We start from the raw sequence: 241,091 nt of genomic DNA, 5'->3' as shown, positions 1-241,091 counted from the left end.
AAATATGTTAATGAACAATTTTAGAGGTTATGGGCTATAATGGAGGAACAGAGAAAAATGCTGTGGGGGCACTAAAGTGTAGTGTAGACTAAGTGTTCCTACAGCTGGGTTAGATCCGGAAGGTTTTTCCCAGAGAGATGACATCAGAGTTGAGTATTGAAGGGTGATGAGCAGTGAACCAGGCAAGTGAAAGACCTGAATATTTTGGGGGTGAGAGCAGGTGCTGTGGTCTGGGAGGATAATGGGAAGTGATGTCACAAAGGTAGCTTGGAAAGGTGCAGCCAAGGAGCATGTGTGCCCCAGGCAGCTACTTTGCAAAGAGCTTTAAAAGCATTATCTCTTGGAACTAGACCGTGGTGATGGTTGCACACCATTGTAAAGGTAATGAATGTCACTGAGGGCACACTTAGAAATGGGTAAAATGGCACATTTTATGTTACATATATTTTGCCACAATAAAAGAAATTATTTGCAACAACAAAACAGAATCTTGGTCAATTCTTACAGCAATAAAATAGATACTATTTATTTTAGAAATTAAACAAACAAACAAACAAAAGAGATACTATTTCAATTTCTGGATGAAAAAACTGAGGCTCAGAGAAATGAAACATCCTGCTGAGAAGATAATAAAGCAGAGTGGCAGAGAGGCCTGTATGGATTTGAAGCATGGTTCCATCCGACTTTGCCTGGGTGACCTTGGAGAAACCATTTAACATATCCATGCCTCATGTTCCGCATCTATAAATGAAAAAAAGAAACAATAACAGTACTTATGTTTTAGGGCTTGCTTTAGTTTCCTAGGCTGCTCAAGCAAAGACAACAAAATGGGTCGGCTTTAACAATGAGAATTTATTAGGTTACAGTTTTGAGGCCAAAAGAAAGTTCAAATTAAGGTGTCATCAGGGTGATGGTTTCTCCCTGAAGACTGTGGCTTCTGGGGCTGACTGCCAGCGATCCTTGGTCCTTAGTTTTCCACATGGCAAAGCACCTGGCGCCTCTGGGTCTGCTGATGTTCAGCTTCTGGCTGCTCCCTCTGTAATTTTCTCTCTCTGTTTCTGGATTTCATTCTCTTATAAAAGACTCCAGTAATAGGATTAATATCCATCTTCTTGTTGCTGATGTTCTCACAAACACTGGGGACTGACAATTCAACATGCTGAGCCCTCTGTCTTGGGGCTTGCCCCTTTGAAGCTTGTTGCTGCAAGGAGAGGCTAAACCTGCTTATAATTGTGCCTAAGAGTCTCCCCCCGAGTGCCTCTTTGGTGCTCAGATGTGGCCCTCTCTCTCTAACTAAGCCACCTTGGCAGATGATCTCACTGCCCTCCCCTCTACATGGGACCTGACTCCCAGGGGTGGAAATCTCCCTGTCAACGCAGGATATGACTCCCGAGGATGAATCTGGACCCGACATCATGGGATAGAGAACATCTTGACCAAAAGGGGGAGGTGAAATGAAATGAAATAAAGCTTCAGTGGCTGAGAGATTTCAAATGGGGTCGAGAGGTCACTCTGGTGGACATTCTTACACACTATATAGATAACCCTTTTTAGGTTTTAATGTATTGGAATAGCTAGAAGTAAATACCTGAAACTACCAAACTCCAACCCAGCAGCCTTGACTCTTGAATTGTACATGTTGATTGTACAACAGTGTAGCTTACAAGGGATGACAGTGTGATTGTGAAAACCTTGTGGATCTCACTCCCTTTATCTAGTGTATGGATGGATGAGTAGAAAAATGGGGACAAAAACTAAATGAAAAACAGGGTGGAATGGGGGAGATGATTTGGGTGTTCTTTTTTACTTTTATTTTTTATTCTTATTCTGATTCTTTCTGATGTAAGGAAAATATTCAAAAATAGATTGGAGTGATGAATGTATGACTATAAGATGGTACTGTGAACAGTTGACTGTACACCATGGAAGACTGTATGGTATGTGAATATATCTCAGTAAAACTGAATTTTAAAAAAAAAAGATCCATCCTAAATGAGGTGGGCCACACATCAACTGAAGTAGCCTCATCAAAAAGTTCACTTTAAGAACATGCTTTTCTGGGGTACATACAGCTTCAAACCACCACAGAGCTGCTGGGAAGATTAATCCAGATGATGCTTTGTATTTATTTACTTTTTAAAAGTGTTTTAGAAAGATTTTTAGATTGAAATAATTATAAACTTGCAAGAAGTCATAAAAGTGGTGCAGAGAACCCTCTTGTACCCTTCACCCAGCCTCCTCCATTGGTGATATCTTACATAACTACACTACATATGGAAAATGCTTTATAAAGTTCTTAGAATAGGGCCTGACACATGGTGAGCACTCATTAAATATTAGCAATAATTGTAATGATATTTTACGATTGTTATGATCACAGCTCGGGGCTACAGTTTACGAAGGTTACACAAGCTACACTGGTTGGGCCATCTACTGAAATGATAACTTTTTATCCAAGTGACTTACTTATAAGGGTGTGTATTCCCACCAAATTGTGAGTTTCTTGGGCTGGGACCTTGATTATAGGTCTTTGTAATTAAGAGCATATGTTAATTGTTCACTTCCAACTTAACTGAAGGAATGGCAGGCTCATTATTTTCTTTGGTCCTTCCAGTTCCAATCTCTGCCCTTCTTGACCGGTCCTAGGTTCAGGGGGACTGACCTCTAACGGGCTGCACCATCAAGGCCCCTTTACCTTTTGGGGTAGCCAATGGGAGGCTTCAACAGGAGATGGTGTAGTGTTAGCATTTTAAATGTAACCTTAAAGCTGTAAGCAAGCTGCATATTTGAGTTTTATTCTCAGGGAGAAGCAGTATGTAAAGTATGCACCCAGACTTGGAGGCACCATGCCCCAGGTATCTTAGAGAAGGTGGAATCCTAAAGGATGTAGTAGATAACTGAGATAAGATATTAAGGAAGTTCTCCAGACCCCTGTCACTTGTTACCCAAGATAATTATCTTTCTTTGTCTCTAACGTATATAAAAGCCACAAGGAAAATCACTATGGGGAGGTGGATTTGGGAAGTTTCCCCTGCCCACTTGCAGGCATAAATAAATCTTCTTTTCCTCCACAGCCCGTTTGGACGAAACCAGATTTTGGTGGGGGTGGGGGGTGGGGCGTGGGGTGGGACACGGACTCATCGTCAATGGCTCCCCCATTCCCTCCCTACTGAGCCAGGATTTGAGCAGTGGCTCCAGTCCTCTACCTAAGATCACAGCTCCATTCAGCAGGCGCACCATCCTCCCCTGCCCCTTCCAAGATCCTAGAGGGATGGAGATGTGGAGGTGCGGTTAACTCTGGGATGCTTTGCTATGCCTGTTAGGTTCCCTTAACCCTTCCCCCACCTCTACAGAGTCGTTTGATTAAATTCTCTCCAATGAACCCTTTGAGAGCACCATCTAATCCCTGTTGGGACACTTACTGACAATAATGGTCATGCATAGAAGCTTTAACACATTCTATCTGCCCACGAGACAGGCTGTGGAATTCCCCAAAGCCTCTACTAGGGTTAGAGGGGAGCCCCCGCCCCCAACACGGTATGTCATTTGGGGTGGAGGTGGGAACTGGCTCAGTTTATGCCCCAAGGCCCCACCTTTGAGCATAGCATTCCCAAGTCACGACTTCTCCCAGACACATGCCTTGCATAGCCGTCTTACTCACCCTGTCACAGGCGAAGCTCAGGTGCGGACCTGAGAAAAGCACTGAAAAAAAAAATTAGAACTCAGTGAACCTAAGTGTACAGTTTAATTTACACAAATATTCCATAGTTTGGAGGTAAAGCAGGTAGAAAAGCAACCAGGATGTGACTCATTAACCAAGAAGGGCTTCTGGGATTTCTCTTTTCTTCGCCACTGTTAAAAATGTGTTGGATGCCTAATCCATTGCCTAGTACATGGTGGGAGGAAGCAATGGGTGGATGTGTGGATGGTTGGCTAGATGGAAGGATGGAGCGATGGATGTCTCTCCACAGTCAGCATTTTAAATTCTCTAGAAATTCAGGGAGTCTATGTGACTAGACTGCAATGGCAAGTTTTCTGGACCCCTCTGGCCTCTCCCTCTCACTGCCTCTCAACACTGGGACCAACAGCTTATCCTTGCAGTCAGCGCCCCCTCCCACCCAAATATACATACACACACACACACAGGCACACACACACGTATATATGTATATATATATACATATATTTTAACCAAGTCCTCTTCTTCGTTCTGTTCCTTATTTACTTGAGCCTGCTACCATCTCATGAGGTAGGTGGGCCTTTTAAATCTCACTTCAGGCCACAATGTGATAGCTCCATACCCACCCCTGGAATTTTGTCCCTGTTTGGTTTTGGTTTTCCTGGTTGTTGTGTCACTTACCTTCCTGAGCCCGGTGCTGGTGCTTCCTGATCCTGGGGCCTCCACAGAACTGGCCTCCCAGCCCCTGGAGTAGGGTTGAAGGAGGCTGAGCAGACAGACACACATAGCAGGCACGCTAGAATAGCTACCGAATGGGTGGGTGAATGAATGCAGAATGGAGGCCTCTGGGTCTGGCACAGGCAGGTTCTGAGAGGCAGCCTGACTCACTGTCTGGGAATGGCTCAGATGCTTTCCACACTCCAGGGTTCACTCAGACACCATAAGGTTCATAGGTGAGAAAGCCATTGAGTCTCTCTTTGACTCACTCATTCAACCCATAGTCATTGAAAGTTAGGTGCAGATGCCTTACAGACCTTTTCTCATTTAATCTTTGCAGCTCTGGGAATAGGAACTTTTCTTTTCTTCATTTTACAAATGAAGAAGCTGAGACCCAAAAAAGAAAAGAAGAAAATTGCCCAAGGTCACGCAGTTGGAGGCAGTGGCGATAAGACTGCCTCCCAATTTTGTCTTGCTTCAAAGTCAGTGTTCTTTTTCCTAGAACCCCTTGAAGAGGGTTTAATCTAGTAGGGGAAGCAAACAGGTGAATAAATCAGGTACCAGATGCTGTATCATATGTACTTCCAGGGTTTTTGTGAGCAGCAAGCGAAGTAACATATACCTCTTAGGTTGGGATCCCTGGAAGCAGAGCCTGAGCCAAGTATTTGGGAGCAAGTGATTTATTGAGCAAACTGAGCAGAGGAAAAAGATAACAGAGATGTGATTTCTAGCATCAGCTTTGGAACATGACCGGCACTACAGAATTGTGCAACCTTGAAGCTAAGGGGCCAACCTTTTATCAGTCAATCATTGGCTGTGGGCTGCACCCAGGGGGAGGAACATAAGCTTCCAGGTGCTCTCAGGGGAGGTGGCTCCGGGTAGCCATAAACAATTCTCCAGAGGATTTTAGGAGCCTGCACTAATAGCAACTGGAGCATGGGCCTAGCAGCCTAGTAAAGAGGTTCTTTACCAAGTATACTGCAAAAGATAAAGCCTGATGCATGGTAAATGCAGGATCAGTATTATTTTTCTTTATCCTTCCTTCTCTTTTCTATTCCTTCCTTCCTTCCATTTATTAGCTACAAGTCTGTAGTCAAGTTGTTTAAAATCTCTAAGCATTCATTTTCTCATCTGCAAAATGGGGATAATATCACCTGCTTCACATGGTGTTGTGAGGAGCAAATCATAAAATGTTTGTATGCAGGTTGTTGTGGGGATCAAATAACAAAATGATTCTTACTAGTAGTAGTAGTTTCTGTCACTGAGCAGGTATTCAAACAACGGTAGCTATTATTTTCATTGTATCTCCAGTGCCTAAAGCAAAGCCTGACTTACAGTAGTGCCCAATTAATAGCATTGGACACAAAAGAGACAATTGGTACCAAAAGTCAGTCTTTTATCTTACTAATCTTTGGTTCCTTGTATGCTTATCAGCACTTAGAAAAGAATGTTTACAGATAATGGGACAGATAACAAGATTTAGGTCACCTAATAAGATTTGGAAAGTGGTCATCTCAGGGGAATGGGAACATTTTATCTGGATCCTGGGGAACAGAAAACTTCAGTGGTGGTGATAGTTTTCAAACAATTTACCTATTTGGAGGTCAAGATTGTGGAAGTGTTAGGCTTCCAGGACCTCTAGAGGGCAGAAGCAGGCACTGATGAACAAAAGATGTGGGGAAGCACACGTAGGGCAATATAAGTAAAAGCTTCACCACTAAAACCTAAGCTCTTTCTTTTCTAATTCACCATCGTGTGTGTCCTGCCATTCCCTGCCATACCTTCTAGTCCAATGACAGGCAAGTGGCTGGTCCAGAAGACAGCTGTCAACCTGAATAAAGGAAAGCTAACGATTAGCACTGCCCTGAAATGCAACTGCCTCCTGTGGATGGCAGTAAGTTGGGGGCATTTAGGGAGTGTCAAGTGTCGATGCACGGGAGCCCTTGCCTGTGTGCGCGACTGGACTAGATAACCAGTAACTGGGGACTCAGGAGACCTGAGTAACACCCCAAGCAGTGCCACGTTCTAAATGGTATCTGGACATTTAACTAATATTTAGTATCTATGGTCTCAGGTTCCCCATACCTCAAATGAGACACCAGTATTCCGTAACAGCTGTGTTGAGAAGGTAAAATGATGTAAAGCATGATGATCATTTTTTAAAAATTTAATACAGATATTTATTTATTTTTTTTAATCAACTCACTCCAGGGGAATGAGAGGCAGGCAGGTACAGAGGGAATCATTTTAAACAATATTGTAGATTGAATCATCTTGCTTGACTTTTAAAATTTTTTATCCCATTTTCAGATTTGACTAAATGTTGCCAAAAAGTGAGTTTATATTATAATTCTTTTTTCTCCCTTTCTGGCATGTAACAAATAATTTTTCCATTTAATGATCTAATAACAGTTTGTTAGACGTTTCTTTCGTTAACGTCTTCCAGTGTATAACATTCATTTTTTAAGAGTTCCCACTAGAGGTCAATAAAGCAAGTAAAGAAATAGCATTACTTCTCTTCCCACCCCAGGATGAAAATTAGAGAAGAACCCCAAGTTGCCTCAATAAAATCTGAACGAAACTTTATGGCTGAAGTTAAGACTTTGAATAAGGCCAGCAGTAACAAGTGTTGATTAATTTCTGTTACTGCCAGCCCTCTAGACCCAGGGCTATGTGTTGGTGGATGTTCATCTCTCCAGCAGTTTCCACCAGGCCCCTCCTTTTCCATACAATGGATATCAACGGAATCATCTGCTCAAATAATGTTTAAATGACAAGGGGCCTCCCTCAAGCAGCATGTGAGGGGGGATATGTGTGAGAAATAAGCGCTATACCTAAAAAGGAATAAACGCTCATCCAACTGTGGAGAAGGAAAGAATTTATTCACGATCTTGCAACAATGGGTGTGCAACCAAAATGTGGTAGTTTGCGTGACGAACAATAGAACACAGCACTATTTATTCCCTAAGCCTAACATGCAAGTCCCTCCCCTGTTTCTCCATTGGCTGGATACTCCAGAGGTTGCAGCCTATTTGACAGGCCTAACTAACCTGCGAAAATTTGAAACAAGCAACCCATGGGAAGAAGAAACATTTGAAACAAGTCTCCACCCCTGACTGTGACTGTTATGCCCATATAAGGCACTGACACCACTCCTATGCTTATGTGGCCTCTTTCCTTTGCTCCTTAACTGCAGAGCCAGTTGGTAACAAATTATGAGGCTATTTTAGGAGCCTCCACTCCTGAGTCTCCACCTTGCAAGGACAGTGGGGGGATAAACAGGAGGACAGGCTGCCAACTACAGCTTGGCTTCTTGACCCTCTGCCATCCGCCCGAGCTGCCCCACCCTGTGTGAAAGCTAAACTTAATCTTATTCTCACATATGGGAATCTGGAATCCAGTAATGGCGTACTGTGCAGTATTTATCAAAAGCCTAGTTTAGAGCAATGATATCTTTGAATGATTTTGAAGATTGCAGTGTATTAATTACTCAAAGTTTACTATTGTGTGTTCTATATTGAATAAGTTGAATAGTATTCCCTCTATATCTCTATATTCTGTATGAAAAGAATATTGAAAAATATTCCCTCTAAATGTGCCAAGAATAAAGGGCTCTGAAGTCAGGTTAATGTAGGAAATGCTACATGCTATGTGCTTCTCTTGGAATTCTTTTTTTTTTTTCAGTTTGCCTTAACTGTATTTTTCCCATATATCGCCCTATTATTAACACCTTGTAATAGTGACATACATTTGTCTAGCTCATGTAAGAGCTTTCTTATATTTTATAATTAACCAGTAATTGTCCACAACAGGTTTTGCTATGTTATACAGTCCCATGTTTTATCCTCTAGCTTTCCTTCCAGTGACATACATGACCCTAGACTTCTACTTTCAACTATTCTCACACTCAGCACTATTAATTACACTTACAGTACTGTGTTACTCTATTTCCAAACATTTACAATCTTATTAAAAATTCTGTGCACCTTAAGCATCATCTGCCAATTCTCCACCCTCTTTCTATCTCCAGCTAACCTATAATCTAGATTTTAACTCCCAGAGTTTGCTAATTATAATTATGCTCATACTAGTGAGACCACATTTTGATCATTTTTATGATGATTATGATGATTCATAAACCCAAACAAAACTAAGGCAGAAAATGCCAAGGGATTGGCTGGCTGTTTCCAAGGTATCATCCAGCCTAGGTCAGTGCCAGCTTAAATCTAGAAGTACACGGTTGCCCAAAAGCCATTTAGGTAACCAGGAAAAGGGCAGCATTGTACAAAGGGCAGGCTGGGTGCTTTTATTCAACAAACATTCACTAAGCACTTACCGTTTGCTCAGCAAGGGGATGCAAAGATGAACATCCGCAGTGTCACATCCAGAGCTCATACCCATGAAGGGATTCTAGGCATAGAAACATCATCAGGGACATTACACGGGGGCTGGCGGGTGGTGGTGGTGGGGGGGCGGAAGTGGGGGGTTGGTTGGAAAGGGGGTCTGTAATGATTCACAGGGGAGGAGCCATCCAACCGAGCTGGGATTAGAGGTTGAATAGGAGTTTACCAGGCAGAAGAGTTGAAAGAACATGGTGCTAGGTGAAAGGGGAGGGTTGGGGTGAAGGAACAGCAGATAGAGCGACTGGAGACAGAGGCCAGGGGCTGAGATCCCTGAACCTGGCCCCAGGACAGTTGAGAGAGCTAAGAAAACACAGCATCCCCAGCCACTCTGCAGGCAGATTTAATTAGAATTCCTAGGATGAAGGCTGGGCATCTGCTCTAAAATAAATGAACAAACACATAAACAAAACAAAACAAAATCACAAAAGCAAACAAAAACCTCTCCTGAGGCAATTCTGACTAGTGACCTGGTATGTGGGAGTTGCTGAATCAGCATCCAGTGTCAAATGCAGCCCTCTCCCTTTAAACTGAAGGGGCAGCAGAGGTATTTGTACAGGCAAGTGGCAGGGCCAGAGCTGTGAGATCTTGGAGTGAGACAGATCCCAGAGGGAGGATGGCAAGTAATGAGTCTGTAGTGTTGGTACAGGGGAGACTGTAAGGACCAGAACTCAGTCAGTGGCTATGGGGAGTGAGTATAGAAATGGATTGAACAATGTTGAGCAACTGTAATTAATAGGATTTTGTAACTTATTAAATGTGAAGGTGAGTCTTCCTTGAGTCTTCCAGATTGTCAGGTATGAAAAAGTGGCTTGGAGGATCAAATCAGGGATTCATGAGAAAAAACATTTTTTTTTTTTTTAGGGAGAGCAATGTTTTGGGCTCCTGACATGACAACTTAAAATTCTTGTGGGACATCCAGGTGGGTTATTTAGAGGGTAATTGGGAAAGAGTGTGGAGCCAGGAGGGCACTGTGTGAGATTTGTGATCATCAGTATACAGGACACCTCAGTGGTTTGTTGTGGGTCTCTAGATGATTCAGGTTACACATTGTAACAGGGATATTAGCTTTTTGCCTAAATATGAACATCCTCTTGCCTCTTGCCTAAATAGGAACATCCTTATAAAGCTGCGATTCCCTGGCAAGGGAAAAGGAAAGAAAAAGGAAAGGGATGTCAAGCCCTGAACCAGGAGCTTTAAGGACCCCAGATATTGAAAGAGGAGGAAATTAAAACTGTTAATTTCTTTTAAAGCATGTTTCTTTTCAACTCACAATCTTAGAATTGTAGTGCTGAAAGGAACCTTCTGAACATCCAGTCTAACAAGCTTTTCAGACCCATGTGGAAAGAGACATGGAACCGGTGTGGCAACTTGCCCTGAGAAAGGGGGCATAGACTATAAAGGTTAAGAGCAGAGGATCCAGAGTCAAACTGTCTGGATTTAAAAATTCACCTTTATCACTTTCCACCAAAACTCGTGGTCCCTGTTCCACAGTACAAAATTTTCTCTGGGAAGTGGCTGTCTGGCCAAAGACAACATATCACACCCCCACCACTTGCACTTAGGGGTGGTCAGGGGTCTAGTTTTTGCCCATGGAATGTGAGTGGAAGTGATGTGTGTGTGACTTCCAAGCCAAAATGTTTAAGAATTAAGGAGCCTTTTTGCTGTCAAGGTTCTAGAGGTAAACACCACAGGTTTTGGGGTTGAAACAGTCTTTGGGCTCAAATGCTCATCATCACTTATCTGTGTGACTTTGGGCAAACTACTTAGCCTTAACTTCCTTACTTGTAAGACAGAAAGAATGGACAAATAGAAAGAGTCACAGGGAGAACTGAGTGAGGAAGTGTATGAAAAGTGTTAGAAGACAATGGATAAATATATTTTAACTTCAGGTTTTCCCCTCTTTTCCAGGTCTTCGGTTATATCTGTAGAAACCCAACTTGGGGTGGGCCAAGGGTTTCCTTTCCCCATTCCATCCAACAGAGGGGGGGATTAAAGGCCACTGAGCACCCACCTGGTCCTGCACTGCGCCAAGGACTTGTCACCAACTATTTTTTAATTTTCTAACAGGATCCTGAGTTAGGCAGGAGGCAGCCTAGCACGGTGAGTAGCGTGGTCTCATAGAGCCTGAATGCCCGGCCTCTCGTCTTGCCCAGTTCCTCTCCTATTTCTCTGCTTTTTGGGTGTGGGCCTCGGTTTCCTCAGTTAGGATGATGACAGCGTAATTTGCTGGGTTGTTTTGAAAGTTACATGGTTTTTACATAGATACACACGGGGGGGGGGGGGGAGAGACGGAAAGAGAGCGAGCTTGTTGGAACTGTGCCTAGAACACGGTAAGCACTCTAAAAAATGTTCAACAACAACAACGACGATTGCACAGATGTGGAACTGAGGTTAAGGGCGGTGAAGTAACTTGGCCAAGGGCACCCAGTTCCGAAGGGGAGAATCTGCGATTCAAACTCGGGACGCAAATCCTCTCTCCCTTTCCACTAAGGAGAAGTTGTACACCCCGGGAAGTCTGGGTGGAAATCCTCGCCGCTGGGCGTTCCGCTGCACCGGCCCGGCCTGGCCCACGGAGCTGCGACTCGGAACGGCCCCTCGCATCCCTCGCTCCGCCCCGCGGGCCTTTTGGGAGACTCGCCGGGGTCCGGCGGGGGGCGGGCCGGGAGGAGCCACGGCGCATGTGCACAGCTGGCCGCCCCCCTCCCCCCACGCTCCCCCGGCCCACAGCTGGGAAATCCGCCGCAACCCGAGCCAGCTCAGCTGGGGGAGCCGGGCCGGGTGGACGCGCCGGGCGCTCTCGCTTCTGCGCCTCGAGCACCGCCTCGGCCCCTCCGCCCGCCCTTCAGTCCACCCGTGCGTCCGCGCCGGTGGACCATGGCCCCGCGCAGAGGGGCTCCCGGGGGCTGCTGCCTGGCGCTCCTGCTGTGCTGCAGCTGGGGGTTGCTGACGGGGGTCTCCCCGAAGCCGGGCGGCGGGGGCGGCGGCGGGTGCCCCAGCCGCTGCCTGTGTTTCCGCACCACGGTGCGGTGCATGCATCTGATGCTGGAGACCGTGCCCGCCGTGGCGCCGCAGACCTCCATCCTGTAAGTGGTGCTCGGCCGGGGGCTCGGGAGGGTCGGGACCCCTCGCTGCAGCCTTTTGTCTGCCCCGGGTGGCTGCAGCGGCGCGGGGTACGGAGCCGGAACTTAGCCGCGGCTCTTCGCGCTGGCCTGGGGCTGGAGCCGCCTTTGTTAGCAACTCCAGATTCCACCGCTTAATTTGGAAGTTGTTGGGAGAAGCCAGGGAAATCCCCACTGGCCTCCCGCTCGGCTCCTCGCGCTCCTCCCCTGCTCGGCTCGCGTCCCCCCACCTCTTTTTCGCTCTCTCTCTCCTCTTTTCCTCTTCCTTCCTCACCCCCACATCTGGGCCCCTCCTCTTCTCCCGCATCCTCCCCTCCCGTTTTCTCAGCTCTCCCCATCTCTCCGGGAGCGCAGTTTGTGCCCCTGCTCCGCTGCGCTAGTGAAATCTCTGTGGACCCCTTATTTATTTGTGACCACAGCTTGCAGACCCCCCCCCCCCCACACACACACGCACACCGGTTTCACCACGGCCTCTGCGACTCGTTTGGCCATTCCTTTCCCTGGGGGAGTGTTCTGCGGGATGCATGGGTTTGCCGTCTGCAGCTTGCTTTCTTTTCATTCTCCCCGGAGCTGGTCTGCCAAGTTTCCCAGAAAGGGACCCTGTTGCGGTTTGTTAAGTTCTGTAGAGCAGAACCCAGTCTCGAGAGGAATCAGAAGTACTTAGCGTAGGTTTCAGGATGCCTCCATGCAGAATTTACTCTACCCTTTTCAAGTGTTTCCTTTTATTTTATAACCAGGATTCGCCGTGTTCAGCTAATGGACTAAATTTTATCAATAGTGCACATTCACCTTAACGAAATGTGTTACAAAATGCACATTCCCCAGATCTCTCCCAGAGCATGAAAAACTTAAACCGATCTCCGCGTCGACTTAGGGCTTCTCAAAAGCGAGGTATTTCCCTCGTTTTGCGCTGCGTGTTCACATCCGTACCGAAATGCCACCAGAGTTCGCTGCAGGACTTGAGGTTTTCTGATGAGACTTTGATTAGATATTTTCAAATCTTTAAAGGCAGGCATTCGTTTAGGTGCCCTAGAGCTAACCTTTTGGATGCCAAGAATAGTTTTCACTTTTCTTGGCTAAGCCAGAGAACTTTTGGCACCCGTGAAGAGCCCTGAAAAAGTTTAAAAATTTTTAGTGAACTATTCAGGAAGTGGGTGATTGGAGTTTCTCACATTTAAAACAAAGTACATCTACAGAACATCTTAGTGGTCATCGGATTTTTTTTAGGCACCTTCCTGCGGGATTCTTTTGGGGGTGGGGTGGTTGAAATATTGTCAGCTTTGAACCGTCAGCATATGTCCAATATGTCAGCTGGCAGCATACCATGAAGCAGTGGATTTTTATTATGGGACAGGCTGGATATGGATACGTTTAATTCTTTAGTGAGTCAGTGGGGAAAACTTGGACAATGAGGCCATTATTTACCACTGGCCAAAGTCTAAAATTGTTATATGCTGTGTCCCCAAATCTTAACTGCTTTTTTTTTTAAAAACAATATTTTAAAATATGAGTGTTTGCAGGACAAATATGGGGTCCTCTGCTCCACTATGCATGGGATGGTACTCCACTAAAACTTAACAGAGTATTTGTAAAAGTCTCTGTGCGTGTGAAGGTGAAGTGACATCATGGTCAGTAGTTGGAAGATTTCCAGAAAGCATTTATTTGCATAAACTTACACCTTACATTTTCATGAATTTTTTGAAAGCACTTTGTTTGATCTCATCATTTCTCACCAAATACTTTGTAGAACTAAGGATGTTATCAATGAAATCAAACCATACCCATTTTACAAATGTGGAAACAGGCCCAGAGAGAATAAGTACAACCTCCTATTACTGTTATTGATAGATAATGGAAAGAGTATAGAGCTAGGAGCCAGAAGTGAATCTTGGTTTGACACCTTGTAGCTGAGTCACCTGTTCTCTGGGAGAACATGTCATGTTTAGCTGTGTGGACTGACAGGGCACAAGTCTAAGACAGTAGTGATGGGGTGGTATAATTTGGGAAATAAGAAGAGACAGTTCCCTATCAAAAACCCTGTGTGCACACTGGGACAAAGTCAGTTGTTTTCTAGTTCTTATAAATACACAAGAAAGGAAGACCTGGTTTTGGAGGAGCTTCATGTTGATGTGCTAGGGATCCAATCTGGTCGTTTCTCAGATAGAGTCGCTTGGTGGAACATGGTCACGTTACAAGTTCTACACACGCAGAAACATTTCATTTTCGTTTTCAGTTTTTTTTTTTTCCCAGGTCTCTGCTCAGATGTCACTGGAAAATATCAGACCATTTTTTTTTCCCATGATGTTTCAGGAATGTGCTCAAGCAGGGCCTAATAGTGGATTGTTTTGATTTGTGGTTTGGGACAGAAAATAATGATACCAGACCACCTTGTGATTTGGGTTTGGTTTGACCCTGAAGTTCACCTCCAACTGGAAAAGTAAAATGTGGTGTTCTAGAATAAACAGCAGCCAATCTGTGATATTAGCATCCTGTCTGTTTTTGTTGGTATGCTGCTCTCTAACCATTTAAGAGAACTTCATAACAATAGCAAGATGCAATACTTCAGTTCCGCTCAGAGGTTTCTGTAGAAATCTTTGTTTAACTTTTGAATGCTGTACCCTATTCAGGACTACAATAGAAGTTTGTCATGATGATAATTAAAAAACTAATACTAAAAAATTTAAGTATGACATTTTTACCCTGCCCCCTTCCTATCATCCTCTCAACCCCAGCCTTTTTTTGGAAGCAATATATTAAAAAAAAATTCCTTGCTAAATCTCATTCCTTATGGTGTTCTGGCAATGGGCACATGGGATCTCTGCTCTAAATTTTCACCCCTCTTTTCCTGACTCCCTTTCTTTCCTCCATAGTCTCCGCTGTTGAGGTCACGGGAATCAACACTTCAAAACTAACATCCATCTGAAAGTCCAGGCCACTCCAGAGCCCTGGGAGGCATGCCAGTCTGTAGCCGCTGGGACAGGGAACCCCGACGCTAGAGGAGAACTGAGGAGATGAGCCTTGGGCTGGGACCAGGAGGGGCAGAGCTGCGGAGTGACCACCATTGGGGACCATCAAGCGTGCAGCTGGCTGGGCTGGAGGGGAGCCCTGCCCTCTCCACTGGGAGCCGGGGTCTCTCTGAAGGACATTTTTAATTAATTTGTCCATGTTTTCTGATTTCATTCTGTGCATTTGAGCCAGTTCTGTATTCTGTGACTACACAGTTTAAAAAACCTGGCTCCTGCCCTCATGGGTTACAGGGTCTAGTCAGGAGAAACCTCCAGTGGTGTGATGAGAATGACTGTACAGGTGAGTACGGGGCTTTGTGGGAATGAAGGAGGTGGAGACAGAGCTCTCTGGGAAGGTGGAACCTTTGTTCGTCTGGGCAGTATGACTGTCGATCTTTTAGTCCATTTCTGTGTGGTTAGAAGGTCCCAGTGTTGCTGCTAACTTCCTACATAGATACACCTTTTTCCAAGCCTCGCACAGGCCCCTGGGGGAATCATGACATGTAGGTTGAGAAATGAGTCTTCAGGCCATTTAGGGGTTTTCATTTGTCCTGTCAGGACTTGACAACTCTGTTATAGCTAGTCTCGCCTCATCCCCACTCCTCCATTGTGGCTTCCCCAAACTTGCTTGACTCTAAGGAGAATTTAATTTTTCCACTAACTGCCATTGTAAAATTGCTTACCTTTTCAAGAAATGAGCTCTCCTAACAAGAGGACAGAGTACAAATGTGTTCCCCATGGGTTAGGGGAATGGGCTGGTGTGGTGGGCTGTGCAGTGGATTCTGTCTTTTTAGTTCTGGTGCCGTCTCCACTTCATTTTCCTGGGGCACGAGAACTTCCCTCATTCCCGTCCCTGCCGTCTGAGACACTCTCTGCCCTTGGGAACTGCTCACCTCTCCTCCTTTGTGAAGATTTCAATAATCGGTAGTTGTGAGAGGCTGTATCACATCTCATCTGTCCTCAGCAGGACATTGGTGCATGCAGTGGATAGTGGTCTTAAGTTTGAAGCTTTGGCATATGTAAAACAAATTATTTCTTTATTTTTAAATTCACTGTTATGATGAAGTTGAGGTCTTTGTGATCCAACACATTTGAAAAGTATAATAGGTTTAAAAAAAATTTAGGTATTGACAGTTTATCTTTCCAAAATGGCAGGCAGGACTAAATATTTTCTCATGCTGTTGAATACTAAATATTTTCTTCAGAGCTACTGCTTTGAAGGGCTCACATATGAATGCCTGGGGGCAGTTAAAGAATTCACCTTTAGTAAATGTTCACAGTGCTGTGTTCAGAAGAGAAGAAAATCTTCAGTGTTCAAAAATAAGCTCAGAGGTAGTCCATCAGTTGTGTGCTAGGACATTTGCATTACTGAGGAAACTAGCTTGTCATTTAAGGAGTATGTTAACTGCTTAGTTATAGCCACACTTGAAAATTTGAAAGTTTAACATTTGAAAGTTGTGTGCTTTTCAGAAGAACCTACCTCCTTCCTGTATGTTTTTAATATGTCAAGAAATAGCCCTTACATTAGCTATTTTAGTCAGGTTTATTTTGGTTTTAAAAAGGAATATATCAGTTTGTGTGACTCTGAAGTCCACAAGGCAGCTGTGACTTCAAACTGGTCTTGACCCAGGGTCCAAATGCTGCGATCACAACATGGTTTTCTACCCCTGATGGCATGACTTGGCTTCCTCCTCTATTGGTTTGACTCGGTTATCCTGCTTGGTGATGACTGGTAGCTGTGGGCTTATCTTCCAACAGTACTAAATCCAACAGAAAGAGAAGGAATCAGTGTTTCTTGAGTACACAAGCAAAATTTGGACCTGATTGTCTATGTCACATGTCCATTCTTGAGCCAGATCACTGGGTGAATGGGAGGCCTTGGCCACCAGGCCTGGGGCACCTGCCTCCACGTGGAGCCATGGCTGGAAACTGCTTTTCCTGAACCCATGGGCACACAGTGGGAGAGGACTCATTCTCTAGAGGTAAAAACAGTTCGTTCGTATTAGAAGAACGCTAAACAATAGCTGTAGAGTACGTTGATTAAAGGCTTAAAATTAAAAATGTAAACAAACAAAGACAAAAATTTCCACAGGCTCCAGATTTAATCTCTTCATTGATTTGGAAGACCATTAAGTTGGAAGAACAACATGCATTATGCTTAATACCTATTTACTAATTATGAGGGTTGTTTTTTTTTCTTCTCTTTGATTGGAGAAGCCAGGCTTTTCTTTTGCGGTTGACAACAAAGAAGAAACTGAAACAGAGATGCAAGTAGGTGCATGTAAGCTGGGTCAGCAGCAGAGCTGCATTTACAGACTTAGGGTTGGGAATTTGTAAACCTGAGTTCCAGTCTTCTGTCTCCTACTTACTGTGATCTAGGAGGGGTCTCTGGCCATTTCTGGTATTCAGTGTCCACCCTTGTTGGGTTTCTTATACCTTATAATCTCCAGATTTACTAATTATTTTAATCACGTCCTTTTTGGGTATAGAAGAAAATGAAATTTATTTAAAAGTACATGTTTTTGGTAAATTCAATTTAAGAGCATTTCCACTGAACAGGCATGGTTGTTTTGCCTGTTGGTAATATTTCTAATTAGATCATTAGCTCCTGGAGATGAAGGATTAGATTGTTGAGTTGTTAACCTCTGCTCGCAGCATACTACCTATACATAGCATGAATATGTTCATTGGTGGGTAAGTGCCTTTTTGGTGTTTAAAATAATATCATCAATAACTTCAAAATCTTTTAAAATTGGTAACTTCAATGAATTATATATTCTTTGTCCTGAAGTTTGTTTTGAAAAATGGAACCTTACCCCCCCCCCGCCCCCAGTGACTTAGTTTCTCTGCAGATGCCATGAGTCCATGAGCAAAATAGGTAAAGCTTAGAAATATCTGTCTTAGCTTCTTGGCTGCTAATACAAATACCATGCAATGGGTTGGCCTAAGCAATGGGAATTTATGAGCGCATGGTTTCGAGGCTAGGAGAAATCCAAAATCAAGGTGTTACCAAGTGATGCTTTCTTTCTGTGTTCTGGAGCAGGCCACCACCTGTCCTTGGTCGTGGCTTTATGTCACATGCCAGTGAACGTGGCGTATCTTTTCTGTTCTCTTCCAGGTTTCATTGATTTCTGGGTTCTTCCCATGGCTTTCTTTCTCTCTGAATTTCATTCTTTTTATAAAGGACTTCGGCAATCCAGATAAAAGCCCAAAATGATTCAGTTGAGTCACATTTTAAATGATGTAACATCTTCAAGAGATCCAATTTACAGTGGGTCCCCACCCACCAGAATGAGGACTAAGTCCAAGAACATGTCCAAACAGGGAAAACAATTCAGTCCACTACAGGATCTCAACCTAGTGATTGTTCATGTGATGTAAATTGAGAGTGGCAAGAAAATTAAATGAAAATGCTTTAAGTTTTTAATGAGTTAAGTCTCTTGGTTGCCATTTTCAGGCTTTAGAAATAAGGTCTCAGTGATCTATAGGTATTACTCTTTGCATTATCATTGTTAATTAGTTTCTTTATTCTGGAAATTGTTCGCTCTCGCCTACTTCCCAGCCCTGTAAGGCCTAGAGAAATACTGATCCCCAGGAACTTAATGCAGTGATCTTGGGTCAAGAATAATCAGACCTTCCTCTATGTTTCTCCAGAGCATTCTCTTCTTCATCTGTAAGATTTACTTCAGGGCTTTTTTTTTTTCTTTCTTTCTTTTTCTTAAATGGGGGTTGTTCCAGATCTGATAGCCCACTAGATAATTGGCTTGTTGACGATAAGGATCATGCCCTATTTGCTCCATCCTCAGTCCATCTGAGGAGCTCAGGGAATGAGGGGTCTGTGTTTATAGTTAGGGCAAGCTGTCCAATTAATCATTGGTTAAACATCCACTCTGTCTGGAACATTCTTTTGTAGACCGAACATTGAAGAGCTCAGAAGGCTTACAGGGAGCTTGCAGGGTCATCTAGCCTTTTGTTCCATATTTAGGTCTGAAGCCAAAGACTAACCAATGACTGCCCTTATTTGTCCTTTGCCCTGATGAATTTTCACTTAAAACAAAACAAAACAAAACAGCTTTATTGAGACATAATTGTCATTTTTTTCCAAACGAAAGGTCTTATATATTTATCACTGAGCCAGTGTATTTATACAGAAGCATAAGAACAAAGAAAAACTAGGCTTATCCCCAATAAAATGAGTCCAACTGTTCAGAAAGGGAGACTTTTTAAACTTGAAGGTGCTAGTGAACTTGGTACAGAATCAACATGTGTGCCATCACATGCCATTCCTTACAGACCCAGCTTGGTTCTTCTCCAGTATCTCCTCTTGGAGTTTGTACTGGTTTGTATATATTATGACCCCCAGAAAAGCCATGTTCTTTGATGCAGTCTTGTGGGGGCAGACGTAATAGTGTTGATTAGATTGTAATTCTTTGATTGAGTGTTTCCATGGAGGTGTGACCCACCCAACTGTAGGTAATAACTCTGACTGGATAATTTCTGCCACAGTGTGGCCCTGCCCATTCAGCGTGGACCTTGATTAGTTTACTAGAGCACTCAGACAGAAGGAGTGAGCTTGCTACAGCCAACAGGGACACTTTGAAGAACGCGCAGAAGCTGAGAGAATAGCTGCAGCTGAGAAACACATTTTGAAGATGGCGTTGAAAGCTGACACTGACATTTTGGAGAATGCCATTTTGAAACACCACCTGGGAGCAAGCAGAAACCAGCCACGTGCCTTCCGAGCTAACAGAGGTTTTCCTCCAGTGGAGGTACCCGATTGTTGATGTGTTCCCTTGGACACTTTATGGCCTTAAGACCATAAATGTGTAACCAAATAAACCCCCTTTATAAAAACCAATCCATTTCTGGTATTTTGTATAATGGGCAGCATTAGCGAACTGGAACAGAGTTGTACCTGATTTTATTGTCATCTTCATTTGAATACTTTGAGGAATGGGATGACTGTTTCTTTGCCAGGAATCACTTGATTCTAAAAGTGTTATGAGAAGACACGGCAAAACTGGCAGTCACACGCACCCACAGCAATGGCGAACAGAGAGAGAAAATGTACACTTTGATAAGTTTTGACGTTTATCTGTTTCTGTGAAACTGTCACCACAATACAAGTGATACACACATCCCTCACCCCCAGAAGTTTTCTTGTTCCCCTTTGTAATTCCTCCCTCCCACCATACTGCTCCCATTTAGGATTTTTGCTTCTATGCTCATGAGTGATACTGGTCTTTAGCCTTCCTCTTAAAATGTCTTTGTCTGCTGTTGGTATAGCAAGGTGAATCTCACCTCATGGAATGAGTGGGAAGCATTTTCTGCTTTTCAATTTTTTGGAAGAGTATGTTCTAGTTTGCTGATGCTGCTGGAACGCAAAACACCAGAGATAGATTGGCTTTCATAAAACAGGGTTTATTTGGTTACACAGTTACAGTCTTAAGGCCATAAAGTGTCCAAGGGAACACATCAGCAATTGGGTACCTTCACTGGAGGATGGCCAATGGTGTCTGGCAAACCTCTGTTAGCTGGGAAGGCACATGGCTGGTGTCTGCTCCAAGTTCTGGTTTGAAAATGGCTCTCTCCCAGGACATTCCCCTCTAGGCCGCAGCTCCTCTTCAAAATGTCACTCTCAGTTGCTCCTGGGGTGTTTGCCCTCTCTTCGCTTCTCCGGAGTAAGAGTCTGCTTTCAACAGCCATTTTCAAACTGTCTCTCATCTGCAGCTACTCTCTCAGCTTTCTGTGCATTCTTCAGAATGTCCGTCTTGGCTATAGCAAGCTTGCTCCTTCTGTCTGAGCTTATATAGTGCTCCAGTAATTTAATTCAGACTCACCCTGAATGGGTGGGGCAACACTTCCATGGAAATTATCCAACCAAAGGTCTTGTCCACAGTTGATTGAATCACATCTCCATGGAAAACACCCAAAGGATTCCAAAATCTAATCAACACTAATATGTCTGCCCACACAAGATTGCATCAAAGATAATGGCGTTTTGGGGGACATAATACATTCAAACAGGCACAGAGTATATATAGAAGTGGTTTTATTTCTTCATTGAATCTTAGAAGTGGTTTTATTTCTTCATTGAATCTTTGTTAGAATTTACCACAAAGCCATCTGGGCTGCGAGCTGCCATTGTGGGAAGAGTTTCGTTTGTTTTTTAATAAATGCAGTTTTGCTGAGGTATATTCATACACCATATATCCATCCAAAAATACAATCAGTGACTCACAGTATCAGCATATATATAGTTGTGTCTTCACCACAATCAATTTTAGAACATTTTCATTACTCCAAAAAAAGAACCAATAAAAACAATAAAAGTAATTGAAAAAATGAAAAAATACTGAAAACATCCCATGCCCCTAATTCCCCCCTATTATTTATATATATTTTTTGTGGGTATTTTATTACTCATCTGCCCTTATTCTGGATCCAGGGAGTGTCAGTCACAAGGTTTTCACAATCACATGGTCACATGATGAAAGCTATATAGTTACATTATCATCATCAAGAATCAAGGCTACTGTATTACAGTTCAACAATTTCAGGTATTTCCTTCTAGCAATTCTAATACACCAGAAACTTAAACGAATATCCACGTAATGCATAAGAATAAGCTCCGGAATGACTGCTCAACTCTATTTGAAATCTCTTAGCACTAAAACTTTATTTTGTTAAGTTTTCCCCCTTTTGGTTAAGAAGACAGTCTCAATCCCACAATGCCAGGGCCAGGCTCATTTGTGGGAAGATTTTTGACTACAGTTTTAACTTTTGCAGGGTAGCTATTTTTTCTCGAGTGAGCTTTGGTAGACTGCTTTCAAGGAACGTGTCCATTTCATATAAGGTGTCAAATTTGTTGTGGTGAAGTTGTTCATAATATTTATTGTCCTTCAAATACCTGAAGACTTTGTAGTGATTCACGTTTCTCATTTCTGATATTAGATATTTATGCTTCCCTCTCTTTTTCTGATTAGTCTGGCTAGAGGTTTATCAATTTTATTAATCTTTGCAAACAATCAGCTTTTGATTTGCTGATTTTCTCCTTAGTTTTCCTGTTTTATATTTCATTGTTTTTGCTCTGATATCTTTGTTATTTCTTTTCTTCTACTTACTTTTAATTTAATTTGTTATTTTCTAGTTTATTAAGGTGGAAGGTGAGGTCATTTGATTTGAAAGCTTTCTTCTTTTCTAATGTAGGTGTTTAGTTCTATAAATTTCCTTTTAAGTCAGGCTTAGTGGCATTTAACAAATTTTGATGCACCTGTTTTCATTTTCATTCTTTTCAAAATACTTCCTAATTTTTCTTTTCTTTTTTTTTTATTCCCTATTCCGTATCCCTCTCCCTGTCTCCTGGTAACCTACATTCTAGATTCTGACTCTATAACTTTGTTTATTTTATTTATTTCATATCAGGGAGTATCAAACAATATTTGTCTGTTTGTGCCTAGCTTATTTCACTCAACAGGATGGCTTCAGGTTTCATCCATGTTGCCTGTATCAGAATTTCATCTGTTTTTATGGCTGAATAATATTCCTTGTGGTATTTCATCGTATATACCATATTTTGTTTATCCATTTGTCAGTTGGTAGACACTTGGGTTGCTTCCATCCTATGGCAGTTGTAAATAATACTGCAATGAACATCTGTGTTAAAATATTTGATTAAGTACCTATTTTCATTTCTTTTGGATATATGTCTAATAGTGGGATTGCCAGACCATATGGTTTATACATAACATTCTGAGGAATTGCCAAGCCATCTTCCACACTGCTGCACCATTTTACATTGCCACCAGCAATGAATGAGTGTTCATATTTCTCCATATCCTCTCCAACACTTGCAATTTATCTTTTGATTTCTTCACTGACCCATGAGTTAGTTAGAAATGTGTTCTTTCATTTCTAAATATTTGGGGATTTTCCCAAGATCTTTCTGTTACTGATTTCTAATTAAATTCCATTGTGGTCAAAGAATATATTTTGTATGACTTGATCCTTTTAAATTTATTGAGATTTATTTTATGACACAGAATATGGTCTATATTGGAAAATGTGCCAGGCACACTTAAAAAGAATATGTATTCTGTTGTATGGAGTAGTCTATAAATTTCAGTTGGGTCAAGTTGGTTGACAGTATTGTTCAAATCTTTTATATCTTTACTGATTTTCTGTCATTTTGTTTGTGAGAGAAAGGTATTAAAATCTTTGACTACAATTGTGGATTTGTCTACTTTTCCTTGTTGTTCTGTCCCTTTTTCCTCATGTATTTAGGTGCACAAACGTTTAGGATTGTTATATCTTCTTGATGAATTGATCCCTTTATCATTATGAAAAGTCTTTCCTTAATCTTCCAGTAATCTGTTAATTAAAAATGTGTTAGAATTTTCTCTGAATTTGAATATTAGTATTAACATTGTCACTCCAGTTTTCTTTTGATTACTGTTAGCATTGTATATTTTTCCATCCTTTTTAAAAAATGTTTTTTCCATCCTTTGTTTTTAACCCATTTGTGTCTTTATATTCGAAGTGCATTTCTTCTAGGTACTATATGGTTTCGTCTTGCTATTTTAGCCAATCTGACAACCTATGCCTTTTTATTGGCATATTTAGACCATTTAAATTTAATGTGATAATTGACATGATTAAGTTTAAATCTATTCTTTTGTTATTTGTTTTCTGTTTTTCTTATCTGTTGTTTGTTCCTTTTCCTACTTTTCTGCCTTCCTTTTTTTTTTTTAAATTCAGTTTTACTGAGATATATTCACATACCATACAATCATCCATGGTGTACAATCAGCTGTTCACAGCACCATCATATAGCTGTGCATTCATCACCCTAATCTATGTTTGAACATTTTCCTTACACCAGAAAGAATCAGAATAAGAATAAAAAATAAAAATAAAAAAGGACACCCAAATCACTCTCCCCCACCCCACCCTATTTTTCATTTAGGTTTTGTCTCCATTTTTCTACTTATCAATTCATACACTGGATAAAGGGAGTGCGATCCACAAGGTCTTCACAATTGTACTGTCACCCCTTTCTGCCTTCCTTTTGAGTAAATGCATTTTTTTTGGCAATAAGCATTTTTTCCTCTTTTTTTTTTTTAATTAGAGAAGTTGTAGGTTTGGAGAAAAATCCTGCATAAAAGAGAGTTTCCATATACCACCCTTTTATTAACACCTTGCGTTAGTGTGGTACATTTGTTACAGTTGTTGAAGGAACATTTTTATAATATTGTAAAAATATGGAATGCTTCAGGAATTTGCATGTCATCCTTGCACAGGGGCCATACTATTCTTCTTTATATCATTCCAATTTTAGTATATTTTGAAAATAGAAAAACAAAATACACAAAAAATAATAATCTCATTATTATTTTTAAATGATTCGATGCATTTTTAAATGATTCAATTTTATCTTCTTTGTTGGCTATTAGTTGTAACACTATTTTTGTTATTATTGTGATTGCTTTATGATTTATAGTATATGTCTTTATCATTACACCCTACCTTCAAATTATGCCACTTCACTTTTAATATAGAAAACTTACAATAGGATATTTCCATTTCTTTCACCCTACCTTTGTGATAGTGTTGTCATATATTTTAGTTTTACATATATTATAAATCTCACACTACATTTTTTATTATTTTGTTTAAATATTAAATCATATTCTTAGAGATTTTAATAAGAGAAAAAAATTTCCATTCTTTCTGGTACTCATCATTCCTTTGAGTAGATTCATATTTCCATTCTTTTGCTTGACAGATTTTTCTTTTACACTCCAGGTAGTACAGATCTGCTGGTGATGAATTCTTTTAGCTTCTGTATGTCTAAAACATTCTTTATTTCTGAATGATATTTTTGCTGTGAATAAAATTCCAGGTTGACAGTTTTTTTTCTTGCACTACTTTAAGAAGTTGCACTGTCTGCTGGTTTGAATGTATTATGTCCCCCAAAATGCCATGTTCTTTGATGTAATCTGTGGGGGCAGTTGTATAGTGTTGATTAGATTTTGGAACCTATTGATTAAGTGTTTCCATGGAGATGTGACTCAGTCAACTGTGGGCAAGACTTTGATTGGATAATTTCGATGGAGGTGTTACCCCGCCCATTCAGGGTGGGTCTGAATTAAATCATTGGAGCCATATAAATGAACTGACAGAGGGAACTCAGAGCAACTGAGAGTGACATCTTCAAGAGGAACTGCAACTAAGAGAGGACAAAGCACCCCAAGAGCAACATTTTGGAGAACCCCATTTTGAAATGCAACCTAAGAGCCAGTGGACAATAGCCACATGCCTTCCGAGCTAACAGAGGTTTTCCAGATGCAAATGGCCATCTTTCAGTGAAGGTACTCTATTGATGACTTACCTTGGACACTTTACGGCTTAAGACTGTAACTTTGTAATCAAGTAAACTCTCTTTATAAAAGCCAATCCATTTCTGGTGTTTTGCGAAACAGTAACATTAGCAAACTGGTACAGATTTTGGTACCAGAGAAGTGGGGTGCCGCTGAGTTTGCAAATACCAAACATGTTGGAATGGGTTTTTAAATGGATAAATTGTGGAAGAATTGTGAGGAGCTTGATAGAAAAGGCCCAGACTGCTTTGAAGAGACTGTTGGTAGAAATAAGGACTCTAAAGATACTTCTGATAAGACTTTGAGCAGAAATGATGAATGTAGTGTTGCGAACTGGAAGAAAGGCAATCCTTGTTTTAAAGTGGCAGAGAATTTGGCAAAATTGAGTCCTGGTGTCAGACGGAAGGAAGAATTTGAGAGCAACAAGCTGGGATACTTGGCTGATGAGATTTTGAAACTAAAAATTGTGGATATAGCATGGCTTCTCCTTGCAGCTTTCCTTGCAGCTTATAGTAAAATGCAAGCAGAGAGAGATAAACTTAGAACTGAACTCTTGGGTTCAAAGAAACCAGGAACTGATGGTTTGGAAAATTCTGGGCTTCCAGGGGGTGGAACCCCAGAAGCTACAGCCCCACATGAGGATTTAACCAAACATGGAACCCAACCGCCATTTCAGTACAAGCCAAGATTGGAGATGGAGTTATCCAGAAAGATTTGTGGAAAGTCATATTATCTGATGGCTTTGACCCCTGTGTGCTTCATGTGAAGTCAACAGAATTTTTGTGAGATCTTTATAGACAGAGCCACTGCCGGTCTGAACTGGAGGAGACAGACAAGGAAGAAATTGAAGGAAAAATTTCTTCAAAGACAGAGCCATGGAGGTTGAGGTCTGGAATCAAGAGGTCTCTGGCTGGGAGAGTGGAGTGGCCCACCAGCATGGGAAGGGTGAGTTTGCCCTGGAGTTTGAGGGTGGGCCGTCTGCCTTGATGTTTAGGAAGAGTGCTGGCACCCCAGGCCTCAGAGAGGGTGGAGCACATTCCCCAGGGATTGGGGAGAGCCTGGCCACCACCCCATTCTTCTGGAGGGGTTGAGCATGTGTCCCAGAGATGGAAGGGAATCTGGGTTCTGCCCTGATGTTTGAGGATGATGGGGCCGAGAAGGTGGTCTCCCCAGTGGTTGGATATGTTGGAGCACTCACCCCAATGTTTGGAGAGAAAAAGACTGCCACAAAAGCCCTTAGGAAGGGTTAGACTTCTGTTCTCTCAAGCCCCAAGGATGCAATATCATTCTGTAAATGACTCTCAGACTTTGAAATCTAATGGAGTTTGCCCTGAGGGTTTTAGGAACTATTTTGGTCCTATTAACCCTGTTTTCCTTTCAGTTTCTCCTTATGGCAGTGGGAATGTTTATCCTATGACTGTCTCTCCTTTGTATATTGGAAGCAGATAACTTGTTCTGAGTTTCACAGGTCCACAGCAGAGGGGAATTTTGCCTTAGGACACACCACACCTGTAACTCATTTTGATGGGATCTTGTACTCACCCATTGTTACTGAAATGATTTAAGCTTTTGTGATATTGTGATGGGATGAATGCATTTTGTATATGGAAAGATCAGGTCATTTTTGGGTCCAGGGGGTGGAATGTGCTGGTTTGAATGTATTATGTCCCCCAAAATGCCATGTTCTTTGATGCAATCTTGTGGAGCCAGTTGTGTAAGTGCTGATTAGATTTTGGAACCTATTGATTGAGTGTTTCTATGGAGATGTGACTCAGTCAACTGTGGGCAAGACCATTCAGGGTGGGTCTGAATTAAATCATTGGAGCCACATAAATGAGCTGACAGAGGGAACTCAGAGCAACTGAGAGTGACGTTTTCAAGGGGAGCTGCAGGTAAGAGAAGACAGAGTGCTCCAAGAGCAACATTTTGGAGAACACCGTTTTGAAACGCAACCTAAGAGCAAGTGAACAGCAGCCACGTGCCTTCTGAGCTAACAGGTTTTCCAGATGCAAATGGCCATCCTTCAGTGAAGGTACTCTATTGATGACTTATCTTGGACACTTTATGGCCTTAAGACTGTAACTTTGTAACCAAATAAACCCCTTTATAAAAGCCAATCCATTTCTGGTGTTTTGCAAAACAGCAGCATTAGCAAACTGGAACACATTGTCCTCTCACTCACATAGTTTCTCATGAGAAGTCTGCTGCCGTACTTATTTTGGTCTCTCTATGTAGAGTGTCTGTTGTTTCTTAGTGCTTTTAAGATTTTCTCCTTATCACTGCTTTTAGCAATCTGATGATGATATGGCATGGTGTGGTATACTTCATATTTCTTGTGTTTGTGGTTTTTAAAGCTTGGATCTGTGGGTCTATAGTTTTCATCCCATTTGGAAAATTTGAGGACATTAGTTCTTCAAATATTTTTTTGTCCCCATGTCTATCTCCTTTCCTTTTACACATTTGTTAGGTTGCTTGAATATATCCTACAGCTTGCCGATCTCTGTTCAATTATATGTTTATTACTGATGTATTTATTATTCTGTTGTGCTTTATTTTTAATAGTTTCTATTGCTATGTCTTCAGAGTCTCTGGACTTCTTCAATGTCTAATCTGCTGTTGATTCTACCAAGTGCATTTTTAATTTTGGATACTGTAGTTTTAATCACTAGAAAATTGTGGTCTTCCATTTCTCTACTTAACATTTTGAACCATGGTGTACAGTTTTCGTAACTCTTAATGCTCATCTCTGCTAATTCTAACATCTGTGTCAGTGCTGGGTTGATTTTTATTGATTGATTTACTCTCCTCATTCTGAGTTGCTTTTTCTGCTTATTTTCATGTCTGGTAATTTTTTATTGGATCCCAAAAGTTGCGAATTTTGCCTTGTGGTACACTGGACACTTTTGTACCCTTCTGATTATTCTTGAGCTTTGTTCTGCAATGCAGTTAAATTATCAGGGAAGTTTGATCTTTTGAGGTCTTGCTTCTTAAGGTTTGGTAGGCAGGACTGGAGTACTGCACAGGCTGCAGCTAAATATTTTCTAGTCCTGAGGCAACCCCGTCTCTGTGCTCTACCCGGTGCCCGGTGAATGTTGAGGTTTTCCAGGCTGGCTGGTGGGAACAGGCAGTCTTGCTGGCTCTGTGCGAGTGCTGGCAAAGTTACCTCTGATCCTTCCGGACAGTTCTTTCCTAGCCTTGGGTAGTTTTCCCACCCACATGTGCTGATCAGGGCTCAGCTGAATACTTGAAGGGCTTGCTCTGCGGATTCGTGGAATTGCTTTTTTTTTTTCCTTCCCCAGAGTGTTCAATGGTTTTTATCTCTGGGTCTCTGTCCTGTGATTTCTAACCAACTTGGTCTCCCCAGACCCTCAGCAGCATCCTTATGGAAGGAGCCTGCTGGATTCTGCCTGGGTTTTCCCTGGAAACACTCTCTGACAGTAAGCTGGGAATGTCGTAGGGCTCACCTCATTTATTTTCTGTCTCTCGGGGATCACTGTCTGCCATTGACTGATGTAGAGTTTCTTGAAAACACTTGTTTCATATATTTTGTCAATTTTTTGGTTATTTCTGGCATTGAGGGCAAGTCAGTCCCTGTTATTCCATCTTGGTCAAAGTCCTCAATCTTTTTTCTTAACTGTAGTTTAACCTTTCAAAATTCCTCTGCAGCAAAGTGTGTTAAAAATAAATAACAATTAGAATAAAATAATGACTGAGTTAACATTCCCAAGTCCAGATTAAAAAAAGAAAAATCAAGACTATTCAACCATGGTGTTTTCCTTTTGCCTTTGGAATGCTGTTGTTGTGTTTGTCAGGGTGATTTAACATTAGCTGGCTACTATAATAAACAATCACATAATCTCATTGGGTTAAAACAGTGTGAGTCTCTTTCTCACTCACGCAAATTCAGTGCAGATGGTTCTTGGTTGTGAAGCTGGGCTTGGAGCTTCTGCTCTAAGCCACGTGTTGGCCAACTATGGCCAACTATGGCCGAGGGCTCGCTGCCTGTTTTCGTAAGTAGATCTTTACTGGAACACAGCCACACCCATCTGTTTATGTTTTGTCTATGATCGCCTTCTAGCTACAAATGCAGAGTACTTGTAACAAGTGAACATTTATTATCTGGCCCTTTAAGAAAATATTTCTCAGTTACATCTCTAAGCAATGACTCAGGGGTCCAGGCTGTTTGCGTGCTTAGTCCTTGGCCCCAAAAGCTGCCATGGAAGGAGAAAGAGGAGAATGGACACAGAGAAGTCACACATGCTCTTAACTGCCTTGGCCAGGAAGTGATATCATCATTTCTGCTCATATTACATTGGTGAGAACGCGACACATGCCCCAACCTAAATGCAAGGGTTCTGGGAAATGTAGTTTTAGCTTTGTGCCCAGGAAGAAGAAGTGAACTTTGAGCATCAGTCTCTGCTGTAGATACACTGAGCTTTAATTGTGCACCATTACTATACTCTCTCTTGGGCTCCTTCTCGCTAATTCGTCTTCACCTCCCATACTGCCATTGATCTGCATCAGATATTTGCATTTCTGCCTCTTCATCTTCTTTTTCTGAGCTCTCTTCCACTGGGTGCTACTGTTTAAATGTATGGACAAGCTCTGAGCTTTTGTTGCTTTCTCTAACAGAGAAGTCTGTTAAATGTCTAAGAGGTTGCAGTTCCCATTGTTACTGTGCTTTGTGATTTAGGGTGGTGATTTTACCCTCCACCCAATTCAATCCCTAATGTAGGGCTCTAACCAACACCTATTAGATAAATATAGTTTAAAAATATCTCTGTTTTTCAAAGAAGAATTTTATTGTTTATTATTTTAGAATTAAAGGCAACTTCTGTTTATCTTTGATATGTAGTTGCCAAGTGTGATTATCTGGGGGAAGGGTAAAGTAGTCTCCGTAGTTGTGACCCATAGATCATAGCCAGTTGCTTAACTAGACTTTTTCCAAGTGAACAGACATATTTGGGTTTTATACAGTGTCTCTCCTGGGTAATTATAGAAATAATTGCTGATGCGGTGAAGGGCTAGAAGGAGAAAAACCAGGAAGAGTCTTCTATCTTCAGGTTGGGTTATTCGCTTGTAGGAATCAGGAGTCAACGGTATTACTGAACGGTTTGTAGTTAGGATGTAAATCACCCATTTTCTAATGCTTTTATGCCTCGGATGTGAAGCACGCCTGCTAATGTGCCTTTTCTTCCTGTTTACTTCCTATAATTCTAAAATTGTGTATAAATTTGTAGGATCTTTGGAAATTTGCCCCATTGTCTTTTCTCTTAGGACACCTCAACTATTAATCGCTGTTTACTTCTTGTAGGATATGGAGCTTAAATGAACTCCACTGGTTAAGTGAATAGATATGTAAAAATTAGCCATTCTTTCTGGAAAGGCTGAGAAGCTTTTTCCTTATAAGCTGTATGCTAAGGAGCTTATGAAACCTGCTCTCTTACCCACTTAATTGCACCATCCTGTTTATTTTTCCTTTACAAAATACTTAAATAGTATTTTTACGCAAGTTGTACATGGTCATGGTACGGCATTTTGAAAACAGAAAAACAAGACACGTTAAAAAAAAGAATCTCTAACAATCCTGTTGTTAGGGAAAACTAACATTTTTATTGCCTTTTTAAAACTTAGAGCAGTTGAAGGTTACAGAAAAACCAGGCAGAAAGTACCAAGTTCCCTTAATACCTCCCTCACACACACACAGTTTTCCCTATTATTAGCATTTTGCATTAGTGTGGTTCCTTTGTTATAATTGATGACTCAGTGTTATTAAAATTATATTATTAACTATAGTCTGTAGTGTATTTTAGGGTTCACTCTTTGTGTTGTACAGTTCTATGGTGTTTTTTTTTTTAAATAATTCTGGTAACATGTATTTACCATTTTAATTGCCTTAAACAAAATAACTCAAAATTCTATCATTAGAGAAAACCGTTAACAATTTTGACTCTTTCCTTAGATACACACTTACACAGAAAATATTTATATGCATGCATATGTACATATATGTATTTGCCTATCAGTATCTATGCACATATGTATTTCCAAAAACTAGGCTACAGTGTACATACAGAGTATGTACTCTGGAATGTACTTTTTTTTAAATTGAGATATATTCGCATATCATACAGTCATCTGTGGTGTACAATCAATCCGTGGTGTACAATCAGCTGTTCACCATACCAGCATATAGTTGTGTACCATCGTATAGTTGTGCATTCATCACCCCAATCTATTTGGTGAAAATTTTCCTTATACCAGAAAAAGTAAAAGTAAGAATAAAAAATAAAAGTAAAAAAGAACACCCAAATCATCCCCCCCCCCATTTTTCATTTAGTTTTTGTCCCCATTTTTCTACTCATCTATCCATAAACTGGATAAGGGGAGTGTGATCCTCAAGGTTTTCACAATCACACTGTCACCCCTTGTAAGCTACATTGTTATACAGTCGTCTTCAAGAGTCAAGGCTACTGGGTTGGAGTTTGATAGTTTCAGGTATTTACTTCTAGCTATTCCAATACATTAAAACCTAAAAAAGGGTTATCTGTATGGTACATAAGAATGCCCACCAGAGTGATCTCTCAACTCCATTTGGAATCTCTCAGCCACTGAAACTTTATTTTATTTCATTTCGCATCCCCCTTTTGGTCAAGAAGATGTTTTCAATCCCAAGATGTCAGGTCAGATTCATCCCCGGGAGTCAAATCCTGCGTTGCCAGGGAGATTTCCACCCCTGGGAGTCAGGTCCCATGTAGAGGGGAGGGCAGTGAGTTCACCTGCTGAGTTGGCTTAGCTAGAGAGAGAGGGCCACATCTGAGCAACAAAGAGGTACTCAGGGGGAGACTCTCAGGCACAATTATAAGCAGGTTTAGTCTCTCCTTTTCATAAGGATAAGCCCCAAGATAGAGGGCTCGGCTTACCAAACCGTCAGTCCTCAGTGTTTGTGAAAACATCAGCAACAATCCAGGTGAGGAAGCCCAGTACCTATGCATTTTCCCCCAGCTCCTCAGGGGGGCCCTGCATAAGTATTTTTATTCTCTGCCCAAATCACTTTGTGATTGGAATGTACTTCTTAAAATTGAGCAACGTATTGTGACTCTTTGTCTGTCCCAGTGATGAGACGTCTACAGCATCATTGTTAATGGCCACATAGTACTTATTTGTTTGGGATTACAAAATTTATTTAGCCAAATCTTTATTGTGGATCATGTCTTTGTTTCCACTTTTCTGCCACTGCAAACAGTATTTCGAGAATACCATTTCTGCGTATTTTTTGTATTTGTCTTGGTTATTTTAAAGACACATTTCTGTAATCTTTTACAAAATTTCATCCACACTGAGGACACTGGCATATCATGCAGGCTTTTCTTTTCCAGTTTCCTTCCTTGGCAAGGTCTGTATTTTCCTGTGGATAGGTGTCCTCATTTAGTCGAGCAGTGATCACTTACGTAACTCTAGTCCTAATATAATATGTGTCAGCCTAAGGTAGGTGTGTAACTGAGGTAAGGGCAGGGTGCTTTGGGGAACACAGGAGAGTAGACACTTTCTTTAACACCTGAAGTTAGGAAATAAGATCTGCCTAGATTTACTTGCTCAATAACTGCATTTTGATTATTATAACTTGTTTTCTCTCCAAGTGCTTTGATTTTCAGTATGTCCTTAGTATTAAACCAGTTGTAGTATTTGTTTCCATCACTAAACTCATATGACAACTTTATGCTTTCCCTGGATCCTGACAATTCCCATTTTGGAGCCTGCCTGCTCCATGTCTGGTCCTGCTGAATGGTTAGCTTTGCCTGCTGTCTTCAGATCCTCTACTGAGTAGGAGCCCAAAACATCATTTAGCTCAACTCCCTGCTTCTGGTAGGTTACGGGATATTCCAGATGAAGACACTGGAACTGAAGGGTTAGGTGACTTTTGCTTTGTAGAGCTCTTGGTTTCCAGCAAGCGGACAACTGTCCAGCTTACTAATGCAAAACCTTCTTTGGAATCTGTGCTGCAAGGTTTACATTAGTTGATAAGAACCAGGGAATAAGACTGTTCTGTGCAGAATTACGTACGCTGAATTCTTAGCAGTCTCTATCTAATCTTCCTCTTGGGAGAAAGTATCTTGCTTTTGAGATTATATTAACTTCAAAATCATTAGCTATTCTTTTTAAAAAGTTGTAAGGAAGGTACTCTGTGGAGGCACTGCCTAGTGGGTGCTGGGGAATAAAGGAATAAAGTTGACTTCCTTGATTTTGACATGTCATGGTCTAGTGGACAGGGGTGGTGGACCCCACTAAAAATTACATTGTTGTATGGTGCACACAATACTTGAGATGCCTGTAAAGACCCAGATATACTGAGGGATATGCTCTCAAAGATGATTCTGTCTAATCGAAGCCTAATAAAAAACACTTCTGAGTGGCAGAGCCTGTAGCAGGCACAGGGTGCGTTCAGCTTTTTGTTGGAATCTGGCTCGGTTGCTTTCCAGTTGTACAACCCTGGGTAAATTATTTAATCTCTTGAAGCTTCAATTTCTCCATCTATAGGGGTACTCTGAAGAACAATAAAGAGTATGTATGTAAGTCCCCTAACAATGCCTGACACAGTAGATACTTTTAAAATGAGAGCTGTTGTTTTAACATCACAATCTTATTTGCATTGAATATTGGAAACTTAAATGTAAGTGCTGAAAGCGAAGTGAAAGCAGTGCCAAAGGAGTTGAGAAGAGAGAGAACTTGCAGTTACTTCACTCCAGAAAGACTGGAGCAGGAGTATTTGGGATAGTTTGTGAAGGGCAGGTGGCATTTCTCCTGGTAGTCCAAATGGCTTGTTTCATTATTTTATGGGCTGACTTTAATCAAGGCAGATAGTTGTGATACAAACTGAAAATTATCTCCAAGCTTAGTTTTTCAACTTATTTTAGATAGTCACTGTTCTTTGACAGATCAAAGCTGGCATTGACAATGATGGGAAGATTTTGTCTTGGCACTCAGATTAATGTTGTCTCTTTCCATGGGGAAAAATAAAAGGCTGCTTCAGCTCCCAGGCAGGACAATTCTTTTACCCAGAAATGTAGGGAAGAAACATGACTTTGTAGGCAAAATGTAGGAGAGTGTGTTGCACCAATGGAGAACAAAGGCTGCAGTTTTATCTGATTTTTCTTGGCCATTTATGCTTCTCTTTCTCGTCTGAGCTGGCTTCCTTTGAGGAAGGAGAATGTCGATTAAGCCTGTTGCTTCCTGGCTCGAAGCAAATATTTCTAAAAATCTATTTTCAGCTGAGCAGCACTTTTAACTTTTAAAAGTGGCAATTAAAATGGATACAGTTAGTCATCAGTGTTACTTATTCAGACATGTGGGATGTTTGTATTGGCATGGCAACAGGTAGCTAAATATTAATCTTGAGCTTTTGTTTTCTGGTGTGTGCCTTTTTCATAGTGTATTTTTCTTAGGTCAATGACTATGTCGCTCCATCCATCCATCCATCCATCTACCCACCCTTCCATACATCCATCATCCATCCACCGACCCACCCACCCTTCCTTTCGTCTGTCCATCCATCCATCCATCCATCCATCCATCCATCCATCCACCCACTCTTCCATCCACCCACCCACCCTCCTACCCTTCCTTCCATCCATCCATCCATCCATCTACCCACCCTTCCATACATCCATCATCCATCCACCGACCCACCCACCCTTCCTTTCGTCTGTCCATCCATCCATCCATCCATCCATCCATCCATCCACCCACTCTTCTGTCCACCCACCCACCCTCCTACCCTTCCTTCCATCCATTCATCCACCCATCCATCCATCCACCATTAGAGCATACTTGTTAAGTGTCAGGCATTGGTGTTATGGATACACAGACCCTGTGCTGTGGGCACTCGCAGGCCAAAGGGTAGTCAGGCTGTTATATACACCCCATAATGTAGTCCGCATCAAGAGAGAGGCGTGACTCTATCCTGCCACAGCCCTGCCCCTGCTCCTTCACATCCTCACTCAGGTTTGAAGCCCAACTAGAGGGTTATAGAAAAGGACCTCACCAGGACCATTTATAGGCCCAGTCCTCTTTTCTCTTAATCTCATAATGCACTGACTTTATTTATTTATTTATTTTTAAAATGCAATTTTATTGAGTTATATTCAAATGCCATATATTCCATCCAAAGTATACAATCAGTGGCTCACACTATCATCAGAGAGTTGTGCATCCATCACCACAATCAATTTTAAAACATTTTCATTACTCAAAGAAGAAAAGAAATAAAAAGAAAAAAGAAAACCCAAACATCCCACATGCCTTATATCTCCCTGTTATTGACATTTAGCTTTGGTATAGTGCCTTTGTTATAATGAATGCAGGAATACTACAATGTTACTGTTAACTATAGACCTTAGTTTCCATTAATTGTCTTTTTCCCATATACCACCCTATTATTAACACCTTTTAATAGTGTCATATGTTTGTACTGTTTCATGTGATCACTCTCTTATATTTATACAATCAACCGCCATCATGCACTGACTTTAAAATCCATTTTCCTCATTATTTCCTTCGTCTTGGAGCAGGCTTCTTTGCCCTGAGGTAGACAGAGTTCTTGGTTTTAGCAGTCTGTCTCAACTGGTTCTGGAGAGAATGAAGCCCAATAGAAAATGATTTGAGTGATTATTTTTTTCATTGCTTCTAAGGATCCTACCTAGCTGGTATCTAGATGCTGGTGATATACCAACTCCATTCAATGGATGCCACTTTAGGCCTTAATTTTCTCGTGTGGAAAGTTGCTAGGCTGCAAGGACTCTGAAAACTCAGTACATGAGGACCGCTCCAGAACCCCCAAGCTAAGGAGTTAAGAGTAAGGCAAGGTAGGCTAGTAACGCTGAGTAGCCTTAGTTAAAATTAAGAGGTCCAAGCAGAAAACTTACAAGAGTGACTATTTTGTCTAAGATTGATTTATTTTATTCTCCTTCAGGGTTCTATTTTGTGTCCCCTCCCTATGTAGCCTTTTCTGACAATTCACCTCAAATCCATCTATTATAAACTCCTTTTATATTTGTCTGTCCTTACAGCTCTTTTGTCTGCTGATATTATCTGATTGCTGAAACTAACTCATTTAGTGCTTTAAAGAAAATGTTTTCTCATTTATTAATTGTCATGTGCATTTCTTGCTACAAATTTCCTATATTCTCTGTAGGAAATCCACATATAGGCTCTTAATGCCTCTCAGGAAGAGAAGTAACTATTTGGTATAAATATTTGTTGATTCTATTTTACAATCCATTTCTGTATTAGAGGCAAATTAAAACACAATTAACCTATTTGGAGCTTTTTAAAAAGCAACAAGCAAAAATAAATCTGTTTTAGAAGAGCCTGAAATCAGTTACTTCTTGGGCTTGGGTTTGTGCTGAGGGTGTGTGATTTTCTGCTTGCTCGTTGGTTAAGTCTTGGATGCATGCCCAGTGGGATAACATGACTTATCCATTTATTTGGCTGAACTCAAAGAGTATGTTCTGTTTCTCTGCAGGAACAACCTCAATTAACCCTTCAATAGTTTACATTTTGATATTTATTGTAAATATTAAGTATTGAGTAGGCAGAATCTCAGCATTCCTGCCTCATTCACACACTCTTCTAAAGGAAGCTGCCCAATCCATTGCCCTCACTGCCTGGGGTCCGTCATGTATGTCCCATGACCCTGTTTTTCCCAGATCCCAGCTGATGGGATCTGGGATGGGCGGCCCATCCAAGGACAGCCGATCCATGTGCTGGCCGGTTACTCATCGTCAGGCTTAGCACGGACAGATGCTCTCTCCTGGGAACTTGAACTAGAAGACATTAAGGCAATGAACAGCTGGCAGTGGGAGCTGAAACAGGGAAAGCTGTGATTGTGGAGAGAAGCCAGATACGTCACGACAGCCACACGAAAGCCACTGTGAGGAGGCCCAGAAGCCCCTAGGACTCAGAGGAGGTTGGCCCATGGAGAGGGCGGCCAGTGTGCAGGAGTGCAGCTAGAGATACCCAGAGAAAGGACATTTGGCCCGTAGGAGAAATTCAGAGAGGAGCCGGGTTCTACAGCGACTCCAGTCCTGTTCAGGCCTTCAGGATGTAGAATGAGTTTTTGTTCCTTGAACCCAAAATAGTTTAGAAAAACACTTGATTTTTTTCTTTTAAAACTAAAATTTAAAAAAGAGGAAAGAACAAAGCTCTCTTTTACTTATTATTGCATAAGCAAGACCATTCATTCAAGAAGATTTTTAAGATATATTAAGTAAAAAGAAAATAATCGTGATCTTGCAATTGGGGTATATAAACTTTGTCTTTTTTTCCTGTGCATCTGTTTATTTATTTTGGTATTATTTATTTACTCATTTATCATGATGGGATAATATATTTATATCTATACCTATATCTTTATCTATACCTATACCTCTGCCTTACATATATCTCTGTATTTATGTCTATGTCTAAATGTATATCTATAGCTATATAATCTATATCTATTCTTGCACCTATATCTTTTTTTACATTTGTTTTTATCTGGTTTGTTTCTCTGTATTTGTGTTTTTCTGTATGGTGAGAATAAGATGGTGATTGAAAAGAGCTTTTTAGCATCATCAGCCAGTCCCCCTTTCCCTTCCTCATCCCCAAAATTGATCATTTTCCAAGAACATGGTCATCATTATAATTTACTGAGCAACTACTGTGTACAAGCATTATTTCAATAAGTTCTCACAACAACAATCCATTAGCTATGACTATTAGTTCCATTTTACAGATGAGGAAACAAACCCATGTTAGAGGGACTCAGCAAATGGCCCCAGTCCACACTGTCAGCAAATGGCAGGGCCAGGATTCTATCCAATCAGTCAGACTCGACCCAAACCCTTTACCTGTTCTAGTTTGCTAATGCTGCTGGAATGCAAAACACCAGAGATGGACTGGCTTTTATAAAAGGGGGTTTATTTGGTTGCACAGTTACAGTTTTAAGGCCATAAAGTGTCCAGGGTAACACATCAGCAATCGGGTACCTTAACTGGAAGATAGCCAGTGGTGTTTGGAAAACCTCTGTTAGCTGGGAAGGCATGTGGCTGGCGTCTGCTCCAAAGCTCTGGATTCAAAATGGCTTTCTCCCAGGATGTTCTTCTCTAGGCTGCAGTTTCTCAAAAATCTCACTCTTAGTTGCACTTGGGATATTTGTCCTCTCTCAACTTCTCCGGAGCAAGAGTCTGCTTTCAATGGCCGTCTTCAAAATATCCCTCATCTGCAGCTCCTGTGCTTTCTTCAAGTGTCCCTCTTGGCTGTAGCTCCTCTTCAAAATGTCACTCACAAATCCCTCCCATTTGTGTGCTTCCTTTTACTTTTTACATCTTTACATGCATCATTTCATTTGATCCCCTCTGGCAAAGATTTTATTAACCCTAGAAATGAACAGGGTCTGTGAGGTTTAAATTTGCTGAAGGAATCAAGTGGGGGCTGTTGTCTTTGAAATAGGTGTTATTGAGCCTGAGTGGTGGGGAGAGAACTGTGACCCGGTGAACATGGTGTGAGCCCAAATGGAGCTGCAGGCTCAGGGATCTCTCCCAGTTGGGGACTCTCTGGGAAGGGTCCTGTGTTGACAGTCTGCGCAGGGCACGGCTGCATCGTTTCAGGGCCTGCTGCTTGCACTGTCCTTGGCTGTTCTGCCCGTGGTGGATCAGCATCTCCCTCCTGGAAAACCCCACCCTCAGCAGTTGCTTTCTCTGCTTGACCTCCTCCTCTGTGGAGCATTGTGATAAGTTTGGGGGCTGAAAAGGGGTGAAGATGAACTCATTGCCTTCCCCAGGTTTAGTTTGGGAGCAGATTATATACAGAAAAGAGTCAGTGCAGGTTGGATGAGTGGCACTGCTACTGGCAGAATAAGTCAGAGGATGGATGTCCTTCCACTGATCCAAATCTCCAAAAATTTGGTCTTTTCCTTGCTTGTAATTCCTCTGTATTTAGGGCCTAGACTGTTTTATCAAGTGTTTGCTTCTATATTGACCTGTATATTATAAATGTTCCCTGAATATGCCTCTGACAGTCCATCCAGATGGCAGATTCATCAAAGGATGAGGCTTTGTCAGCTGGTGTCTGTTGGTTGTAAAAGTTCCTCCTTTGGGTCAGAGTCGTAGTGAGTTGCTGTGGAACAGTAAATTGTGGCATGTCCTTGGTTTTATGTTGGTGTGAAATATGCTGATGTTTCAAGAGAAAGAAGAAAGCTGAGAAAGGGGAGAAAGGTTTGGAAACCTACCAGCCTAATCTGCCGGTGTGCAGGGCTGTTTGAGGTCTTAGTGGCAAGTGACAGAACTCACTCTACTTAGGACAGACAGAAAGGGTAGATCATGTTAACGAGTTTGGGGAAGTTCACAGAATCCTAGTAGGAAAAGAAAATCAGACCTGGGGTCTACACAGCCTGGAACCACATTTATTACATTCCTGGGCATGGGATATTCCTGCTAGCACTTTCTAGTAGCACTTCTGCTTCTAAATGCAGGATTTCTTTTTACCATTGTCCCCCCTTCTTCCTCTTCATTGCACAACATTTCAAATGCATGCCTTGATGGGTGTGTATAAATCGCATGCTTATGCCCTTGTTGAAAATGAAGCTGGGAAAGGGAGTATCTGGCTTCTGTCTTGGGGACCCTCTGGGTCTCCACAAAGTATGGCATTTGCCCATTATATGGGAGTTTCTTGTTTTGTCATAAACTCTACCTTGCAGTGTTAAAAACCAACTTGAATTTCTTCACTTGGTAGTGGGATTTTGTATATAATTGGACAGAGCAACAAGGCATGCAGCCAGTTTAAATACTGTATGTGTTGACCTACTTCTGTAATCCCATTCCTTAGAAAAATGTGACTTTTATTAAATTGTTTGGTAACATTGTATTGATGCATTAAAGCATTGCTAAATTAGTAAGATTGTTTACAGCCTTCCTGATTGAAGTCATTATATAATGGGGCCTATTGTCACACGGTGGAGAACCATAAAGACTCAGAGTGTGGATTTCTAGTCTCTTTCTGGCATTTCTATTGACTGGCACTATGATTCTGGACAAGCAACTTGGCTTTTTCTGGTCTTTGGTTCCCTGTACAGCCTTTGAAAGATGAGTCTCAATTTCTTTATCCTTCACATGAGAGAGCTGGATGAGGTGATCTCTGACATCCCTTCCAAGTCTTCTATCCCTTGGTTGTAATTTCCATTCATATATACACTTGTCCAGATTCCTAATCAACTGTTCATTGTCCAGTGCTATGTAAATAATTACCTCATCTCTCTAAATGACATTATGCAAGAGATCAGTGCAAAAAGCTGGACAGAAAAAGACGTCTGGGGATAATTTTGCTCCTCTTAGCAGTGTTTCCCTGGTTCAATTCAATGTACCGTTTCAACAAGGGACTCTGAGCCACTATGCCACTGCAGGTAAGGGAACCTTATTAACATCTTCACTGAGGAAGGGGTATTTCATGGGAGAGAATTTTCCAGCTAACCAGGGCTTACACATTTTGGCACAGTTTTGCCATTGTATATTATGCATTCTGTAATCCTCTTTTATATTCTGATGTTATTTAATTCTCTTGATAAGTTAATATCCTCATCGTACATATAAATTGTTACTCTGCCTGTGAGCATTCTCACCACCTGTTGTGTTATGTGGCATTTTTCTTTTTTCTCTATCAACTGGCTCCAGGCATCCGTGCTTTTGAGTTCTGTTGGCTCTTTTTACTTTATCTGTCATTTTTTCCTCAATGTTAAGCTAACATGGATCCTGGTTATTTGTCATCAGTGTGAATTGTTTATTTTTGCCGTCTCCTAAAATTCTGCTTTTACCTTTGTTTGCGTTGGGACACCACATGAGCTATTTTGTTAGAAGTACATGTAAAACTAAGACAGACTTGACCGAGGGAGTAAGTTTAGTTGCTCTTCTGGCCCCAGCTTCAGCTATTCAGGACACTTTTTCAATCCAAGCTTTTCTACTCTGTTCCACATAACTGAATTTGATGGACATATAATCTCTGAATAAGGACATATACAGATATATAATCTCCAGATCCTTAAAACTTTTTTACTGCTCTATTTAGGCATAGGTGATAAACTGTACATTGAAAAGTGAACAATTTGATCAGTGTTGACATGTATACACTTGCAAAATAACCATTATAAACAAGAGAATACATATTTTACCAACTCCTCCAAAACTTCTTCACATCCCATTTGTAATCCTTCCCCCTTCACTGTGCCCCTTACCCCAGTACCTGGAGAGTCACTGGTTGGTTTTCTGTTCCAATAGATTATTTTAAATTAAGAAAAATTTTATATAGTATCTTATATTTATGCTCTTTTGTTTGGCTCTTTCACTCAGCTCAATTATTTTGAGATTCATCCATGTCATTTGTGTCAATAGTTTTTTTCTTTTTATCGCTAAGTAGTATTCTGTCATATAGTTAGACCAAAATTTTTGTTTATCCTTCAACCTGCTGATGTACTTGGGGTTATTTTCAGATTTTGGCTGGACTCAAAGATTCATATGTAAGTCTTTGTATAGAAATATGCTTTATTTTTTCTCTTGCATAGCTATCTAGGAATGGAATGCCTGAGTTGTATGGTAGGTATAAGCTTAACAGTTTAAGAAAATGCTAAACTGTTTCCTGAAGGGTTGTAACATTTATATTGTCGCTATGGGTATATAAAAGTTACAGTTGCTCCATACTTTTGCCAAAAAATGATTTGGTCAGTCTTTTGGATGTGAAGTGGCATCTCATTGTGATTTTAATTCAAATATCCCTAATACAGAATCTTTTCTTGTGTCTGTTTGTCATCTGAATGTCTTATTTAGTGAAGTGTCTTTTGCTCATATATTTAATTAGATTGTCTTCTTACACTTGAGGTGTAAGATTTCTTTATATAATCTATATACATGTAGTTTGTCAGATATATGCTTTGCAAAAATTTTTTCCAATCTGTGCTTCCCTTTTTATTTTCTTAGTGTCTTTTGATGAACAAAGATTTTAAATTTTGACATAGTTCAATTTACTGTTCTTTTTCTTTTAAAATTGGTGCTTTTTTTGTCCTGTTTTTAAAAGTTCCCTTAATTTCTCTCAGTGATGTTTTATGGTTTTCATTGTACAGGCCTTGCCCACCCTATTTCAAAATTTTCCCTAAAGATTTCATGTTTTTGATACTATTGTAAATAGTATTGTTTCTGTAATTTTAATTTCTGATTTCTGTTTGCTAGTACAAAAACATACAATTGATTTTTGTATATTGACCTTATATCCTAAACCAAGATAAACTCACTTGTTTATCGTGTCTCAATAAAACTTTATTTGCAAAAATTCTAATTTGCTATCCCTTGACACGTGATCATGGCACCCGTGAATAATGATGGTTTTACTTCTTTCTTATCTGTATGCCTTTTGTTTCTGTTTCTTGCCTTATTGCACTGACTGGGCTCTCCAGTACAATGTTGAATAGAAGTGATGGGGAGGACATCCTGGCCTTGTCCCTGTTGTTAGGGGATAGTCTATAAGCGTGATGCTAGCTGTAGGTCTTTTGTAGTTGCTGTTGAGCAAGTTGGGGATGTTCCCTTCTATTCCTAGTTTTGTAAGAGTTTCCGTCATGAATGGAAATTGAGTTTTCTCAAAAGCATTCTCAACATTTACTGGGATGATGATTTTCTTTTTTTTTGTTGATTAGTATGGTGAATTACATGGATTTTGAATGTAAAAACCACCGTTGTATTCCTGATGTAAACTCTACTTGTTCATGATTTATTATCCTTTTTATATATGGTTGGGTTTGATTTGCTGAATTTTTTTAAGGAGTTTTTGCATCTGTGATTTAAACACTGGTTTTCCTTCAGCATCCACCTTTCTGAGCCAGGCTGGCTGCTGGGTTTGGGGGAGATGGCCTTCCACAGTGCCCTACTCTGTAACAGTTCTCAATTTGTGGGGTTGTATTAGTTAGGGTTCTCTAGGGAAACAGAATCAATGAGCAATACCTATGAATATAAGATTTATAAAAGTGCCTCATGCTACTGTGGGTATGCACGAGTGCAAATTCCTTAGGGCAGGCAACAAACGAGCAACTCCAATGAAGATGTTTTATGAACTCCTCAGGAAATGAACTGGCAACTTTGACGAACTCCTCAGGAAACACTTCTCTGGGCAGCCAAAGAAGTGAAGGTCCTCTATCTGTCTCGCTTAAAAGTCTTCAACTGATTGATTGGATTAAATCCAGCTGACTGCATTCTCGCATTGTGGAAGACACCCCCTTTGTTGACATCATCAGTCACAGCTGCAGCCAATTGACTGATGATTTAATAAACCAACCTGTTGGTTTGTTAACCAGCCACAAACGTCCTTGCAGCAATGGTCAGGCCAGTGCTTGCTTGGCCAGACACCTGGGTACCATCACCTGGCCAAGTTGACACATGAACCTAACCATCACATGGGGTGAAGTGGGAAGTATGGAAAATAATCTGATATCATTGCGACTCAGTACAAAGTTCTACCATAGAAGCAAGAACAGAATGAGCACCTTAGAAACCAAGAGATAGGCTGACTAACCCAGCATTCAGAACTTTGAGCTGAAGGGCAACATAAGTAAAGCACTCATATTTGGTTGTCTTCAAATCAGTTCATTTCATTTCCTCAAAGGAAAGGAGTCTCTCTTAAGGGCTGAGGGGATACATTTGCTTATTCTTGACATCATCTCACATCTCTTCATTTTATTAAGAAATTCTTGACGTGTACTTTTAAAGGTTTGTTAAATGTTATTTGTGACCATTACTTAATGTTTGTTCTCAGAATGACTTATGTATTACGTTTGTGTATTTTTGTGAACTTAGGCGATTTTGTTATTGTTCTGACTCATACGGAGAAGGCAGACTATTTTAGTTACAGATTTGTGTCATAATGAAGAAAGTCTATGCTTTTAAAAAGAATTAAGTTTTTAAAAAAATCAGAAATCCCATTTCCTGTAGTTTCCAACAGTTCAGATTCCTAGGTTAAGAAGGATCTTGTGTAGGTTTTATCTTAACAATCAAATGCATTTTAAGAATCTGGTAAGTTGGCAGTCTGAAGAAAGAGGTGTTGAAAAGGAGAAGGGCCTTCTTACTTGCCAGGACAGTCATCAAAGGGCCATCCAGGTGGTACCCCCCCCCCCGCCTTGGGCTTGCTATGAACCATGGGTATGGGAGGGCAGGAATAAGCTAAATTGTCCCCGGTGTGGCCAGGCATAGCATAGATCACCATTCAAGACCAAAGTTTCCCAAAGCATGTTCCACCCAGATAGTAGCTTTTTTTTTTTTTAAATTCAGTTTTATTGAAATATATTCACATACCATATAATCATCCATGGTGTACAATCAACTGTTCACAGTACCATCATATAGTTGGGCATTCATCACCCCAATCTATTTTTGAACACTTTACTTACACCAGAAAGAATCAGAATAAGAATAAAAAATAAAAATAAATCACCCCATCCCATCCCACCCTATTTTTCATTTAGGTTTTGTCCCCATTTTTCTACTCATCCATCCATACACTAGATAAAGGAAGTGCGATCCACAAGGTTTTCACAATCACACTGTCACCCCTTGTAAGCTACATTGTTGTACAATCATCTTCAAGAGTCCAGACTACTGGGTTGGAGTTTGATAGTTTCAGGTATTTACTTCTATCTGTTCTAATACATTAAAACCCAAGAGGTGTTCCCAAATAGTAGTTTTTTTACTCTACAACTTCTCAGACCTTTTAGGAATCTGGAGGGCCTGGCCATATCCTTTGCAAAAATTCCCAGAGAAAGCTCTGTTTTATGGAGCAGAGTGAGTGAATATTTGCAATACATACTTTAGAAAAAGGCCCTTTTAGGCTATTGCCTGTTTTGAAGATTCTCTTACTGTAAACAAAAGCAATAGAATTGAAACTGTACTGATCAATTCATTTGAAGGTGGGTTTTATCAAAAATGTTTTCTTTTAAGGAAAAGTATAAGGACTATTTTGGGGTAGAGAATAGCCAGATACCAAGCTATTGCTTAATTCAATAAGTATTGATTGAGCATTTATCCTTTGCAGGGCCCTGGACCAGGCTCTGTAGGTGGTACAGTTGGGTCAAGAAATGTTAGACCCTGGAGATCTTACAGTCTGATAGGGGAGATAAGGTATTTCCAACCAAAGCCAGAATTTTTAGGCAGAGTTTTTCCATGTAATGAAACTGTTGCTGTGGGATGATACAAGAGAAAGGTGTTTATTTTGTTCTGGGCAACTTGAGAAGTGTTTTTCAGGCATACCTCATTTTATTGCTCTTTGCTTTATTGCACTTTTTACAAATTGAAGGTTTGTGACAACCCTGAATCGAGCATGTCTTTTGGTGCCATTTTTCCAACAGCATGTCCTCACTTCATATCTCTTTGCCACATTTTGATTAAGGTACGTACATCGCTTTCTTAGACATAATGCTTTTGCACACTTAATAGACTACAGTGTAGTATAAACATAACTTGATGTGCACTGGGAAATGAAAAAATTTGTGAGACTCACTTTACTGTGATATTTGCTTTATTGTGGTGTTCTGTTCCTGCATCCATGCTAACTCTGAGGTATGCATGTATTGTTGGCAATGTGGCTATTTGATTTGGACTTTGAGTAATGAGTCGATTTTGATTTGTGAAGTGTGGGACCACATACTAGCTGCAGGAACTATATAAGCAAAATAATAGAAGTTGGAAAGCAAGGGTTACATTGGGGGAATGTTGCCAAGTGTGCAAGATGAAGATCTTGGAGATTAGATCATGGAGGGCTCTCAATTCAGGCTGAAGAGCTGAAGCAAAGAAAGATGTGTTCGCTTTCAACTGGGAGATTTATTTGGTAGCAGCAAGGTGGAATGCTTGGGGTGTGGGTGGTAAGCGGTTCAATGACAGTGACAACAGTAAAAGATGAATGTTAGAGAAAGTTCAAGACGTTGTTTTATTAGGACCTGGAAGAGGTGTGTGTGTGTGTGTGTGTGTGTGTGTGTAGGGAAGGAATTAAAGAAGATAAAAGAAGATAGAGTGACCAATTAACCTGAAAGTTGGAGAGAGAAGTTGATTTTGTACAAGGGCCTTTCATCATCAGAATTTAAAATAATTTAATGAATCAAGGAATGAATAAACAAACCAACAGTATTATCTTTGAATATTGCAATTTGCTTCTGATATTGCATATTAAATTTTTTTTACATTAAATAAGAGAAATGTTACTTTTAACCCAAAAACTTGGTTTTCAGTTTTTTATTTTTATTATATATGTATGTACGTATTTACTCATTTTCATGAACACACACTTCCCTTTCTCCCTGTACACCATCTCCAGGTAACTTCTGATCTGCTTTCTCTCAGCAAATTGCTGTTTCTAGTTATCTTTTAAAAATGATATTGTATAATATTTGTCTTTATGTGTCTTCCTTATTTAGTGAGCATAATGTGTTTAATGTCATTACATGTTGCAGCAGGTCTCAAAACTTTTTTCTTATATTCAAATAATATTCCACTATGTATAAATACCACATTTTTTTGGTGGACATTTGGGTTATTTCCAGCTTCTGGTTGTTGTGAATAATGCTGCATAAACATTGGTGTACATGTTATCTGTTCTTGACCCTGTTTTCACTTTCCTTGGGTAAAACCCTAGAAGTTGGATTGCTGGGTCAAACGTAGTAATTCTATGTTTAACTTTTTTGAGAAACCGCCATATTCTTTCCATAGTGGTTGCACCATTTAACACTCCCACCAACAATGCACCAGAGTTATAGTTTCTCCTCATCCTCTCCAACACTTGTTATTTTCCTTTTAAAAAAACATAGCCACCTTTGTGTGTGTGAAGTCATAGCTCATTATGTTTTTAATGTGTACTTCCCTAAAGGCTAATGGTGTAGAGCAACGTTTCATGTGCATGTTGTATATCTTTTTTTGGAGAAAGATGTACTCAAGCCCTTTGCCCATTTTTAATTGTTTTTTTTTTTTGTCCTTTTTATTGTTCCATTGTAAAAGTTTTTTTTTTTTTTATTTTTACAATGGAATTGTATTCTGGATATTAAACTCTTTCCCAATATATGGTTTGCAACTGTTTTCTCCCATTCTGTAGGCTGTCTTTTCACCTTCTTGATAATTTCCTTTTATGCACAAACATTTTTAGTTTTGATGAAATCAAATTTATCTCTTTCTTTTGTTTCTCCTGCTTCTGGTGTCATGTCTAAGAATCCATTGCGAGAATCCCCTGTGTTATCTTCTAAGAGATAAGTAGTTTAAACTCTTTTATTTCATTTCTTTATCCATTTTAAGTTGATATTTGTGTATGGTATAAAGTAGGCATCTAACTTCATTCTTCTGCATGTGGATATCCAGTTTTTCCTCAACCCCATTTGTTGAAGAGGCTATTCTTTCCCCACTGCATGTCCTTAGCCCCCTTGTCAGAAGTCAGCTGGCCATAGATGTGTGGGTCTATTTCTCTACTGTTCTGCCCATTTCTTTGTCTTTCTTTGTGCCAGTACCACACTGTTTTTATTACCGTCTCTTTGAGTGCAACTTGAAATCGGGAAGTGTGAGTCCTCCAACCCTGCTGTTCTTTTTCAAGGTCATTTTGGCTGTTCAGGAACCCTTGCAGTTCCACATAAACTTGAGGATTGGTTTTTCCATTTTCTCAGAAGAGACAGCCAAAGAAGGTGCATTAGCTCTTGATGTCCAGGTGGATGCTCATCCTTCAGGGATCCCCCAAACTGACTCAACCTGAACCTCAGAATTTAGAGGAGGTGGTTTCCCCTGCCAGCTCTGGCCCCAGCCTGCTGCTCCCAAAATCCAGGCCTTGTTGCCGCAGCTGCAGTTGTTTCTGCAGCTGGTGCCACTGTAGAGCTGAGTAGTGGGAGCTTGTCACTGGCTTGTGCCTTCATTTACAAAAGCTTAACTCTTGGCAGCCTCTCGCTTCCTCTGGCACTCCTGTAGTTGTTTTAAATGGCCATGCTGGTTCCACCTAGTCAATTACAGTCTCTTTTCAGCTCCTTCATTTTTCTAGTGGAGGAAGCCATTTGTAAAAATTCCTACTCCGCCATTTTATGCCTGTGCTCCTTGGTTTCCAACTTTATATATTTTGTTTTTCATTTCATCCATAAATACTTAAGTATGTATCTCTAAAAGAGAAGGGTATCTTACAAAATTATCACATCTAAAAAAGTAATAATTTCTTAATATCAGCTAATATCTGGTCAGTTTTTTACCTGTCATTTGCTGTGTATGTGCACGTGTATGCACGGGCCCTCATGTGTCTGGTGTCTGCAATTAGTTGGTTGGTTTGACTCAGATTCAGAGACAGTCCATAAGATGCATTTAGTTTATTTGTCACTTAAGTTTATTTTAATCTGTTGGCCTCCCTATCTTTTATTTATTAATTTTTTGTCATGTATTTGTTTAAAAAAAAGTGGGACTCCCCACAGTCTGCATTTTGATGATTTCATCTCCGTGATTAACGCGAATCTCTGTCTCTTATGTTCCTGTAACCTGGTGGTTAGATCTAGAGGCAAGATCAGATTCTGATTTATTTTTGGCAAGTCTACTTCACAGGTTGTGCAGTGTGCTCTCTGCTGTATCATGTAAGGACGCACATAGTATCTGGTTGGTTGTCTTTCTTTTTTGTGATGTTACGAATGATCAATCCATCATTGGTTTCCACTGTTGTCAGCCTGACCCACTCATGGAAAGATCCCCATTAACCTTTCAATTAATGCTTTTAGCACTCATTGCTAATCATTGCCTAAATCCATTTTTTTGGTAGAGATTGGTATTCCAGTTCTGTGATTCCTTCTGTGTTTATCAGAAGGCTTTCCTCCATAAATAAGAACTTTCCTACATCACCAGTTTGGCAATTTGATTCTTAAGCTAAGTGAGTACATTGTAGCAATTTTTTTTTTCAATGAAAATTTACAAAGTTGTGATAAGTCTTTTTCATTTAGTGTGTAGAATCCATTGTTCTCTGCTGATAGGGTTACCAGTCAATAAAAGCTGCTGAGACCAGTTGGATCAGATAGCCCCAGGCTAGAAGTATTTGACCTCATCATCAGGCCTCTAAACTGAGAACAAAGAAGTCTTGAAAGACAGCTGTGGAGTTTCACCAGTCAGACTTTCCACTGGTGTTCTTCTCTCAGCCATTCTGGGGACTAATCTACTGTCAGAGGAAGGACAAGAAATCTCCAAACATGCACCTTTTCCTGTAGTAGTTTCAGTTGGTGTGATGCCTGAGGGCAATCTGACATGGCCAGGTTTTCTGAGCTTTAAATTTGGAATGGTTTTAGCATTTTAAGGTCAATGGTTATATTAAAATCGAATTAGTCTTTACTCCAGTCAGTGCATCTTTAGAGAAGTTAAAGGCTTGTTTCGTTTCTTAGCAAGGGGACAGGACTGGAAACAGAGCACTGAGGTCCACTCCAAGTTCTGCTCTGTGAGGAGATAATATTATCACTTTTATTTTCTTGGCAAGTAAACTGAGATTCAGAAGAGGTGAGGTCATTTGTCCAGGATACCATCGCCAGTTAAGTGGCAGAGATGGGATTTAATTTTAGGACTGTTTATTGCTTCCTCTACAGGCAACATTCTGTCTCCCTGCTGTGAAATTATAGGAAAGATTGACTTTCTTAGAACAGTTTGATAAGGACTACCTACACTCTTGTCTGCTTCCAATTTGCATTTAAAAAGGAAAAAAAATGTGCCTGTGCGTATATATACATACATCAATTTCTTTTTGTTTCCCAAGGGAAAGTACCTTAAACTTTGAGTATGAAAGATTTTCAGCCAGCAGGGTTTGGGCTTGGGGTGGGTTGAAGCCCCTCTGTGCTGGTATGCTTGGATCTGAGGCAGGCTGGCCCTGTTGACTGGTCCTCTTTACCTCTTGGTGCTTCGACAATTCTTTGTCTTTTGAGTCTCCCTCAATGATTACGTCCTTAACTTGTTTGGCTTCCACAGCAGGAAAGCTGGAGACCACCAGGCTCAACCATGGAGCTGGTTAGACCTATCAGTGAGCTGTTCTTGGGTGTCTTGTGATGTTTGGGGAAAAATCTAGTCATAAACCATTGCATATTCTGGCTATGAGGAGATATACTCATTTTTTTTTTTTTTTTTTTTTGCACCTGTGTCCTGTTTTCATATCAGGAAGAAATATACAGTTTTTTTGTTCAGAGAAATTAAGAGCTCTGGTTTCCCATTGTCAGTCTGAGATTGCATTTCCACATTTCTGCTTGGAGCTTGCTCCCCATTTATTTGCTGTTTTCTAGGCTGTTTCTAATTAGAAAGACACCCTTCTTAGGTTTTCATTGACACACTTAGTTGGAAGTAATGGATTTCATGCTCATCCTTGCAGCTGATATGCATGCTTCCTTGTTTGCTTAGAAAATGAGTGAGGGCCCTTTTCTTCTCTAAATTTCATTGCTATTCCTGCTTTAACCCCTGTGCTATGACAGTCTTTCTGGAAAAGAATAAAATGGCCTTGGATAAAGTCAGTTTGATACTGCAGTTCTGGCTTTTTTTTTGCTTAGATAGCTGGTAAAGACTGGAAGGAGTGTGTGTGTGTGTGTGTGTGTGTGTGTGTGTGTGTGTGTGCCAAAGGAAACAATATGCATGAACGAATAGATTTGTATTGTTTAATTGTAAGACAGAAGGGACTGCTTTACATTAATTAGTTGTGTTTGCATGTGGCCAGTAAAACAATGCTCCCAAAACACAAAGCCTAGAAATAGGCTAATCTTCTAAGTCAGGGTGGGAAAAATATGGTCCTGGTCAGTAGTTGCACAACCCTGAGATGGAGTACCTTCGGAAACTTTGGGTCCTAGGTACCTCACTCTTCTCACCCTAGTTTCAGGCGCTGGACAGCAGGCCAAATGTGGCCTGCTGCTTGTTTCTGTGTGGCTTATGAGCTGTATAGTTGACATTTTTAAATGGTTGGAAAAAAAAAAAAATCAAAGGAAGAGTAGTATTCCATGATGTGGAAATTCTATGAAATTCAAATGTCAGCACCATAAGTAAAGTTTTATTGGAACACATCTATGCACATTTGCTTACCTGTTGTCTGTGGATACTTTCACACTACAAGGGCAGAGTTGAATTGTTGCCTGTCATGCAAAGCCTAAAATATTTATTATCTGATTTGATTACAACTCCTGTCCCAGGAGGAACATTTCCCTTCCAAATAAACCAGCGGTATGTTGAGGATTTAGTCGATGTAAGGCCATGTAGAACAGACAGGGTCCCTGTCCTTAAAATAATTTCAGTCTACTCTGTAGGAACAAGGCTTTCCTGTCCTCTCAAGCAAATAATTAGCAGTTGAGGCAAAAGTGACAGGACTGTGAGTGCTGGGGGAGATGAAAGTGTGTGCAAATGGCCTTTACATAGAGGGTCCTGAGGGTAGAGGAGCTTGATCTGGGTTTGGTTTGGGTGCCTTAGGGACTTATTAGGGAGGATAATACATGGGACACGTATATTCAAAATAAATAGACAATTGAATAATTGAGTGTGGAAATAAGACTAGTAAATGGGATGCTAGCTAATGTTGGAACCAGACAACTTTGTAAAAGTTAATATTTCTACTCTTTTGATTTTTTTTTTTTTTTTTTTTTTTTTGACATAAGACTGTTTTCAAAGCCACCAATTCCAGGATTATAATAGGTTGTCAAGGTTGGATAATATTTTCAGGGTGACCGGCAGGTTTGTTCTTTCACAATATCCTTCCCATGATCCACAATGGCCCACGTAATTTAGTATATGGGGATGCCTTTGTTTCCCTTTGATCCATCTCAGATTTCTCCATTTGGTCACTATCAGTGCTACCATTATTTTCTCCTGCCAAAACACCCTAAACAGTTTTCTTGCTTCTCTTTTTAAGCTATCAAAAAATTATGGTAGAATAAATCTGGAGACCATGGCTGAGAATAACAGGATATCTGACTAATAGTGGTTTGACAAATTGAGCCTTATCTAACATGGCAAAAGTCTGGAAGTCTGCAGTTTTAGGGTTGAATCATCAGTGTGAGGTGTCTTTCAGGACTGGGGTTTTGTCTGGCTCTTCCCTCTGCCCAACTTGGAATTTTGGAGCTGTTTCCCCTCAGCTTGTCTGTTCATACTTGCAAAATGACTTTAGCAGCTCTAAATACCAGTTTCTAACACAATAGTGTTTGTAGGTAAAAGGAAGCCAGCTGTGAGGAAAAAGGGGCTTTCTTCATCTTCATCCTGGAGGAAATCTTTTCCAGAAGGTTCCTAGCTGACTTCTTCTTCTTCTTCTTTTTAATTAGGGAAGTTGTGGGTTTACAGAACAATCTTGCTTAATCTACAGGATTCCTGCACACTGCCCCACTACCATTGCATTGTTATGGAACATTTGTTAGAATTGATGATAGCACTTTTTTTTTTTTTAATAATTATCCTATTTTTTTTAACAGTAGTTACCTGTGTTACAATTGATGGAAGATTATTAAATTAGAACAATTAACTAGAGTCTGTAGTTCACATCAGTTGTGTGTTTTTCCCATATACTACCCTTTTATTAACACATTGTTTTAGTGTTATACATGTGTAATAATCATGAAAAACCATTCTTATACTTGTGCTATTAACTAAAGTCCATCATCTACCATAGGTAGTGTTCACTGTGGTATATAGTCCTATGTTTTACCTTTTAATTTTTTATTCTGATAACATATACTACCTAAAGTTTTCTCTTTTAACCACATTCACCTATATAATTCAGTGCTGATAGTTACACTCACCATATTGTGCTACCATCACCACCATCCATTTATGAACATTTACAATCAACCTAAATAGAAACTGTACAAATTAAGCATCAGCTCCTCATTCTCTAAATCCAAACTATTCCCTGATAACCTATTATCTGGATTCTAACTCTTTGTATATGCTTATTATAATCAGTTCGTATCAATGTGATCATACGATAGTTCTCCTTTTGGGTCTGGCTTATTTCCCTCATCATAATGGCCTCAGGTTCTCCATGTTGTCATGTGCATCAGGACTTCATTCCTTCTTATGACTGAATAATATTCCATTATATGTATATACCACATTTTATTTATCCATTCACTGGCTTGAGGGACACTTGAGTTTCTTCCATGTTTTGGCAATTGTGAATAATGCTGCTATGAACATTGTTGTGCAAATATCTGTTTGAGTCCCTACTTTCCATTCTTCTGGGTGTATACCTAGTAGAGGGATTGCTGGGCCATATGGTAATTCTATATTTAGCTCCCTAGGGAACCACCAAACTGTCTTTGACAGCAGCTGCATCATTTTACATCCCTACCAGCAATGAATGAGTGTTCCTATTTCTCTACATCCTCTCCAACACTCGTAGTTTTTGTTTTTTTTTTTTGTAGTAGTGGCTGTTCTAGTAGGCATGAAGTGGTATCTCATTGTGGTTTTGATATGCGTTTCTCTTATAGCTAGTGATGTTGAACATCTTTTCATGTGCTTTTTAACCATTTGTATATCCTCTTTGGAGAAATGTTTAAGTCTTTTTTAGTTGGGTTGTTTGTCTTTTCATTGTTGAGTTGTAGGATTTCTTTATATATTCTGAATATTAAACCCTTATCTTATATATGGTTTCCAAATTGAATAGGTTGTCTTTTCACTTTCTTGTCAAAGTCCTTTGATGTGCAAAAGTTTTTAACTTTGAGGAGGTACCATTTATCTATTTTTCTCTTTGGTTGCTTTTGCTTTGGGAGTAAAGTCTAAGAAACCATTACATAACACACGATCCAGAAGATGCCACCCTACATTTTATTCTAGTCCTGGCTCTTGTATTTAGGTCTTTGATCCATTTTGAATTCATTTTTGGATATGGTATGAGATAGGGTCCTCCTCTTTCGTTCTTTTGTGAATGGATATCCAGTTCTCCCAGTTGAAATGACAATTCAATTGGCCATAGGGTGAACTCACTGCCCTTCCCCCTACATGGGATCTGACTCTCAGGTGTGTAAATCTCCCTGGCAACGCAGGATGGGACTCCTCAGGATGAATCTGGACCCGACACCATGGGATTTAGAACCTTTTCTTGACCAAAAGAGGGATGCAAAATGAAACGAAACAAAGTTTCAGTGGCTGAGAGATTCCAAATGGAGTCGAGTGGTCATTCTGGTGGGTACTCTTACGCATTATATAGATAACCCTTTTTAGGTTTTAGTGCAGTGAAATAGCTAGAAATAAATACCTGAAACTATCAAACTCCAATCCAGTAGCCTTGACTCTTGAAGACGATTGTATACCAATGTAGACTACAAGGGGTGACAGTGTGATTGTGAAAACCTTGTGGATCACACTCCTTTTATCCAGTGTATAGATGGATGAGTAGAAAAATGGTGACAAAAAACTAAATGAAAAATAGAGTGGGATGAGGGGGATGATTTAGGTGTTCCTTTTTACTTTTATTTTTTATTCTTTTTTTTCACTTTTTCTGGTACAAGGAAAATATTAAAAAAATAGATTGGGGTAATGAATGCACAACTATATGATGGTACTTTGAACAATTGATTGTACACTTTGGCTGATAGTATGGTATGTGAATATATCTCAATAAAAATGAATTTAAAAAAATCAATTGGCCATAGATGTGAGGGTCTATTTCTGAACTCTCAGTTGGATTGCATTTGTCAATATATCTACCCTTGTGCCAGTACCATGCTGTTTTGACCACTGGAGCTTTGTGATATATTTTAAAGTCAGAAGTGTGAGTCCTCCAACTTTGTTGTTCTTTTTCAAAATGTTTTTGGCTATTCGGGGCCCTTTACCATTTCAAATAAATTTGATAATTGGCTTTTCCACTTCTGCAAAGTAAGCTGTTGTAATTTTGATTGGGATTGCATTGAATCTCTAAATCATTTTGTGTAGAATTGACATCTTAATGATATTTAGTCTTCCAGTCCATGAACATGGAATATTCTTCCATTTGGTTAGGTCCTCTTTGATTTATTTGAGCAATATTTTATAGTTTTCTGTGTAGAAGTTTTTTACATCCTTGGATAAATTTATTCCTAGATATTTGATTTTTTAGTTGCTATTGTAAATGGAATTTTTTCTTGATTTCCTTCTCAGCATGCTCATTTCTATTGTATAGAAACACTACTGCTTTTTGGGTATTGATCTTGTATCCTACCACTTTGCTGAATTTGTTTATTGGCTCTAGTAGCTTTGTTGTAGATTTTTCAGGATTTTCTATATATAGGATTATGTCACCTGCAAATAGTGAAAGTTTTACATCTTTCTTTCCAGTTTGGATGCCTTCTGTTTCTTTTTCTTGCTCTGTCTAGAACTTCCAGTGCAATGTTGAATACCAGTGGTGATAGTGGGTATCCTTGTTTTGTTCCAGATCTAGAGGGAAAGCTTTCAGTCTTTCACTATTGATCATGATGTTAGCTGTGGGGTTTCATATATGCCCTTTATCATGTTGAGGAAATGTCCTTCTATTCTTCTTTTTCTATTGCTTTTAATCAAGAAAGGATGCTGGATTTTGTCAAATGCCTTTTCTGTGTCAATGGAGATGATAACATGTTTTTCCCCCTTTGTTTTGTTAATGTCATGTATTACATTAATTGATTTTCTTGTGTTGAACCACCCTTTCCTCGCTGACTTCTGATCTCTTTGGGATGAACAATTGCTTGGCCACCAGTATCTCCAAGAAACGCTGGGAAATAGACTAGCTCATATTTTTAGATACTGCAGTGGGAAGCAGGCAAGGTACCTAAGGTTCTGAAAGGTAGCCAGCCTGGAGGAGCTGTGTCTACTCATCAAGGCACGCTCACCCTGGACATGGAAATCTCTCGGATAGGAATCTGGAGCAGGTTTTGTGTTCCAGGTATGGCTTTTGTTTTGGATCTACATAGTGTATATTTTCCCTTGTTTCCTTCTTCAGGTCTGCCTGTTTTCTGTTCAGGCTGATTCCCTGATGGTTTCTGTTTTCTGTGGAAACAATGAGACTAAGCTTCAGTTCATCACAGCGCAAAATGTCATATGAAGGGGTGCAATGTTTCTTTTTACCTAATTATTGAATATTAATCCATACTTTTTTCTCTTTTTTTAATTTTATCAAAAAATAAAAAAATAAAATAAACCATTTCCAGATAAAATAAAACAAAGGAATAGGAAAAAATAAATATCCAGATATAACTTCATTGCTTCCAATATGCTCCTACCATACTACAGCAAAAAAATTTAACAAACCATAGTCATTCTTGAACATTCCTATGTCATTAAGATTACCCTCTATATCTTATCTGTTCTTATTAGATTGTCATTCCCCCTTCACTAACTGCTATCTATCTCTAGGTCCCCTATGTTCTACAATACGAGTTCACATTAGTGGTAACATTTAGTCTCTCTCTTTTTGTATCTGACTTGTTTCACTCAACATTATGTCCTCAAGGTTCACCTGTGTTGTCGTATACTTCACAACCTCGTTTCTTCTCACTGCCTCATAGTATTCATCGTGTGTATGTACCACATTTTATCCACTCATCTGATGTCGGACCTCTAGGTTTCCGTTTCTTGGCAATTGTGAACAATGTCGCTGTGAACATCAGTGTGAAAATAAAGCATAAAATTTTAATTGCTTAAAATCAGCCTCTATAAGACAGTTGGGAACATGCCTGAACTTGGAATTCTCCAGGAGACCTAAGTCTTGAGGGTGAAGTATTGGAAGAATAACTGGAGACACTGAATGCTGTGGCCTCAGGGAGACGGAGGCCCTTTAGGTGCAGAGGTATCAGGAAGCGCTGGCCCCAGAATTGTCTCTTGTCTAGGACCCAGAGGTGACCACTTATTTATCCATTGATTTATTTTTATTAGCTAATGTTCATACTTTATTCATATTGCCTTTGTTTAAAAAGTTTATTGTGATATCCTATACATAACATAATATTTCCCATTTTAACCATTTTTAGGTGTACACTTCAGTGTATTTGGCATTAATTGTGTTGTGCTACCATCTCCACCATCTATTACCAAGACTTTTTCATGACCCCAAACAGAAACTCTGTTCCTATTTAGCAAAAACATCCCAATTCCCCACCTCTGCAGCCCCTGGTATCCTCTAATATGCTTTCTGTCTCTATGAATTTGCTTATTCTAGATATTTCATATAAGTGGAATGATATTTGTCCTTTTGTGTCTGGCTTATTTAACTAAACAGGATGTCTTCAAGTTTCATCCATGCTGTAGCATGCGTCAGTACTTTGTTCCTTTTTACGGCCGAATAACATTCCGCTGTAGGTTTATACCACATTTTGTTTATCTGTACATCAATTGATGGACACTCATTGACTTATTTTTAATTAAAGTAATATCTATTCTTAGGAAAAATTTTCAAAATAATCTAAAATGGGAAGTAAAAAATCCCCACCCCCACCCCCTTCACAAGCAATCTTATCTTTAGAGTTACTTTAATATTTTGTTGTAGTTATTCTGCTAGTTACCTTTAAGTAAGGATATTACCTCTGGATTTACTCTACTATAGACTGCACCTGAGAATACCTATTATGAAAGAAGAGGAATTTAGCAAATTTATATTCCCTCCCTTCTTGCATTTCTCCCCACTTCCTGTTAGCTATATTGTTCAACATTAACAGGGCTTGTAACATCTGAAGCACTTGTCTTCCATGCTTTTCTATAGGTCAATTTTAAAAATGTAAACCCCATAAAACAAAGTTTGCAATGTATGCATTGCAAAACTAAGTGATATTGTCACCTTTAGGAAGAAGGAAATAATATATCGCTAAATTCCAGAGAAGTTTTGTCATCACTGCCCTTTTACTTTTGCTAATTAAAAAAAAAACAAGCAAACCCCAAAACCTTAAAAAAAAAAAAAAAGGACGGTCTTCTTTTGAATATGTCAATACTTTGATTTATTTCCAAAAGTCAGTTTTCTTTTGAAATTAAGTTTTTTGTTCTATACTTTCTACCATTCTTTTGGAGTTTTTTGTTTTTTTTTTAAAGTACATATTGGAGGGGAAAATGGCTTTTTTTTACCTACCTCTTTGTTCTTTATTTCTATACATTTCTCTTATTATTACCAACCATAATTATAAAGAATTCCTAGTCTTATTTTCCAGAAGATTACTCAAGAGTTGATTTAATTCAACGTCTAGCTTTCAGGAAGCTGAGACAGAATTAGCTGGTTGAGAATCTGCACATTTTGGATGTGTGGTAATGGAGAAGGCCATGAAAATTAGTCTCCCTGCCTTCTAATGCAGTCTTATCTCTCAAGGACTGTGCTTGGGATTGGAGAACAGAATAATAAGACAAAGCCCCTGTTTTAAACAAGATGCAATCCATTCAAACTTTCAGAAGGATATTTTAGTTTTTGACTTATAATTGCAGCAGAGGCTGGTTGCATGGGACAAAAACTGTGGTCCCAGCCCTTCCTGAGAGTTATTCTAGTAGTTTTTTCCTTCTTTCCTTCAGTATATTCATTTAGCAAGTATTTATTGAACCAAAACCTTCTGTGTGCCAGATGTTGTAATTATGATGGCTGAGAGAGTTTCATGATATTTAAATTCCAGAGGGGAAGACAACAATACATCACAAATTTGACAAAGTATATCCCAAGCATTCATGTACCTCTTAAATCTTTATGCCTTCTTTTTGAAATCTAAGATACAACAGAGAACTCAAAGCTATACCTTGGGAAACAAAATATTTAGGTGATCTAGAACTATCTCATTTTAGCTCTCGATTCATGAAGGCCCGAGTTTCAGTCACAGCACCCCCTCTTGCCCATCTGGGAGACCGTGGCAAATTACCTAACTCTTCAGAGGATTATTGAGAGCATTAAACTAGGCAATGCAAATGGCCCAGGATAGTATTCTCTTTAGCAAAGAGCTTTAATATCTACCCTTCTCCCTATTTCTGTGGAATAACGAGAGATAAACGAAGTTGGGTATCCCCCTTCCAACTGCCTGCTGATTTTTTCACTTTGCAACTTGAGGCACTGTTGCTTGGTCGTAGCTCATGCTCATGTTCACTGGTTTCCATGGATGTCACCCAAAGAAGTGCTACTCAGAGTGTGGTCTGCAGACTGGGGCCACTGTACAGCTTGCCCGTTACTGGTTTGCAACAAGATAAAGAAAGAGGCTGAAAATAAATGTTTAAGAACTTTTACGGTAACCTGACATTGCTGTGACACTCAAGCCGTTTTTATTGTATTCTACAAAAGCATCATTCCCCGATGCTTTGGTGAAATAAAACAGCCAGACTGATTCTCTGCACTGCCTGAAAGCATTGAGTCAATGATTGCGCATATCCTCAGTCCACATCATGATGGACAGAGGAACTCTCTGTGAGGCGGGTGAAATAGCTAAGAACTGGGCACATCCAGGGCTGTATACTTAACTTAAGTATATATACTTAACTATATATACTTAACTATGAACTGCCTGTAGGAAGGTATTTTTCCATTACTTTTTATTTAACATATCCATGAGAGGAAGAAAACAATTCCTGCTCCCCTCAAATTTTAAAATTCTTCAACAATCCCCCCTCCCCATACTTTCGTAAGTCAGATTTCTCCTGTAGTATAGTTGGCAGGTGATTTTACTTTGCTCAATGACACAATTGCAGTGTGTTGAGATGAATACAAAATTTATCTACCATGCAGAATGGAAGTATGCCCTCTCAACTAAAGGTATTAAAAGTTAATTGCTGGAGATGTGGAATATATTTGTTTTATTCAAAGGTTTTTCTTTAAATATTTCTTAAAAAAATAACCTGTTATATCATTCAACCAAAATATTATGCATGTAGCCATCAGAGAAGTGTATACCTGTCTGTTTGTTCAGTGATAGAAAACAAAGCACAAATTAAAACTGTTTTCTTCAAGGTTTTTAGGAACCTAAGACAGTACTACTAGAATCACTGCTTATATGTCACCTTGAAAAACTACTTATATTGGAAAACAATATGTAAGTAATAAGACCAGCCATGCCTAGTGATATTCACTATCAATTCATTACACACACACACACACACACACACACACACACACACACACATACACACACATATGGATATATGTGTCTTTTGGTTTTTCCCTCATCCTCTTGCTTTAGAGGATCCAGGGCAGGCATGAGGCTGGTTTCCTTGTTTCATACATGAGGCGGTTAAGGTTTAGAGACATCAGCTGACTTGGCCAGGGACCCAGAGTGAGGGGCCTGGGTCACCCATCTCCAGACCTCCTGTATGGTGTACTTTCCACTCAATATAATATAGCTTGATTTTTCAGGCAAGCGTTTAATAAAGTCTTACAAAGGAGGTATTTGGGGGAGACTCGTTAGCTGGTAACACAATCTTGCAGAATATTCAACAAATGTACCCGTAAACCAATTTCTTATGGATCCATGATAGGCATCTTTGGGTGATCATATTATTTTTCATGCAAACAGGAAAACTTCGATGTGAAAGCGGGTTATTAATAATTATGCATTTCAAGAAGTATATGCTGGGGTTATCAGGCCTGCCCTGTGCAGTGTCCAGGGGCACTTTTTATCCCTAGAGAATATCTTTCTATAGATATGGAAGTAGAGTTTCAATAATTGTCACTTGAATTGTCCAGAAATATTTGGTAAGCTGATGAAGCCAGTACCTGAAGCAAGGCCTTTTGATCTCCATTTACATGCCCCCCAGTACCATAGATTTGTGTGGGTTTATTTTTTGTTTTTTTTTTTTTGGCTGATCTTCGTTTGTGCGCGTGTTTGTGTGTGTGTTCCGGGAACTTGGATAAAGAAAGTGCAAGCCAATTGTACATGTCTACAACACATGCCTAAAAGGATTAGTTAATAAAACTCAAATGCAAAGCAGGGTCTAGAAAGATGTCTAGAGGCTGAAATGATTAGCCAAGATAAACATGATAAAATTGTGTAATGACTTTTACTGAATCATATATTAAACTCATGCCATTGCCTTAGAGTGAGAGACAGAAGCATCCACATAAAATCAGTTATTGAATTGCTTTTAAGGACATTGTTTACTACAACTAGGGTGGCTAATATGAGGATCCTTTTGAAAAATTTTGCTTATGTCTAGTATCAGTTAAAGCTTCATTTTTCCCAAACAATTGGCTAAGAATTGTTTGGGATCTATGTAGCTTGTATTTGATCAAGTTTTTTCTCTTTCCTTTGGTTGCTAGGATGCTTAGAGCTAACTTTGTATCCAACCTCTAGCATCTGCATTCTGATATTGTTCTTTTTCTGCCCTTGTTTTCATTATTCCCTAATTCCTTAGACTATTACACCTATTGTTTCTTTGTTTAATCTTTGTATGCTACCTCTAATCATTTGTCAAAGGAAGAAGATAAGAATGAAAATAAATAGAAATAAAACTAGATTTATCATTATAGATAAAAATCCTGTGCTTTCTAGCCTTGACTCCATTTTTTTCCCAAAGCTGCTCAATAAATATTGAACTGACTTAAATAATATTTTTAAAATCAGCTGCATAAATATTAGATTTGGGGGTGTGTCATTGATTAAAAGCAGTTCCTGTAGTTAAGTTTTGTGAACTTCAATTGTACAAAACCCAATATGAACTCATTATAAAAGTCTGATATGACTCCTGTGAAAGACTAATCCAATTATGCTGCTTTATTTATTATTGCAATTAGTCTTTATTTATTTGAAGAACCATGTTTAGATTAAGGAAGGTAATATCACAGTTCATGGATGCTGACAGAAGATAGGAGACTCCTGCCTCAGAGACAACAGAGACAAAAGGGCTTTTTACTCATATCATGCCAAGCAGCATGAGCTTTGTGTTCACTTTGACTCCTCATGCTCCTTAAAGCCCATGGGGGGATGCAGGTGGTGTCTGATGGATGCCTGCACAGACAGTGGGTTACATTACCAGAGAGGAATGTTGAGCTTGGGGAAATTGCCACTTTTACGGCTTTCAATAAGCAAGCCTGCTCCATGACTGGCAGGAGACATTACCTCATCCTTCAAGGTTGCTTGCTGCAAACACAGCTCTGAGAAATGGCCTGGTTCAAAAGGGGTCAAGGCCTTGCATTCTTGGCATGCCCAGAAAGAACAGGCAGGGATGTTCAGGACTCATGGCAGATTGCCTCTCCCAACAGGTCCTAGTCTAGCCACACTGTTATCTCTGCTGATCAGACCATGCTTGGAATCTCACTGTGCTCTTGATGCCATAATTTAAGACAAACTGAAGTAAGCCATAGAGATGTGATTGGTATGGATCTATATGCTTAGTCAGGTAAAGGAAAGTGGGAAAAGAATAATATGTGCACAAATTTCTGGCCCTGATAGTCTCAGGAGCCCCAGGGCTGTATTTCCTTATTGTCTGACCACTCCACCTGGAATAGCTAATAGTTGCTTCATCCAGCTGTACTCCGGTCTTTTCCTTACTGTTATCTGTAGCATCACCCATCAGCTCCCCCAGCCAGAAGCCTGTGAGCCACTCTAGGTTTCTCTCTCTTTTATTCTCATCATTCACTATGCCTGTGGTTTCGCTTTTTCTCTTTGTTCATGTATTGCCCCCCTTTACCCTCACACGAATCCCACTGTGGTGTAGGCTTGTCATCTCTTGTCTGGACACTTTCATTGCCTTTTGATTCCTTTGTCTCCAGGCTCATGATTTTCAGCCTTTCCTCCATGCCGTAGTATGAGAGTAATTTCTAATATATTCAACTGATCCTGTCATTTTTCTGTTAAAATCTTCATCACCTCTTCCCTTGCGGAAGAAGTCCAAGCTCAACAATATGCCGACGTTAGACAACTAGAAGCAGGACAGCATGGTAGTTGAGAGCATAGAATGTAGAGCCAGACGGATGGGTTTAAGCCCCAGCAGTGTCACTTGCTACCTGTGTGACTTTGGCCAGGTTTCTTAATCTCTCTGTAAGGAGCGATCGTGATAGTAGCTGGGGTTGTCAGGACCCCAGATGAATTTATGAAAGATGTACAGGCAGACCTCAGAGAAATTGCGGGTTCAGTTCTAGACCACAGTAATAGAGTGAATATCGCAGTAGAGAGAGTCACAAAAATTTTTTTGGTTTCCCAGTGCACTTAAAAGTTGTATGTGCACCATGTTATAGTTTTTTAAGTGTGCAACAGCATTATGTCTAAAAACACATTCATACCTTAATTAAAATGTAATACAGACAAACAGCACATGCTGTTGGGAAAGTGGCAGTAATAGACTTGCTTGACACAGAATTGCCACAAACCTGAAAAAATGCAGTATCTGAGAAGCACAATAAAGCAAAGTGCAATAAAACGAGGTATGCTTGCATTTATTAGAGTGACCAGCATGTAGCAAGAGCACAACAAATGTTAGCTATTGTTATAAGCATTCATCCTTTGACCTGGTAGTCCCACGTCTAGGAATCTATTCCATAAATACACTAGCAAAAATTTGAAATGATATATGCAGAAAGCTAGTCATTGCAGTACTATTGATAATAGCACAACCCTGGAAGTAATTCAGATGTCCCCCAATAGGGGCTGGTTGGAAAATCTATGTTAATCCATCAATGATATGCTATGTAGCTGTAAAAAGGAATGCCAACAGTATGTGTATACTGCTATAGAGTGAGCTTCAGAATATATTAAGTGAAAAAAGAAATTACAGAAGTGTGTGGACAGTGCATGTAAGAAAGAGAGGGTCATAGGTGAATACACATACTTGTATACATTTTCAAAATGAAAAAAAGAAAGAGTAAATTAAAGCAATTATGTATAGCTGCTAATGGAAGAGGGGAAGGAACAGTACAGAAGCTAGATTCTCTGAATGCATCTTAATAGAGTGACTTTGAAATCATTCCTATGCTTGATATAATTAAAAGAAAAATAAAAGCTAGTTAGTGTTGTTATCCCCCCCTCCACCCTGTGCTCTGGCTATGCTGGAGTACATGTGGCTTCTCTAAGACATTATTCTCAACTCTGTCTTGCACAGATGTTCCCCTCCAACCAAAACTCTTTACCCATTTAGCAAACCGCTCCCCATCATACAGGCCTTAAATCAAGCATCGTTTACTCTGTGTGGCCTTCCCTCATTCTCCCAGCCATAATCAGGCACTTCTCTTTTCCCATTTACTTCATACTGTAGTAAACATTATGGCTTAAGTCTTTGCAGGCTTCTTTATGCTTTTAGACCTGTGGTTCTCAAAGTGTGGTCCCTGGATTAGCAGTCTCAATATTGGCTGGGAACTTTTCAGAAATGCAAATTCTTCACCTCACCGCAGACCTTCTGACTCAGAAACTTGGGGGCTGAGGGCCAGTAATCTGTTTTTACAAGTCCCTTAGTGATTCTAAAGCATGCTAAGGTTTGAGAACCTCTGCTCTAGACTGTAGTTTCCTTCAGGGCAGTAGTGATAATTTACTCATCTCTGTGTTTGCAACTTCTAAGACAGTGTCCACCGTGGGGTGGATGTTTAATAAATATTAATAAGTGAATGACTAGAAAAGGGACTGGACTGTTCTTTGTGGCCCCAAAGATTAGATCCAGAAGTGACAAGGAAGGAAATCCTGGCTTCACATAGCAAGACCCTGCCAAGAACTAGAGCCATCCAACAGTGAAATAATGGCTGCATCGGCCAGTAGTTCCCCGTCACTCTGCTGTCTGTGAGTGTAAAATCAGGGGCTAATTGATGATCAGGGATGCTGTAGAACAATATTTTGGGGTCTGTATTCTACATCAAAAACATGTTATTACAATACCTTATTTCTTAAAACCTGCAAATATAGAAAAGGACTGTAATGAACATAATAAATCACACTGAACGTGATGTGGTCATGGTGATTTGTAAATTACATGATTTACACAGGAAGGAAAGGATTAAAATATATTTAAGTTAAAAAGTACTCTGTTTATATGAATTGAATGTAGTCTACACTCCTATAAGTTAGATGCTTTGAAGAAGACAGGGTCATCATTCTATGACTTGGAATACATATTTAGCAAGTATTCTCTCTTAGGAGATTTCAGTCTGGTGAGCGAGGTTGGGTGCGACAGCAGGACATTGCTGGAGCCAGGAGACCCAACCTCCCTCTATTTTTGTGATTTTGGGTAAGCAGTGGAACCTCTCACCTCAATTTCTGCCTCCGTTAAGATGATTCTAAGGATCACTTTTGAGTTCTCAAGATTTTTATCATTCCATTTAGAAAAAAATGCAAAATAGGGGCTGTAAAGTTTGGACAGGATTTACGTAAAGAAAGCGGTCATTCCAGGTGAAGAAAGGTTTATCAAATAATCTTAGTCCACAGTTAGTTCTAGGGATAACTAGATTACTAAATTAAAGAAGAGGAGGTGTTGCTTTAAAAATGAAAGGACATACATCTTTTATTTTTATTTTTAAATACATGTGCTTTGTCAGCTGAAACACTCTGGCGTGTTTTAAGAAGGCTTTTTTACTCCCTGCTTATTCAGGACCGGACAATGGAAGAAACAAAGGATGAGGGATTATACCTCATTTCTAAACCTTAGCACAGGCATAAAAGCAAGTTCAGCCTCCAGACGTTTTTAATGCAGAAAGAAGAGTGGGTCCAAAGCAAATATAAGCTCCCTGATTTACTCAGCTCTGAGATTGTGCAGATAACCTTCCGGGAAGTTCCATTTATTCCTGCCCGCAATTGCCAAAGTCTATACATGTTTCCCCTTGTTCCCGATGACAGAGCTTATCGTTGCAGCTAGAATAATGCCTTTGTTGAAGATTATTTGGGTTTGGTTTCCATTCTCTCTTTTTGTGCTAGTTTAAACATTCTTAAGAATACTGTCTCTAGGATTTGGGCAGGAAACTTAGAGCTGTGTGGCGAAACTTAGATCTTAAATATATTTTAGTCTTAAATATGAGGGGTTCTTATTCCTTTTTTAAAGTTTTTGTTTTATGGGGAAGAGTCTGCACATTATTTCTTCAGCACTTCAGTAGAGTTCTCCCAGTTCAGGACAGGTTTTAGCAATTAGTCCAAAGCATTTTTTGGTTGCGCCGCAGTATACATAGCACAGGGCCTTCCTTTTTTTTTTTTCATCCTCGCTGAGGCGATTTTTGCCTTTTAACAATGGACAAACCTCTCTTTTTAGAAATGCAAAATTTTCACCCCATTCCAGATCTAAATTTTGGAAGGCTTTTGGCAGCATTGTAGTTCTAGGAAGATGGGGGAAAAAGTTTGGTGAACAGTGGGTTAGGTGGGTTTATTATTTAAACAGAAGTCAAACTTATTGACAATTAAAATACAATTGCTTTTTGCTAACTTTAATATGACAATTTGATTTAAAAACTTCGATATAGCATCTATAATCGATTGAAAATACATCGTTTTCGGCTATTTTTAGTGGGGCAGATGTAGTTTAGGACTGAACTGGGAATGCTGTTGTCTGTACTTCTGGAGATGCCAGCAAGATAGTATTGTTATTATATTGCTTGAAGCAAGACATTTTCATTGTTCGATAATTAAAAACTTATTATCTCACTTCCTCTTGTGAGGATATGATATGACTAGTAGAAGGCTGGGATTTTTTCCTAGTGGGATATGAAACTGTTGGATTGAGGAATGAAGACAAGGAAAAGCCACCCCCTGGAGAGCTCTTTCTGCTCTGAGCAGACCAGCCTCTAAATTCCCAGAATAAGCTGGAAGCTTCTTAACTGTCATTGAAGGAGCTTCAGGCAGGTCTCTTGAATTGCTTGGAACTCAGGAACCCTGAGGGAGAGTCTACGTTTGGGGGATCAGATTATTTTGTCTGATGGCCTGGAGATCCTAAAGAAGCTGAACTGGGGAGAGACAGCAGGCAGCCCCAGCAACTGGGCCAGAAGTCCCAGGGACTGTCGGTGACTCGAGGAAGAGTGCAAGGCTCCACCTGCCCATCCCCTTGCTCGGTCCCTGCCAGAGAGCCGGGTGTGTCTGGGAGGCAAAGGGCTGTGATAGAAAGGAAGCAGCTGGGTCACTGGCAGCCCAGCACCTCTCCTGCAGGAAACCCCTCTGAAAGAGCTGGCCTCAAGAAGCAAAAGAAGCAAAAGGAGCTTTCTGTCTCTCCTTAGAGGGAGAAACATCCCTGCAGGAAATTGGCTGTGACTGGGTGGCTTGTGTTCAGGGCACAGAGCTGCAGCAGAGCTGCTGGCTGCGGTTGTGAGTTTATGGGAGAGCTTCACCTTGCTGGCTTCCACCACTCACCCATGCCATCCCAGCCTTCCTGGAAAGAGTGTTTTTGGAGGGGCAGCTATTGCTGAGCAGAGAAACGGGACTTTCCAAATTCTCAAGCAGGTCAGGTCTTGGAGCACTGGGACATGTGTTGTAAACATACCTCATTTTTACTCAGCAGGTAATGTCAGGTGACATTTGGGCTATGTTTTTATTATTGCTGCTGCCTTTTCCACATAATTTTAACTTATTTTTTTTTTACCACTTACTAGTCTACATGTATATTTTCTCGTTAAATCCTCAGAACACACCCAAGAATAACAGAGTCTGCTTTTCTGTAACGTGTTGGTCAGTTTCCCAAGAAAGGTCGCTGTGGAGGCATCTGTCATCTCTGGCGTAGCCTGTGTCTCTTCTTTCTTGGGAATAACCTACTTCTTGTTCCCCATCCACACTACCCTAGAGGGGCTTGCCATGCTGCTGAAGAAGGAGGGGCTGTCCTGGTGGGCACTGTAGGCTGGAGGCCGTGTTCCCCACGTTGTGGAGGAAGCCACTGTATAAAGAGAAGGAGAGTCAGGAGGTGGAGAGGGAAAGAGAGAAAGAAGTATAGGAGTGTTCAAGTCCGGGATTTTCAATGCATTGTAATGCTCAGGAACATCCACCCAAGCTTTGAGTGTTCGTTCTGCCTTCAGTCGTGTGACATATTCTGATATCGCTCTGTTAAATGACCCCTTCCTTACACCTAACCTAATTCAGGTCAGGTTTCCATAACTGGCAGTGAGACATATTTTGAATAAAAAATTTGATATCATTAGAGATTACTTTAAGTCAGGGTGGAGAGAGGTAAGCACTAGAGTCAGGGCTGAAAGTAATATGCCTGTAGAGACCAGAGGTGTGAAAGACTGAAATGGGCTGGGGTGAGAAAAAGTGGAGCCTCAGGGCCAGTGACACCTCCTTTCTCAGGGGACAGCTGACAGTTCAGTGTACTTTTGGAAGTGCAAAGTCCAGGGTTTATAGATTATTTTAGAAAAATTAAAAAAAGAATCAGAACAATTTTAATGTAAGTATCCTAATTAAAAAATGTTGACAATTAATTTGTATTTTATAAAATACCATGGAGGCCCAAACTATGTGAACAGAACATACTTGAAGACAGGATTTGGGCTGTGAGTTGCTTTGCTACCTATGGGATAAAGATTTTAAATGTACATCAACAAATTTGATTTTTTAGGAAATTCCCTTAATAAAGGAAAGTTTCAATTGGGCTTGAGTCATAGAGCTACTTAGATGAGCTACTAGAACTAAGGTTTCTTGACTCCATTTGACAGTGCTCCCTGTCTCAAAGAACAATATTGTCTTTATAATTTTGAATAGAAATAGGGATACATCTAGATAAATTACTGATTTCCTGGATTAAAAATTTGATATACATTAGAATAGAGTATTTTTCCAGTGTTCAACCACAAGGTAAGAATTTCATCCCCTTTACTCTGCAAGATTAGATTTTAAAAATACACAGTTTGAACTAAGAGTTGGATTTTTTTTTTTAATTGGGCAGTTTCTTTTCATTTTTATGTTTTGATATTATGGGATCTTCTAGTATGAAAAGACGTGTTAACTCTTGTTCTAACAGATTTTCTACATGACGTTAGAACTGAGTTTGCTTTTTCCAATAGCAAATATTAGAAATTAGTAACTTTACTGGGAAAAATAGACTGTATCATGCTTGAATAATTTATTTAAAGGTTTCAAAAAGAGAGGAACTGTAGTTGCATGTTTAAACCTTCAGGGAGATTTAGTGTGTTCTGGATTAAATTTCAGTATAGTTTTAAAAATTTTTTTCTATTCAAAGATTCCATAAAATTACTCCTTACATGAGAAGTTTTAAACTTATTTTAATATGGACATAAGTACATTACACAGATACAGATAAAACATTTTACAGTAGACATTAATGAACGTCATTTGGTGTGTCCAGTTGAAACCTCTCAGAGTTGAGCTCCTTGAAAGCATTTTCCTCTTTCAGTTTCGGGAACATAAGTTTCCCTTTCATCTCCCTGACTTCGTTTCTCTCTCCTTTATTGGCTTCGCCCTCTTCTCTACCTCTAAATGTGAATGTTCTCCAGAACTTCCCAGGCCTTCCCTGTTGTTTTCTCCTCTCCCTTCCTCGGCCCTCTCCCCACACCTTCTCCTAAGTGGTTTTTCCTACTTACTTTAAGTGTAGTTCTATGCCTTACTATACTAAGAGCTCTTACATTTACACTTACATGGTGGACTTCTCCTCTGAGCTCCAGACTTACTATTCTCCTTGGCATCTCAAACTTAATGTATCCTAAATGAACCCTTGATTCCAACCAGTGCCCCAACCTGCTCTACATCCTCCCTCCAACTTTTAATCCCTCCATTCCCAGCGAATGGCTCCAGTCACCAGTAGTTGAACTAAGAGTCTTCCACAATTCCTTCTTTCCTGCCCACCACACATCCAGTCCCTCAGCAAACCTTACTGATTCTACCTTGAAAATATAGCTCAAGCCCATCCTCTTTCTCCATGTATTTTTCCTGCCACCACTGTGGTGCCTGCTTGAAATTCTTCAGTGGGTTTCTGTTTTCCAGTGACCAACTTAGAATTGCTGCTCGACCAGTATTTGTTAAATGAAAACGTGAATGAATGACATCAAACCGTGATCACTGACTCTAAAGAATTTTGTGCCATGTAAGACTATGCATAAAAAGACAACATAATAGAAACTAAAAGCAAATCAATAGTGTTAGATTTGTTTTCCTCCTATGCTAAGAATAGCACTGTCATTAACAGACTGTTTATTCTTTCAATATCTAAAAGACATTCATTAGGACAAAAAAAAGTGAATAATTTTAGGCCTGCTAGATATTACTGAAAAATCAGAGCTCCTGTTAGAATGTTATTTTTCAAATTTTACAGCAGTAGTAAATCTCTAGGAGTTTTAAACCTTTGGGAAGAAATTGAATTGGGAGAGCATGATGGGTGATCCAGCATTTCCCAAATAGTTGTTTTAGAACCCTTGGGGGCTGGTAACGTGTTCCAGGATTCATGCTTTTAGAGGGATATTGCATCTGCTATAATTCTAATTTTAAAAATCAATAAAATATTTCTTTAAATATTTTCCTCTCTGAAGCAGAACATTTTCAGGGCCTAAATTTAGGTTTGTGTTAAGTAGGCCGACTACTAGATAGCAAGCTCATTAAAGAACCACAAAATCAGGGGTTTATACTGTTTTCCTTATATCCTTAATGAATACAGGAAGCACAATGAACACTCGCTGAAATTTGACAAGTTAATGGGGCACATAAAGTTGAGGATAACTATGCACTCAGCCTCAAATGATTTTTAACATTGTGATCCAAATGCAATCAGATTTCTTATGTAATATGTAAAGATGTCCAATTACATTTAAAAAATCCAGACTATAAAGAGGCAATAGTAATATAAATATATTTATATTATTTAAATATATTTATTAAAAGAATAAATTTATATTTATTCTTTTATAAAAAGAATAAAAGAATCCTTTTATAAAATTCTTTTATAGAAGGATTCTTTTATAAAATTCTTTTATAAAAGGATTCTTTTATAAAAGGATTCTTTTATAAAAGAATAAAAATGTATTTATTAAAAGAATAAAAATAATTCTTTTTAGAGAAATACTTGCAAGTAATATGCTGGTTCTTGTCAGTTAGAAACATAGCTTGATAATACAAAGCAAATCTTAGAAAGAACAAAATATAATAGGTCTAACCGCCATACTAAAAAACATTTTTTTTTTGTTAAGTTTTGATGCTCTGACATGGTTAAATTTTAGTCTATAATTGAATTACTGTTGGTTCTCAAATCAAATAGCATATAATGTGTAATTTTGAATTTGTTGACAGGGCCTTCTTAATTTTTTTAAATTAAAAAGTAAATTAATCCATGTGCCACTTGGTGTTGGCTGAAATAAGACAAGCACAAAAAGACAAATATGCTATGATTCTGCTTATGTGAAACACCTAGAAGAAGCAAACTTCTTAGAGACAGATAGTTGTTTATAGGTTCCCACGGGCCGGGGATGGGGCTTAATGGTGAAGTTTCTGTTTGCGATGATGAAAAAGTAGGGGTAATGGATATCATGATGGTAGCACAATGTTGTGAATGTAATTAATGCTATTGAATTGTACACTTACATATGGTTAAACGGGGAATTTTGAGTTGTATATTTGTTATTACAACCAATTTTTTTAAAAAGTTGATTAAAGCACGTCAGTTGGTAAATATGGAAACAGTCAAAATTATCGTATTTTAAATATGAGATATTAACTGAAGGTTCTAGTAAAATGAACTTTATAATAGTCTTTAATGATTGACTTTTTTCCCCCATAGTTACTTTTTTTTTAAAAAATACATTTTATTGAGATATATTCACATACCATGCAGTCATACAAAACAAATTGTATATTAGATTGTTCACAGTACCATTACATAGTTGTGCATTCATCACCAAAATCAATCCCTGACACTTTTATTACCACACACACACAAATAACAAGCATAATAATTAAAGTGAAAAAGAGCAATTAAAGTAAAAAAGAACACCCCATAGTTACTTTTTAATGATTATATTAAACATTACTGAGTGGTTTGTCTGTTAGATGTTACTGTTAAAAGGGTTTTAAAATTTGAAAGCCCTAGAGGGGATTAGATTAAAACTTTGATCTCTAAATTCCTTTTAGTTCTAAACTTTAATTATTCTATGGTCCTGTAATGAACTGTGAATTTAGATATTGAATATAAACTTGTACTAGTGCTATTCTTTCCCCTTTTTTTCCTGGTAGTTTTTTTTTTTTGGTTCCATCAAGATTTTTGGAATAATGGAAACAAACAAACATGCAAAACACATGCAAAAACAAAAAACAAAAAAAATTGAAAACGTTTTTCTTGGAGAAGTTTGCCGGTTTTTTAAAATAAAAAGTATAAACTAACCTGAGTTCTGTTTTTGAGGATCTAATTTGAAAAATTCTTATTTCATTTTTAATAGTTATTCCAGGTTGTTCTTTAAACCTCAGAGAGCTTATTGACTTTAGCAAGTGGGTCAGAAGAGGCAGCACTATAAAATTTTGAATAAAGCCTTGAACGTAAGTGTTAGAGGGATGGGAGGGGGGTATCTTGTGAATTTTACCAGCAAGGATTAAAACCTTCTTGAAGGCCTCTATTGGGAGCAATTTGGTGCTGAGGAAAAAGCTCTGGGCTGATTTTAGTTTCATTTCCAGTCCTGTTACTTACAGAGTGAGTGACTTTAGATAAATCACTTAATCTTTCTTAGTTTCTGAATTCTTGTTTGCCAAAAAGGGAGTTTCCTCTAACCTGGTACTAATTATTCTTCCTTCTTCCCTCCCTCCCTCCCTTTCTTCTTCTCTCTACTGTATTTTCAATTTTCTGGAAGATGACTGTTTCTGAGGCATCCCCCTGAATTCCCAAAAGTGATGTCTGTACAATGCACAACCTATATTCTAAGTCCCATTATTCCAAACACGTTATAATTTGGTGGCAGGCATTCTAGCTGTGGTATCAGATGGAAAAATAAAGTACACACACAAATATATATTTATGTGTGTGTGTAAATATTGCATGCATAAATATTTTTTCCTCTCTGTTTTCCAGATTTTAAATGTTCTACCTTCAGTTTCCCTCCCCCACTCTTCTTCATTATTCATTATTATGTTGTTAAGCCCGTGCAATGATTTTTTCATTTCAGCTATTTGTCTTTCAGTTCTAGAATTTCGATTTGGTTCTGCTTTATAGTTTCAGTGTAGCTGCTAAGATTCATCTTTTGTTGGAAAGGGAACTCTCTCTTTTACCCTTTTTCCAGGATAAAGAACTTGACCTTTTCTACAGAGCATTTAGTGACACCAATTTGAGATTTGGGAATGAATTTGTGATGTAATTAAGACTGGTTTGTAGCTTGGTTTTAATTTTAAATTGTCAAGTTCTTTATCCCTCATCAGTCTGCTTTTTTAGTTTCTGAAATGCTTCTGCCACTGTCCCCTCTCTGTCATTTGAGTGTGGATTTGGACAGGGAACAGGGAGTAAATATATATATATATATATTTAAATATATATGTATATATATATATATATATATAAACACACACACACACACACACACACACACACACACACACACACACACACGTTGAAGCCTCCATCTTTACTCTGGAGTTTAGGTTTTGGTTTCTTGATTAGAAAATGTCTAGATCAATTCACACTTTAAAATTCTATCTTGTGGTATGGTATTCCAGGAGAAAATTTTCCCCAGTATCTGTGCAGAGTATAGCTGTTCGAATGTTATGAAACTCATGTATTTGTTTTGTGTGAGGTAAGAGAGATTGTTTCCAATCATTTGTGTTTAAACTGAAGTTTTAGCTAGTCAAAATTCTTTCCTTAGAAATAATTGATCCATATTTTCTATAGCAAATGTTTCATCGTTAAAAACCTTTATCCATTGGATGAGTTGCTTTTTCCCCTCTGTTTTTTCCTTCTTTAATTTTTCTGACTTTTACCACTACCCCAATTTGGAGCTACTTGTGATATTTTGAATATGAATATAAATTACATTCTCATTTATTTAAAAGTAAACATGTCAGTGTAGGGATAGAGGGTGGCCAAGGAAAGAGTATGTATTGACAGATAAAAGGAATCATGGAAGGAAGCAAATGAGGATGAGGTGTCCACAGTTTGGAAACACAGGTAAAATTATGACTTTGATTACCTGGGTAGACTGAAAGAAAAATGACCCTCTGCTTCTCAGGAACTTGACCCAAACCAAGCGGCAAATGCTGGAAGGCACCACAATTTATTTGCTGACTTCTAAGCAATCAAACAAATACTTTCTAAGAAGCCTCTTATTGAACCATTAACCAGAATGAATTCTGTAAATCACTTATAATTATTAAAATTGGCTGAGAACAATCATATTCCTTAAAAAATGATAAGCCTTAAAAGAGTTCAGTGAATTTTGTAATAGAAACATTCATTTGTGATTTGGACCCAGTGTTGCTCACACCCGTGTTGGGCTGTGTTAGAATGGCTTGGACCTGTGTGAGTAAGGAATTTTGATTTGTCTAAGACTGATTTGAAAAGGGAACCGATCTTTGCGTTTTTCATAGTGACTTTCATACTTGTTACTTTTTATAGTTTTTATCTCCAGCTAGAGATGGGCCTTCTAAGGAAAGTAAAAACAGAAGTTTCTAAAAAACTTGCTTCTTCACTTCTCATAGCTGCTTTCATGACTTTTTGACCTGAACTTGATTATCCTGTCACTGGAGTTGCTTTCTGCACGAATCAGTCGTCCTCCTCTCTTTCTGCCTGAGAGAGTTAAGTCTAAAAGCATCAGTCAATACATTTCTCACTTCTGCAGGATCAGCTCAGCATTTCAGTCTCTATGTCAAACTTTTCATGTCCTCTGTTTTATGGGAGGAGGATCTCTCCCTGCCCTTGGGGGAAAAATAGCTGCTTTTCCAGTACACATTTAACTATATTTAAAATGTCTGTTTGGAAACATAAGATGAAAAATACATATATTAGATAGTCTTATTTTCCTGAATCATATGCTTAATTAGCTTTGTGATTTTGAGACATTCAGTGTAAATAAACTTCCTCATTGAAATATTGTTCTAGATAGTTAGCAGATGAACAACTCATGAAATTATTGGAGTAAAAGCTAAAATGTTTATGCAGTCACACAGACTATGGAGTGCTTATCTTGACTGTATGTACATCTCACCCATGTTTATTATCTGAAGACTTACACTAAATTTTACAGTGGCTTGGCAGAGGGGGGACATATAGTGAGTGAGTTATTTTAGCAACTTTTTGTTTCTCCATAATTATTGTTTAAACAAATTTCTGTAATGTGGTATCATTGATCTGTCATTCAGATGGACTAATGCATACGTTAACCTCAGCAAAGAGATGATTCCTCTCAGAGGTGAACTGAGTGGTTTTTAAAATGCCTTACCACAATTTTGAAGCTGAATACTTAAGAAAAGCAAAGACTAGCGATGATTGCAGTCTTCTCTCATTTATAGATGGATTTCTTGTTTCTTCACAGGGATCTTCGCTTTAACAGAATTAGAGAGATCCAACCTGGGGCATTCAGACGGCTGAGAAACTTGAATACATTGTAAGTTGAAATCGTCTATTGGTTACCAATTGGGAAAATATATATAAAATCATTATGCCATTTACCTGTAGCTGTATCTCAAATAGTATAGACAATATGCTCTTTTCCTCAATAACTGGGCATGAATGGGGAAAAGTGAGACTGAAACCAGAAAATAAGCAAATTAAAATGCAAGGACTATGGAATTCTGTGCTTAGCAGCAGTTCTTTCATTTGTCCATTTGTCCGTCTTGTCTGATGTCCGTCTACCTACTTATTATATATTGGGTTAATCTGTAAAAGCATCCAAATTTTCTTCTCTTCATTTGAATAATTGTATGTAGCATCACTTTTGTTGCTTGTGGATGAAGTTTGATTTCATATGCTCTTTCAGGTCTTTGATTGTAAGGTTGAGAAAGATGCTGCCCCTCCTGAGTTCAGCAAATTCAGAAAGACCTTTCAATACAGTTCATTTATGCCCCAGTAGTTATACCCCCAAGGGTAGATAGACCACTGCTGGAGTGATTTGCAATACATTTAACACAATGAAAAGCCTATGAAAGCATGTTTGAATCTGCTCTTCTGCAACAGGACGATGAGTGATTGGCATAGGGCAATGTCATGGAAATGGGAAACAGGAACCCTATTGCCAGTTAACTGTGTGACCTCCATGGGAAAATCGCTTAGCTGCACTGCCTCTCAGTGTCCTTATATGTGAAAATGAGTGGCTCATTGTACTAGATGACCAACCTTTAATAACACATCTTGCTAGAACACCCTATATTTCTGTGATTGCCTTTAAATCGACCATGATCATCATGGCTAAAGCAGAAATTCTAAGACGTAGCAGAGTAAAGGTATATATTCCTTTGTATAGGAGAGAATTCTTTTTGTATTGTATACAAAGTTGAAATAATGTGGGGTGATATGGGCAGTCATTACTTAGGAAAATTTGTAATCACAGGGGTTAACACACCAAAAATACCATTTGTTGTGTTAATTTTAGTTTTTAGTGTATGTTGATATTAAGGCCTGTAGCTAAATAATTTTGTGACCTTTTTCCAAGGCTGTAAGAATGTAGACTTTTAAAAAAATTCTTATTGAAACTCTCTTTCATAGGCTTCTCAACAATAATCAGATCAAGAAGATACCTAGTGGATCATTTGAAGACTTGGAAAATTTAAAATATCTGTAAGTGCATAATCAGTTCTTTAACCCAAAAGCATATGTTATCTATATTTGGACTATTTAATCATTGAGCTAAATTATCTACTGTTTGAGCATTATTGTAAATATATTCATTGAAAGAGGTTTTATTTTCAGGTGAGTGCCGTTTTGGCTGGGATTGTTAAAAAGGGTTGCTGTCAGTACAAAGCACTATGTTATGTGATTTTTAGTGTTTAGCTTTTAAGCCTTAAGTAAAATAAGTTGAATACAATTAAAGTGCATAGCCACTGAAAATCATTTTAGGAGTAAAATTCAAGATTCCTGAGATAGAAGGTGAGAACTCATATTTGGTTGCTAATATGAACAGCTGACATACCTTTTGAAAAATATAAGCTTTCTTGGCAGTTTAGAATTTGCAGTATTGCTTAAGGCCTTTCCAGCTGTAGGAGAAATGTAAAAATGTAAATTATGAATTCCCCTGGAATGTCACCAATTCCTGCTAATTTTCCCAGTATTCCTCTGAGTGGCTTTCATCTCTTCTTATTTTTATGTAGCTAAATTTTATTTTACTTTTATAATTAATTTAATTTATTACCATTTTTAAAATCTCCTGTTGGATGAAGACAGCTTTGCAGTATAGAAATGGTTTGGCACCCTTAAGACACGCTTATTTTAAAATGAAAAAGGATTAGGAAAAACACTCATTTAATTTTTGATTCTACTCAGGTGAGAAGCATTTGTCATGTGTTTTTAGTAATTATTCTTAGTTTTAGAACTTAGATAACTTTTCAAATACACCCGTTTTTAATGTAGGATTTATATCAATGATTTTCATTGGAAATTTATGTCATAAGTGAACCTAAACATCTTTAAGTTATATTGATTTTTTTTTTAAGAAAGCAAAATCATATTGTTAGTGTTGATGTATATTTTGAAATCTAAGATTTTAGATGTCAGTGGTTGTTAGCCAATAGCTAACTGTAAATATGCTTATTCAAATATGTTTTCCTCAATTAAGATGCTTGAAAGTATAATGTATGAACATTTTCTCCCTCATTTTGGGCATAGTCTGTTAATTTTTAATACTGCATGGACATTACTAAGGCTATTGTTACTTATTTTTAAAATGAGAGACTGACCTTCTATTTATACTTTGAGATTTTATTTGCTTGCTTGTTTATTATTATTATTATTATTTTGTATTTTAAATGCAGTGCAAGTTCCAGAGGGGAGCTTTTGATTTCTGGGAAAGCAGACTGAGTTAGCTGATAGCCAACATTCGTAGTATAGCTACGAATTTTTTAATAAGTTGTTTTTTTTGTTGTATTTTATTTTGTTTTATTTTATTTTGCTTTTTAATTCCTAAAAAGCAACATAGTATTTACTCTGCAACCATTTTTAATGTTAAATAGTTTGGATACTCTCTTTTTTTACTTAAGATACACTTTTAAGGAATATTTGTGAAGTCTTGCCTATTGGCCACTTACTCTCAAAGCATTCAAGCTCCAACCTTCCTTCTGTCCATTATGCCCCCTGACAATAGATAAGACAGATCCTGGGGATGGGGTAATGCAGTATGCCACTAGGAAAGGGAGGATGGGTCATTGATGAAAAAAAACTAAATGGCAGGGGATAGAGCTATGAAGAGAGACAACCCTGGTGTGACAACACTACCTGGCTATTTGGAATGCCCACCCTGCATCCTCTCCTTTGGATCTCATTGGCAGTGGCACCTGTTGAGATTGTGTATTAGTATAATTTAAATAGTTAAGAACTGAATTTTATTGATTATTTCTGCCTTGTATACATAATGAGTACTGAAGTGTATTTTTAGAAGTTAAACATTTCTGTATTTCCAGGACCCCCACTTACTTCTAAAGCCAGAAATCTTCCTCTTAATTCAAGTTTCCTGATCCTAATGATGAAATTAACTCTTGAGACAGGTAGTGCTTATACTCAAAGGGTCAAGTCTATGATGAAGTGTAAAATTAATTATAATTTATTAATAGAGGACCAATACCCAATTGTTCTTATGAAAACAAATGATGCTCCAATGTCCTTAACCATGTGGCCACTCATATTAGTTGGATTCAATTGCTTCATGTACTCCTTAAAGAATTCCTTTACTCTGATGTTTTAAAGGTACACATAGGGTGAAGTGATGTTTGGGCTTTTATTTTAAAAAATGGACACAGAAACCTACATTTAGACTTACCTTCCATAGGAGTAACAATACTAACAGAGACCAAAACAGTAGTTACTTTGTGCCAGGCAGTATTCTAAGAGCTTTAAACATATCAATGTATTTAATCTGTTCAAGCATCCTATTGGTACTGTCATTATCTCCATTATACAGAAGAACCTGAAGCACAGAAAGGTTAACCTCTTTATTCAACATCACTTGGCTAGTAAGTGGCAGCCCTAGGATTCAAACCCATGCAGCCTGATTAATAACTGCCTCTAGTGCTGGGAATAGTCTGTCGAGTGCAAGGAAATTTCTGGCTGAATTGTGTTAGGGTTTCTAAGTCTTTGTGAGGTAACCTTAGCAAATATGCTAAGAGGCCAGAAGTGAGACCCATTTAAATGGGTTACAACAATTAAAGAAAGCAGACCAGGTCCCTTTAAACTTGGCCCAGCCCCAAACATATTTAATTGAAATATATTAAAGCACATTGTCCTCTGGTTATGATGCATACAGTATTATAAGTAATAAGACAAAAAAAATGTTGTGTATTTGGCAGGACAGGTTTGTAAAAACTCATTCACAGAGTAACAAATTTGAAAAGAAGTTTCTGCCTCCAGTTAAAATGTCAGAAAAGCATTGGCTCTGATTTGTACACCTACCTGCATCAAAGATGAAGCCACATTGATTATAGGAAACACCAGCAGCACTATGTTAGTTCATATCTCAGTATAGAAATTTTCTGTTATTTAAAGCAGAATTTTTGGAGTTCAGTGGAGCTTTGCTGGTATGGGATCATGTTACAAGGAAAATAGTGCTGAAACCTAGTCATGTCCAAGATAGATGGATAGCTTCTATATGTATGGTTTTGTGGTTCTTTTTGGGCTTGAGATACTTTGCTGTGAAAATCTTCATCCTTGTAAGTCAGGTCAGATGCTGAGAGTTTGTAAAGAGCCAGATAATGCACAAGACTAAACACAGTCATAGAGTGTATGTAAATGATTAGGTGCACCTGTTTTCCAATACAACTTTATTTATGGACACAGAAATTAGAATTTCATATCACTTTCATGTGCCACAAAATATTCTTCTTTTGATTTTTTCCAACTATTTATAAACGCAAAAGCCCTTCTTAGCTTGCAGGCCATACAGAAATAGGTGGTGGGCCAGATTATGTGATCCTTCTGGAATGTCCTTGCTGCTTCTGTTTTATAAGAATGGAATTCTGGGTGCATGAGTCAAGACACCAGTCAGTTTTCGTGTTATTTACTCCCCAAATTATTTCTGGATATTTTAATACTGTATCAGTAGCAGCTATAGAATCTTATATTCAGTGCATTTTTTTTTTTTCTGTAATGAATATTTTATACCTGTTCGTGGTAAAGTGGTTTTATTTTGTTACAGTTAGTTCGTATGTATATATCGGGCTTTAAAGCAAATGTTTTGTTGACAATTCGTACGTCATAGTTTAAGGATCTATAAATTATCTAATGACAGATAGGAATAATTTGACCATCTCCAGTTTGGACCATTTACTTTTGATCCATTTGAGATTTTCCTTTTAGAAAGGGTAGGGAAACCTCTATGAGAGGAACCATACTTACTGTGTAAATGTTTTGTTTGTATTCTAATACAATCATTAATTTTAAATTTGTCTCCCATGTCAACTTAATTCTTCTTTTCCCATCTAAAGTTGTTACCTCTTGTTTGTGTGCTAATACTCCCCAATATTTCTTGTTTCAGCTATTTGTACAAGAATGAAATCCAGTCAATTGACAGGCAAGCATTTAAGGGACTTGCCTCTCTAGAGCAACTGTAAGTGCCCTTTCTCTTCTGAGCTTTAGTTTCTTTCATGTCAGCTGCCTTTTGGCCTCTCACAGGAAAATGAACTATTTTTGCATGATGCATGTCTATACTAAATGGGATGGAGGTAGTAAACCCAGTAATATGTGCATGAAAATGAAAAAGCAGTGATTGACTATTCATCTATCTATCCCATTGTTCTTCTCTCCAACCATCCATACATCCATTTAGCAGGCATTTATTTGGTTTCTACCATGCATCTGATCTTGTGCCATGCATTCATGATGCAAAGAAGAAGACAAATTCCCTGTCTTGGTGGTGCTCACAATTTTATGGAAGAGATAGACATACGAAAAACGAGAGCAAGTGAAGTTCTTTTGTGGTAGAAGGATCCAGTGCAGTGAGAGAAAAGGGGGTTGGTTTTATTGCATACTATTTCCTTTTTCTTTTTGTGTCTCTGCACATATGCATTTTATTTTCTTCATTCATGATGTCAGTACTTTGGAGAAAACAAACTTGACCAGAGTTCGTATACTTGTAGTTAGTATACATAGGATGTAATTACATACCATTAGTATTTTTGGCATCAGTGAAATCATACTTTGCTATGAAGTCAGCATGTTGGTTTTTCAATAGAATATACTGTTTAAAGGCTTTTTTTCCTGGCTTGTTTGCTTGGCCAGTTATTTTTCACTAAATTAGCTAAACCAATTTCTGAGGAATTTCAGGTTATCATATAGTTTTACTAAAGTTGATGGAAAACAGCTGGAGTGTGTTGTAGTCCAGCATGACATTCTTCTGCTGCAAATATTGATTTGTTTTCAAGTTTCATTGGTTAAATGGGCACAGACATATTTTCAAAGAATTTAAGACAGAGCTGGGGAGAGAACTCACCCCAAAACCATGTAATTTAGAAGTATACAAAATGCTCATATATCTAAATAAGTATTTATTTATTCAAATAAGAATGGCTTTCCTGTGCCTGTTGTACATGGCATAAAATTTATTCCGAGGAGAAAAAGTTGTATATAACTGGTTGAATAATCTGTACTTCACAGAGTATGAAACAAAAAGAGTTTAGATCCTAGCAAAAACACATGGGAATATCTAGAAAACATTTAGATTTAGGGACAGTTTACAAAGGAACAGTTATCGTATTCAATAAGATTTTAACACAAAATGGGGCAATAAGATATGCATAGCAGATGATTATAAAAAATCAAGTTTATAATCTACATGTGCTGAAAAGATTAGCATTAGGTGAGCATTATTTTTAAAGAAGAAAGGGGCAAAGTCTGGGGAGAAAATAGAAGGAAGTAGGAATGGCATGTATAAAGTAGTTAGACAATCATAGCCAGACAATTCCATGTTTACATGGCAGAAGAAATTGTCTTCTGAGCCTGTAGTTTATGATGTGCTTCTGGATAAGCATTTATGTAAAACTGATGTTTCTAAAGGGGCAGTTATAATTAGAATTTGCAACTGTGTGACTATTTGCAGACCTACATCTATCTTATATTTTGCATCAGATTCTGGAATATCATTTGTTAGATGACTGTATTTTATTTTCAATGTCATAAATTACAGCTAGTTCACTATTCTGAAACCATTTGGTTAAAAGTAATTAAAGCGCTTTGGGGTTGGGAGATAGGAGGAGCTATAAAATGAAGAGAAAAAAGGAATTATCATGACCCATCTGACTGGAAAACTTAAATGCTGAATTTTTTGACTAAACATTTTGATGATTGCAAGAGAGCGTTTTGAGTCAGGCTGCCTTTAAAAGCAGGATTAGGTTAATTAGGAGTCTCAGCAGTTGAGACTTTTGTTTCATTTAGTAAAGATTGTTGAGTATGTGAAGGAGATAAAGAGATGTTTAGGAGTCTGTCCTCACCTTCAAGGAGCGCACTGTCTGGGGAAGAGGTTAGCAGGTCAAGGAGACCTGGAGTCAGGTATTGTAACTGACGTGTGCACACAGTGCTGCAAGTACAGGAGGAGGGGCACTGGTTCTGGAATGTCTCACATGCCTTCCTCCAGCAGATCCCCCTCTTCAGAATTGAGGTGCATTCTTGCCAGCCTGGATGAAATTGAAAAACCTGGAGTCTCTCCGAAGCAGTTTAGACTAGTGTCTCGATAGCCAGGTTGATGAGAAGAATCCAAGTCCCAGAGCCAAAAGGAAAAGTGATAGAGACGCCGAGGTGGAGGCTGGGTGGGGCTGAATGGTGGTGGGCAGCTTCCCGGGCATCTACGGGAGGCTCCCTGTGAGGCCATCGTCACATCTCATTTTGGGGTTGCCACTCCAGATGGGGCTGTGTATCCTAAAGGCTTCAGGCAGCCATGGTGATGGTCTACAAGAAAATGCTTTGGCACCTTCTTTTTTTTTTTTTTTTTTTTTTTTTTTTTTTTTTTTTTTTTAAATCATCATTTTATTGAGATATATTCACATACCACGCAGTCATACAAAACAAATTGTACTTTCGATTGTTTACAGTACCATTACATAGTTGTACATTCATCACCTAAATCAATCCCTGACACCTTCATTAGCACACACACAAAAATAACAAGAATAATAATTAGAGTGAAAAAGAGCAATTGAAGTAAAAAAGAACACTGGGTACCTTTGTCTGTTTGTTTCCTTCCCCTACTTTTCTACACATCCATCCATAAACTAGACAAAGTGGTGTTTGGTCCTTATGGCTTTCCCAATCCCATTGTCACCCCTCATAAGCTACATTTTTATACAACTGTCTTCGAGATTCATGGGTTCTGGGTTGTAGTTTGATAGTTTCAGGTATCCACCACCAGCTACTCCAATTCTTTAGAACCTAAAAAGGGTTGTCTAAAGTGTGCATAAGAGTGCCCACCAGAGTGACCTCTCGGCTCCTTTTGGAATCTCTCTGCCACTGAAGCTTATTTCATTTCCTTTCACATCCCCCTTTTGGTCAAGAAGATGTTCTCCGTCCCACGGTGCCAGGTCTACATTCCTCCCTGGGAGTCATATTCCACGTTGCCAGGGAGATTCACTTCCCTGGGTGTCTGATCCCACGTAGGGGGGAGGGCAGTGATTTCACCTTTCAAGTTGGCTTAGCCAGAGAGAGAGGTTTGGCACCTTCTTTTAAAAACAAAACAAAACAAAGCATGCTTGGCTAGAGTTAGGACATGTGGATTTGAATTCAGCAATGACCTAAATGGACTTGGGGAAGTTATTTCCTATCTTTGATCCTAAGTTTCTTTAACTGTCTGGCCAGGGGGTTGGATGAGAAGTCATCCAAGACTCCTTGGAGCTCCAACAGCACTGGATTCTGTAAATCCCTGAGTGACTTTTCCTCAGTGCGTTTTAAGGTGCATTGCTTAAATCCCACCTGTTCAGCCTTCTTCCTGGCCCAGCATTTACCGTGGGTCTAGATAAATGATTTTTTAAAAAATAAACCACTATACGTGGGGGACTTGTGCATCTTACTTTACTTGATTGGCCTCCACTTATTTTTCAAGGCTGAGCACAGGACTCATCTAAGATGCCCAGGCTAGATGAAAAAGTGTCCTCTGTGCATCACATATTGTGTTGATATTCTCTGGTTTATGTTTCTGTCTCCCTGACGTAGTGTAAGTTGCAGGAGGCCAAGGGCCATAATTTATTTGTCTTTATGTTACCTGGCACATAGGAGGTAGCTGTAAATGTTATTAATTTTTTTTATCCTCCTTCCCAACCTTTGATACAGTACTAAACTGTGATAGGCACTGAGTTTGGATTTCCCTCCTATTCATGCTCCAGTTCATCCTGCCTTTTTCTCACATTCACGTTTGGAGGTGTAATGAGTACAGAAAGGTCCATAGGAGATGGCGGGAGAGGGCAGGAGGGAAGGGATATTAAAAAATGACTTAGAGCTCTGACAAGTGGAATGGAAGGCTGCCTGTGAGTTCTGTAGCCCCTTCAGCTACACTTCAAGTTGTTGTGTATGTTCTCGGGTGCTGGGGGAATTAATGTATGGTGATTTTGACTAGTGATCTGGCCCAGGGAAAGAGCCAGAATTAAAACCGGACAGAGACACTGGCAGTTGAAGGTTGGTGACCTTAAAGTTACAGTTATTTCAGTTATTAAAAAGTTATTGAAAGTCTCTAATAGCATTGAGAGTAAGTTTTGAGAAAGCCTTCCTTTGTTTTGATTTGTGATAAAGACCTTAACTGCAAATATTTTAATTCAGTTACTTTTTGGTTCCCAGAATTTCTCAAAGTAGTAAACAGTTAAAAGTTGTGTTTATTGGCAGTGAATGTGGGAGTAGATCCCTCTCTTCTTGTTATATGTGCAAAGGAGATTCACGTGCAGAAGCACTAACCTGACTAGTTAGACACTCCAGTTAGAAGGGTGATCTAATATGTTTTACATAAGGACAAAAGAGCATACCAATTTTCAAAGTGAGAAAACCAATGTTCAGGAAAGCAGTATTCAGAAAAATGTGTAAATTACAGAAAGTTAAGGAGACATCTTGAATGAAAAAAATTATAAACTCTGCATATACTATATAATTAAAAGACATTTCAGGAAATATCTCTTATTAATTCAGTGCCATTATTCTTTTATTTTTACTGTAGTTTATTATTTAGCTGTCATATACTTAGTGGCAAATTAAATTATAGGTGGCTCTTTCCACCCAAATTCATATAAATTAAAAGATGATAATGAAGGTATTCACGTAATTTATATATGTGCTATAATTAATATTATGATGATGGATTTTTATGAAATATCATTTTTTCATAAGCACAACATAAAATCTCCCATTTTATCCACTTTCGATTATACAGTTCAGTAATGTGAATTACATTCACAATGTTGTACCGCCGAAATATGCATAAATTTTGAAAGTGAACTCAGTAGGACTGCGCTTTCAGTTTAAATGTTACAGAGAATCAGTGTATCTAGACCTATACCTTATATTTTATATTGTCCAGCAATTTTATAAAAGGCTATGCCCATTTTTTCAGTTTTATTTAATCTTCCTGTTTGATTATTTCATTTGCTTGCCATCCAGTGTAAGAAACTAGAAAGTTTTCTATTGACATTCCAATTTTTTCAGATCCAGAAAATCTGGATCTGAAAAAATAATTAAAATAGTTTAAATTGTTTCTTTTTCTTTTTTTATATCTTCTCTAGATATCTGCATTTCAATCAGATAGAAACTTTGGACCCAGAATCATTTCAACATTTACCAAAGCTTGAAAGGCTGTAAGTTGCATTTTGTTCTGTAACCTTACATTTTTATTTAAAGGTCATCAGTGTCTGTGGTTTCTGCTCATTTGCTTTGTAGAGTTTAGGATAATATCAACTAAAAAAACCTGAAAACTGTTTTGATATAAAATCTGTTGCTAATCTAATTAACAAGTCAGAATTTGGATTTATAATTTTCCCTGTTCGTGAATGGTCATGAAATAGAAAAAAAATCCAGTTCTTCTCTGGACTAATTAACATTGCTTTAAAATTCGTTTGCATTCAGTAAATACAATCACTGAACTATGAATAGAACCTAATATACTGCTTATACTCTTTTCTACATGGTAAAGATATATTTTAAAAAGTTGGTTTGTTATATTACCTTTTTCAACAGATTTTTACATAACAACCGAATTACACATTTAGTTCCAGGAACATTTAATCACTTGGAATCTATGAAAAGATTGTAAGTATAATCTCTTTTGTGTTACATTTTCAGCAAATTCTAATTTCTCTGTGATATTCATTTACCTGATTCATTTTAATCAGGGATTATGAAGTGCTTTTACTAATTAGAATATGCATTATGAAAGAATTAAAACATATGGAGAGTGGATTAAATCAATTAGAATGAATATATAGATGACTCAGGGAATGTGGCAATAAATTAATATTTTAATAGGGATCATGAGATCTTTGGCCAAAATAAAGAGAGGAAGACATTTTTTTAAAACCGTCTTTAAATTCTTGAAATTAATTTTTAATGCAGTGGTGTGTATTTCACTGGTGGGAATAACATCAATCTAGACAGTATCTCTGTACTGTATTCCATTCCTTTTATTTTAGGTATGCATATAACTAAAATATATTAAGTACACTGAAGTCTACCCATTTTTAAAAGGCCTCCCAAAATAATTTTTCTTTATACTGACTAATTTCGTAGAATCAAGTCTTGTTAGTACTGACAGAGAGTTATTTGACATCCTTTTTGTGTTTTCCTTCATGGTCTTGAAGATCATTGTTTTCAATTAGATATTACCGAGTGCTTGCTCTGTAGAAGTCAGTGAACTAGACCCAAGAAAGAAATAGAAAACTCGAAGAAACAAGCCCCTACCCAAAAGGGGTGTTTTATTTGTTTGATCTTGTCAGTGAAATAAAGTAAAATAAGACACATACCTTAAAACTATTTTTTCTTTAAGATAAATCACCAGCCAAGCTAAAAATGACATTCCAGCTGGGAAGATAGGATAGATAAAAGAGAGAGCAGCAAAGAAATTGCCAGATAAATTACTCCAGAAAATGACCAAAAAATGTTTAAGGCAGATGGAGCTTAATTAGAATCCTGAAAATACAGACAACCATTTTTTCTCTATTTTCAGCTTCCTTCTAGATGTTTGGCAAACTCCCTTTTAGACTAATGTTATCTCTTTAATCTTGATACTTTCTTTCTCTCCTCAGTTTGCTCCTGCTACATGACTCAATCTATAAAATCTTAGGTTTAGATTCAATGATAAGATTTTGCCAGTGCCAAGTTGAGAGGGCTCCTTGTGTCCCTGCTCCTGTATCTGTGCCCGAGCGCTCTCTAACTTCCCCTTCCAGCCTTGCCACTGTCCTCGTGATCCCACGGCTCTCTTCCCCACCCATTCCGTCTCCTTTGTTGCCCCAGGGCTCCTGACTGCAGTGGCCTCGTTGACGTTGTCCTCCTTCTCGCTTCTTACACCAGTGGAGGAGAGAGGCAAAGTTGGCACGTTCCCTCCTTTGGTACTCTCCACCGCAGTAAAGACTGGTCAGATGCCAGCTTCTAGCTTACTCCTCTGAGTTAATCCTTGTGGGTCTGAACTGAAATTTACAGGTTGTATTTTTCACCAGTATGCTTTAGAGTCAGATGGAACTGGTTCAGATACGGAGCCCACCACAACTAGTTGAGTGCCCTTGTGTAAACAAGTCAACCTCTCCAAGTCACAGTTTCCTCATCTGAGAAATCGTGACATATGGGAATGGCTTCGTGTCTGCATTTTACTTAATAGAGTACTGCTGTACACGCTTGTCAGAGCAGTGACAATCTCATTAGTGGGGTCAATTCTGTCTGTCATCCCACTCGGTGAACTAATGTCCTGGAGAAATATGGCTGGGAGATGAGACTTGACCCAGTCCACGGTCTCTTCTCATGGGAAGAGCATCTGGCTTTGTTGAATATGAACTTAGTGCCTGGGATCAGCTAACTTCAAATCCAGGCTCTGGCACACCTTATCTTTCTGACCTTGTGTGATTGACTTGAACTTCTCTGGATCTCATCTCCTTATCTCTGAAATGGAAACCTAGTACCTACCTCATGTTGATAATGAGTCAGCTTATGGAAAGCTGAGATGACTGTATGTGTCTTTTATTAAAAAATATGATTTTATTGAAATACCATCCATCCAAAGTATACAATCAGTGGTTCACAGATGCATCACATAGTTGTGCATTCATCACCATGATCAATTTTAGAACATTTGCGTTACTCCAGAAAGAGAAATAAAAAGAAAACCCCAAATATCCCCTTCCCCTTATCCCCCCATATTAGTATATGTCATTAAGTATTGTCTCACTATTTCTGGCACCCCTCCATCTATTACTACCACTCCTTTGTTTTGGGTTTAACAGAAAAAACAGCGATTTTTTCCAATGGTGGAGGCAAAAAAACAAACAAAACCAAACAAAAAACACCCCAACAAAACAAAACAAAAAACAAGCACTTGCCTGTGTTGTACTTATTGAGAGATGATATGTCAGGCTTCAGCATGGCAATTTCATCAGAAACTTTCCAGGAAAATTCTGTTTGTAAGTGATTTTTTGCCTCATGCACCTGGCTTTAGAAATAAATCCCAGCCATAAGATGCAACTCTATGGTAATAGTTTACCTTATGGGATGTTTAAGGATTAAGGAAGATAATGTACAGTAATACAGTTCCTGATATGTTGAATTCATTAATAGTGTTCATTTTGTTGTTGTTATCATTGGTTTTTATGAATGGCTCCTTTCTTATCTCATTCTTAAAACTTTCCCTGATCAATCCAGCCCATATTTGTCCCTTTGTTTTGAACTTAAAATATAGATTTATTTGATCACTCATGTAAATAATGAACTGCCCTACTCCATCTTTATTTAGTGTTATTCTGGGATTTTTTTTCACTCTTGGGTTTTCTTTTTATTGAATTCTGTATACAGGCTTCATTTCCCCAGCTAGCCCAAGTTTCCAAGGGCTGGACTGTCTCAGATGTCACTGTAAAAAACTTAATCTTATCCCAAAGCTTTATAGCCAGTATGTCCTATTATGGATTTGTTGATTCAGGTTCATTTGGGATTTGGGGATTCCTTGTTTGTCTGGGATGAATTAACAATCAACTCATTTCCATTACTCACTGGCTTCTTCCTTTGCAAAGACGACTGGACTCAAATGCACTTCACTGTGACTGTGAAATCCTGTGGTTGGCTGATTTGCTAAAGACCTATGCCAACTCTGGTAATGCCCAAGCGGCAGCGACCTGTGAATATCCTAGAAGAATCCAGGGGAGATCAGTGGCAACTATCACCCCAGAAGAGCTTAATTGTGGTGAGTAAGCTGTGAGGCCTTCCCAGACTGCAGTGCTAGGGGAGCTCAGCTCTATTGGGCATCTCGGTTTAATCTCCCTGAGCGTATTGGTTTGTTGACATGCCAGAGATGATTTTATCCTGTACTGCTGGCTCTTCATTTGCTGTGTCCTTCTAAAAATCACATCATGTCTGGGATCTAGATAAGGACCCTCCATTGAAGAGGACTGCTCTATAGGATCTATAAGGAACTATTTGGTAATGCACTTAGGCTTTACTTTAAGGTTCCCTTACTAAATAGCAAAGCAAAGTGAAATAAACTGCCATTACTTCCCCCTCACTCGCCCTCTAAACATTTGTATTTAAAAGCTGTAGCTGCCTGACTCACAAAACTAATTGATGGTGATAGAAGTGAGGATAACAGTTACTTCAAGGGTGGGGCCCAGGGGTAGATATCAACTGGGAATGGGCATGAGGGAGCCTGTGGACATGTGTGAAAATTATCAATCAGTACGCACTAGATCGGTGCACTTTACTGTATGTAATACCACAATAAAAATAAATTACCAAAAGAAAAGAAGCAAAATCAAATCAGATTGCATGGTAGAATCTTCCTTGTAAATACCCAAGGAATTTTCCAAATTTTTCTTTCCTCTTAATTCGCTTTTTTGGCTGCTAGAATTAGTTTTTCAGTTGTTTATCCAATGCATCATTGTTTTTTAAATATTGAAGATGTTAATAAAAATTAAAAATCAGTAATATCATACACAATCCTACTAATAATGTAAGTGAATTTGTAATAATTCATTTTCACTTATGAACGTTATCCCTTTGTGTGTGTGTGTGTATATATTTTTATGTATATATATATATTTTTTTTTTCCCCACCCCAGTAATTGCCCTCAGCTGCAGGGAGGTGCCCTCCCTCTCAAAGTTTTACTCTTTCATCCACATCCATATCCAAACATTGATCAGTGAAGGGGGAACAAAGACCCCACCCCTTCACATCAATGTGGGAAAGCTCTGCAGGGTCTCCCAGTTGAGCCTCTACTGCGGCTGCATCTGAACCCACTTCTCCCTTAGCCCAGCCCTGCAGCCCTGATTCTCCCACAGGTGTTGATCCTCAGGGAACTCCCCAATAAAAGCCCCGCAATCTTAACTCCATCTCAGATGAAACCAACTTAAAAACTACATAATAAAAAGTTGTTGGGGTTGTATTATTCTGAGATTCCTTATTACTTTTACTCTTTACTTTAGTAATTTGTGTAACTAGTTATTATTTTTTATGATAGCGTTATTGAGATATAATTCACATATCATAAAATTCAAGCTTTTATAGTATACATTTAGTGGTTTTCAATATATTTAGAGTCGTGCAGCCTGAGAAATGAAAAATAATGAAAAAATTATTGAAAATGTTCTTTTCTGATAATGATGGGGAGCCATGAAAAGATGTGATGAAAGACACACTGAGATTTATATTCTGGAAAGACCTTTGGCAGCCGTGCAGAGAGTGAGTCAAAGGCCATGTGCGAGTGGCTGCAGGGAGAACATTTGGAGGCTGGCACAGTGATCCAGGATGCTTCTAGGGCATTAGGAGAGGATGATCTGAGGAGATGCAGCATTTTAATTGGGAAGGAAGGCGGAGTCCTAGTTTCTGACATGAGCTACAGAATGCAGAGGAACAGGCAATCCTCTGCTTTAGAAAATGGGAAGAAATCATTCAGGAGTAGTACAAATTAAATTTTAGACAGGTTGAGTTTGAGGCACTTTTTTGGTCTGCTATTTAATAACATTGCTGACCATATTTTGCATAAATAAGATGTCAGATATAGTGCAACGCACTTGCACACAAACACACACACACACGGGGGTGTCACAACAAATGTACATTGTAGATAAATGAGTGCCTTAAGGCTTGGAGAGGCAGAGTATCTTTTCAAAAAGCTTCATGGTTAATCAGGGACTCAGGCAAGAATTGAATGTAGGTCTGCCTATTGATCATGCTGGATTTCCTGATGGCTGCCACGGGGAGCTCTCCAGGAGGCAGTTGTGTATGTAGGCTTGGAGCTCAGGAGCAACACCTGCACTAGACACATACAACTGGGAATCCACATGAACAATCGGGAATCTGATCACTGGCAATCATGGTGTGGGAAATAGCTAACATTTAGGGGACACAAAGAGGCAGGGCACTTCTCTCTGTTGGGGTTGCTGAGTCAGTGGAGCTTTGTTGTCATCTAACCTGCACTATGCTTTTTATATGCTCAGGGTTGCATCTAGATAAAAATCATTATGTTTTATTCTTTATTCAATAAAAATAGTTATTTGTTGGGCATCCCCTATGTATAGGGATTGCACTGTCTTAAAGTGTAGCTAGACCACTGACGATAATGATTTGATGCTTGTCTGATCACATTTTACTTTACCCCAAGATTCTTAGAAAGGGGCATCCCTGAGGTATTACAAAAATGCTCTGTAAAGATTCATGCTGTGAATGATCTTCCATGTAGAGAAGCCAATTTGTCATTTTTTGTGAGGGCACTAACATATTTAGGGTTGAGATACACTTTTGGACACTTGTGAATTTCTTTTGAACACGAGGAATTTGCTTTTTTGATCTTGTTTAATTTTACTTGACACATTAAAACTAATAAGGTTTCCATATCTTTGTTTGGCACAGAAAGGCCAAGGATCACGTCAGAGCCCCAGGACGCAGATGTTACCTTGGGGAACACCGTATACTTCACTTGTAGAGCTGAAGGCAACCCCAAACCTGAAATCATTTGGCTTCGAAACAAGTGAGTTGGATTTTGAACAGAAATGTTATTGGACATATTTGGTACGCGGTATTTCTCAAAATAATATTCAGATACTCTATTTGCTGGACTGTACATTTCACCACTATCCCCTACGGACCTCCCCACACCCCACCTTACCTAATTTTTCCCCTTCCCTGGGTATGGGGGTGGGGGCGGATATCAAGGAGAAAAAAAAGTGATTCTTGCATCTTTTCTACTTTTTCACTAGCAACTGTGCTAAGAGCAGATGTTTCTGCCAATCTTCAGGGGCTCTCTCAGATGCTTTGGCTTAGGCACAGCAGTGCAGATTAGAGAACAGTAGTTCTCATTACATAAAAGGTAAAGCCCTTTCTTCTTGTCAGGACGCAGTGCTTTGAATTAAAGCAGCGGCCTGGGTTCAGGAACTGGAAGAGGACATTATTGTTCCTTCTTTTCTACTGTCCACTTTCCTTCTGGCTGTGGCTGATTTGCTCCGGCCTGAAGCTGTAGGGTTTTGATGCCCGATGTCAGCTGGCCTCGAATCTGGAGCATCGTGATTGGACCTGAACAGAGGAGGGTGTTATTAGTGAAACTCTGTTATGGACGGAGCATTTCAGGGAGACAGGAATGAGCGGGGTTGGCTGCAGCCTTACTCCCTTAATTGAACAAATATTCACTCAGTTCTTATATGTCTCTAATTTGCCTCCTGAAACAAAGGCATCCTCTCCCTTCTTCATTTCACTGACATTTACCAGGGGCCTTTTAAGAATCAGATACCGTGCTAAGTGCTGGGGGTACAGAGAATAAGACGCCTGCATCCCTTTCCCACAGCTTCCAGGAGCTCACAGACCACAGAGGGATGTCCTGCAAGCTGAGTGTTTCAGTGTATGACAGTGCTATGACAGGTGTGGGTAGTCACCCAGCCTCACCCCCATCCCAGTTAGGTTAGGGAGCTGGGGGTTGTGAAGCAAAGCTTAAGGGAAGAGATAAGGGAAGGAATTACAGAATGTGCAAGGGAATGGGGGCAGGAGATAGTTGCCATTTTGTAAGTGGAAGTCTTTTGATGTGGACAGACCAGAAGTTGGCATATACTGGGGAAGGATTTAGGGGCAGATCACTAAGGGTCTTACATGTCAAGATGGTTTACTTGTGAGCTTAAATTATGAAGCTAGTCCTAAAAAGGAAATCCTAAACATAAAACCACCTTACTATCTCTTCTCAAATTTATTTGCGTGAGGACATCAACACACACACACAATTATGAACCTAATCATCACGGCTAATCTTAATTTTAGGGTTTTCACTTTAACTGACCATGTTTGGTCATAACAGAGCAAGGAAGACATTTCAGAAGGTGCAGATTCCAGTTGTTATTTCAGACACTGCCTGAGTCATCGATCCTTTGTAGATGAGGGCCAGATTCTCAAAGGCAAATATGGTTTGGTTATGTGAGTAAAATAGTATTTATAGAAAAGATGAGCATGGGAATAGTGAGCTTGGCATTTGAGAGTTGTCAGAGAAAGAATCAGGAGATATATTAATACTTAAAGAGACATAGGAGATTTTTTCTAGTTTAGATTTTGTTGCCATCAGAACTGTAAAAATAACGTTGATATTGGACCCAATTGTTTGTGCAGGGGAAAATGGAAGATACTGTCCCGGTCTTCAAAGATTTTGTTATTTCACATAACTCTGAGGTAGATGAGATTTAAAATCTGGACTGTAACATGGAAGGAATTCTGAACTATTATGAAGTATGTATTTAAAAGGTATAGAAGCATAAACTTGGCTCAGATTGTTCACAGCTCCAATTAAAAAATGAACAAATTGATAGTAAAAGTTGTGATCTCAGAGTCAAATATGGCAGAGCTAGAACCAAAGCGCTGGGAACTGGCTTCTCAGGCTGGGGGTCCTTCCCCCACCCCCCCGGGAGCCTCCCCTGGGCAGTCTCGCCTGCCCGTTCTCAGCGCTTGGGGGACGGAACCGGGTAATATCCATACGAATCTGGTTTACAGGGATTGAGAACATTGTTGCTTCTGTCCAGAAAACTGTGCGTGAAGACACTTGAACATTTCAGTGGTGGAAGGAAAAATCCCTGCTTTGGTGGGTGGGTGACCGGAGTCCGCGTCAGGCAGGGAGCAGCTGGAGGAAGCCGGCCCTGGGCAAACCACAGGGCAGAGCAGCTTTCCTGGCTCTTGGAGGCTGCTGTAGCACTGCCCCTGGGGAAGTGCACTCACGGAATGATCCTTTTGTTCCCTCACCACGTGTAATCAAACACAAGTTCCTGGCTTTGTTGAGTTCTTAGGAAGATGAGGTAGAGCCATTTTTAGCGTGGAAGGTGATTAATTACATGAACTACGGGAAGTGAAGCTTTGTTTTTTTGTGTTTTTTTTCATCCATTTTATTGAGATATATTCACATACCACGCAGTCATACAAAACAAATCGTACATTCGATTGTTCACAGTACCATTACGTAGTTGTACATTCATCACCTAAATCAATCCCCGACACCCTCCTTACCACACACACAAAAATAACCAGAATAATAATTAAAGTGAAAAGGAGCAACTAAAGTAAAAAAGAACACTGGGTGCCCTTGTCTGTTTGTTTGTTTGTTTGTTTCCTTCCCCCACCTTTCCACTCATCCATCCACAAACTAGACAAATGGGAGTGTGATCCTTATGGCCCCCCCCAATCCCACTGACCCCCCCCCCAAGCAACATTTTTATACAATTGTCTTCAAGATTCATGGGTTCTGGGTTGTGGTTTGATAGTTTCAGGTATCCACCACCAGCTACCCCAATTCATTAGAACCTAAAAAGGGTTGTCTATATTGTGCGTAAGAGTGCCCACCAGAGTGACCTCTCGGCTCCGTTTGGAATCTCTCTGCCACTGAAGGCTTTGTTTTTAAAATGGCAGTATCTGTCCAGATGATCTGGTAAAATTGGCTTCCTTTTACATCGGTCTGTATTCCCATACTGCTCAGTTATTGGCTTTTTTTTTTTTTTTTTCTGTTGGTATCTTTACCATGAATCGTGGTCTCAGCTACATCCCAAATTTTCTCCTCTTCATGTGTTTTTTTGAACACAGGGAACTAAGGCCAATTCGCATGGGTGTGGAGTCAGAGCTGGCGGGTAGCAACGGGCAGATGGGCAGGGGTGCAAAGACATCAGGGGATGGGGCCTTTCTTGGCTGTGACGGGGAGCTGGTAACATCTGTGTGCTGTGGCAGCAGTCCAGTGAGAAATGATTATTGTCTGTAAGTCTCACCAAAGTCATATGGAGGAGAAGGAGCTGGCACCCTGGGAATTACACTCTGGACAGATGAGCTATTAGGACAGCTAGAGTGGTGCCTCTGGTCTATTGTATATCCTGAAAGGAAAGGGATCAGAAGCTTATAGACATTATTTTTTAACATTTATTTTTAGACATTTTTTAAGATGGTATATACCATTTGCTTTTAGAAACGTAAAAATGTGTTTCTACCTCTTTCTCTTAAATTCACCACAACTAAAGGAAACTGTTTCCTTTGACTTTTTCCCCCTTTGTTCATATTTTTCCCTTTTGAATTATGATTTCTCAAAAACATTAGACCTCTCTTGAACATATAAATTATAAAAGTTAGTAAATGATGCTCTATAACTACTTATTAAGTGGTACTTTGAAAGTTATCACTTTTATGTGTCTACGTTATATTTCACAATAAAAATAGTTTTAAAAAGTAAATGAATTAATCCGAGACACAAAATTCAAAGGCGCTTTTTCCAGTATTGTCTAAGTCAATAAGGGGCTATTTAAAAAAAAAAGGTTTCCTGAAAAGTATTGATATACCTGGCATCTCCAAAGTGTTCTCGGTACTCTTTGGAATGTTATAATCCCATTTCTAATACTCAAAACCCATTCACTGGGGATTAGGTATTTCCTTGTGCTTTAAAATCATGAGCCTACCAGATTTCTGTCTTTATAGTAACGAGCTGAGCATGAAGACAGATTCCCGTTTAAACTTGTTGGATGATGGCACTCTGATGATTCAGAACACTCAGGAGACAGACCAGGGGATTTACCAGTGCATGGCGAAAAACGTGGCAGGAGAAGTGAAAACCCAAGAAGTAACCCTCAGATACTTCGAGTCTCCAGGTATGTGATTTCCTATAAGGGGTTTGTTATGGGTTGAGAATGTCCTCCAGAATGATATGTTTGAGTCCTAACCCCCTGGTTTAGTGAATGGGGCCCTATTTGGAAGTAGAGGCTTTGAGGATTTGATTACTTAAGATGAGGCCAGACTGGATTAGGATGGTTTTGACTGGTGACCTTATAAGAAGTGGGGGAGAATTGGACACACATAGACACGGGACAGAAGACCGTGTGAACAGGGAGGCAGAAGTGGGAGTTACATTTCCACAAGCCAAGGAATGCCAGGGGAGTACCAGAACCTGCTAGAAACCAGGAAGAGGTGAGAAGTGTTTTCCTCTATGGGTTTCAGAGGGACCATGGCCTTGTTTACATCTTCATTTCAGACTTCTGGCCTCCAGAACTGTGAGACAATACATTTTTGTTGTTTTAAGCCACCTGGTTTGTGGTACTTCCTTACAGCAGCTTTAGGAAACTAAGACAGAGTCCCTTCCTGCCCATTTCCTTCATTTACTTGCATCCCAAGTCAGTTAGAATAATAATAATCGTTCAAGTCTCAAGTTGAACTTTCCATTACATAAGAGTTAGCTTACTCCCCTTTTGAAGCACAGTGTCATAAGTGATTCATCACAGTTGCTCTGTTGCATGGCCATCCCCTAATCTGGGGGTGGAGGACGGGGGGCTGCACAGTCAAGGGGCTGTGGAGGTGTGGAAGCTGTGGGGTTCATGTGGGGCTGTGCAGACTGGAGAGGCTGCACGGCCATGCCCCAACCCCACCCCCCCACCCCCTACCTAAAAGGGCAATATTCAGTGACAGCCTGTTGCTGCTATTTGGCAATGAAGTTCTCTATTTTGCCAGGGTCTTTGTTTTTGTTATTGTTTTTTTAAAGAAGCCAGAAATCTGGAATTTTATGCAAAATTCCCATTTTAAAAATGTTGGCAGTGAACCCAAAAAACGTAAAAAGATTGCTCAAACCACATAAAATCTGTCCTGAGCCCATCAGTTTGCAACCTCTGCCCTCATCTGCTGTTTAATCCATGACCTTTGGTCAGTAGAGGAGCTGGGCACTTGGAGAAGTATTGAAAGGCATGGTCTAAATCCATTGTGGCTACTGGAGAAACAGCACAAATCACTCTACCCACTCATGATGGGTCGACAATGTTATTCTCATCTGTGTAGGCCAGTAGCAGAGTAAGATTCATCAAGCCAAGTTGCAGTTGTACCTTCTGCCATGGAGCCTTCTTGCCTGCCCTTAACTTCATCCACTGTGGAATAAATTGTTCTGGTATCCGTGTGTCCCTGACGCCTTATAAAACCTGTCAGATGGCATCATAAGTGGTTTTGTGATTGTTTCTGCATTTAGATTCTTAGCTCTTTAAAAGCTGGTCTTATCTTTGTATTGCTTGGTACTTCTCAATGTAGACATAATTAAATATTTATTTAATGAGAATCCCTAGCTATGAAATTTTGCTTCCAAACTAAGCAAAAGGAATATAGTGCTGCTGAATCAAAAGACCTTAATTAAGCAAATATCCTTAAGTGTAAACACAAGATATTTAGCATCTTTGCAAAGTCAGAGTCCTGTGAGCCTATGCAAAGATAAGACACAGCTCCTGGTCATATAAGGAGGTTGTATTCGATTTGTAAGAATAAAAAGATCTACAAAACAGTAAACAAAATGATGTAATACTGTACACGTGTCATTCAGATGCATGGAAATATATCTATGTGATAAATTCCTAGAAGGATAATCGCTGGGTAAAAGGGTGTATGAATTCTTAATTTTGATATATATGGCCATGTCACTGTCTAGGTGGGCTGTATCAATTTATATTCCCACTGAGAGTGTATGAGAGTTCTATTTCCACACAAATTCACCCACAAAATGTTAGTAAGTATATGATTTTTTCCCTAGATTTAGAGTTGAAAAATACTACCTCAGTGTAGTTTTATTTTGCATTTTTTTGTGTGAATGAAATTGATTATTTGTGTATGTTCTAAATATACTTTGATAACAGTATTTGAACCAAAAAGAACAAAAGCAAGGTTTCATAAAATAGACTTGATGTATTTAGAATAAGTAAAAGTAAGATTATCAGTAGAGCTCAGTAATTGTTTAAACAGGAGATCTGGCTCTGAACTCATCAATCATAAGTGCTTATTGTTCACAGGCTGCATGCATTTTGTTCGGCAAAGGAAGTGGATGATTTTTATTGTTTGGACATTCCTGAAAACAAAACAAAAGAGTCCTGTGCTTAAATTTTGTTTGTTTTGCTTATTTTTGGAGAAAAGTTAGCACAAGTAGCCCTAAAATAGAAAAATTCAAGCAAAGAACTATGGTTAAATGAGAAGAAATTCATTCAGATTTTTTTTTTTTAAATTTGTTTTAATTGTGACAGCTCGACCCACTTTTGTAATACAGCCACAGAACACAGAAGTGTTGGTTGGAGAAAGTGTCACTTTGGAATGCAGTGCCACTGGTCACCCTCAACCGCACATCACCTGGACAAAAGGTGATCGGACGCCCTTACCAGTTGATCCTCGAGTGAATATCACTCCTTCCGGTGGCCTCTATATACAAAACGTCATACAGGAAGACAGTGGGGAGTACACATGCTTTGCATCCAACAGTGTTGACAGCATCCATGCTACAGCTTATATCATCGTACAAGGTAAATATCCATAAAAGTAAAGGCATTTCCTTTTTGCACAGTCCTCCCCCATGTACTTCACATGGCTTCTCCTCTCACCTTATTCGTGACCACCCTGTAATAGAGCAGCTTCTGCCCTGGCTCCCATCTCCATCCTCATACCCCACCCATGTTCCCCTAACTGACTTTTGGCTAATTGAACATTACTTGGTAATATGTTTATTTTCCAAACAGAAGCATTATGAAGGCAGGGACTTTTTTTTTTTTTTTTGGTATTTAAAATTCTGTTAGCTAATGTAGTTTTTATTTTTATTTTATTCATTTTAATTCAGTTTTATTGAGATATATTCACATGCCATACAATTATCCATGGTGTACAATCAGCTGTTCACAGTACCATCTTATAGTTGTGTATTCATCACCCCAATCTATTTTTGAACATTTTCTGTACACCAGAAAGAATCAGAATAAAAAATAAAAATAAAAAAAGAACACCCAGATCACCCCCCCCCCCAAAACCCACCCTATCTTTCATTTGGGTTTTGTCCCCACTTTTCTACTCATCCATCGATATGCTGGATAAAGGGAGTGCGATCCATAGGGTTTTCACAATCACACTAAGACGGGACTTCTGATTTTTCTCTGTGGTGTCCCTAGCACCTAGAGCGCCTGGCATGTATTAGTATGTGTTGAGTGAACGAATGCATGTATGCACACCTATGCGTGCACATATATATTGAATTAACCAATTCATCTTGCAAACATCTTTGAATACTTCATTAGTATGAATTTTTAGACATAGAATGCTGAGAGTATGTATATATTTTTAAAGACTTTTCTGTGTACTTCCAAATTGCTTAATTGACTGTAAAATGAGTTTATTAGTTTTTAAATAAATTGCAAAACGGAACATTTGTTGGTGAACCTTAAAACATTTCTAAAGCACAAAATGTAAAGCAATCGCTTCCTTCCCAGTCCTCTCCAACCACCATTTTTGCCTCTAGCAGTAGCTCCCTAGCCAAGGGTTTGCTGTGAATCCATCCTTCTAGTCCTTTCTATGCATATACAGGTAGGCAATCACATTATGTGGTTTTTACTTGCTTGTTGCTGTGGCTGTTAGTTCTATACAAATGGAATCACACTTGACGTACTCTTCTGTAGCTTGCTTTTTTCCCCAGTAATAATAAAATAAATTCTATCAGTATACACAGATATACTAGTTGGCATTTTTTAACCCTTTGTGAATATTAAGAAGAAGAATGAGGTAAATCTTGTAAAATCATCCATGCTTCCATATCCAGGGATATGTTGTTATCCATATCCCTGTATGTATTATAGCTAGTAGTGTTGTTAAATGAAGAGTCATTTTTGCATACTTTCTCAGCATAACACTGAGAAAATAACTCTAGTTAGACATTCCTTCTGCTTTGCCTGGTTTTGACTCTTAAGTGTTTATTTTCTTTCTTATCTCCTCATCAAATCTGCATCCAGCAATAGGCTATATGACTCTCATCTTTTCTTGTTACTAATGGAAGTATAATTTCCTAAGGTGAAGGAAAATTGCCAACACCAGCTTTGATGTGTGCCAGTTTTACCAAATGCTGTCTTTTAAATTGCATGATTTTCATGTTTTTCCTTCCGGAAGCTCTTCCCCAGTTCACTGTGACTCCTCAAGATAAAGTCGTTATCGAGGGTCAGACAGTTGATTTCCACTGTGAAGCGAAGGGTTATCCACAGCCAGTCATCGCATGGACTAAAGGAGGTAAGATTTCTTTTTCTCTCAGCCATTTTAACCACTATCAAGCACACAATTCATTGGCATTAATTATGTGCACAATGCTATGACCCCATCACTGCCATCCTTTACCAAAACTTACCCTTCACCCCAAACAGAAACTCCAGCCTTGAAGCATTGTCTCACCTTTCCCCCTGCTTCCAGCCCCTGGTGACACCTGATCTACCATCTGTCTCTGTGAATTTGCATATTCTAGGTATTTCATGTATGTGAAGTCAAACAATATCTTTTTGTGTCTGGCTTATTTCACTCAACAGTTGTCTTCAAGATTCATCTATATTGTCACATGCATCAAAACTTTATCCCTTTTTAGAACTGAATAATATCCCATTGTATGTATATCTGCCTTCTGTTTATCCATTCATATCTGCTGATGAATACTTGGGTTTTTTCTACCTTTTGGTTATTGCAAATAATGCTGCTTCATAGCAGCATATTTATACATTGGTGAACAAATATCTGGTTTGAGACCTTGCTTTCATTTATTTTGGGTCTATAAAAAGGGAAGATTTCTGACCCTGAGTATCTTTGGCTTCCTCTACCCTACTCCCTTTTGTGGGCCATAAACATAAGAAAAAATTCTGTATTGACCTAGGCCTAGAAAACATCAAATCTTCTGGACAGGGCCAAACCGTGATGTGACCCAGGCCCTGGGGAAGGGGCAGAGGCACCTGGTGCTCTCTATTTTTGCTATTGTTTCCATTGTTCACGATGTTACTTGCATATGTCATTGCACTAAATGCTAAGTGCTCTGTCGTTACTGAAAGGACACGGGCATGTCTACTTTCTACTTCCTTATTCCCTCCTTGCTCCAAATTGTCTCTAAGCTTTTAATATACACTTAATTAACATTTTCATTGAAATTTAACAACATGTTGGATAGAATTTTCTGGAAACCAGTAATGGACCATATTTTTTTAAAGAACTCTCTATTTCTCTTTAATTCTCAGAGTTCTCATTTCCATGTCTTCGTTTGTTACGACTGCTGATTACATTAATTCCCTGGGGATAGATTCTAACCCTTTTTCTCCACTTGGTAAATCATTGGCCACATTATTTGATACAGGTATAAACCATTTCCCCCCAGGGATTGACAGTAGCCTGGATGGGTAAGGTTGGGTTAAGGGCCAGATCCTGGCTCCAGTGGAGAGGGATCTACTTCAGCCTTAGGATTCCTGCCCTGGAGCAAATGCACAGTGACCTTGAGGACCTCGTAGAGATCACTGGGCTACAACCAATGGCCTGGCGAGGCTGGCCCAGCCCTTTAGTTCCCCTGAGGGACCCTATCCAGGAATGCTGATGAGCAGTCATGGGGTGAAGACGTGCAGTACACCATCCACCCTGAACTTCTTTATTCTTGGGCAGTTAATATGTGAGAGCAGGGGAGGTTTATCCTTAAAAAAAGAATTTATTCAGACCTTTGTTGGGTTATTGTTTGCTTTTAAATAACTCCAGTCCCCATATCCTTTTCCCATTCCTTACTTCTGCTTGTCTTTTTAGACCTGGCTTGCGGTCACCCTCTCTCAGAAAATCATCTCTGACCTGACTGCAGGGTCTTTTCTGAAGTCTGTCCTCTGAGCCCATGTCGTGCTGGCTTACTCTGATTTTGCCCTTTCCTTAGAGTACCTCTAGTATCTGTCCCCTCACCCCCTCTCACTGTGACTTACTCGGGAGGCAGGGACTATGTTTTCTTTATCCCTGTATTGGTCCTACCCAGCTTGTGTATAGCATATCATAACAGGCATTTAATGAAAGTTTGTTGAATGAATGAATGAATGAATGATTTGCTTACTGGAGACTGAGGACAAATTATTCTCTGCCATAACTCATGCTGACAGACAAGTTTCTGTGACACTTGCATTTTCTCAGATAAAGTTCTCCTTAATCCCCAAGGTTTTCATCTCCGGCCTTGAAATAACATCGGAAACCAACTGGGCACTGTAGGGAACACATAACTAAAATCATGTCTGTGCCTTTCAGGGAGTCAGCTCTCTGTGGACAGACGGCACCTGGTCCTTTCATCGGGCACACTGAGGATCTCTGGAGTGGCCCTTCATGACCAGGGACAGTACGAATGTCAAGCAGTCAATATCATCGGCTCTCAGCGGGTGGTGGTCCACTTGACAGTGCAGCCAAGAGGTATGTGTCTGGGCTGGTTGATTCTTCCTTCATATTGCACTTAATTGATTTGCTCTAATACGGTTTTGCTGACATGAATTTTATTGCTAATTATAAGGAGTTTACTCTTCCCATTTTGGAATTTTACTCATCAAAACTCATAACTTCTATTCCCAAAATATTTACAATGTTTCTTAAAGTCTCTTTCACTTTGGCTCGTGAAAAGATTTGTTTTTTTAAAAAAAATGATGCTTGCACCAAACTCAGAAAAGGCTGACTTGTTAAGGTAAAACAAATCAGTATTTTTAAACTGCTAACTAATATTACTTTAGGGAAGAATTATTCCTTACCTGCCTTTTCTAAGATGATTATTTAAGTAGAAAAGGCAGCTCACCTGTATAAGAACCCAAAGGTGTTTTATGAGGCCAATTGTGTTTTTTCTCCTGTTTGCGCTATGGTAAGACTTCTGTTTTCCCTTCATCCTTTTGGATATGCCACTTGAATTTTCTGTCCCACTAGAAAAGACTCGGCTACCTCACATCTGTTTTTATTATTTAACTTTTTATTTTGAAATAATTTCAAACTTTTAGGATAGCTGCAGAAATAATACAAAATCAGTACAGTGATCTCTAATATACACCCTACCTAGATACCCAGACTTACCAGCTTCTAAATTTTGCCACTTTTGTTACCTCATATCTTTTTTGATGGAACCAGGGTGAAAAAGATGAAGACATGTCTCCTAGCTTTTTACCCAAATTCCGTTGTACTGAAAGTCAGACTGGTGTGATTAGGAGACTGATAAGTCTTTGTGGATCAAAGACCTAAACATTAGCACCAAGACCATAAAACTCTTAGAAGAAAATGTAGGGCAATATCTTAAAGATCTTGTGAAAGGAGGTGGTTTCTTAGACCTCACAACCAAGGCACGAGCAACCAAAGAACAAATAGACAAATGGGATCTCCTCAAAATTAAACACTTTTGTACATCAAAGGACTTTGTCAGAAAAGTAAAAAGGCAACCTACACAATGGGAGATGATATTTGGAAACCACATATCAGATAAGGGTTTAATATCCCGAATATATAAAGGAATCCTCCATCTCAATAACAGAAAGACAAACAATCCAATTTAAAAATGGGCAAAAGACATGAACAGACATTTTTCTGAAGAGGAATACAAATGGCTCAAAAGCATATGAAAAAATGCTCAACTTCACTGGCTATTAAGGAAATGCAAATCAAAACCACAATGAGATATCATCTCACACCTACCAGAATGGCCATTATCCAAAAAACAGAAAATGACAAGTGCTGGAGAGGATGTGGAGAAAGAGGCACACTTATTCATTGTTGGTGGGAATGTAGAATGGTGCAACCACTCTGGAAGACAGTATGGAGGTTCCTCAGGAAGCTAAATATAGATTTGCCATATGACCCAGCTATTCCATTGCTGGGTATATACTCAGAGGAACTGAAACTTAAGACACAAACAGACATTTGTAAACCAATGTTTATCGCAGCATTATTCACAATTGCCAAGAGATGGAAACAGCCCAAATGTCCATCAAAGGACGAGTGGATAAACAAACTGTGGTATATACACATGATGGAATATTATGCAGCTGTAAGACAGAACAAAGACATGGATCATGTAATAATGTAGATGAGCCTTGAGGACATTATGTTGAGTGAAGTTAGCCAGAAACAAAAGGACAGATTCTGTATGGTCTCACTAATATGAACAGACATTAATGAACAAACTTTGGGAGTTAAAAGCTGACAACACAGGCGACCAGGAGATAGAAAGAGGGCAGAGATCAGCCATTTGATGCTGAAGGACTACAGAATGTTTAGTATTGATTGCATAGATCCAGATATAGATAGCATAATACTGTGTGATGGTAGCACAGTATTGTAAGTACACTGAACAAAGATGTCTGTGAGTAAAGCTGAAAGAGGTGGGATAGGAGAATGTATGACACCAGAGGTAAAGATAGATGATAAAGACTGGGACTGTATAACGTGGCAAAAACTGGAGTGGCCAATGACTGTTACTAAATATACAAATATGAAAATATTTTTGCATGTGGGAAAGCAAATGAATGTCAACCATGTAGAAATTTGAAAAAGGGATGGTATTCAGGAAAAAACATAATCAAAGCAAACTGGAGTCTATGGTCAACAGTAACATTGTAATATACCTCCATTAATATGCCAATGCTAAATGTATATGAGAGGGGGATATAGGGGAGGAATATGGGATCCTTGGTAGTGGTGTTATTTGCTGTCCTTAGTAGTATATTGTATTGTATGACATGTTATTTTTCCTTTTATCATTTTTTCTTATTGCTAAAAAAAAAAAAAAATGGTTTTTCTTGTAGTAATCAGTATGTTCAAATGCTGATTGTGGTGATAAATGTACAACTTTATGATGATACCATGAACAACTGATTGTACACTGTGGATAAATGTATGGTATGTGAATATAACTCTATAAAATTGTAGGAAAATATATATATAGGAGTAAAAGTGTTGGAGAAAACATGGTGAGAGAGATGATGCCTCACCGATATGGACTAACTACAATGTGTAAACTCAGAATTGAATCTTAGAACAATGCCTAACGTGGACACAATAATTGTAATAGTCCCTAGATTGTAAGCTCTTACAGCAGTTAACTCTATCCCTGAATTGTAAGGCCTATCTCTAAACTTTGAGATGCTGATCCCCTAGCGTATGTTGTCACAAACATTGGGACTGGCAGTTTGATGTGCTGAGCCCTCAAGCATGGGACTTGCCCTTATGAAGCTCATTACCACAAAGGAAAGTCTAAAGTTGTATGTAATGGTGCCTAAAAGTCTTCCCCTGAGTACCTCTTTGTTGCTCAGATGTGGCCCTCTCTCTCTCTAACTGAGCCATCTCGACAGGTCAACTTGCTGCCCTCCCCCCTACATGGGACCCAACTCCCAGGGGTGTAAATCTCCCTGGCAACGCAGAGTATGACTCCCGGGGATGAATGTGGACCCGGCATCATGGGACTGAGAGTATCTTCTTGACCAAAAGGGGGATGCAAAATGAGACGAAATGGTTTCAGTGGCTGAGAGATTCCAAATGGAGTTGAGAGGTCACTCTGGTGGACATTCTTATGCACTATATAGATAACACCTCTTAGGCTTTAATGTATTGGAATAGCTAGAAGTAAATACCTGAAACTACCAAACTCCAACCCAGCAGTCTGGACTCCTGAAGACAATTCTATAATGATGTAGATTACAAGGGGTGACAGTGTGATTGTGAAGACCTTGTGGATCACACCCCCTTTATCTAGTGTATGGATGAGTGGAGGAATGGGGATAAAAACTAAAAAAAAAAAAAAAAAAAAAGAATAATGTGGAACTAGTATTTGAATTCCCTTCCATCTTTGCTGAGGTCACTTGGAACTTTTTCTGGGGACCTTGAGAAAGGGCTCCTCTCTTGTCTCTTATTAATAGATTGTTTGAGAAACTAAGCCCAGTTATATTGGCTCTGGGTTTTATGGGGTTTGCCCTTCTAGTTCCTTAATCGATGGGCCTTTGGTGGCTAAAACTCTCAGCCTGCTCAGTGAGAGAACATACGGGATGGAATTCATAAAAGGCCACCCAGAACCTTACTGCATTTATCTGAGGTTCTTAACTTTTCATATGAGGAAATCTACTTCAGTCTAACTGCATATTTTCTTCCTCTAATCACACTCTCTCCAGAGTTCACTGTGTTCTCAGAGTACTGTGCAGTGCTTTCTGGGAGCGCTCCCAGCAGCCGTGTCTCAGCGTTGTGGAGGCTGGGGATGGCTTTGGGGGACTCAGTGCAGCTCAGCAGGTCTTCAAGCCATGTCCAAGGCTCTGGGCTCTGGGCTCCTCAGCAGAGAGGAGTTCATATGTGGCTGTGCTCTCAAAGGATGGAGCTCATTTGGGGAGGAGATGGGTGGGAAGTTGGACAGTTGGTCTCTTGGTATCCTTCAGTTCTGTTGCTCTGTGATGATGCAGCTATAGGAGGTCAGAGAGGAAAGTGGGGTTTTACTTTTTCCAAAACTTTTTTTTGTATAAATTACAAGTTTCATCATTTAACATTGACCCTTGCATGTCCCTTCCCTTGTAGTTACCCCAGTGTTTACCAGCATTCCAAGTGATATGACAGTGGAGGTTGGCACCAATGTCCAGATTCCGTGTAGTTCCCAGGGGGAACCTGAGCCAGTAATAACATGGAATAAGGTAATAAATCTTCGCTGCTGCGTGTCTTCAGAGCACAGAAGAGGCATTCAGCCCGCACTTTGTGGAAAGTTTAATGAAGTGAGGGGTAGCTGGAACATGCCCATTTCTGCTACAGATTTTCTGTAGCAGGAAAAGAGTTCAAATTGCACACTTTGAGTTGAAGAAATTCTGAGGGTACCCCTGATTTATGAAAGTGAGACAAAGCAACCAAACTCCAAACATCCTTCTCAGTGACACAAGCAAAGAAAAATCCCTTTATTAGATCCACGGTCCCATGACCAAGAGTTAAGAAGTGTTTTTTTTTTGTTGTTGTTTTGTTTTTCTATGTTTGTTTCTGTTAAGCCCAATACAAAAATTTTTAGCAGTATTATAAAAATTGTAAGCAAATGCCTTAATATGAAGTGTTCCTGGCAGGCCCAGGACTGGACAGGTTTAGTGGCTCCTTAGCACCCACTGAATAAAGTACAAGTTCTTAAGCACGGACGATCAGGGCCCCTCTGCCTGTCCTCCACCCCTGCAGCACACTTACCTCACCTCTCACTTTCTGCCAACACACTCATGACCTCCTCTGCATACTCCCCTGTGTATTTGTACTTGCTCCTCTGCCTGGAAGGTTCACCTGCCCCTTCATTGTCTGGCTTTGAATCATCTAAGTCTTAGCTCAGGTCCATCTCTTTCTGGAAACATTTCATAGGTTGGTCTAGGTGCCCTTGCTCTGCTTCCATTGCCCCCTGTGCATTCCTTACCAGAGCATTTATCCTACTGAAGTTACCATTTATGCCCAACCCTCTCCCACCACAGCTCTCCTGGCAAACCCCGTGGAGTGCGATCTGTGCCTTATTCTTTCTAGCACTGACACCAAACTCTATCTTAGCAATGAAGAAATGTGTAAGAAAAGTATTCCACTGAATTGGGATTCATTGAACTGGATTAAATCTCCTTCTCTTTCTAATTGTGGATAGATCTGAGGACGACCCTAATATATTTTCATTTGTGAAATCCTAACAAATGGTACCCCTCCCCCCAAAACACAACAAAATAAAAACCACAACTTCTCTTCTGCTTCTGATTTTTATTTCTGTCTTCTTACCATTATTATTATTATTATTACTCTCTTTTGCACCAGGATGGGGTGCAGGTGACGGAAAGTGGAAAATTTCACATTAGCCCAGAGGGCTTCTTGACCATCAATGATGTTGGGACAGCGGATGCAGGCCGTTACGAGTGTGTGGCCCGGAACACGATTGGATACGCCTCAGTTAGCATGGTCCTGAGTGTGAACGGTAAGAGCACACATGCTCACAGGAGTGATTGTTAACACTTGCATAACACAGTTCACCTAATGGGTATCAAAGGCTGCTGGAAAAAAAAAATTAAGAACATGCACAGGCCTCTAATGTAATTGCAGGCTAATTAGGATTTTTAGAATGACTTAGAACACAACACATCCTTAATTTACACATGAGCAAACTGAGGGCCCAGATTGGTGGAGCTGCTTGCCCAGTGTTATATTGCTTAGTCCATGGATGTGGCCCAGTTCCCACTCGTAGGCACTCGTTTTTTCTGCTACAGTGAGATCTGGAAACCACTGTGGTCTATTCACTTGGCAAAGCTTCCCTTACTCAGTGATTTTCTAGTTTGATTCAGTGGTCGTTCAATCCTTACAATGTTTGAATGCATAATTTTCAGTCAACAGTTGGCAAAAGTGATACAGTTGGTACGTGAAAGATTCTATGCTGCTCTATTCTGGGTTTGGCCACACATACTTTGGGGATGTTTTAAGTCTTGAGTGTCCTTCAGTGTAAACATCTAGACAATCATCAACCCCTCTGTTTCCCTGAATCCAGTCATTAGTCCCAGAACTGTTTATTCTACCTCAATGGTCTGTTCCCTCTTGCATCTTCTATCCCCCTGCCACAGTCTTACCAAGGCCCTCATTTAATTTTGTCCAGATTATTGCGACAGGCCTCACCCCATTTTAGTCTACCTGCAAATTGCCTCCAGGGTCATCCTTCTAAAACCATGAGTCTCATTACCTGTTACTAGCACTTCTCCATGATTTCTGTTGCCACCAGGGTAAAATCCAAACTCTTTAGCTTTGCATTGTCTTTATAATGTGACTCCAACCTGCCTCACATCTATTGCCTATTCTGTCACTCCAGCATGCATGCCCAGTGTGACATTTTGCCTTCATGCATGCTTTTTCCTATAATGGACTGCATGACTTCACCAGGTAAGTCTCTTCATGTTCAAATATCCCCCTTTTCTGGAAATCTTCCTAGTTCCTCGGGCAGGTAAACAGTCCATCTTCTGGACTCCCAAAGAATTTCACATATCTCTGTTTCTGAGATACTGTTTATTGTAACTGATCTGTTTTCTCCATTGAACTTGTTAAAACTCAAGGAAAGGAGCAATGTCTTGTTAATCAGTATGTAAACACCCCACACAGTGCCCAGACACTTAGTAAATGTGAATCATAGGTGGATAAATGGAATGTTGCTTATCCTAGGAAAAATGCAAATGACCTTATTTTCCCATTAAAAATAATCTGTTTTAATTGATTTAATTAATAGTATATTTTACTAAAAATAGTAGAATTTAATTAATTGATGGATCCTGTGACTTAAATAACAAGTGTTTTCATTCTAATGATACTTATTTTTCAGCTTGAAAAATAATATGTGTTATTTTAACATGAATTAGCTATATGCAAAAATTTTAAGTCATCTCCCACCCAACAGAGAAAAAAGTCACAACTAATATTTTGGTTATTTTCCTTTCCATTTTTTTTCCCCTGTGTACAGAGATAAGTGGCTTTGGATTATTTTTCTCTGATTGTTGCTTGTAGAAAATCAAACTCAGTTTTGACCATTGCTAATAATGAAATAATGGAACCGATAATGGAATCACAAAAGGATGTGAAATTGTTTGCCTTGTTGACTTCTACTTGGCATAAAAATGTTAGTTTCCAAAAAATCAGGCAATCAGGCCCCTATTTGTGACATATAAAAAATAGGGGCCTTGTCTAGTAAAATTCCTTTTCAGTTTTATGAATTATAAATGTGTAAATATTTCAGATATTCAAAGTAGCTGATAAATTCACAAAACATCTGTACCCCTTATGTTAGTGGTAGAGAAAAATGGATTAGTTTCTCAATTGATAGTATGATTTCTTGATAGCTCAACTCAAATGCACAGCATTTTGTAAGAGATGACAAGCATAAGGGCTCTCTGGATGACTCAATTAATTACAAGTAATTACCTAGAGCTTGTTCATTTGTTCATTCATTCAACAAATATCTAAAAGAATATGTATCAATCACTGTTCTACATGCTAGGGAAACTGCAGGGAGCAAGACAGATGAAGCTGTCCTCATAGAGCTTGTATTCTAGTGGAAGGAGACAAATAATAAACAGTGAGTGAATGAACTTTTAAATGGAGATCAGTCAATAAAAAATAGCAGGGCAAGGGCTTAGCAAGAGATGGAGAGTCTCTCTTTTACATAAGGTGGGCAAGGAAGACCTCCTGGAGTAAGTAAACTATGAGAACAAGGGAGCCAGGTGGAGATTGGGGAGGAAAAACCCAGTCACGGGGAACAGCAGGGGAACAGTGCATGTGAAGTCCTGAGGTCAGAACAAGCCCGAACACCAGGGTGGGGAGAGTATGGTGATTAGAGGAGGAGTGGTGGGAAACAGCATGGGAGAGGCCTTGTTGCCCAAGCAACAACAAGAGGGGCCTCATTGCCCAAGCACGTTTAGTTTTTATTCTAAATATAATGGGAAGACACTGGAAAGTTCTGTGCAGAGGAGTGCTGTGAGCCGATTTATATGTCTAAAAGATGACATTGGCTGTGGGTAAAAGGTTGGAAGCGTTAAGTGTGGAGGAAGAAGGTCAGATTTGTATGTTAGTTCAAGAGAGAGAAAAGAATGACTTGTATCAGTATTGACAGCATCTGAAACACACAACGATGTTGTTGGTTCCGGGAGGTTCCCTGCTCTTTGACTATAGAAGTAAAAAAAGGCAGAAACAACCTAAATGTTTAAAAAAAGAGAAGATTTGTTAAGTAAAAAATCACCTCTTTAAGGTGAATTACTGTGAAGTCATGAAAATGGTGATGTAGATCGATGTAAAAGATATCGATATTTTTAAATGACAAATAAAAATGCCAGATTGACAAACATCACATGTAATATGATCCCATTGTTCAAAGTAGGTGGGTATTTTTGTCTGTATGTGTGTATATAGAAAAAATCTTGTGAAGGTGCATAAAGAAAAGTAGCGTCAACATTTCCCCTAAGAGGCATTGGCTGAAAAGGATGGCTCTGTTGGTCTTTTTACAGGTATTTTCCACTTTATTCACTGTTACTATTTTCTCTTCAAGGAATATGGCCATATTTGTGTACCTGCTCCACCATTTACTGACTGATGACCTGGGACAGGTTTTTTAATCCCTCTGAATCTTGGCTTTCTCATCTGTAAAGACAAGGATGATAATAGTAAAACTACATTATAGTACTCTTCTCAGGATTAAATTAATTTATATGAAGCTAGCACATTAGAGATACTTAATAACTTTTAGCCACTATTATTATTTTTGCTACTATCATTACTATTCATGCTACTTCTTTCATAAGTAGACAGAAAAGCAATTTTTTTTTTAAATTTTTGGGTGGGGAAATAAAAGGTAAATGTATCTTTTGTCTGGCAGGACAGTTACTGCACTATCCAATATGGGAGCCACTAGGTGCGTGTAGCTATTTAAATGTAAATGTAAGTTAAAACTTAACTAAGATTTAAAATTCCATCCTCAGTCACACTAGCTGCATTTCAAGTGCTCAGTAGCCACATGAGCTAGTGGCTACCCTACTGGACAGTACAAATATGCAACATTGTCATCAGCACGGAAAGTTTATTAGGCAGTGCTGGTTTAGAAGCTAAGTAAATGGACTCTGTGACCTTGAGTAAGTCATATGCCCTTTCTAAGGCTTAGTTTCCTCATTTGTAAAATGTCTGCACAAGTAGTTATTAGCTCATGTGGCTATTTGGTGGACTAAAATGACACATGGTAAACACTCAATAAACATTGGCTATCATTATTATCATCATTGCTATATTTGTTGCTACTACAATTTTATAAAAAAAAACAAATTAAAAAAGCAATAATGCGGTTTCCATTTTAAACACCCACCTTCACACAACTGCAATGTATTATACAGGACAGAGCTGGGTTATGCTTCGGTAATACACAAAACCTTAAAAATCTCAGGGACATCAGAGGCTTATTTCTCATGCATGCTAAATTGCCAACACGGGGCTGTATATAGTACTCAGGGACCCCCACAATGGAGGCCCTTCACCCCTGTAATGTGACACTTTAGGGTTTGCTGCAGCGAGGGGCAAAAGATCTGGAGTCTTGCACTGGGAACAAAATGCTTTGACCTGGAAGTGAACCCTCAATTCTGCTCGCAGCCCATTAGCCGGAACTAGTCACATGGCCCAGCCTACAGGCAAAGGGAAGTTAGGCAATGCCAGAGAGCACATGGAATATCTGGCAAGCTCTACCATCTCCCCTCCATCCCCAATTATTATTCTGGTCCCAGGTATTCAGAGTGATTTCAAGAGGAAGTCAGGAGGAAGAGTGCTGTCATGAGCTCTGATACAGGGTGGGGATCGTGGCTGGGGTGGTGACAGTGGGATTGGGGAAGAAGGTCAGTTAGGAAATGTTCTGAAGGAAGAGTGGACCCGTTTGGCGGCTGATTGCTGGCGAGGGCCAATGGTAACTCCAGAACCGTGAGCCTCAGTGACTGAGACTGTAGAGAATGAGATTCTGGTTTTCTTTTTTTTACCACATATTTCTTCCAGCTTCAGAGCTGAGCAGCAGAAAGCATTTAGTAGCATCAGAGCAGTTTGTGGCAAACAGGAGCAGAACAAGTGTATTTCTCGTTCTTTCTGACCAGCAGCTGATAGTTCCTCGGTCACATTTTCAAATTACAGGCTATTTAGATAGCGACAGCTTAGGAGTTGGGGCGGGTGGTGGGAGAATAGGAAAGAAAACAGAATCTACCTGAAATGAAAATACTGCCACTGATGGCTTCCTGTTCACAGTCTTGCCATCCAGGGTGGCCTGAGTTAGTACCTCCCGTTACTTGCTGTCATGCTTTGGTATAAAAACATCAGCATTTTATGTTGTCACTGCTTTTCCCTTCTCCTTTTATGGGATATCACATGATTTCAAAATTTAAAAAGGGTTGTAATTTCCATACTGTTTAAAAATAGCTTCTAGTAGAATTTGTGATAAAGTAATTTAAGTTTTGGTATGAAAAGTAGAAATAACATTTGGGGAAAAGTATGCCTTCAGTCTAAATGATGTAGTGTCTAGACATTATTTTATGAGTAACTTGTATAGTATTTTTTCTGGTAATGTGAGACTTCATGTTTTCCTAGTTCCCGATGTGAGTCGAAATGGGGATCCGTTTGTAGCCACATCAATTGTTGAAGCAATTGCGACTGTTGACAGAGCAATAAATTCAACCCGAACACATTTGTTTGACAGGTACTGTGGGATTTAAACAGAATTCTCACCCTCAAATCACTGAGCTTCTTAGGGATTTTAAAAAATGTATGCAATTCTAGCATACAAATTTTGAATGTCTCTTATCTGATGAAGAAACTTTTAATTTAAACATCTGTCATCTAACTATTTTCTGGGGGATAAGACATGTTTTTTCTAATAAAAGCTGAAATTGTTAAAATTTCAACGTTTGGCTTGCCTGTTATGTAATCATTTGGCAAAAACAAAATATTTCAAAAGCCGTTAGTATATTTATCACATGTTCATAGTTCCAAAGTGTTATTTCTTCACCTTAATTGAAATAGAATATTTGTGTTTTTCTCTATTGACTTAATTATTTGATTTTAGTATCTTTTGGTTTTCGTTTGTTTTGTTCTTTTTTGTTTTGTTTTGTTGCCTTCCACTTCAGATAAATAAGGTATAGCATATCATGGCAATGAAAGTAGCTATAGAAATAGTAAATAGCAATAATTACATTTTTGGAATTTAGTGATTTTTGTCTCCTGTAATTTGTTTAATTTGATTTGTATGTTCTTATTTTTCTCCTTCTAAACTCCTGTTAGCCGTCCTCGTTCTCCAAATGATTTGCTGGCTTTGTTCCGGTATCCAAGAGATCCTTACACTGTTGAGCAAGCAAGAGCAGGAGAAATATTTGAAAGGACATTGCAACTTATTCAGGAGCATGTACAGCATGGCTTAATGGTGGACTTAAATGGAACAAGTTAGTCCTTAATTTTTGTCCTTCCTCCTTCCCTTCTCTAAGGACTAAGTGTTAAACACACCCGATAAAGTCTCATTCAACACCAAACTGTCCCTAATGAAAAGTTCCAACATTTTCCATCCAATTGTGTTTATACATTATAAAATAGTTTAAAAATATGGATTCTGTTGAGCTATCAAAATCCTGTACTTCTCACTTTTGGTCTAATAAGAAACTCCTTTAGTCAGATGAAATCTACTAATTTCGGTTCTAGTAGACCTACCCCAACTGTGTGCCTGTGTGGACTGTGTGTCGGCTTTCATAGCAGGACTTGTGACAGTGATAGTCCAGTCCCTGAATTATAAAGGAGATTTAATGGAAGTCCTAGTAGGGTAATAGTTAAATCAATGATGTTCTACTCATATGATGAAACGTATTGTAGCTATTAAAAGTGATGGTTGTTAAGAGTCCATGCATTTGTCAGACAGGCTGATAAAACCGTCTCTGAGGTTGCTGTGAGAATTTCATGGATTTCATGATTTATTACTTCCTTTCTTGGCACATGGCCACTGCCTGGTAAATAAGAGATGCCATTACTGGGTTATCATCATTTGTCATAGAACTGTTAATGAAATTCTAGATGACTATGATTTTTACTGCATAAAGTTATCATTTCCAATACTCTCTATACAGTGACTATTTTTTCTAGGTTTTAGACACACACACAGAGTTCTGGAAATAATGGCAGCTAGTATCTATTCTTATAAATGAGAGAAGTGGGTGATTTAAAATTTTCTGCTTTATGATTATTTGGTATTCTCCAAATTGTCTTCAGTGAGGATATCTTATGTTCAGGAAAAAAAACGTTATTTAAAAATTCAATATTATTCTTAAATATGAATGTGTGAGATGAAAGAAATGTGGAAATGCAAAGTGTAGAATGATTTCTTATCATCGTGGGATTATGGTAATTACACTGAGTCATTTCTCAATCTTGTTATGTTTTAGGGCCTAGTGTGTGTTCAGTTAAACATACAGTCACTGGCAAGCTCCAAGCTGTGTGTAGACCACAGTTACTGGTCTCTCAAATCTCTCAAGGGGTTGGCAACCTGGCGCTCCTTGGATCACTTAGGTGGGGAATTCTCAGAGTCTGAGGCCTCAGAACAGTTACCACTTTTATTTATGGACAGATCTCTAGCCTCACCCCATAGTCACGTTCTTGAAGAGAAATATCAGAACTCATTCATTCTTTCAACCAATATTTGTTAGACACAGGGCTGGATGCTGAGGACATGGATGAGTTGTGCACATTTTGTTGACATCTCCCTGTTCCCTCCTCAAGCCCCTGGATCAACCCTGTTGCAAAGATTACTTCCTTTCTGATGTAGAGGACTAAGTGGGAGTTGCTAAATATTGTTTCTTGCTACTGCCTACTTTTCTTCACTTAATTAATAGTTCAAGTTTTTAAACATTTGCTGTGGTGGCCTCAGGTAGTAGATCCCTTGAGCCTACTTCTGCTGCAACTAAAAAATTAAGCAAATCTAGAAACTAATACCCAACTTGAGGCTATGATTGAACTGCTTCTTTTTATGAATTGTTTACTAATTTCATAGTTACATGCTACTTACAGAAAAATTTAGAAGCTGAGAAAAGCAGAACGAAAAAAGCAAAGTCAGCCCAAATATCCAACAACGTGAAATTATTTTATGCATTTGTTTTTTTTATCTAAGCAGGACTTTAGTATACATGCACCTCATTAATTAATCCATTTATTCCACATTTATGTGTTGAGCACATTCTCTGTGCCAGTGACTGTTCTAGCTCTGGGAATACAGGAGTGAGCAAAACACGTAAAAATCTCTTCCCTCGAAGATCTAATATTCTTGTTGGGTGACAGACAATAAACAAGTAAAGAAGTCAATACGTATGATTAGCACACGACAAATGACATTGATAAAAGTAAACAGTGTAGGTCGTTTGTGGAGTGAGTGCTGGATGGGATAGGGGTCACCATTTTATACAGTTTAGTCAAATAATTCACCAAGAAGATGACATTTGAGTAGAGACTTGACAAAACCAAAGGAGTAAGCCATGCAGATCTCTGAGGAAAGAGAGTTTGGGGAAGACGGAAGAGTAAATGCAAAAGTTCTGAGATGGGATCAGTGACGTTTGGTGTATTTGAGGAGCACCCAGCAGGTCAGTGAGGCTGGGGCAGAGTGAGGAAGGGGTGGCATTGCAGGAGAAGAGGACAGAGGCGTTTCAGGCTGCCTCACCAGAAAGGGCCTATTAGGTCTTCATAAGGACTTTCTTTTATTCTGCATGGGATAGCAAGCTGTGAGAGGATTTTGCGTGGGGAAGTGACATGCTTTGAATGACCCTTCAAAGCTTGAGACTGTTGCGTGACTTGACTATAAAGGGCTAATGGCGGATGCAATAATCCAGGTAAGAGATGATGGAGGCCAGGGCCAGGTATACAGGTAAGAAGTGGTCAGATTTGAGATGTATTTTGAAAGTAGAGGTGACAATATTTATTTATGGCCTGGCTGTAGAGGGTGAGAGAGAGGAGTCAAGGATGACTTATGATTTTTGCCTGAGCAACTGAAAGAATGGAGTTTCCATTTAATGAAATGGGGGAAGATTGAGAGAAGATTTAGTTTGGGAGTATATATACACACAAACATTTATCAGTAGGCCATATATATATGCACACTTATTCTATTCAGTTGGGCATAATTACCATTTAATAATACAATCAAAATTTTTTTCACAAACAGCAATTTATGGGTATTTTTATATGTCATACAAATTTATGTGGCCCACTCCATTGACTTTGGATATCTTCTCTCACTTTTTTATATTTTAAACCATAGTTAGTTCTACATTTTAAGGTAGTTTTTATTTCTAAAGCAGATTCTGTTGAGAGTTAATAAAAGTGGCCTAAAATGGTGAGTTCAGTTTTCAAAATTCCTGATGAAAAGTTCATTTTTGAGACATTATTTATGCACAGCAGATGACCAGCCTTACTTAATTTTGCAAGTCAGTTTGATTTACAGCACGTTATCTGTGTTACTTTATCTGGTTCCATAAAGCCTAAAAATGCTAACGGATTTTGTAAAAAGATGGTTTTGTTTGAGTGTTCATCCATGTGTATATTGGTTGATACTCTGTTCTATACCCTAAGCTTTTTGTGGTCCCACCTCCAAGGGCAAAGAGCAGAAGCCAGGCCTGGAAAGCAAGTGCAAAAGAATTGTACTACTGCCTGCTCTCTGGCAGCTAAGATCCAGCATGTCTGTTATTAAACCTATGGCTAAAAGCCTTGGAAAAAATGATAGGGCTTAAAGAAAAACTACTGAGATTTGTCATTGAGCCCATAGACTGAAAATTTGGGAGGAAGTGTTTTTCTTCTTGGCTGTTTTCTTTCTTGGCTCTTTTGATGTTCAAGATTGAGAATTTTCTGTGACTTCCTAAAAGTTTAACTGTGAAAACGAAGCCAGACATTTCAGTTCACTGGTTTAATCCTTGGGAAGTATGTCTTGCTAAAGCCTTTCAAGTCCAATTGAGCCCAAAATCTCTGGATGGCCAAGAAAAGCTGAGTATATATATGTACAGTTGCAAAGCTTATTATTTTCTCAAGTAATAGACCAGTGATTGTATTTCTCATTGCTTCTCCCCCAGCCTGTGAAAATTTTTCACTTTTGGTTCTTTTTTGCATCCTTACAAGTATTTCCAGCCGCCTTCCACACACACACAAAGGGGCTCTTTCTTGTTTCCTTTAATTAAAAATGTGTGCAGAGTTGGTTTTGATAGTCAGACCTCAACTCTGAGATATGTTAGAGTGAAGATTACTCAGAACTCAGGAGAGTGTGTCTGTGTATGGAGCTGTTAGAGCAAGCCTTGTAGAGAATATGCTTTGAAAGATGAGAAGGACTTGGATGTGTGAATATTTGGAGGAACAGCACTGGCAAGGCAAAGAAGCGTGAAAGTGTATACAGATCTTGGGACTATTCTGTTTGACTGGAGCTAATGTCTTAAAGGAGAAGAAAAGGAGATCCAATTAGGAATATCTATTTGGAGTAATTGGCCACTTTAGAATTTCCTTCTGTAGCTAGTGGACAAAGACTTGAAGGTTTTTGAGTGAGAACATGACAGCATCAGAACAATGCATATGAATCAGTTGAAGGAAAAGTTAGTGTTATGGGATCACTTAAGAGGCAATTTTGGATTCAAGGTAAGGAGTTGGGAAAATCTGACCTGGGATTATGATGCTGGAAATGGAGAGGTGGGCCAGTTTTTAGGAACATTTTGGAGCCATAATAAATAGCAGTTGGCAACTGATGGGAAATTGAAGGCAAAGGAAAATGAAACATCAAAGATAACTGAGATTTTGATGATCTATTTCTGGGAAGATGGCCTTGATACATGGTGTGAATGGCCCACACGACACGGAGGAGGATTTGAAAGGAGGCTGCTTGTGTTTGATTATGTTAAGTTTTATTTTCAACTTCAGTGGAATTGTTAGTAAGAAGCTGAAAATAAGTGAACTTGGATTCATGAAGGTGGTTAGGGTTGGAGTCACAGAGTGTGGAATTAAGACGTGACAATGGAAGGCATGAGACTGGTTAAATTGCAAAAGGAGACAAGGTCAAAGAACAGGAGAGGCAGAAAGAACATCTTTGTTTGTAGGTGGGAGAAGGAAAAGGAGCAGAGTAAGACAAGAAGGATTTCTACGAAACATCAAGAAGAGCGTGTTCAGTAGTGTGACAAGCTACAGAGAGAGATAGGGACAATTGAGAAGGAACTAGGAGGTGACCAAAGTTTTATACCTGTGTTCCAATGGAAATATGTTTTGTCTTGCTTTTCCTTTTTATTTTAGGCTACCACTACAATGATCTCGTGTCCCCTCAGTACCTGAATCTGATCGCTAACCTCTCCGGCTGCACTGCCCACCGACGAGTGAATAACTGCTCAGATATGTGCTTCCACCAGAAGTACAGGACACATGACGGGACATGCAATAATCTCCAACATCCCATGTGGGGAGCCTCCCTGACTGCCTTTGAACGCCTATTAAAATCTGTGTATGAAAATGGATTCAACACCCCTCGAGGTATTAACCCAAACCGACTCTACAATGGGTATGTGCTCCCCATGCCCCGCTTGGTGTCTACGTCTCTTATAGGGACTGAAACCATCACCCCTGACGAGCAGTTCACCCACATGACCATGCAGTGGGGCCAGTTCCTCGACCATGACTTGGACTCCACAGTGGTGGCTCTGAGTCAGGCCCGCTTCTCCGACGGGCAGCACTGTAGCTCTGTCTGCAGCAACGATCCTCCCTGTTTCTCGGTCATGATCCCACCCAATGACCCCAGAGTCAGGAACGGCGCCCGCTGCATGTTCTTCGTGCGATCCAGTCCCGTCTGTGGCAGCGGCATGACGTCCCTGCTCATGAACTCTGTCTACCCCCGAGAACAGATCAACCAGCTCACTTCGTATATTGATGCATCCAATGTTTACGGGAGCACGGACCACGAGGCACGAGAAATCCGGGACCTGGCCAGCCACCGGGGGCTTTTGAGACAGGGCATTGTGCAGAGATCTGGAAAGCCGCTGCTTCCTTTTGCAACAGGGCCGCCGACTGAGTGTAAGAGAGATGAAAATGAGAGTCCAATTCCTTGTTTCTTAGCTGGGGATCATCGAGCCAATGAGCAACTGGGCCTGACAAGCATGCACACACTGTGGTTTAGAGAGCATAATCGCATCGCCACAGAGTTACTCAAACTGAACCCCCACTGGGATGGGGACACGATCTATTATGAGACGAGGAAGATCGTTGGTGCGGAGATTCAGCACATCACCTACCGGCACTGGCTGCCTAAGATCCTTGGAGAGGTGGGCATGAAGATGCTGGGGGAATATAAAGGGTACGACCCCAGCGTGAATGCTGGAATCTTCAACGCCTTCGCGACGGCGGCTTTTAGGTTTGGCCACACCCTCATCAATCCAGTCCTCTATCGCCTGGATGAGAACTTTGAGCCTATCCCTCAAGGCCACATACCTCTGCACAAAGCCTTCTTCTCTCCCTTCCGAATTGTGAACGAGGGAGGCATCGACCCACTTCTCAGAGGGCTGTTTGGGGTGGCGGGCAAGATGCGCGTGCCCTCCCAGCTGCTGAACACGGAGCTCACAGAAAGGCTCTTCTCCATGGCACACACGGTGGCCCTGGATCTCGCTGCCATCAACATCCAGAGGGGCCGGGATCACGGAATTCCACCCTACCACGACTACAGGGTTTACTGCAACCTGTCGTCAGCATACACTTTTGAGGATCTGAAAAATGAAATTAAAAGTCCTGAAATCCGGGAGAAATTGAAAAGGTGAGTTTTAAAGAAGCTATGCTTTTAAATCTTCATATGCAAACATCAGGTGGGGGGAAAAAAACCCAAATGTTGGGAATTTTGTTGTTTTCTGTGATTATTTGTCTCTACATTTAAATTTTTGTTTGTGTCCCTAATGAGGTTAGATAAGAAAAATCTATGGAGGTCAAGGGAAGGGGGCCCAAGATGGAGCCGAAAATTTCAAGTACTGCATGTGGCAGATAAGATGTGTGTGGTTGCCGTACGGTGTTGCAAGGCAGAGGAACACAGCCAAGAGCACGGGATGGATAAAGTCAAGTCTGTATGTGTCCAGCTGTGCTCATGAGATAAGCTTTGCTGAACTGTGATAAGTTATGAGTGAAGAGAGATAAGTTGTGCTTATCTGGCAGAGGAGTCTGAATAGGGAGAAAAATAACTATTTGAATGGAAAAATGCCAGAACAGAAATTGTGTCTGTTTTGGGGCTTGGGGGAAGAGGTTCCTAATCTTCATATCAGGAAGAAGGAAAGCTTGAATTTGGTGTTGACAGAGTGGGGTCCTGGAAGAAGCCAATTCCTATGGCTTCTAACCTCTCCCTGAATGCGCTGTTACCCAGGGGTGCAGGCCAGTCTAGCCATATCCTCTGTGTTTAACCCTTGTCCCGCAAACCTTCTGTGCAGTCTCCTGGGCAGCAGTTGTCCATTCTGGGCGTAAATCACAGCGGGCTACAATTTTAGTTCTCAACCAAAAGAAATGTCAGAGGGCCATTCAATAGGTCATCGTCCCCGAGAAGCTGAACCCCACCCCCTGTTTAGATCTAGAGGGGAGCTTCAGAATCCCTTTGTGTAGCCCCTTCAGTTTATGGGTAAAGCAAAGACAGCTGCACTATGAGTTGTTGATTAAGTAATTATAAGAGCTGGGATCAAGGTTGGGTTTCCTGGCTTACAGTCTCTTTCCCCTAAACCTTGGAAATAATGTAATTTCTAATTATATTTTTAGAGTTCTTCCAACAGCTCTCTTATTTTTAAAGCCTCTTCCTAACTTTCTGTCCTTTGCTCATTAAACTTTGCTGTTCCTGGCTGTCTATCCCAATTTCTTTGTATGCAGACTTATGGAAATAAAAATAATTACTCATGAGAAAACCTCTCACTCTTCCGTAGTGATCCTACATAGCCCATGCATTACAGTCTATCCATGTTGTAATTTAAATATGTTAATTCTCATATGAAAGAATTGCTTTAAAGAAAGCTTTCTGTTTAAGACTCACTTAGCATGTTTTCTGAACCCTCTCAAGTTTTCTAGCACTGAGGTTAGAATAGTATCTAATTAGGATCTGACCTATGCCTTCTAGAGAAAAGTGATTTTTCTACTCATAATTTATGGCAAGTTATGAAGAAATGAACATTGTGTCCTAATAAGTTTAATATGTTCCAATATTCATTTCAATAACTATTAAATTACTGGCATATGTAAATGTACACATGCTACTCTGGTACCACAGATTTTTCAACCTTTTTGGTCACAATTTCACCTAATTAGGATTTATGTGAACTGTCTTAAGATTTTATGTGTTTAAATATACTCTTTTGTTCTTATCCAGACTGAAATGGATTACTTTTTCCAGTCATTTCTTTCATTTGCCCAACTTAGTTTGAAATAGTTCAGAGAAGTTAGCAGTCCAACTTAGTGTCTCCAGCAGATTTATGAGCCTCTGCTTAGTTATTTGCTATAGACCCCTGGTAAAGAAATTAAATATTGTCTACCACATATTAAATCATTAATTTAATTTTTTCTGTGTCAACCCATTATTTACTAAGTGAAATTGTCAGCTGGGGAAATAAGACATGGTACACATGAAAAGTTAACTGATGATACAAGACTGTAAATCAGGGGCCATCATTGGGTGGGAGAATTTCAAGAAGTGGGTTCCTTTTCTTACCAGACCTTAAGGGAGCCTGTTGTTAACCAACCATTTTACTGGGACCCAATTAAAATTTAACTTTTTTATTTCAAAGTTAGCAAGGCAAGTGAGAAGTGAACAGAATTTAACTTGAGTTTGAGTGCTAGCTCTGCATCTTATTAGCTGTGTGAGCTTCTGGAGCTACAAATGGGTCTCCATTTCCCTTTGTGAAAGTAGCACTATGACCTAGAGCAGAGATTTTAAACCTGTTTTTTGTTCCCATCATGCCTACGTGATATGGTCACTCCAGTCCTGGAGTGATGGGTTGCTTCTAGGGTTGGGAGGAAGAGGGAGCGGAAGGAGCGGAGGATCTCTCCAGCCCACAATCAGGACTGCTGTTTTGTTTGGAAAAATATCCACAGGCAATTCAATGTACCCCCTCCTCACCCTTCATCAGTCACTGGATCAGATTCTTTCTAACTGTATTTGCAATATAATAGATATTTTATGAACTCTGAGAAATTCGATATTAATATCTTTGAACTTAGAAGAAAATGAGCACAATTTACCCTTCTTTTAAACTAATACCAAAGACCATGTTAGTTTAAACAAAACTGTATTTATTCTACGTGTAAGTAAATGGCCACTGAGAACGTAAGAGCTACATACCTCTTCTTAGCTAAGTAGCAAGCTTTCTATCTTAATTATGGGTGTTAGCCCAGTATCACTAATTTGAGCTCTGTGGAAAAGAACAGTCTGAATTTTAGAATATATTTTTAAAAAATCTAGTTGAGCCTTTAGTAGCGATTAAAATGAAACCACCTCCTGCATCTTGGAGTTCTTTGGATATTATACAAGATTAGATAAGAGTGGTTTGTAATAAAGTTGTCAATTCTTTGCTTGTAAGGATATATTTCTAAGGAATTGGAAGAATTTGATGAAAATGTTTGCTCCTAAGAATTTCAAGGTTATCCTAGTCTTTCATACCTTATCTACTTAGTAAATATTTTCTTTATATCAAATGCATCTTCAATATATAGAATTCCAATTTTATTCTTTTAAAAATATGTGCCTGTAGCTTTATGTTATTTGAGTGTTCATATATTCATATATTTATGGAAAAAAGATTGGAAGAATATATACTATAATGTTAAGGGTCATCCCCTCTGGATACTTGGAAAATGTGTGGTTTTAATTTGCTTCTGTATATTTTCCAGCTTTTCTAAACTTCTTATAATAAAGTATATCCATTAAAGTATAACAGATAGATGCTTTAAAGAAATAAAGATGGCTTTTCTTTGTTAGGTAAAAATCTGAATAATGTAAAAGAGTGATAGGAAAAAAAAAAAAGACTCCTTTTCATATTTACTTTGATTTTGACCAAATAGATATAACTCTGTTGAGTAAATTTAAAGATTATTTTCTTTTTTGTTTTGTTTTTTTATTTGGGTAGGTTATATGGCTCACCATTAAACATAGATTTGTTTCCTGCCCTCATGGTGGAAGATCTGGTTCCTGGGAGCAGACTCGGGCCCACGCTGATGTGCCTGCTGAGCACGCAGTTTAAACGCTTGCGAGACGGCGACAGGTAAGGACAAGTGCAATGGAGAAGAGAGACTGTTCTTAAACTCTTCATTTTGGGGAGTCAGGGAAGAGATGAATAATTTGGTGGTGTCTCCACATCCATGCTTGGTATAAAGAAAGTGCCTTGACCCTTTGGTATTTTGTGTGAACAGTTCTGTACATGGCTGTGTGCCTGTCACCACAGCATTGGAAAGTAACCACACTAGGGGACTTGATGTGTTCATAATATTTCATATTAAGTATTTATAATAATAATATTTTTATTCCTAGAAGCCTTTTGGACAATCCATACAGTTAATCCATTGCAGGAGTTTAGAGGAGTTTGAACATCTAGCGGGATTTAAAATACATCAGTTTTGGTTTATTATTACTAGTTTAGTTTAACATGTTAAAAAGACAGTCCCATCCTAGTGACAATATCTGTTACTAGGTAATTCATTAGATGGCTTACGTGCCATGCCAGTTTCTTTTAGAAGTGGCCCATTCTCCTTAGTTCCAATAACTTAGCCTGCTTACAATTGTTTGTAGTCCCAAGTCTTGGTTTTTGGTTTTTGGTCCGTTTCCCCCCTTTTGAGTAGGAACAGTGGGCAATGTATGAGCCCATTTTTAATTGACTACCTAGTTGAAATCAGTGATTTCTCTGTTGTTGGTGAAACTTGCTAGAGGAATATTTTAATTCAGCTCTGACCTTTGAGTTTCTTTGTGATTGTCTGATCCTGTTTTCATTTGGGGAAAATACAGGTTGTGGTACGAAAACCCTGGGGTGCTTTCCCCCGCTCAGTTAACCCAAATCAAGCAAGCGTCCCTGGCCAGGATACTGTGCGACAATTCTGACAACATCACCCGCGTGCAAAAGGACGTGTTTAGAATGGCCGAGTTCCCGCACGGGTATGGCAGTTGTGCTGAGATTCCCAGAGTGGACCTAAGGATGTGGCAGGATTGCTGTGAAGGTTTGTATTTTAAAAGATTCATTACTTTTCACTTCTGACGTTTTTTTCTTTTTCCATTGCCAATTTTGGTGAATTCTTAATGTGTGCTAAAGCACTTGCATATTTCATCATAATAGTGAAAATTGGAAACAAAATATTTAAGCTATAGAGGATTTGTTAAAGTAAGTTATTTTCACATTGAGAAATGCCAGGGAGCCAGAAAAAAAAAATTATGGTATTGAGGACTTTGTAATAACAAGATAATTTTCATGAGCACCAAAATACTAAGTAAAGAAGTAGGAAACAAAACATTAATAGGGTGTATTCCTAACTTTTCTTTAAAAACTAATATATGTCTAAATAGGAGTACTTGTGTATTAGCCTGTATATCCCTACCTACAGAAAATGATTAAAAAGAAACTTGCTAGAGAAGTCTACCAAACACCAATTTTTTCTTTTTAAAAATGTATGCTGTTTTTTTTTAAATTCCTGTAATAATTTCCGTAATCAGAGAAAAATACTATAAAATATTTTCTAAAGAAGTAAAAAAATGCCAGGCAGATAAAAGTTGGTCTCATTAGTATGAGTTTGGAAGCCTTTTAAAAGTGGTCAGAGAGGTTTCACCCACCCAGAAGACCTGTGCGTGTTTTCTTGCTGTGCCCCCGATCCAGCATGCTCGTTACGTTAGCCCTCAGCTGCTGCTTCTCCCAGCAGGCAGTTTTATGTGGCTCCTGAAGTAATATTCTCAGTTCCCAGTTACATGCCTAAATCCCATTCATGGTTAACCCAGATTTCCACTTTCAAATTTGAATGCAATTTTGGCTCTATTCATACTATGATCAGTGATCCATAGACTATTAAAGCTGGAAGGGACTGTTAGACACATCTTCTATAACCCTGCTATTTTGTGGGTAAGGAAAATAAGGCCCAGGAAGATGAAGTGACTCATCCAGGCCACCCAGCTAGCTAGTGGGGAAGAGAGGACTAGAAATGTGGTTCCCAACCCCATACGCCTTGGACTTTGTGGTGTCATTGGAGAATTCATAGTTTAAGAACAAACACACAAAGTTGAGAAAATACAGGGTTGTTTTCTCTTCTTCCTCTTTTTTTTCTGGAAGCAATAGTTCTGGTCGGTTGTTATTTTATTTCTAAGTATCGAAATCCAGCTTGATATATTGACGCTATGTTTTAACAGCCTCTTCTAAGGGGGTTGTGTACGCAGGATTTGCAATATGGTAGAAGAATTCAATTAAAAATTAAAATTGTGTTCAGTGGTTAACAGTTTTCTAAATCATTTGCATTCTTGTTATTGCATCTGTTGGAAACCTTTATCTGGTTTTTGGTTTTCGTTTTCTTAAAATTTATTCCCGCTGGTTTATTCAGTTCAAAATGCTTTTTGAAATGCATAGCAGAGAATTTGATTCTTGTGTTTGCAGAAAATCATTCTCTTTGGAAATCATTGGGAAAAGCCAATTCTTATTATTTTCAGATACAAAACTTCATTTTCTGATAAATTTACCAGGTTACTTTTAGCTGCTTAAGAAGCAGCAGTGCCAGATTTTCTCTTCTATTACTCAGAAAATCCACACACCTTTTAAAGACTTAATCTTTTAAAGCCAGTCTTTGTGTCCCATTATCATTTTATGAGCCTTTTCTGTACTGTCAGTTGGACTGTTTGAGAAATTTAGCTACTTGAAGCATTTCTGACATAGTTTCTTCTCAAAATAGCAGGCATAGCCCTAAGCTGACAAAGCTAAAAGAATGCTTTCTAAGCTTTATTTATTTTTATTTTAGCCCAAAAGCCGCATTTAAAATGTAGCAGAAAAAGAAAAAAAAATGAATTAGTGAATTAAGGTTTCACAGGACCAAATGTTGACTGCCAAATACTTGCCAATTCAACTTTTTGAAAAGCCTTGTTTAAATCGAACTTTCTTGAGCCTGTACCTCTTAACCATTTAATTTTTTTTTAATCAAAGCATGATACTTATGCACATAAGAAATCATACGAGGCAATTCCTGGGAAGATACAGCTTCTTTTTTGTTGGGCTAAAGTTACGAATCAAAACTTCTTTGCAGGGATTAATGAGTTACAGGGAAGAATACACACGCAACATAATTTTTAAATAATTGCAGCAATTATTGAAATAGTTCAAAGAGCCCCTATAACTTCACATCAGTTACTGATATTTTGCCATTTATCACTGCCATTCTGTCTCTACAAAAATGCATAAATATATAAACATAAACATATCTATCTCACATATGGTTTTTCTAAACCATTTGAGGAAGTTGCACACATCATGCTACTTTAGTCCTATTAGTCCTAAGTAATTTACTGTGTGTGATCAAAATTGGAAAATATAGCATAGCTAAAATATTGTTACCTAATTTACAGACCTGAACCAAATTTTACCAGTTGTTCCAATAAAACCCTTTCATATCATTTTATATGCTAAATCCAAGATTCCATCCAGGATCAGGAGTTACATTTCATTTGCACAGGTCTTTACTCTCCTTGAATCCTGAAATGCGTCTGGACTAGATTATTTTAAAATACCACTGAAATGATACTGTTTCCTATAAGTGACCAGATGCTTGCAAGGAGGATTTGAGCTTTAGAACTCTGTTCTTATTCTGCTGTTACAGACCGCGAGGTATGAAACAGGTTTAGTGCGTTTCCATTGTGAACGTATCGGTCTTCGGGGAAGACAACCTGCTGATGACTCCATAGTCCAAGGTAGCCAGGGGTCTGGAGGGACGCTGCTGGCCAAGACAGTGGCTCAGAGTCCTCCAGCTGTCACGTTTCAGTCGAAGCTCTCCGGTCTGGAGCTGGTGGCTGCACTGAACCATTATTTTCACTTGTGTTTGGCCATTAGATTGGGTCCATCTCCCCTGTCTTGTTTTCACCCAGTGATGCTCCAGTGTTTTATTTCTGGTTCCACAGGGCATCCTCCCCAAACCTACACAGTCTGGACAGGCATTTTTGAGCTGAAAATAATCCTCCTCCTCCTGTTTCAGAAATGTTTAGGCTCCAGGCTAGCTTCAAAGGAGGTGGTGGGAAAGCTCTGTCAAGGAATAAGGCTCTAATCAGAGGGCTGCTATAGTACTGGGAAAGAGGCTGTGGCCGAGAAGTCGAGGAGCTGCTGTTGATCTGATTTATTTGTGTCCCTGGGAGCCTTTTTTTTTTTTTTTTAGTTCAGTTTTATTGAGATATATTCACATACCATACAGTCATCCATGGTGTACAATTAACTGTTCACAGTACCATCATATAGTTGTGCATTCATCACCCCAATCTATTTTTGAACATTTCCCTTATACCAGAAAGAATAAAAAGAAGAGTAAACAATAAAAGTAAAAAAGAACACCCAAATCATCCCCCCCAACCCTAATTTTCATTTGTTTTTTTTTTTAAATTAAATTCAGTTTTATTGAAATATATTCACATACCATACAAGCATCCAAGGTGTACAATCAGCTGTTCACAGTACCATCATATAGTCATGCATTCATCACCCCAATCTATTTTTGAACATTTTCCTTACATCAGAAAGAATCAGAATAAGAATAAAAAATAAAAGTAAAAAAGAACACCCAAATCATTCCCCCTTCCCACCCTATTTTTCATTCAGTTTTTGTCCCCATTTTTCTACTCATCCATCCATACACTGGATAAAGGGAGTGTGATCCACAAGGTTTTCACAATCACACTGTCACCCCTTGTAAGCTACATTGTTATACAATCATCTTCAAGAGTCAAGGCTACTGGGTTGGAGTTGGTAGTTTTAGTTATTTCCTTCTAGCTATTTAATACATTAAAACCTAAAAGGTGTTATCTATATAGTGCATAAGAATGTCCACCAGAGTGACCTCTTGACTCTATTTGGAATCTCTCAGCCACTGAAACTTTATTTCGTTTCATTTCGCATCCCCCTTTTGGTCAAGAAGATATTCTCAATCCCACGGTGCCGGGTCCAGATTCATCCCTGGGAGTCATATCCTGCATTGCCAGGGTTTTTTACATCCCTGGGAGTCAGATCCCACGTGAAGGGGAGGGCAGTGAGTTCACCTGCTGAGGTGGCTCAGTTAGAGAGAGAGAGGGCCACATCTGAGCAATGAAGTACTCAGGGGGAGACTCTTAGGCACAATTGTATGCAAGTCTAGCCTCTCCCTTGCAGTAACAAGCTTCATAAGGGCAAGTCCCATGATAGAGGGCCCGGCACATTAAACCACCAGTCCTCAATGTCTGTGACAACATCAGCATCAGTCCAGGTGAGGAAGTCCAACTCTTCCGCATTTCCCCCTGGGAGCCTTTTAACCACTGTTCTTTTCTGATTTCCTGAAATGATTGGCTGGTAGGCTATAGTGGGATGGATCCAGCATTCTAGATTTGAATCTGATGCTAAATAGTTAGCTGTTAAAATAAACTCAAGTACATTTAGTGGAATTAGCAGTTTTATTATTTGGGCAGCAAGGGGGCAGGAGGACTTGATATCAAAGAACTCTGGCTACCGTACTTTCCAGCTATAATCAAGAAAAAGCCAGAGAAATCATATGCGGCCCATTCACAGGGGAGAGGAGAGTGAGCAGAGATATTTGCTGCAGTTTACTCTCCTGTTGGTTTTCTGTCCTTGTGTAATTTGACCCCAGCCCTTTCATGAGGCTGTGGAATTTTGCAAAGGGCCCTATTTGATCTTTCCTCCCTTTCTCAGCCAGGCACCGGTAATGGCAGGCAGTTAAGGCAAGGTCTCCTCCTCTGCTGGGGAAGCACAGCTTACACCAGATCATTTTGCTCAGTAGTGTGTAGACAGGACCCAGGAGGACCCAACTCCACCTGGAGGCATTGGGCAGGAAACTTAGGCAGGGTCTCGAAGGTGAATAGGAGCCAGGAGGAAGAAGAGGGCAAGGCACCCAGGTCACCCCCAAGTATAGGACACGGAGGCAAGACACAGTGTGATGCACATGGGAAGTACATTATAAAGTTCTTTCTAAAAGGGCAGTGGTGGAAGTAAGTAGAGTCACTTCCCAGAAAGCTGAAGTACTTGGATCACCATGTATAGGTGAAGGTAAATCAGGAAAGGGTTTTCAGCAGTAGCGTGTGTTCCAGTTTGCTATTGCTGCTGTTTTGCAAAACACCAGAAATGGATTGGCTTTTATAAAGGGGATTTATTTGGTTACAAAGTTATAGTCCTAAGGCCATAAAAGGGTCCAAACAAAGGCATCAACAATAGGGCACCTTCACTGAAGACCCATGAGATCCAGAAAACCTCTGTTATTTCAGAAGGCACGTGGCAGGTTACTGCTTGCTCCCAGGTTACATTTCTCTCTAGGCATCTGGGGGTGTTCTCCTAGTTTCTCCCAGGCAAAAGTCTCCTTTCAATGGCCATCTCCAAAATGTCTCTCTAAGCTGCAGCAAGCACTGAGCTCCTTCTGTCTGAGCTTTCATAGGGCTCTGGTAAACTAATCAAGACCCATGCTGAGCGGGTGGGGCCACACCTCCATGGAAATAATCTAATCAAAGGTATTACCTACAGTTGGGTGGGTCACATCTCCATGGAAACAACCTAATCCAAAGATTCCAACCTAATCAACACTCATACCTCTGTGCCCACAAGATTGCATTAAAGAACATTTGTTATGGGGGACATAATACATCCAAACTGGCACAGCGTGCTTGGATGACTTTGTGGAGGGTGTATTTGAGTGGAGTCAGCTGCAGGCAGGGGAACCAGTTAGGAGGCAGGTGGGGGAGCACACGTGAAAGGGGAGGAGGACTCTTAACAGGAGATGGAGGCAATGGCCTGGGTCCTAGAGAGGCGAGGGGTAAATCAACCAGACCAGTTATTTGGTTTGATCTGACTGAAAGAGGGGAGGATATTTAAATCACCTCAGTCATCGCCTTGGATAGCACACTTCAATTCTGCAAACACGCCATAAAATTTAAGTCAATGTATGAAAAGATGTACTTACTTTCTCCTAAGATTAGATTATTCTACAGCTAATATACCCCTTTATGCTTTCATTTTAGACTGTAGGACTAGGGGGCAGTTTAATGTCTTTTCCTACCATTTCCGAGGCAGGCGGTCTCTTGAGTTCAGCTACCGGGAAGACAAGCCCACGAAGAACACAAGACCACGGAAAATACTGAGGTACGGTTGATTACATGGGTGAACGTTGTAGAGAGCCAACCTCCCACACTCCCAGAAAGAGCTCTGCCAGTCTCACCTGTAGTGCCATCGTTTTATTTTCCGGGGACTGTGCTGATAGGCAAGAGCAACCTCTGTTGCCACTGGGCCTCCTCCTGAGCCACCCTGGTGTGCTGCGGGTGCGACAGGCCTGCAGCCTGTGTCCTGTCCCCTCTGACCCACACAGGCTGGGAGGCATCACCTCGGTCAGTCCACACTGTCAGATCACAGCCACCCAGGCAGTGCAGTGACCTAGGGACCACGCCATTCAACAAACTGGTTCTTCCTTTGGGCTCCAAAGGCAGGGTTTGAACTTGTATAAAATGACACCAACTGTAACTGTTGAGATTATATTTGGCTTCTTCTCTTCCTTCTCTCTCGCTTTCTTTTTTTTTTTTTTTGTTCCCTCTATGCTGCAGTGTTGTAAAACACAGTAAACATTTCAATAATGCCACCTCAGCATCCTATGAGCACTCAAATGTTCCAGGGACAAATGACTTCAAAGAATTCGTTCTGGAAATGCAAAAGACCATCACAGACCTCAGAAAACAGGTAACAGGAAGTCGGAGCCACTTCTTCCTTCTTTTAACTCCACAATCCTCATTCTCAATAGCATAAATCCTTTCTACATGTTTCATAAACAAAATTTTGCTTCGTAAAGAACGTTTTGCTTCTTGGGTGATTATGAAGGTGTAAATTGGGCTCCAGCACCTCACAATAATCCTTAATTCTTCAAACTCCATGGCCTGGAATCTCTAGTGAATTTTACTTTTGTTTGCAACAGGGCCACATTGAACTGTTATCCTCAGGTTTTCTCAGACTGACTGCGATCACCTGGGGAGTGGGTAATTGATAGAACACCTGAGTGCTGCAAAAGGTGGCGTCGTTGGCTGTGGGGTTGCCAACCATGAGGCGGGGGTTGGAGCAGGTGGGAGTTGGGACATTCCTCTGGGCGTGCTGGCCGGTGCAGCTTTACACATGTTGGAAACGCTGATGCCACTTTAGCCTTGTGTGCGTGTGCTCAGGAGAAGGGCATTTGAGAAGAATCCAAATTTAAAATCCTCTTCTTTAGCCATTTCTTTGGTAGTAACTTTTAAATAATTGTTCCCAAGGAGTGGTAAGGATGTATTTTGAGGTTGGTGCTGGATATGTTTGACCAGGTATCTCTGGATGTAAGGTCACAAATAACCCTTGAGACTATCTCAGAGGTTTTGCAACAATGAATTATTAACACCCCCCTTCCAAAAAATAAGGAAGACTTATTTCTACCTTTTCTGTTCTCTTTATTGGGGTTAGTATAATTTCATTTGAGAGAGAGAATTCTTTAAGGCTAAATAAAGAGAAGAGTGCAAACCACAGATCTTCATATTTATGATTATTCGTGCTCTGGAATTTCCATGAAGCATTCGAGTAAGTGGTGACTATGTGATACCTTCAATTTTGTGTCCTCAGCTCTATTCCTACTTGTGGGTTCTTCAATCATTAGGTATGTTAGAGACTTTACTTATCTTCTAGTCTTACCCCCTAACTTCCTTCTAGCAACACTGAGAGGTATATTATTCTACCTTGTTCCTGAAAATGTTTAATTTATTCTAATATCTCTGAGGGAAACACTCGATCAGTATTATGTTGTTCCTTCTCTCTGGTTTTAAATTTAAAAAAATCAGCCAACAGATACTGAAGTGAGTGCTTTGAACCTCCTGGGTAGCTTCCAGAGAACAGAGACGGTCTGCTTTGCAGCTTTTTGAGTTCTTTCCACATCTTGTGCCTGCTGCTTCTGAAGCATCAGGAATTGTCCCTCTTTTTCTGCGTGTTTTTGACTAGACAGTGTCTAAGATTTGGTGACTTAAATATTAATTATACTAACAAATGATACATGCAGAAAAGATAGTTTATACTTAGAAGCTATCTCTGAGACATTTCCCCAAATTATTTTGGCTAAATAATCTTGGAAGACTGGGCTATCAGTGGGGTAGAATCATTATAAAAATTCAGAGCATTAGGTGATTTTCTCAACTTTGGGTAGCATAATAGTTTCCATAAGTAAAATAATCTGCTCTTAGATAGGTTTGAGAACACGTCTGGTTGGCAGGCTGTGACCTGAAATAAATGGAAGACACTTTCATTCAAATAGACTTCTAGGAACTTAAAAAAAAATTTATTATCTATGGTCATTAATGACTTTACTGAAGAGGACAATCTTATACACAGTCAAACATAGTTTATCAAAATGTGTATTGGAAGTATTGGAATGTAGATGACAAATATATTTTGTCCATTCCAGACCTCATTTATCAGTTAAGTTTAGTTTTAGCTGCAACTGACAGAAAACCCAAAATAACAATGGTTTAAACAGGTGGAAATTTTTCTCTAATAGAAGACTAAAGATAGAGGCTCCAAGCCTGCTGGGACCCTCCACTGTCAGATACTCAGGCTCCCTCTATCTTATTGCTGAATTTTGTGTGGCCTCATTTTCTAAGGTCACCTCAGGGCTTAGGGATTTTCCAGCTACCACCACCCTGCCTGCATTCCCCCAGCAAGACGGAAGAAAAGGGTATGAGAATGGCATGCTCCCACCCTTAAGAGGACACTGCCAAGAAATCACATCCCCTTGGTCAGAACTTAAAGTCACATGACCACATGGGGCCTCAAGGGATTCTGGGATACCGTGTTTCCAGATAAAAATCAGGGGTTTTATTATTAGAGAAATAGTCAAGATTTGATATTGGGTATTATTAATCTGTCACAAGCATTCATTCCTTTGAAAATGCAAGTGCAGAAAGTTTTCATCCTCTGATTGGTTCTTGTTTTCACAGAATCCTGCGAAAATATTTTCTTTGTTTCCAAATTTGTTTTATTTTGCTTGTTTGCTTTAATAAATGCTTGCCATATTTTTAAAGTATATATACTTTTAAAATCAGATAAGACAGTCTTCATGTAATCTTGTCATGAAGATTTTGGACAAACTGGTATTATCTGTCTCCTATCTAAATTTGAGATAAAAGTAGTTTAGAATTAACTTTGTGAATTTTAAGCCATTATTTCAAGCAAAGAAACATGTTTAATGGAAAAGATACAATCTTAATCTGAAGTGACCAATGACTGTTTTTGCCTTGTTATGTTTTCCTCTGCTTTGCTGCAGATAAAGAAACTTGAATCCCGGCTCAGTAAAACTGAATGCACTGATGCAGAGGGTAAATCTCATGCAAACAATGCAAAGTGGAAAAAAGACTCCTGCACTGTTTGTGAATGTAAAGTGAGTACGGAGATCTGATTTCACAGTGCAAACAGCACTCTGAATTCCCAAAAGCTTATGAACTAAGCTGAAAGGTGATGCTTTCCCAGGTGGGCTGGCCCCAGTTTCAGAAGCGGGCCTCGTCCCCACCCATCTCTCTGCCCTCCCATCCCTCTATCACATGGAGGCACCAGGTCAGGCCAGCACAACTCCTCTGTTGCCAGCTGCACTCACAGAGGGAAGCATTAGTAGGCTCACAATCTCTGCATGAGTGTCCCTACAGAGAGTAGACAGCAGGTGCCCACTCGAGACAGTGGAGTTCTGGAACCAACATGTGTGCTCTCTTCCCAGCTCCCCGCTTCAGTGACTTCAGATTGATAGCTTGATAGAGACCATCGTGGAGTTATTTACACCACAGAAATCTACCAGTGCTGCAAACCAGACTCTTTCCACCCCAGAGAGCCAGTTGTTAAGCATTTACCTGCATATACTGACTCTGGGTCAGTCGGAGGGTAGTGAGGGTGTTTATAAATGTAGGTAAGAAGCGGTCCCTGTTGGGCAACTCATCGTCTTCTAGTGAAAGTTGCCTTATGACTGATAAATACTTCTGAGCTAAAGTGATACATTTACAAAGCTCATTCCTTTTTTGTAATTGTTCATCTATTTATACCTAATGTCCTAGAAATCATTTAAGCAGTCACTTTTTTGCACCCTATGAGGTCATTGTTATTACTCCACTTTGCAGGTGAGAAATCTGAGGCTCAGAGCTGTTAAGTGATTTGCCAAATGTGACTGTGAATGAAGAACTGTGCCTTTTAAAGTGGGGCTGCAGCGTGTGGTTGTGCAGGTCATGCAAGAGGTGCCCAGGCGAGAGGGCGAGTGGGGGCTGAAATCCAGCCCCTGTTGCTGTTGCCAAGCTGTGCAGTCTGGGCTCAGGGTTTGAACTCCCAGAGGGGATGGCTGGATATGGCTCATATCCAGGACTCTTTGCAGGATTGACAGTGGCCAGATGAGGGATGTCCAATAACAGTAAGTAGAAACATGCCCAGTAAGAGGCTATGTATTAGCAAAGGGCTGGGTGATCCTGACAGTGCGAGGCATGTTGAAGGGAATAGAGAAGTTAACCTTGAAGAATGGAGAGGGGAGGGTAGAGGCCTCTCAAGATGAGCCCATCCATGGAGGCAGCAGACGCCCTAATGCACAGGAGGCCTGCTCAGCCATAGGTGGGTGGAGGGTGTGATGGGGACTAGCAGTGTTACGGTTTGCTAAAGCTGCCATTATGCAAATACCAGAAACGGATTCACTTTTATAAAGGGGGTTTATTTGGTTCCGAATTTATGGTCTGAAGGCCATGAAAATGTTCAAATTAAGGCATCAACGTGAGTATACCTTCACCGAAGAAAGGCCAATGGTGTTCAGGAAACCTCTGTTAGCTGGGAAGGTACGTAGCTGGCATCTGCTGATCCCAGGCTGTGTTCCAGCTCCTCTCTTAGCTTCTGTGTGTTCTTCAAAGTGTTGCTCTTGGGGCGTTTTGTCCTCTCATAGTTTCTCCCGAACTAACACTGGGCTAGCATCTTCAAAGTGTCAGCGAAAGCCTCCTTTCAGCAGCCATCTCCAAAATGTCTCTCTCAGCTGCTCTGAGGTCCTTCGATTTGGGAGCTCTTTTATAGGACTCCAGTGATTAAATTAAGAACCTCTGAATGGGGGGTCTTATTATTATTAATTATTCCATAGAAACAATTCAATCAAATGTTTTGCCCACAGTTGAGTCACATCTCCATGGAAACACTCAAAGAATTCCAACCCAAGCAACACTAATACATCTGCCCCCACAAGACAGCATTAAAGAACGTGGCGTTTTGGGGGACATAATACATCCAAACTGGCATAATGCAGCAGATGAGTCTGGCCACACCCAAGTCTCCGTTAGAAAGTTCAGCAGAAAGTGTTTGGGAGATGAGGACTGTGAAGAAGGTTTGGACCAGTCTGTGGGGTGCTACCAATGCCAATATGGGAAATTTGGACTTTGTTCCCCTGTCCCACAGGACACTGGAAAAGACTTCTTTCAGTGTCGCTAGTGGTTGTGTTGGATTGAGAAGAACAAGGCAGGGCAGGGACAGCTAGGTCCCCTCCCACTTCTGGTCCAATTCCACAGTCCTCCTTCCATGGACATCCCCAGGGCACCGTCAGTCATTATCCCAGATGCCAGGCGAAGAGGGTGTGCCCAGCTGGGATACTGTGATCTGCTCAGGGTCAGGAAGAAGATGGGCAGTGGAGGAGGGGAACGTGAGCCTTGTAGGAAGAAGCAGTGTGCATTATGTGTTTTAGCACTAAACTCTTGTTTGATTCTAAGGTTTTGTCTTGCTGTCATCTTCTCGATTCTAAGGTTTCATCGTCTTCTGGTGAAAAGTTGCCTTATGACCAGACATTGATAAATACTTCTGAGCTAAAATAATACATTTACAAAGCTCATTCCTTTTTTGTAATTGTTCATCTATTTATACCCTAATGTCCTAGAAATCGTTATTATTTGTGGTCTCTAGTCTGTTGCTGTGAAATCAGCAAAAAGAATAACTCCCTTATTACCAAAGCCACAAAAGAGGTGAAATTTTTATAAGTGATCAAAAGTGGTGCAAAATAGTGAATTAGAAGTAAGCAGGAAGTCCTGGGTGAATGAATTATTAAAGGCATTGATATATTTTTGAACCGCATCTTTTCTTTTCCAGGATGGGCAGATCACCTGTTTCGTGGAATCCTGTCCGCCAGCGGATTGTCCGGCTCCAGTGAAAATCAAAGGAGCATGTTGCCCAGTCTGCTTAAAAAAAACTACAGGAAAGAAACCTTAGGTTCTTTTAAAGTTTCCTAGGAGTTTCTTTTGCTAAGTCATCTTGAGATCTGATGGCTAATACACGTAATCTGCAGACAGAAAGAAACACCAAGAACTCAAGACATTTCACGACAACCTTCAACTGGTGCTGTTACAGAATATAGCGCAGGATGCTTTTTATCAGTGTTCATGGAGGAGGATAAACAGTGCAAATATATGGGAAGGGAAGTAGATAAATTGTCCTAACTTCATGTTAGATTTCTCAGGTTTTTATTTAATTTTTTTAAATAAAAAATTGGTGCTACTATTAAATTGCACAGTTAAATCATTTAGGCTCCTAAATTGATTTCAACTAATAACACCATTTCTTTTTGAATAAAGCAGGATACCTCTAAAAGTTTGTTCTGCTTGAATCTGATACCGAGAGCCTGCAGACGTGTCCCCTGCAGATGTGTGTGAATAATGGAGCTGCTGGAGATGGAAGCACGCCGAAATCTGGGTTACATTTCAAGCCACATTAAAAAAGAAAATTGGTATTTGGCAAATGGAACAGAATCTTTTATGAGAGTGTTCACAGTGAAAACAGAGTGTCAGTAGAGAAATGTGGGCTCCCCTGTCTCCCCCAAAAGCAACATTGGTTGGTGTTCTCTAGTCTCGGTTCTCTGTGTAACATTTCACAGCTCATCCGCATTTAATCATAAAACACAACACTCCCTTTGCTTCAAGCATGTGTAAAGCCTGTGACTTTCTTTGTTTCAAACTCCTTTCACACATGACTGTAATGATTATTAGGCCACATTTCAAAGCCTGGTTTGTTTTCATTTATTACTTGCATACATATTGCCTAGTTGTGAAGAGAATGTGAAAATCCTCTGTAAGTCATTTTGTATCTTGATCTACTGAAATGACAGGGAGCATGGCCAAAATCTGTCCACAGACAACGGTTGCTCTATTCATATCCGCAAGGCTCTCTTCCTAACCAGAATATACAGAATACTTTTCTTACAATTACTCTCTTGATTCTTCTTCTGATGAGAGGAATTTGAATGTTGGGAACTTTCTAATTTCATGTTGTGTGAGTGCTTTAAAAAAAAAATCAATCCCTATACCTCATTTGCATTTTTAAAATGCATTATGTTTGATGAAATTTTGCCCATTTTTGAAGTGTTAGATATGACAGAAAAATCATTTCTGCTATGCAAAAGTTCTTTAAAAATTCAGTGAAAAGCAACTATCATACCTCATGGTCTCTCTCTCTTTTCAACTGACCAACACCGTCTAGATTTTTTTCTAAATACCAAATGATACATGTTCTAAGAAACATTTCAGTAAACATACAAGTTGAATTCAATAAGCATGTATTTGAGTGCCCACTTGTGCCAGGTTATTTGCTGGATGTAGAAAGTACAAAGATGAATAGAACTTGTCCCTGCCCTCAATAGAAATTCCCAGTTTAGGTCCAGGAGAAAGACACTTAAGTAAACAGGCTCTAGGTGGGAGCTGACGTGCCCAGTTTATGGATAGCAGTGTTGAGGGCAGCACCAGTGAAGGGTCTTTGGAGTGTGGCTTGAGATGGGAGATGAGATAGAGAGCAGGAAGAAAGGCTTCCTGAAGATTTATTATTTTTCTGTGAAATTTTATGTTCTTAAATCATTTTAGAAGGAAGCCCAAAACACATGGCATTGTTTTGAGACGATTATTGGGGAACAGAGGGGTGGGTGCATGTTTTCTAGCAATGTCTGACTCATAATGGACAGTTACAAAGTCTGGTATGATTTACTTTTAATATGTAGTCTAGTGTGAGCATCCTTCTTACAATTAAGAGACAACCAAATGCCTTTGTGCACTGTGACTGTACCACACCTGCCAGGGATAGATTTAACATTCCAGTTGTAAGAATATTTACAGTGTATTTACAGTATTTTATGTATAAAATTGGTTAGCTTGACTTCATAGCCTCATGGTTTTTAAATGGTTAATAAAACTGGTTGGCATTCCATTTTGGGCATGGAACATGTTTGGGAATGTCAAGTCAAAGGTATCGATCAAATATTGGAATGGATTTCTGTAAAGTAGGAAATGTGTAACTTTTTCTAAAAAAATTGATGGTTATGTACATTGTTCAGGTATAAAATCTCCGCAGAGTATATATTAGTCTCCTGGGAATGTTCTGATGTCTAAATATGTGACTTGGAAGTGTATTTGTGGTGGCAACGATGAGACAGTGTATATGTGGGTAAAACATGTAGCAGGATCCTGAGTCTGGGCAGATGTCAAAATGATTGTGTTCTCAGCAATCTGAAGAGGGCGGGAAAGCTGTCGATGACTTGCAATAAAATTCTGTAATTCCAGCTGAAATGTCTGCAGAATCATCAGTTTAATTTTATATAGATTACCAAAACAGTGGGCAGTTCCTGAATGAACTTTCTTTTAGGAGCCACTGTAAGGAGAGTGCTGTAATATGAAGCAAAATGTACATATTTATTTACTTTTCTAACTGTTGCCAACAGCCAGGTGCCTTTTTCATGTTAATTGTAATCAGTATATTACCAAAGAAGTGTTTGCACTGTGTAATGATGCCTTTTGGTTGAAATAAATGGGCCACATTTTCAAATGGAGAATGGTTTTCTTTTCCCCTCAAACCTGTAATTTTACCATGTGAGATCTAAACCGTGAGAAGGAAAGGAGGTAGGGAGGTCGGTCCTAGAGGGAAGCACAGGAGCTGCATTAGGCACTAACCATTTCATACAAAGACGTGAAAACAGTGGGAGGGGGTATTAGTTAAAAATGGACTGTTTTCTCTGGAGTAACTAGGATGGACGGGTCTGGCTTTTTGTTTTGTTTTGCTTTTTTTTTTAAATCATAGGCAGATGGGAGTTGAACCCCTGAGATAAACCTCTACAACTGCCCCCTTGCTGCCTGGAAATTGTAGTGTGGACAAAGACATTGGCCAAAGGGAACACTGTGCTGTAAGTTGACTTAGATTCACACTGGGGCATAAATGATGGATAGTCTGCTTTTCCCAAGTGGGAAGTAAGCACATGAAAAGCCAGGCACAGTAAGGGAAGCTTGGAGGCCCTGTAGAAACATATCCTCCACAGAAACATGGTTATGTGGACCCTGTGACCAAATTATGTGACAAAGTGTGACACCCTTAAATCCACTTGGGCTCTGGGTCCAGGTGTAAGAGAGGACACTGCTCTGGAGGAAACTGGAGAGGAGATGAGAGCCTGGGGGAAAAATCATCATTGTTTACATTATAAAATCATCATAAGAAAATGAATTATTAAGGGCAAATTCAATACTGATTTTTAAAAAGTTTCAAATTGTTTCCAAATTTATGAGAAACGTGAGCTGCTTTCATGAGCATGCTTTTTTTAAAAATTCAATTTTATTGATATATATTCACAAACCTTACAACCATCCACAGTGTACAATCAATTGTTCACAGTTCTATTATATAGTTGTGCATTCATCACAATAAATTTTTGAACATTTTCATTGCCACACACAAAAAATAATAATAAAAATGAAAATGAAAAAGAACACCAAAAAACATCCCATACCCCTATCCCTCCTTAATATTCATTTACTTTTTGTCCTTATTTTTATACTTAATTTGTTCATACACTGGATAAAGGGAGTGTGAGCCACAAGGTTTTCACAATTGCAAATTTACATTTTGTAAGCTACATAGGGATACAATTGTCTTCAAGAGTAAAGGCTACTGGGTTGCAGTTCAACAGCTGCAGGTGTTTCCTTCTAGCTATTCCAATACACTAAAAACTAAAAAGGGATATCTATATAATGCATTAGAATAACCTCCACAATGGTCTCTCCACTCTATTTGAAATCTCTCAGCCACTGAAACTTTATTTTGTTTCATTTCTCTTCCCCTTTTTGGTCCAAGATGAGCATGCCTTTTTTTTTTTTTTCATAGATTTTTTATTTTCCATTTTTATTGAGATTGTTCAGATACCATACAATTATCCAAACATCCAAAGTGTACAATCACTTGCCCCTGGGTACCCTCATACAACTGTGCATCCATCACACTTAATTTTTGTTCAATTTTTAGAAACTTTTCATTACTCCAGACAAGAAATAAAGTGAAAGATGAAAAAAGAAAAAAAGAAAAGGAAACTCTAATCCTCCCCTATCCCTAACCAACCCCCCTCAATTGCTGACTCGTAGTATTGATATAGTACATTTGTTACTGTTTATGAAAAAATGTTGAAATACTACTAACTGTAGTATTTAGTTTGCAATAGGTATATAGTTCTTCCCTATATGCCCCTCTATTATTAACTTCTAATTGTATTGTCATACATTTGTTCTGGTTCATGGAAGCGATTTCTAGTATTTGTACAGTTGATCATGGACATTGCCCACCATAGGATTCAGTTTTATACATTCCCATCTTTTGACCTCCAACTTTCCTTCTGGTGACATACATGACTCTGAGCTTCCCCTTTCCACCTCATTCACACACCATTCGGCGCTGTTAGTTATTCTCACCTCTTGCTACCAACACTCCTGTTCATTTCCAAACATTTAAGTTCATCCTAATTGAACATTCTGCTCATACTAAGCAACCACTCCCCATTCTTAAGCCTCATCCTAAATCTTGGTACCTTATATTTTATGTCTATGAGTTTACATTTTATAATTAATTCCTATCAGTGAGAACTTGCAATAATTGCCCTTATGTGTTTGGCTTATTTCACTCAGTATATTGCCCTCGAGGTTTTGTCATCAACCTATTTTTTTTTTTAATATGGTTTTGTTCACTCACCATACATTCCATCCCAAGTAAATAATCGATGGTTCTCTGCATGGTCATACATTTATGTGTTTACCACCTTCACCACTATCTATATAAGGGCATCTACATTTCTTCCACAAGGCAGGAGGGAGAGTCAAAGAAGGTAGAGAGGCAAAAGAAAGAGGAAAAAAAAATGACAGCTAGGAAGCAGCAAAAGGAAAAATAACCTTAAATCAAAGTAGAATAAAGAATCAGACAATACCACCAATGTCAAGTGTCTAACATGCCTCCCCTATCTCCCCCTCTTATCTGCATTTACCTTGGTATATCACCTTTGTTACATTAAAGGAAGCATAATACAATGATTCTATTAGTTACAGTCTCTAGTTTATGCTGATTGCATCCCTCCCCCAATGCCTCCCCATTTTTAACACCTTGCAAGATTGACATTTGCTTGTTCTCCCTCGTAAAAGAACGTATTTGTACATTTTATCACAATTGTTGAATACTCTAGATTTCACCAAGTTACACAGTCCCAGTCTTTATCTTTCCTCCGTTCTTGTGGTGTCTCACATGCTCCCCACCTTCCTCTCTCAACCGTATTCATAGTTACCTTTGTTCAGTGTACTTACATTGTTGTGCTACCATCTCCCAAAATTGTGTTCCAAACCACGCACTCCTGTCTTCTATCACCCTGTAGTGCTCCCTTTAGTATTTCCTGTAGGGCAGGTGTCTTGTTCACAAAGTCTCTCATTGTCTGTCAGAAAATATTTTTAGATCTCCCTCATATTTGAAGGACAACTTTGCTGGATACAGGATTCTTGGTTGGCGGTTTTTCTCTTTCAGTATCTTAAATATATCACACCACTTCCTTCTTGCCTCCATGATTTCTGCTGAGAGATCTGCACAAGTCTTATTAAGCTTCCTTTGTATGTAATGGATCACTTTTCTCTTGCTGCTTTCAGGATTCTCTCTTTGTCTTTGACATTTGATAATCTGATTATTAAGTGTCTTGGCGTAGGCCTATTCATATCTCTTCTGTTTGGAGTACGCTGCGCTTCTTGGATCTGTAATTTTATGTCTTTCATAAGAGATGGGAAATTTTCATTAATTATTTCCTCTATTATTGCTTCTGCCCCCTTTCCCTTCTCTTCTCCTTCTGGGACACCAATGATACGTACATTATTGTATTTTGTTTCATCCTTGAGTTCCCGGAGACGTTGCTCATATTTTTTCATTCTTTTCTCCATCTGCTCCTTTGCGTGTAGGCTTTCAGGTGTTTTGTTCTCCAGTTCCTGAGTGTTTTCTTCTGCCTCTTGAGATCTGCTGTTGCATGTTTCCATTGTGTCTTTCATCTCTTGTGTTGTGCCTTTCATTTCCATAGATTCTACTAGTTGTTTTTTTGAACTTTTGATTTCTGCCGTATACATGTCCAGTGCTTCCTTTACAGCCTCTATCTCTTTTGCAATATCTTCTCTAAACTTTTTGAATTGATTTAGCATTAGTTGTTTAAATTCCTGTATCTCAGTTGAAGTGTACGTTTGTTCCTTTGACTGGGCCATAACTTTGTTTTTCTTAGTGTAGGTTGTAATTTTCTGTTGTGTAAGCATGGTTTCTTTGGTTATCCAACTCAGGTTTTCCCAGACCAGAACAGGCTCAGGTCCCAGAGGGAAGAAATATTCAGTTTCTGGTTTCCCTGCGGGTGTGTCTTAGAAAATTGCTCCACCCTGTGATGCCTCAGGTCAGTGTGCTTTTCTGCCCAGCAGGTGGTGCCTGTTAGCCTATAATTCTTGACTGGTGTGAGGAGGTATGGCCGTGTTCCCCCAGGCTCTGGGGTCTGGTTCTGAATGGAAAGGGCCCCACCCCTTTCCTCCTAGAGAAGACAGACCCCTCAGGTGGAGGTCATTAGCTTTTCAATGGTCTCACTCTCTGCTTGTGCTGTCTCCGCCCTTCCCCAAGTCACAGGCCTGGAAACTGAAAATGACTGGGGCTTTCTCCACTGAGCCAAAAAAGAAACAGATAGTCCCCTTCAGACCCAGTCCAAGGTGACCCTCTAGCTCTCCCAGGTCAGTCGTCACCCAAAGCCTCTGTCTGTTTTTTGGGGCTGCGTACCTGTAGTGAGCAGTTCACACTTGCTACTTAAAACCCCAGTTGGAGCTCAGCTGAGCTGTATTCGCTTGCTGGGAGAGAGCTTCTCTGTGGCACCACGCGGCTCTGCAGCTAGGGCTATGGGGGAGGGGGTCTCACGACTTGGATCCGCAGGTTTTACTTACAGATTTTATGCTGTGTTCTCGGGCATTCCTCCCAATTCAGGTTGGTGTATGTTGAGTGGATGGTCTCGTTTGTCCCCCCGCAGTTATTCTGGATTATTTACTAGTTGTTTCTGGTTTTTTGTAGTTGTTCCAGGGGGACTACTTAGCTTCTACTCCTCTCTATGCCGCCATCTTGCCCCGCCTTGAGCATGCCTTTTAATAAGAGATTATATGCTAAAATTCTTCAATACTTTTCCGTGTTGATCTCTTCAAATCCTAGATAGCATCAGTGATTAACTTTGTTCACAGAGAAGGTGATACATTTAAAACAATTTCTCGCAACTATTCAAGAATTGTATTGAAAGACTCTAATAGTTCTGTCATTCCTCACAGCGGCCAATGTAACTTGAAACTAACGTGAATTGATTTCCATTCTACTTAAACCTGATACTTTAAAATTGTAGTGGGACCACCGAGTTTGAGAAGCCGCTACAGATGGGCATGTCAGTCACCAACTGATAGAAATATTGGATGGTGATGGAGACGGGTCCCACACCTCGAGCTGGACCTGCGTCCTCTCCCCCGCCCAAGAGGAGGACCTTGTGCCGCGTACTCATTTCTACAGCACCTGGAACCAGAGCAGCGCACAAGGCTCCCGGAACTTGCGAGGACCAGCAGCGCCTCTGCCGCCGCCTCCTTCAGTGATGTCGCCGTCGGCACCGCTGCAATCGCGCTCCGCTCATGCGCAGTGGGTGAGAGACGCTGCCTCGGGTCTAACCGGCGCTGCTGGGGGCTGCTGGAAGCCAGAACGAGTGGCTCGTGGACGCAAAGGTTCGTTTCATCCCGGCACTCCTGTAACACTTGCTTGTCACCACTCAAGCAATAAATTAGATGCTTTTTCTAGTCAGCATTTTACACAGGGGAAAAAAAGGGGGAAACGAGTATTGCGTAACAATTTGGTTTAAATAAAATGCATAGTGTAAAAGCAGCAAAAAAAAAAAGTTTTGAATCTTACTTTAAAAAATGGGTGAATACATAGAAACATTCCTATTGCCTTTTATAAAAAACGGTAAACACTGGTTTCCTGTGTGCAAAACATATGTCAATGCCATAAATAATTGTGTGGGTTTTTTTTGTTTTGTTTTTTGTTTTTTTAATTTAAAGAGTTACCAAAGGATTCTTAAATGTTTTTAGTGAGCATCCCCAGATGCATTTTCAATGTATTTGGTATTTAGGGGGCAAATGTGTTTCTGAAAAGTTTAAGGAAATCATCTGATTTGCACGAATTTTTATTTATGTAACAAATTTCTGTCTTTACTACTTGTATTTCACTAAAGCTGAGGAAATGCAAAATATCAGAAATGGACTGGCTTTTAACAATGGGGATTTATTAGCTTACATGTTTACAGCTCGGAAGCTGTGAAAATGTCCAAATCAACAGGACAATACCCTCTTCCTGCAGAAAGGCTGCTGGCATCCAGGACTCCTCTGTCACGTGGGAAAGCACAAGGTGGTGTCTGCTGCTTCTCTCCCAGGTTCATTGCTTTCAGCTTCGGGTAGCTCTGTCCGTGGTTTTCTGAGCTTCTCTGCGTTTCTCTTTTAGCTTCGCTCTTAGCTTCTCTGTCTTTTCTTTCTCAGCTTCTCTGTGTGCTTCTCTGAATTTCATCTTTTATAAAGGACTCCCATTAAGAAGAGTAAGATCCTCCGGGGGCACATCTCAACTGAAATAACCTAATTGAAAGGACCCACCCACAATAGGCCCATAATCACAAGAATGGATTAGCTTTAAGAATGTGATCTTTTCTGGGGTACATACAGCTTCAAACCATCACACTACCTATATTCATCACTTCCCACACCTATGGCCATGAGACCCTAGGATCTTGGAGATAGGATAGATAGATGAATAAAACAAAGATTATCAGCAATAGAGAGTCATCTAGCCCAGAAGCCATCAGATGCTTGCATCTTCCTGTGTCCTGCCATGCAATCTGTTGGGGTAGCCTCTGAATAGAGCTATCTTGTTTGCACCCTCTTTATTGAGGATGAGCAAGAGCAGTCTCAGAGGGTGTGGCATTGCAAAAGGCCACCCAGCAAGTTAAGAGCACAACTGGGAGGGAAAAACAGATCTGATATCCAATCCTAGCATAGATCCACTAGAGCATAGTGCACTGTATCTTAGCAAAGAGCCTGTCTAATATTCCAACTTCTGTCAATATTCATTTCGTGATTGCATACCTCATTGGAGAACTCATTCCCATTAAAATTTCACATTGGATTACCCTTCCTAAGTTTCCTTTAACACTTTTTCATCATGGCAACTGTAACAAAGGCAACTGAACGTCACTGCATTTTTGTTTCTTGGTGTATTCGATGTTAACCCTTTATGTTTGAAATCTTCTAATTATGAGTTTACTTTCATTTATGTTTGTGGTAACAAATTTTCTCAAACCCTAAACCTTGAGGCACTGACCATGGGGCAGCATGTTTGTATTTGGAATGTTCCAGAAACTCCAGGACATACACTAGTGACTGTTTTTATGTTTGTGGGACTTGCTAAAAATAACTGTATCTGCTACTACAGTGACTTTGAGTTTTCTTTGTTTGAACAACCTGGTCTCCTGCGGAAGGAAGCCAACTCTCACTGGGAAAAATCTCAACAACTTTTGCATTGTCTTTCCCATAACAGCTTTACCTTATGTCATAAAAAGTTCCCCAACTTAACAAAGTGATCATAAAGGAGCATTTTTTTCCATTAAAATTCTGCATTCAACCTAATACCTAATCTAGTTCAATGCTGCCAGGAAACCAGATATTTCCGGAATAGATTCATTATTAAGAAGTATGATTGTGGCAACGGCGAAAATGGTTCAGTGACTAGAAAGGAAAGTATTTTATGTCACATTATCAGCTGCAAAGACTTTTCAAATATATAATGGCAAATTGGTGTGGTTTTCTATTACAGAGATTTTTGGAAGGAATGGAATCGTCTGACTCATTATATTTTTTTTCTTTTCCAACATTGAGCATAATCCTAAGTATTATGGAAAAATTTATTTCCAATATTTTTTTACCAAAGTAAATCTCTCTTTAATGATTATTAACAGGCAATTATATTAAAAGCCCTATATTAAATAACTGTGACATCCTGTTACATGCTTTTTAAGTTGTATACATATTTCCAGCATACAAACTGGTTCTTTTGTTGTTTTTTTCCTTCATTGAGCAAAACAAACTAGAATATACAGATTGAGCCTTTGCTGAATGACTCACCTGCTCAGCTGTTTTTAAAGGAAGTTCCTGGAAAATGTTTATATTTATGTCCTTTAAAAATTACCACACCAGAAATCACTCAGAGAATGGCTACTGGTCATCATTTCTTATAATCATGATTCAGAGTGAGTAGTGAAAAATAAGAAGGGAATGGGATGTCTCCATATTAGGTTGGTTGCATGTGCCCTGTGGAAAACCTTGGGCACTAAATTTCCATGAAAATGTCTTGAGCATATGTTGTGTGCAAAGCTGGTCCAACTCATCTTCAGTCCTGTAAGTCTCAGCACTTACCATAAGTGGGTAGTTGCTGGATCCAAGAGTCAAACCCACTTCTGGTGCTGAAATCAGTACATTTTTCATTTTACCAAGCCCAAAGTAACTGAGCATCTCCATTTAATTAAAACTTTGATTTCATTCCATGATATGCCCAGGATATTGATGGAATTGCATAGTTCTCTGAATGTTCCTTATATGGGAAGGACAAACTTTGTCACTATGGCAGAATGCTTGAAATTTGTTTTCTTATTTGAGATGAACTTCAATCTATTAGCTGTGTAGCCTTGGCTAAGCTGCTTCACCTTTCTGAATCTATTTGTTTCCTCTGTAAGACATGGATAATTACACCTACCTCATGAGTTTGCTGTATAGATAACCTGAGATGTTCACAGGAAAGTGCCAAACACAGAGCCAGGGCTCACACAAACATATGTCAACATCTATCATATCAGTTGTGTTCTGTTCCTCCTGGGAGACGTCTGCCTTAGAGAAACCCTCCACCCCGCCAAGCTCCATGATTAGTCCTTAAAAAAAATGTGATGCCTTATGTTTTCTTGCAAACAGGAAAAGGAGAAAGCACTGAAGCTCTGTCCTCAGTCCAGACGCTGTCTGAGTTTAAGGACAACAAACTTATGATGAGAAAGTCCCCATTTGACCCAGGCCATCTTAAAATTAGAGGTCAGTGGCTGATAGCCCAGGTCTCACAAGTGCCAGGAATGTGTTTCTAAGAGACTGTGCATCTGGGCCCAGAATGAACCTTCCAGACTGCTGCTCACGCGGCCTCATCCCAGCCTCCTTCCTGTGCAATGAGCCCCCGCTCCCGGGCACTGATTCCCTGTGGCCTTCCAAACACATCTTCCCTGCTTTTGCCTTGATGCTTGCTTAGTCCTCTCCTGCCCTCCTGGTTATTTGACAGATATCTATATTCCCTCCATCACTTCCCACCTCAGCCTAGGGTGACTTCTCTCTAGGAAAATCTCCAGCATGAGAGCAGGGCTTGTGTCTGTGCCTGTATTTGTTATGTAGAATTAATTACTGATTATTTTTACCCTTGCACACATCTTACCTCCCCAGCTAGATTATAATCCTTCAGGACAGGTGTAGACCCAGCTTATATTTATCTCCTTGGATTCTTTCTTATTTAAAAATAATTACAGTTTGTCTCCTCACCTCTCACTGACAGTGGCCCCTTTATCTTTTTGAGCTGAGAATCTTTGCTTCTAGGCTGATCATAACAGAGCCTTTTTATTTTTGTAAATAATGTATCTGAAGACGTGAGATTTGGGTGGGTTCTTACCCTGCTACTTACTTGCTGCCTGATCTCAAATAGTTGTGTAACCCCTTTGAACCTCAGTTTCTTCATCTACAAAGTTTCCTTCCTACTAGGAGTTGTGTGTGTGCTTTTTTTTTTTTAATTATTGAACAGTAAAACCAAAAAAAAGTACAAATCTATGAGCTTCCAGGGCTCCACTTGTCAGGCAGAGCTGTGATGGTTGGCACTGCTTACCCAGCCCCCAGCATTTGGGTTCCTCTCTTGCAAAGAATGAAAATGGCCCCAGCCCCTCTCAGTGGCTCAGATGACCACACAGCCCTGTTGTCTGTATGTCGGATTGGGGAAACCAGCTTTTCTGTAAAATATCCCAGAGTAGTTTTGTTCTGTGGACCCCTTGAGTAAATATCCCTTTGTGCTTATGTAGAGATAAGCCAAATCTTTGATCAGTGCTTGGACACTGTTTTGTGCCCCCTGTATGAGCAGGCACAGTAGTAACGTCAATTTGCCCTGCATTTTTGTTGACTGAGATTACAGGTGTGCCCCAAATTATGACTAGTTATTCATTTATTCATCTCTTCCTTCATTGACACTTTCATTTAACATTTCTTGAGCATCTGATACGGGCCAAGCACTGTGCAAGGTTCTGGAGGTGTGCTGAACAAGATACGGCCTCGAGTCTGTAACTTTAAGGACTTTGGGGTAAGAGAAAACAAGGGATGAGTTACGAGGGCAAAGCACACAGCAGAGCTCCTTCCTCATCCTGGAACGTCAAGAAGGCTTCCTGATGGTGCAAAGCACCTGAGAGAAGAGCTTTAGTCAGTCATTTAGGTGGGAGGAGGGCAGATGTATTCCAGGGCAAAGGACCATGTGGGCTCCAGGGTGAAACAGCAGGAAGGCACTCAGAGGATTGTTTTAAAGAGCTTGAGTAGTTTTTTTCTGAGTATCTTGGGGAAGACTGACACATTTGAAGTAGGAACATGGCATCCGAACGATGCCTGCAATGGACAGCCTGCCTCATGCCAAGAATGGGAAGTGACCAGAAGTGGGTGGGAAGAGGGGACTATCCTTTCCACTCCCTGCCAAAGAGGGGGAGGAGATATGGGGCAAGAAGTGTACATGCTTAGGACAAAAGGTAACTGGCAAAATACCGTGAGGAGGAAGGAGAGAAGGGAGTCTAAACAGGTAAGGAATAGTAGGTAGCTCAACTCAAAGGGTCAACTTAAGACTGTTGCAGTTAGGAAAGCAACACTTGCCTGCATCGTGCCTTGGTGAATGGGAAAATGCTATCCCTTTCCCCCTTACTCCAGACCCCTTACTTTCACTTGCTGGAAAATTCTCCTAATAAATATACAAATATGCTATGACTAGGATGTGAATCTTGCTCCTCTTAGTTACGTAACGTACAACCTTCTGACTGTAACCCTAACTTGGGAATGTAAACATCAAGCGTTAGCATAGCTTCTGTGGGGGTTTTTGTATTCAAGGTCATCAAAACTTGCCTCGATCTTTCAGAACATGCCTTGGACTTCCTCTACCTCCCATTCCTGGCTTCATGATGTCTTGAAATCCTATCACAGGCTCTTTCATTTCTCTTGAGACGGCTGGGGATTTTGCCCTGTATTCGATTCGTACTCTGGAAAAGAAAACACAGCCAGCCTTCTTATATATTTATTTGCTTAAGACACTTTCCTGAGAGCTGATTTTGATGGAGACAATTTGGATGCCGAGAGAGGGTCATGGGTGCCAAGGCTTACAGCCAAAGCTTTAAAAAATGGCAGTTACCCAGGCTGGATCTCCCAACCTCCTAAATATTGAGAGGATAAAATCACTCTTGCAGCTGCTTCACAAAACTAATTTTTTTTTTCTTGTTACCTAAGTCCCAGGAGAACAGATGAACAGAGCTAAGGAGTCCAGCTGACTATTCCACATCCACCCTGCAGCCACCTGAGCATGTTTCCTTCCACTCATCCAATGTGTTCGCTTTGCTCTCATCATCGGTAAAGCTCCTTTAATAAACTGTACCCCTTAAGGACAGGGACTGATGCCTCATTCACCCCCTCTATCCCACATCGTGGCACAACGTGAGCCCTGTTAAGCAATAAATCTTTCAACAAGTAACTGTGTAGATAGGTACTGCAGGGTGATTCACAGACCAGCTGAAGAACAGCAGTGTGTTAGGGGAAGGAGATGACACTGGTGTCTGTGGCCTCCAGATGGGGGGAGAGGGGATGGTTGTATTTATCAACCAGCTGTTGCTTCTGCAATACACATCCTGTCTTAATTTGGAGCATTACTAGTGTGTTCCCTGCTAGAGAAATGCCAATTTGAGTTGAGAATGTTTTGTATCGTTAAATTGAAAAAAAGAAAGAGATCCACCAAGGGAATAGGCACATATGTGTCTGCCCACAGAATCATCTTTTATTCTCTCTGACTGCAACGCCACCTCATCCTCATTTCCTCTGAGCTGCATGTCCCAGCTCCAGAGTGCTGCCCAGCTCTCAAAGCAGTTTGGCGCTTGAGGGAAACCACTTCCAGCCGAAGGATACTTTGTCTGATGACTGAGCACCATAAGCTGCCTCCACGGCCCTTGCCTATGGGAAATGTCAGGAGTCTGCACGCCTAGTTGGAGAGGAAATCCTTTAAGAAAATAACTTGTCAGCCATCAGGGCTGTTTACCACTGCTGTATCCCCAACAGCTAGAAGAGTGCCTAGAACATAGCAAGCATCTGATGTGTACTCGTTGAGATGTGTACTCGTTGAACGAGTGAACTGCCTAGTTCAGGGAAGGTAAACAGGTTATATCTCACTTGTCAATTTTCGCAGACTTGGTGTGCTTACAGCAATTTCTGAACTTTTTTTTCATGACTTCCCTTCTACAAGCTTTTTAAGACATGTTTTTCCTTGCTCACCAACCGCCCCCACAAATGAAATTATAATGCCACAGATGTACTGTATATCTGTTTATGAGATGTGACCTTTCGGGAAAGCCATACGTCATTGTAATGTCTGAGGTATTTATTCCAAACAAGAATCAGTGTTTGCTCCCTTGGGGGTGATCGACTTCCGTTGAGAATGTGTGGCCTGGCGGGCAGGGAATATGGCTTGTCTCGTCTGTGGGAATGCGAGTGGCAGCACCCAGGCCGCCACCTCTTAGCCATCCCATGTACAGGTGAGGAGCAGAGGCTCTGGGCGGGAGAGTGACCCAGCTGCGGCTTTGCCCATCATGCTGGTTTAGATGTGGGTCCATCGTGGCTCGACGGCTCCCGACGTGTCCTGACCTGTGGCAGCCTGATGCTGCCTGAGCAACAACGAGGAGTTTCCCGGAGGAGGCCATGAGTCTTTCCCAAAGTCACACATCAAGCTGGGGACAGAACTGGAATTTAGCAAATTGATAGATATACCCACCATTAACTTAAGTCTGCCTTTTCATTAGAAGGTGAATGTTTTTAAGGAATGACATCAATCAAGTGGAGGATTTTGATGGTGATTTTTTGTTGTTGTTCTTCCCAAACTTACCTGCCTGTCTGGCTTTTTTTCTGCTTTGTTTTGTTTTACCATTTGCTGTGCCAAAAGCACAACTGCTGATGATGACTGTGGCACTTTAGAAAGGAAGACTGCTGAAAGGCAGTGGGAAGTGGCCCAGCGGCGTGGGGAATGCTAGGGAGGGTGAATAAGTCTTGGCCCACGTGGTGTGAAATTGGCAGGTGGTTGGGAACTGGGGAAACACCTGTAAATCCCCTGAAGGATGACTGTTGTTGTTCCCAGTTCCAAGATATGTAGCTATACGTCTTTGGTGCACTGTGGTGTTTGACAACAGCAGATCCAGGCATCTAGAACAGCTAAGGGGAGAGGTGATAGCTGAAAATGTACATTTTTGGACCCCATTTCTCAAGATTCTGATTGGTAGTTTTGTGATGGACCCAAGTATGTATTTTGAACAAGCTCCTCAGGGAATGCTGAGGCCCAGGTAGGTTGGGGGCCCACCAGATTAGTGGGCTTTGTATCCCTTTGCCTCACATTGTGCTGTGACCTGAAGCTGCTCATTTTTCCTTCCTGGGCCTTAGTGTCCCAACCTGCAAAATGAGCAGATTGGACAAGATGCTTCAGCCCATCGCTAACATTCTTGGTCTGTAGAAGCCTAAGAACTTTGAATCATTCAGGATCCCAGCCTGGGTAGTTTGAGGAGAGGGGTCTATTTGCAAAGCTTAGGGACTTAGGGAACCTACCCACAGGCTAGTGCACTCTTCTGTGGCTACCAGCAGCTGGGAGCTGTCACCACCCCTGGCCTGGAAGGGGAGGGGGAAGGGGGAGCTACAGAGCTGCATGAAGAGGGCTGTGTGATACGAGCTCCGGCCTCTGGGAGAGCAACACATTCAACTCAAGGTGACTCTTGAAGGAAGAAGCTGAGCAAATGAGCGAGTGTCTCACCTCATTCTTGTCCCATCCTCCTGGTTGCTGCCAGTGCCTCCCTTTGGGCAAGCTCAGCTGCGAGCCAGGGGCTATCAAGCGTTTTGATGTAATCCGCACAGATCCGCCTTGCAGGGCACAGTGCAAGCTGGAGGATGGCGGGAAGTGGACCAGAGCATGTGTGGGGAAGGGCTAAGCATAAGATATCTTGAAAAGATCTATTCAGTGAACCATTTCTGGCTACTGAATGAATGAGGACATATTAACTACACTTTTTCTAAACATAAAATTAGCAAACACGCATACATATAAAATAACATGCTCATTGTACGAATCTGAGAATGTGGGCAGCCTGTAAACATGTCCCCATAACATGGTAATTAAAATATGATTTTAGTCTCTGCAGAGATTCAAACCAAAGTTTGAACTCAAGAGTTTATTAAAATAAATCACTTGATGTAGATTATTTCCCATTTTTCGCTACTATAAAGGAAGTTGGGAATCCTTGTAAACATATCTTCGTGTATCTCTGATATGTCCTTTGCACAGTGTCTTAGATGTTGAGTTGAGTCAAAGGTACAGGCTTTCTAAGCCTCTGCCATGAATCATGAGGTCACCTGCAGGGAGGACTGTGTGAAGTCACACACTTGCCAGCATGGCCTGAGACATCCCTTCTCACCACACTCTCCCCAGGATTGAATTTGAATTTGTCATTTTAAAAATGTCTGCTCATTTAAGGTGAAAGTTGTAGGCTCATTCTCAAGGCGTTTTTAGGAAAACATTAATATATGGCAAAAAATTTCAGCCTTCAACCCTGTTTGAAGGGAGCAGCTCTTACCCAGCAGCCTCTGGCTCCCTTTGGAACCTGGATCTGTTTCCAGTGAGAGTTTCCAGGTGGCCTGGATGAGGGGGATGGAGAGACTAGGGAGAGGGATGACTTTGTTCAGACATAGCGGAGCAGTCCAGGCTCTGAGAATTTCTGCCCTTGTGGTTTTGACTTATAGGCAACCATTGAACAGCTGAAAGAAGGAGAAATTCACAGTTATTCGCGAATGACAATATTACTAGGGACCCAAGGGTTGGACTTCTTATTGGAGTGTGACTGCTCCATGTTCACTGACCTGGTATCGATCATTGTTGAGAGTCTAGGATGTTCTTTCAATGTCTGCCCACTGAGGCCATATGAACGGTGTCATGCTATAGATCAGACTGGGGAATTAGTGAATTTTAGTGTTACTCAAGTATAAAGAATTAGAGAAATGTGCATTCCAATATTTTTTTATTATTATTAAAAAAAGGAGCCCTAGAAGCTTTAACTTTATTTTCTGGTGTAGATAACTATGACTGAAGCATACACTACATCTTTGATAACAGAACTCAGATTCTGTTATTTCTATGCAACTATTGATTAATGAAACGTTCACAGAGCACAGTGGGTTCAGACCATTTTTTACGGTGTTTGAGTTTAGAGGAAGTATGAGTCATGGTCTCTTCCAATTTCTATAAAACCCAGCTGAAATTACAAGTCAGACATATAAGAAAAGTTAATTTATATTGCACTGTTTTGTTTTTCTATTGCTGTGTCAACCACCCCAAAACTTAGTAGCTCAGAAAAACGCCATTTGTTTTGCTCACGAATTTGCCATTTGGGCAGAGATGGACGGGGAAGGCATCGCCTCCATGTGGACTCAGCTGGAGCAGATCAACTGAAAGCCGGAGCATCTGCTTTCAACATGGCTGGCAAGTTGCTACTGCTGTTGGCTGGGAGCCTTGGGTCCAGGATGAGGACTGGGGACCTCAGTTTCTCTCCATGTGGCCTCACAGCATGATGCCTGGGTTCCAAGGGTGGGCACCCTAAGAGAGAGATTCAAGCAGATGCTGCATTGCCTTTTATAACTTAGTTTTAGAAGTCCCACAGCATCAGTTCTGCTGTACTCTATTAGGGGAAACAAGCATGAAGGCCCACCTGGGTTTGAGGGAAGCGAACTGAGGCTTGATATGGGGAGTGGCAAGGTTCTGCTGAGCCACTTTTGCAATGTGACACAGAACTTTACAGTTTAGAAAGCATTTTACTTTGTGTTTCCTCATTGGAGCCTTGTGTTAAACTTACAGAAGAGAGAATTATTTTCACTTTCGAATTGAGGAAACTTCAATTTAGAAATATTGCCACAGATCCAAAATCATAAGCTTGTAAGTAAAAAAAAAAAAGCTGTGCTTGAATGTTGGTCTTCTGAAGCCAGATCTGGAGCCATTTCATGACATTTCATCTTCACCCTACAAAAGTTACACAAAAATAGAAGAAGTTTCACAAAGTATTACCTGGTCCATTGTCAAATGAGTGTTAGGTGAGTGTATAGTTTAAATCAGCGAGTATCTTCTCACTCCCACAGAAACAGACAGAATGTTTTTCTTCAAAACCCAAAGACCCTCAGGGAAGATCTGACCCCTCATCCCACCTCCAGATTCTCTTACAAACTTGAAGTTTTTAGTTATCTCCATCAAGGCCACGGAGGCTCTGTGCACCTCTCGGTATGAGAACAATGAATGCCCTAGAACAGAAAGAAAGCCCCTTTTCTCTTCTGTGAAATGGCATCATTTTCCTCCCTTCCAGGTATTTAGATGGAGCCCTTGGATGTGGGGACGTATGTTGCATATCTCTGGTCCTCTGGGTCTAGGAGAGTAGCCCACTTAAAAAAAAAGTGTTGAATAAACATGTTTGAGGAAATGAGTGCTGTTATCTGGCCATTTAAAAACCTTCTTGATGGAAGACTTTTTCATAGGATTGCGTTGATCAAAAAGGTTTCCAAACCCTGCATATGGAGTGGTGAATAACACCTATAAAACCCCAGAACACCGGGCCCCATTCATTCAGCTTGGCCTCCTGATCATTCTTTTGTAGACTCTGGGATAATGTGCAGGCTGCAGCTGGAGCTTGTAGCAGTTGCCTCATGAGAAGGTGAAGCTGAGCAAGCAGAAATAAAGTGTCAGGGACATTTAAGTCCATATAGACTGGAAGGCCAGAATCAGCAAGTGATAAAGTGCTGGCAGTTGATTCATGTCCTTCACAAGGAAAGCCAGCATGGAAGCCGCATATTTATTAGGTAACAGGAGAGACATTTGCAAACAGTTTGGCCTCGTTTCACAGCTGCTGGAAAATGAATTTTTCGAAAAGCCATTGCTTTACTCATGTCCTGTGTATTGTGTGTATCTGCCGATTTGCTCTTCAAAGTCACGTTGCCTACATTATTCTCTGATTTGAGTTTCTCTCTGAAAGAATACATTGGCATTTCAGAATTCTTGGTGTCTTTATTAGTCAGGGTTTTCTAGGGAAACAGAACTGATAAAAGATATCTGAAAATATTACGAAATCTTTATAAAAACTGCCTCACACAACTGTGGGGAGGCACACGTCCAAATTCCGTAGGGCAGACTGTAAGCTAGGAACTCGGAAGGTTTTCAATGAATTCCCCAGGAGAAGCTGGCTGGCTGAAATAAAGATGGAAATTCTCTGTTCTGTCTGTTGAAATCATCACTTCTTTTAAAGCCTTAAGCTGATTGAATGAGACATCTCTCACTGTTGAAGGCAACCTGCTCAGTTGATTTTAGATGTAATCAGCCATAGATGCAATCAATTTATTCACTATTTATGTCTGTGAAATGCCGTCACAGTAACAATCAAGCCAGTGCTTGCTTAACCAAAGAGCTGGACACCATCATCTGGCCAAGCTGATACATGGACCTAACCATCACCGTGCCTTAGAAGCCACAGAGATGTGGGTCCATGATTGGAGAGGCAGTGGGTGCACGGGGAGCTGGTACTGATGTTCCTTATTGCATGATTTTTCAACCATCTGCTCCTCTTCTCTGCCCTGAATTCTTTCCATCATCAACCTTCTAGCTCCAAGGAAAGACTGACTTTGTATTACTTTTTCAAATTAAATATAATTTATTAACTCTCCACTTTGAGGCTCTGTGCCAGTGTCAGGATACAAAGATGAAGAATTATAATAACTAACACCTATTGAACACCATGGTGGGGGTCTGGGGGGATAGCCACACTTTTTACTACCCTCAAACTATTTTGCTATCCTGGATAGTTTTTGATGACACGGACTTCAGTTCTGGGGTGATGTGGAAATATTGACTATACATATGCATTGTTGTTCATGAAGAATATATTGGAGAAAGTTATTTTTGTGTGTGTAAAACATATACAAAGATACCTTACACGCAGCATCTTATTCATTCCTTAATTCGTCTTCATTTTTGAGTTGTGGAAACAGAACTTGGGAACGTAGAGTAACACATAAAAGGTGGTAGGTTTGATACACAAGGTCACATCTGTAAATGACCAAAGTCCATGCTCATGACCACACTTGAAGGACCTCCCCACCTGAATAGATTATGGCCCCTGCCCACCAGTGGAAGCCAATGGGTAAATAAATGGCAGCAATGATGTGCCTCTGCAGCCATGGAGACCTGCTTGGGATGGCCAGTGGCCAAGGGGAAGGGGCCACCCACTTGGCCCTCCCAGAAGACTTCAGCAGAGCATCATCTGTGAAGTCGGTGTTGGATTGGATTCCCGGGGGTTACTCACACTCTCAAGAAGTTTATAGTATAAGGGTAATAGAGATAGTTTGATGAATAGATTAGGTGAACATGGAAATTTACATACACACATACACACATATGTATATAATGGAAATATCTATGTATATATACATATATTCATGGGGTTCTCTGGAATGTTTCAAGAGAAGCAGCCTCTCCAGAGGAGCTATACCTTAGGACCCTGGACTCAGAGGAAGAGCTACCCCACCCCCCACACCCAGACTGGTCACACATGTGCAGCATCATCAGTAGCAATGGTAAGAGTAACTGAGCTCCCCCAATATCCCAGGAGCTTAGACCACTCATGCAAAGTGCATATAGCAGCCCCGGCTCTGTGCCTGCATGTAGTGGAAGCAGGTTTCTCCGGAGGAGACTTGTAGCCAGCCTCCAGAGACACAGATTATTGGGACCCTATTTCTTGGCTTCAAGTTCTCAGTTTAAGGTGTTTACAGGGGTTTATTTCTTTAAAACTTAATAAAGGAGTGTTTGTAGTTGTCTCATCTATATCTATCTATCTATCTATCTATCTATCTATCTATCTATCTATCTATGTATATTTATAGAAATGGTGTTCCAGGAAGGTGGGATTGGAGTTCCAAGAAGAGGGAAAAGCACTTACAAAGACGGAGGCGGAACAGCCAGGTGTGTGCTTGGGATCAGAGGACACAGGAGTTAGATAATCAGGCTGAATCCATGGAACAAACCATTTCATGTATGAGGATCAACTATGCCATACTGCAGGGTTTTGGTTTAATCCCGAAGTTTATGAGAAACAATTAAAGTGTTTTAAAGCAAATAGGGCAACTGGTTAGAATTGCATTTGAGAAAGTTGCCTCTGTCAGCAGTGTGGAAGGGGTCAGAGGGCAGGGGTCTGGGGCAATGAGGTCAGTTGGGGCAAGATGTTGGCATAGCCCAGGTGAAGATGATGGGTGAGTGGGGAAAGGGAGTGGGGATGGAGAAGACAGTATGGATTCCAGAGGTTAGTAGGAGATAAAATTGCAGGGTCCAAGGAGGGAATACTTCCCAAATCATTTTATGAGGCCAGCATACCCAGATAATAAAAGGAAAGATAATCCAAGAAAAGAAAACTATAGATCAATAAACCTTGGGAACGTAGGTGTAAAAATCCTCAACAAAACATCCATAAATCAAATCCAACAATATGTAAAAACTAATTGTATACTACAACCATATGTGGCTTATCCCAAGAATTCAAGATTAGTTCTGCATCTGAAAGTCAATCAACAAAATCTACCATTTCAACAATCTAAAGAGGAAAGAAACTGATCATATCAATTGAGGCAGAAAAAAAAATCTGACAAAATTCATCATCCATTCATGATAAATTCTAGGAATAGAAGGGAATGTCATAAACCTGATTGATAAAGGGCATCTACAAAAACCTTACAGCCGACATCATACTTAATGTTGAAAAACTGAATATCTTTCCCCTAAATAGGGAATAAAACAAGGATGTCCACTGTCATCACTACCATTCAATATCTTACTGGAAATACTAACCAGTGCAATAAAGAAAACAGAGAGAGAGAGAATACACATGTATATATGTATGTATATGTATTTAAAATAAAATGAAATAATAAAAGGTACATGGATTGGAAAGGAAGAATAAAATTGTACCTATTCAGAGAAGACAATTGTCTCTGTAGAAAATCCCAATGGCTCTACAAAAATAGACTTCTTTGAAATAATAATTGAGTTTAGCAAAGTTTCAGGTTACATTCACAAAAAATCCATTGTAATTCTACATACTATCAAGGAAAACTTGGAATCCAAAATTAAAAAGAAAAAAACAACACCAACTACAATAGCTCAAAAACAACAAAAGCAAGGGTGGGGCAAGATGGCGGCATAGAGAGGAGTGGAAGCTAAGTAGTTCCCCTGGAACAACTACAAAAAAACAGAAACAACTAGTAAATAATCCAGAATAACTGCAGGGGGACAAACGAGACCATCCACTCATCATACACCAACCTGAATTGGGAGGAATGCCCGAGAACACAGCATAAAATATGTAAGTAAAACCTGCGGAACCAAGTCGTGAGACCCCCTCCCCCATAGCCCGAGCTGCAAAGCCTCATGGTGCCAGAGAGAAGCTCTCTCCCAGCAAGCAAATACAGCTCAGCTGAGCTCCAACTGGGGTTTTAAGTAGCGAGTGTGAACTGCTCACTACAGGTACGAATCCCCAAAAAACAGACAGAGGCTTTGGGTGACGACTGACCTTGGAGAGCTGGAGGGTCGCCTTGGACTGGGTCTGAAGGGGACTATCTGTTTCTTTTTCGGCTCAGTGGAGAAAGCCCCAGTCATTTTCAGTTTCCAGGGCTGTGACTCAGGGAAGGGTGGAGACAGCACAAGCAGAGAGCCAGACCATTGAAATGCTAATGACCTCCACCTGGGGGCTCTGTCTTCTCTAGGAGGAAAGGGGTGGGACCCTTTCCATTCAGATCCAGACCCCAGAGCCTGGGGGAACACGGCCATACCTCCTCACACCAGTCAAGAATTATAGGCTAACAGGCATCACCTGCTGGGCAGAAAAGCACAGTGACCTGAGGCATCAAAGGGTAGAACAATTTTCTAAGACACACACCCTGAGGGAAACCAGATACTGAATATTTCTTCCCTCTGGGACCTGAGCCTGTTCTGGTATGGGAAAACCTGAGTTGGATAACCAAGGAAACCATGCCTAGACAACAGAAAATTACAACCTACACTAAGAAAAACAAAGTTATGGCCCAGTCAAAGGAACAAATGTACACTTCAACTGAGATACAGGAATTTAAACAACTAATGCTAAATCAAATCAAAAAGTTTAGAGAAGATATTGCAAAAGAGATAGAGGCTGTAAAGGAAACACTGGGCATACATACGGCAGAAATCAAAAGTTCAAAAAAACAACTAGTAGAATCTACGGAAATGAAAGGCACAACACAAGAGGTGAAAGACACAATGGAAACATACAACAGCAGATCTCAAGAGGCAGAAGAAAACACTCAGGAACTGGAGAACAAAACACCTGAAAGCCTACACACAAAGGAGCAGATGGAAAAAAGAATGAAAAAATATGAGCAACGTCTCCAGGAACTCAAGGATGAAACAAAGTACAATAATGTACGTATCATTGGTGTCCCAGAAGGAGAAGAGAAGGGAAAGGGGGCAGAAGCAATAATAGAGGAAATAATTAATGAAAACTTCCCATCTCTTATGAAAGACATAAAATTACAGACCCAAGAAGCGCAGCATACTCCAAACAGAAGAGATATGAATAGGCCTATGCCAAGACACTTAATAATCAGATTATCAAATGTCAAAGACAAAGACAGAATCCTGAAAGCAGCAAGAGAAAAGCAATCCATTACATACAAAGGAAGCTTAATAAGACTATGTGCAGATCTCTCAGCAGAAACCATGGAGGCAAGAAGGAAGTGGTGTGATATATTTAAGATACTGAAAGAGAAAAACCGCCAACCAAGAATCCTGTATCCAGCAAAGTTGTCCTTCAAATATGAGGGAGATCTGAAAATATTTTCTGACAAACAGACAATGAGAGACTTTGTGAACAAGACACCTGTCCTACAGGAAATACTAAAGGGAGCACTACAAGGTGATAGAAGACAGAAGTGCATGGTTTGGAACACAATTTTGGGAGATGGTAGCACAACAATGTAAGTACACTGAACAAAGGTAACTATGAATACGGTTGAGAGAGGAAGGTGGGGAGCATGTGAGACACCAGAAGAAAGGAGGACAGATAAAGACTGGGACTGTGTAACTTGGTGAAATCTAGAGTATTCAACAATTGTGATAAAATGTACAAATATGTTCTTTTACGAGGGAGAACAAGCAAATGTCAACCTTGCAAGGTGTTAAAAATGGGGAAGCATTGGGGGAGGGATGCAATCAGCATAAACTAGAGACTGTAACTAATAGAATCATTGTATTATGCTTCCTTTAATGTAACAAAGGTGATATACCAAGGTAAATACAGATAAGAGGGGGGGATAGGGGAGGCATGTTAGACACTTGACATTGATGGTATTGTCTGATTCTTTATTCTACTTTGATTTAAGGTTATTTTTCCTTTTGCTGCTTCCTAGCTGTCATTTTTTTTTCCTCTTTCTTTTGCCTCTCTACCTTCTTTGACTTTCCCTCCTGCCTTGTGGAAGGAATGTAGATGCCCTTATATAGATAGTGGTGAAGGTGGTGAACACATAAATGTATGACCATGCAGAGAACCATAGATTATTTACTTGGGATGGAATGTATGGTGAGTGAACAAAACCATATTAAAAAAAAATGTGTTGATGACAAAACCTCGAGGGCAATATACTGAGTGAAATAAGCCAGACACATAAGGACAGTTATTGCAGGGTCTCACTGATAGGAACTAATTATAATATGTAAACTCATAGACATGAAATATAAGGTATAGGACGAGATATAGGACGAGGCTTAAGAATGGAGAGTAGTTGCTTAGTATGAGCAGAATGTTCAATTAGGATGAACGTAAATGTTTGGAAATGAACAGGGGTGTTGGTAGCAAGATGTGAGAATAACTAACAGCTCCAAATGGTGTGTGAATGAGGTGGAAAGGGGAAGCACAGAATCATATATGTCACCAGAAGGAAAGTTGGAGGTCAAAAGATGGGAATGTATAAAACTGAATCCTATGGTGGGCAATGTCCATGATCAACTGTAGAAATACTAGAAATCACTTCCATGAACCAGAACAAATGTATGAGAATACAATTAGAAGTTAATAATAGAGGGGCATATAGGGAAGAACTATATACGTATTACAAACTATATACTACAGTTAGTAGTATTTCAACATTTTTTCATAAACAGTAACAAATGTACTATATCAATACTACGAGTCAACAATTGAGGGGGGTTGGTTAGGGATAGGGGAGGATTAGAGTTTCCTTTTCTTTTTTCTTTTTTCATCTGTCACTTTATTTCTTGTCTGGAGTAATGAAAAGTTTCTAAAAATTGAACAAAAATTAAGTGTGATGGATGCACAGCTGTATGAGGGTACCCAGGGGCAAGTGATTGTACACTTTGGATCTTTGGATAATTGTATGGTATCTGAACAATCTCAATAAAAATGAAAAAAAAAAAACAGCAAAAGAATTACATAGGTATAAATCTAACGACACATGTACAGCATATGCATGCTGAAACCTACAAAATGCTGATGAAAGAAATTAAAGAAGGCCTAAATAAATGGAGGGACATACTGTTATTCATGGTTTCGAAGATTCAAATTAGTAAAGAGGCAAATTCTTCTCAAATTGATCTGTTTGTTTAATTGATCAATATAATAAAAAATAGCTCCTGTTTTTTTCTGAGAATCAACACAAAAGTTAAATTCTCTGAAATAGCATAGAATTATGTGAAAACATCCTCTTTGAAAAGTCCCGACCAAGACACTTGATCCCGAAAAGCCAATTAGGCTCCTAGTTAAGCACATTTAGTGCAATTAAAAATAAAGCCCCTCTTAGACTTAATTCATCCTCAGAAGACTGCAGGTCCCTGCTCCAGTCAACAGAACCTAGACAATTTCCTTCTTCCTGGATCTAAAAGTGCCCGTAAACTCTCAGGCCTCGAAGCTGCTTTTGCTTTCTCAAGTGAACCAAGTTCCCTTGCTTGCAGCAAACTTGGTGTCCCGAATTAAGAACTGTAAACTACAGCTCAACTCTCATTTGTTTTTCAAGTCTGGAGGTTCCACTGAGTTATAGAAGGTTCCCTTCCAGGACAGGGCCCCAGTCACTGACCAGGAGAGATGCCCACGAGAGAACCCTTTTGTCTGCTGCTTGACTGCCACGACCCTGCATCCCCAAGCACTTCCGATATCTGAACTCTGCTGCTTGTGTCAAGTTCAATACCTTTTGTTCAGGACTTTGGTTTAGTTGACTTTTTTTTTTTTTTTTTTTTTAAATTTTGGTTCTTTTGTTTTGATCCTAGTGTCCAATCTTCCATTTGGTTTCAGTTCTCTGTCACTTCTGCTCCTCTTTCCCATTCTTTAATTTTATTTCTGTCTCCCTCAGAGACATAGGGCTTGGGAATCAATCAGCAAGGACCCATAAGCCAACTCCTAACTGGAGAATGTATTCAATGTAAAATAAAGAGAAGCCATTTATTCAGGAAAAAAAATATCTCCTGAGTTTTCCCAGAACCAACACAAAAATTAAATTCTCCAAACTAGCAGAATATTATGCAACAAACATCCACTTTGGACAGTTCCTACAGAGGCTGTCTACCCCAAAAAGCCAATTAAGCTCCTAATTAAGCACATATAGCCCAATTAAGTGCAACTCTGCACAAATTGAACCCAACCCAATAAGATTAACAGGTCCCTGCTCCAATCAACAGAACCTAGACAATTTCCTTCTTTCTGGTTGTAAACCTGCCTACAAACTCCCTACTCTTGAAGCTGCTTTTGCTTTTGCAAATGAATGCTTTCCTTGCTGCAGCAAACTTGGTGCCCTGCATAAAATGCTGTAAACTTCTGCTCAACTCCAATTTGTCTTTTGACATAAAGAAACCCAATCAAAATCTCAACAGATTTTAAAGTATATAGGTGAGCTGATTTTAAAATTTATATTGAAAAGCAAAGGATTGAGATAAATGAAAACAGTTTTGAAGAAGAATAGATTTGGAGGAATTATACCCTCCAGTTTTAACAATTACTATAAAGCTTCAGTAAATAAGTCCATTTGGTATTGGTGAAAGGCGAGACATATAGGTCAATGGAACAGAATATACAATGGAACCTGGAAGAGAACTGAGAGGCCAGGACAGACCTCCCTGTGCGTTGCCATGTACAGAGAAGCCAAGGACCAAGGATCACCAGCAGCAAGTCTTGGAATGCCAGTCTTTGGGAAGAAAGTATCACCTTGATGACACCTTCATTTGGACTTTCTTAGCCACAAAATCTTGAGCTATTACATTCCCATTGTTCAAGCCAGCACATTGCATGCATGGTGTTTTCTTGAGCGGCCAAGAAACTAAAACAGTGACATTCTTGTAAAGGCAAAACTAAAGTCTTGGAGAGCAAATCAGTGGTTGCCAGGCATTAGAGACGGGGGAGGGTATGACTACCAAGTAGCAGGAAGAAGGAATTTGATGAACTCTTCTTTATCCTAGTTACCTTGCTCTTAAGGAAGTCCTCACTCACTCACAGGGTCCTGCAAGTCCAGGATGGGCACTTTCAGGATCCCGAGAATGTGTGCCTCCTTAAATTTTCACCTCATCTTAGTCCCAGCCCTATAGATTATGGTAACAGTCACATGAATCTAGACACATGCTAAAATTCAAAGAACTATACACAGAAAATAAAAAATCAATTTTACAGTATTTTAATACAAAGGACAAAATAAAATGTCAATAGGGATTGTACAGACAATGAAATGATGGGCTATTTAAAATTTCTTTGTACTCTTCTGTATCAAACAAAGTTAATAAACATTGTTTTTTAAAAAGGTCTCAGTGACTAAATGAATGGACAGGTGAGAAAAGGGGACAGGTCTAAGGATGACTTCCTGTTTCCTGGAGGTAGCAATTTTGCTGAGTCATGTAATGGTGCCACTCAAAGTGTAATCTAAGGACTGGCAGCATCTTTATGACTGGGGGAGCTTATTAGAAAATCCAAATACTCAGGCCTTTCCCTGTGCTCAATGAATCACTTTCTGGGGCTGGGGCCCAGAAATTTGTGTTTTTAACAAGCTGTTCAAGTGATTTTTAAAGCTTGAGAATTATGGAGAATGAGGGGCAGCTGGCGTCTAGAGGAGAGGCAAGGAGGGGAAGTGGCATTTCAAACTTTCCCGAAATCTGCTTTGGAACTCCCTTTCCATCCTATCTCTGTCTCCCAGACCCATGCTCTTTGCCCCCTGCAGGCTCCCTTCTGCATAGAGCCCACCCCACTCCCTGCCCCGCCTTTGCCCTTCAAACTTTTCCTCTTTAGTTCACCTACTAAATCTTTAGTTCATCTGTCCTCCCTTTCCTCTCCTCCACCACCCTCTTCTCAGGTCTGTCACCGCTAGTACCCCCTGGGGCCAGAGGAGCTTTAGAACTAGGGCCTTTGAGAGTTAGAGCCTACTCCCAACCCCAAATCCATCCAGATTCATTGTATAACAAATAAAGAGTTTGAAGTTGAGAGAAGGGAACTGGTTTGCTCAAGGTTACAGAGCTAAGGCGAATCAATGTTGGAAGAAAACCCAAGTTGATTTATTTGTAGGTTTTACATGCATATTAGTTAATTCCCCTAACTTGATGGTCGTTCTTAAGAGCAGGAGCCTGCCTGCCTTCCTTCCTTCCCTCCCTCCTTCCTTCATTTCCTTCCTTCATTTCATTCTTTCTTTTTCAGCAATCTCCCCCCCCCCCCCACTCACCCCTTCAGTGCTTGGCATTAACAGCACTCATTACAGTAGAGATGCATGACCAAATCCTTGGTTGGAATCACTTTGTGTGTTGTGAGAATGTTCAAATTGCATTTTCATTAATGCCATGCTTTGATGCAGAAGTGGAAGGCTCCACTTTATTTATTTATTTATTTATTTATTTATTTATTTATTTATTGCTTACAATTGCTTTAAAAGCAATTAAAATAAGACATGAGCTGTTATATTTCAGAAAATAATTTTTCTTTTATTAAAAAGTGTGTAAAAGTCCATAACTTTAATACTAAAAGTCTATGCCTTTTATGAAACAAGTCCAAGAACTTGCCATTTTTGAAAATGACCAGAGGACAAATACGTTTTTTAAAACATGTAATTGTTCCCACAGACAAAGCCAAAATTCTTTCTGGCAACTTGTGTTTGAAATAAGCAGTTATGGTGATTCCTCCCAAACTGCCCAGTCCATCAAAGCTCCACCACAGTTTTCAGTTCTGCGAACACAGAGAACAGAGAACATTTGGCCCAAGAGTTTGCTGCATTCACAAGTGAGGAACGCAGAAGACTGACACTTACCCAGAGGGCCAACTTTCTTTAGATATTTCCAAAGAAGATTTTTTAAAAAACCTTTTCAGAACCTTGTTTTCATCCTTTGCTTCTGGGTTACCAAAAATATCTTGGAACTTCATGATCCACGAATATTTTTTGTAGATATTGTTCTGCCAATATGGTGACATTGGATCATAGGGATGAGAACTGATGAATCTCTCTCTATGCCTTTCTCCCCCTCTCACCCCCTAATTCTCTCTCCCCCTCCATCACTACCTTCCTTCCTCCTTCCCTCTCAAATAAGACTTGATGACTTTTATGAGACCAGATGTTTCTTTCTCTCCCAGCATGGCTTGTGGTTTTTATTTACTCCAGGCTGAATATAGTAAAGTGGAAAAAAACGCCGATTTAAGAGTCTGTGTGCCTGGCTTCTGGTCCCAGCTCTGCAGTACACTAATTCTGAGACCCGGCTCAAGTCACTTAACCTCTTGAGTTTCAGAGTTCTTGTCTGTGAAAGAACAATGCTAAAAACAACTGTCTCCCTTACAGGGAGGTGAGGGTGAAATTCAATATGTGAAATTTGGAAACTCATTGGATGACAAAAGGACTATACAAAACTGAGTCATTGTTTAAACTGTAGTTCTGCAAACAGCCAAGTTTTTTGGAACAAAAGTTATAAATGCCTTTGCTGAATGACACATGCTTTCAGGATTTCATTTCAGAAATTCCAAATTCCTATTGTATTACTGAATGCAACCATAGAATCATGGACTAATATCTCAGAGTAGGAAAGAACCTGAGAGACCATTAAATCAAACCTTTTTTTTTTCTATTCATGATTCTGCTCTTGAAGCAATTCCTCAAGAACCCATGGTTTCTTTGTTTCCATGAAACAGAATGCTTTTGGAATGATTTTCTAGTTTCCTCAATGTAAAATAAAAATGATGCAATTAGATAAGGTAAAACATTCTTTTTTTTAAAGTTGTTTTTTCTGATTATGGTTTTGATTCCAACAGGTCACAGTTTAGAAAATTTATGAAAAATGTTTTCAACACCAAGCAATAACTACCCTTGCTATTTTGATGATTATTTTTTTGAAAGATAATGTTCTTCTTTGTTGCTGTTCTTGCAGGTATTGTTTTAAATTATTCTTTCAGAATTTTAATCTAGAGGTTTTCCTCAATCCTTTTGATTTCATCTTTCCTTTATGGTCAAGGCAACTCCCAGACTAATGACTATCATTACTCGGAACTCTTTTAAATGGCATTTTCTGAAGTTTAGTTCAAAGTGCCCAGCTTTCAACTTTATGCAGTCTCCAAACTCTAAAGTAATATGTTTGCTGCTTGTCAAATGAATAGGGCTGTGATATGTCTACTACACTTTATAAAGAGAGACAGTGGGGGGAGCGAGGGATAGAGAAGGAGGTGAGATGGGGTGAGAGAGAAAGAGGAAAAGAGAGAAAGAGGGGGACAGAATGGGTAAACTGGCCAAGGAAAACACTCATAAACACTTCATAAATGTAATGTTTTGTTTGACCAATGCAGACAGAGCTTTACTGATATTGGAGAGGTGTGTTTCTTTCCTCACAGACATTGCGAGAATAATTAAGTCTCTTTCTACATATCACCCAATTAAATTGCAAATGGAATACACACAGTGGGGGATTTTGGCTAGCTACTTTAAAGGTGGGAGAAAGTCAGACCAAAACAGGAATTCCTTGAGGATAAGAATAGAACTTTTTCTCCTTTCGTAGGTTCTCTGATCTAGGATTCCTCAGGAAAATGGTTGACATTTGAATTCATTACCCTCACATGCGTGCGCGCGCGCGCACACACACACACACACACACACACACACACACACACACACACACACACACGAGGGAGTTCGTTACCACTTGAAATGCTACAGGGATCCCATCATGTTGAAAGGAAAGGAGACTAGATAGTATCTCAATGCTGGATGAAGAAATAAAGCTTTCCAATGTATGTAAAAATGCCAGTAGATACATAAGCCAGTATTATTTCATTTGTAATGATGTCTTTTACTTCTTATAAGACTTAAATCAAATGTATAAAAAGCAAGCATAAGTCTTTTTTACTAGGCACACAAGGCATAAAGTTGTAACTTGCGACACGAGCAACGTAAATGGCAGGGATGAAGGGATATGGGTACTGTGCATGTGTAGGCTTTTGAAGTTAAGTCGGAATCAACACAAACTAAATTGTGGTAGGTTTATTATGCTAAACGTAATCCATCTCCATGACAGCTATAAAGAAAATATTTTTAAAAATCTTCACAAAAGCAAAGGATAAGTGAGTCAAAGTGACTCATAAAAGATCAGGTAAACAAAAAGAAAGGTGGTAATGAAGGAAAAAAGAGATAAAAAATGTATGACTTATGAAAAACAATTGCTAAAATGTCTGAAGTAAATCCTTATCAGTAATGCCTTACCAGTAATTTCCCTATATGTAAATAGATTAAACTCTAATTCAAAAGGCAGAGATTGGCAGAATGGATAAAGAAACATGACCCAACTATATGCTGTTTATAAGAGACCCTTCTTAGATCTACAGACACAAAGAGTTTAAAAGTGAAAGGAAGGAAAAAATAATTCTTACAAATTATAATCAAAAGAGAGCAGGGGACTATATTAATATCAAACAAAATAGATTGTAAGTAAAAAACTCTTACAAGAGACAAGGAAGGACTTTATGTATTGACAAAGGGGTCAATTCAGTCAGAAGATTTGACAATTATAAACATATAGGCACCTAATAGCAAATTGACAAAATGTATGAAGCAAATATAGAGAGAATTGCAGTACAATAATAGCTCAAGACTCAGTACATGACTTCCAATACTCGATAGAACATATAAACAGAACATCAGTAAGGAACTAGAGGACCTGAACAACATTATAAATCAACTAGATCTCACACTTAACACTTCACCCAATAATATAACACTTCACTCAATAATACCGAAATACACATCACCCCAAGTGCACCTGGATCATTCTCCAGGAAAGATCATATGTTAGTGCACAGAGAAGTCTAATAAATTTAAAAATATTTAAGTATTAAATATAATATTAAAGAAGATATTAAAATATTAAAATAATAAAATAAAATTTAAAATATTAAAATCCTAAAAGGCAACCTCTCTGTCAACAATGGAATGAAGATAGAAATCAATAACTAAAAGAAAACTGGAAAATTTATAAATATATGGAAATAAAATAGCATATTCTTAAGCAACCAATGGGTTAAAGACTAAATTACAAGGGAAATTAGAAAATACTCAGGGACAGAAGAAAACAAATACACAACATACTAAAACTTATGGGATTCCGTGAAGATAGTGCTCAGAGGGAAATTTATAGCTATCAATGACTTATATTAAAAAAAAGAAGAAATATCTCAAACTAACAACCTAACTATACATTTTGAGGAAGTAGAAAAACAAGAGCAAAGTCACCCAAAGTTGGCAGAAGAAAGGAAATAGTTAAGATTAGAGTGGAGATAAATGAAGTGGAAAATCGAAAAACAATTGAAATAAAAAGCAAAACAAACAGTTGGTTCTTTGAAAATATCACTAAAATTGGCAAACCTTTAGCTTGACTGACAAAGAAAAAAGGGAAAAGGTGCAAATAACTAATTCATAAAAGAAAATGATGATATCACTATTACCCTTAGAGATATATAAAGATTATAAGAGAATATTATGAATAATTGTATGCCAACAAACTAGATAATCTAGAGGAAATGGAAAAATTCTTAGAAATACATCAATTATCCAAATTGACTCAAGAAGGAATAGAAAACTCCAACAAACCTATAACAAGTATAGAGATTGTATCCTAATCAGAAAGCTTCTACCACAGAAAAGTCCAGGAACAAAGGGTTTTACTGGAGAATTCTATCAAACATTTGAAGAAGAATTAATACAATCTTTTCAAATTCCTCTGAACAATTCAAGAGGCCTAATTCATTCTGAGTCCAGTATTACTCTGATATCAAAGCCTGGTAAAGGCATCACAAAAAAGAAAATTACAGACCAATTTCCATTGTGTATATAGAAGCAAAAATCCTTAATATAATAGTACCAAACCAAATCCAATGGCATATTTAAAAAATTATACACCATGAGCAAGTGGGATTCATCCTGGGAATGCAAGGGTGGTTCAACATATGAAAGTAAATCAATGTAAAATACTACATAAATAGAATGAATTGGGAAAAACCCAAGGATTATATTGATAGATTCAGAAAAGGCACTCAGCAAAATCCAGCACCTTTACTTAATAAAACACTCAGAAAAGTGGGAATAGATGATAACTTTTGCAACATGATAAAGATCGTTTATGAAAACCCACAACTAACATCATACTCGATGGTGAAAGACTTGAAGCTTCCCGCTGAGATCAGTAATGAGAGAAGTGTGTCTGTTCTCACCACTGCCATTCAATATTGTACTAGAAGTTCTTTCCAGAGCAACCAGACAACAAAAAGAAATAAAAGGTACCCAAATTGGAAAGGAAGATTTAAAACAATCTAAATTTGCAGATGGCATGTTCTTATATATAGGAAATCCAAAGAAATGCACAAAAAGCCTATTAGAGCTAATAAATGAATTCAATAAAGTGGCAGGGTTCAAGATCAGCACCCAGAAACCAGTTGTATTCCTACATATCAGCCATGCAGAATCTGCAGAAGAAATTTAAAAAGCAGTCCCATTACAATAGCAAACAGAGGTTTTCTGGATGCCATTGGCCATCCTTCAGTGAAGGTACCCTGTTGTTGATGCTTTAGTTTGGACACTTTTATGACCTTCAGACTGTAAATCTGTAACCAAATAAATCCCCTTTATAAAAGCCAATCAGTTTCTGGTGTTTTGCCCAATGGCAGCATTAGCAAACTGGAACAGATTTTGGTACTAGAGAAGTGGGGTGCTGCTGCTGCTGAGTATGCAAATGCTAAACAAGTTGGAACGGCTTTTTTTTTTTTTTTAATTCAGTTTTATTGAAATATATTAACATACCATACAATCATCCATGGTATACAATCAACTGTTCACAGTACGATCATATAGTTATGCATTCATCACCACAATCTATTTCTGAATATTTTCCTTACATCAGAAAGAATCAGAATAAGAATAAAAAATAAAAGTAAAAAAAGAACACCCAAACCATCCCCCAATCCCACCCTATTTGTCATTTAGTTTTTGTTCCCACTTTTCTACCCATCCATCCACACATTAGACAAAGGGAGTGTGATCCACAAGGCCTTCACAATCACACTGTCACCCCTTGTAATCTACATTATTATACAATCGTCTTCAGGAGTCCAGACTACTGGGTTGGAGTTTGATAGTTTCAGGTATTTACTTCTAGCTATTCCAATACATTAAAACCTAAGAGGTGTTATCTATACAGTGCATAAGAATGTCCACCAGAGTGACCTTTTGACTCCACTTGAAATATCTCAGCCACTGAAAATATTTCATCTCATTTTGCATTCCCCTTTTGGTCAAGAAGATATTGTAAATCCCACGATGCTGGGTCCAGATTCATCCCCAGGTGGAATGGCTTTTTAAATAGATAAGGGGAAGATTCTGGAAGAATTGGTAGAAGCTTGATAGAAAAGGCCCAGACTGCTTTGAAGAGACTGTTAGTAGAAATATCGAGATACTTCTGATGAGGACTTGAGCAGAAATGATGAATGTGTCATTGCCAACTGGAAGAAAGGCAATCCTTGTTTTAAAGTGGCAGAGAATTTGGCAAAATCGTGTCCTGGTGTCAGGTGGAAGGCAGAATTTGAAAACGACGAGCTGGGATACTTAGCTGAGGAGATCTCCAAGACTGTATGTGGAGGATGTAGCCTGGCTTCTCTTTGTAGCTTATAGTAAAATGTGACAGGATAGAGATAAGCTGAGAAATGAATTCTTGGTTACAAAGAAACCAGAAACTGATAGTTTGCAAAATTTTGGGCATCCAAAAAGTGAGATCCCAGAAGCTATAGCCCCATGTGACGATTTAACGAAACATGGATTCTTACCGCCATTTCAGTACAAGCCAGGATTAGAGATGGAGTTACCCAGAAAGGATTTGTGGAAAGTCCCATTGTCTGATGGTTTTGACCCCTGTAAACTGCATGCCAAGTTTACAGAATTTTTGCAAGATCTGTATAAATGAAATCACTGCTGGTCTGGACTGGGGTGGACAGAGAAAAGACAAATTGAAGGAAAAATTTCTTCAAAGACAGAGCCATGGAGATTGAGTTCTGGAGTCAAGAGGTCTCAGGCTGGGAGAGCGGAGAGGCCCACACACGTGGAAAGGGTGAGTTTGCTCCAGAGGCAGAGGGTGGGCCTTCCACCTCGCTGCTCAGGAATAGTGCTGCCACCCGAGGCCCCAGAGAGGGTGAAGCACATTCCCTGGGGATTGGGGAGAGCCTGGCCCCCACCCCACTGTTTAGAAGGAGTTGAGGATGTGCTCTGGAGATGGAAGAGAGTCCAGTGTTGCCCCGATGTTTGAGGAGGTTGGGGCTGAGAAGAAGTTGGTCTCCCCAGTGCGTGGATATGTTGGAGCACTCACCCCAGTGTTTGGAGAGAGAAAGGCTGCCACAAAAGCCTTTGGAAAGGCTGGCGCAGCCACTCTCTCAAGCCTTAAGGATAAAATGTCATTCTATAAATGACTCTCAGACTTTGAAATCTAGTGGAGTATGTCCTGTGGGTTTTAGGAACTGTTTTGGTCCTGTGAACCCTGTTTTCCTTTCAGTTTCTCTTTATGGCAATGGGAATGTTTATCTTATGACTGTCCCTCCTTTGTATATTGGAAGCAGATAACTTAGTCTAAGTTTCAAAGGTCCACAGCTAGAGGGTAATTTTGCTTTAGGACAGACTATGCCTGTAACTGATTTTGATGGGATCTTGTACTTACCTGTTGTCACTGAAATGATTTAAGTTTTTGTGATATTGTGATGGGATGAATGCATTTTGTATATGGAAATATGATGTCATTTTGGGGCCCAGGGGTTAGAATGTGCAGGTTTGGATGTATTATGTTCCCCAAAATGTCATGTTCTTTAATGCAATCTTGTGGGGGCAGAGATATTAGTGTTGATTAGGTTGGAAAATTTGGATTAAGTTGTTTCTGCGGAGATGTGACCCACCCATTTATGTAGGTGATAACTCTGCATTGTTTCCATGGAGGTGGGCTCTGCCCATGCAGTGTGGGTCTTGATTTAATCACTGGAGTCCTTTAAAAACATGGCACAGACCCAGAAGCTAGCTGGCTTAGCTCAGAGACACTTGGAGTTGTGGACCTCTGTCACTGGCTGCAGCTTAGAGAGACATTTTGAAGATGGCTGTTGAAAGCTGATGCTGACATTTTGGAGAAAGCCATTTAGAAAAGCCACCTTGGAGCAAGCATACCCCAGCCATGTTTCTTCCCAGCTAATAGAGGTTTTCCAGTTGCCATTAGCCATCCTTCAGTGAAGGTACCCTGTTGTTGATGCCTTAGTTTGGACACTTTTATGACCTTCACACTGTAAATTTGTAACCAAATAAACCCTCTTTATAAAAGCCAATCTATTTCTGGTGTTTTGCCTAACAGCAGCTGTGCTGGTTTGGATGTATTATGTCCCCCACAAATGCCATTATCTTTGATGCAGTCTTATGTGGGCAGAAAACGTATTGGTGTTGATTGGGTTGGAGACTTTTGATTGGATATTTCCTTGGAGATGTGATCACTCAACTGTGGGTGAGATCTTTCATTGAATAATTTCCATGGATGGAGTTGTGGCCCCACCTATTCAGCATGATTAGTTTACTGGACCACTATATAAGCTCAGACAGAAGGAGCAAGCTTGCTACAGCCAAGAGGGACACTTTGAAGAAAGCACAGGAGCTGCAGATGAGAGACAGTTTGAAGAAGGCTGTTGAAAGCAGACTTTTGCCCTGGAGAAGCTAAAAGAGGACAAATGCCCCAAGAGCAACTGAGAGTGACATTTTGAAGAGGAGCTGTGGCCTAGAGAGGAACATCCTGGGAGAAAGTAAGTTTGAAACCAGAACTTGGAGCAGACACCAACCACGCGCCTTCCCAGCCAACAAAAGTTTTCTGGACGCCGTTGGCCATCCTCCAGTGAAGGTACCTGATCATTGATGCCTTACCTTAGACACTCTATGACCTTAAGACTATAACTGTGTAACCAAATAAACCCCCTTTATAAAAGCCGATCCAATCCTGGTGTTTTGTGAAAAGGCAGCATTAGCAAACTGGAACAGCAGCATTAACAAACCAGAATAGCATCTAAAAGAATAAAATACCTGGGAATAATTTTAACAGGATACAAAAAAGACTTGTATACTGAAAAGTACAAAACACTACTATAATAAATTAAAGAAGACATAAATACATGGCAAAACATTCTATATTCAGAGATTAGAGGAGTTATCATTGTTAATAAGTTAATATTACCCAAGGCAATATAAAAGTTCAATACAATCCATATTAAATTTCCAGCAGCATTTTTTTTCCCCAATAATGGAAAAACACATCCTCAAATTTATATGGAACTGTATGGGACCCTGAATAGTCTAATAATAATAATAATAATAATAATAATAATAATAATAATAATAATAATTGAAAAGTAGAGCAGGATTGAACCATCACGTCCTGATTTCAAATTATTTTACAAAGAGATAGTAATCAAAACTGTGTGGTACTGCTACCAAGATAGACAAATAGATCAATGGGACAGAATTGAAAGTCCAGAAATAAACCTACATATCTATGGCCAATTGAGTTTTGACAAAGTTGCTAAGTATATGCAGTGGTGAAAAGAAACAAAGAAACATCTCTTTAACAAATGATGTTGGGAAAACTGGGTATCCACATGCAGAAGATTGAAGTTAGACCCTTACTGACACTATATACAACAATCAACTCAAAATGGATCAAAGACCTAAGTATAAGAGCTAATATGACAAAACTCTTGGAAAGTAATATAGGGGCAAATCTTCACTAGCTGGGATTCAGCAGTGGATTCTTACATATGAACCAAAACTATGAGCAACAAAAGAAATGAGTTAAATTTGCTTTCATCAAAATTAAAAATTTTTCTTCATTGAAAGAAATTATCAAGAAAGTAAGAAGACAATGTACAGAATGGGAGAAAATAATTGCAAATTGTATATAAGATAAGGATGTAATATCAGGAACACATAAAAAACAACAAAAAGACAAGTAACCCAAAGAAAAAATGGGTGAAGAACTTGAATAGACATCTCTCCAAAGAATATCAACAAGTTGTCAATAAATGCATGAAAAGATGTTCAACATTATTGGCCATTAGAGAATGCATATTAAAACCACAATGAGATATTACTTTACACCCATGAGGATGAAGATGTCTACTATTAAAAAAAAAAAGGAAAAACAACAAGTGTTGGAGAGGATGTGGAAAAATTGGAACTCTAGTACATTGTTGCCGGGAACGTAAAATGGTGTAGCCACTGTGGAAAGCAATATGGCAGTTCCTCTAAAGCTTAAATAAAGAATAACCATTTGACTCAGCACCCCACTTCTAGATATGTTCCTAAAGTGAGTGAAAGCAGGGTTACAAACAGATACTTGCACAGCAATGTTTATAGCCTCGTTATTCACAATAGGCAAAAGCTGGAAACACCAAATGTCCATCAACAAATGAATGGATAAGCAAAGTGTGGTACATGCACACAAGAGGATATTATTTGGACAAAAAAATAAAGTTATGATACATGCTGCAACATGGAATAAACTTGAAATTATTGTGCACAGTGAAACAAGCAAGACACCTAAGAACAAAAATTGTATGATACCACTTACAAAAGATGACTAGAAATGACAAATTTGGAGACATAGAAAGCAGATTAGAGTTACCAAGGGAGTGCTGAAGGGGAAATGTTTGTAAAAACTATTAATAATAATAACATATCAACCAGGAATGGAGGCAAGGTATTTCCGGATGAAAGAAAAATACAAGAATTCATCACCAACGCTCCTGGTGTCTTAGTTTGTCTGTGCTGCAATCACGATTACCACATAATGGGTTACACAAGAAGCATATATTGGTTCACAGTTTCAGAGGCCAGAAGTCGAATATCAGTTTCCTATATAACTATTTGTTAAATCATACTTTGAAAGATATTACCTTTTTGTATATATGTTACACTTCACAATAAGGAAATAACTGAAACTAGGGAAATGTAACCTATAATATTCTTTGAAATTTGTTCTCTAACCACTTGTTAAATTGCACTTGGAAAGTTATCATTTCTATGTATATATGTTATATTCTACAATTAAAAAATGATTTAAAAAAAAAGTTATCAGCAAGGCTTACTTTCTCCCAGAAGACTGTAGTGTTCTGGTGCTGGCTGTTGGCAATCTTTGAGGCAATCTTTGCTCTCCTGTTGCATGGTGATGTCCTCTCCTTTCTTTTACTCTGTTGTTTGTTTCTGAATCCCTATTTCTGGCTCTTTATAAGGCCTCTTTTAATCTGGATTAAGACCCAACCTCATTCATTTAGGCCACACCTTAACTAAAAATAACGCCCGTCCTCAAGAGGTCCTATTTACAATGAGTTCCCACCCACGGGAGTGTGGATTGAGATTAAGAATTTGTCTTAATTGGGGGAAAATAATTCAATCTACCACACCTGATATACAAGAAATGTTGATGGAGTTCTTTCTGGTGAATGGAAATCATCCCAGAGGGAAATGTGGATCTTTAGGAATGTAGAATGAGAAACAGAAATGGTAAATACCCAGACAAATATAACAGATAATAATATTTTCCCTCCTTAGGTTATTTAAAATTCCTATGGCAGTTGGAAGCAAAAATTATAGCATTTGCATGGTTTTCAATGTATGCAGACATAAAACATAGGACAGCTATAGCAAAAAGGTTAGTTGGAGGAGGTCTATCTGATTGCACGTTGTCCACAATTTTCATGAAGTGTTATAATATTAACCTTAAGCAGATTATGAAATATTAAGTACCAAATTTGTAATCCTTCGAGCAGCTGCTAAGAAATTATTCTGACATATATAGTCAAAATGCCTATAAATAAATTAAAATGGAATACTAAAATTATTCAAATAATCCAAAGAAAACATAGAAGGTGGAACAGAGGAGCAAAACCAGAAAGAAAACACAGAAAACAAATAATGAAATGGTAATTTTAAATCCTACCCTATAAAATATATCATTAAATAGTTAATGGTTTAAACACTCCAATTAAGAGGAGATGGACTAAGTATTTAATAAAGGAAGATCCTACTGCTATACGCTGCTTAGAAGAGCCACACTTTAAAAATCAAGGTACATAATAAAAGGGGCAATTCAGCAAGAAGAAATAACAATCGTAAATGTCTATGCACCCAATCAAGGTGCCACAAAATACATGAGAGAAACACTGGCAAAACTAAAGGAAGCAATTGATGTTTCCACAATAATTGTGGGAGACTTCAACACATCACTCTCTCCTATAGATAGATCAACCAGACAGAAGACCAATAAGGAAATTGAAAACCTAAACAATCTGATAAATGAATTAGATTTAACAGACATATACAGGACATTATATCCCAAAGCACCAGGATACACATACTTTTCTAGTGCTCATGGAACTTTCTCCAGAATAGATCATATGCTGGGACATAAAACAAGCCTCAATAAATTTAAAAAGATTGAAATTATTCAAAGCACATTCTCTGACCACAATGGAATACAATTAGAAGTCAATAACCATCAGAGACTTAGAAAATTCACAAATACCTGGAGGTTAAACAACACACTCCTAAACAATCAGTGGGTTAAAGAAGAAATAGCAAGAGAAATTGCTAAATATATAGAGACGAATGAAAATGAGAACACAACATACCAAAACCTATGGGATGCAGCAAAAGCAGTGCTAAGGGGGAAATTTATAGCACTAAACGCATATATTAAAAAGGAAGAAAGAGCCAAAATCAAAGAACTAATGGATCAACTGAAGAAGCTAGAAAATGAACAGCAAACCAATCCTAAACCAAGTAGAAGAAAAGAAATAACAAGGATTAAAGCAGAAATAAATGACATAGAGAACAAAAAAACAATAGAGAGGATAAATATCACCAAAAGTTGGTTCTTTGAGAAGATCAACAAGATTGACAAGCCCCTAGCTAGACTGACAAAATCAAAAAGAGAGAAGACCCATATAAACAAAATAATGAATGAAAAAGGTGACATAACTGCAGATCCTGAAGAAATTAAAAAACTTATAAGAGGATACTATGAACAACTGTATGGCAATAAACTGGATAATGTAGAGGAAATGGACAATTTCCTGGAATCATATGAACAACCTAGACTGACCAGAGAAGAAATAGAAGACCTCAACCAACCCATCACAAGCAAAGAGATCCAATCAGTCATCAAAAATCTTCCCACAAATAAATGCCCAGGGCCAGATGGCTTCACAGGGGAATTCTACCAAATTTTCCAGAAAGAACTGACACCAATCTTACTCAAACTCTTTCAAAACATTGAGGAAAATGGAACACTACCTAACTCATTTTATGAAGCTAACATCAATCTAATACCAAAACCAGGCAAAGATGTTACAAAAAAGGAAAACTACCGGCCAATCTCCCTAATGAATATAGATGCAAAAATCCTCAACAAAATACTTGCAAATCGAATCCAAAGACACATTAAAAAAAATCATACACCATGACCAAGTGGGGGTTTATTCCAGGCATGCAAGGATGGTTCAACATAAGAAAATCAATCAATGTATTACAACACATTAACAAGTCAAAAGGGAAAAATCAATTGATCATCTCAATAGATGCTGAAAAAGCATTTGACAAAATCCAACATCCCTTTTTGATAAAAACACTTCAAAAGGTAGGAATTGAAGGAAACTTCCTCAACATGATAAAGAGCATATATGAAAAACCCACAGCCAGCATAGTACTCAATGGTGAGAGACTGAAAGCCTTCCCTCTAAGATCAGGAACAAGACAAGGATGCCCGCTATCACCACTGTTATTCAACATTGTGCTGGAAGTGCTAGCCAGGGCAATCCGGCAAGACAAAGAAATAAAAGGCATCCAAATTGGAAAAGAAGAAGTAAAACTGTCATTGTTTGCAGATGATATGATCTTATATCTAGAAAACCCTGAGAAATCGACTGATACAGCTACTAGAGCTAATAAACAAATTTAGCAAAGTAGTGGGATACAAGGTTAATGCACATAAGTCAGTAATGTTTCTATATGCTAGAAATGAACAAACTGAAGAGACACTCAAGAAAAAGATACCATTTTCAATAGCAACTAAAAAAATCAAGTACCTAGGAATAAACTTAACCAAAGATGTAAAAGACCTATACAAAGAAAACTACATAACTCTACTAAAAGAAAAAGAAGGGGACCTTAAAAGATGGAAAAATATTCCATGTTCATGGATAGGAAGACTAAATGTCATTAAGATGTCAATTCTACCCAAACTCATCTACAGATTCAATGCAATCCCAATCAAAATTCCAACAACCTACTTTGCAGACTTGGAAAAGCTAGTTATCAAATTTATTTGGAAAGGGAAGATGCCTTGAATTGCTAAAGACACTCTAAAAAAGAAAAACGAAGTGGGAGGACTTACACTCCCTGACTTTGAAGCTTATTATAAAGCCACAGTTACCAAAACAGCATGGTACTGGCACAAAGATAGACATATAGATCAATGGAATCGAATTGAGAATTCGGAGATAGACCCTCAGATCTATAGCCGACTGATCTTTGGTAAGGCCCCCAAAGTCACTGAACTGAGTCATAATGGTCTTTTCAACAAATGGGGCTGGGAGAGTTGGATATCCATATCCAAAAGAATGAAAGAGGACCCCTACCTCACCCCCTACACAAAAATTAACTCAAAATGGACCAAAGATCTCAATATAAAAGAAAGTACCATAAAACTCCTAGAAGATAATGTAGGAAAACATCTTCAAGACCTTGTATTAGGCGGCCACTTCCTAGACTTTACACCCAAAGCACAAGCAACAAAAAGAAAAAATAGATAAATGGGAACTCCTCAAGCTTAGAAGTTTCTGCACCTCAAAGGAATTTCTCAAAAAGGTAAAGAGGCCGCCAACTCAATGGGAAAAAATTTTTGGAAACCATGTATCTGACAAAAGACTGATATCTTGCATATATAAAGAAATCCTACAACTCAATGACAATAGTACAGTCGGCCCAATTATAAAATGGGCAAAAGATATGAAAAGACAGTTCTCTGAAGAGGAAATACAAATGGCCAAGAAACACATGAAAAAATATTCAGCTTCACTAGCTATTAGAGAGATGCAAATTAAGACCACAATGAGATACCATCTAACACCGGTTAGAATGGCTGCCATTAAACAAACAGGAAACTACAAATGCTGGAGGGGATGTGGAGAAATTGGAACTCTTATTCACTGTTGGTGGGACTGTATAATGGTTCAGGCACTCTGGAAGTCAGTCTGGCAGTTCCTTAGAAAACTAGATATAGAGTTACCATTCGACCCAGCGATTGCACTTCTCGGTATATACCCGGAAGATCGGAAAGCAGTGACACGAACAGATATCTGCACGCCAATGTTCATAGCAGCATTATTCACAATTGCCAAGAGATGGAAACAACCCAAATGTCCTTCAACAGATGAGTGGATAAATAAAATGTGGTATATACACACGATGGAATACTACGCGGCAGTAAGAAGGAACGATCTCGTGAAACATATGACAACATGGATGAACCTTGAAGACATAATGCTAAGCGAAATAAGCCAGGCACAAAAAGAGAAATATTATATGCTACCACTAATGTGAACTTTGAAAAATGTAAAACAAATGGCTTATAAAGTAGAATGTAGGGGAACTAGCAATAGAGAGCAATTAAGGAAGGGGGAACAATAATCCAAGAAGAACAGATAAGCTATTTAACGTTCTGGGGATGCCCAGGAATGACTATGGTCTGTTAATTTCTGATGGATATAGTAGGAGCAAGTTCACAGAAATGTTGCTATATTAGGTAACTTTCTTGGGGTAAAGTAGGAACATGTTGGAAGTTAAGCAGTTATCTTAGGTTAGTTGTCTTTTTCTTACTCCCTTGTTATGGTCTCTTTAAAATGTTCTTTTATTGTATGTTTGTTTTCTTTTTAACTTTTTTTTCATACAGTTGATTTAAAAAAGAAGGGAAAGTTAAAAAAAAAAAAAAAAAAAAACAAGGAAAAAAAAAAGATGCAGTGCCCCTTTGAGGAGCCTGTGGAGAAGGCAGGGGTATTCGCCTACCCCACCTCCATGGTTGCTAACATGACCACAGACATAGGGGACTGGTAGTTTGATGGGTTGAGCCCTCTACCACAGGTTTTACCCTTGGGAAGACGGTTGCTGCAAAGGAGACGCTAGGCCTCCCTATGGTTGTGCCTAAGAGCCTCCTCCCGAATGCCTCTTTGTTGCTCAGATGTGGCCCTGTCTCTCTAGCTAAGCCAACTTGAAAGGTGAAATCACTGCCCTCCCCCCTACGTGGGATCAGACACCCAGGGGAGTGAATCTCCCTGGCAACGTGGAATATGACTCCCGGGGAGGAATGTAGACCTGGCATCGTGGGACGGAGAACATCTTCTTGACCAAAAGGGGGATGTGAAAGGAAATGAAATAAGCTTCAGTGGCAGAGAGAATCCAAAAGGAGCCGAGAGATCACTCTGGTGGGCACTCTTACGCACACTTTAGACAACCCTTTTTAGGTTCTAAAGAATTGGGGTAGCTGGTGGTGGATACCTGAAACTATCAAACTACAACCCAGAACCCATGAATCTCGAAGACAGTTGTATAAAAATGTAGCTTATGAGGGGTGACAAGGGGATTGGGAAAGCCATAAGGACCACACTCCACTTTGTCTAGTTTATGGATGGATGAGTAGAAAAATAGGGGAAGGAAACAAACAGACAAAGGTACCCAGTGTTCTTTTTTACTTCAATTGCTCTTTTTCACTCTAATTATTATTCTTGTTATTCTTGTTTGTGTGCTAATGAAGGTGTCAGGGATTGATTTGGGTGATGAATGTACAACTATGTAATGGTACTGTGAACAATCGAAAGTACGATTTGTTTTGTATGACTGCGTGGTATACGAATATATCTCAATAAAATGAAGATTAAAAAAAAAAAAAAAAAAAGACATAATGCTGAGCAAAATAAGCCAGGCACAAAAAGAGAGATATTGTATGTTACCACTAATGTGAATTCTGTGAAAAATGTACAATGTTTTATACTGTAGAATGTAGGGGACCTAGAGATACCAATTAATGGAGGGGGAATGATAATCTAATAAGAACAGATAAAACTATGGAGGGTAATCTCAATGTTATGGGAATGCTCAGGAATGATTATGGTTTGTAAACTTTCTTGGATATAGTAAGATCATGTTGGAAGCAATAGAGTTATTTTAGGTTTTTTTTTTCTCTTATTCCTTTGTTTTCTTACGGGTTGTTAATTTTCTTGGGGTATGGTAGGAACATGTTGGAAGCAATGTAGTTATTTTAGATTATTTGTTTTTCTTACTCCTCTGTTTGGACATGGTTTATTAATTTTCTTGGGGTATGGTAGGAACATATTGGAAACAAAGTAATTATTTTAGGTTATTTGTTTTCCTTAATCCATTGCTTTGTTTGAAATGTTGTGGGGTTTTTTTGGTTGTTGTTTGCCTGTTTGTTTTTAATTTTTTGATAAACAAAGTTAAAAAATTGAAAAAAAATCAGTAGAAAAATGGGAGTAAAAACTAAATGACAAATAGGGTGGGATGGGGGGATGGTTTGGGTATTCTCTTTTCACTTTTATTTTTTATTCTCATTCTGATTCTTTCTGATGTAAGGAAAATGTTCAGAAATAGATTGTGGTGATGAACACATAACTATATGATCATGCTGTGAACAGTTGATTGTATACCATGGATGACTGTATGGTTTGTGAATATATTTCAATAAAACTGAATTAAAAAAAAAAAATCAAGGTACAAATAGGTGGAAAACAAATGGATGGAAAAGATATACCATGCAACTATTGAACATAGAAGGCTATGGTGACTATTTTAATATCAGATAAAATAGACTTCAAAACAAACAGTATTACCAGAGATAATGAGGAACATTTCATAATACAATGTTTCCATGATAAAGGGAAAAATGTAAGAAGGCATAGAAACAATATATAATTGTAATACATGAAGCAAAAATTGACAGAATTAAATGGAAAATTAGACTTTTCCATAAAGTCAGGGATTTTAATACTTCTCTCTTGGCAATTGGTAGAACAAGACAAAAGAACAACAACAAAAGCCAATAAAGACATATAAGATCTGAAAACATTATAAACCTCCTTGATCTACTTGACATTTATAGAGCATTACATCCAACAATTGTAAAAATAAACACTGTTTTCAAGGGCACTTGGAGCATTCACATAGATAATATGTTTAGTCACAAAACAAGTCTTTATAAATTTAAAAGGATAGAATATAAATAATTTGTATTCTCTGACATAAATAATTCGTGGGTAAAAGATGAAATCACATGGGAAACTAGGAAATATTTTGAAGTGAATGACAATAAAATACAAACATGTTAAAATTTGTGATGTATCTAAAGCAGTGCTTAGTGGAGAAACATGGTTTTAAATTCCTTAGTCATATTAGAATAAAAGAGAAATAGCTCAACATCAATGACCTACAATTGAGAATCTAGACAAAGAAGAACATAGAGAAAGCAAAGTAAACAGAAAGGAAACAATAATGATAAGACCGGAAGCCAATGAAGTAGAAAACAGAAAGAGAATTGAGAAAGTTAACAAAATCGAAAGCATGCTCTTTAAAAGATCAACAAAATGGACAGACCCTTAGTTAGACTGATAAGCAAAAGAGAGAACACATATCACTAATATTAAGCATGAGAAAGGGGTTATCACAGATTTTACCATAATTAAAGTACTAAAAAGATAATCTGATGTGTGACTTTATGCAGAAAAACCTGACAACTAACATGAAACAGTCAAATTTGGTGAATACTACAACTTAACCAAACTTGACACAAGAAGAAACAAACATTTGATGCAAAGTTGATACAATAAGGAACAGAAAATCCAAATAGCCCTATATCTATTAAAGAAATTGAATTCATAAAACCTCCTCCAAAGAAAATTCCAGATTCAGATGGTTTCCCTGGTAAATTCTATCATATATGCAAAGAAGAAATAACGTCAACCCAGTCCCATCAAAACCTAGGGACAATGAGGGATTTTATGTGTTGTCATGATTAGATTGAGATTTAAGAAAAATAATGCACGTTGTAGAATGCATATGAGATGGGGAAGACAAGGTGGGAGTGACAGGGAATGATGCCTTCCATATTAGGGAATGGGGAAAAGTGAATATTTTGAAAATTATATGGGATATTTGTAACTTATCCATTGACTGGATGTAGGGAGTTAAAGGAGAGGGAGAAATAATCTCAGTTTCTGATCTGGGTGATTTCTTAAGGACTGTGTAAGGTGACACAGGTTTGGGCAGAGGCCTTGGGGTTGGGTAAGTTTGGTTTTGGATCTGAAATGATGACTTGGAAGTTGGATTTACGAGTTGAGCCCAGAAGCGATATCTGGGTTGGAAGGTGAAATTTGGAGCATTCACCATGTAGGTAATAGCCAAAATCATGGAATTAGATGCAATTATAAAATGTATAGAGAAAAAAAAGGTATGAGCATGAGAAAAATAGGGTACATTCACTCAGTATGAGTAGAAAGTAGGAGAAACCCATGGAGACTGAGAGTGAGTTCTCAGGGAGATGATTCAATTTGGGAATATTTCTAGAACACCCTTCTATGGGTATAACACATGTTGGTAATTGAGGAATATAGAGATGACTGAAACAAAGCCTCTGCTCCCAAGAAACCTAAATTATAGTAAGTAGGAAGAGAGCTGGTGTGTGTGTGTGTGTGTATAACTGAAGCAGTGAACTGTAGTAGAAAGAGCACAGTTTTAGGACTGAATCTCAGCTCTTTTAAGTTAGTTACTAGCTTTGTTTTTCCCTTTGCTTTGCTTTGTATTGTTTGGAATTTTTTTTTATTTGATAAAGTAATTTTAGAATAATAAAAAAATTTACTAGCTTTGTAAACTTGGACAATTCATTTGACTTCTCTGAGTGTCTGGTTCTTAACCTGTATGAGGAAGGACAGAATACCTACTTTTAAGATTGCTGTGGGAGTTGAATGACATGGTTTATCTAAAATTCAACATACACATGCAAATACACATGCATGTATTTATATATCAATCAAGGGATCGACAATGAAGTACTTCTGCCAGCAAGACAAATTAATGATTTCCTAATAACTTAGGTGAGTGCCTTTCGTTTAAAAAAGTACCATCTTCTGTATTTTCTCACTTAATCCTCCCCAAAGACTATAAATTAGAGTTGATAATACCTATCTTACAGATGAAAAAAATTGAAACTCAGATGAATGAATCAAGTAATTTTTCTGGTAAAAGATAGAAGCTAAGCCATACCTGATTCAGAATTCATTTCTTTATTTTCTTTCTTTTTTTTTTGTACATAACTGCTCTTGGGGGAAAACATATATTATAATTCATTGGTTTCTTGGGACTCTGTTCGTAGAATACTGCTACCATCACATGATTCTGAAATACCAAAAGAAAAAAGTCATTTATTGATTGTTTTTGGTGACCTGACATAGGGAACTCTTGCATTTTTAGATATAACGCTAACATAAACTCCTTGAAGATGGAGACTGTCTCCTGTTCACTGAAACTAGAATAATGTCTGGCAGGTATCAGTGCTCAAAATATATTTGTTGACTCTTAAATGAATGAATAGAGAGATATTTTTGTGTTCCTGGCATCATTTTTTTTTATTAAATTCAGTTTTATTGAAATACATTCACACACCATACAATCATCCATGGTATACAATCCACTGTCCACATATGATAACATAGTTATGCGTTCATCACCACAATCTATCTCTGAACATTTTCCTTACATCAGAAAGAACCAGAACAGGAATAAAAAATAAAAGTGAAAAAAGAACACCCAAATCATCCCCCATCCCACCCCATTTGTCCCTTAGTTTTTATCCCCATTCCTCCACTCATCCATACACTAGATAAAGGGGGTGTGATCCACAAGGTCTTCACAATCACACTGTCACCCCTTGTAATCTACATTATTATATAATTGTCTTCAGGAGTCCAGACTGCTGGGTTGGAGTTTGGTAGTTTCAGGTATTTACTTCTAGCTATTCCAATACATTAAAGCCTAAGAGGTGTTAAATATATAGTGCATAAGAATGACCACCAGAGTGACCTCTCGACTCCATTCGAAATCTCTCAGCCACTGAAACTATTTCGTCTCATTTTGCATCCCCCTTTTGGTCAAGAAGATACTCTCAGTCCCACGATGCGGGGTCCACATTCATCCCCAGGAGTCATATCCTGGCATCATTTTAAAAGGAGGTGCTATTTTCAAAAGTATTTTCCACATAATCTAGATTTTGCCTTCTGTCATTTAAAAAAGATTTAATTGCACTTTGTCTTTTTTGAGCACTCATTTGTCATTTCACCATCACAACAACTTCTCCACTTTCCTAAAGAGACAGTCAATGCTGAGCTAAATTTAATTACATTCAATTAATATTGTTAATAATTAATAATGCAGATTATGCTGTGCCATCATTAGTGATGCCAGAAGTCATTGGAGCTTGAAGAACTTTGTACCAATGTCATGGCCACAGAATGCCTCTGCACTTCAGTATTTTCTTTTTATATCCAGCTTTGAAGTCACCTCTTCTAGGCTACTTTTATTCATCATTTACCGAAATAAAAGTCCTCCTTTCTTCTTGTTATCTTATGCATTCCAACAACATTGCCTTCTGATTGCCAAATATTTACTTATCTGTCTTGTCTTCTATGTGAATTTCTTGAAAGCATAGAAGACAGCACGTTATTATTTTTATACTCTTCAACCTAAGGAGCGTTCCTGCCCCATAGGAAGTGCTAAACCTGTATTTGCTGGATGGATGAATAAACATAAGACTTTCTCATTTTTCCCTCAATTATCAGTGGTTATTCTTTCTGCTATGAATGTATCAGACTCCTGCATATTGGCCAATACTCTATTTGGCTTTGCTGCTTCTAAGCTAAAATATGTGAAAATTGAGTGATTCCATCATACCTTTTGGAGTAAAGTTTCCAAATCCGGCCTGAGGGAACTAGATGCAAGGATTTTTTAAAATGTGTGAGTGTGTGCATGTGTGTATGTATAGGCTCCTGATTAGGGCCTAAAAAGATAAAGATGAAGTTGCTGAATGATAAAATTAATTTACTCATTCAAAAAGTACTTAGGCACTTAGTGGCTAATTCTTTTTACTGCCTGTTTTGGTCTGCTAAAGCTGATGAAACTCAAAATACCAGAAATAGACTGGATTTTAATAAATTGGTGATTTATGAGCTTACAAATTCAGTTCTAAGGCCATGAAAATATCCCATTTAAGGGGCCAAAAGGATGACACCTTCTCTGAAGACTGGCTGCTAGTGAGCTTGGGCTCCTCCGTCAGATGGCAAGCACATGACATCATCTGCTGATCCTTCTCTCCTGTCTTCATTGCTTCTGCTTCTGGCTTCATTGTCTGTGGATTTTTCTCTAAACCTTTCTGGGTGTTTCTCTCTCTCTTTTAGCTTCTGTCTCTCTTCCCTTCTGTGGGGCTTTTCTCTTAATTCCATCTCTATGTGTTTTGTCCCCTTATAAGGGACTCCAGTAAGAGGATTAAGACCCACTTTGAATCAGGTGGGTCACATCTGAATTGAAATCACCTAATCAAAAAGTTCCACCTGCAAACCTGACTCCCAGGGGTGCAAATCTCCCTGGCAACGCAGGATATGACTCCTGGGGATGAATCTGGACCCGGCATCGTGGGATTGAAAACATCTTCTTGACTAAAAGGGGGATATGAAATGAAACAAAATAAAACTTCAGTGGCTGAGAGATTTCAAATGGAGTCAAGAGGTCACTCTGGTGGACATTCTTACGCACTATATAGACAACGCTTTTTAGGTTTTAATGTATTGGAATAGCTAGAAGTAAATACTTGAAACTACCAAACTCCAACCCAGTAGCCTTGACCCTTGAAGACTATTGTGTAACAATGTAGCTTACAAGGGGTGACAGTGATTGTGAAAACCCTGTGGATCGCAGTCCCTTTATCCAGTGTATGGATGGATGAGTAGAAAAATGGGGACAAAACCTAAATGAAAAATAGGGTGGGATGGGAGGGGGTGATTTGGGTGTTATTTTTCATTTTTATTTTTTATTCTGATTCTGATTCTTTCTGGTATAAGGAAAATGTTCAAAAATAGATTGGAGTGGTGAATGCATGACTATATGATGGTACTGTGAACAGTTGATTGTACACCATGGGTGATCGTATGGTATGTGAATGTGTCTCAATAAAACTGAACTAAAAAAAAAAAGTTTCCACCCACAATAGACCTACACCCACAGGAATGGATTAGCTGCTCTTTTCTGAACATGATATTTTCCGGGGTACATACAACTTCAAACTACCACAATGCGGTCATTGTGTGGTTTCACTAAAGTCCGTTATTGACCCATAGAGGAAAAATTCTTTATCTTTGGATTTCATGATCAGTGGAAGAGAGTTGTAAAGCAAAACTTCCTCTGACCCTTTGCACATTCATGACACATGGTGGCCTAATTAGATGGCTCTTTCCTGGCACAGATTCTTGTTTTGCTAATTGGGATCTTGGACAAAAATTGAAATTGCTGTAACCCCCATCTGTAGACAATTTGTACATGCTCAGATAACTCTGTTGTCCAATCTGGTTATAATTTATTTTCTTGACAGTGAAAGTATGAAGAGTAAATATATTTTCTTCATAAGATTATAAGTTAATGTATATAAAAATTTGTGTTTATATATGTCATGATTCTCTTTAAGTGATATACACTTGAGTGACTATGCCAAACATTCAGAACAATGCCTGGCACACAGTAGATGTGACGTTAATGATAGCTACTATCGTTATCACTTTCCACTATGATTATCTTTTATCTCCTTCGTGGTGGCACTAACTGGCTTACACAACAAAGTTCAACCCACTAGATACGTTTGGTAAAATATTTAGTAAATACCAAATACACATAACCACTGCATGTGGTATTTTTACAGATGTGCTGATTATTTGTAATAGCTTTTTAAGTTGTGAGACATCATAATATTGTCTGCAATGAGAATCACCATGTTTGCTTTTTGGAAAGTAGGGTGATTCTTCCTAAGCTCGACAGTTTGCTAGGAACATAATACATGGAATAATATTCGGATACCTCTTGTATGGGAATTAACAAACAATAATTGTTAATTACATTGGTGATTTGAGAGTTGGTGAACACACTTTCCTTTCTCAAAACCTTGTTCTAATTTACAAAAATTCCTTATGTTCACGTTTCTTATACTTGTGTCAACAATGCTATTACCCTCAAATAGAGTCTAGAGACAGAAGTGAAATTATTGTCAGGGCACTGAGGTTCTAACACACCAGAGACCCCAGAGGAAGGCGGAAGAGAGCTCGAGATGGGGCCATGCAGTGCTATGTGGGTCCTCACTGGACTGAGTCCGGGAACAATCTTCTGTACGGATGAGAACACAGGGCACTAAAGGAACTGGCAGACCAACTGTGAACTCCAGGTCAGCCTCTCACTAGCTGTGTAACACTTGCTAAGTTGCTAACCTCTCTGAACTTCAGTTTCCACTTTTGCAAAATAAGGATAATAGTGTATAGGTCCAGGATTGTTTCAGGATTAAATTAAATGATTGTAAAATGCTTAGCAAAGTCCCTAGACATCATCATCATCATAATCATCACCATCATCCTCATTGCTATAATTGTGGCTGGATGATATTTTATGAAATTATCATATTTTACGACCCCTCCATTTTCTTCTTTCTCTTTCATCTATTCAAGCAAGGAGCTGACTCTGTACTTCATTACCACAGGAGAGAAAGTAACAGGGAAAAAGGCAGAACCCCGTTTTTTTCTCTTTTGACTTTCCAAAAGCCTAGATTCTTAGGAGAATTTAGAGTTTTGGGAGGATGAAAAAGGCACACAAAGGTTAAGCAAGATGCAGAATGACTTGGAAGAAACATGAGAATTTGGGTGAAGAAGGAGAGAAGGGTCAGTTTGAAAGAACAGAGGGGACCTGGGTGGACTGGCTGGAAGCATGAAAACCAGAAGTAATCTCGAGTTCCCTGTGTTTCAAGTGTGGCCCAAAGCAGCAGAGAGGCTGGACATGGGTGCTTCCTCACCTGGGGCGGGAACTGATTACTGGCTCCCACAGCTCACCTTCTCCCTGGTTGCTCACATTGGATAAGATCCTGGGAAACTTACCTGGCCTGTGATTGAATATGGGGAGAGAATCCCCAAGAACAGATGAAGCGTTTTCTGCTAATACATAGGGCTTAGACCATGAAACAAAAAGTAAGTTGATTTTAAAAAATAAAGATACATGATAGCTTTTGCACACCAAACCTTAGACATTGAAACTTATAACATCTACATTTTAAATTGCATATTTAAAAATATTTTTAATATTTTTATTTTGTAGCCCAAGTTTATTTCAATGAATCCCATTTGATTGGGGCCATTGCAGTATGCAATCACCACTTTGTCTTTTTTGAGTACTCATTTGTCATTTCACCCATCACAACAGCTTCTGACCTCATCTTCTTGCTACCAGTCATTCTATATTCCTGACCACTCTACACTCTGTTGCCAAAGTTACGATTTTAAGAAGCAAAACAAATTATGCTATTATCTGATTCAAATCCCCTGGTCCAAAAAGTAAGTCCAAGGTTCATCACAGCTTGGCCTCAACCCAACTTCCAGCCCATCTCCTGTTCATCTTTCGTATGGACTACTGCACTTGTATTCCACTTCCCAGAAGTCTCAGCATTCTTTTCTGTCTCCACCTGAGATACTGTCCTCCTTTCCCTCCCATATTCAGCTGCAAAGCCTCTATTCCTAACACAGCACCCAACTGAGAAACAAACTCCTCTGTGAAACCTTTCCTAAACCCCCAAACTTAATAGGTTATTCATCTCACTGGGTTAACATAAAACACCTCCCCTTTCTGTAAAGGCACTTGTCTGAGTCTCTTAAGTATGCTGGGAGCAAAAAGGAAGAATATATGCACTACAAGACTTCTCTCTGCCATGCTTTGTGCTGGATAATTATACATCTAAATAGATATTCTATTTTAAATATATATTTATATTTAAATATCCTTACATGTAAATATATTCAATATTCATTTATGTATATATATTGTGAATCTATTGATATAAAATATATATTTATAGATATATTTAATGTATTTATGCATGCATGAATTTATACATATAATCCCATTTAAGCCTCGAGACACACATAAATGGTAGGTACAGAAGCAGAGAGGGAGTGTCCCAGGCGAGGTGGAGTGGACATGACTCTTTGAGGTTACTAGGGGTTACCAGAGTGCACGTGGGAGGAAGAACATTCCCGAAAGATGTAGCAACATGAGCAAAGTCTTAGAGTCAGGAGGGAGGATTTGGATGTAATGCCCAACAGGAAGAAGGCAGGGAAGACATCTTTTTTTGTATTTCTGTCAAATTTTTTTGCCAGCACCATGTTTAGATCCTGATAAATAGATGATTTAAGCCCTGCGTTTTACACTTTCAGCTTCCATTTGGGGGTCACCTTTTTTTTTTTCTTTTTCTAAAAACAGCTAAGGAGGGTCATCGCAAATTAGCTATGGTTGGGCTTTGTATTTAGCATACCTGATGTCATCCTGGTTCTGGAAAACAAACTCGGTGATATCATCCACAGATGTGGATCTGTGTGGATTAGTGCACTTTTGTGGTCTGCAGGCTGATGCATTGAGTTTTCTCTATAAAGGCAATCGTACACCTCTGGGAGGAATCAAATCAGAACACTCAGCAGAGCACTTTCCCTGATTTGTTCAGTCAACAGTTGCTGTGAGTTGTCTGTATTAGAAATGATTATTAGATAATGGAAACATGGGTTTTTGTTTATACCAGTAGTTCTCAAAGTGTGGTTCCTGACCAGAAATATTACCTAGGAATTTGTTAGAAATGCACATTTTTATCAAGTTTGAGAACCACTGATTTATATAGACCTTTCTTTTACTGATTCCATTTAAAGAAAAATATGTAAGAAGGAGAAAACTATAAATCTCATGACTCATATAAGGTAATCTTTTTCATAGAAGGCAATCTTTTGCATAGAAGGTAATCTTTTCAAACACATTTATATATTGAATTACCAATGATCCACAGACATCATAGCTAGAGGCACCAATTTTAGGGGCTGATGCTCTATTGGATCATGCTTGCAAACCATTCAACCCCAGGCTGGATTAATCTAGCAATGCCTAGACTTGTTTTGTTTGGCATGTGGAGTGTCATAAAAAACAAAAAACAAAACAAAACAAAATAAACAGAAACTTTCACATTAAGATTCATACATGTGGCTTCTCATTAGAAGCTCTTGAAACTCAGGACTGTTATTTCCATATGGCAGCAGTAGGTGGGCTATATGGGGTTGCCCCTTTGCACCGGGTGTGTGCTATCTAGTCAAGTTCATTACCTGCCTGATGCCGAGAGGCATCAATTTGTGAGCTCTGCTTCAAGTGAACTAATAAATGACCCTGTAGACTAGAAAAATGCTTAATGCTAGTTGATTATTTGCTTGGCCAATGAATTTGACTGTGATCCTTCTGAATTGTCAGTACTCCTGGGCCCCCAATGGTGCTTTGGAAGCCTGGGAACCCAGTCACATTGTTGTCTTTTGCAGACTCCTCTTGCTATGAGACCCCTAGAAGCAGGTGGCCCCTGGCTCTGCTGGAGGCTTTGAGTGAAAGGCACCTCTTCCTCAAGACACTTTACTGCTTTTTGAGGAGAAATCATCCTAATATGTACAAAATTACCATGTTTTAGATATGGCACCATCTGCCAACTGTACATGGTGCCCTACACAGAAGGGTCACCATAGCCTTAGAAGATGAAGTACTGGGTCACGGCAACCTTCCAATTTGTGAAAAATCTCACATCATTCACTTTATTTAAATGATACTAGGCCAAGAGAACGTACTGGGATTCCAAGTTCTCAACACAATTCAAAGAACTGCTTTATATATACTCTATTCAAATTTAGCAGCCACAAGATTCCTATGCAGACCATTTAAGAAGACTTTGGGAAGAAAGATTATTGCGATATTTACCCTAAGTTCTCCCTTTTACTTTATTTTCTCTGAGAGGGAGTGGTTGGAGGGGAGTCTGTGTCTGTCCCCCAGCCTGGGCTCCACTGTACTGCTTCACAAGACATGTCTACCGAGCTCTTCTGTGCAGGCTCCATGGGTACCGAGATGAATAAATCATGGTCACAGTTCTTGGGGAGTTGTCATCTAGTGGGAAAGACATTCACAGGCCATTCAACCAAAAATCTCCACCTGGCCATACATTGGGGAATGTCCAAAGGAAAAGGGGGTGCTGGGATTGAGAGAAGGGGAGGAATATGGGGCAGGCAAAATCAGCAGGTATCTAACAGCACAGTTGTTCCAGGCATTGGAGAGAAGCAGAAAGCTGCCTCTAAGACCTTTCCCTTTTTCTCTTCTCTGCATGGTCTTCTGACTGACTCACACCCTCCACACGCACCTAAAGAGGTTTGGTTTAAAGGGCCCCGTGTCATTTTTGTGTCATTAACCTCCCTGCTACAGGCTCATGTGTTGGGCCGTGCTGGTCCCACCACTTTTCTTCCCCTGCCCATAACCCTTTCCATTCACTTTCTTTTCCCTCTTTTTTATGCTTTCCTTCTTTCCCCTCAAATCACAACAATAACACAGAAACCAACTCAGAATGGAGGTAGTCCATAGGTGTGCCATTTGCTTGCACCTAGGTTGGCTCACTCCTCTGGGGTGAGCTGGGGTGAGGCAGATGTTCCACTTCTGGATAAAACTGAGCCTGAGCTCGAGTCCCCGGAAAATCCTCTGCTTGTTGATGTCAAATTCTGGAACAGGCTGGAATTAACTTTCAACAGTTGTTGTTGCAGAAGTTTCAGCTGTTCACTGCTGGGAAAGAGGAAGAAATTAAGTGGAAATAGGCCCAGGAAAACTGAGTCCCATCCCAGCTCTGCCAATAAAACTGCCTGTATCAGCAAGAGAATAGGAGCATACACTTTGTACATGCGAACAGGACTAGACCATGAGCTTATTGAGGACATGGACTATAGTTTATTCATCCAAAAATTCTTTTAACTATAGGTTTTTATCCAGAGTGCCTGGCAAGTTTCCTGCCACACAGTAGCTTGTTAATAAATATTTGATAGATCATTCATTTATTTAACACACATTTATTGAGGGGCTGCTATTTGCCAAGTATTGTTTTATGTACTTGTGATGCCTCAGTGATAAAAACCAGGACGCTTGCCCTCATGGAACTTCTGTTATATTTGGGGATGGGGGAGACAATTAACAAACAATAACCAAATAAATAAATATATCATGTATCTGTCAAAAAATATGTGTTATGGAAAAAAATAAGATGAACCTGGTAATGGAATAGGGACGGTCGGGGGAGTGAAAGTAAGCAGGTTGCAATATTAAATGGAGTTGTCAGGGTGACATTTGAGCAGAGAATGGAAGGAGCTGAGGGAGTGAGACACGCAAAGATCTGGTGAAAGAACATTCCAGGCAGAGAGAAGAGCCAGAGCACAGGCCCTGAGAGAGCGAGGCCAATGAGCCTGCAGCAGGATGAGCAGGGAAGAGAAGTAAGAGGGACACAGCAGGACGCGTGTCACATAGGGCCTTGCAGAAACTAGTAAAGACTGACTTATACTCTGAGTGAAATAGGAAGCCTTTGCAACTCTGTAAGGCTAAAGGCAAAATATTCTGATTTACCGTCTTAAAGGATCACTTTGTTTGCTGTGTTAACACAGTGTGGAGGACAGAGGTAGAGGCAGTGAGCAGAACTGTTATACAGTGACTCTGAAAATTCACTCTGGGATGCCTGGAAAATGAGCTGACTGGAGGACCAGAAAGTCCCATTCTCCCAGTGGAAAGGGTTGCAACCAAGCTCTCTTTTGATGTAGTAATTGGTTTATTATTACCAATCCTTCACTCTATCTCAGTTATCTCACGGCCTTTGCGAAGTGACTTTGTAGCACCAGAGTAAGCCGAGGGTATTTCCATGACTACTGCCATGTAAGATGAGCAGGAAAGTACAGTTATCTTGTCAGTAAGAATTCTACAATGAATTCTGAGGCTTAACCCACATTCCATGTTGTTGCTAAATTTATCCCCCAAAATAGTGCAGAGCAGGTTGCAACCTAGAAGAGAGCCAGCTCTCACCTACATAACAAGTTAGGAAGCTATTGCAGTAATTCAGAAAAGAGATGATGGTAGTAGCAGTGAAGGTAGTAAGAAGTGAGATTTTCAATGTATTTTGAATATGTTGTAGAATCAACATGATTTCCTGATTGAGGGAAGTGCATGAGAGACAAAAAAAAAAAGGTCAAGAATGTCTCCAAAGTTTTTGGCTTGAGCACCTGGAAGGATAGACACGCCATCTACTGAGACAAAGAAGGCTGTGAATAAGAGGGAATCAGGGATCCTATTGGATGTAAGGTGTCAAAAGGTTGGGTCATGTTGACTGGGAGGTGTCATCTAAACATCCGTGTGGAACTTGGGTACAGCAGTATGGTGTCTGGGAAAGAGGTCTGAACTTTAGATACACATTTGTGTGGCATTTGAAATTAAATTATATTTAGCTATGTGATTACTAAGGAGAGGAGGTTCAAAGACAAAGCCTCGAGCCTTCCAAAATTAACTTGTGGAGTCTAGCCCGTCTCCGTGTAGTTAAGAGTCAGAATTTAATTGATTGAGGATTTGCAGTTGTTGCAGAAGTTGTTGCAGAAGTTGATAACCTACACACGTGATAGCCTTAAGGAAGGTGGGATCATGAGAGGGTCTTTTGGCTTGTTTTCTTTAAAAATATATATAAGAAATACGAGAGTTTTTTGGTGATGGTTGTTTTTTTTTTATTTTATTATCTTATTTTATTTTTTGCATTTCCTTGTGGGAAATAAAAAAAGCTGAAGAAAACAAAAGTTTCCAGTTGAGACAGAAAAAATGAAGATGTAGGAAAAAGAAGGGAAAATAATGGGAACGTTCTTGGCTAGCTGAGACCAGGTGGACTCTTGCAAGTGGAAGAGTCACGCTTGGCTTCTGCCTGACTACAGCCCTTCTCGTGGTGTAATGCATCTTGCTTGTTGACTTGTCAGCCTCCCCACCTGGAGGACATAGCAGCATCTGTCTGCTTTTTTGTCCACGGTGCTTCTTCTCTCCTTGGCAGATTCTGGAACTTGGTAATCTTTGTTGCATGAATAAGGATTGGGTTTCCTTCCCCTATTTTCTTTTGGCCATAGAAATCTAACAGCAGAGAAGAGATGAATGAAGGAAACCTCTTCTGTCCATTCTCCAGAGACTCCAGGAGGGGATGCCAACTCAGGCATTCATCTGGTTTTCATTATAATGAGTCAAAACATCCTCATCATTATTGTTTTTTTCTTCCACCTACCATTCTAGGGTCCAGAGGAAGTCATATAAACTTGATTTTCTTTGCACTCTCCTCCAGGTTTTTTATAAAGTAATTAAGCCACTGCAAATTTCAAAAGCCACAGCCCACATCTGCCTGGAGTCTGAGCCCAGAGCTGATATCCAGAGCAGCAGTGATATCAAGACCACCTGGGTCCTGGGCAACATGTGGGAATAGCCAAGACTTGTGCTGGGCACATCCCAACCTGGCCTAATTCTGGACTCCCCTCCACTTCCTCAGCCATCTCTCTCCAGGGGCTCAGTGCCCTGAGCCAGCATGAGCAGTGGGTTGGCATCGCAGAAGGCTGGCCACCAAGTGAGCACATGCTCTGTGGACCTCTCTTGTACTTTCTCACCCCACTTAAACTTACCTGTCCTGCCTGCAGTGAACACAATTCTTTGGTTCATAGAATAGCATTGGAAGGGATCTTAGAAGTCTTCTCATTCCTTCTTTTTATTTTGCAAATAAAGAAACTGAAACCCAGAGAAAGGAAATAACTTCCCGGTATCTTTTTCTATTTAGTAGCAAAGTCTAAGTTTCTCAGCAAATAAATAAATAAACCAACCAACAAATAAATAAATCAGAATACTTCTTTTGATATAATGGTTCAAATAAATAAATAAACCAACCAACAAATAAATAAATCAGAATACTTCTTTTGATACAATGGTTCCAAGCCATTTACCATTCCATAGCCTAAAGATATATCTCTAAAGCTATATTTGTGTACGTAGTCTCCCATCATATCTATCTTTCTATCTAGCTGTCTGCTAATTTCTCTGCAAAGAAGTTTTCTAAATTTATGGTGACTTAATTGCAGGAAATCAATGATTCCGGTCTTCCAAGGATAAAGGCAGGTCAATATGTGACTCATTCCAATGCACAGACAAATTTCATTTTCTTTTACATGTAATCATGGATGTAATAAGAATCTCTTTTACTTATCTACCATTTTAAAGTTTACAAAACTTTCACTTGTGTTATCTCATTTAATCTTGTCACCAATTGTTGTGAGAGAGGTTTTTCCATGCCCATTTTATATTTTACAGGAATCCAGGCTCAGAGGGACTTGATGACTTGCTTGGAGGCCTGAGGCAGTACATGGCAGAGCCAAGGACTTGTAATGCCAAGCCTACTAAGCCTCCTACAATTCAACTTACAGCTTAAAGCTGCACATAAAAGAGGAGAAATAATTTAGGGTGAAAAATGTCTCTGGTATTGCCCCATCTCTTAATCCAAGGAAACTGATGTGATAGTCTCTCAGACAAAATTACTCTTAATTTTGGAAGATGCTGAAATCCACCTTTTAATCATGCTTGTAGTTACTTCAGATACAATGATTTAAATGACCTAATAATCGGCTGAGGTCGAGTCCCAATTAAATAATGAATGGATTCAAAAGTCCATGAATGAGATAGTGTGGTCACAAAGATATTGATGGATTGTTTCTAGAGCATCTTTACTATCTCTGTGGCCCCAGAATCTCATTCATAGGTTTTGCAATCTGTAAAGTGGGTATACTAGTATCTGATAATTTCTCTTTGTGAAGGATCTAATAAAACAAGTAATAAAAGCTCTCTGAAGATTTTGAATTCTTATGTAGATGCAAGCTATATTTCTTAATGACAATCAAAAAATGATCAAATTAATTTATGATACAGGTGGGCATCTTGTCATGGTGACAAAGATGAAAAAGAAAACACATTAAATATACTGAAGTTGGGCCTGGAATTGTTTCCAGAATAGTAGTAAAATAAGCATACAAATGATTGACTTAGAGTATGAAGGTTAAGGGTTTGTATAAAATCTAAAATCCTTTTGTCAGATAGATTTGCAGAGAGAAGAGCAGTTTTGTTTTGTTTTATTAGTTTATGACCATGAAAATTTGATAGACCATAGAGTTTTATAAATGAAACGGATCTGAAAGTTCAAATTAGTACCATGTTGTTGCTTCATAGTTAAAAAAAATTAAGACTAGAAAGGTGCAGTGAGTGAACTCTAGGTGTACAAAGGGCTTCTCTTCATGATTTGTGCTCCCTAAAAAGAAGTTAAGCACTGTAATCAGCCCCACAACAAATACTGCTCCTCTCCTTAGGCGTGAAATAATGAAGCCATAGTATCATTCCCATAGTATCATTCCTGGGGTTTCGAAAGCCCTCCCTCCCTGAAATCTATGAGGGGCCTTGATATCATCAGGTGCAATCACTTCCTTTTATAGTAGTGAAAACTAAGCCCTGGAGAGCAAAATCAGGAGTTTCAATTTTTGATCTTAACTCTGACCCAGCTAATTCAGACAGGGCACTTTAACCTTCCTGAATACATTTTTTTTTTAATTTTCAAGCAAGTAAAAATAAAATTGATGGACTTAATGAACTCTAACACTTTAGGACACCTCATTTTTTTCAACAACTCTGAATCAGCATCATTTTAAAGAGAATTCTGAGGTTCGTTTTGTGTAAAAGACCTCTCTAAAGTCACACAGCCGGGGCTGAGAGCCAGGGCTTCTGCCTGCAAATCCGTTTTGTGTTCAATTGGCATGATTGCCTGGTGTACCGGAAGCATCCCTGGACCCGCGTGGGCCGTGGGATGCAGCCAAGTGCCGTCTCTATGACAACAAGCTGGGAAGTGGGAATAGAAGATGCTTCTGTGATTTCACAGGGACCAGACCAGGAGGTTCTTGAGGTGAAGGTTAGTGAATTACCTGAGAAACACCGCGGAGAAAGGAAGTCCAAGCAGGTCCCGAGAGAGGGAGCCCGTGCCCAGCTGGTAGAGTGGCCAAGGGCATCTTAGGAATCCTTTGGCTGAGGCCACTGTTTCCAGCCCTGCCTTTTGTGACCCTCGGATCCTGTTTTGCAGACTTGGAGGGTCATTAGCGTGTTCTGCGTTGCTTGTCACTAGTTGTCCCAGTGTCTCCTTTCTCTGGGCTGTAAATTAGGAATGGTCTGTTTTTCTCATAGCATATTTTCCACTTCCCTGGGAACAACTTGTTACTTTAGTTGTAACCATAGGGACCAGACAGATGGTGGGCTGGCTCCTCTAGTGAGGTTTTTGCAGGCAGCAGCCTCTCCTGGGGGCCTGCCTGCAAGCTGCAAGCCAGAGCCTCAGGGCTGGTCGTTTTCCCAGTCTGGATGACAAGGATGCATTCTGATTTCTGCAGCATTCTGGAAACCTAAGAGGAAAGCCCTCCAGCCTCTTATCTTTGCCTCTCTGAAATTCTGCCTTCCTTGCATCTGCAGATTATGATGTAAAGGAAGCTTTCTAAGCCGAAGGCTTTCTCCAAGAACTCCTAGTGGGGTGTGCATATGTGTGTGTGTGTTTAAATTCGAGTTTCTTTAACATCGAGACTTTGGTTTTTCTTGCTTGCTGTGCTTTTTGGCTTTTTATAGGTCTGGAACAGAGCTTTATAATATTACATTTACTTAACGCCTTCATTCATTTTCCCAGGGGATTTTTACTGAATTCTTCCCATGCTCCAGAGACTGTAGATATAGAGATGAAAGGTACTGTCCCTTTCTTCCAGTTCATAGGTTTAGCAAGGCAGACAGAACTATTAGCAATTAGAATGCAAGGTGACAAGACCAGGGGCTGGGGAGGGGAGTGGCCAGGGTGCTATGGGAGCAAAGAGGACAGCAGCAGTCTCAGCTTGGGAGGGGTGTCTGGAAGTTTCCTGGAGGCAGTGATAGCTGAGCTGAGTTAACCTGGAGTGGGGTGGCTGGGAGAGGGGTAAACTGAGGCAGGCACTGAGCCCAGGGCACATGCAGCTGGAAGGCCCGAGAGCTGGTGGAGGGTGGCAGCGTCTGGTGTTGTCTGGCTGGAGGACCTGTAAGGGTTGGGAGGTGGGGTTAAAGAAGAAGGCTAGAACTGGAGTGTGAAGGGCCTGTGGAAATTACCCTGAAGGCAAGAACCCGCTATTGAAGAATTCCAAGCACCTGTGTGACAGGATTGGCTTTCTACAGTTTAGAAAGACCCTTGGCACCTTTCCTTAAGAACGAAAGGCAGAGAGAGTGGGGGTGGTGAGGGAAACGGGCCAAGAAAACCTTCTTTTATGATGATTAAAAAAAGCAGGTTGTGGGGGAGTGGAAGCTTTCACTAACAACCCTCATTTATGCTTCTTTTGCCCTGACCCTGGTCTCTGCAGGGGTCCCCCCTGCAGGAGCTGACAGCTGCTTGGGGTGTGCTCACCATAAAGTAAGTGATTCCCTTGTGGTTTGGGTTCGCCTCCCCTCCGGAGGATGCTATTAAACAGGTCAATAGGATCATTCTCCATTACCAGAAAACCAAGGAACCAAGCAAAAGAGAAACATTGGACATGTGTTGGTGACAGACACGGCCCTGGAGGTTCCTTGACAGTGTTGCTGAGAAAACAGATGCTGCACAGGGGAGATGCTCGAGGGACTCCAAACTGAACACCACAACACTTCACTTCAGTGGGTCCCTCAATCGAACCAGCTTTTAATACCAACCCCTTGTTTTTAGGAGGAAAAGGTAAGCTCCATGAAATACAGGTGTATTGGGGACTTATTTTGGAAATGAACTCCAGGGAAATAGCCCAGGATCACTGAAGTCCAATATCCAACACCCTTAAGCTCCAGGATAATCATAACATGTGAGGTGATCCAAGGCTTGGCGTCAAAAATCCAGTTATTAAGGCAGAGAGGAGAGTTAATAGAGTTAAGAAAGGTTTTCCCAGCTGCAAAGATTATAACATTTTCTGGTTAATGTTTAGTTGAAAAGAAAATGCAACTACTCAGATATTGTTAGAATAAAATGTTTGACACCATCCCTTCATTTGGTAGCGGGGGGTTAGTGCAAGCCGGGAGTGGGTGGAGTGGTGTCACCCATCCAATTGTGAAAAGTGAAACGAGCTATTGCCGCCTGCTTGGCACTGGGGATGAAAGGGTGGGCCACTCCATCTGGTTCATGTCCTCATGGATTTGCAGTCTTGGGAAGACTGTCATTAACAAAACAGTGGGATCAGAGGATACATATTTATTTGACAAATGGGGTAGCGAATGGACAGTGCCTCAGGCAGCAGAAGCAGCCTTTGCAAGGGCCCTGCAGTGGGGACAGATGTGGCTTGTTGAAGGACAGTGGAAGGCCAGTGTGGCTGAGCTGAGAGAAATGCATGAGATGGGCTGCCAGAGAGGCAGGAAGCAGCTGGTGCAGGGCCTTGGGGGACACATCAGGTATTTTAGGCTCATCTAGAGCAATGGAAATACCAAAGGGCTGTGTAGAAGGTTGAATCATGTCCCTCCAAAATTCATGTACACTTGGAACCTCAGAACGTGGCCTTATTTGGAAATAGGGTCTTTGCAGATGTAACTGAGGTAGGGATGGAGCTGAGATCACACTGGATCACGGTGGAACTAATCTAATGTGAGTGTCCTTATAAAAGACAGAAAAGGACACATGAGGATGGAAGCAGAGGTTGGAGTTAAGCTGCCAGAAGCCAAGGAAGAGCTGGATCTACCATAAGCTGGAGGAGGCAAGAAAGATGTGGTAGTTTGGAGGCTGGATGTACTCCAGAAACCATCATGTTCTTTTAATCCTTTCCTGTGGGTGCAGAACTATTCTAGGTGAGACCTTTTGATTAGGTTATTCCAATTGAGAAGTGACCCACCTCATTCAAGGTGGGTCTTAATCCTCTTACTGGAGTCCTTTATAAGAGGATAAAACACATAGAGACGAAATTAAGAGAAGCTCACAGAAAAAGCTTAGAGAAGCTGAGAGGGAGCTACTGAAGCCAGAAGCTGAAGCATGAAACCCAGGGGTGAAGGACCAGCAGATGTCAACATGTGCCTGGCCCTGTGGCAGAGGAACCAGGACTTCCAGCAGCTTTTCTTCAGAGAAGGTATCGTCTTGTTGATGCCTTAATAGGGGGACATTTTCATGGCCTTAGAACTGTAAATTTGTAAGCTAATAAATCCCCATTGTGAAAAGCCAGTCCATTTCTGGCATATTGTATTGCATCAGCTTTAGCAAACTAAAACAGAAGCATTCTTCCCTAGAGCCTTTAGAGAGAACATGGCCCTGCTCCACCTTGATCTTGGGCTTCTGTGAGAGAATACATTTCTCTTTTATGCTACCCAGTTTGTGATATTTTGTTAGGGCAGCCCAGAAACTAAGACAGGTTGTAAAAAGGGAGTAAAATGGGTTTCAAACATCCAAGTCAAGAATATATAAATCCAGAACTTCTGACTTCACATTCTGGGTACTATATATAATTCAGTTTTACAGAACTCTCTATTCCCTAAGTAGTCCAGTTAATGGAACCTTTGCTTTAATACTTGGAATCCCTTCCATTCAAGAACATGCACAGTCCTGCCAGAAAACAGCTCAGTTCCCCAGTTGTCTGGGTAGGTGTCTGAGTGGCTGTCCCTATCTGGAAAGCTGAGACTAAAGGTCTCTCAGACTATAATGAATTTTGATTGTCATTATTCAAATCACTCTGAGACCAGTAGGAAGAAATCTATTTGCTTTAGCTTTCCTATGAAATATCATTCCAAAGAGGGAGTATAAAAGCACAGAGAAGTACATAGGGGGATCCTAACTGAAGATCCCATGTTTTCTCCTAAAATGGAGTTGTTATTGTTTTAAAAATACTGTTTAGATTGAAGTATAACACATACATACAGGTGCACAGATCCCAAATATATAGCCGTATGACTGTTTACCAAGTAAACACTCGCTTGTAAATAGCACTCAGATCAAGAAGCAAGGAATTCCCAGCCCCTGCCCCTCTCTCATCCAGGGACCACTCACCAAGATAAAAACCCTCCTCACTTCTAGGAGGGTTACTTGATGCCTGTTTTTAAACTTTACCTAATTGGAATCATGGTTTGTAAGTATCTCCAAGAATGAAAAAGAAGAACAAAAGAATACCCTTAGGGATGACTCGTGTCGCTGCCAAGGCCAGACACCTTATGACTCAAACATACCCAGTAATTATTTCCTATTGATTTCAAGTGAGATATTTTTTTCTGGTCTGGAGGGGGCCCCTCTTGTTGTCATATTCTGTGACATGATTGGGTTAATTAACTTTCATGTCCATGGCCTCAGACCCCACAGAAGCCAAGCTGTTTGGAAGGTTCTTTTTGACCACTTGCTATTAGAGCATCACTCTTGTTTGGAGAGAAAATCATTATTCTAGAATTTATTGCTTCAAATGACACTGACCTTTATTTATTTATTTTCTCAGTTTTAATGTCGATTTGTACTTCCTAGCAGTGTCTATCCCAGCAATTCCTGAGAGGAGAGGGTAGTGTCTCTGGAGGAATGGCTAATGAAGGGGAAGTAATCCTTAATTTAAGTAGCTGTTCTTCCCACATTGAAACTCTATCTGGTGCTCAGCTTGGAGTTTTATGGTTTCTTTTCTTTATTGTTTAAAGTATCATCTTCCTTCTTGTTGCTGTTATTATCACACAGTTAATAGAGGCTCATTTTAGATGATACCTATTACCAGAATGAAGGAAAAACTACCCATAATCCAACCACACACAAAACCACATAGATCTAATTATTGTCAATATCCTTTTATCACATTTTTTTAGAACATTATGAATGTATATAAATATATTTTTAACACAAAGAGCAATATATTTTTATTTACTGTTTTGCAGATTGCTTTTAAAATTTAACATTTTCTGAATATTCTTTGTTCAGTTGTATTTTATTATCACAATAAAATTTTTTAAAACCATAAAACTGAGCAACAGAGTGAACTCTAATGTAAACTATAGGTTTTAGTCAGTAATATTGGTTCATTAATTTGGACAAATGTAAAGCACTAATGCAAAATGTTAAAAGGGAAATCTGTGTTTGTAAAAAACAGTATATAGGAATTCTTCTATGTACTTTCTCCAAGATTTTTTTGTAAACCTACAACTGTTATGAATTAAAAAAAAAAAAAATGTTGATACCTGAATGCAAATTCATCATACATTCTCTCAAGATTTTATGTCTTCATAACAATCCTGTCACAAATCTCAGAAAATAATTATCAGTGTATAACGCTTGGTCAAGTATATTATTTTAAAAATATGTCAACTGAAAAGTGTGTGAATGTTACTAGACAATAAATGAAGTAAACTTTCATTGAAGCATAAATTGTGGTACAGAAATACATTTCAACTGATTTATATCCAACACCATGAAGGGAGAATTTATGGCACCTAAACTTCCCCTCCTCTATCCCACTACAATTTAGATTACCATCCAAATCTACATTTTTTATTTTTCTAGGCTTTTTTTCCATACAAATTTGTGCACTTTATTAACACTAGGCAGGAATCTACATTAAAAAAAAAAAAAATCAGACCTGAAGCCAACAAATATCTTCAAATCTGCTGTTCAAGAATCAAATCCACTTTGAATATTAGTTCTCACGAAACCAGAGCACCACATCAAGCGCTATGCTGCTTTTATAGAAACTGATTCCACATTGAATGCTTCTTCAGTGAAGCTTTCAACAACATGCTTAAAAGAAGTCAAAACAGTGTTCCAACCTCTTGATTTTAAACCAAGTAGATTTTGTTCAGAAACAGTAAGAAAAAAAAAGTGTTTCATCTATATATGGAAGGAACAAAACATCATGGCATCAATCCAGAAAGAATAAAAAAAAATATATTGAGGACAAGAAGAAATAGAAAATTAAGCTTAGTTCACTATTCTCTCACCTTCTTAAATCCCACAGCATTTGCAAATATAGCTAAAAAGATGCCTACTCTTGACAGCCTGTATTTCTTGTCATTTCCCATTGACTATTTTGGAATTTTATGTTATGCTTTATGAGTAGCATTCTGCTCCACTGTGAACGCCTGGATAAACTGTACAGCTATCATCGAGAGTGGTCGTTTCGTTTATCCTATGAAATCATGGTGAAAGGAGAACCAGTGAGAAGAACAGATGAAGTCAGAACACTATCACACTCATCACAAGTCACAGAACTTTAAGTCACAGGACAGAACAGACACTGATTCTGCTTTGAACCAAAGCTTTCAGTGTATTATTAATGTGAAAGTGAAAGCGAATGATCCACCCTGATTTGACTTACTGAATGCAGGGCAACCCTTAAGACAAATATCCCTGCTAATAAATTTTGTGAACACCATTTATACTACTTAGCAAGTTAGTAAAGGCATGGTGCTCATAATAAGCTAATCTCACTTACTGATTTATTGGGGATCAAAGCATGTTTTAAGATTTCCATACAGTTCTGTCCATGTATGTCAAACTACCATACTTTAATGCTTATTTTTGTCACATTCTGCCAATACAAAGGAGTCCAAATTCACTTGTCCTTAAAAGAAAGTTGGGACCGGGGTCCACTCCCCCTTCCCTTCTGGGGTATAGGATTAGCATAAATCCATAGTGTAACAGTATATTGCTTCATTTATACTGAAGGGGAGGTAAATTCATGGCAAGGACTACAGTGGAGAGAGCAATAATGTTAAAATAATTCACAAAATGAATAACTGCAATAATTTTCTTAAGAGGACTTGTCTTTTGGAAGAAAAAATTTAATCGCTCTTGCAGAAAAAACATCTGTATGAAGTACAAAGTGGTTTAAGTAATATTAGTAGAGAATATGTTCTAGACATGGATGTTACTAGATGTAAAATTAAGGCAGCAATTTAATAGAACAGTCCAAGGTGGTTAGGCTGAGGCCAATACTTAATGAGGATGAAAGCCTTGTCTATGGGGAATTTTTGATGATACCTAGAGAAATATTACTCTATGCATAAGCCAAAAATGAATTATTTTCACGTGTTGTAAAGTTTCATACAATAAAAGGGTTTTTCTACACGCACTTTAATTTCACAGCAAGAGTGGCATAGAATACCCAAACATAGAAGAGAGCCTTTATGCAAAATATCCGATTCTTTGATATGATAATGCATACAACAATTCAAAGTGATTACAGTATGATTACAACTATGGCTTTCTGCAGCTACAGGGTGGTACTAATGGAAAGTCCGGTCCTCTGTAACAATATATAGAAAGCAGCCATCCCTTCTTCCGTGTGTGTTCTCTTTTTATTTTTACTTCATTTTCCTTTATCAACTCTGCTGTTGTTGCTGATTCTTAGCAAAGCTGGTAAAAACAAAGTCGTAATCATTGAACACAGCACTCTGAGAATCAAGAAGTTTAAAACCTTCAATCTTCTGGGCGAAGAAAGCACTCTGAGACATGTAGAACTCTGATTTACAAACAAGGTGTTCACAATTTTCCTGGCTTGAAGACTTCCACAACTTTCCTGATCAGGTCATCATAGGAGGTCTGACTTAAGTTTGTTTCAAAGCTAACATAAGAAAAATCTAGTTCTGGAGTGATGCGAATAATCCAATAAATTCCAAATGATTTCATCCATTCATCAATTGCCCACAAGGATTGAACAGTGTGGTTCAATGACGGAACCTGGTATCAAGTCACGAATTCCACTCTCACGAGTGTCCTCCTTTGCAGTAATACCGTTTTTCATGTAGAACTGGTTCATAACTGCTGGTCAAGTTCACTCATCAGAATTTCTAGGGTTTGATTTGGCTGCCTGATTGTATGACTCTGGGAAATCCAGAGTATACAAGTACTAAGTCAAAAATCATCCATCTCATACAATGTGATGCTCTATTTGGGAAAATTGCATTAAGAAAGTCTATTTCTTCCTTGAAATTCTGGTGGGATACCCATAGTGAGATGGCTTCATGAAATTCTTATGAGAATAAAAGAAGCTTTGAATTGAGTCAAATCCACTTTAATCCCTTGCAATTTTCCACAGGGGAACCAGTGCTTTCAGTAACAGGGTGGTACCACATGGCTTCAAAATGAAACATCTCTTGGAGACAAACATTCTACTGTCACTGAGCACGTAAGCTTCCTGTTTGTCAGTTTTGTCACACGATTGAACACTGCACATCCTTCAAAAGTCTTTCCCACTTAGATCATGGAATGGTATGAAGATTTCCAGATCCTTGGTTTGTTTGGGGTTGCTGCCAGGAGAACCAAACCTCCAGTAGCTTCTCAGTCCTTTTGAAAAACTGGACAGCTTCCATCACCGTGAGACTAGCGAACAACCAACCACCACAGAAAATTGACTAAATTAAATCTTTTCTCCTGCCACTGCAGATTATTCCAGCTGTGTTACTGAAGTTCAGGTTCCTTTTTTATCTTACTATAATTTTATATTAACTTTTAAAAAAAGGATTGCTAAAAATTTCCTGGCTTTTATTGTGAGTGGAAGTTGAACTTGAGTCCGTTGGAAGTAAGAGGCAGATACAATTCAGTCTCTTGTAGTCTGCTGCTTCCCTGTTACAGAGAGAAAAGTGAACGCTAGCTAATGTCACTGGCCGTACTGTGTAAGCCTGAATATATTTCTGTGTCCTTTTTTATTTAGCCATTCACTTGTTGGATTTTTGGGTTGTTTTGCTACAGTGACTGCTGAGCTGAATGTCCTGAAAGGAAAAATGTTGCCTATGTCCATTCACTGGAATACAGTTCTAGAAGAGCAATTGCTGTATTAAAGGTTTCCACATTTTAAAATAATTTTGCTATTTATTAACAAATTGCCACCCAGGAAGAAAGGCAGCAATTTCCACCTTCTCTAGCAGCCCAGGGGAGCTATTTCCCTTACTGAGGGTGTGGTGGTCTGGAGGATATATGTACCCCAGAAAAGATCGTGTTCTTTTAAAACATTCTTGTAGGTGCAGATCTATTGTAGGTGGAATCTTTTGATCAGGTTATTTCAGTTGAGCCCTGCCCGAAGGTGGGTCTTAATCCTCTTACTGGAGTCCTTTGTAAGAGGACATAGGAAAAAGCCCAGAGAGCTCAGGACACATGGAAAAAGCCCAGAGAGCTCAGGACACATGGAAAAAGCTCAGAGAGCTCAGAGAAACCCCAGAGAAGCAGAGAGATGAAATTAAGAGAAGCTCATAAGGGAGCTAAGAGAGGACCTACAGAAGCTCAGAGAGGAAGCCACTGAAGCCAGAAGCTGAAAGCAGCAGAACCCAGAGCGAAGGACAGCAGACGTTGGCCTTGTGCCTTCCCCTGTGTCAGAGGTGTCTGGGATGCCAGCAGCCTATCTTCAGAGTCCAGATATCATCCTGTTGATGCCTTGAATTGGACATTTTCATGGCTTCAGAACTGTAACTTTTAAGTTAATAAATCCCCATTGTAAAAGCCAATCCATTTCTGGCATATTGCAATCTGGTAGCTTTTGCAAACTTAAACAGAAGGTTAAAGAACAGAGAAGAAATGAGAAGGACGCAGAAGAAGGGCAGGAGCCTGCTGGGTCGTCTGTCTTTCCTCTTCTCTGGCTTGCCTCACCCACTTTGCTGGCTCTCCCTCCTCTACTCCACCCTTATTTGTTGGGGTTTCTCTAGAGCCTGTCCTAGGTTCTCTTCTTCTCTCCTCCTACATACTCCTGTGGGGTTTCATTTCTTCCTGTGCTTTCAATTACTGCTTATTATCTCAAGTGCTCTACTGGGAGCTCCAGACAATGCTTCTTGCTGGACCCAGAGCAGCTCAGACTCAGTATGTCCCAAACTGACCTCTTACAGCCATTCCCCAGCTGCTCTTCCCATCCACAGTGCAACTCCTTCAGTGTCCCTGTCCCAGGAAATGGCTTCTCCATCTGCTCAGCCACCCTAGTAAAACCCAGGAGACCTCCCCCATCCATCCTGCCCTCCCAGCACCACCCACCCTCCTGTTATGTTTAAGAACTTGCAGTAGTCCTCATCCCAGGCTGTACTTTAGAATCATCAGGGGTGATTTTAGAAAACACTGGTGCTCAGGCCCACACCAGACCAAAGAATCTCTGCTATGGGATCACAGCATGGGCATTTTTTTTTAAAGCTAGAGGATAAAACATGGGACTGTGTGACACAGTGAACCTTGTTGTGGATGATGACAGTGGCTAATTTGTACAAATATAAGAATGTTCTTTCATGAAATGGAACAAACATACATCATTATTACAAAGTGTTAACAAATGGGTAGTATATGGGAAAAATACACCTAATACAAACTGAGGTCTATAGTTAACAGCAATATTTTAATATTCTTTCATCAATTGTAACAATAATAGAGGGGTATAAGGGGGAAGGGTTTTTCTTTTTGGTGTTATGAAAATGTTCTAAAATTGATTGTGGTGCTGAAAATACAACTCTGTGATTATACTGAAAGGCATTGATTGTACACTTTGGACGATGGCATTGTATGTGAATATATCTTAAGTAAAACTGCTTAAAAAAAGACAGAGAGAATTAAAAATTTTAGAGAAGTTGTAGGTTTACAAAAAAATCATGCATAAAATACAGAGTTCCCCTACACTACCCTACTATTAACACATTGTATTAGTGTGGTACATTTGCTGCAATTGATAAAAGAAAATGTTTATAATTGTACTATTAAATACAGTCCATAGTTTACTCTAGGGTTCACTTGTTTGTGTTGTACAGAACACAATGTATTCTATGTACATTCTATGAATGTATGTGTGTATATATACATATTTAAAATTTGTACAATTTTATACAACATAACATTGCCCCTTTTAACCATATTCAAATATATATTTGCCATTAATGACATTCACAATGTTGTGCTACCATCACTATCATCTGTTGTCAAAAATTTCCTTCATCCCAAATAGAAATTCTGCATAATTTAAGCATCAACTCCCCATTCTTTGCCCCCATCCTGTCCCCTGGTAACTTATATTCTAGTTTGATTTCCACCATGGCTGTCCATCTTCTCCAACACTTATTTTCTGTTTTATTAAAAAAAATATTTTAATAGTAGCCATTCTTGTGGGGGTGAAATTGTATCTCATTGCAATTTTGATTTGCATTTCCATAATGGCTAATGATGTTGAGAGTCTTTTCATGTTTCATGTGCTTTTTTTTTTTCCATTTGTATATCTTCTTTGGAGAAATGTCTATTCAAGTCTTTTTGTCCATTTTTTAAACTGAACTTGTTCATCTTTTCTTGGACGTAAGAGGCAGATAAGTCTTTGTAAAGTCCAAAGTCTAATCCTCTTTTTTGATGTTTTCTGGATTTTTATTTTGTTCCTTTTGATGGGATGTCATTTCCTGTTTATTTCTTTGACTTGTAGTCTTTTTTTGCACAATGTACATTTTAATATATGAAAGTGTCAACTCTGGGATTTAGTCCTAGATGTCTGTTCCTTAAGTTTGTATCCAGTTAGTGACATGATAGAGATTTTCTTTAATGCCAGCAGCTAAACAAAACAAACAAGCCAAAGATAAAAGCCTCTTTCACAGCCTTTGCAATTGGCTCACTTTGGCTGGTGTTCTCATTCAGAGCTTAGCTCTTCTATCAGATCAGCCATAGGCAAATGTAAAGTGCAGGATCCTCTCTGTCTTATCAGAGCCTGGGTGGAGTCATGGAGCTGCCTCTTCCTGGGCCTGTGCTTGCTGGTAGCTTTAGGAATTCTCCCATTTACAGTTTATAGGATTTCCAGTGAACACCCCTTCTACTACCTTTGAAATAGAATTTCATCCCCTTCTGTGTGCTCTGTTGTGTGACTTAATGCAGATAGTCCTTTGACCCAGGCCACTTTGACTTAATTGTTTCTCACTCTGTTCCAATTGTCTGCAAGCTGCTTCTGTGACCTCAGGACAAAGTCTGGGAGACTGAGCCTGAGACATGTACCCTAGTTCAGTCTCTCTGACTCACACCTGATAGATCGACACTGGCATATATGCATCCCAATATGTACAGGGTTCATTCTGCTCCTTCTGGAACAGGGCCAGGAACCCACAATGGGAGTACAAGCTAGCTCTACTCTGGTTGGACTGGGAAAAAGAAGGTAATGTAGAGTGGAGACAATGGGCATTTGGGCCACTTCCTCATGTAACTTTCTTGTGCCTTCAGGGCTTGCTTGAGACTATTTTGTCTATACCACTTACATTTTAGGATGTGGTGCTGCTGCATATACACAATTTTATGGCCTGATGGGTCAGACAACACCCAGGCCATGATAGGCAACTCATGTCTCATGGTAATTTGGTGGCCTATGATTAAGCATTTGGTTTCTACCAAGGCCCAAGGCAGGACAAAAGGCATTTCTCAAAAGGAGAGTAGTTATGTACAGATGACCCCAGGGCTTTGCTCCAAATCCTATGGGTCTGCACTATGATTCTACTCTAGTGGAATGCCAAAGGCTCCAAACAGCATCCCCATTCTCAATGTTCACTGTAAGCACCATTAGATAGGTTGGATTATATGACCCAAATGGCAGAGAAGCTTGTGTGGCTGCCTAGAGCTCTTGCAGAGCCTCTTTTTTCTCCAGTCTCCACTGAAAACTTACTGATTTTTGCATCCCTCAGTAATTGGGCTGGAGGAGCACACCCAAATCAGGAATATGTTGCCTTCAAAATCCAAAGAGACCAACTAGGCATCATGCCCCTTTCTTGGCCATATGAGGGGCCAGATACAACAGCTTATCCTTCATCATAGAAGGGATATCTTAACATATCTCATACTACTGGATTCACAGAAATTTCACTGAGGACAAAGGCCCCTGAACTTTTGTTGATTTAATTTCCCACCTGCTGAAATGCAAATGCCTTATCAATAAGTCTAGAATATTTGCTACTTATTAATTTGGTCCAATCAGCATAATGCAATCAATATAACAGACAAGTGTGATGTCATGTGGAAGGGAAAAGTGATCAAAGTCCCTACAGAGTAGATAATGACATAGGGCTGGAGAGCTGATATACTCCTGAGGAAGGACAGTGAAAGTATATTGCTGGCCTTGCCAGTGGAAAGCAAACTGATTCTGGTGGTCTTTGCTAACAGATATTGAGATAAAAGCATTTGCTAGCCAAATAGGTGCATACAAGCTACCAGGGAATTATTTCTTTGCTCAAACAATGATACCAAATTTAGGACATCAGCTGCAATTGGAGTTGCTACCTGGTTAAGTTTACAATAATCCAGTGTCATCCTACAAGTTTCTTCTTTTTTTTTGCACAGGCCGAATAGGAGCTTCAAATGGGGATACAGTGGGAATTAACACCCTGCATCCTTCAGTTCCTTGATGGTGGCACTAATCTCTATTATCCCTCCAGCAATACAGTATTGCTTTTTGTTTATTATTTTTCTAGGTAGGGGAAGTTCTAGTGTCTTCCATTTGGCCTTTTTCTACCATAATGACCATTACTTCATAGTTCAGGGGACCAGTGTGGAGATTCTGTCAGATTCTGAATATGTCTACTCAAATTATGCATTCTGGAACTAAGGACATAATGACAGAATAGGTTCAGGGATCCACTGGACCCACTGTGAGATGGACCTGGGCTAAAGCTTCACTGATCACCTGACCTCCAAAAGCCCCTACTCTGATGGATAAAACTCAGTGATGTTTTAGAATTTATGTCAATTCAGAGCCAGTGTCTAATAATCGCCAACATTTCTGATCATTTCCTTTTCTCCACTGCAGTTACCCTGGTAAAGGCCATGGGCCCCTTTGGGGAAGGCTGGAAGGAAGACGAACAGTATACATTTTTGGCAGTATAGCAGGGTCCTTTCCCAAGGGGACCTGTCCTTCCCTTCATTCAAGAAGTTCTGGGTCTGTAAAATGTTTCAAGTCTAAGAATTCATTAGGGGCTGTGATTCTCTGTTTTTGTGATTCTGGTTAGATTTTTGTTCACTTGATGTAGAACTCTTCTGTTTATACAGGTGAAGTAAGTATTTAAGTATACTGCCCATCTATTTCATTTCTAGTTACTCCACTATCAACTAGCCAACACCATAGGTCTCTGCAAGTCAGATTATTCTGATTACTGCTTTGCCTCTGCTGTCCACTATGGTAGCCATGCCTACCTTGTCTTGACAATAAAGTGCTGCCTCTTGGCTCCTGCTAACCTGGGATCCAATCATTCCCATGGTGTTTAGAATCCAGTTCAGTGGCAACAGTTGTCACAGTAGCATCTGACCCATAGAGAAAAGTAACCAGAGAGCTATTCATGGATGATGGAGCTACTCTCACAAACTGATTCCTTCTAGTCATGGTGAAAGTTGTGTCTTCTTGACATTACCAAGGTGGGTGAGCATACATCACATGATAAATCCACTTTAACATTCCAATCTCTTTAAGTGTTCAGATCCTCCTCATCTAGATTCTACCTGAGTAGTTGTGGAATTTCAACTTCATTTATCATAGACCACTTACTGGTCCATGTGTCAGCCATTCACACAGACTGTTGGATCCTTTTCTAAACCCTCAAGCATCAACACTGAAACCAGAATCTATGCTTAGTGGTCCTATATCAATAAATTTAGCTTGATTCAACTCTGTGTTCCTTCCACCATATCTCACACCCTTAATATCCATTCCTGCACATGATCCCAGGATTTCTGACTATGTAAATTGCAAAATTATGCAGTTCTTTTGGAGTATGTCACACTTTGTACCTCTCCTTTTGGGGTCTGTTGGGACCTTATGATAGTTACAGGTCTGGAAGAAAAGGATGAGAGGTGGGTCATGAGAGGAATTAACAGTGTCTTGCAAGCCAGCTACCTCAGAACATTCCATTAAAGTTCCATCTGGAGAAACAGAGTTAGTCTCTTCAGATGGAAATGTGAGGGCTGTTTCTTCATGGAGGCAGTAACAGGTTTATCAGTCACAGCAGGGTCAATCTCATCAGTGGAGGTGGGATGGCTGATTCTGCAGGGTAGCCCGGTGGGCAGGTGACTGATTCTCATGGCAGACCATTACAGGGCTACACAAAAGACTCAACAGAATCTATGGGTTCAGTGTCACTCTCATCATCCGTATCACCCCATATGTCCTCATTCCAATTTTCAGTAGCCCATTTCTTCCCAATCAATGCCTTCTCTTTAACAGCAGATATGCTGCAAGGTTGGGAATTCAATTCACATTGCAATTCCTCCACTTACACAGTAAAACTCTGGGTCTGGTTTTCAGAAATCTCAGGTTGCAGCTACTAGAAAAAAGAGTTTCTTTCAGAGAACACATAGAAGATTTTATGTCCTTCATGCGGTGTTTGAGCTGGGAATCTGAAGACCTGAGTTTGTGCTTTTCTTTAACTATAACTATCATATTTAGGAACAACCAGCCAACAACATTATACTATTTAACTCCATAAAACTCTGCTAAGGTATCTGTGTCATCCAGAGCCATGTCATTTATAAACATTTGAGTAGCAATATCTAATGGCCACATTTTGCGTATTTCTATTGCCATTTCATGCCATGGGCTATCAGTGCTATCCTAATCACTGGACATAGTCATTAGTGCCTTTTAATCTAATCAGATTTTATAACCAATTCCAAAATCCCCATAACAAACTCAGAAATCTCATCCTTTAGATACTGTTTTTTAAGAACCACTCTTGATACCAAAACCATGTCAGGATTCTCTAGAGAAACATTATATATATATATAATAATATATATATATATATATATAATATATATATATATATAATGAAAATATTAAGATATTTATTATAGGAATTGACTCATGAAATCCTGGTAATGGCAAGTCCAAATTCCATAGGGAGGCTGCAGTTTGGAAACTTGATGACACAGAATTTCCAAGGAGAAGCTGCTGGCTGAAGTGGAGATAAAAATGCTTTCTGCCTGCTGAAATCATCAGTTCTTCTTTTAATGCCTTCAACTGATTGGATGAGATTTCTCTCATTGCTGAAGGCAATCTTCTTTGTTGATTGTAAAGTAATCAGCCATAGATGCAATCAACTGTCCAATGATTTAAATCCATAAAATAACCTCACAGTACAAATTAGGTCAGTGCATGCTTGTCCAAAACAACCAGACACCATAACTTTTAGACAAGTTGACACATGAAATTAACGATCATAGAAATCATGCAAAATATGTTTTCCAACCACACTGGAATGAAACTAGGAATAAAAATAGAAGGAAATTTGGGAGATTCACAAATATGAAAATTAAACAGTACATTCCTAAATAACTAATGGGAGAAGGAATAAATCACAAAGGATCTTAGGAAATACTTTGAGATGAATGAAACTGAAAACACAGCATACCAAAACTATGGGATGCACCCAAAGCAGTGCTTAGAATGAAATTTATAGTTGGGAACACATATATTACAATAAAAGAAAGGACTTAAATCAATAACCTAAATGTCCACTTTAGGAAAGTGGAAAAAGAAGAGAAAATGAAATCCAAAGTGAGCTAAATGAAGGAAATTATAATAAGGGACAACATTGAAAATAAGTGATATACAGTATAGAAAAACAACAGGAAAAATTAATGAAACCAAGAGTTGGTTCTTTGGAAAGATTAACAAAATTGACTGCCAAGTGTTGTGCTGAGCTGAGAGAGAGTCAAACCGAGGTGCCAGGTGTCAAAATAGGCCGACAATCAAAGCCACAATGGAAATAACAGTGATGCATTTAATCACTCGCTGCAATGGCATAAGTAACAGACTAACCCAGAGAATAAGTACTGGCTTCCCCTGTTCTGATTTCTCCAATAGAAGGATGCCTCTGGGGGGAGGGTCAGATGGATCAATGCAGACAGGGGTGCCCATCTCACTGCTGATGGAGACCCAAATTAAGGGTCCTGTGGTTTTATGGACCCAGGGTCCTAAAGGAGGCAGGGGTGGGGACTAGGAGCTGAAAAATATCGAACTCTGATTCAGAGTGGAGAGCAGGGTCTTCAAGGAAGTCTCAGCAGAGGCGTTTGGGGAAGGCCTCGGGTTAGGAGAACAGCTACGGGAAAGGGCAAGGCCAGTGAGGGGGCCTGAGTCCTCGACAGCAATGCACTGTCCCCGTGAAGCCTGTCAGGTAAACATGTTTGTAATCACCTATGGTTGAGCCTGAAAAGTCACACATCGGTTATTGGTTATTGACCTGGAGCTGGACTCCCCATAGATAAACTTTTATCTAGTCTGACCAAGAAGACAAGAAAGAAGACTCAAATTAGTAAAAGCAGGAGTGAAAGAGGGGATATTACTTTACAGAAAGAAAAAGGATTATAAAGGAATATTATAAACAACTGTACACTAACAAATTAGATAACCTAGATGAAATGGATAAATTCCTAGAAAGAAACTACTGAAACTATCTCAAGAAGAAATAGAAAATCTGAATAGACCTATAACTAGTAAAGAGATTGAATTAGGAACAATGACAACAACAAAACAAAAACAAAAACAAAAACAAAAAAAAAACAAAAAACAAAAACAAAACAAAACTTCCCATTAAAAAAAAACCCTCAATCAGATGACTTCACTGGTCAATTTCTACCAAATCATTAAAGTAGAATTAACACTAATCCTTCAGAAACTCTTTCAAAAGATGGAAGACAAGGGAGCACTTCCCATCTCATTCTGAGGCCAGTATTGCCCTGATACCAAAACCAGACAAAGAAGTGTCAAGAAAGGAAAACTACAAACCAATATCCATTGTGCATATAGACACAAATATACTCAACAAAATAATAGCAAACTGAATCTGACAATATAAAAAAAAGGATTATGCACCATGACCCAATGAAATTTATTCCGGGAATACAGACTGATTCAACACACAAAAATCAACCAATGCAATGCACCATATTAATAAATAAAGGACAAAAACTACATAGTCACCACAATAGATACAAAAAGACAGTTTTTGACAAAATTACATGCTTTGATGATAAAAATAATAAACAAAATTAGGAATAGGAAGGAACTTCCTCAAACTTTTATAAAACACACTTAACAGAAACCACAACTATGTACATGCTTCATGCACAACATGCTTCATTTTGAAATATTGAAATCTTTCCTTCCAAAATCAGGAACAAACAAGGAAGTCCATTCTCAGCATTTCTGTTTGATGTTGTCCTGGAGGTTTTAGTCAGTGCTATTAGCAAGAAAGAGAGATAAAAACATCAAAATTGGAACGGAAGTAAAAATAGCTCTATTTACAGATGATCTGATCTTGTAAATATAAAATCCTAAGGAATGCACAAAAAAACAATCAGAGCTATAAAACAAGTTTAGCCAAGTTATAAGCCACAAGATATATACACAGAGGTAAACTGTATTTCTAAACACTAGCAATAAACAATCCAAAAATGAAATTGAGGAAACAATTCAATTTACAATAGCATCGAAAATTGTAAAACACTTAGGGAAAAAATCTAATGAAAAAGTTCAAGACTTGTACACCCAAACATACAAACCATTGTTTAAAGAAACTGAAGAAAATCTATGTAAATGGAAAGTTATCTGGTATTTCTGGAGTGGAAGATGCAATATCTTTAAGATGATAATACTTGCCAAATTGATCTACAGATACAACACAATCTCCATCAATATCCCAGTTAACATTTTTGCAGAAATTGGCAAGCTGACCCTAAAATTCATATGGAAAAGCAGGAGACCCAGAATTGCCCAAATAATCCTGAAAAAGAAGAAAAGTACAAAGTTGGAGAACTCACATTTTCTGATTTCAAAACTTACTTTAAATCTAGAGTAATCAAGACAGTGTAGCACTGGCATAAGGATAGACACGTAGATTAATGGATTGGAATAGAGTCTGGAAATAAATCTTTATCCTTATGGTCAATTGATTTTCAACCAGAATAACAAGAAAATTCATTGAAGGAAGGATCGTCTTTCAATCAAAGGTGTGGCAACAACTCAATATATACACACAATGCCTCATACCACATTAAAAAAGTTAACTCAAAATGGATCAGTGGCCTAAATATGAGAGCTAAAATTATAAAATTCTTAGAAGAAAATACAGTGTAAATCTTTGTGACCTGGGAATAGACTGGTTTCTTAGATATGACACCAAAAACACAAGCAACAAAAAAAGAATAAATTGAACTTCATCAAAATTAAAAAATTTTTGTGCTTCAAAAGACACTATAGAGAAAACAAAAACCCCTCAGAATGGTAGAAAATATTTGTAAATTATATACCTGATAAGTAACTTGTATCTGAAGTATATAAAGGACATACAGCTCAACAACAAAAAGATAAATAAATCAATTTTAAAATGGGCAACTTAAATAGACATTTCTCCAAGAAAGATACGCAAATGTACAACAGGCATATGAAAGGATGCTCAACATCATTAGTCATTAGGGAAATGCAAATCAAAACCAAAATGAAATATCATTTCATACCCATCAGAATGGCTATAGTCAAAAAGACAGACAGTAACAAGTATTAGAGAGGATATGGATAAATTGGAACCCTCATGCATTGCTTTTGGGAATGTAAAATGGTGCAGCCACTCTGAAAAATAGGAAGTTCCTCAAATAGTTAAACATAGTTACCATTTGACCCAGCAATTCCACTTCTAGGTATATACCCCAAAGAATTGAAAACATGTGTCTGCACAAAAATTCATACACAAATGTTCATAGCAGCATTATTCATAATTGCCAAAGAGTGGAACCAGTCCAAATGTCCATCCATGGCTGGCTGGACAAGCAAAATGCAGCATATCCATACAATGGAACATTATTCAGTCACATAAAAGGAATTAAGTGCTGATACATGCCACAACATGAAAGAACCTTGAGAACATTATGCTAAGTGAAAGAAGCTGCCAAAAAAGGTCACATATTATGATTCTCTTTATAGAAACTGTCTAGGATAGACAAATCCATTGAGACAGAAGGTGGATTATTGGTTTGAGGGGCTGAAGGGAGGGTGGAATAAAGAGAGTCTGCTAATGAGTATGGATTTTTGTGTGTATGTAGTCATGAGATTGTTCTGAAATTAGATAGTTGCAATTGTTGCACAATTCTGTAGATATATTAAAAATCACAGAATTTCACACTTTAAAGGGTGAATTTTATGTTATATGAAATACATCTTTTATTTAGAGATATATTTAGTGGGTGCTATAAAACCTTTATTTCTTCTTCAATTTATTTTTCCTCTAAACTGTGAAGACATACAGGGGAAGGCTCTGTTTCTTTCTCATCATTACATCAGCACTGGATCCAAAAAATGACTAACACAGGGAGGAGAACAATAAATGTATGTTAAATTGGTTGAACGTAACATATGTGGGTGGGAGGGACAGGTAAATTCCCAAGAATAACAGCCTTTATCTACTTTTCCCTTTTCACCTCATTATTAAAGACCATGTTTCAGGAGGTCCTAGGGTTATCGGCACATATGTTGGCTCCTCTCTGCAGGTTGAGTTAGCTTCCAGAAAATATTACCTGTGGGGACAAGTTGATTTTTGCTTCTAAGATTCAAAACTGGTCACAATTATTAAGCTCTGCTTAATTTTTAATTGTTTTCTTTCTATTGACATGATAATTTAAAATGTGGTTATCAATAACTAAATAGTTTACTTACAGTTTACTATTTCTAAATAAAGTAGTTATGCCGGTTTGAATGCATTATGTCCCCCCAAACACCATTATCTTTGATGTAATCTTGTGTGGGCAGATGTATCAATGTTAATTAGATTGTAATTCTTTGAGTGTTTCCATGGAGATGTGACCCACCCAGTTGTGGGTGATGACTCTGATTGGATAATTTCCATGGAGATGTGGCTCTGCCCATTCAGCATGGGCCTTAATTAGTTTACTAGAATATTACATAAGCTCAGACAGAAGGAGCAAGCTTGCTACAGCCAAGAGGGACACTTTGAAGAACGCACAGGAGCTGAGAGAGTAGCTGCAGATGAGAGACAGTCTGAAGATAGCCGTTGAAAGCAGACTCTTGCTCCAGAGAAGCTAAAGAGGACAAATGCCCCAAGAGCAACTGAGAGTGAAATTTTGAAGAGGAGCTGTGGCCTAGAGAGGAACGTCCTGGGAGAAAGCCATACTAGAACTTGGAGCAGACACCAGCCATGTGCCTTCCCAGCTAACAGAGGTTTTCCAGATGCCATTGGCCATCCTCCAGTGAAGGTACCTGATTGTTGATGACTTATCTTGAACACTTTATGGCCTTAAGACTGTAACTGTGTAATCAAATAAACCCCCTTTATAAAAGCCAATCCACTTCTGGTGTTTTGCATCCCGGCAGCCTTAGCAAACTAGATCAGTAGTGAAAATCCAAACTTAATCATTTAAAGTGGAATGAATATATATAGACCAGCTTGCCACTTGGTGCCTTCTGCCATAGACCTTGCATCATTTGGTCCAGCCCAGAACCCTTCCTTGTTGTCCCCCCCATGGCTACCTGGTCATTTGGCACATCTTCCTGTCTTAGCTGCTGTTCAGGTATTTCAAGCACCCCCATTTAGGAGCCTTTCTTTCATCCTCTAGGTATTTCTGAGCACCAGTCTCAAAGACATTCCCTCTTTTCCTTCTTTTTGCTCATTGTAAGATCAATGTGCTATAGTGGAAAAAAAATAGATGCTTTTGAAATTTTACTCTGAGACCTGCTTACAACTGCAAGACTTTTGACAAATTACCTATTTGAGCTCACTTTCTCTTAATATATGACAAAAGTAATACCTTCATCAGAGGTAAAACATTAGGCATTGGTTTCTGTTGGCATTGAATCATGTCATCCACAAGAATCACGTTCAGATCTTAATCATGTTCCAATGGGTGTGAACCCATTTGTAAATAGGATATTTTGAAGATATTATTAGTTAAATTGTGGCCAGATTGAGTCAGTGTAGGTTCTTACCCCAATGAGTGGAGACTTTATAAAGAGAGGAAATTCAGACTCAGTCTGTAGAAGCCAGAAACCAGTAGAAGCCAGAAGTCTGAAGGATCCAGAGAGGAGGGAGAGATCACCATGGGATGGTGACACAACACCATCTGACCCAGAAGAAAGCATAGACTTGCTGACGTCTTGATTTTGGACTACTCACCTCAAAACTGTGAGATAATAAAGTCCTGTTTTTTTCGTAAATCAATCCATTGGGTGGCATTCATTGTAGCAGTTCTGGCAAACTAAACTAAGACACTTTCCTTCTTTGTGTCTGTCCATTGAAGATGGGCAACTACTATTTGCTGACTCATGGGAGTCTTTCAAGGGATCTAGATGATGAGCAGACACTTAGGTGAAATACTAATCTCAGAGCCATAACTGTAACATATGTCCTAGTCTGAAGACCTCATTGCCAACGACAAAAACTTAGCTCAAACTAGCTGAGGCAAGAATTGGAATTTAGTGGCTTATTTAACCATGCCACGGCAAGGTGGGGTCTCTAGTTTTCAGAGATGATGAGAACCAGACACTCAAGTGATGTCAGATTTCTCTTTTCTCCAGTCTCTGCTTTTCTCTGGATATGCACTTAAATTTCTCAGGCAGGCTTTTTCTGTTCAGCTGAAAACTTAAATCTTGGGAGCAATTAGGCTCACATCGTTCACTTCACCACCAAAGAGAATAAGTGCCCCTGCTGCCAACCTCTTGTTTAAAACTCCCAGGGAAAAGACATGGTTGTGCCACCCTGAGTCAGGGCCCATTCTTGCATCAGTCACTACTGGAATATGCAAGAATATGACAGGCAAAACCCATACCTCTTCAGAGATGTGGGGAGCTCTTTACAACAACACGTGATGCTACTCACATTCAACAATAAGTAACGACCCAGCAGAAGTACAAGAGGAATTCAACTTGTTTCATCACAGTTGTAGTCTAAGGCTTTTTACATTTATACAATGTATACAAACATTTTTAACTGCAATAGAGTACAATTCCTTTACTGGAAAGCTATAGTAACAGTATTCCCAGTTTGTCTATTATTGGTATGCCTAACTAGTCATTTAGATTTTACACATTTATTAAATTATTTTACCCTCCTCCTTTTAATTTTTTTAAGCCCCCTACTGCATATAACCTGACATATGTTTTTGTATGTAATACTTAGTGAATCTTATAAAACTTGAAGGTGTTTCCTCTGGATTTGCTCAAAATGTGTTCCATGGAAATCCAATTTCATGGTATATGACTATGTTACTTTTCATAGAAACATGTTAGGTAATCTGATATATGACTATGTTACTTTTCATAGATACATGTTAGCTAACCTGAACTGTCCTTAATCTTTGGAGTGGATTCCTTGGGTCCCATTGAGGTCTTCTAGAATCTTTCTGCCTAGTTGGATCTCTTAGCTGTGAGCCCTGTTTCTGTTAGGAGGCCAGGCTGCATTGGCACTTGACTTCTTGGAAGCATTTCTTATGTTTGGCTGCAGCTGGAAACTTTCATGCATGAAATTAGCCCTGTAACCACTGGTGCATGCTGTTTGGGCCAGTTTCTTTCCAGGTGCTTTCACGTCTTGTGAAACGTGATAAGTTGCCGGTCAAGTTTGCTTTCCCAGCCTTGAGGCCATTCATCTGTCACAGAAACCAGCTGGGACCACAGGGTTACTGGGAACCGAAGTAAAAGCTGCTTCCCAACATCAGGGCAGAGCAAGCCTTGCTATGTCAGTGGCTGAGTTTGCTCAAACAATCCAGTGTGATTTTTTATCCATTATGTAGAATAATCTGTACATCCTGAGGTTCCAGTGGCCAAGCAACCCTGAAAAGCAACCCATTCAGTGGAAACAACTGGCAAATCCACATTTGCATCCTAGCTCTTTGTGATCTTGGCCAAGTCCTCATTTTCCTTATTCTTAATGTGAGGACAACTGGAGATAAAGTATGTCAAGTTCCTAGCAACATAGCAGACACATTTGTACATTTGAGTCCTGCTCCACACCTTACAAAGCAATGTGAACTTAGGTGAATTATTTTGTTCCTCTGAGCCTCAATTTCTTCATCTGCAAAATGGGGATACTAATAGTGTCTATTTTATAGATTCACTATAAGTTTTAATTGAGAAAAATACCTATAGAATGCTTAGCACAGTGCTTGACACACAGTAAGTCCTCAGTGAATACCATCTTCTTTCTTACTCTGCCCCAATATCTGGTTAAAGAAAACCAGGATGTAAATTTTATGTCATCATTTTACTTGTGATATGCTGTCTTTTTGAACATTCTTGGGTTGAAAAGATGTTTAGTTCAGGTGACCGTTATTTCCCAATCCCCAAACCGGGACACAAAGTCTGATATGTGGCAAACAGTGGACCAGACCAAGTGATGATGGGACTGTCCCAAGTAGATATGTTGGTTTCTCTGTGATTCTTCTGCTGTGCTTCCCATCAGGGTCTGTGGGATTCCCACTCTCCATACAACCCTCCAAGAAGTTACCTTCTGTTCCAGTTTGCTAATGTTGCCTTTATATAAAATAGCAGAAATGGACTGGCTTTTATAAAGGGGGTGTATTTGGTTACAAAGTTATAGTCTTAAGGCCATGAAAGTGTCCAAGCTAAGGCATTATCAATAGGGTACCTTCACTGAAAGATGGCTGATGGCATCAGGAAAACCTCTGTTAGCTGGGAAGGCACGTGGCTGGTGTCTGCTGATCCCAGGTTGTGTTCCAGCTCCTCTCTCAGCTCCTGTGCATTCTTGGTTCTTTCTCCCAGGATGTTTCTAAGTGCCTGGGGGTCCTGTCTTAGCATATCCTGGGGCAAACTCTGGAGTTCATCTGTCTTAGCTTCTCTGGAGCAAACTCTGGGCTAGCAAAACTCTGCTATAATGGCCATCTCCAAAATGTCTCTCTGCTGCAGCACTGAGCTCCTTCTGTCTGAGCACTTATAGGTCTCCAGTGATTTAATTAAGACCCACGCTGAATGGGCAGGGCCATATCTCCATGGAAATAATCTAATCAAAGTTATCACCCACAGTTGGATGGGTCACATCTCCATGGAAACAACCTAATCCAAAGATTCCAACCTAATCAACACTAATATGCTTGTCCCCACAAGATTGCATTAAAGAACATGGCATTTGGGGGGACATAATACATCCAAACTGGCACACCCTCCTATGCTTCTATTGGAGCTCCTATTGTTTCATGCCAGAACCAATTTATATTTTAAACATCAGGGGGCTCTAGAAATACACAGGCCATAATAAAACAACCATTAAAAACCAAAGACAACACCCTCCTTCCCTGCTTCCCCTCCCACCCCAAACTAGATGCTCTCTCCCCAGCCAGTCTTAGTTATGGACCACAGCTGGCTTTTGCTAGTTGCTGAAGGATGAAAGCAGGGGTCTCCACCTCTTCTCTGTCTGGTCTCATCCTCCCCTCTACCCATTTTGTCTTCTTGTGCTGTTAACAGCTGTATCCCCAACCCCCCCCCCCCTTTTACAGCTTTTAATAGATTTCATTTTTTAGAGTAGTTTTAGATTTACAGAAATATTGTGCAGACAGTACAGAGTTCCCATATACCAACCTTCCACCCCCATTTCCTCTATTATTAACATCTTGCATTAATGTGGTACATTTGTTAACAATTGATGAATCAATGTGATGCATTATTATTAACTAAAGTCAACAGTTTACATGAGGGTTCACTCTTTATTTTGTTCAATTCTGTGGGTTTTGAAAAAATATATAATGTCTTGCATCCACCATTATAGAAAATCATACAGAATAGTTTCTTTGTCATAAAAATGCCCTGTGCTCCACTTATTCATCTGTCTCTCTTTCCCTGGAACCCCTGGCAACCACTAATTTTTTAACTGTGTCTATAGTTTTGCCTTTTCCAGAATGTCATGTAGTTGGAAATATGTTGCCTTTTCACACTGGCTTCTTTCCCATAGCAATATGCATTTCAGATTCCTCCACATCGTTTCGTAGCTTCACAGCTCATTTCTTTCTTTTTTTTTTTTTTTTTTTTTTTTAAATCATCATTTTATTGAGATATATTCACATACCACGCAGTCATACAAAACAAATTGTACTTTCGATTGTTTACAGTACCGTTACATAGTTGTACATTCATCACCTAAATCAATCCCTGACACCTTCATTAGCACACACACAAAAATAACAAGAATAATAATTAGAGTGAAAAAGAGCAATTGAAGTAAAAAAGAACACTAGGTACCTTTGTCTGTTTGTTTGCTTCCCCTACTTTTCTACACATCCATCCATAAACTAGACAAAGTGGAGTTTGGTCCTTATGGCATTCCCAATCCCACTGTCACCCCTCATAAGCTACATTTTTATACAACTGTCTTCGAGATTCATGGGTTCTGGGTTGTAGTTTAATAGTTTCAGGTATCCACCACCAGCTACCCCAATTCTTTAGAACCTAAAAAGGGTTGTCTAAAGTGTGCGTAAGAGTGCCCACCAGAGTGATCTCTCGGCTCGTTTTGGAATCTCTCTGCCACTGAAGCTTATTTCATTTCCTTTCACATCCCCCTTTTGGTCAAGAAGATGTTCTCCATCCCATGATGCCGGGTCTACATTCCTCCCCGGGAGTCATATTCCACGTTGCCAGGGAGATTCACTTCCCTGGGTGTCTGATCCCACGTAGGGGGGAGGGCAGTGATTTCACCTTTCAAGTTGGCTTAGCCAGAGAGAGAGGGCCACATCTGAGCAACAAAGAGGCATTCAGGAGGAGACTCTTAGGCACAAATACAGGGAGGCCTAGCCTCTCCTTTGCAGCAACCGTCTTCCCAAGGGTAAAACTTATGGTAGAGGGCTCAACCCATCAAACCACCAGTCCCCTATGTCTGTGGTCATGTTAGCAACCATGGAGGTGGGGTAGGCGAATACCCCTGCATTCTCCACAGGCTCCTCAAGGGGGCACTACATCTTTTTTTTTTTTTTTCCTTGTTTGTCTTTTTTTCTTTTTTTTTTTTTTTAACTTTCCCTTCTTTTTTCAAATCAACTGTATGAAAAAAAAAGTTAAAAAGAAAACAAACATACAATAAAAGAACATTTCAAAGAGACCATAGCAAGGGAGTAAGAAAAAGACAACTAACCTAAGATAACTGCTTAACTTCCAACATGTTCCTACTTTACCCCAAGAAAGTTACATAATATAGCAACATTTCAGTGAACTTGTTCCTACTACATCCATCTTCTTTTTATCACTGAATGGCATGATATCATATCAGCTGTCTTCTCTTCCTGGGCCCCTTTTGCATGCTCTGTCACATCCCTGAAATAGTCCTGAGCAGGACAGGCAGCAAATGTGCATCCTCTGGACTTGCATCTGAGGGAGAATGGAACTGAATTTTCTGTTCCCAAGACAGAGGCAAGCTCAGGGGGCCCAAGCTAGTCCCAGATTGTGGGTCTGTGCTGGCCCAACCTGCAGGACACAGCTTTCCCGTAAACATCCACACCAGAGTTAAGCTAGCAGCCTCCCCTTTCCCCAATCGTCCTTTAGAACTGTGGTCCTGCTTGAAGGGAAACGGCATTCAATGAGCACCTACTCTGGGTAAAGCCGGAAGTGAGTTAATTTACATGCAATTTCTAATTTAATCCTATGAGATAGGTAGCATCACACTCACATTTCGCGTGAAGACATAGAGAAGTTAAGCCACTTTCTCAAGGTCACATAGTTAGAATGTTTCAAAATTAAAATTCAACCCTATAAGTATCTGACTCCAAAGTCCATGCTTTCCTCACCATCAGCTAAGCTGACAGGTGTCAGTCTTAGCATTTTTGCTTGGGTCCTGGTTCCTGCCTGACACTCATCAGTCCCCTTTCTTTGGAGAACAGATCATGTTTTCTTTACCCTAGATTATCAACTCAGGTCTTTCTATAGAACAGACTTAAAAACTTGACTCAATTTTGCCCAATTTATATGTCCTTATTCCCCACCTGGACTGAGTTGGACATATTTAGGAAATAAAAATACAGCTTCCCAGTTAAAGTAGAATTCTATATGGGACATGTTTATATTAAAAATTAATTGTTGTTGGTCTGAAATTCAACTTTAACTGATGTCCTGTATTTTGTTTAGCTGCCCTAACTGGGACTCACTCTTGTCTCTGATGCGGTTGCACCAGAACTCCCGTCTGAGCTACCTCTGCACATGGAGACCAGTTTAATACTGGGCCTTGCAATGTTCATCTGCAGTGTTTGATTTCCTATTAGTCTATTTTTTTCTCACTGGGTTAATTAGGCTCTTTGGGATTATAATTTTAAAAAGGGAACATTCTTACTAGCTTTCATCAGGGTAGCAGGTACTTGATAAAAGTACCCCTTTCTCCCTCTCTCCTATGCATGGAAAATGCCATTAATTTACTACTCTACTGGATCAATCAGCGTGCAACCATGCTCTCCTTATCTCTTTCCTTACATCCCAAACAACCAAAATCCCTTGATCCAATATCCCTCTGTGGACTCCACCATTTCCATGTAGAGCAAAACTTCCAAAAAGAGGTGACTGCACATATAGCCTGGCTTATTGCGAACAGTTTCATCTTTAATCTACTCCCCACTGACTTTTTATCTCTGCCACTCTACAGAAATCTCAATGTCCCAATGACCTCGACGTTGCCAAATCTAAAGGCCATTTCTCTGCCATTAGTTTGGCAGTCTCCTTTCTCAATATATTCTCCTCTCTTGGCCACCAAGACGCTACGTGCACTTGTGTCTCCTCTTCCTTCCCATGCTGCCTCAGTTTCCTTTGCTGGCTCTTCCTCCCTGAGCTAACCTTTGTGTGCCACGACCCTTCAGGGCTTAGCTGTGGATTTTTTTCTTTTCCTGTATTTGATCTTTCCCAACATGAGCCATCTGGTTCCTTGTGTTTAAATACCTTTTTTTATGCTGATGATTCCCCAAAGTATTTCCCCATCTCAGACTTATCTACAGCCAAATGCCTACTTGGCTTCTTGATATCCATTTGAATATCTAATAAGTATATCTAATTTAGTATATTGAAACTAATATCTTGATTCTCCTGCTTTCCCACAGTTATCCTTAGTGTTCCCCACCTCAGTAAGTAGCACCACCCTTCAACTCCTCACATGCAAACTTTAAAACTAGGTTTTGTATTAGTCGGGTTAATCTTTGCTAGCAGCTGCAGCAAATAAAGTAACCACAGTAATACCATGAAAGGTTATTTCTCAATCACATCATTGTCTGTTTCAAGCTGGGCAGCTCTCGTGGGAAACTCTTCCCCCAAGTCATTTCTCAGGCATCTGGGCTCCTTCCATTGCGTGGTGCTAGAGGTTTGAAGTATTTTACTTCTTCCTGCAAGGGCAGAGGAGAATGCTTGGAGGGTAATCATGCACTGGGTTCTACAGCCAGGCCTAGAAATGAGGGACATTATCTCTGCCCACAGCTGCTTGGCCAGAACTTGGTCGTGTGACCACAATTTTAACTGTAAGGAGGCTGGAAACTTGAGTCGTTCCTGTGCTGGGAGGAAAGTGAGTATGGTCTGTTGAACACAGAGCATTGCCTCTGCCATGACTTTGTACCTCCTTTTGTTCCTCTGCCACCTCTTCCCACCACCACATTTAATACATCTTTAAGTTCTGTCAGGGTTTTCTCCAAAACACACCTCAAGTCATTCTACTTCTCTCCTTCGCCGTGGCCATCCCTTAGCACGGTCCCCATCACCTCTTATTTGAACTACAAATAGAACCTACTGACTGGGATCTCATTTTCTACTCGATCCAATGTCCTCTCCTTTCAGAATATATTAGAGCAGTGGTTCCCAACTGGGGATGAGTCTCCCCTCTCAGAGGCCACGTGGCAATGTCTGAAGACACTTTGGTTGTCAAGACTAAGGGTGATGCTACTGGGATCTAGTGGGTAGAGGCCAGGGATGCTACACTGTACAGGACAGGCCTTCCACAATAAATGAATTATTTGGTCTGAAATGTCAATAACGCCAAAACTAAGAAACCCTGTATTAGATCATATCATTTTCCCCTTAAGGCCAGAACTGTGTCACATGGTCTGCAAGATGGGCTGAGAAATGTGTTTTTAGAGGGGGCAATTTACTACCTGCAAACAGAGGTTCTATTGTAGTAAGGGAAGAAAATGTGTCATAAATTGTTTTTGTCTGTATTCCCTGCTGAAATTTGTGCTCTAAGAAGAGATAGCCTAAATTGTTTATTCCTGAATCTCTAGCATTTACCACAGTTTCTGGAAAAGACCAAATTCTCAATAAAACCTTTCTAAGATTGCAAAGTAGATTTTTAATAAACTCTCACAGATTTTTCACTGAAGACCCAGATACAGCCTCCGAACTCAGGATAGTCACTGCAATCGTCAGACTTGACACTTGAGAATGAAGCTTATTTTGCTATTTGCTTTAGGTAGTTGCTTAAAAAGGATACTTGAGGAAGTAAAGAAGCACCTAGAACCATGTCAATCCCCAGGAGACAGTGAGGCTGTGGATCTCTAATCCTGTAACCATAGGCCTTGCAGGTTGAAGGATAAAGGATCATCCATTACAGGGTAGCGCAGCAGCTACAGTAACTTTATGAACATCTTGTAGCCCTGAACAAGGATATAATTAGATTGACTTACTTCCTCCAGGAGGTCCCTATTGAAGACAGTTTATCATCATGCTCTCTCTCGCAGGCCATCGGCTTCCATTAAGTATGTTTCCATGTTGACTTTGGCTTGGGCATGGCACCCTGGTCCAACCCATTGGGCACATAGTTGTAGGTTGGTTTAACATGACACTTATGGCCAGAAGTACAGCCACTTTATGCAGAGGGATTGCCTGGGGCCACTCACTTGGGAAGAGGTGCCAGCTATGGAACTCAGTACATCTAGAGTCTCAGCCCACTCCATTGTAGGCTCTTCTGAATTCTGACATTTTATTTTAATGGTAACCTAGCAGTTACTGTCCACAAAAGGCATCTAAATGCCTTTTGCAGACTGCGCTGAGTTAGTGGATGCAACTGGCATGGCCTGTTTACTTCATCAGATGTAGGCCTTCGTTAGTACTCCTCTTGGGAAATGCCTTCACAAAGAATTTCTTCTACATTTCTTGGAGTGAAATTTATATATATTAAAAAGTAAACCAATAGGAAGGTTGGGTGTAATCAGCTAATGGGATCTGCTAAATTGTCATCAGTGAATGACATTTAATAATGTGCCTGAGAAACGTTAAATTTTGGTCCAGTAATAAATGACTTTGTCTCCCCTCTGGCTTTCCCTCCTTATGGGCTTAGAATTCTCTTTTGCTCTAGGGTGTCATGAAGAGAACAGACAGAGAAAAAAATTGTGATAGTATGTTTTGTAGCACAAACTGCTAAGTAGAGATAATAATGATAAGTAGTCTACTTTCTAGGTGCTAGTGACATTAAAATGTCTCTAGTGGTTAGTAGGCAACAAATGTTTCATTCTGCTGAGAAAAAATACAGGCAGCTTTCTTCCTTGGGTCTGCATAGGTCTGGATGTTTCTCCATGGAGTTCTGTATGTGGAGCTCAGCTCCACTCACCCACCTTCAGCTGTGCTCACTCTTGCTCCATCTCTGTGCAGGCTCTTACCAGTTTCAGCGTTGATCAAAATATGAACCAGTCCTGGTCATGTAGACTTTGACATTAATTTCTAACTAGATGAGCAAGGCTGAACTTGAAACTATTTGGGAAGCAAACCAAATTTGTCTTCTGCACCTGGAATAGGAGAGGGAATCTGTCAGAGCCCAAGAGGGCCATGCCAGTCCAGAGGCCAAAGAAGACAACAAGCATTTTCTGATATATGAACTTTTATTCAGAGCTTACTTACAGGGTGAGAAGTTGTGGAGAGATCATGACGGCTCTCTCAGGCTGGGCAGGCATCGCGTTCACAGGGAAGATGACTGAGCGATGCAAAGAGGACAGAAACCCTTTTATAAGGTTTTAAGACAAAGGCCCTCTTAAGGGTGGGGGGAGCATAGATGCAAGAACAAGTTACTTTGACCTGGGGGGTGGTGCAGGAAGGACTAGAATAACACTTGAACAATTACATTTTGCTCTTTTTGTGAGACTAAGAGCCTCTCACTTCCTGCCTGCTTGCAAAAAGTTACATTTTAAGGTCAATTTACCCTTTTTCTCTTTTCTGGCTTGGAAAGACAATAGGTTAAACATTTAGCTGCCTAGGTCATGCAGACTGCTGTGCACCAAAGATCTGCAGGCCTGTTTTGCTCAGGCCACGGGTTGCCACAGAATCCTTCACTGGTAGCCAGAAAACTGGTGCTCTAGTTATAGCCACACTATCAATTTGATGGTTAGTTTTTAAGTGGATTTCACAGCCATTTACTCAATGCCTGTTGTGTGGAAGGTGCTGTACAGGTGCTAGGAGGCTATCAAGGGAAACCAGGGCTTGACTTCACTTGGTCTCAATTTCCTCACCTGTAAACCAGGGAATTGAAAATAGGTTCTCTGAGGGCCACTTGGGTAAGCCATGAATGTTCTTCTATTCAAATGAGCCATGCTGCCATCCCAGTATAGCTTCAATTCTTTTACCTCCACCCCTACTCCTCACCCCCTCAGGCATGCATAAATACAGGATTAAAAAGAGTGGCATTTCCCCGGACCTGGGATTGGTTGCCCTTCTTTGGAGGACTGTAAAGAAAAATGTTGGCCCAGAGTGACAGGGCTGGGGACACAGCTAGGGGCCTGCAGAAGCCTTGGGAAGAAACCATGTTGCCTTTTGGGGAGACAGGGTTTGGCCTTGACCTGCAATGGAACTCAGCTCCTTCTATTGTGCAGAAAGGAAAATTTCTGTGAGAAAAATCCATGTGCAAATTGACATGAGACCTTTCTGGTTCGGTAAGACAAAGGCACATAAGTTCTCAATTAGTGACCTCCTGCACACGGGAGTGAGGTTTTCCCCAGCCTTAAGGACAATGATGCAAATGCTGAGAAAATTCTGGCTCTGAGACAGGAAAAAAAAAAAGCTCTACATTTGTCACTGTGCTAAACTCTCATTGGAATAAAAGCTGCTAAAATGAAACTGCCTGCACCACTAAAGAATAAGTCAATAATCACTTGGGGCAAGATTTTTATATCCTAAGACTCATTTTCCCCACAGCAATTGTCCACAGTTTACTATGTGGAGATGCCCCTGTGCATAGAGAGCTACCAGGAAGTCTTGTGCCTTTATTCTAATCGGGGTTATCTGTAAAGATTAAAGCTCAGCCAGCCTGCCAGCCAGCCTGCTATTGCAAAGATTGCCTCTGAGAGGAGTGACCCCTCCTCTCCTTGCCAATTTTCTCTTTTACAAAAGACCAGTTGTTTTCTACTCGGAACTCCTCATGGCTTTTTTGGAGTGAGCCAGCCAAGGTTACAGCTGTGTCGGCTTTCCAGGGAGAACCAGCAGCCAAAGGAGGCTGGGCAATCCTTGGGGCCACAGCTGTCTCAGAGTCAAATGAAGTGCAGCATCCATGAAGTATAATTAAGTGGGTGGAAGAGAGAGAAACTGGGATCCTGTCAAGTAAGCCATGAGGAGAAGGCGTGTCTTGCTATTGACTTGGTGACCTGGTCTCCGTCTTCCAGAACTTGTAGGTGAAGTTAATTAAATGTACCACTTAGTGGAACATCTGCCTTACTTCAGCACAGGAAGCAAATACATCTCTAATAAATGTTTAGAGTATGTGTCTGGCCCTCAAATTCACAAAGAATGGTGGGTTTCTTTATCTCCTGTGGTCAGCCAGACTCACCACCAGCGAAATTGTGGGACCGTTTTTACCAATCGTGCAGGGAGTCTAAAGCCTGGCACACCAGCCTCTTTCCAAATTTCTATGCAAAGGGCTGAGGTCTGACATGATTATTTTCTAAGAAAACATCTAAAGTCTCCAGAAGAGTCCCAAGAGATATAAGGAGTAAAGAAAGTACAATATTCAATGTCTATGGATCGATCATTTTGCATATAAATGATACAAATTTTTTTTGCTGACATATCTACAGTTGACAGCCTCTTTTTTCATCTGGAAGGCTTGTAGCACATGGTCATTGTTTTAGTTTGCTAATGCTGCCAGACTGCAAACACTAGAAATGGATTGGCTTTAATAAAAGGGGGTTTATTTGGTTACACAGTTACAGTCTTAAGGCCATAAAATGTCCAAGGTAACACATCAGCAATCAGGTACCTTCACTGCAGGATGGCCAATGGTGTCCAGAAAACCTCTGTTAGCTGAGAAGGCACATGGCTGGCATCTGCTCCAAAGTTCTGGTTTCAAAATGGCTTTCTCCCAGGACATTCCTCTCTAGGCTGAAGTTCCTCAGAAATGTCATTCTTAGTTACTCTTGGGATATTTGTCCTCTCTCAGCTTCTCCGGAGCAAGAGTCTGCTTTCAATAGCCATCTTCAAAATGTCTCTCTTCTGCAGCTCCTCTCTCAGTTCCTGTGCATTCTTCAAAGTGTCCCTCTTGGCTGTAGCTCCTCTTCAAAACATCACTCACAGCTGCACTGAGTTCCCTCTGCCCGTCAGCTCATTTATATGGCTCCACTGATCAAGGCCCACCCTGAATGGGCGGGGCCACGCCTCCATGGAAATATCTCATCAGAGTTATCACCTACAGTTGGGTGAGGCGCGTTTCCATGCAAATCTAATCAGCACCAAAATGTCTGCCCCACAGACTGCATCAAAGGATATGGCTTTTTCTGGGGGACATAATACATTCAAACCAGCACAGTCATTTATCTCACAAACATTGCTAGCATTTCTAGGTGTTTAGATATTTGCCAGATCCAAAGACCATAAGGCAGAGCTTTCCGATGGAGTTGTGATAAAATAGAATTTGGAGCTATGAAGAGATGTGACAAGTTACCTGGTTCAGCAACCACTGGACATAACACCCTGCGAAGAGATTGATTGTCCTCTGTTTGAAGTTCTCCAGTGATGTGGATCACCATCTTCAGAGGCATTCTATTCCTTATTTGGTCACTTGCAAATATCTGAAAAATCTTTTCATGTAATGGTCCAAAATATGTTTCTCTTATAACTTCTACCCTTTGGATGACCTAATTTTTCCCCATAGAATAAATATAAGCATTTTAGACTCTGGTTCTTAATTATAGACCCTAAGATAGCCTCTTAGATGGGTTTATATACATTTTTCTGAAAAGAGGTTCTACAGCTATAATTGGATTTTAGGTGATTCCTTGATAAAAGAGAGAGTAGGATGTGTGTCTAGCAAATAAGTGTAAGTACATTCATCGCACCACCATCAGGAACTGGAGCTGCATTACTAAGTATATACTCAGAAGAACTGAAAGCAGGGATGTGAATAGACATTTGTACACTAATGTTTACAGCAGCATTATTATGACTGCCAATAGATGGAAACAGCCCAAGTGTCCATCAACTGAAGAGTGGATAAACAAACTGCAGTATATACGTACAATGGAATATCATGCAGCTGTAAGACAGAATGAAGTTGTGATGAATGCAACAGTGTGGATGAACCATGAGGACATTATGTTGAGTGAAATAAGCCAGAAACAAAAGGACAAATACTACATGGTCTCACTAATGTGAACTATCTATAATGAGCAAACTCTTGGAGTAAAATGTGAGAGCACAGTTTATCAGGAGATAGAAAGAAGGTAGAGATCAGGCAAATGACGCTTAAGGTATACAGAAGGTTTAATAAGGTTGAATTCAAGGGTTCAAAAATGGATGGCACAATGCTGTGTGATGGTAGCACAATACTGTAAGTATAAAGAATGAAGCCGAATGTGAGTATGGATGAAAGAGGAAGGCTAGGGGCATGTATGTCACCAGAAGGAAAGGTAAGAGGATAAAAACTGGGACTGTATACTTTAGCAAAACATAGACTGTACAATGATGGTGGCTAATTGTACAAATAAAAGTAAGTTTTTTACATGAACTAAAACAATTGTATGTCACTATTACAAGGTGTTTAAACTGGGATGGTATATGGGAAAATACAATTAATGCAAACTAAGATCTATGGTTAACAGTAAAATTGTAATATTCTTTCATTAATTGTAACAAAGACACTACGCCAAAGCTAAATGTCAATAATAGGGGGATATAAGGGAGAGGAATGGAATTTTTTTTTCTTCTTCTTTCTTTTTGGAAGAAATGGGAATGTTCTCATAGAGAGTGTGGTGGTGAATGCATAAATAGAAGCCATTGATTGTACACTTAGGATGGGTTGTACGGTGTGTGAATAAAACTGTTTTAAAAAAATAAGCAGAAAACTACAAGTACTAGAGAAGGTATGGAGAAAGAGGTATACCTATTCACTGTTGATGGGGAAGTAGAATTGTGCAGCCACTCTGGAGGGCAGTGTGGCAGTTCCTCAGAAAGCTAAGTATAGAACTGCTGTATGATCTGGCAATCCTGTTACTAGGTCAATACTTGGAAGAACTGAAAGCAGGAACGAAAGTAGATATTTTATGGCAGTATTATTCCTGATTGCCAATGGTTGGAAGCAGCCCAAGGGTCCATTGACTGACGAGTAGAAGGGTGAACTGTGGTGTACACATATGATGGAATATTGTGTGGCTGCAGGAAGAAGTCATGATGCATGCAACATTGTGGATGAAACTTGAGGACATTATGTTGAGCAAAATAAGCTGGAAATAAAAGGATAAACACTATATGGTTTCACTAATATGAACTAACTATAATGAGCAAACTCAGAGAGTTCAATTTGAGAGCATAAGTTAACAGGAGATAGAAAGAGGGCAGAGATGTGGCAATCGATGCTTATGAAGTATAGAATGTTTAATAAGGTTGATTATAAAGGTCCAGAAATAGATAGCATGGTACTGTGTGATAATAGCACAATATTTTAAATGTCATTAACAAAGCTGAATGTGAGTATGGTTGAAAGAGGAAGATTAGGTCACATATGTCACCAGAAGGAGAGAAAGAGGATAAAAACTGGGATTGTATAAGTTGGCAAAACATAGAATAGATGATGAGGGTGGTGAATTGTGCAAATATAAGAAAGATTTTACATGAACTAGAAAAAAAAAAAAAAGAACTGGGGCTGCCCCTCTTATTGCTTGTACACCTGCCGTGAGGCTGATGCTTTGATGCAGCCTACTTTATTACTCCTCGCAGCTGCTTTCCTGTGCACAGGGCCGCCCTCCCAGGGAACTGCCATTTTCCACAACCCTGGGACATGAGGCTCCTTCCGAGCCTCCTCTCTGGTAGAAGATGACGGGAATCGAGGGGCTGAGCAAAGCTCACTGAGGACCAGGAAACACTATCAGGCATTGGCAGACAACAGGAAGTCCACGAACAGGGAAGGTATTTCCCATTGTTTATTCAAAAAAGCACAGAAGTTTACATTAGTGATTAGGTCATGTGCTTTCAAATCAGCTTTGAAAAGGAAATATTTGGTGAGGTGTGAGACTGACAACTTGGGGGCAAAAATAACTTGAGTCTGTCTGGCAAATTTGAAAACACTTGAGGCCAAATGTCAACATGCAGACATCCTGAGCTACAACTACATGTGTGTGCTGGTTTGTATATATTATGTCCCCCAGAAAAAGCCATTTTCTTTAATGCAATCTTGTGGGGGCAGACATTTTAGTGTTGATTAGATTGGAATTCTTTGAGTGTTTCCATGGAGATGTGGCCCACCCAACTGTAGGTGATGACTCTGATTAGATAATTTCCATGAAGGCGTGGCCCTGTCCATTCAGCATGGGCCTTGATTAGTTCACTGGAACCCTATAAAAGCTCAGACAGAAGGAGCTCATAGTTAGCTGCAGCTGAGAGACACATTTTGAAGACGGCTGTTGGAAGCTGACACTCACATTTTGGAGAATGCCATTTTGAAATGCAACCTGGGAGCAAGCAGACGCCAGCCACGTGCCTTCCCAGCTAAAAGAGGTTTTTCGGACATCAGTGGCCTTTCTCGAGTGAACGTAACCCATTGCTTATGCCTTACCTTGGACACTTTATGGCCTTAAGACAGTAACTGTGCAACCAAATACACCCCCTTTATAAAAGTCAATCCATCCCTGGTGTTTTGCAAATGGCAGCATTAGCAAAGCGGAACAATGTGCAAAGTCAAGAATAATGAGCAATGACAACCAAGAAGAAGAGGTTAAGTGAGGAGGCCAAGGGCTCCAAAGTTAGAAGAGTTATCATCCAGGCCAGAAGCATCTAGGTGGATGGGAGTGACCCCCTTTGAGGATGATTCACGAATACTCCCCAGTTTGCTTGTTGAGACCTGAGAACCTATTCTTAGAGTGATATCTATTTTCAGCTTGAAGCTTTGATTTGTCAGACAGCAAGTACTCTTGTGCACCAGTTCAATGCTTTTTTCATCATACATAGCTCTACCAGGTGTTGGGCAGATACTGGGGATACAGGAATGAGTTAGTGCCTAGCCTTTGCCTAAGAGGTGTTGGGTAGGGAGAAGACAGGATGTACAACAGGTAGTTGTATTGAAAAGTAGTGAATTCTGTAACAGGAGAGACTACCAAGAGCACTACTTTATTGAGGTGTGAGATGCAGTCAGATAAGGCTTTACCAAGGAGGAGACATGCTAACCAGGTCTTGAAGGGTGTCTAAGGTTTTCACCATGCAGACCAGGGAGAAGAGAGTACTAAACGTATAGGGAGCAGCGTAAGGAAGTGCTGAGGTAGGTGACAGACAGGGTACTCAGAGTGGCTGAAGCAAGCACTTGCAGCACCAGAGAAGTTGGCCCCAGCACATCTTCCAATTTCATCACCTCTCCCCCTCTCAGAACTCCAGCCACACTAAGCTACTCATGGGTCTCTGAACCTTCCATGGACCTCTACCTTCAGCCAGTTCCTTTGCTTAAAACATTGCAAAGTTGAGAAAGGAAAAGAATAGGAGAGAGAAATTTGGAAGCTCCATTGTTCATTTTTCCAAGTTTACCTGGAGTAACCTTTGGGGGTGATCATATCTTGTTTCTTACCTAGACTTGTCTCTGACTCCACGCAAATTGGCCTTGAACCAGTGGTATGCTGGAGCTGGTGCCCACAAAATCACAAGAGCCAATGCCACTCATTGCCTCCAAACTCCATGTACACTGATGTCATGTTGGCTGTTCAAAATTGACTACAGCAGGGAATATTTACACCATGGAAATTAACAAACACTACAAATCAGGACTTTTGTTTTTGTTGGTGGCTGGTTATTTTTATGGTAGTCAAGTTAATCATTAAAAATTTTTTTTAATTAAAAGACTTTACTTTTTAAAATGGGTTTAGAATTAGAGAAAAATTGAGCAGATAGTACAGAGTTCCCACATGCCCCTATATATTGTTCACCCTCTAATCATTTTACATTAGTATCATCCGATTGTTAAAATTAGTAAACCAATATTTACACGCTATTAACTAAATTCCAGTTTAAGAGTTCCTTAGTTTTTACCTAATGTCCTCTTGCTGTACCAGGAAACCATGTTACATTTAGTTGTTTCGTCTCCTCAGGCTTCTCTTGGCTGTGACAGTTTCTCAGACTTTCCCTATTTTTGAGGAACCTGATAGTTGTCAGGAGTACTGATCAGGTATATTGTAGGATGTCTCTCTCTTGAAATTTACCTGATGTTTTAAAAAATGATCAGATTCTCATTATGATGTTTTTTTGGAGGAAGATCACAGAGGTAAAGTGCCATTCTCACCATAGCATATCACACACACATACCACCAACATGGCCATGGCTCTTAATGCTGATCTTGGTCACCTGGCTGAAGTAGTCTTTGTTGCTTTCTCCTCCGTGAAGTTACTCTTTGCCCCTTTTTTACTATACCCTTTGGAAGGAAGTCTTTATGTGCAACCCAGTTGAGCCAGCTCACCATTGTCTTGCACCCAGCCCAACAGGCTGCTTAGTCGAGGCCAGGCAACTGAGATACACTGGCGTCTGAAGGGAGGAGAGGATCAAAATGTGATTTGCATTACGTTCAGGAAATAAAAGTAGTTTATGAACACAATTCCACAGAAGGACTCCATCAGAAGAGCAGGAAGTAAGGGAAAATGGTTCTGGATTGATTCCCCATCCTGCCCCCAAGCACAGAGTGTTGCCATCCAGAAGCAATCAGTCCTGACACTCTCTTATTCTTGACCCTTCTGCCCCACTAAGGAAACTACTTGTGGACGTTTTGGGGGGAGAGAAAGACGGGAGGGAGGAGGGGTTCAAGTAAAGGGCAAAAATGAAAATAGTT

At 39.6% G+C, this 241,091-nt stretch overlaps 1 protein-coding gene and 1 non-coding gene across 4 annotated transcripts; one reads left to right on the top strand and one right to left on the bottom strand.

Annotated features, from left to right (window-relative positions):
• Positions 1 to 11,509: 11,509 nt before the first annotated feature.
• PXDN (peroxidasin) lies at positions 11,510 to 140,207 on the top strand. Of its 3 annotated transcripts, XM_037813052.1 has the most exons (23): positions 11,512 to 11,882; positions 75,595 to 75,666; positions 76,764 to 76,835; positions 80,737 to 80,808; positions 85,949 to 86,020; positions 86,400 to 86,471; positions 89,432 to 89,601; positions 92,263 to 92,380; positions 96,328 to 96,497; positions 98,892 to 99,164; positions 100,789 to 100,905; positions 102,919 to 103,077; positions 107,194 to 107,306; positions 108,433 to 108,589; positions 113,752 to 113,860; positions 114,442 to 114,599; positions 119,452 to 120,955; positions 124,287 to 124,421; positions 125,159 to 125,367; positions 131,375 to 131,495; positions 131,951 to 132,083; positions 134,674 to 134,787; positions 137,493 to 140,207. In XM_037813052.1, the coding sequence occupies exons 1-23, from the start codon at positions 11,674 to 11,676 to the stop codon at positions 137,610 to 137,612; spliced, it is 4,449 nt and encodes a 1,482-aa protein (XP_037668980.1). In that variant the 5' UTR covers positions 11,512 to 11,673; the 3' UTR covers positions 137,613 to 140,207. The 3 variants fall into 3 exon arrangements, with proteins under 3 accessions (XP_037668982.1, XP_037668980.1, XP_037668981.1); XM_037813053.1 differs by lacking the exon at positions 80,737 to 80,808; XM_037813054.1 differs by lacking the exons at positions 134,674 to 134,787; positions 137,493 to 140,207 and having other exon boundaries at positions 11,510 to 11,882; positions 131,427 to 131,495.
• On the bottom strand, positions 24,178 to 24,285 carry LOC119516996. The gene has a single exon (XR_005213426.1). It is a non-coding gene; the product is annotated as a U6 spliceosomal RNA (small nuclear RNA).
• Positions 140,208 to 241,091: the final 100,884 nt, after the last annotated feature.

Source organism: Choloepus didactylus, chromosome 20 (genome assembly GCF_015220235.1).
Source record: "Choloepus didactylus isolate mChoDid1 chromosome 20, mChoDid1.pri, whole genome shotgun sequence".
Classification (NCBI taxonomy): Eukaryota; Metazoa; Chordata; class Mammalia; order Pilosa; family Megalonychidae; genus Choloepus; species Choloepus didactylus.
Note: the sequence above shows the minus strand (reverse complement) of the source record. Positions and strands in the feature narration are given on the sequence as shown.

What these genes read in the sequence shown, in the direction of transcription:
- PXDN (XM_037813052.1), top strand. Translation starts at nt 11,674, where the DNA reads ATGGCCCCGCGCAGAGGGGCTCCCGGGGGCTGCTGCCTGGCGCTCCTG. An exon ending in GCGCCGCAGACCTCCATCCT is followed by an intron (nt 11,883 to 75,594) that starts GTAAGTGGTGCT and finishes GTTTCTTCACAG; the next exon opens with GGATCTTCGCTTTAACAGAA. An exon ending in GGTGGACTTAAATGGAACAA is followed by an intron (nt 114,600 to 119,451) that starts GTTAGTCCTTAA and finishes TTTTTATTTTAG; the next exon opens with GCTACCACTACAATGATCTC.